General features: G+C 18.0%; 86 protein-coding genes and 7 non-coding genes across 93 annotated transcripts in view; 48 read left to right on the forward strand and 45 right to left on the reverse strand.

Moving 5' to 3' along the window:
- Positions 1 to 242: 242 nt before the first annotated feature.
- PRELSG_1255200 (transcription activator, putative) lies at positions 243 to 612 on the forward strand (the record flags this gene model as incomplete). The annotated part of the gene is made up of 3 exons (XM_028678368.1): positions 243 to 303; positions 418 to 510; positions 590 to 612. The coding sequence occupies 3 exons, from the start codon at positions 243 to 245 to the stop codon at positions 610 to 612; spliced, it is 177 nt and encodes a 58-aa protein (XP_028534664.1).
- A 507-nt stretch (positions 613 to 1,119) lies between these two features.
- On the reverse strand, positions 1,120 to 3,798 carry MyoA (myosin A, putative; the record flags this gene model as incomplete). Its single annotated transcript, XM_028678369.1, has 3 exons — positions 1,120 to 3,339; positions 3,459 to 3,596; positions 3,703 to 3,798. 3 exons carry the CDS (start codon positions 3,796 to 3,798, stop codon positions 1,120 to 1,122), a joined length of 2,454 nt encoding a protein of 817 aa, XP_028534665.1.
- A 2,192-nt stretch (positions 3,799 to 5,990) lies between these two features.
- SPECT1 (sporozoite protein essential for cell traversal, putative) lies at positions 5,991 to 7,307 on the forward strand (the record flags this gene model as incomplete). The annotated part of the gene is made up of 5 exons (XM_028678370.1): positions 5,991 to 6,057; positions 6,205 to 6,287; positions 6,366 to 6,496; positions 6,668 to 6,741; positions 6,934 to 7,307. 5 exons carry the CDS (start codon positions 5,991 to 5,993, stop codon positions 7,305 to 7,307), a joined length of 729 nt encoding a protein of 242 aa, XP_028534666.1.
- A 1,520-nt stretch (positions 7,308 to 8,827) lies between these two features.
- Positions 8,828 to 10,260, forward strand: CK2beta2 (casein kinase II beta chain, putative; the record flags this gene model as incomplete). Its single annotated transcript, XM_028678371.1, has 2 exons — positions 8,828 to 9,211; positions 9,571 to 10,260. The coding sequence occupies 2 exons, from the start codon at positions 8,828 to 8,830 to the stop codon at positions 10,258 to 10,260; spliced, it is 1,074 nt and encodes a 357-aa protein (XP_028534667.1).
- A 1,141-nt stretch (positions 10,261 to 11,401) lies between these two features.
- On the reverse strand, positions 11,402 to 12,190 carry PRELSG_1255600 (conserved Plasmodium protein, unknown function; the record flags this gene model as incomplete). Its single annotated transcript, XM_028678372.1, has 1 exon — positions 11,402 to 12,190. The coding sequence occupies one exon, from the start codon at positions 12,188 to 12,190 to the stop codon at positions 11,402 to 11,404; it is 789 nt and encodes a 262-aa protein (XP_028534668.1).
- A 947-nt stretch (positions 12,191 to 13,137) lies between these two features.
- On the forward strand, positions 13,138 to 15,669 carry PRELSG_1255700 (conserved Plasmodium membrane protein, unknown function; the record flags this gene model as incomplete). The annotated part of the gene is made up of 1 exon (XM_028678373.1): positions 13,138 to 15,669. The coding sequence occupies one exon, from the start codon at positions 13,138 to 13,140 to the stop codon at positions 15,667 to 15,669; it is 2,532 nt and encodes an 843-aa protein (XP_028534669.1).
- Positions 15,670 to 16,838: 1,169 nt separating this feature from the next.
- Positions 16,839 to 19,592, reverse strand: PRELSG_1255800 (aconitate hydratase, putative; the record flags this gene model as incomplete). The annotated part of the gene is made up of 1 exon (XM_028678374.1): positions 16,839 to 19,592. One exon carries the CDS (start codon positions 19,590 to 19,592, stop codon positions 16,839 to 16,841), a length of 2,754 nt encoding a protein of 917 aa, XP_028534670.1.
- Positions 19,593 to 22,599: 3,007 nt separating this feature from the next.
- PRELSG_1255900 (40S ribosomal protein S6, putative) lies at positions 22,600 to 23,547 on the forward strand (the record flags this gene model as incomplete). The annotated part of the gene is made up of 1 exon (XM_028678375.1): positions 22,600 to 23,547. One exon carries the CDS (start codon positions 22,600 to 22,602, stop codon positions 23,545 to 23,547), a length of 948 nt encoding a protein of 315 aa, XP_028534671.1.
- A 2,049-nt stretch (positions 23,548 to 25,596) lies between these two features.
- On the forward strand, positions 25,597 to 27,492 carry PRELSG_1256000 (vacuolar ATP synthase subunit d, putative; the record flags this gene model as incomplete). Its single annotated transcript, XM_028678376.1, has 7 exons — positions 25,597 to 25,637; positions 25,981 to 26,098; positions 26,184 to 26,483; positions 26,937 to 27,002; positions 27,098 to 27,177; positions 27,272 to 27,354; positions 27,422 to 27,492. 7 exons carry the CDS (start codon positions 25,597 to 25,599, stop codon positions 27,490 to 27,492), a joined length of 759 nt encoding a protein of 252 aa, XP_028534672.1.
- Positions 27,493 to 29,197: 1,705 nt separating this feature from the next.
- IMC1k (inner membrane complex protein 1k, putative) lies at positions 29,198 to 30,577 on the forward strand (the record flags this gene model as incomplete). The annotated part of the gene is made up of 1 exon (XM_028678377.1): positions 29,198 to 30,577. One exon carries the CDS (start codon positions 29,198 to 29,200, stop codon positions 30,575 to 30,577), a length of 1,380 nt encoding a protein of 459 aa, XP_028534673.1.
- A 663-nt stretch (positions 30,578 to 31,240) lies between these two features.
- On the reverse strand, positions 31,241 to 31,925 carry PRELSG_1256200 (conserved Plasmodium protein, unknown function; the record flags this gene model as incomplete). The annotated part of the gene is made up of 3 exons (XM_028678379.1): positions 31,241 to 31,362; positions 31,492 to 31,610; positions 31,849 to 31,925. 3 exons carry the CDS (start codon positions 31,923 to 31,925, stop codon positions 31,241 to 31,243), a joined length of 318 nt encoding a protein of 105 aa, XP_028534674.1.
- An 842-nt stretch (positions 31,926 to 32,767) lies between these two features.
- On the reverse strand, positions 32,768 to 34,918 carry GPI10 (GPI mannosyltransferase 3, putative; the record flags this gene model as incomplete). Its single annotated transcript, XM_028678380.1, has 1 exon — positions 32,768 to 34,918. One exon carries the CDS (start codon positions 34,916 to 34,918, stop codon positions 32,768 to 32,770), a length of 2,151 nt encoding a protein of 716 aa, XP_028534675.1.
- Positions 34,919 to 36,251: 1,333 nt separating this feature from the next.
- ISC1 (inner membrane complex suture component, putative) lies at positions 36,252 to 37,619 on the reverse strand (the record flags this gene model as incomplete). Its single annotated transcript, XM_028678381.1, has 1 exon — positions 36,252 to 37,619. The coding sequence occupies one exon, from the start codon at positions 37,617 to 37,619 to the stop codon at positions 36,252 to 36,254; it is 1,368 nt and encodes a 455-aa protein (XP_028534676.1).
- A 1,371-nt stretch (positions 37,620 to 38,990) lies between these two features.
- Positions 38,991 to 40,236, reverse strand: PRELSG_1256500 (60S ribosomal protein L18-2, putative; the record flags this gene model as incomplete). Its single annotated transcript, XM_028678382.1, has 3 exons — positions 38,991 to 39,295; positions 39,771 to 40,026; positions 40,234 to 40,236. 3 exons carry the CDS (start codon positions 40,234 to 40,236, stop codon positions 38,991 to 38,993), a joined length of 564 nt encoding a protein of 187 aa, XP_028534677.1.
- Positions 39,628 to 39,707, reverse strand: PRELSG_1256600. The gene has a single exon (XR_003699275.1). It is a non-coding gene; the product is annotated as a small nucleolar RNA snoR20 (small nucleolar RNA).
- A 1,069-nt stretch (positions 40,237 to 41,305) lies between the features above and the next one.
- PRELSG_1256700 (60S ribosomal protein L18, putative) lies at positions 41,306 to 42,209 on the forward strand (the record flags this gene model as incomplete). Its single annotated transcript, XM_028678383.1, has 2 exons — positions 41,306 to 41,341; positions 41,691 to 42,209. The coding sequence occupies 2 exons, from the start codon at positions 41,306 to 41,308 to the stop codon at positions 42,207 to 42,209; spliced, it is 555 nt and encodes a 184-aa protein (XP_028534678.1).
- Positions 42,210 to 43,203: 994 nt separating this feature from the next.
- On the forward strand, positions 43,204 to 43,311 carry PRELSG_1256800. Its single transcript, XR_003699276.1, has one exon. It is a non-coding gene; the product is annotated as a U6 spliceosomal RNA (small nuclear RNA).
- A 2,340-nt stretch (positions 43,312 to 45,651) lies between these two features.
- Positions 45,652 to 45,725, reverse strand: PRELSG_1256900. The gene has a single exon. It is a non-coding gene; the product is annotated as a tRNA-Arg (tRNA).
- Positions 45,726 to 47,818: 2,093 nt separating this feature from the next.
- On the reverse strand, positions 47,819 to 49,727 carry PiT (sodium-dependent phosphate transporter, putative; the record flags this gene model as incomplete). Its single annotated transcript, XM_028678384.1, has 2 exons — positions 47,819 to 47,877; positions 48,053 to 49,727. 2 exons carry the CDS (start codon positions 49,725 to 49,727, stop codon positions 47,819 to 47,821), a joined length of 1,734 nt encoding a protein of 577 aa, XP_028534679.1.
- A 3,223-nt stretch (positions 49,728 to 52,950) lies between these two features.
- Positions 52,951 to 53,459, reverse strand: MPC1 (mitochondrial pyruvate carrier protein 1, putative; the record flags this gene model as incomplete). The annotated part of the gene is made up of 2 exons (XM_028678385.1): positions 52,951 to 53,174; positions 53,357 to 53,459. 2 exons carry the CDS (start codon positions 53,457 to 53,459, stop codon positions 52,951 to 52,953), a joined length of 327 nt encoding a protein of 108 aa, XP_028534680.1.
- Positions 53,460 to 56,540: 3,081 nt separating this feature from the next.
- On the forward strand, positions 56,541 to 57,663 carry RAB11b (ras-related protein Rab-11B, putative; the record flags this gene model as incomplete). Its single annotated transcript, XM_028678386.1, has 5 exons — positions 56,541 to 56,601; positions 56,744 to 56,809; positions 56,932 to 56,990; positions 57,078 to 57,299; positions 57,382 to 57,663. The coding sequence occupies 5 exons, from the start codon at positions 56,541 to 56,543 to the stop codon at positions 57,661 to 57,663; spliced, it is 690 nt and encodes a 229-aa protein (XP_028534681.1).
- A 2,083-nt stretch (positions 57,664 to 59,746) lies between these two features.
- Positions 59,747 to 61,600, forward strand: DBR1 (RNA lariat debranching enzyme, putative; the record flags this gene model as incomplete). The annotated part of the gene is made up of 1 exon (XM_028678387.1): positions 59,747 to 61,600. One exon carries the CDS (start codon positions 59,747 to 59,749, stop codon positions 61,598 to 61,600), a length of 1,854 nt encoding a protein of 617 aa, XP_028534682.1.
- A 1,662-nt stretch (positions 61,601 to 63,262) lies between these two features.
- Positions 63,263 to 66,871, forward strand: PRELSG_1257400 (conserved Plasmodium protein, unknown function; the record flags this gene model as incomplete). The annotated part of the gene is made up of 1 exon (XM_028678388.1): positions 63,263 to 66,871. The coding sequence occupies one exon, from the start codon at positions 63,263 to 63,265 to the stop codon at positions 66,869 to 66,871; it is 3,609 nt and encodes a 1,202-aa protein (XP_028534683.1).
- A 1,778-nt stretch (positions 66,872 to 68,649) lies between these two features.
- Positions 68,650 to 70,334, forward strand: PRELSG_1257500 (conserved Plasmodium protein, unknown function; the record flags this gene model as incomplete). Its single annotated transcript, XM_028678390.1, has 3 exons — positions 68,650 to 68,728; positions 69,128 to 69,270; positions 69,417 to 70,334. 3 exons carry the CDS (start codon positions 68,650 to 68,652, stop codon positions 70,332 to 70,334), a joined length of 1,140 nt encoding a protein of 379 aa, XP_028534684.1.
- Positions 70,335 to 71,542: 1,208 nt separating this feature from the next.
- On the reverse strand, positions 71,543 to 73,870 carry PRELSG_1257600 (conserved Plasmodium protein, unknown function; the record flags this gene model as incomplete). Its single annotated transcript, XM_028678391.1, has 1 exon — positions 71,543 to 73,870. The coding sequence occupies one exon, from the start codon at positions 73,868 to 73,870 to the stop codon at positions 71,543 to 71,545; it is 2,328 nt and encodes a 775-aa protein (XP_028534685.1).
- Positions 73,871 to 74,784: 914 nt separating this feature from the next.
- On the forward strand, positions 74,785 to 74,967 carry PRELSG_1257700 (conserved Plasmodium protein, unknown function; the record flags this gene model as incomplete). The annotated part of the gene is made up of 1 exon (XM_028678392.1): positions 74,785 to 74,967. One exon carries the CDS (start codon positions 74,785 to 74,787, stop codon positions 74,965 to 74,967), a length of 183 nt encoding a protein of 60 aa, XP_028534686.1.
- Positions 74,968 to 75,552: 585 nt separating this feature from the next.
- Positions 75,553 to 76,398, forward strand: RRP42 (exosome complex component RRP42, putative; the record flags this gene model as incomplete). The annotated part of the gene is made up of 1 exon (XM_028678393.1): positions 75,553 to 76,398. The coding sequence occupies one exon, from the start codon at positions 75,553 to 75,555 to the stop codon at positions 76,396 to 76,398; it is 846 nt and encodes a 281-aa protein (XP_028534687.1).
- Positions 76,399 to 77,324: 926 nt separating this feature from the next.
- On the forward strand, positions 77,325 to 80,003 carry PSOP7 (secreted ookinete protein, putative; the record flags this gene model as incomplete). The annotated part of the gene is made up of 1 exon (XM_028678394.1): positions 77,325 to 80,003. The coding sequence occupies one exon, from the start codon at positions 77,325 to 77,327 to the stop codon at positions 80,001 to 80,003; it is 2,679 nt and encodes an 892-aa protein (XP_028534688.1).
- A 1,226-nt stretch (positions 80,004 to 81,229) lies between these two features.
- MDR5 (ABC transporter B family member 5, putative) lies at positions 81,230 to 83,725 on the reverse strand (the record flags this gene model as incomplete). The annotated part of the gene is made up of 1 exon (XM_028678395.1): positions 81,230 to 83,725. The coding sequence occupies one exon, from the start codon at positions 83,723 to 83,725 to the stop codon at positions 81,230 to 81,232; it is 2,496 nt and encodes an 831-aa protein (XP_028534689.1).
- Positions 83,726 to 84,890: 1,165 nt separating this feature from the next.
- On the forward strand, positions 84,891 to 85,109 carry PRELSG_1258100 (mitotic-spindle organizing protein 1, putative; the record flags this gene model as incomplete). The annotated part of the gene is made up of 1 exon (XM_028678396.1): positions 84,891 to 85,109. The coding sequence occupies one exon, from the start codon at positions 84,891 to 84,893 to the stop codon at positions 85,107 to 85,109; it is 219 nt and encodes a 72-aa protein (XP_028534690.1).
- Positions 85,110 to 86,358: 1,249 nt separating this feature from the next.
- Positions 86,359 to 90,780, forward strand: PRELSG_1258200 (conserved Plasmodium protein, unknown function; the record flags this gene model as incomplete). The annotated part of the gene is made up of 1 exon (XM_028678397.1): positions 86,359 to 90,780. The coding sequence occupies one exon, from the start codon at positions 86,359 to 86,361 to the stop codon at positions 90,778 to 90,780; it is 4,422 nt and encodes a 1,473-aa protein (XP_028534691.1).
- Positions 90,781 to 91,336: 556 nt separating this feature from the next.
- Positions 91,337 to 92,861, reverse strand: PRELSG_1258300 (conserved Plasmodium protein, unknown function; the record flags this gene model as incomplete). Its single annotated transcript, XM_028678398.1, has 2 exons — positions 91,337 to 91,389; positions 91,568 to 92,861. The coding sequence occupies 2 exons, from the start codon at positions 92,859 to 92,861 to the stop codon at positions 91,337 to 91,339; spliced, it is 1,347 nt and encodes a 448-aa protein (XP_028534692.1).
- Positions 92,862 to 93,248: 387 nt separating this feature from the next.
- Positions 93,249 to 94,125, forward strand: PRELSG_1258400 (mitochondrial ribosomal protein L49 precursor, putative; the record flags this gene model as incomplete). Its single annotated transcript, XM_028678399.1, has 4 exons — positions 93,249 to 93,363; positions 93,502 to 93,590; positions 93,771 to 93,869; positions 94,102 to 94,125. The coding sequence occupies 4 exons, from the start codon at positions 93,249 to 93,251 to the stop codon at positions 94,123 to 94,125; spliced, it is 327 nt and encodes a 108-aa protein (XP_028534693.1).
- Positions 94,126 to 94,622: 497 nt separating this feature from the next.
- Positions 94,623 to 95,567, forward strand: PRELSG_1258500 (conserved Plasmodium protein, unknown function; the record flags this gene model as incomplete). The annotated part of the gene is made up of 2 exons (XM_028678401.1): positions 94,623 to 94,956; positions 95,425 to 95,567. 2 exons carry the CDS (start codon positions 94,623 to 94,625, stop codon positions 95,565 to 95,567), a joined length of 477 nt encoding a protein of 158 aa, XP_028534694.1.
- A 1,394-nt stretch (positions 95,568 to 96,961) lies between these two features.
- PRELSG_1258600 (conserved Plasmodium protein, unknown function) lies at positions 96,962 to 97,837 on the reverse strand (the record flags this gene model as incomplete). Its single annotated transcript, XM_028678402.1, has 1 exon — positions 96,962 to 97,837. The coding sequence occupies one exon, from the start codon at positions 97,835 to 97,837 to the stop codon at positions 96,962 to 96,964; it is 876 nt and encodes a 291-aa protein (XP_028534695.1).
- A 5,667-nt stretch (positions 97,838 to 103,504) lies between these two features.
- PRELSG_1258700 lies at positions 103,505 to 103,576 on the forward strand. Its single transcript has one exon. It is a non-coding gene; the product is annotated as a tRNA-Pro (tRNA).
- Positions 103,577 to 104,489: 913 nt separating this feature from the next.
- Positions 104,490 to 104,561, reverse strand: PRELSG_1258800. The gene has a single exon. It is a non-coding gene; the product is annotated as a tRNA-Met (tRNA).
- Positions 104,562 to 106,667: 2,106 nt separating this feature from the next.
- PRELSG_1258900 (hypothetical protein) lies at positions 106,668 to 107,694 on the forward strand (the record flags this gene model as incomplete). Its single annotated transcript, XM_028678403.1, has 4 exons — positions 106,668 to 106,769; positions 107,030 to 107,084; positions 107,195 to 107,316; positions 107,404 to 107,694. The coding sequence occupies 4 exons, from the start codon at positions 106,668 to 106,670 to the stop codon at positions 107,692 to 107,694; spliced, it is 570 nt and encodes a 189-aa protein (XP_028534696.1).
- Positions 107,695 to 109,135: 1,441 nt separating this feature from the next.
- Positions 109,136 to 111,706, forward strand: PRELSG_1259000 (serine/threonine protein kinase, putative; the record flags this gene model as incomplete). The annotated part of the gene is made up of 1 exon (XM_028678404.1): positions 109,136 to 111,706. The coding sequence occupies one exon, from the start codon at positions 109,136 to 109,138 to the stop codon at positions 111,704 to 111,706; it is 2,571 nt and encodes an 856-aa protein (XP_028534697.1).
- An 821-nt stretch (positions 111,707 to 112,527) lies between these two features.
- On the forward strand, positions 112,528 to 115,451 carry PRELSG_1259100 (CPW-WPC family protein; the record flags this gene model as incomplete). Its single annotated transcript, XM_028678405.1, has 11 exons — positions 112,528 to 112,765; positions 113,117 to 113,193; positions 113,273 to 113,359; positions 113,457 to 113,588; positions 113,693 to 113,713; positions 113,806 to 113,904; positions 114,081 to 114,586; positions 114,677 to 114,828; positions 114,954 to 115,168; positions 115,265 to 115,319; positions 115,417 to 115,451. 11 exons carry the CDS (start codon positions 112,528 to 112,530, stop codon positions 115,449 to 115,451), a joined length of 1,617 nt encoding a protein of 538 aa, XP_028534698.1.
- A 1,558-nt stretch (positions 115,452 to 117,009) lies between these two features.
- On the forward strand, positions 117,010 to 118,827 carry PRELSG_1259200 (conserved Plasmodium protein, unknown function; the record flags this gene model as incomplete). The annotated part of the gene is made up of 1 exon (XM_028678406.1): positions 117,010 to 118,827. One exon carries the CDS (start codon positions 117,010 to 117,012, stop codon positions 118,825 to 118,827), a length of 1,818 nt encoding a protein of 605 aa, XP_028534699.1.
- Positions 118,828 to 120,168: 1,341 nt separating this feature from the next.
- Positions 120,169 to 122,839, forward strand: PRELSG_1259300 (conserved Plasmodium protein, unknown function; the record flags this gene model as incomplete). Its single annotated transcript, XM_028678407.1, has 3 exons — positions 120,169 to 120,287; positions 120,436 to 120,648; positions 120,760 to 122,839. 3 exons carry the CDS (start codon positions 120,169 to 120,171, stop codon positions 122,837 to 122,839), a joined length of 2,412 nt encoding a protein of 803 aa, XP_028534700.1.
- Positions 122,840 to 123,581: 742 nt separating this feature from the next.
- Positions 123,582 to 125,510, reverse strand: PRELSG_1259400 (conserved Plasmodium protein, unknown function; the record flags this gene model as incomplete). Its single annotated transcript, XM_028678408.1, has 1 exon — positions 123,582 to 125,510. The coding sequence occupies one exon, from the start codon at positions 125,508 to 125,510 to the stop codon at positions 123,582 to 123,584; it is 1,929 nt and encodes a 642-aa protein (XP_028534701.1).
- A 1,018-nt stretch (positions 125,511 to 126,528) lies between these two features.
- Positions 126,529 to 128,909, forward strand: PRELSG_1259500 (conserved Plasmodium protein, unknown function; the record flags this gene model as incomplete). Its single annotated transcript, XM_028678409.1, has 8 exons — positions 126,529 to 127,042; positions 127,383 to 127,516; positions 127,629 to 127,697; positions 127,786 to 127,863; positions 127,945 to 128,058; positions 128,208 to 128,289; positions 128,426 to 128,584; positions 128,671 to 128,909. 8 exons carry the CDS (start codon positions 126,529 to 126,531, stop codon positions 128,907 to 128,909), a joined length of 1,389 nt encoding a protein of 462 aa, XP_028534702.1.
- A 785-nt stretch (positions 128,910 to 129,694) lies between these two features.
- On the reverse strand, positions 129,695 to 131,193 carry PRELSG_1259600 (elongation factor 1-gamma, putative; the record flags this gene model as incomplete). Its single annotated transcript, XM_028678410.1, has 2 exons — positions 129,695 to 130,885; positions 131,185 to 131,193. The coding sequence occupies 2 exons, from the start codon at positions 131,191 to 131,193 to the stop codon at positions 129,695 to 129,697; spliced, it is 1,200 nt and encodes a 399-aa protein (XP_028534703.1).
- A 1,966-nt stretch (positions 131,194 to 133,159) lies between these two features.
- Positions 133,160 to 133,846, forward strand: PRELSG_1259700 (60S ribosomal protein L6-2, putative; the record flags this gene model as incomplete). The annotated part of the gene is made up of 1 exon (XM_028678412.1): positions 133,160 to 133,846. One exon carries the CDS (start codon positions 133,160 to 133,162, stop codon positions 133,844 to 133,846), a length of 687 nt encoding a protein of 228 aa, XP_028534704.1.
- Positions 133,847 to 134,816: 970 nt separating this feature from the next.
- RPN3 (26S proteasome regulatory subunit RPN3, putative) lies at positions 134,817 to 136,322 on the reverse strand (the record flags this gene model as incomplete). The annotated part of the gene is made up of 1 exon (XM_028678413.1): positions 134,817 to 136,322. The coding sequence occupies one exon, from the start codon at positions 136,320 to 136,322 to the stop codon at positions 134,817 to 134,819; it is 1,506 nt and encodes a 501-aa protein (XP_028534705.1).
- Positions 136,323 to 137,685: 1,363 nt separating this feature from the next.
- PRELSG_1259900 (conserved Plasmodium membrane protein, unknown function) lies at positions 137,686 to 141,512 on the reverse strand (the record flags this gene model as incomplete). Its single annotated transcript, XM_028678414.1, has 20 exons — positions 137,686 to 137,754; positions 137,894 to 137,961; positions 138,090 to 138,140; positions 138,281 to 138,374; positions 138,469 to 138,516; positions 138,592 to 138,657; positions 138,745 to 138,885; positions 138,977 to 139,075; positions 139,184 to 139,259; positions 139,332 to 139,424; positions 139,588 to 139,661; positions 139,750 to 139,866; positions 140,004 to 140,077; positions 140,161 to 140,212; positions 140,417 to 140,491; positions 140,577 to 140,647; positions 140,738 to 140,809; positions 140,908 to 140,965; positions 141,069 to 141,221; positions 141,471 to 141,512. 20 exons carry the CDS (start codon positions 141,510 to 141,512, stop codon positions 137,686 to 137,688), a joined length of 1,593 nt encoding a protein of 530 aa, XP_028534706.1.
- Positions 141,513 to 142,418: 906 nt separating this feature from the next.
- On the reverse strand, positions 142,419 to 143,243 carry PRELSG_1260000 (conserved Plasmodium protein, unknown function; the record flags this gene model as incomplete). Its single annotated transcript, XM_028678415.1, has 1 exon — positions 142,419 to 143,243. The coding sequence occupies one exon, from the start codon at positions 143,241 to 143,243 to the stop codon at positions 142,419 to 142,421; it is 825 nt and encodes a 274-aa protein (XP_028534707.1).
- Positions 143,244 to 147,110: 3,867 nt separating this feature from the next.
- CDPK5 (calcium-dependent protein kinase 5, putative) lies at positions 147,111 to 148,811 on the forward strand (the record flags this gene model as incomplete). The annotated part of the gene is made up of 1 exon (XM_028678416.1): positions 147,111 to 148,811. The coding sequence occupies one exon, from the start codon at positions 147,111 to 147,113 to the stop codon at positions 148,809 to 148,811; it is 1,701 nt and encodes a 566-aa protein (XP_028534708.1).
- An 897-nt stretch (positions 148,812 to 149,708) lies between these two features.
- Positions 149,709 to 151,947, reverse strand: PRELSG_1260200 (conserved Plasmodium protein, unknown function; the record flags this gene model as incomplete). Its single annotated transcript, XM_028678417.1, has 4 exons — positions 149,709 to 150,730; positions 150,892 to 151,033; positions 151,124 to 151,429; positions 151,609 to 151,947. 4 exons carry the CDS (start codon positions 151,945 to 151,947, stop codon positions 149,709 to 149,711), a joined length of 1,809 nt encoding a protein of 602 aa, XP_028534709.1.
- A 1,314-nt stretch (positions 151,948 to 153,261) lies between these two features.
- PRELSG_1260300 lies at positions 153,262 to 153,343 on the forward strand. The gene has a single exon. It is a non-coding gene; the product is annotated as a tRNA-Ser (tRNA).
- A 2,218-nt stretch (positions 153,344 to 155,561) lies between these two features.
- PRELSG_1260400 (hypothetical protein) lies at positions 155,562 to 158,291 on the reverse strand (the record flags this gene model as incomplete). Its single annotated transcript, XM_028678418.1, has 1 exon — positions 155,562 to 158,291. One exon carries the CDS (start codon positions 158,289 to 158,291, stop codon positions 155,562 to 155,564), a length of 2,730 nt encoding a protein of 909 aa, XP_028534710.1.
- Positions 158,292 to 166,673: 8,382 nt separating this feature from the next.
- PRELSG_1260500 (conserved Plasmodium protein, unknown function) lies at positions 166,674 to 172,397 on the forward strand (the record flags this gene model as incomplete). The annotated part of the gene is made up of 1 exon (XM_028678419.1): positions 166,674 to 172,397. The coding sequence occupies one exon, from the start codon at positions 166,674 to 166,676 to the stop codon at positions 172,395 to 172,397; it is 5,724 nt and encodes a 1,907-aa protein (XP_028534711.1).
- A 1,367-nt stretch (positions 172,398 to 173,764) lies between these two features.
- PRELSG_1260600 (conserved Plasmodium protein, unknown function) lies at positions 173,765 to 175,735 on the reverse strand (the record flags this gene model as incomplete). The annotated part of the gene is made up of 3 exons (XM_028678420.1): positions 173,765 to 174,138; positions 174,266 to 174,463; positions 174,592 to 175,735. The coding sequence occupies 3 exons, from the start codon at positions 175,733 to 175,735 to the stop codon at positions 173,765 to 173,767; spliced, it is 1,716 nt and encodes a 571-aa protein (XP_028534712.1).
- A 647-nt stretch (positions 175,736 to 176,382) lies between these two features.
- On the reverse strand, positions 176,383 to 178,939 carry PRELSG_1260700 (exoribonuclease, putative; the record flags this gene model as incomplete). The annotated part of the gene is made up of 2 exons (XM_028678421.1): positions 176,383 to 177,249; positions 177,353 to 178,939. The coding sequence occupies 2 exons, from the start codon at positions 178,937 to 178,939 to the stop codon at positions 176,383 to 176,385; spliced, it is 2,454 nt and encodes an 817-aa protein (XP_028534713.1).
- Positions 178,940 to 180,490: 1,551 nt separating this feature from the next.
- On the reverse strand, positions 180,491 to 183,736 carry DXS (1-deoxy-D-xylulose 5-phosphate synthase, putative; the record flags this gene model as incomplete). The annotated part of the gene is made up of 1 exon (XM_028678423.1): positions 180,491 to 183,736. The coding sequence occupies one exon, from the start codon at positions 183,734 to 183,736 to the stop codon at positions 180,491 to 180,493; it is 3,246 nt and encodes a 1,081-aa protein (XP_028534714.1).
- A 339-nt stretch (positions 183,737 to 184,075) lies between these two features.
- Positions 184,076 to 185,927, reverse strand: PK6 (protein kinase 6, putative; the record flags this gene model as incomplete). The annotated part of the gene is made up of 8 exons (XM_028678424.1): positions 184,076 to 184,134; positions 184,463 to 184,562; positions 184,640 to 184,726; positions 184,804 to 184,837; positions 185,003 to 185,349; positions 185,473 to 185,552; positions 185,642 to 185,791; positions 185,867 to 185,927. The coding sequence occupies 8 exons, from the start codon at positions 185,925 to 185,927 to the stop codon at positions 184,076 to 184,078; spliced, it is 918 nt and encodes a 305-aa protein (XP_028534715.1).
- Positions 185,928 to 186,789: 862 nt separating this feature from the next.
- Positions 186,790 to 189,654, forward strand: PRELSG_1261000 (endopeptidase, putative; the record flags this gene model as incomplete). The annotated part of the gene is made up of 2 exons (XM_028678425.1): positions 186,790 to 189,381; positions 189,490 to 189,654. The coding sequence occupies 2 exons, from the start codon at positions 186,790 to 186,792 to the stop codon at positions 189,652 to 189,654; spliced, it is 2,757 nt and encodes a 918-aa protein (XP_028534716.1).
- Positions 189,655 to 190,499: 845 nt separating this feature from the next.
- On the forward strand, positions 190,500 to 192,630 carry WRS (tryptophan--tRNA ligase, putative; the record flags this gene model as incomplete). Its single annotated transcript, XM_028678426.1, has 2 exons — positions 190,500 to 190,613; positions 190,861 to 192,630. The coding sequence occupies 2 exons, from the start codon at positions 190,500 to 190,502 to the stop codon at positions 192,628 to 192,630; spliced, it is 1,884 nt and encodes a 627-aa protein (XP_028534717.1).
- Positions 192,631 to 193,527: 897 nt separating this feature from the next.
- On the reverse strand, positions 193,528 to 194,499 carry NUDC (nuclear movement protein, putative; the record flags this gene model as incomplete). Its single annotated transcript, XM_028678427.1, has 1 exon — positions 193,528 to 194,499. The coding sequence occupies one exon, from the start codon at positions 194,497 to 194,499 to the stop codon at positions 193,528 to 193,530; it is 972 nt and encodes a 323-aa protein (XP_028534718.1).
- Positions 194,500 to 197,213: 2,714 nt separating this feature from the next.
- On the forward strand, positions 197,214 to 197,633 carry PRELSG_1261300 (conserved Plasmodium protein, unknown function; the record flags this gene model as incomplete). Its single annotated transcript, XM_028678428.1, has 1 exon — positions 197,214 to 197,633. The coding sequence occupies one exon, from the start codon at positions 197,214 to 197,216 to the stop codon at positions 197,631 to 197,633; it is 420 nt and encodes a 139-aa protein (XP_028534719.1).
- A 436-nt stretch (positions 197,634 to 198,069) lies between these two features.
- Positions 198,070 to 198,716, reverse strand: PRELSG_1261400 (conserved Plasmodium protein, unknown function; the record flags this gene model as incomplete). The annotated part of the gene is made up of 4 exons (XM_028678429.1): positions 198,070 to 198,107; positions 198,238 to 198,396; positions 198,531 to 198,596; positions 198,704 to 198,716. The coding sequence occupies 4 exons, from the start codon at positions 198,714 to 198,716 to the stop codon at positions 198,070 to 198,072; spliced, it is 276 nt and encodes a 91-aa protein (XP_028534720.1).
- An 833-nt stretch (positions 198,717 to 199,549) lies between these two features.
- On the forward strand, positions 199,550 to 201,614 carry PRELSG_1261500 (RanBPM and CLTH-like protein, putative; the record flags this gene model as incomplete). Its single annotated transcript, XM_028678430.1, has 9 exons — positions 199,550 to 199,596; positions 199,702 to 199,835; positions 200,221 to 200,327; positions 200,433 to 200,501; positions 200,620 to 200,670; positions 200,868 to 200,927; positions 201,030 to 201,126; positions 201,217 to 201,278; positions 201,408 to 201,614. 9 exons carry the CDS (start codon positions 199,550 to 199,552, stop codon positions 201,612 to 201,614), a joined length of 834 nt encoding a protein of 277 aa, XP_028534721.1.
- PRELSG_1261600 lies at positions 199,921 to 200,011 on the forward strand. The gene has a single exon (XR_003699277.1). It is a non-coding gene; the product is annotated as a small nucleolar RNA snoR19 (small nucleolar RNA).
- Positions 201,615 to 202,141: 527 nt separating the features above from the next.
- On the reverse strand, positions 202,142 to 203,131 carry PRELSG_1261700 (conserved Plasmodium membrane protein, unknown function; the record flags this gene model as incomplete). The annotated part of the gene is made up of 1 exon (XM_028678431.1): positions 202,142 to 203,131. One exon carries the CDS (start codon positions 203,129 to 203,131, stop codon positions 202,142 to 202,144), a length of 990 nt encoding a protein of 329 aa, XP_028534722.1.
- A 440-nt stretch (positions 203,132 to 203,571) lies between these two features.
- PRELSG_1261800 (conserved Plasmodium protein, unknown function) lies at positions 203,572 to 204,801 on the reverse strand (the record flags this gene model as incomplete). The annotated part of the gene is made up of 5 exons (XM_028678432.1): positions 203,572 to 203,610; positions 203,807 to 203,924; positions 204,065 to 204,109; positions 204,191 to 204,271; positions 204,386 to 204,801. The coding sequence occupies 5 exons, from the start codon at positions 204,799 to 204,801 to the stop codon at positions 203,572 to 203,574; spliced, it is 699 nt and encodes a 232-aa protein (XP_028534723.1).
- Positions 204,802 to 205,384: 583 nt separating this feature from the next.
- Positions 205,385 to 206,181, reverse strand: PRELSG_1261900 (conserved Plasmodium protein, unknown function; the record flags this gene model as incomplete). Its single annotated transcript, XM_028678434.1, has 3 exons — positions 205,385 to 205,573; positions 205,795 to 206,048; positions 206,145 to 206,181. The coding sequence occupies 3 exons, from the start codon at positions 206,179 to 206,181 to the stop codon at positions 205,385 to 205,387; spliced, it is 480 nt and encodes a 159-aa protein (XP_028534724.1).
- Positions 206,182 to 206,880: 699 nt separating this feature from the next.
- On the reverse strand, positions 206,881 to 208,508 carry PRELSG_1262000 (conserved Plasmodium protein, unknown function; the record flags this gene model as incomplete). The annotated part of the gene is made up of 3 exons (XM_028678435.1): positions 206,881 to 207,003; positions 207,112 to 207,836; positions 208,052 to 208,508. The coding sequence occupies 3 exons, from the start codon at positions 208,506 to 208,508 to the stop codon at positions 206,881 to 206,883; spliced, it is 1,305 nt and encodes a 434-aa protein (XP_028534725.1).
- A 3,443-nt stretch (positions 208,509 to 211,951) lies between these two features.
- Positions 211,952 to 213,817, forward strand: TRAP (thrombospondin-related anonymous protein, putative; the record flags this gene model as incomplete). Its single annotated transcript, XM_028678436.1, has 1 exon — positions 211,952 to 213,817. The coding sequence occupies one exon, from the start codon at positions 211,952 to 211,954 to the stop codon at positions 213,815 to 213,817; it is 1,866 nt and encodes a 621-aa protein (XP_028534726.1).
- A 1,182-nt stretch (positions 213,818 to 214,999) lies between these two features.
- PRELSG_1262200 (conserved Plasmodium protein, unknown function) lies at positions 215,000 to 216,838 on the reverse strand (the record flags this gene model as incomplete). The annotated part of the gene is made up of 1 exon (XM_028678437.1): positions 215,000 to 216,838. One exon carries the CDS (start codon positions 216,836 to 216,838, stop codon positions 215,000 to 215,002), a length of 1,839 nt encoding a protein of 612 aa, XP_028534727.1.
- A 790-nt stretch (positions 216,839 to 217,628) lies between these two features.
- Positions 217,629 to 222,300, forward strand: PRELSG_1262300 (conserved Plasmodium protein, unknown function; the record flags this gene model as incomplete). The annotated part of the gene is made up of 3 exons (XM_028678438.1): positions 217,629 to 221,364; positions 221,498 to 221,927; positions 222,123 to 222,300. 3 exons carry the CDS (start codon positions 217,629 to 217,631, stop codon positions 222,298 to 222,300), a joined length of 4,344 nt encoding a protein of 1,447 aa, XP_028534728.1.
- Positions 222,301 to 222,642: 342 nt separating this feature from the next.
- On the reverse strand, positions 222,643 to 223,913 carry PRELSG_1262400 (conserved Plasmodium protein, unknown function; the record flags this gene model as incomplete). The annotated part of the gene is made up of 2 exons (XM_028678439.1): positions 222,643 to 223,634; positions 223,748 to 223,913. 2 exons carry the CDS (start codon positions 223,911 to 223,913, stop codon positions 222,643 to 222,645), a joined length of 1,158 nt encoding a protein of 385 aa, XP_028534729.1.
- An 896-nt stretch (positions 223,914 to 224,809) lies between these two features.
- PRELSG_1262500 (conserved Plasmodium protein, unknown function) lies at positions 224,810 to 226,540 on the reverse strand (the record flags this gene model as incomplete). Its single annotated transcript, XM_028678440.1, has 3 exons — positions 224,810 to 225,072; positions 225,231 to 225,528; positions 225,638 to 226,540. The coding sequence occupies 3 exons, from the start codon at positions 226,538 to 226,540 to the stop codon at positions 224,810 to 224,812; spliced, it is 1,464 nt and encodes a 487-aa protein (XP_028534730.1).
- Positions 226,541 to 230,874: 4,334 nt separating this feature from the next.
- On the forward strand, positions 230,875 to 232,599 carry PRELSG_1262600 (MSP7-like protein; the record flags this gene model as incomplete). Its single annotated transcript, XM_028678441.1, has 1 exon — positions 230,875 to 232,599. The coding sequence occupies one exon, from the start codon at positions 230,875 to 230,877 to the stop codon at positions 232,597 to 232,599; it is 1,725 nt and encodes a 574-aa protein (XP_028534731.1).
- A 994-nt stretch (positions 232,600 to 233,593) lies between these two features.
- PRELSG_1262700 (chaperone binding protein, putative) lies at positions 233,594 to 235,135 on the reverse strand (the record flags this gene model as incomplete). Its single annotated transcript, XM_028678442.1, has 1 exon — positions 233,594 to 235,135. One exon carries the CDS (start codon positions 235,133 to 235,135, stop codon positions 233,594 to 233,596), a length of 1,542 nt encoding a protein of 513 aa, XP_028534732.1.
- Positions 235,136 to 237,434: 2,299 nt separating this feature from the next.
- Positions 237,435 to 240,101, forward strand: PRELSG_1262800 (conserved Plasmodium protein, unknown function; the record flags this gene model as incomplete). The annotated part of the gene is made up of 1 exon (XM_028678443.1): positions 237,435 to 240,101. The coding sequence occupies one exon, from the start codon at positions 237,435 to 237,437 to the stop codon at positions 240,099 to 240,101; it is 2,667 nt and encodes an 888-aa protein (XP_028534733.1).
- A 1,742-nt stretch (positions 240,102 to 241,843) lies between these two features.
- PRELSG_1262900 (conserved Plasmodium protein, unknown function) lies at positions 241,844 to 243,133 on the forward strand (the record flags this gene model as incomplete). The annotated part of the gene is made up of 1 exon (XM_028678446.1): positions 241,844 to 243,133. One exon carries the CDS (start codon positions 241,844 to 241,846, stop codon positions 243,131 to 243,133), a length of 1,290 nt encoding a protein of 429 aa, XP_028534734.1.
- Positions 243,134 to 243,676: 543 nt separating this feature from the next.
- Positions 243,677 to 247,607, reverse strand: PRELSG_1263000 (conserved Plasmodium protein, unknown function; the record flags this gene model as incomplete). Its single annotated transcript, XM_028678447.1, has 2 exons — positions 243,677 to 245,340; positions 245,465 to 247,607. The coding sequence occupies 2 exons, from the start codon at positions 247,605 to 247,607 to the stop codon at positions 243,677 to 243,679; spliced, it is 3,807 nt and encodes a 1,268-aa protein (XP_028534735.1).
- Positions 247,608 to 250,529: 2,922 nt separating this feature from the next.
- PRELSG_1263100 (conserved Plasmodium protein, unknown function) lies at positions 250,530 to 251,216 on the reverse strand (the record flags this gene model as incomplete). The annotated part of the gene is made up of 1 exon (XM_028678448.1): positions 250,530 to 251,216. The coding sequence occupies one exon, from the start codon at positions 251,214 to 251,216 to the stop codon at positions 250,530 to 250,532; it is 687 nt and encodes a 228-aa protein (XP_028534736.1).
- A 2,092-nt stretch (positions 251,217 to 253,308) lies between these two features.
- On the forward strand, positions 253,309 to 253,803 carry CenH3 (histone H3-like centromeric protein CSE4, putative; the record flags this gene model as incomplete). Its single annotated transcript, XM_028678449.1, has 1 exon — positions 253,309 to 253,803. The coding sequence occupies one exon, from the start codon at positions 253,309 to 253,311 to the stop codon at positions 253,801 to 253,803; it is 495 nt and encodes a 164-aa protein (XP_028534737.1).
- Positions 253,804 to 255,044: 1,241 nt separating this feature from the next.
- On the forward strand, positions 255,045 to 258,248 carry PRELSG_1263300 (U3 snoRNA-associated small subunit rRNA processing associated protein, putative; the record flags this gene model as incomplete). Its single annotated transcript, XM_028678450.1, has 1 exon — positions 255,045 to 258,248. One exon carries the CDS (start codon positions 255,045 to 255,047, stop codon positions 258,246 to 258,248), a length of 3,204 nt encoding a protein of 1,067 aa, XP_028534738.1.
- A 350-nt stretch (positions 258,249 to 258,598) lies between these two features.
- On the reverse strand, positions 258,599 to 259,672 carry PRELSG_1263400 (conserved Plasmodium protein, unknown function; the record flags this gene model as incomplete). Its single annotated transcript, XM_028678451.1, has 1 exon — positions 258,599 to 259,672. One exon carries the CDS (start codon positions 259,670 to 259,672, stop codon positions 258,599 to 258,601), a length of 1,074 nt encoding a protein of 357 aa, XP_028534739.1.
- Positions 259,673 to 260,466: 794 nt separating this feature from the next.
- PRELSG_1263500 (conserved Plasmodium protein, unknown function) lies at positions 260,467 to 261,156 on the reverse strand (the record flags this gene model as incomplete). Its single annotated transcript, XM_028678452.1, has 1 exon — positions 260,467 to 261,156. The coding sequence occupies one exon, from the start codon at positions 261,154 to 261,156 to the stop codon at positions 260,467 to 260,469; it is 690 nt and encodes a 229-aa protein (XP_028534740.1).
- A 1,201-nt stretch (positions 261,157 to 262,357) lies between these two features.
- PRELSG_1263600 (transmembrane protein Tmp21 homologue, putative) lies at positions 262,358 to 263,002 on the forward strand (the record flags this gene model as incomplete). Its single annotated transcript, XM_028678453.1, has 1 exon — positions 262,358 to 263,002. The coding sequence occupies one exon, from the start codon at positions 262,358 to 262,360 to the stop codon at positions 263,000 to 263,002; it is 645 nt and encodes a 214-aa protein (XP_028534741.1).
- Positions 263,003 to 263,838: 836 nt separating this feature from the next.
- UBA1 (ubiquitin-activating enzyme, putative) lies at positions 263,839 to 268,809 on the reverse strand (the record flags this gene model as incomplete). Its single annotated transcript, XM_028678454.1, has 1 exon — positions 263,839 to 268,809. One exon carries the CDS (start codon positions 268,807 to 268,809, stop codon positions 263,839 to 263,841), a length of 4,971 nt encoding a protein of 1,656 aa, XP_028534742.1.
- Positions 268,810 to 270,659: 1,850 nt separating this feature from the next.
- On the forward strand, positions 270,660 to 272,546 carry PRELSG_1263800 (conserved Plasmodium protein, unknown function; the record flags this gene model as incomplete). The annotated part of the gene is made up of 1 exon (XM_028678455.1): positions 270,660 to 272,546. The coding sequence occupies one exon, from the start codon at positions 270,660 to 270,662 to the stop codon at positions 272,544 to 272,546; it is 1,887 nt and encodes a 628-aa protein (XP_028534743.1).
- Positions 272,547 to 273,040: 494 nt separating this feature from the next.
- CPN20 (20 kDa chaperonin, putative) lies at positions 273,041 to 274,743 on the reverse strand (the record flags this gene model as incomplete). Its single annotated transcript, XM_028678457.1, has 6 exons — positions 273,041 to 273,418; positions 273,504 to 273,570; positions 273,997 to 274,064; positions 274,164 to 274,282; positions 274,434 to 274,494; positions 274,660 to 274,743. 6 exons carry the CDS (start codon positions 274,741 to 274,743, stop codon positions 273,041 to 273,043), a joined length of 777 nt encoding a protein of 258 aa, XP_028534744.1.
- A 1,069-nt stretch (positions 274,744 to 275,812) lies between these two features.
- Positions 275,813 to 279,451, forward strand: PRELSG_1264000 (isoleucine--tRNA ligase, putative; the record flags this gene model as incomplete). Its single annotated transcript, XM_028678458.1, has 1 exon — positions 275,813 to 279,451. One exon carries the CDS (start codon positions 275,813 to 275,815, stop codon positions 279,449 to 279,451), a length of 3,639 nt encoding a protein of 1,212 aa, XP_028534745.1.
- Positions 279,452 to 280,415: 964 nt separating this feature from the next.
- On the reverse strand, positions 280,416 to 281,159 carry PRELSG_1264100 (translation initiation factor 6, putative; the record flags this gene model as incomplete). Its single annotated transcript, XM_028678459.1, has 1 exon — positions 280,416 to 281,159. One exon carries the CDS (start codon positions 281,157 to 281,159, stop codon positions 280,416 to 280,418), a length of 744 nt encoding a protein of 247 aa, XP_028534746.1.
- A 1,938-nt stretch (positions 281,160 to 283,097) lies between these two features.
- PRELSG_1264200 (DEAD/DEAH box ATP-dependent RNA helicase, putative) lies at positions 283,098 to 284,501 on the forward strand (the record flags this gene model as incomplete). Its single annotated transcript, XM_028678460.1, has 1 exon — positions 283,098 to 284,501. The coding sequence occupies one exon, from the start codon at positions 283,098 to 283,100 to the stop codon at positions 284,499 to 284,501; it is 1,404 nt and encodes a 467-aa protein (XP_028534747.1).
- A 1,424-nt stretch (positions 284,502 to 285,925) lies between these two features.
- On the forward strand, positions 285,926 to 287,383 carry APN1 (apurinic/apyrimidinic endonuclease Apn1, putative; the record flags this gene model as incomplete). Its single annotated transcript, XM_028678461.1, has 1 exon — positions 285,926 to 287,383. One exon carries the CDS (start codon positions 285,926 to 285,928, stop codon positions 287,381 to 287,383), a length of 1,458 nt encoding a protein of 485 aa, XP_028534748.1.
- Positions 287,384 to 287,854: 471 nt separating this feature from the next.
- The window catches only part of PRELSG_1264400 (SAM-dependent RNA methyltransferase, putative), a gene marked incomplete at both ends in the record, with an annotated part of 642 nt that continues 138 nt past the window's right edge, over positions 287,855 to 288,358 (reverse strand). The window contains one exon of the mRNA XM_028678462.1: positions 287,855 to 288,358. This exon is cut by the window's right edge and continues 138 nt beyond it. Within this exon, the coding sequence (XP_028534749.1) occupies positions 287,855 to 288,358 (504 nt within the window).

Consider the following 288,358-nt stretch of genomic DNA (forward strand, 5'->3'; position numbering starts at 1 on the left):
AAATTTTTTTTTTTTTATAAAAAATACAGTATTTTGGCATCAAAAATCAACTTTTTTTTTTTATATTAAAAATAAAAATTTGATAATATTAAACAAATATAGAAAATATAATAAAAAGGTATATGAGCCTTATCAGAATTTTCATTTAGCAAATGTTTGAAAAGTGAAAATTCATTAATATTTTTAAAATTTAATCTTTTAAATATATAGAGATTGTTATTTAAATAAAAAAAAATAAAACAATGTATATAAGAGAACAAGATGAAGACATTTCAACAGAACCTGTAGTTTACATATGTGGAGGTATTTTTTATAAAAAATTATTTCTTTTTTTTTAAGATTTTTTTTGTTTATTAATTTTTCTAAGTAGAAACTTTTCTTCAATATAAATTTTTTTTGTTACAAATTTATTATTAGAATGTGGAATTGATACAATAATACCACCAAATGCCTCACTCAGATGTAAAAACTGTGGTTCAAAGATATTCTTTAAAAAACGAAGTAGAAGAGGTAATTAACTTGTAGAATTCTTATTAAAAGTTTTATATTTTCATTATTTTTTTTTATTTTCTTTAAAATTTTTTTATAGTAATGCAATATGAAGCTCGTTAATTTAATAATGATGTTTACTAAAATTTGTTATTTTGCCTGTAGTTTTTTTTTTCCCTTTAATTTTTAGTATGTAGTTTAACCTTAATTTTATAATTTTCTTTTAAAAATATTTTTTTAAATTATTAAAACTATAAATTTTTTATTAATATATATGTTCACAATTAAAATTTTTTTTATGTTATTATCTACAAAAGTCCACACAAAAAAAAAAAAAAAAAAAACTTTAACATATATTTATAATCATGAATAATTTATTTATGTCAAAGAAAAAAAAAAATTACATATAATCTGTAAATAAGAATTGGAGTAGATTTAATGATATAATAATCATTTGTAATAAATATATAAATGTACATTCTTTAAATTTCAAGTAAAATGAAAAATTTAAATCATCGAGAAAAAAATAATGAGAAAAAAAAGATACATATAAAAATATATAGTAAAAAATTCTTTATCTTCATAAATATTCTTTTTTTTATTTTATTTTATTTTTTAATCCTTATTTATTTATACAACTAATCTTTTTCTAATATGAGCTTGAACTCTTACAAGTGAAGGAATATTTTCATGAACTTTTTGTTTATATTTATGTTTAAGAATAGCAGCTTCAATAACACATACACATTTTTCCCATTCTATTAATTTTTCCCTTTGGATTTTGGTCAATAATTTTGCTGCATCTTGTTTCAAAAATACCATTGTTTTTCCAATTTTAAGCATGTCCTTAGAAATTCCTGACATATCCAATAATTTCATGCATCTCGTTTTATGGTCAAGAGTTTCATCTTCAGCAGTAGCAATATCTACAAATTTAAATTGATATAAAAACTCCTCGAATGATCTTCTATATGAATATCCTAATTGACGTAGAACAAGTGCTTCTAATATTGATAATGCATGAAGTTGAATCAAAATTTTTGGTTCACACCACTCCAAAGGTTTTTTGTTTTCATTTGGTTTAATACAACGAATGAAATGTGGTTCAGTACTATTTATTAATGCCATCAACGATGTTAATTGATTTAAAAATTGAGAACCTATTAAAGATCCCTTAGCCATTTTTCCTCTTTCTATAATTTGTCCCTCAAACAATTGTTGTACTATTTCATTATCAGAATTCTTAATTAACTCTACAAGCTCTGCTCTTAAAACATCTTTATTTTTAAATAAAAAGTTATCTGCACAGTACTGAATTGGCCCTATAGTATGCTGTATAATAAAATTTTTATTTGGTGCAACTTTAGCAGGAGAAAATTTGTCATTTCCCTTTAAATTTGTAGTACAGGCACTTACAAATTTTTCATCTGTTCCTCCAGGTGCAAGGCATTGATCTTCTAGATATGAAAGCACGGATTTTCCCTTATCACAAAGTACATCAATCACGGGTTTGTTACTTGTGTACTTTAACTCAGCGGTTGATATTCCTTCTTCCCTGTATAATTTTGATTCTTTTTCAAAAACAATATCAATAAAATTTTTTTGGAGCATTTCGTTTGTTATGTTAATAAATAACTGTTCAAGTGAGTTGTTCTTAAATACCTCATAACCAAATATATCTAACATACCCATAAATACTTTGAATCCGTTTTCTGGCTCAATTCTACTATTTAGATGCTTAATTATCCATAAAAATAATTTTTCATACATAGCTTTGCATAGAGATGATTTCAACACTTCTGCATCTTTTTTATTCCATCTACCTTCAATTTTATTTCCACCAGCAACAGTTACTTTAATTAATAGTTCTTTCTTCACTGATTCTGCATCTAGGAACATTAATTCACATGCTTTTTTAAATGTTTGCATATCTGAATCATTAATAGCTGCAGCATCAGTTAATCCAACTTCTGCTTTTTCTATTAATTTAACATTTCCCAAGGTTAAAATACCGGCTACAATAGAAAAAATTACTTCTATTTGATCATCACTTAAATCCATATTTTTTAATGATTCAAGTACTTCTTCAAAATCTTTTTTGTCATTCACACCATCTACATCTGTTGAATTAGGATTTAAAATTGCATAATCTTTAATACCTTTCAAACCAAACTTAGATCTCATGTTATTGTTTGCACCCTTTAGAAATTGATAAAATATATGGTATGACCTTTCATTATCATCTTGAGTTATAATTCTTGATTTTTCTAATAAAAATGCGACAACTGAACCATTCTTAATTCCTCCTTCATGGGATATAACCAATTGCATGAAACGACCAAAACGTGATGAGTTATTATTTCTTATAGTTTTGGCATTACCGAATGCCTCAAGAACAGGATTAGCTGCCATAATTGCTGTTTGTATACGTAAGTCCATGCTTCCACTTTTGGATGATGCAAAATATCTCATAATTTGTTTTGTCGCTTCTGTTTTTCCTGCACCAGATTCACCAGAAACAATAATAGTTTGACTCTTGTTTACACCATGAAGATTTGAAAGAGCTTCTCTAGCACTTGAAAAAATATGTGGAGGTAATCTAGAATGATCAACTGCATCACGATACTTACGAATCCATTCATTAGTTGTGTTTCCTAAATCTTTATATGGATTTATTGCAACAATAAGAGGAAGAGCTGTGGTATATATTTGGTTTTTTAAATATCTTTGTTTTAAGAAATCAAGTACACATGGGATGTTTGTGTGATTTAATAAACCTATATCACCAAATGACATGGGATCTACTTGTGAATTACAATTCCATGCATGAGTTGCTGAAATTTCATATGGCTAAGAATAAAAGAGAAAAAAAGAAACAATAATAACATTAGTATTCATAATTTAATTTTAATATTTTAATTATTTTTAGTTATTTAAATTTATTTTTTTTTTTTTTTATAATTATTAACAGTTCCTATTCCTGGTGGATCGATTTGAACAACAGTTAATTTTTCTTTTGTAGACCCTTGTTGAACAACACATTTAACAAACATAATATTGGGATCCTTTTGAATTGATGGAGAAATATCAGTCCATACTTGATATCCCTACAGAAAAAAAAAAAGATTATTATTTAGAGTAACAAAATTTTTAAATGTGTTAATATTAAAAACATAAATAACATGAGATAGTTTAATAATTGTTAATTATAACCTTAAAAACAGTTCCACTTTTATCAAAAGCCTCAATATTGGAAACTCTTCTAACAATTTTACCAGCAGTTTTCACTTCTTCATTTGTAACGGCCATTTTTTTTTAGAAAAATTGAAGAAAAAACAAAAAATATATAGCAAAAATTGAAAAAATGCAAAAAGTACGGATTCAAGTACTAAAAAAAAGGAAAAAATAAAAAGAGAATTTAAAAGTATATGATATAAAAAAAACAAAAAAAAAACACAAGAACAAAAATTACAAAAAAAATATATTTTTATTACAACAATTTAAAACAACATTTTTAACATAAAAATAAGAAGCTAGGATTTTATGTTAAAATATAAAAAAAAAAGAGGATTAAAATATAAAATTAAAAAAAAAAAAAGTAAACTGAACAATAAATAAATTATTAATATATTATTTATATGAACATGTAATTTTAAAAAAAATTTTTTTTTTTTTAGTAAACTCTAAAGCTTTTTTTTTTTTTATATTCTATGCATCGTATATTTTTATGTATAACTAAAGAGTGTGCAAATAAAAAAAAAAAAATTAAGCTATATTTTTAAAATATATAAATATTATAATAGAAAATGTAGAAAAAAAAAATATATATATATAAATATTATATATTTTATATGAAAAAAGTTTTTTTAAAATAAAAAATTAATTTTTATGGTTCATTTTAAATTTTGTAGAGAATGTTGCGTAGAAAAAGTTTATTATACAGTTTTGTTCTCAAGTTATAGCTCGCTTATTTTTTGAAAAAGTTAATATATTGAATATATATATTTTTATATTTTTAATTATGGATTTTTCGTCACTATTTCTAACTAGGTTTTTAATATTCATAGATATTAAAAGAAAAAAAAAAATCGCTCTATTTGTTTATACTTAACAGGTAGTAATGCTGTTTTTTATAAACAATAATTTTTTAAATCATATAAATGTATATATATTTCATATGATAAAATATTTTCGTAAAGAATTTTATAAATTTTTGACTTTAATATATAAATTTTTATATACTTTTAAATTTACAGTATTTAACATGGAATAATTTAAAAATATGAATTTTATCTGTGATTATGGTCTGAATTTACATGTAATTTTTTTAATAACTTCCTTATATATTTATGAAATATATAAAAAATCCCTATTAATTTTATTAATAATTAATTATAAGAAAAAAACTTATGTATTAAGGTTTAGTTATTTTATATATAAATAAATACTTGAAACAAAAATTTTTTTTTAATACTTCAAAAAGAAATATAGCAAGTGATCTTATAATACTCAATTTTTAAGAATAAGAATATTATTCATACATATTTTCTATTTTTTATTTTTCTTAGTCTTAAACAAATGTGCATATATAAATTTTTTATTTTCTTTGTCTACCGAAAAAAAATTCTCTATTATCTTATGATTTCATCGTTGAATGTATAATAAAAGTTATTTTTAAAGAAAAATAGAAAAAAAATTACAACTTCGTAAAATATCATTTACTTTTGTTCTTTAAATTTTAATGTCTTATAAAAAATTTACAATAAAAATTAAAAAAAATTTAGGACAGTACACATGAACTTATTTGACTTGTTCACATAATTTTTTTTTTTTCCTTATAATGCATGCTTAAAAATTTATACACACCATCTGAGAAGATTTTTCTCCGAATATTTGCCTTATTTATTAATGTGTACACTCTTTGTCAATTTTACAAATAGTATATATTTTTTATACATTACTTTTTTGATACTTCAAGTTTAAAGGAATTTTTTAATATTTATGAAAAATTAAATTATAGTTATTTTTTACCATAGATTCTATAACTAGCTTTATTTTTTTGCATGCTCATATTATTTATAAAAATATTCAATGTGCTTTTGTTTACACCTATTACAATTTAACATGCTTATTTAAATTGATTATTTAAAAAAAAAAAAAAGTAATGAACATTATCATATAATTTATCCTTTTGGAGGCTAATAATGTTGAATAAAATGATATAATTTTTACTTTAATAATAAAATCTTGAAATATAATATTTCAACATGTGTATTTCTTGGAAACTCTTAAAATTAAAAAAATTATTAGATAATTTTCATCTTAAATTTCGAAATATTTTTTAATATGAGAGAATTTTTTTTCCATTTATGATTTTTTTTTAATAAAATTTAAATTGCACTGTAGACTATATTTATACATTTATAATTAAAAATAAAATAAAAATATTAAAGAAATATCTGAAATTCTATTTAAGCTTTTATTGTTTAGTGTTTGATAAAATGAAAAAGAGAATTTATTTATTTTTCTTTTTAATATCATTAAAATATGTATTATCATTTAGATTAAGTAAATTATTAAAATTATTCGAAATTAAAAACAATGTTTTAAATTCTTATAAAAAAAAAAGAAATAAGAAAAAGTAAAATATAAAAATATATATATATATATATATTTATAAATAAAAATAATAAATGAAATTAATTTTTTTTATAGATAACACCTTATTAAAAGAAAATAATTTTGTAGCTGAAAAATATTTTAGAAAAGAAAATGACAATGAGAATCTGAAATTTAAGGTATAACATTTTAAAATATATGTCTATTAGATAATATAAAAATTAAGTCTTTCATTTTAATTTTTTTTTTTTTATTAGATTGTGGAAGACCTTGAAAAAATAATTGAAGAATTTAGTAATGATGTAAATACTGCTAAAATGATTATAAGAGAAACTTTTCTTGATACAGAATCCTCATTTAAAGAAATATCAGATGATGTTGTAAAAATGTTAATTCAAAAATATAAAATACTATTTTTTTTTTTTTTTTCATGCCCATCCTAATTTTCACATATATGTTTATAAATTAAGAAATTATAGAAACGAAAAATTATGAAGGATTATAAAGTTTTGTTTCAATTTTATATATATATATATATATATTTTTTTTTTTTAACCAGTATATCAAAATATAGCTTTGTTACAGATGAAAAACTAAATATTATAAATGGATTATTTCAAGAATTTATAGAAAGTATTATTTTTTTTATATCACAAGAAAAAAGGAAAAAAAAAAATTATAAATTATGAATATTATATATTTTTTAATGTTAAAAATAACTTTTTTACTTTTACATTTATTTATGTATTTTAAAATATATATTGTAAAAGTATTTAAAACTTTATTGAATATGCATAATATCTATTTTTTTTTTTTCCTTTATAGATAATAAAAGTACCATTTTTAATTTATCAGAAGAACATACAATCAAAAAAAAGGATAAAATTAAGGAAGTTTCCGATTCTATTTTATGTAAATTGAAAAAATTGATAGAATTGAATATATTCAATAAGTATCATGCAATTTTGAAATTTGGAAATAAAAATATAAAAAATGAAGCATTAGAAGCTTTGAAGATTGAAAAAAATATTTCTGATAAGTTAAAAGAAAAGTTATTAAATTATAAAACGTCAGAAAATGAAGATATAAAAGAATTGGAGTCAACTGACTTTTTAAATTATCATTATGATAAATTTACTGCTAAGTTAGACGAACTCATTAATGAACTTAACAAGGAATTAAGTCAAACGTTATCATAATAAATTTTAATCTAAAACTTACAATTTTAAAAACACAGAAATTATTTCTTTATTTATATAGTTAAATTTTACAACGGAATTATATATTATATTTTTTACAATTATTATATAAAAAAAAAAAAAATGTATGTTTTTAAGTAAATATATTTTTTATAAAAAATAAAGATCTTCAAAAAAAATTAATGATTTGTTTGTTCTTTTTTTAATTTTTCTCATCGCTTTCTTGTATTATTTTATTTTATTCTATTTTATTTTATTTTTTTTATGTATTTTGTTATTTTTATCATTTTATGAGTTTTTAATAATTAAATTATATATTTTTTTTTAGTAAATTTTTATTATTCGTTTGATTTGTGCTTAGTTTTTCAGTTTTAATATTTTTTAGTGCTTCATTTCTTATATATATTTTTGAATATATTAAAAATAATTTCATGTGTAATATAAGGAAAAATTAGATTTTATTTTGTAAAAATGTTTTCTTCATAATTTAACTTTCTCATAAAATTATTATTTTTATTTTTATTTTTTTTTAATACAATAAATTTTTATATATCATTGTATTTATATATAATAATAATAGATTGTAACAAAGAATTTTTATACTGCCTTTAAAACTAATTTAACATAAAATGCTTCTATGCATAAAATTATGAAGTTCATCATATTTCGTGAATATTAATTTTCATTTCATATAAGAAAAGTTAAAATGAAATAATTTAATTATACTTTTTAAATAGTATTAAAAATTAATAAGAAAAATAAAATAAAAAATCGCTCTGCAAATTTTTTTAAGGATTACCAGATATAAGATATAAAAAATAAATACATTATAAGAATAATTGTAAAAATATATTCATAATGATTGAGGCTCAATTTTATAAATCTCATAAACATTGATAAAAATTTTATTTAATATTATATTATGATAATATCTTTTTATATGTATAAAAAAAATAAATAATAAAATTTCGTAAGTATTAAAAAAAAAAAAAAATACACTATGTATAAAGACTTTTTTCTTATAATTTCATAAAAAAAAACTACGCTAGCATAATACTTTTTACCTTTGATAATTTACATAAATATACAAAAACAAATTTTATTAAAAATATTTGTTTGGGTTTTAAATATATAAACGTATTTATTGATATATATTTAGTTTTATTTTTTAATTTTTTAAAATGATACATAGAAAGAAAACTTAGCTTGTATAAATGTATCTGTACAAATATGTTTGTTCATATTTTTGTAATTTATGCATAATTTTTTTTTTATATTTTGTATCAATGCTATAAAAATCTAAAAAAAAAAAAAAACTAAGAAAAGAAAAGAGAAGAACATATATAAAAAGTGAAATATAAAGTGAATAAATATATGTATACCCTTGATAAACTTCTAAAGCATTTTAAAAGTTATAGTTATTAAGAATATTTTAAATAGATTTTTATCTTTAAATAAAAAAAAAAAAAAAAAATTAATAACTATATAATTATATTTATATATAAAAATATAAAAGTATTATGGAGTATATCTCAAATAATGAAAGTTCAAATGAAATATTACAAGAAAGCATTGCGGGAGAAATAGAATTATCTGATTCATCCTTTTGCAATGCCAGCAAAAATGACGACTTTAAAGAAGCAGAGTATGTAAAAGAAGAGAATGGAGAAAATTATATCTTGGATGAAGAAAAACAAAAAGAGAAGGAGCAGGATGAAAACGAAGATGAAGAAGAGGGAGAAGAGGAAGAAGAAGAGGAAGAAGAAGAAGAGGAGGAAGAAGATGAAGATGATGATGATGATGACGACGATGACGACGATGACGATGATGATGATGACGATGATGATGATGACGACGACGATGATGATGATGAGTATGATGAAGATGATTTCAATGAAGCTACGGTAAGAAAAAATATATATAAAATTAAAAAAAAGAAAAAATGATAAAAAAAAAAAGTATTAAAAAGGGCAAAATTAAAAGTAAAAGAAATACTGAAACAATGAAATATATGCAGAAAATATTGATGGAACCTATATATTTATCTGCTTAAAAACATCAAAATAATATTAAAAAACAAAAAATATATCTTTATTTTTTTCAATTTTAAGATTAATTTCATTTATTCATATATAAACTTGTTATTTTATTTTATTTTTTTAAATTATTTGACAAATTAATTTTTTATGAATTTTATTTATAATATATTTTTATGTATCTACTTTTAAATTTATATATATTTTTCTTTTATTTATGTGTTCAGGTTTCTTGGATTGAGTGGTTTTGTCAGTTGAAACAAAACGTATTCCTTGTTGAAGTAGATGAAGATTTTATAAGAGATGAATTTAATTTAATCGGATTACAAAATAAAGTTCCTCACTTTAAAAAATTATTAAAAATTATACTAGACGAAGATGATGATGAAGATGATGATGACGATGAAGATGATGATTATGATGAGGATGATGATGAAATAAATCGTGGTTCAGAAGAACTATATAAAAATAAAGATATATATGAGCAGAATGCCGCTTGTTTATATGGATTAATACACAGTCGTTTTATTTTAACTTCAAAAGGTTTAGCATTAATGAGAGAAAAATATAATGCTGGTATTTATGGCACTTGCCCAAGTATTTATTGTGATAATACAAAGCTATTACCAACAGCTATTTCCGAAGTTCCTAAATTTTTAAGTCCCCTTTTATACTGCCCTAGATGTTGTGAAACGTATTATCCACATAAAAATTCCTTACTTAATCAGTTAGATGGATCTTATTTTGGAACTAGTTTTGCATCTTTTTTTGCTCTTTCATTTAATATTACTTCAGATAAAAAAAAAATTTATTACACACCGCAAATTTGCGGATTTACAATAAATAGAGACATGAGGGAAACATTATATATGGATGTTAATAAAGACAACAGCGAGTCATCAGAAGAATATTCATAAACATAATAATTCAAAAAAAATATTAAAAATATATATATATTTTAATAATATTAATAAAACGTAGAATAGTCATTGCTCTAAGTTCACAAATAGATTTTATAATAATAAAAACTGAACAATTATTATATTAAGAGCATAAATGATTTTTTTAACAATAGTATTGATTATAACTATAATAATAGTAATAATATTATAATATAATATTATTCTTTAAATTACTATTTTAATAGAAATATTTATAAAATTAAAAAGATATAGTAATTAAAAATAAAAAAATTAAAAAACATATAAAAAGATAAACCATAGAAGAATTAAATTTGTATCTTTATTCCTATATAAATATTTATTCATTACAAATTTATATTATATATATATATATTTTTTTTTTTTTTATTTATAATATACATATATATTGGAGATTTTTACATGAACATTTTAAATTTTTTAAAATCTTATTAAAATTATTGTTTTATAATAGTACAAGCAAATGTGTACTTGAACGGTATTTATAAAAAGAAAATTTTTTTTTTTCCTTTTTTTAAATATATCATTTTATAAATTTATATAAATATATATATTTTTTATTTTATTTATGTAAATGATTGTTTATTTATATTTAATGACAAAAATTCATTTTTTGTAATTTTAATATATATTCCTTTTTTTTTTAAAGATTACACAAAAAAAAAAAAAAAAAATTAAAAAATATTTTACAATGCTAAAAAGGATAAGTTGTATATAATATTATTTTTATTAAACTTTTTTAATTTTTTTGTTGTAAATACAATATTTTAAACCGAAAAAAAAGCAAAAAAAAAAATATATATATTATATATATGAATTCTAAAAATATTTGTAATATTCAATAATAAAAATGGAATACATAATATTTAAAACAAATATATTTAAAATAACATGATAAAATTCCTTTTAAATTTAAAAAAAAATTCAATAAAGTTATAACGAATGGAATATTTTTTTATAAATAATTAAAAATGCAATATTTATAGTAAACTCAAATTCTTGATAAAATAAAATATTTTATACTTTATTTTCACCTATTTTGTGTAATATATGTATTCCAAAAAAAAAAATTTTTTATCATTCATAATTTTTTAAATATATTTTTCAAAAATATATTTTATTTTTTTGAGTCTATTTCATTTTTTAGACGTTCATGTAAATTTTTAATTCTAACTGTTAGGTTATGATCTGGACCGAATGTATTTTGAGCAATTGCATATGACCTAATTAAACAAGTTATTGCTGAATTTAAATCGTTTAAACTAATATATGAAAAAGATAAGTTATAATAGCATAATGCTATTTGTTCATTTTTATTTAACTCTACTGGTGAAGAAATTAGCATTCTTATACATTCTTCAAAGTATTCTACAGATGTATTATATTCTTTTTTATGCTGATATAAAGAACCAAGATTGTTTAGAGTATCAATAATTAAATAATTTTTATCTTTGACTATTAATTTCTTATTTGCTAAAGATAATTGCAAAAATTCTTCCGATTTTTCTAAATCTCCTAGATCTTTATAAACAACACCTATGTATGTTTGAATATTAGCACACATTATACTCAATTCCCCATTAATTTTTTTAAAAATTTCGTAACTTTTAAAATAATGATTTTTGGAATCATTTAATAATAAATTTTTGTGTTCTAATATTGCTAGCTCTAAATAGTGTTTACCAATGTCTTCTGAGCAATAATTATGTGTTAGCAGTTTTAATTTCAAACTTTCTTTAACTAAATCAATCAACTTTTCTGTGTCTTCATTTTTTAATTCAAAACCAGAGTTTATGTATGTATCTTTTGGCCCGCTATAATAAATTTTTTTATATTCACAAAAATTACGAACTAAAAAAATTTTTTTTTTTAAATATTTATTAGTCAGATTTTTTAACTTTAGCATTTTCTTTTTATTTATAAAATGGAAAAATTACTAAACAAGCACATAAGCAATATATAAGTCCCTTTATTTTTAAAAAATAAATTTGAATCTTTATATATTTTCACATTAAAAAGAAATTTAAAGACTCAAAATATATTTATTTTATTTATGCAGATACAAATATATTACTGTATAAAATAAAAAAATTATGATACAAATTTAAATCATTTTTAATTAAAAAAAAAAATATAGAAAAGAAAAAAAACAAAAAATTATTTCATTTATTCTATTTATATATATATTTATTTGAATATTCTTCTTATTTAAAAGAATATTTATTTATATTATTTTCATATTTATTTTTTAAAATAAATAATTTAATAACATTTACCAATTGAAATACAAAATTATATTTCTAAATAATATTACCATTCTTATGCTTTATGCCATATTAAGAAATTGATAAATTTTTATTAGTTTTTATTTTATATTTATTATAATTTATTTTTTTTATTTTATTTTATTATTATTTATTTTTTTTTTATTTTGCTCTATTTAATTTTATATTTTTTCATTTTACTAAATACTATCATATTATAAAATATGTTTTATCTTTAATTATTATTTTATTTTATTTTATTTCATTTCATTTCATTTCATTTTTTATAATGAAAATAAACAATTCACATATTTAGAAAGAAATATGGAAGAAATCATACGAACAACACATTTAAATAAATAAATATAATTATAATTTGTAACTTTAATTTTACTTTATTTTTATTGTTTTGATAAAAAAATATACAATCATAACTCTTTAAGGTATATTTGAAAAAAGAATATGATCAAGAAGAGAAAAATATTTAAAATTCTATAAATTGATAGATTATATTAAAATGACGAAGTTGTTTTAAAGTATTTTTTTTTTTTAAATTGAATATAAATTTTAGTTAGATTTAATTAAAAAAATGAAATTATTTTTCTTAATCCATAGAAGATTAAAAAGTGAAATTAATAATTATGAGTGTATATCAAATTCCTTTTTAATTAAGTTTTATTTATATAACTTTTCTAAGATAAATATTGACGTATATTGTAAGTTGATAACTTTACTTAACAACTACGAAAATTGTGCCGAATCAAATAATATTTTAAATGTTCCTTATTTTAAAGATCCTAATTTAGTTTTATATAATTATTTTCAATTTTTAAATGAGCAAAATGCAAAAAAGAAATTATTAAATTTATTAATGTTGTTATATTCAAGAAATATAAGAGAATATCAAGATAAAAAAAATGACTTTTACAATTCATCTATATATGTTCATAATTTTGTTTTCAGAAAGTTTTTTGACTTTCATTCTAGCTTTTATTTTAACATAAAAGAAAAAAAAGAAACAGTAAGTGTCATAAATAAATACAATTTATATACTGATTTCTTTTTGTATTCATTGGATTTTTATTTATTTCATTTATCTAAAAATTGGAATATTCTAAGCATTGAAAAATTAAATATCCTTTCAAATATTTATTCAAATATAAACATATCTAGAAACTATGAAAATCCTGTGCATTTAGAAGATAATATAAAAGGAAAATTATATAAATATGATAAAGTAGATAAAATGGTTATCTATAAAGATAGTAATAATAATAAATACGAAACAGTTGATGATACTATAAAAAATGTTGATATAAATAATAATATCTTAGCTATATTTGAAAACAATTTAAACAATAAAATATGCCTATTATATATATATATATCTAAATGTATAATTTATCAAACACATACATACATAATAAAGAAAAGAAAAGAATTTCAAAAAAAAATTTCCATTAATGAATTAATGTTAAATAATATTAATATTTGTAAGAATATTTTAAATCACATTTTATGTAAAAGTATAGAAGAACAATATATAATATATAAAACTTTAAAAAAAAAATACAATGATAAACTTTTAAATATAAATATTTTAAAAAATTATTTTAACGCTGTTAAATTCTTAAACATTATAAATATAAAAAAATATGTTTATATCATAATTTATTTATATTTTAATACATTTTTATTTAATAAATCTATTTATTATTCTTCTTTAATATTTTATTTATTACAAAAATATAATTTGCAATATACTTATATTCATAATATTTTATTGATAAAGTTTAATTTGTTTTTTTTGAATTACAAAGTTCTTAATGATTTTAATAAGATAATAATATTAGATGGAATTAATAAATATATTAGCGCACTTTTAATTTCTGAAATAAAAAAAAAGGACAAAACAGAAAAAAAGAATATAAACTTTTTATTTCCTGATGATTTTTATAATAATATTTATAAAAAGGAATATTTAGAAAATTTAAAAATATACCATACATTATACAACGAAATATATAACTTTAAAAAAAATGCACATTCTTTTTTAACATATTTTGAGTATAGCATTTTTAGTTTATTCAAATATCTATATTACAATATTCCATGGATAGAAAGAAACAATAACAAGAAAAAAATAATAAATTTTCAGAAATATTATATACAAAAAAATGGATATTTTGTAATCAAAAAATATAACAATTTTTACTTGCCTTTATCAGAAATGCTTTTATCAAATATCATACTATTATCAGTTTATGTTCAAAATTGTTTGCCAATGCTCTTTTCGTTGATTCAAAAAGCTCATATTGTTTATACAAAAAAGGTAAAAAAAGGTAAACCTTCTCTTTTTTGCAAAAGAATGATTTCCATAATAAACGAAAATGGGAATGAAAATAATTCTTTAAAAAGAAAAAAAAAATTTTTGTTTAGAATATTTTACGAAAATGCTTGTAACAATTACACCTACAAAAAATACACAAAAGAAAAAGTAAAAAACGTAAACCCTTTTTTAACATTTTTGTTTTATATATATGAAATGTTTAAATATAAAATTATAAAAAATCATGAAATTGAGGAAAAACAACCTAATAAGAATAAAAAATACTTGGAAGAATCACATATATTTAATAATATAAAAAAAAATAAAAATAACAAGATTCAAACTAGTCTAACTCACTATTACATAAGTAGTAATTTAAAAAAATTAAAGGATTCTAATTTATTTAATGAGAAGAATATTTTAACCTTTTATTGTGATATATATTTTAATAATAATGTAATTGAAGTAAATGGTCCTAAGCATTTTTTTATTTACTACAATTTTCAAAACAGTTATGCAAGTTATTTTAATCCTTTTATTATAGAAAATAAGGACATATTTGAATATAATTATATTTTTCCTTTTTTTTTTAATACTACAAGTGTCTTAAATTTAAAGGATAATCAAAATAATTACTATTTGTATAATGAAAAAAGTATTAAGAAGAATTTTTTTTTGTATATTTCTGGTTATTTTATAAAACATATAAATTATAATGACAAAAATATCACAGATTATAAGTATTTATATAATATAATATTTAAAAAAAAATGTGAATTGTTTTTTATTTGATGTAACTTCATGTATCTTTCTATATATATAATGAATCCTATATGTATATATTTTTGTTTGTTCTAAAACATATTCATAAAATTTGATAACATATATAATTATTATTTGTAAATATATTATTTTAATTTTACATTATCAATTTATTTTTCAAAATTTTAAAATATTTTAAAGTTGCCTTCATTTCATTCGTGTATTTTTATAAAATTGTTATTTTATTTTATTTTTTCTTTTTTAAGTTTTTTTTTTTTTTTTTGTTTTATACATTTTTGAAACAATTTCATAATTTTTCAAAATATTAACAGGGTAATTTAAAATATTTTTTAATTTGTACCATGAAAAATGTTATTAAAAAATAATTAAACTTCGTTTTCATTTAAAAAATAATTTTAAAAAAAAAAAGAAATAATTTAAGTAGCATTCATAAATATATTTTTTTAAAATCTAAAATAATTTTATAAGTACTTTTAAGGTATATGTGGATCAATTAATGTATATACATATGAATATAAATTTAAATAAATAAAAAAAATATGAACAATTAAAGAGAAATAAAATTCATCAATCGGATTAAATAAATTTTTTTTTTTTTTATATATATTAGATATAATTACATTACATCTATTTAATATAGATATTATATAGTCTAATTTTTTATTTTAAAGAAATATCTAAATTATTGTGTAAATTTGTGGACTCATCTTTCCTGTTACTAATACTCATTAAAATATAATCAATAATACTTCATATTCTTATACTAATATTATTTGAAACCTGTTTTTTTATATTTTTTTTTATTTTTCAAATATTCAATTTAATATATTTGTAGTTATATATATGAATTTAAATTTAAAAAATGTATTTTACTTTTTAAGTATATATTAGTAAGTATACCCAAGTTATTCTTTATATATAATAATATTTTTATCTAATAATTTTTTTAAAAATACCAATTTTAGAAATATTTAAGAAAATCATCTTAAATATTTTAATTAATATTTTTTTTTTTTCTTCTTTTTTTAAAAAAACATATAAAGCAAAATTTAAATGTTTATAAATATATATATATTTGATTGAACATATATATATGTATATTTCTATAACATTATAAATTTTATTTTATTCTTTTTATATTATCTGTTGTGCATTTTTTCCAATTTTTTCTTTTTAATTTACTGTGAGTTTAATACTCGATCTTTTAAATCTTTTTTTTCATTTACTAATGATCTTAAAACGTACTTCAATATACCACCATTCTTAAAATATTTTACCTCAATTTCTGTATCAATTCTGCATAAAACCTCAAAAGTAATGATTTTTCCTTTTTGTTTCATCTGAACAGTTATATTTTGTTGTGGTTTTAAGTCCCCTTCATTCAATAAAATAGTAAAGGTTTCTGTACCATCCATATTATAATACTTAGCATTTTCATTATTTAAAAATTGTAAAGGTAAAACACTCATACCTATCAAATTACTTCTATGAATTCTTTCAAATGATTCAGCTATTATAGCTTTTATTCCTAACAAATAAGAACCTTTAGCTGCCCAATCTCTTGAACTTCCGCACCCGTATTCTTTTCCAGCAACAATAATAACATCAACATTGTCTTCTTTATATTTCATAGCAGCCTTATATACTGACATTAATTCATTAGTAGGTATATGTATAGTATTTGGCCCTTTATCTGGACATAACTTATTTATTAATCTAATATTTGCAAATGTTCCTCTAATCATAACTTCATCATTACCTCTTCTAGATCCATACGTATTTAAATCTTCATCTTTAATGTTTTTCGACTTTAAATATTTATAAGCTTCTGATGTTTTATGTATCATTCCAGCTGGTGATATGTGATCGGTAGTTATACTATCACCTAATAATAATAAAATATGTGCATCTTTAATATCTTTAACTTTTTCTGGTTTCAGTTGCATATTTTCAAAAAATGGAGGTTTATGTATATAAGTAGAATTAGCATCCCATTCATATAACTTGTCTTTCTTTATTTTTATATTATTCCAGTATTTATTTACATATTTTATATTTTTATAAATATCCGTATACATTTGAGCTTTTAAATATTTTTCTTCATATGCTATTATTTCATCTTTTTTTGGAATCAAATCTAAAGCATTAATAGTTTTTCCATTATAATTAAATGTATAGTTACTTAAATCAACATTAACATTACCAATAATACTGAACAAAACTACTAAGACAGGAGAAGCTAAATAATTTGCTTTTACTAATGGATGAACACGTCCTTCGAAGTTTCTATTTCCTGATAAAACAGAAGAAACTACTAAATCATGCTTATTAATAACATCTTCTACCTCTTTATCTAAGTTTCCACTATTTCCAATGCAAGTCATACAACCATAACCGACATTATAAAATCCTAATTGTTCCAAATAATTTAAAAGTCCTCCAGCCTCTAAGTATTTCTGAACAATTTTTGATCCTGGAGATAAAGAACTTTTAATATAAGGTAAACTTTTTAAGCCCATTTCCACTGCTTTTTTTGCTAATAACCCTGCAGCTATCATAGAAGAAGAATTGCTTGTATTAGTACAAGACGTAATAGCAGCCAAAACTACACTACCATGGCTCAGAGTATAAGTTTTATCTTTGTATTCAAAAGAAATTTTTTTATTTCTTTCTTCTTTTGGGACATTATATCCCTTAAAGCCAATAGGTGATTCTAAGCATATAGTAAAATCTTTGTGTAAGTTTGACAATAAGACATTATCATGTGGTCTTTTGGGACCAGATAAAGATAAACTCAATTTAGACAAATCTAAAGTATAAACTTCTGTATATTCAATATTATCTGAATAATTATTAAATAAACTATTAGTCATTAAATATTCACGTATCAAATTTACCTTTTCTTTATCCCTGCCTGTCTGTATAAGATATTCTAAGGTGGCATCATCAACTCCAAAAAATCCAACTGTAGCACCGTATTCAGGAGCCATATTTGCAATAGTTGCTCTATCTGCCAATTTTAAATCTTTTAAACTAGGGCCAAAAAATTCTACATATTTATTAACAACACCAACTTCTTTTCTTAAAAATGAAGTAATATATAAGACAATATCTGTACTTAATAAATAATTAGATAATTTTCCAACTACATTTATACCTATAACTTCTGGTAGAGTCATAGAAATAGGCAATCCTAACATTGTTGCTTCTGCTTCTATTCCCCCTACTCCCCATCCTAATATTCCCAATCCATTAATCATAGTAGTGTGAGAATCTGTGCCCACAAGGCTATCAGGATATAATAAATTATTTTTTTTAAATACACAATGAGCCAAATATTCCAAATTTATTTGATGTACTATACCTGATCCAGGTGGTAATATTAATACATTTTGAAATGAATTCATACCCCATTTAAGAAATTTAAATCTTTCTAAATTTCTTTCAAATTCTTTTCTTTCATTTAGCTCTAAAGCCTCTGAACTTCTACTATAATCTACTTGAACAGAATGATCTATAACTAAATCTACTGGTATTAATGGATTTATACTATCTGCATTCCCTCCTAATAATTCAGCTGTATCCCTCATAGTCGCTAAATCAACTAAACATGGTACTCCTGTAAAGTCTTGTAATAAAACTCTTGCAGGCATAAAAGGGATTTCCTTTTTTTTTTTGCAATTATCTTTCCATGATAATATTGTTTCTATATTTGACTCTGTTACTTTTAAATTATCACAATTTCTCACAGCGGATTCTAGTAATATCCTGATGGAATATGGCAAACTTTTTATTCTACTATCATTTAACTCATTTAAATCATAAAAAAAATAATTAGATTTGTTTAATTTCTTATATGTTTTATCAAAAGGATTTGTTTTACTGCAATATTTTCTTACATAATTCTTTAAATTAATATTAATATTCTTCATATTTTTCTAAATATTATTTTAACACTTTTTTTTTCTGAACAATATTATATTTTTTTTCGCCTTTTTAGTTATTTATAGCTCAAGTATTTCATTCATATATTTACTTAACGTATTACTTATTTTTTATTATATTGATTTATCTACATATATATTTTTTTTTATTTAATTTTATTATTTTTAATCCAGTTTTTCTTAGCCAATTTTATTTTGTTTGGTGAAATATGGAATTTTATACTCATGCGTGTTTTTAATACTTAAAATTTTTAACAGAAAATATGGAGAGAAAAAAAAAAGTAAAAAAAGAAAAATGGAAAAACGAAAATTGAAAAAAGGTAGAAGTAAATAGAAATGAGAGAATTTTTTTTTAATCTTTCAAGTTATGTTTAGTAAAAAATGTGTATATTCTTTCTTTTTTTTTTTTTTTTCTGTAAACTATTTAAATAGCAAATAATATATATTTTAATTGCTTATTCTAGATTTTATATTTTTTTAAACTAAAAATTTGATAAAATAAGTAAATAAATATATATTTATTATAAATATAATATTTATTTTAAATAATATCTAAAAATTATAAAAATTAATATTTTAATTAATAAAAATATTTTAAAAAAATTTTCATTAACCCATTATACAAAAGAAAAAAAAAAAAATTACAAAAATATTGAAGGACCAAAAAACCTGAAACATCTCGTTTATACAACTAAAATATTAAAATAAATATATCTTATTAAAATGTATTAAAAGAAAAAAAAAAAAAAAAAAGTAGAAATAGAATAATTTATGTATTTAAATAATAAATATTATGAAGAAAAAATTAGAACTATTTCTAAGGGCATATACTTTTTGTGCTTATTGAATAAAAGAAGTAATTTTTAAAAAACTTTTAAGTATAAATACAATATTTAAGACGACATGATGTATTTATTCTATTTTTTATGGCATTTCTTTCCTATAATAAAATATTTAATAAAGTTATATAAAATTATAGAAGATCATAAATTCCTTTTTTTACACCATAACATAGTTGTAGTACACTTTTATAAAATGTTTTTTTTTTCTTAAACTATTTAAGAAATGTTAAGTTACTTAAAAGAAAAAAATAGTAAGTTGAAAAAAAATTATTATTTTTAGAATTTTTGTTTTTTTACATATTTTATTTATTAAAAGTGCATATATTAATAAATAGTTATAGTCTTATGTAATTTATTTTAAATGAGAAAATTTACATTTTTTCATTTTAATAAAATAATTTTTTTATAAGAATTGGGTAATATAAGCTTATATGCTTGTACCAATTTTTAATTATGACTTGCAACATCAAATACATTCAATTGAAAAAAGCATCTAATTCTATTATAAGGTATGATTATTTATTACTTGGAAATAATATAGGTTACCATAATATATTTCATTCTTTTTTTTTTTTTTTATAGTCTATGAGTATATGACTTTATTCAAAAATAAAGGTCACTTACTATAAATATATGTGTATTGTAAAATAAAAGATCTTTATTTATAATACAGGAAAAATTAAATAATATTTCAATCATTTATTATTTCAACGTTTTAAATAAATTTTTTTTTTTATTAGATGTATTGTAAACATTTCGTTTAATATTTTGATATATTAAGACATTTATATCAGTTTTATGAAAGATAAAAACGCTTTAGCGATATAACAAATGTGTTATGAATAATTGCAATACTAGTAATTATTCCTATATTTTGAGCAATAACTGTTTTTATAAAGAAAATAATAAGATACTGATCTAAAATATTTTTGAGAATAACAATTCCTTTCTTTTTATTTTCCATTTTTAATAAACTTTTAAAACGAGAAAAAAAAATCTTGAATGTTATTTCTATATAAGAAAAATTTTAATTAATATTTGCAGATAATTTTATAATTTTTTTTAAAAGTAAAATTTATATTTATTATACACGTATCATTTAGAAATATATGTATGCACAAGTATATTTTGCATAAATGAGAAAAATTATTAATTCAATTTATAATTTTACATTTGTATCTCTTGAAGTTTTCTTTGTTATCTTGTTAATTTTAAAAAGAAAGAAAAGGAATTCAAATAACTTCTAAGGTTTTGTTGTGATACATTTGGTTAAAAAAAATGTTGTTAAAGGGGGTGTACTATGATTTCAAATTTTCATTTAACAAAATACTTACATTTAAATGTATCAAATTTATAATTATTAGTAATTTAATTAAAAGGATTTTCTTATATTTTTAACAAAAAAGAGAATAAAATAAAATAAAATTCAAATTAATAACTTAAAATAAAAAAAATTCGCTCTATATTTTTTTTTTTTTTTGAAATATGTAAGGGCTTTTTCACTTCTAATTATAGAAAAAAAAAAAATTATATATAATTATAAACAAAGTTTTTAAATATTTACTAATTAATCATGTCCTTAAATAAGGATGTATAAAATATGAAAGAAAAAAAGAAAAATATTAAAAATTTTTAAAAATTATATAATTTTTGTACTTAGAATATTTAAAAAAAAAAAAAGCAAAAAAAAAAAAAATAAGAACAAAAGTTTCATAAAGTGAATATGAATAAAATATTTTTCATATGCACAAATGCATTTAAAAAAAAAAATAAAATAAATTAAAAAAAAAAATTTATTAACATATTTTAAAAAATCAACCTATGCAGTATTTGAAATAATAAAACTACGAAATTTTATTTAAAAAAAAAGGAAATCAATCAATAGATATTTAAAAAATTAAAAATAAATAGTAAGTACATGTTGTTTACATAAAATTTATTATTTTTTTTTTTTTCTTGAATTCATATGCAATATTTTTTTTTGAAATTTTTTGATAAACTTTAAAAATAAATATTTTCATAGAGATAAAATTTTATTCTGAAAAAAATATAAAATAAAAATACATTTTGTATTTTACATGTAACTTCTATTTTTTTTTTGAATATTATATGAAATTTCATTAATTTTTTATTTTATTTTTTTTTAAGAAAAAATGAAGTTGAATATTTCGAACCCTTTGAATAATGTACAAAAAAGTATAGAGATTGATGATGAGAAAAAATTATTGCCCTTTATGGAAAAGAGAATAGGGAATGTAGTACCAGGGGATTCAATAGGAGATGAATTCACTGGATATGTTTTTAGGATAACGGGAGGTAATGATAAGCAAGGTTTCCCAATGATGCAAGGGGTTTTAACAAATAACCGTGTCAGATTGTTATTTAAGAAAGGTATGAAATGCTATAGGCCAAGAAAAAAAGGAGAAAGAAAAAGAAAATCCGTTAGAGGTTGCATTGTTGGGCAAGATTTATCTGCTTTAAATTTAACTTTAGTAAAAAAAGGTACAAATGAAATTCCAGGATTAACTGATAAGACTGTTGGTAAAAAATTAGGACCCAAGAGAGCTAGCAAAATTAGAAAGCTATTCAATTTAGATAAAACTGATGATGTAAGAAAATATGTTATTGGCAGATCTGTTACTAAAAATGGTAAAACTAGAATTATTAAACCAAAAATTCAAAGATTAGTTACGGAAAAAAGACTATTTAGAAAAAGAACATTAATGGAGGCTAAGAAAAAACGTATATTAGAAAAATGCAAAGCTATCAAGGAATACAAAAATGTTTTAAAAAAATATAGAAAAAAAATGGTCTCAAAAAAACAAGAAGAAACAGGAAAAAAGAAAAAAGTTAAAAAAACCATTTCCAAAAAAAATGTGAAGGGGGAAAAAAGCAAAGAAAAAATTGCAAAAAACCCAAAGGATAAAGTAAAAACTAAAAATGTAGAAAAAACAGTTGACAAAAAAGACAAAAAAACGGAAAAACCAAAAGTGGAAAAACAAGTGAAACCTGAAAATAAGACAAAAACTGAGAAAAAAACGGTTGCAAAAGATAATAAAGAAGGAAATAAAGGAGATAAAAAGAAGAAAAATCAAAAATAAAAGGAAATAAATTTATTTTAAAATTGCCTCATTGAAATATGGGGATGAAAAGATCAATTGAATACAAAATTCAAAAAAACATTTATGCGACTATAAAAATATATGAAATAAAAATGAGACCTTTTTTTTTATAAAGCTATCAGTTTATACTAAAATTTATTACAGCTCAATTTCATTTTTTAATTATATTAGTACATTTAAAATAAAATTTTAAATAAAATAAGAAATGCATATATTAATTTACATTGCATATCATTCATTTATCATGTATTATTTCATTTTTCTTTTTTTTTATTAATTTATAAAAACTGTTCTATAATAATTTATGTATATGTAAATTTTTAGATAAAGATTTTCTTAAATATTTAATAAAATTAAAAAAATGCATTTATATTTATTTTTAACAGTGTTTTAAATTATTGCAAAAAAAAAATATATATATATATATTTTGCAAATGCATATATGATAAATAGAAATTAATTAAACTTTTTATATTAAAACAACATTTTCTACGAAAAAAAAAATTATTTTATTTTATTTTTTCTGAAATGCATTTACATTAATTAAATATAAATACTTATCACATCATATTGTGTTTGAAAATAATGAAATATTATATCATTTATCAAGTCTTTAATTTTTCTGGTTACTTATATATGTTTATATAAAAATGTAGAGATTTATTAAAATAATTCGAATTTTTTAAAATCTTAAAATAACTTAAGGACATATTTAATGTAATTTTTTATCTAATACTGATATCAATTATAGTAATTTACAAAATAAAAAAAATGCCTTTTGAAAAAAAATATCTTTGTTTTAAGGCAATGCTCAAAGAGGATAAAAGTGTTTTTGAAATTTCATTTAGTTTATAATATACATGTGTTTTTTTTTTTTCATTTTTATTATACCACACATTAATTAGTGAATAACAAATCTCATTTCTTCATGAAGTTCATATATTAAGCATAAACATTTCAATAAATAATATAATAAAAATTGAAAAAAAAAGTAAATTTTAATTTTTAGGCTTTCATATTCATTTTATTTCTCTATTTGATTTTATTTTTTTAAATATTTATAATTTGAAAAATAATCGTTTCCCATTACTTTTTCTCATTTGCCTTAATTAAAAAGATTTATGAATTAAAAAAAAAGATAAAATTGATATATATATAAAAATGTAATTTTTTTTTGCTTTATTTTTTTAAAATTAAAAAAAAAAAAATTAACACATAACATAGCAAACATACCAAGAGAGATATAGTAATGAAATTAAATTTATTGATCCCTACACATATTTTTAAAAAAAAATTAATTGCATATTTGACACTCAAAGAAAATTAAACAATTTATTATAAATTCCAAAATTTACCGGATAAAAATAAATATATATATATACATTTGAACATAAAAGTTTTCAACTAAATTATTAAAGAACACTGCTTTTATTTTTTTATGATTTGCCAATATTATTTTATTGCTGTTATCCTTATTTTTATGTGTAAAAAATTATAAATTATATTTTACACATTTAAATATATAATAATATTTCCGTGGCTAATAATGAAATTTTTTTCCTAAATTTTATTTATTATAGATACGTATTTTTCATTTATAAAGTTTAAAATATAAAAATTTTTCAGTATCATGTTTATACTTTTTTATATTATTTTTTTTTTACATATATTTACTAATTTTTTTGTAATTTATATAAAATTAATTTCTCATAAAATTGAAGTTTTATTGAAGTGTTGATACTTTATAATATTAATAAAAATATATATGTTTCATTCTGTTATTTCATTTTATTAATAAACATTAATTTTTTAAAGTTTTTTTTTTTTATTATATTGTATATATTATTATTAATAAAAATATTATTATCATTATTATTAACATTACTGCTATTATTATATAATTATTTTTATTGATACTTTTATTATTATCCTTTTTTTTTTTTTGATTTAATTGTTAGTGTAAAATTTAAATTCTCATGAATTTATTAATCCAAAAGAAAAAATATATATTTTCATACTTTTTTTAAAATGGGGGCTTTAGATGAATCTACACCAGTACCTTCTAGAATGTTATAAAAAAAATCTCATTAAATATATTTTGATAAAAATTATGTATATTTATATTATATGTATAATACGTGAAATTTATAACTTTCTAATATATATGAAATGTTCAGAAATATTATTACTATTTTAAAATTTTCGTAATAAATAAAAAATGAGTATTTATTTTATTTCATTTTGAATTATATTTTTGTAAAAAACAATTTATTAATTTAATCCATTTTTAAGTGAATTAATATAATTCATCTATTCGATTTTTATTCAATTTACTCATATATGCATATATTAGCTCTACCAAGAAAGTAGTATATCTATCTAATATTTATTTTTTTTATTTGTTTATGATAGAACTCTACAGCTGATGAAGCAAAAAAAAAAGAGTGCTTTTCAAGGTTATTCTCTGTTGAAAAAAAAAAGTGATGCTTTATTTATTCACTTTAGGGATGTGTTAAAAGATATTGTTAAGGTATAAATAAAATTTTAAAATTATTTTTAACATTAAATATTTTACAAATATACATTTTTTTTTTTTAACAAAATTTTAAAATTAGACAAAAATAAAAGTAGGTGAAGAAATGAGAAATGCTTCCTTTGCTTTAGCTAAAGCCGTATGGGCTGCTGGAGATTTTAAAGGGCAAATTATTGAAGGAATAAAAAGACCAGCTGTAGCATTATCTCTATCTACTAACAATGTAGCTGGAGTTAAATTGCCTATATTTCAAGTACAAATAGACCCTACTGTTGATGTTCTAGGAAACTTAGGTGTTGCTTCAGGAGGGCAAGTTATTAATAACACTAGAGAAAATTATCTTCAATGTTTAAACATGTTAGTCAAGTTGGCGTCTATGCAAGTACTTAAAAAAAAAAAAAAGAAAGAATAATAATTAACAGCAATAATTATTAATTGGATATTTTATTCATATTTTCTTTATTTATAATGTTATATTTTATTTTATTTTACTCATTCCTTTTTACTTTATTTAATATCTTCTTTTATTTTATAATTTTTTCTAATATTCTTTATATAAATTTTTGCCTTGTTGATGATGTACAAAAGCATTTATCATTATTATTATTATTATTTTCATATTTATTTCTATCCCTTTTTTTTTTATTTCTTATTCATATTTTTGTGCATTTTTTTAATAAGAAATATATCAAATATAAGGTGATTATTTTAATATATTATTTGCACCCAAAGATTTTTATAGAAATAAATATGTATTATATGTTTAAGGATAATTTTTTTTAATAAAAAATAAAAATGTTCACATTTATTCCTTATATGTTTTCTTATAATGTAGGTAGCTTTTTTTTCACTTGATGAAGAAATAAAAATGACTAATAGAAGAGTTAATGCTTTAAATAATGTTTGGGAAAAAAAAAAAAAAAAAAAAGCTAAAGTATTTTTTATAATTATACTTTTAATTACAAAAAACCTCTATTTTTTCGAAATTTTATTTAGATTGTTCTCCCTCGATTAGACGGAGGTATAAATTACATTATAAAGGAATTGGACGAAATAGAAAGAGAAGAATTTTATAGGTATAAAAAATTAGAATTATAAAATGCTTTCATAATGTTAATAAAAATATTATATTTTTATAATTAATTTTATCTTTCATTCTCTAACATTCAGGTTGAAAAAAATAAAAGAAAAAAAAATAGACAAATTAAAAGATTCAAATATAGATTATACAATGGACGGTAATACATTTAAAAGTTAATATTTTTTTTTTTTTTTGCATATAATGAAACTATATTTCCTACATATTCTTATGTATGTCAGGTAATTATAACAATGTGAAAAGGGATGATGAATTCATATGCTCACAAATGGATGATGATGTTATATTTTAAGTTTTTTCAATCAAATATTTAATATATCTTTTTTTTTTTTTTAATTTGTGATATAATGCAATATACAAAAAAAATAAAATAATAATTCTTTATTTTTCATATGTAAGTATTGTTGAAAATTAAAAGACTCATTAATGAACTAATTATTTTAAAAAACAAAAAAATATGCTTTAGCTATTACAAATTTTTTTTATTTTAGTATATATATAGCACTTATAAGAAAAAGGATATAATAATTGTATAAAACAGAATTTTATCTTATATTGTTTTTTCAAATTATATACGCAAATAAAAAAAAAGAATTAAAACTTATTTTACATTTACACGAGTTATAAATAATTGTATAAACATTATATCATAGAGTCAATTAGCATGACAATAAGACATCATCGCTTTCAAAAATAATCTATAGAACTAACAACTAATCATAAATTGTATGTACTATTAAAATAACTTTTATGTTAAATTTTACGGAACCTTTTCTTTTCTTAATTATACATTAAATACATGCACTGAACAAGCATTTTTTATACAAACTGTTTATGCATAATTTTTTTTTATTTTATACGAAATAAGACGAAAATTTAATATTCTTAGAAGAAAAGGAAAATGTTCTTTTTGACTTGTAGGTGATATGTATGATTAAATGTTGATTAATCTGGTTGGATTACTTTAACAAATTTATTATTAATTTTAAATTAAAAATAAACAAAAATTATATATATAGAAAAAATATATATTTTTTATTTTTATAGCATTTAATATTTTGAAACATTATATTTTATTTTATCTTATTTTTTTTTTTTTTTTTTGGCTTATTTTAAAATATATTTTGCTTATTATAAGTTATCTGTAGGACACTATATTCCTATTTAATTTACCTTTTTATTATTTTATAGGGAAATAAAAAATATATTCTTTATCAAAATAAAATATGCATTTAATGGTTGTGATAAATTATTTTTATTCTAATGAAATACTTTTATTATATTCATAAAATTCTACAAAACAGTTGTTAATATTATGCACATACAATATTTTTAATTTTTTTTTTTTTTTTTTGAAGAAATTGACATATAATTTCTAATTTTTCTTGAATTAAGTTCTGACTTTGCACACATTTAATTAAACTACATTTTACACACAAGCAATTGCAAAAATATATTTCTTCAACAATGCTAGTTTTGTAGTAGGAATAAATTAATAATGTAAAATATAAATTAAAATATCCATACCTATATCATATATGAATATATTTTTATATTTCATATTAAAATATTGGGGAAAAAATTCTTATTTAAATTATTTTTCCTTGGTTAGACACTTATAGTGCCTTTTTTTTGTTTTGTTTTTTTTTTTGTTTTTTTAACTTTCTATGAAGGAAGACAAATATATTTGATATAAATCAAATAATCTATTTTCCTTTTTCAAAAGAAAAATAATATATAGATCTTTGTTGTTTTATTATATACATATATATATATATATATATATTTTTACTTTTTTTTTGGGATCTTAAACTTTTTTTTTTCATCACATTGCTTAGTATTTTTTTTTAAATAATTTTTATTTTATTAATTTAATATTTCATTATTTAAATTATAGAAAATATTTTCATAGTTATTAATTTTATAAGTTTTAATTAAGCGCTTCCTTAGAAAATAACTCAAAACGCACACATTTACGCACGCAAATTTACATGCAAATGGAAGACAGTTCAGATGTAAATTATGATCTAAATAATGGAGTAAATAGTGACGTAAATGAAAATGTAAATAAAAATGGAAGTCTAAGTGAAAATGGAAATGAAAGTGGGAGGGGAAGTAAAGTGGAAAGTAGAAATGGAAGTGGAGTGGCAAGTAGAAAAGGAAGTAAAAATGGAAGTAAAAATATAAGTGAGCATGATTTGAATATTGAAAATGAAAGTAATATAGAACATAAAGGTGCTGAATATATTCCTGATTTGCATGGAGCAGGTAAAGAGAGACAAGCAATAACTTCAATGGTTCAAGATATAGGAATTCCGGGGCAAGTAGCACCTTATCATGCACCATATGATGATTTAAATTCTGAGAAAGCAACTGTATATGATGAAAATGGACTCCCTATTACAAATAACTCAAATAATACTAAAGATGAAAAGAAATTGTGGTCTTGGACAAGTGAGGGGAAATTAAAACTATCATGCTCACAACCAATAATTCCAGTGTCTGTAGTGCAAGGAATCTTAAGAAGAGATAAAATTATTTTAATACCACAAGTAGAAGTTACTGACGTTATTGTTCCAAAAATTTATAATCAAAATATTAAACATGATGTACCAAAATTAGATATAAAGGTAGAAAATGCTCATGTAAAAATTCCAAATGTTAAATATGTGGATAAAGAAATAATTATTCCTATTATTACCGGATATACCCATAAATTTGTTCCAAAATGGGAAATACATGAAGTACCAAGACCTATTGTTAAATACATTGGAGAACAAAAAATTGTAGAAGTTGAAGTTCCAGAAATCAAATATGTAGACAAAATAGTGGAAAGAGAAGTAGTTGTTGATACAATAGAAAAAAGAGTCCCCAAAATTATAGAAATACCAAAATACGTTGATGAAGTTCAGTATGTATGGAAACCTATTGAAAAAATTGTTTATGTACAAAAACTTGTTCCTAAATTTGATGTTAATTTAGAATGTCCTCCACCTTTAATTGTGCCTTATCCAGTGCAAACAGTTAGGCAAATACCACCTGTAATGATTAAAAAAGACACAATAATTCCAGAATATCAGCATTATGATTTAAATTCACCAGAAGGGTCTGTACCTATTCCTGAAGAATATATTAAGCATTATTCAAGAAAACAAAATATTCCAAAAGTGTGCTTTTCATCTTGTTGTGAATCAAATGTAAAAAATGAGGAAAATGAAAATGAATGCATTGATGTATTTCCAAGTTATATTAAAAGGAACTCAAGTGCATCATTTGATAACATATTAAATGTACCCAGTGATTCAAAATTCCCTATAAATGATAATACACATATTTTAAATGAGAGTGAACAACACATTGTTGACGTAAATGCTTAAAAAAAAGAACATTTTATAACTGTCTATATCTATATGTATATATATGTGTATATAACTTTGTATTATTTTATTTCATTGCTTTATTTATTTATGTTATTTCTCTTTTTAAAATGTATTAAACTAATCATTATTTTATTTCTTATAAAAATTATTGTGAAAACTCATTCTTATATTTATTAGAATAGAAAGTATAAATTTTATTTCTATTATGTTTAAAAATCCGTTACATAAATTTCTTTACAATTTTTTGCTTTTGTAATTAAAGTCAACTTTTTTTTTTTATATAGAAATAATATATTACTATTTGTAAATTTGCTTAATTCTATACATGTTCTTATATATACTTATATAGAATAAAACAATTTACATTTTTAAAAAATATTTCATTTTAATTAAATGAACATTTTAAATGAAAATATTTAACTAAAAGAATATCAATTTTATAATATTTCTTTTTTTTTTTTCTCTTTTGTGTTCTTTGTTTTGTTTTTCTTTTTTTCTTCCATTTTTGTTTATTTTTAAAAAACAATTATTTTAACAACTAAATCCTTTTTACATTTTTTTTTTCTTTTTTTTTTTTTTTTAATATTGTTATTATTATTAATTATATATAAATTTTAATAAAAAAAATTATTAACACGTTGAACATTAATCATTTTAAATTTAGAATAAAAAAAATATAATAATAAAAATTATACAGCTGATTACTAATAGAGCCTTTTTTATGACTTTGTTGTCGTTCTCAATTGATTCTCTATTGTATTTTTTCAATAAACATTTTAATTCTGTAAAAATAAAAAGAATAATTTTCTTTATTTAAATTAACAATTAAAGAAATGAATTTTTTTTTTACAAATACTTAATATAAAAAATAAATATTATTTTTTGTAAATAAAATTAGTATTATAATTAACTTTCATTCTCTTTCTCAATATCTTTTAGTTTTTGTTGTAGTTGTACTATAAGGAAAAATAATTTATAATTGCATTCTTTATTATAACTTATTTCCTCTTCATTAAGTTTATTCATTTGTCTATAAAAAATATATATAACACAAATTTAATTAGTATATATATTACAAAGATATAATTTAGTATTTTAATTCAAAAAAAATATATATAATATTGTATTGTATTGTATTATATTGTATTATATTATATAATTTTCTATTTCTTTTTTTAATATTTTTCATTAAAGGACATTCCTAAAAGATTATGTATTCTATTATTATATTTAAATAAAAATATTAATTTTTTTTTTTTTTTTTTGACCTTGTTTTACTTAAATAATTTAATTCTTTGACTATGTAATTATTTAATTTAGAATAATATAATGAATACATATCCATTTCTTCTTATTTTTTTTTTAGACAAAGTATTATTTATATATTATGCCTTTTATTGTTTTAGATTATAAATAGTGTGACTGACATTAAAATATTTTTAAATTTCCTACTTGATATTCTTGCTTTATTTCTCAAAGATAAAAAAATATTTAATAATATAGAATACTTATATATAGAAAAAAAAGGAAATTATATTCTTATGAAATATCATATAAAAAACATTTGATACTTATAAACAAAAAAAAAAATATATTTTAAAATGATTCTTAAAGATAATTTATTTCAATTTAATTAATTAGAACATTATCTTATATGTATTTTTAAAAATTCACATAAAAAAATTATTACTATAAAGTTTATTTTTAATGTATTTAAATTTCCTTTTTTTTTTTTTAATGAAAAATAATAGGGGAAAAAAAAATGTGCAGGTGTATATCGTATTAAAATAATGAATTTATTTTGTATTTAACATATTATAACTTATTTTAATTTATTAAAATAATTTTAAATATAAAAGTTTATTTTTATTTTAATTTCTATCTATAAATGAAAGATATGTATTATAGACATATTTACGCTATTACAAAATAAATATTTGCTTATTTAAAAATTGTCTAGAAAAATACTATCAGTTTTTATAAAAAGAAAAATTTTTATTTAAAAAAAAACTATATAATAATAAAATTTAGGAATATAATTATACAATTATACTAAATAAATCATATGAAAATAAATTAATTTTAAAAGAGAATATTTTATTTATTATCATTTCTTTTTGATGATACAAAAAAATATTATGAAGTGAAAGTTTTTATAACAATTTTATACTTTAATAGGAATAATATTTAATTAATAAAATGTCTTTTAAAAATATAATGATTAATTATAACTAATTTTTTGTTTTCATTTATTAAAAAGTAAGAAAAAAAAGGTTTTGTTTCAAGATGATAATTAAATTCTTTTAAAAATTTTCTTAGATATGGTAAGTTCAATGAATTTGTAACTATATAAAGAGGGAGATCCCCATTTAAAGGAAATGAAAAACGATAATCTAAACAAGAAAAATTTATAGTATTATACGAAAACTGAAATTTTTGCTTAGGATTAAAGTTGTGATATCCAAACCAATAAAATGATTTTTCTGGAAATATATATGGAGCAATGGAATTAAAAGTATTTTTCTTTACATCAAATATATCATAAAATGTTTTACCAAATTTATCATCGTATATAATTTTTCTCCAATTATCTATAAACTTACCATTTTTTCTCATAGGAGAGCAATCCAAAAATCCAATTTTAAATTTTCTGTGTATATGAGAATATAATGGAATATCGTAGCAATCTGTTATAAATATAGAAATATTATTATCATTATCTATTTTTAAATTTCTAAAGTATGCTGATACTTTTTCAGGAGAACTATTATGGATACGACTAAAAAAAAACATGCATAATAAATGAAGAAAAAAACTTATATTTAAGAAGAAGAAAAATTTTTTCCTTTTGTTTGTTTTCTTTGAATTTTCTACACTTATTTTAATTTTATGCAGCATGAGCCCAGTTAATATAGACAAAAAAGGAACACATCCAATTACAAGTTTATGTTCTTTATGCGTACTAAAGGATAGAAATAAAACTTCTAGAAATGTTGCAATATATATAACATAATCTATTCTTGATAATACGTAAAAAAAATTTATTTTTTTTTTTGCTAAGTTATTGTAAAAAATAAAAAAACTATAATAAGTAAAAGGTGTTAAAGTTAAATAAATCGATGGTATGACGCAGGAAAAATAAAAATGAAATGAATGACTTCCAAAAAAAGAATTTTGACCACTCACGAAATTAAATAAAAAGAAATTAAAAAATGAAAAAGTTATTTTCCCATAATAATACGAATCTATCACTACAGAAATAAATAAAAATATAACAGCATATGAAATTCCAATAATAAAGACTTCTTTATAATTTAATACATATTGATTATTAAATATTTTTATAAAATAAAGAAAATATATGCATAGCCAAAACACTGCTTCATTTGGTCTAAATAGAACACAAAAGGAACTAAAAAATAAACTTAGTAATAAATTTTTAACATGAAAATGTTTTATTTTAATTAATTCTTTTGAATTATCACTGGGATGAGCATTTTTGTTACAGTTAAATAATTTTTCATTTCTTATAAGATCCTTACTTTTTCTTTTTTCATATATCTTATTTGTGCTATCATCATATGAAGTATAATTTTTATCTTCACAACTTGAAGAATTTTTAATTTCTGTTATATCTTTTCTTTTCTTTAAATCACTTATTGCGTTCTTTTTTTGCATTTCTTCCTCCTTTAAATTGGTAATTTTTACTATTTGTGAATTTTTTTTCATTATAGAGTTATCACTATTATTATTTAAATTTTTGTTTTCTAGAATGAAAGGGTAATAGTTTTTTGATAAAAAATAGACACCCCATATATTAAATAAACATTCAAATGAAATAGATGATGTTCTACAAATACAGTAGATATAAAACCAGCAAAAAAAATAACAAATTAAAATTGTAAAGATTCGATTATCATCATTTTCAATTTTATTATTTTTATATAGTACCATATACCAAAGTTTGATCAATTTCAGCAATCCATAATCGCAGAATGCAGCACATATTCCTTGAAAAATTTTAGGAGCATAAATAACAGAAACAGGATAATCTAATTTAGTAATTTTCAGAATATAAAATAATATTGCATATAAAAAGGGATGAACAACTGATCTTAAAGATATACAAGGTTCCCACTCCCAGGGCATATGACCATAACCAAAAACCCAGTAATGAGAAATTTCTATTGATTGAGCATATTCATCAGGAAAAAAAGAAGTTATAACAAATAAAGAATTAAATAATCTAAGAAAAACAAAGAAGAAAAGACATCTTTTAGAATATACAATTTTTTTTAATATAGGTATACTACATTTAATAAAATCACAATAAAGCATCTTTTATATAAAATAGCAATAATAATATAACTTTTTCTTTAAATTTGTATAATTATACACAATATGAATTTAAGAAAATAAAAAAAAAAATAAATAAAAATAACAAAAAGTCTTTTTTACCAAAAGTATTAATATAAAAATAAAATTCAAAACATAATTTATTACTTAAATAATAATGATTTTTATAATATTTTATAAAAAAAGTATTATTTAAAAAAAAAATTTCCTCAATTATTAACGTTTTTATTTTTTTTTTTTTTATTTTATATATGCCATAAATTTGTAACTTGAGCCCTGTGTATAATTCTTTTTTTTCTCATTTTTGTACGCTTATACACTTTTTTTTTGTGCTTACATTAGTAATTTAATTTTTAATTAATCGATAATTGCTGTGATTAATGAAAATTATTTTCTGTTTTATCTATAAATTTTTAAACATATAAATTTAAAAAATTTTCTCTAAAAGAATTTAATTAAATTAAAAAATAAGGATTTTTATAAAAAATTGAAATAATGTACTGCTTATTCATTTTCTAATATATTTGTCAATCCCTAGGTTTATAACGATAAAATAATTCTTAGTTTATAATATTAAATATTCTTTTATAATAATTTTTTATAAAAATTCCTAAATAATCAAACTACTATAACATTATTTATGTACACATTTTTTAGAGAATTTTTAACCACGGAAAAAAAAAGAAATACACAAAGTCTATTTTGTAAAATAAAAAATAATACAGTATTAAAATAATAGAACATATGTAAATATTTAAAATTAAGAATGTTAATTCTGTAAAAGAATATATAAATGAATTTATCTTGTCAAAAATAAAAAAAAAAATAATAATAAATTATAACTTAATACTAGTTAAGTTATACAATTGTAAATAGTATTTAAATTAAAAAAATAAATAAAAATTATATTTCATACAACATTAATGATATAATTTATACTGTGATCTGCATTGAATAGTTGATGCATTAAACCATTAATGTGAAGTACATTTAAAATATAATTCATAATCAATATCTGCAATATTTATAGAAATGTGTATATAATTTAAACTAAGATTTCATCTTTATAATGTAAATGCATACAAAACAGGTTATTATAGTAGAATTATGCATAGTATTTATTGAAAAAAAAAAAAAAAAAGAAGCTATATTAATATATATTATTAAAAATATTAAAATTAGAGTATAGTAAAAAAAATATTTAAAGAAGGTCTTATTTTTTCCTAGATTTCACAAATAATATTAAATTGTATATAAACTATATTTTTAAAAAAATAATATACTCAAATTTTAACTTATCTTTTAATAACTGCAATTACTGCTGTTCTATTTCATTCACAGGTTTAAATTTATCGTTAAAATAATCATAGTTCTTATAAGACAATGGTTCATTTAATAAATTATCTAATATGTTATTTATCCCATCAACAACCACATGCCCCGTTTTTTCAGTTTTAGGAACTATAATTCTCCCACAGTCTTTTGGAATATTTTTATGCCTTTCTAATGTAGAACCGTCTAAAGCACAATTAATTTTATCGAATATATTACTTCCTGTTTTCAATGTTGGCCTTTCTTGTCTGGAATAAATTGGATCAGGATTGTAAAATGGATATAAATCATACAAATTAGTAGTATTGTTTTTTTTTATACTTCTAACTGACGATTCCAACACATCTATCATTATGTTTACAGCATCATCTAGATAGGTGCCTACTGCTAAAGTTAATTTTTTAAATACATCAAACTTCTTTTGGTTTGGATAATTTATATAAGATAATTTTGGTCCTTGAATTATATATTCATATTTTGATGCATATGGTTCATTCATATTAGAACTGCACACATTCATAGCACGGTTTATTCCATTTTTTAAGAAAGAACAATTGTCTTTATCCTTTACTAAATAATAAAGATGTGGTGGCATATGTTTGAAATAATTATAATTTATATAAGGAGATGTATTTTCATATCCTGAAAAGGTTGAATTACATAAGGAATTAAATTCATTATTATGTAAAGGAATATGTGAACCCATCCTCCCATAAAAAGGATTTTTTTTGGAATATGAATTTAAATTATAAGAATCAGTGAAGGGAGAACTTTTCTGAATATTAGTGCTTCCTACATATAAAGGAGAGGCCATATTTTCTGTAGAAACTAATTGTGCATTTTTTATTAAGTTATGGGGTGTGTTATACACATTGGGTGTATTATTTGTAGGAGTTTGCATATTTAAATAATCATAATTCTCTAAATTTAAAGGGTAATTCATATTCCAAGCTGTGTTTACATCAACATTATAAAAATTACCATTACCACTTCTTAATTTTCTGTTAAATGCTGAAGAATTGAATTGATTATAATTATTATTAGGATATAATATTTTATTTTGAGATGAATCATTTAAAAAAGAATTATCGTAACTTTTTATAGATGTTACATTTTGTCCGTTTGCAACTTGTCCACTTATTTGTTCCGGTACATGCAATATATTTGCATCGTCATAACTAATATCATAAGTAATATCATTGTCCGGTGTATTAATTGCGGTATTTCTGTTTTCAGAAGCATTTTGAACTATATTTTCTGTATTAATTGTATCTTTTGACAATTTCTCACATTGATTTACGTTTAAAATGTTTTGTGAATCACTTGATTTATCATAACTTGAATTATTCATTTTTGTAAACTTTATGATTTTTTATATGTAATTATTTTTCATTTGTCTTTAATTTTTATAACTTAAACATATAGTTGTATATTTATCGAATAATTTAAAAATAAAAAAGATAGAGGTTTTTATAAAATATGACCTAAAATATTTGTTTTAAAACTTTATTAAAAATAAAGAAAAAGCGAAAAGAAAAAGAAATAGAAAAATAAAAAAAAAATAAACAACTAACATAAAAAATAAATACTACAAATGGTATGTTAGATTAAATAATTTACAATTACTTTAAAAGACATCATAGCAATAGATTTCAAATATATTTTTAAAATTGAAACATAATTCCATAATAATTATGATATAATATCTATATTAAAAGTTATTTATTTGTTTTTTTTCTGTTAATATATTATATAATTATATATTTTATTATAGTTAATTTTTGTTTTGTTTTGTTTTGTTTTTTAGTTAAAAAAAAATGTGCACACTATATCACACACATGAAAAGTCAATTTTTTATTTTTTTCTGTACAGTCTATAACTTTTTTTTTAATTCTTGTGCATTATTAATTTTTACAGCTAATATATATATGTTAAAGGATTCTAATAACTTTTTTTTTTTATTTTATTTTTCCACATAAAACATTTACAATTAATGTTGTGATATAAACAAATTAAGGAAGAAAAAAAAAAAAAAAATCATATAAAATATACTTTAAAATATTCACTTTAACATCATATAAATACTTTATAATTTTTTTTTATATTTTTAGACAATTATGCTACAATTACATAAAAAAGGAGTAAAAATATTAATTTTAAAGTCTAAGTTAAAAACTAGTATTACTATTTCCATTTTTTTTTTTTTATTTGTTATGAATAAAATTTTAATTTTTTTTATAAATTTACACTTAAAAACTATTTTTTAAATTGAGATGGATACTACGTATTATTAACATTTTAAAATTTTCTTTTCTTAAAAAAAACTTTTTTTATTGCTGTAATTTTCTTTGATTAGTTATTCTTAACAGATATAATTACTATTGGTTTTTGCTATTATTTTTTTTAAATTTTGAATATATATTCTTTTATACTTTTCTTTTTTTTTTCTTTTTGATAATTTATTCAGTCAACAATGATAAAATAAAATTTTAATTTACAAGAATTAGATAAATGATTTTTGTAAATCATTAATTTTTTAAAGAAAGTGTTAAATAAATTTAAAATCTTAAAGAGTTACATAAAATGAACCATATTGTTAATAATGCATAAAAAAAAAAAAAAGAAATAAAATAAAATAATTTATATATATATATTATCACAGAAAAATGAAATATTAATTTTATATTATTATTTATAATGATATAAAGATTAAAAATGAATTTAAGCTTTATATGCTCTAGATTTCCTTCTTCCTCTTGCTTTTTCAAATTTTCTTCCTTTTGAACGAACATAAGGTCTTGCTTTAGATTTTGGAACACCAGGTGCCTTACCAAAGTGTTTTTCAGCCGTTCTTGCTTTGGTTGGTCCTCTTAAAAGTATACATTTTTTTCCAGTAGGATATTTCAAAGCTAATTGATCAAAAGTTAAGCATTCACCACCAGCATCTAAAATTCTTTTTCTAGCACTTTCTGTAAATCTTAGTGCGCATACTTTTAATTTTTTACAACTAAATAATCTCTTGTCATCTAAATAAAATAATGGTTAAAACATGGTTAAAAATAATATATATATAAAACACTTTTGATTTATATCTTAACATTTAAATGCAATTAAATATATATATATATATATATATAAGAAATAAAAAATTTAGTTTCTATTTCTATTAGATATATTAAAAATTACGAATTATATAATATGCAACTCAAAATTAATGAATATAAATTGATAATAATAATCACATATTTATATTTTATTCAATTAATAAACAATAAAAAAAATAAAAAAAAATTTATATTCTTTATGTTAATCAAATAATGAAAAAATAACAAAATAAATTTTATAAATTCTTAATAAATATAATCAGAACGTTCTACCATCTCCATTAATAATGTCAGAAGACCGTCGTGATTCGTAGAAACTTATTCATCATATGTATTTAATTATATATGTATGTAAATTATAAAAATAAACGAACTATTTTTTAATAATTATTATTACCTGTTATTGAACCAACAACAACTGCGACGTCGTCTGGATGTTTTATCATATGAGCTTGTAATTTAGATAATGATAATGGGGGCCTAAAACGTTTAGGCATAATAAGTCTTTTAGCAATTATTTTATTAAAATTAGCATTCGTTCTTCTTGCTAAAAAATTATATAACTTCACCAACAGCCTCATGTATGGGTTTTTTGAAACCAGATGTTTTCTTCCATGCTTTTTTATTCTTCCCACATTTTTAAGAGCGATACCCTAAAAAAAAAAAAAATTATTACATATTTTCCTCGAAATATTTTATAATTTTTAATATGCATAGATAATTTTATGCAATTAAATTTAATTTTATGTATTTATTTTTTTCTATTTTAATTTATTTGTCGCATTAAAATAGCCATTCTATGAAATTTATAAAAATGTAATAAAATTCATTTCTATTTTTAAATATGAAAATATACTTACCATATTTTTAAATCAGTTATAAAAAGAAATAAAGTTTTTTAAAAAAAAATAGATAAAAATACCAAAGTATATTTAAAAAAAAAAATAATTTTAATTTTCTACTTAATTGTAATAATATTTTTTTTAATAAAAAAATAATATATATGAAACAATAAAAAATTCTTAAAATGAATTAAATCATTTTGTTGTATAATTTTTCTTCAATACATAATATATAAAGTAAAATACAGAAAAAAAATATTTCTTTTTTAAATTATATATTTATCCATAATGTATTTATCCTTTTATTTATACATATATATAACATATAATTTTTTTTTTTTTTTTTTAATGCATTAAAAAATTTTCTTATAAAAATATACACTTATTAATACATTAATTTCTTCAATGATATAACCCCTTTTATAACATGACTATATGAAAAAAAATTTAATAATGAATGATATATTATTGATATATTGTTAATTTCTTAAAACATTAAGAAAAGAAAAAGGCATATTAAGAAAATATATAAAATAAATCATAGTTTATAAAATAAAAAATTATATATATTTTTTGATATGCAATATATAAAGTATTATATATTGTAAAAATTATTTTACATTTTTTTTTATGTTTTGCATAATATCAAAATAAAAATTGATTACAAAATTCAATAAAAGATATTTTTTTTTATAATTTAATATTAGTAGAAAATAAAAATAAAGTTATTATATGTTTTTTTTTTTTTTTTATAAATAGAAGATTAAAAAAAAATATTTGCTTTTAATCTATAAAATTAACATTGTAATTTACGAAATAAATATTTTAAAAAAGCTTAACTTTTCTATAAAAATTAAGTAGGAAAATTTTTTTTTTCTGTATATATTTTTTACATTTAATTTAAAATTGATATTATTGTAAATTATTTACTTTTAATTATTATTCATCTTAAGTTTATTTTATCTACTTTTGAATAAAATTTAATTGGAACATAAGTTTATTTTATATTATTTTATTCTTATTTTTCTTTTATTGATTATCTTTTTATTTAAATATATATTTATTTTTTTTGGTATTCAGTTGAACGAAAATGGTTAAAACTATAGATAAATCATTAACAACAAATGTAAGTTTTTTAAAAATACACAAAATTAAAAGATATATAGAATATTTTTATGGTTTGTAAATGATATAAATGAATTTTTTTTTAATATTTTATATATAATTAGCATATTTATTTTTTTACAAATTAATATTAATGTTTTTCATATTCTGAAATATTTTATTGCCTTTTTAAACTTTAAAAATATAGAAAGAAATAAATCTTAAAATATATGGATATATACTATAAATTTTGCAATGTTTTTTTGTTTAATCATATGCATATATATATATATATATATATTTGGATATATTTTACTTTTAATGTATTGAATTTTTTATATATTTTTATTCTTCTTAATTTTTGTTTTTAGATACAACAATATCACATAGTTGGTAGAGCTGTTCCAACTGAAAAAGATAAAAACCCTAATGTTTATCGAATGTGTATATTTGCAAAAAATGAGACAAATGCAAAATCTCGATTTTGGTATTTTATGAAAAAAATAAATAAATTAAAAAAATCAAACGGAGAAGTGTTAGCTTGTGAAAAAATAAGAGAAAGATTTCCATTACGAGTAAAAAATTATGGTGTTTTATTAAGATATGATAGTAGAACAGGAACACATAATATGTATAAGGAATTTAGAGATACTACCAAAGAAGGAGCTATTTCTCAGTTATATTCAGAAATGGCCGGAAGACATAGAGCAAGAGCATCTTCCATTAGTATTATAAGAATATCTGAAATTAGTTCTAATTTAGTTAGAAGACCACATATTAAACAGTTATTAAAAAAAAAACTAAGATTCCCAGCATTACATTTGCCTACATTGAAGAGAGAATTTAGAAAAAAATATTCAGCTAAAAGACCATCTACATACAGAATGTAAATTAGCATAATTCAGTGAAAAATAATATTTTATTATTTCTATTGGATAAAATAAATTGTATTTTGATAAATTATTAAAAAAAAAAAAATTGTTTTTATTTTAATTTTTTTTTTCTTATTTTTATTCTTTTTTTTTTTTATTATTTTTAATTAAACTTTAAAAACATTTATTTTTAAGGAGTTTAAAGTAAAATGAAAAATATATGATATCTTCTATAAATTATCTTAAAAATAAAGAAAAATATTAAAAAATATAAGTTAAAATTTCACTCATTAATCATAGTTTATTGGTTTACTATAATTAGAACACGTAAGATTTATATTCATATTATGAAAAAAATACTTTTAAGTTTTGCATTTTGTCTATTTTAAAGAATTATAGTTGCAACTTTTTCTTAAAATAATCCTTAACTTTAATAATAAATAAGTAAATGTATTTCGTTAAAAATAAAATCAAAAGTACACATCTATATGAATATTGTTCTCTTGATATCATAAATATTATTTAAATTTTTATTACTTTATTTTATTTTATATAATTTTATACTTTTTCTTTTTTCTTTTTTCTTATTTGAAAACATGTGATAATTTATGCATTTAAGCACATTTACTTAATTGTAATATGAAAAAATGAATTTAATAGAATATTCTTTAAATAATTAATGTTTTATACATAAAAGAGAAATTTATAAAATATCTCGAAACTTAAATTTATTGTAAATAAAATTATTTTTTTTACATGATTTAATGCTATTTTTTTTTTTTTTTTTTTTTGTATTTAACATTGAAAAATTATATTTATTACTTATTTTATTTGTATTTATTTTTATTTTATTTATTTATTTTTTTTTAATTATTTATGCAAAAGTTTCTTCATAATTTGAAAAATTTTTTTTTTCGTAATTTATTGAAGGCAAAAATGATGCACTAAATAATGAGTTACCATAATTGCTTTTTTTTTGCATATCCCTATATATTAATTACCATTAAATATTGGCTCTCTTCGGAGATGCCGTTTGTTAAAATTGGAACGATACAGAGAAGATTAGCATGGCCCCTGCGCAAGGATGACACATGACGTTCGAGAAGGAATGTAATTTTTTTTTAAATAAATTTATTATTAAAAAGTATTATAAAAAAAATTTGAATATTTTGAATTAACATAAAGGTTCAATTTTTTAATTCATTTTCAATATTAAAAAAGTTAATTTTTTTTTTTTTATATTTTAAATAAATGATTGATTATTTTTATTTTTTATGAATAAAAATAGAGAATTTAAAAATACCAAAAATAAAATATATAAATTAAACGGGCAAACCTAAGCCATATATAAATATATTTTATTAAAAAAATGAAAAAGATATATAAATACATTAATTGATGTAGAAAATGGCAAAAGACATTTATTTTTATTTCTTATGTAAATACATAATCATAAATATTTTTGTTATTTTTACATATATACGTAAATGTACAATTAAAATGTAAAATAAAAATAAAGAACATTATGTGTGGAAAAGGCAAAATCAAATAATGAAAAAGTGGTATGGCTAGTGTTATAAATAAAAAAAATTTTAATTTTATGTAGTTATTAAAAAGATTGTAATACAGTATATATCTTTAATTCCATAAAAAGAAATATAAATTTCTAAAAAATTTTGAGATTTTTTCCTTTAAGAGAAAATTTTTTTATGAATACATCATTTATTATTTCTCTTAACGTATATAAGTAAGAAACCTAAGAAAAAATAAATAAATATTTATAACTGTGAAATAATAGAACTTAAGGAATATAACATTTTCATCATTTTCCATTATATTTTGCATAATTACAAAATATAGCATAAACTTTTGTAACAAAGTACTTTTACGTTCATTATTGCAAAGTTGAACATATAAATTTCCCTGAGGATATATTTATCTTTAACTATTGTTGCATATGATTCTTCTCGCTTTTAAAAATTAAATTAAGTAATAATTTTGTCTATTTCGCATCACATTTGAATTTTAATATAGGAATATATCTAACTCATGTATGCTATCAACTACTCAAAAACACAAAATCAAGGACTATCTGATTTCTAGTGTTTTGTTTTGGTAAATTTATCTTTGCATAATAATGTCTTATTAATACTTATTTATGCTTCATATTTACTATATCCTCCATATATTTGTGTTCTCAAGTTATTTATAATAAAAACTTTAGCATAAACATATTATCTATTACCTTTTTATACCACCTCAGCGAGAATCATCGTAAGTCCTTTGCATATCAAGATATTAATTAAAAGATTCTTAAAAAAACTTTAATAAAGAAATTAATAAAAATAAATAAAAAACTGTAAACACAATTCAGTAAATTCTTAGAATACTCTATTATATTTTTAATTTGCAATAAATACTTCATGTGTTTCCTTTTATATAAATAAAGTGTGTATTATGTATTATTACATAGTATATTTTTAACAGGGAAAGAAAGATATATAGAACGATTCAAAATTAAAAAGAAAAAAGTAAAATATTGATTAAATTTATTTTGTAATTATGATAATTTAATGTTTCATTTTTTCTAATTTTTCATCTAGTAATCATTTAAATAATTTTTATATACAATATTTGATATAAATAAAAAGTTATATGAGAGTAAGTATATATATTGATGTAACTAAAAATATAAAAACGATAGTTTTCTATATTTTTTATGTTAAAGGACTAGCTAGAAAAAGAGAATACTGTTTTAATATATAATAGAAAACCTAAATATAAATTAAACATTAAAAATTTATATATAATTTCTTTTAACACTCAAAAAAAATTCATAAAAAAAAAAAAACATTTATCTTATTTACATAGTATAAAATGAAAAATGTTTAAAAAAAAAAATATATAATTTAAAGTACAAACTATGGATAATACTTTTTTAATGAAAAATAACAAACGTCTGAAAATCAAAAAGGAATAAATTAATTCTAAAAAATTTAAAAGAGAATTAAATTTCATAAGGTATTAATTCTAAAATAATTTTATACAAAAAAAAATTTATAATTAAAACTAAAATTCCCCCACTCAAAATGTATAAGTTTATAATTACTAAATAGTCAAATTGTTTTAAAAAAAATGTAACATTTATAAAAAATTAATGATTTAAAGAAAATATTTTTTTTATAGAAGTATACTAAAAAAAAAAAAAGAAATTAATAGAAAAAAAGTAGATTAAATCCTCTTAAAGTTACAGAATATAATGGTGGTTGTCTCATATTAATAATATTTTGTTATTAAAAAAAATATATATAGCATAGGTTTTGTTTTAAAAAAAAAATTATTACTATAATAATAAATACATTTTCATACATGCATATATAGCTCCTTTTTAATATTAAATAAAATTGTATAAAAATGTTATTGCTCAAATTATCAAATTATTTCTCATAAATTTTAATTGTACCCCTGGCGGGGATCGAACCCGCAACCTTTGGATTAGAAGTCCAACGCGCTATCCAATTGCGCCACAGAGGCTTCAATACTTTTGTTATTTCATTAATATATATAAAATAAAAAAAAATTAAAAAGTTAATATATAAATGTATTTATATACATATATATATATATATATTTATCTATAAGATTTTTTATTATTTTTTTTTTATAATTTAATATTTTTGTAACGTATGTATAATTATTTGAATAATTAAGTATAATCACTCGAATTTTTTATATATAATTATTCCTTTATATACATAAGAAATATGTAGTAAATATTATAAAAAAATTTCATACATTTTCCGGAATATTATATATTTCTTTGTAAAAAAGCTAAAAGAAATATAATGATTGAATTGTATTTTTTTTTTTTTTGTATATTCATATAAAAAGGTTCTTATTATAATTTATACAGATGAAATGCAATTTTTTAAATTTACGTATTATCCCTATAAAAAAATCCTGTGTTAAAAAAAAAAAATTTTTTTTTAAAAGTTGTTTTTTAATTTTAATACCATTATTAGAACTTCCAAAAATTTTTACATTCTAATTTCTAATGAAGATAATTCTAAATTATTATTTTTATTAAATTATTAATTTTAATTTAAATTTACTTAACATTATTATAAAGCTATAATACTGAAAGTAACATAAAAAAAAGAAAAAAAAACATATAATACCGTTAGGCCTTAGTTTTTTTTTTTTTTTTTTTTTTTGAATTTTAATTGTAATGTTAATAGACAATTCCTAATTTTTTATATAAAACAAAACAGTAATTTTATATTCAAATATAATACGCTTTTATAAGAACAATTCTAAATGAAAAATGATTTTATCAGTTAATTTTCAGAACTTTAGATTAATTTTTATTAAAAGTAAAAATTATTAAAAAAAAATTTTATAGTTTTAACGTAATTTTTTTTTAAAAGTTATCGTGAGAATATGTAATTGATCCACTTAAGTTGTTCAGTGAAGTTATATAATTGCTATCAAACCTTTTATATATAGAAAGGAAAAATATTTTTCTCCTAAATGTTTACATACTCCCTCGAACAATAAAAACATGAATAATCCATTTCAAATTTACCATTAGGAATTCAGGAATTTAAAGATTTCTTTTAGTTTATATTTGCTCATATGTTTTTATATTTTAAAAAAATAAGATTAAAAAAATTATCTTTTTATCAACATTATTTTTTTATTTATCCTTAGTTAATGTAATTTTTTTATAATTGTAATTGGTGTAATGACACATGAACATTTAGCAAAAAATATTTAAAAAAAATAAATTTATTATGCATACATAAAAAAATTATGAGACTGCAAAAAAAAATAAATCTATAATGCTATAGAAAAGTTCGTAATTTTTTCATAAATTTTAAATGAATAATATTTTATAAGTATATGTTTTTTTTGTATTAAAAGTCAAAAAAAAGTTTGTATTTTTTTTTTTTTCAATAAATTACCTTTTTTAAATAAAATTTTAATTCTCTCTCTCTATAAATATTTTTATATGTAAATGTATAAAAAAAAAAAAAAATAAAAAAAAAAATAAAATTCATATTTATATTCATTGAAAAATATAATTTTATAGAATATTTAAATCAAATGTATGTTCTGTATTGATTCATTTAATATTATAAAAAAAAAAAGAATGAATATTATGTGTCTCTCCCCTCACTCATGAATAAGTATAATTAAAAATATAGAAAAAAAAAACTGTATATGATAAAAAAAATTTAATTTCTTTCATAAATATAATAGTTACAAAAACAAACATAATGAAGTGGTTATAATGAGTAAAAAAAAAATGAGATATGATTAAAAAATATAAAGATGTCTCTCTCAGCATTCATGAATAATTTTTAAATATTTTATATTATACTTAACAATAAAGGCAAATGAATAATACAAATATATAAATATTTTATGTATTATGCTCATAAAAATTTAATTAAAGTAATATATTTATAGAATAAATTAAAAAAAAAAAAGCATTTTTTTAATTCAAAAATAATAAACAAAAAAAAAAAAAAATGAAATAAAAGTAAAAAAAACATATAAATGAATAAATAAATACATATTTAAATAAAAAAAGCGAATAATAAACAATATAAGAGATTCACTACTTAGAATTTATATGATGGACTATATGCTGCAAATGAAAAAATAGCCGCCGTTACACTTGCTGAAAAAAAAAAATATAAATATACATATATATATACATAAAATACAATTATATTAAAAATAAAATAAGATCAAATATTATATGTGTACAAAATGATATTTATAATAATGTATTTAGAATTTTATAAGTCTAATGTATTCTGTAAAAAGTTAATATGTATATGAAATAAAATTACCAGAAAAGAAAACTGTTATAATCCAAGACAAAAAAACAGTTCTAAACAGTTTTAAATTTACACAAGATGTGTTTAAAAATGATAAGGAAAATTTTTTCTTGCTTGCTATACCAAAATTTTTATCTTTATCACAATCTAAAGAATCGTCTAATATTTTCAAATTCTTTCTTTTGTTTGCTGATGTTTTGGCTTCAACTAAACCAACACCGATAACACTAGAAACGGCACAATGGGTAGAACTTAATGGAATACCACATATACTAAAAAATAAGACTATTAATCCTGATATTAATTCTACAGTAAAACCTCGAGAAGGTGTAATTTTAATAAGCTTCATTCCAACAGTTTTAATAACTTTATATCCTAGCAAGGATAAACCTAAAGACATAGATAATCCACCAAATAATAATATATACCACTGAACTTTTATTTTTCCTTTTATTCCATTATTATATGTATTAAATACAGCAGCAAATGGGCCAATTGCATTGGCTGTATCATTTGCACTTTGTGCTACTACACCTAAAATTGCACTTATAATTTGTAATGAAGAAAAAACTATTTCCGTTTCTGGATCAAAATTTTCAATTAACATTTCTGGTATATTATTATTTTCAATTGATTTTTTATCATCTATTATATCGCTTTTAAAACTTATTTTCTTAATATTCATTATATTTTGATAATCTTTTTCATGATCAACTTTTTTTTTTTCAATTATTTCAATTGGAATATGTGCATTAGTTTGTGTTCCTTGAGTTTCATTTGATGCTACTGAATTTAAGCTACTGTTTTTTATATTACAGAAATTTCCTTTACCATTTTTTTCTATATCAATCATTTCATCTCCATATACTTTTTTATTTAAATGATAATTTCTTATTCTATTGCTATATATAACATATATGATGAATGAGCCAACACATGTTAAAAATATAGATATTCCAAGGCATATCAATGAGGAATAAAAAACATGAAATGTACTCCAATCTTGAAGATAACATGGTGAAGAAATAAACTCTTTACCATCTTTTAACATTTTACATTTTATATCTAATACAATTGGATTATGAAATACTAAAAATACACTAAAAGGTAAAGTTATTAAAAAAATCAAAAACCAATAGGATCTTTTAATAATAGTAAGCGAGTTATTTCTTCTTAATATTAAAATACGTAATAAACAAAATGCCAAAGCAGAACATGTACTCGCTAGTAGGGGAGCTGCAAACCATGAAATAACAATACTATGTATTTTCTCCCATTTTATTGACTTTTTATTTCCTGTAGCTAATCCAAAACCCATCAAAGCTCCTATTATGCTGTGTGTAGTTGAAACCGGTATTCCAGCAAAAGTTGCAATAGCTAGCCAAACAGTTGCTCCCATTAAAGCACAACACATACCTAGCATTAAAAATTCAGGCGCATCGTAAAATACTTGAAAATTTATTATTTTTGAACGAATTGAATCCGTAACAGTTCCACCTAATAAACTTGCACCTAAGGCTTCAAAAAAAAAGGCGACTATAATTGCTTTTTTTACTGATATTGCTTTTGATCCAATAGAAGTACTAAAAGTATTTGCTATATCATTGGCTCCCGTAACAAATGCCATAAAAAAACATGCTATACCGCTTGTGATGACTAACCATAACATATCAGGATTTGTAACCATTTGATTTTTTTATTCAATTTCTTCTTTTTTTTTTATTACTTAATCTACAAAAAAAAAGGAAATAAAAATATGAAATCAATATAAATATATTAAACAAATGTAAAGTATATATATAAAAATATTGAAAATATGCTTTATTTTAAAAAATTGTAATAAAATAAATAAAAACTTAGATCATAATAAAATATAAGCAATAAAAAAAAAAAATATAAATATGTATCTTTATTAAAATCTTATACATAACATTATTCCTATATTATGAAAAAATATATAAATAGTAATGACATATATAAATATATTATTGTAACTATTTTCATTTTTCTTATTTTTTTCTTTTTATTTTTTATAATTAAATAAGTCTGTGTATACAAAATTCAAATATCATCTTCCGTCTTATAATAAAATTTATATATAATTCAATTTTTAAATATATATATTTTATACACATAACTATAATTATATGCAAGCATATGATTTAAAACGGGCATACAGTATTTTTTTTTTTTTTAACTACTCATTTTTTAATTATTTAAAACATACTTAAAGTAACAAATTTAATTACGGAAAGTTGTGATATAAGAAGTTAAGATTTAATTTTAATCTTCTCTTTAACCTTCTTTTTTCTTTTTTCCCCTTAATTTTTGTCTTATTTTTTTTTCTTTAAAGTGAATCTCTTATCTTTATTATTTATTCTCTCTATAATTTTAAATTTCTTATTTATTTTTTTTTTTTCTTGATAATGATTAATCTTCTTTTAAATTATGTTTTAACATCTGAATATTAAAGCAGAAAAAAAATTTTTTTATTTTCCTTTAACACATTAAAAATTTTATTTTAACGTACAGAATATATATACTACTAAAATTTTATGAAATATATATATATATATATATATATAATTTAAATGTTAATATTTTTATTATTTCAATCTCTTTATTATAAAAAAAAAATTTTTTTTTCCTTCTGTGGCTTCATAAAATGAATATGTAATACTATAAATGTATATTAATTGAAATAAAGGAATATAATTTAAAAGAATGTGTGCATAAATATGAAAATTATATTAATATATGTAAAATTTATGATATTAAAAATTTGCATAAAATTATATTCAAATATATTGTTACATTTTAATCACTAAGAATGTGGCATGTATGATATTATTTATAATTTTTTTATAAGTTCAAATAAAATATAATATTATATATATAAAATATTTTTAAACAAAAAATTACGCATGGAAAAAATTAAAAATTCACTAAATATTTCTTAAGTTTTAATTTTTTTTTAATTCTTACATTTTATATAAATTTATATTTTATATTCATGAAAGTCTGCTTTTTTATAAATAAAAATCCAAAAAAAATATATTTTTTTACTATATTTTTAAAAAATCTATAAAAAAAGTAAAATAGTTATATAAAGAAATTTTTGCATCCTCATTCAAAAACTTAATTTTATATAAATAATTTCTTTTTTTGTTTATTTTATTTTAATTTCTATATATTTCTTTATATATATATATATATATATTTTTTTTTTTTTTTGAGTATATATAAAATTTACCTTAAAAAAAAAAATTCTTGTAATTAAATTGAGTATTCATGAAAAAAAAAATTTCAAAAAAAAAACAATAAAAAAATATATGTTACATTTTAAAAATTTTTTTACTTCATGATTTGTATAAAACAATATCATCTAATTTTTTTTTTAACATAAAAAAATACTACTTAAGTAGTTATTTTTAAGAAATAACAAAAATTTTCAAACTTCATAGATGTAACAAAATAAAATTTTTATTGGCGAATTTTATTTACTAAAAAAGATAAAACGTATAACATGAAAACATAGACTTTAAATGATTATGATTTATTTTTTTCTTTTAATTATTTAAGCGAAAATCTAATTTTTTTTTAATTTTAAATATTTGCTTAATTAAAATATAAAAGAAAAATTAAATTACATTTGCAACTTATATTCTATAACCCTTTAAAATGTTGAAAGATACCTACATATATACATGCTTTAGTAATTTTTATGTAGTTATATAAATTTAAAAAAATAATAAAAAAACAAGAACGTTCTTTCATTTGAACAACTCTTGAAAGTTTATATCATAATTTTTTATTTTTATTTTATTCAAATGACTTATGCTTATTAAATTATTGGATATGTAAAAAAATAAAACTTCTACAAAAAATTCTTTATTTTTTATAATATCCTACTAATTTAAAAAGTAAAAAGATAAAGTTTTTTTTTTTTTAGAAATCGTAATTATTAATTAAAAAAATATATATATATCATGAATATATTTATTTGTGTATTTTTCATGAGATGTAGATAAAATTATGTATATTTGGATTTTAAGTTGAATATAAGAGTAATAAAAAATAGAATTATAAATATATTCTTTAAGAATCCTTTTTAATTAAAAGATGCTTTAAATAGAATGTTTGTGTTACCTAGTTTTTGATAAGGATAAATGTAGCTAACTGTAAAAGCACATTTTTAATTATAAAAACATAATTATTTTCATTTAAAATGAATAAACAAATGAGCCATAAATAAATATATATATAATTAAGTTAATAAAATATATTATATATATATATATATATACATTGCGATTTTAGAAGTTTATTGAAAATATATAAAGTTGTAAATATATGTTAATAATATTATCTTTGAATATACATAATTGTTTTCCAAAAAATACAAGATTATCATTTTAATTCATTATAAGCATTTCAGTATTATTGCTTTCTTCTATATTTCCTAAAATTAGTAAGATTTTAAAGTGGGTTGATAATTTTTTTAATAACTTCAATATATTTTACATATTCAAACATCTCTTATCATTACAATTTTTTATATATTCTTGTTATTTTATTTTAAATTTTTTTTTTTTTGTTCAATTGCATAGAACTATTACTTTTTTTTACTATCCCAAATCTTAATAAAAAAATATATTGTATGTATATTTTGTAAAGTTTTAAAGCTTATATAATTTGATATTTTATTTGATTTTGTTTAAAAAGTATTGTTTGAAAATGTTTTTTAATTTTATATAATTTTAAATTAATAATGCATACAACAACAAAAAAAAAAAAAATTAAAGGTGAAAATTATTAATGGATATATATATTCCTCTATAAATAATGATGAAATTCTATCATTTTCTGTCAAACAATTTCTCTCATATATATATATATGTATAAGGGGATTATTTTATTTCTTTTAAATTTTTCTTATTGTCCAATTCGAATTTTAATTTACGGCATAGCAAAACACTTTGTACTAATGTATTGGTAGCATGACAAGAAAAGAGTAAGTAATTTTTTGGTTTAATTGAAAGAGCAAAACGCATAAATAACATACTATAAACAGCTAAAACAGCTGTCATTTTCTCGGAAACGTATATTGGTGATTTCATTAAATCATTGCAACCTTTCATTAAAAAAAAAAAAAAGATTTATATTTATTATGAAATAGTAAAACTCATATATAATTTTGTTAATATATTTAGAAATAAAATTTATATAATATGAAGAATTAAAAATATATTTCAAATACATTATTTAATGATTTTAATAAAATTAAAATCCATTTAAAATATAGAAAAAATTTACCAGCAATTACAAAACCCCAATTTGCCAAAGGTGCCCAGAACATAATGCTAAATGCATTAGATTTAATATTGTTATAAAGCAATTTAAATTTCGACATATTCATATATATGTAATTAATTTTATTTTATTGTTTTTTTTTTTCTATAAATATATTATGAAGGCTTATATGAACATAAATTGTAAAAAGTATGTCTCATACATACAAATATTTAATATTAATACATAAGTTTATATGTTAAATAGTATTGAAGAAATATATTTTTTTATTCATGAATAATATTTTAATATTAAAAATATATACATATGTAAAGGAAAAATGCTGCAAAAGTATAAATGATATTATAATTTGTATCAGTTCTCTTAAAAAAAAAATAAAATTAAAATATATTAAATAAAATAAACTCTAAGAAAAAAATATTTGATTTCTATTAAAAATGTGAAAAAAAAAAAGAAAAAAGAGTGGAGTGTATTCTTAATTTTAATAAAAATATTAAAATCTATTAATAATTATTATTTTCATAATAATATATTGCTTAATAATTATAAAGCTATAAAAAAAAAAAAAAAGAAAAAGAAAAAATTAAGTAAATTTTGAAATTTTAATTATTTTATTTTTTTTTTTATCTTTATTTTTTTTTTTTTTTGTGTTGTACACCAAAGTGTGTTAAAATTTTTTATTATATTAAAAAAAAATACAAAGAAAAATTTTATGAGAAATATATGCCAAAAAAAAAAGTTTAATAATTCATATTATAACCTAAAGCATTCTCTTTACAAAATTAAAAATATACTACCAGTATGTTAGCTAAGATTCAATAAGAAAAAAATAAAACAATATATAAATGGATATTTTTTACTTCAATATTCTAATTAATCTACAAAAATAAAAGTTCAAACCTTATATAACTAGGGCATATTTACTTTATTATATGTGCGTAAAATTTTTTTTTAGTATGTTTAAATAATTTATTCTTTTATATCCTAAAATTATCCAAAAAAATTTAAGAGATATAAAAATAATTATATTAAAGATTTTTCTGCACTTCTTATTTTATTTAATTACCTAATTTAAATAATAATTGAAAATTAAATTAAAATTTTTATACTTAAGTATTATCTTTTTATTCTTCCTTTATAGAGAACATCTCCAAAGCATTAATATATATAAAAATGAATTAGATAATAAAATTATATTAGAAGAATAATTAAAATATATTTTTTAATGATCTAAAACCATTACATATTTTATTTTACTACATTAATGTATTATTTTAAAGTTATCCTTTAAATTACTAGTATGCTTTGAAAAATTAAAAAAGCATTTAGCGCTATATTAAAATTTGCAAATGAAGGAAAGAATTTAATTCTATTAATAAATTTAAACAAAAAAAATGTTAATAAAAGAGTAATAAATTTTGTATATTTATATTAACTTTAATATATATAGTAAAAAATATATAAATCATTCCACTGCATATATGTTTTTTACAAATGTGTTAAATACTTAAGAGCATCTAAATTCATTTTTCTCTTATTATTATTTACCATTAATAAATAATTTTTGTAGTAAATAATTTCTAAACTTAGTAAAGAGATTCGCATACGTTGAAAAAAAAAAAAATAATAATAAAAATAAATGTATATAAGAAAGATAGTAATAACAGTTTTAATGATATATAAATTTGTTGGTGTAAATTTTTATTTTATGCATTTTCTAAAAGATATTTTATGTTTAAACTAAAAAATCCAAACAAAATTCTTTTTAAAAAGACTTATTTTTTAATGTTGTACAAAAATTCCAAAATGTATTGCTAAAAAGTATATGTTTTACTTTTTATTATGACAAAATTTATATAAAGAAATTATAAAAATATATGTATTTTTTTCTCTTTTTATTTCTTTTATATAATTACACTTTTATTTTTATATTTATCTCTTAAAATTTAGTTATTTATGTTTCAAACGAAAAAAAAGAGAAAAAATGTATATATAAAATATGCACTTATTAAGGAATAAGTAAATTATTGTATCTGTACGTGTAATATATTTTTTTTATAATTGTGTATAATAAAACTAATTAAAAAAAAAATACAAAAGAAATATAAAAATGTATATTATTTAATAAAGAAAAAAATTAAAAATACATAAGAAAAAATAAAAAAAAGAATTCAACAAAAAAATTAATAAGAATATAAAAAAAAATTGATAATAAAATTTAAGAAAAAATAACGAAAAATATGAAAATTACATATACCATGATTTTTTAGGTTTTACCTTTTTTTACTTTTTCTTTAAATTTTTTGTATTGTTTTAATTTACATTTACATTTTTATTTTTTTCTTATATATTAAAATTTTTAATAATTTGCTCTTCACAATTTATATTTAACTTTTTTTTCCTTTTCTAAATGAAAATATCTATTATTTTTTAAAAGTAATAATTTTATTATTGCTTTTGATATTAAATATATTTTTTATAATAAATTTCATGAATACATTTTTTAGTTAATTAAAATAATTAGAAGATAATTCAAAAGTTTATAAATTACAAAATGAAACAGTTCGGAAGATAGTTTAAAAATTCTATTAATTATTAATATATTTCTTATTAATTATTTTTTTATAACATTATTTGCATTTATTTAAATATTGTTTCATACACACCTTTTTTATACATGAAAATTCTTATTGATTTGTTTTATCAAAAGGTCGAAATATATGTATATATAAAGGAAAATAAAATATAAAAAAAAAATTTATTATAAATAAATGTAAAAATAAACAAATAAAAAAAACAAACAAAAAGATAAATAATTTAACAGAAAACTTTAAAATATTATTGTAGAATTAGAAAATAGAAACTAAAAAGATAATACATTTATAATATCTTTTGTTTTTAATTTCATATAATCTATTAATTTTTTTGTTTTCTCAAAAGATAGTAAAAAAAAATTAAAAGCAAAAATATTTATAACAATATTCTTTTTATGTATTAATAAGACAAATTTTTAACAAAAACTTTATATCACATTAGCTTTTTTTTAATATATTTGACATTCTAAATTGTATTTTAAGTAATTTCATTATTTTATTCTTATTGTATAAATTCAATGCATTCATTTTTTTTTATGTAGTTTCAATTATGAACTTGTTTTATTTTTTATTATTTTTTTTTTAATAGAAAAATGTCAAATGAAGAATATGATCATCTTTATAAAATAATTTTAGTTGGAGATGCAACTGTGGGTAAAATAAATAAATCTATTCATATATTATAAATATGAAATATATATATATCCTTTTTCTTATTATATTTTGAAATTTATTAATTTTTTTATTTTTTATTCTTTATTATTATGTTTATGTTTATCATTTTTTAATTGTGAAGGTAAAACACACTTATTGTCAAGATATATAAGAGGTTCTCTTCCTAGTGTTGCAAAAGCAACAATTGGTAAAACTAACAATTATAAATTAATATATTCAACAAAAAAAAAAAATATATTATATAAGCAAATATATATCTTTATAAATTAATTATTTAGCTATCTTTCTATTTATATTTTTTTTTTTTAGGTGTTGAATTTGCTACTAGAACTATCCCATTAGCGGTAGGAGGAACAGTAAAAGCCCAGGTAATTTTTGTTTATGAAGTTACAATATTAATAAATTTTTTTTTTGTATATTTTTATACTCATATTTTTTTTCCTTTTTGCATATAGATATGGGATACTGCTGGGCAAGAAAGATATAGAAGTATAACAAGTGCTCATTATAGAAGAAGTGCTGGAGCTATATTAGTATATGATATAACAAAAAAAAAGACGTTTTTAAGCATTTCTAAATGGTTAGAAGAAATTAGACAAAATGCTGAAAAAGATATTGTAATTATGCTAGTTGGTAATAAAGTAGATCTTACTGAACAGGATGAAAGTAAAAGAAAAGTAAGCATATATATATGTTCTTATTTTAAATACTATTTATATTTTTTTATAAATAATAAGAATTAAAAAATTTTCAATTTAGGTTACATATGAGCAAGGAGCTAGTTTTGCAAGAGAAAACAATCTATTTTTTGCTGAGGCATCAGCTGTATCCAAATTAAATGTAAAGCATATATTTGAAAGTTTATTACAAGAAATATATAATAATAGATTAAAAAGTAATAACGGAAGTTTTAGTAATAGAAGCAATGCTACATGTGAAAATGCAATACAATTGACTAAGGCTCAAAGTGTTATAAAGTTAAATGATATAAATGAAAATGAAAGTGAAGATGATAATAAAAATAAAATGAGATGCTGTTAAATTAAATGATATTGCGTATAAATAGATACCTCCTAAGTAAAAATTGAAAAAAAGAGAAAAAAGAAGGAAATAAAAAACAAAATAAAATAGGAAAAATTACTAATATAGAAATTTCATTAATTTATATATTTATATAATGTTTATCAAATGAATTGTTTGAAAAGTAACATAATAATATATTAATTTTTTGATTTTTTATAATAAATTTTTTTTATATTTCTATATATTTGTCTAACCTCGTTGTTATGCATCTACTTTTATTTTCACTTTTTATTGAGAAATATATTTCATTTATTTCTTTATTTATTTGTTCTATATTCTCTATATTCCTATTTTTACTTTTTTTTTTTTTTTTTTGTCATAAAGTTACATTAATATATTTATTTATTTCCAAATTTTTTCAAGTACTGTTCTGAAGTTCATTTAGATATTCATTTATATAAACTTTCATTCTTTCTCCCTTTTCCATTTCCTTTTTTTTTTCTTTTTTTAACTTATTTTTACCGCTTTTTTATATTTAAATAAATTTTTAGCTATTTCTGAAATTAAAATGAATATTTAAATATAATGAATTATTTTTGTTTATATTAACTCGTATTCTTAAAAATTAATTTTTTTTTCAAAATATATAAAAATTCAATTTTCTAATAAATTATCAGTAGGTTTCTATTTAAAATTTTTACTTATTAAAATATAAAATTAAATTAACATTTATTAGCTTAAGAATACCACCGAAATGAGAAATAACGTAATTTTCAAGAAGTAAAAACGTTTACTTTACATTCTTATTGAAATTGAACATACAAGAAATATTAAATAGATTTTAGATTTTTCATTTGCTTATTTATTAATAAACTTTCTTATTTATGTAGAGTAATAGAGCAATTAATAAAAAAAAAATGTGGGGAAAAAAAAATAAATTAATATTATTATGGTAAATATAAAAGATTAAATATAATAATTAAAAAAAAAATAATATATATTAAAATAGTTTTAAAGTTCTACGTTTGTATTTAAGCATAAAATTATTTACCTTGTTTTTTATATTTCATAACTAGATATTTTTAAATAAACATTATAATTCGTTAACATTTTACTATTTATTTACTACATTTATATATATATATATATATATTTTTTTTATTTATATAATAAAAAAGTATTCGTATAATTAAAATATTTGAACATCATAATGTTATAATAATTCATATATATATTTTTTCTTTTTAATATTTTTATACTTTACAAGAAATTTTTAAACACTTTCGGTTATATATATATATTTTTTTATTGAAATTATAAAACAACATTCTATTTAAAATTAAGTTTTTAACAATTTTTATTTTTTGTCATGTAAAATTCAAAATAGTAAATGTATTTATAAACTAGTATTTTAATTTTTTTCCTTATCTTTTTTCAATTTTATTATTTTAATTTAAAAAAAATTTTTAAGTTTTTTTAATATACATATTTTCTTGAAGAAAAATATAACTTTTTTGTTGTAATTTTCATTTATTTTTAAAATTTATTACAGTCCTTTTTTTTTTTTAGTTTTATCCTTGCTTTATTTGCTTAAACATATAAATATGTTTTTTTTTTATGGTTAATGATTTATTACAATTTAGATTAAAAAAAAAAATAAAATACGATATTTAAATTTATTATGAAAATTAAATTATATTTAAATAAAAAGGCAAAAACTTCATTCAAAGTTCTATTAATATCTTTTGCTTTTTATTCAGTACAAATTTATAAAGCATATATGTATATATATATATATATATTTTTTTTTTTTATATTTTTGTTTATTACCATTAAATAATTATATGCAAGTGTATGTATTATGATCCTATTTTTTTTATAATATTATATTATAATTAATATTATATTAACCATTTTAAGAAATAAATTAATCATATTGTTTCCTTCTTACTTAAAAATAAATAAATATATATGTATATGTATGTATCTATATATATTTATGTATTGATACATAGATAGATAGATAGATATATACATATACATATATATATAAGTTTAAAAAAAGAATAATAAATTTACATATAAAATTATTTAAAAAAAAATGATTATAGCTATTGTAGGTTGCACACACGGAGAATTGAATTTAATTTATTCAACTTTAAACAAAATAGAAGAAGAAAATAATTTTAAAGTGGATTTATTAATTTGTTGTGGGGATTTTGAGTGTGTAAGAAATAGTGTAGATAATGAATGCTTAAATGTCCCAAACAAATATAAAAAAGAAGAAAATGATTTTAAAGATTATTATACAGGAAAAAAAAAAGCAAAAGTGTTAACAATATTTGTTGGTGGAAATCATGAAGCTATGAATGTATTAAAACAATTATATTATGGTGGATGGGTAGCACCTAATATTTATTTTTTAGGATATTCTAATGTTCACAATATAAATAATTTAAGAATAGGTAACCTTAGTGGAATATATAAAAAATATAATTATTATAAAAAATATTGTGAATGGTATCCTTATAACGAGCTAACTAAGGTGAGTGCTTATCACATTCGTAAATATGAAATAGAAAAATTAAAATTAATAAAAGAAAAAATGGATATTGTGATTACACATGATTGGCCAAACAATATTGAAAAGCATGGAGATATAAATGATTTGTTAAGAAGAAAATATCATTTTCAATCTGATATTTATAATAATACATTGGGTAATCCACATACGGAGATTTTATTAAATAAATTAAAGCCTCAATTTTGGTTCGCTTCTCATTTACATGTTAAATATTCTGCCATTTATTTACATAATGACCAAACTAACTATACAAGATTTCTTTCATTAGATAAAGCACAACCACATAAACATTTTTTACAAATTTTAAATATTGAAAAAAAAAATGATATTGTATATCTTAATTTTAATCATTTGTCTAATCTTAATACTGATAATCAAAATGTCAAAAATAACAATACTTACAATCAAGATGGTAAAAATTCAGAAAATATAAAAAATTCGCAAAAAGAAGATATACTGTTAGAGAAGAATGAAAATGCTGATTTCAATAATGAGAATAGTTCTACTGATAATACTAATAATAATTATGAAATAAAATTAAAAGAAGATAATGAAAATTGTCAAGAAAAGGAGTCCTTTTCAAATGAAAATAAAAATTATGAAAAAGAAAAATTAATTAAAAGTAAAGAAAGTGAAATAAAAGAAGAAAATAAACAGCAAATAGAAGAAATAGAAATAAAGGAGAAAAATAAAAAGGAAATAATAAAAGAAGATGAAGTAATAATAGAAGAAGAAATAAATAAAGATGAAGATAATTATAAGGAACGGGAAGCAACAAAAAAAGAACAAGAACAGGAGCAAGAACAAAAACAAGAAAATGAAATAAAAAAGGAAAAAGAAGAAAATGAAGAGAAGGAAGTAGATGATATAAAAAATTGCGAAAATATTAATTTTAATAATAAAAAAGAAAGCAAAATGAAAAATGAAGATTTTAAATTAGATTATAAGAATGAGGATTCAGTAGAAGATAAATGTTATATATGTTATGACTTAGAATGGCTTGCTATTTTAAAAGCAAATCATCACTTCATTTCAATTAGTAGTGTTAAAGATTATAATTTAGAAGACTTGAAGTATCCAACAAAAGAAGATTTTCAATTTGTTGAAAATAAGTTAAAGAATTTAGATAAGATAACAGTTGACGATAAGGATTATTTTTTAGTTCACGGTTATAATAAACCAAATTATAAAAATTTATATGAACAACGACAACTCTTTTTAAAGCGATTTGAATTGGAAGAATTAAATATTTATAATGAATGCGAAATAAATTTTTTTAACGAAGAAATAAAATTACTAGAATCAACAAAAAAGGATGAAGATTTAAATGAACAAAATGAGGTTAGGTTAAGTTTGAATAACCAAACTTAGAGATTGAAAATTATAAGCAAATGTTACTTTCTTTGCCTTTTTTTTATCATATAAATTGTTTCTTTTTTTTTTATAATATCTTTAGTATACATATATATATTTCTTATAATAGTACGTTATGATTTTTTTTTGTCAATAAAAATCATATTTTATATATGTATCTTTTATTAAATTTTTTATTTTTTTTTATGAACTAAAAATTAAAATTTTACTTTAATATATATATGCAAAGAAAATTGAATAAATAAATGTTTATATATTTTACTTTCATTATTTACTATATATATATATGGATATATAGGTATATTTATAGGACATATTTATTAATGTTTTTCTTTAAATTTTTTTATTTTTTATTTTATAGTATAATAATTTGTTATTAAAATATTTTAATGATAAATAAAAAATAAAATAAAATGAAATAAAATTATCTATTTATTCTTAATTTTCCTTTTTCATTTTTAATATTTATTTTTGTTCCAATTTCTTTTTTTTTATATTGGGATAAAAATAAGTCTATTATTAAATAATTAAAATACCAAAATTATTTAAATATATTATTTGATATATATATATATATATGTATTTATATAATTTTAATAAGTTTTTATTGTTACTCATTTTTTTTTTTTTTATATAAAATAAAACATTAATAATTTCATTAATTTATAGTAAAGCGATTGCTAATATATTTATGTACCATGAAATTTTTTATAAAATTTAAGCAACTTATCTTGAAGATTATACATTTTTAAATTTATTTTTATAAATAACTCCTTTTAATATTTATCTTCCTTTTATTTTATTCAAAATTTATATAAAATTTTATAGATAATAAAATAAACAATAAAAAAAATATCATTAGCAAAGACAATAATTTTGCTTTAATATTAAACTGAATAAAATGAGATAAAATAATAAGTAGAAATATATAATTTTTTTTTAATCTATAAAAATAAGTACTATAAATTTAATCTCCTATGTATATAGGCTAAAAAGATATTTACTAGTTGTATGAATACCACTAAATATATTAACAATTTGCAAATCTTTTAAATATTTACCCTTTTTTTTTCTCTTTTTCTTTTTGAATGTGTATTTACATCTTTTTTTTTTTTTTTTTTTTAGCATACAACTGCGAAAAAATATGCAGAAATATTTCATTCACATGTATCACCATGAAAAAAAAAAATAAAATGATTAAAAAAAATTAAAAATAACTTATGTGCATACACATTGTAATTCTGTAAATACATGTATTTATTAATTACTTATACCATAAACAATATAAAAAAGCAAAATATAAAGAATATAGGTGCTTTCTTTTAAAATAAATTCTACAATATTTTTTATTTTTTTATTTTTTATATTTGTCTTTATATCTAAAACAATTTTCATATTGATATATATAATTTTGTGCCATATTAAAAGAAAAAAAAATAAAATTTTTATATATAATAACCACATTTAGAAATATTCTATTTTTTATTTAGAAGGTATTTTTGACATATATGTAGTAATTCAAATTGGCAATATTATTTAAAATAATATCAAAAAATTTTTTAGTGATGAATATTTTATAAAAAAATAAAGAAATCTTAGTTTCTTCTTCTAGATAGATGCCCATTGTATTTCTCATTTCTTTTTCTTTTTTTGTTAAATATGAAGAGAAATGATGAAAAAAGGAATAACATTAGCTTAAATTGTAAAGTAGGTATAAATATTCAGAAAAATATAAGCAAGCATCTCATTACATCAAAAGGGAAACATAATTTACAAAGATATAGAAGATGTAAAAACGAATTTAAAGAAAATTTAGAATATACAAAAATTAAAAATAATGTGAAAAACGAGACACATATAAAAAATGGATTAACCAGAAGTTCAAAAAACTTTGTACTTAAGGAAGATATACTAAATGAAAATAATATAAATAATAAATATTCCATTAACAAGATAATGAAAGAAGAAAATATAGAAAACGCCAAAGAAAAACATAATTATAAAATTTTTAAAAAGGATAGAGTATTTAATTATAAAAAGTATTATGAAAGAGTAAATCAGTGGAAGGAAAAGAGATGTACCTTCACTAATTGTGGGAATAAAATAAAAAAAAAAGAAATAGGATTAGAAAATAAAAAAAAAGGTTTAAGTAAAATATTAAAATATACTGAACCAAAAAAGAATACAAAAAGAAAATATGATAAATATGAGAACTCATATAAACAAAAAACTACAAATAATATCAGAAATTATTTAAATGAAATACAGATTAAAAAAAAGAGTACAAGATATTTACAAAATGAAAAAAATATTAAGAATAATGTAAATTATAATCATAACAAAAGAAATAACGAAATTTTATACAACAAGAAAAAAGATAAAAAAGTTGTTCATATATCTAATGGTGACAATTTTCAAGATAACAATAATGATAATAAAAATAATAGAGTTTGTGACAATTATATAAATTTTAGTTGTAATAATAATAGAAATTATAGCAAATCTCACAACAATATTATTCCTTTGAAATTAAGCAGCAATAAAATAAGAATTACAAATAAAAACACAATAAGTAGATATAGTATAGACAAACTCAAATCAAATGAAACTATATTAGAAAATGCAGAAAAGAATATATGTTCAAATAAAACAATAATAAATAGTTTTGATTATATTGATTCTTTTAATAATTTTTCAACTAATCCTACTTTCCTCGTCAAATCTAATGAAACTATTTTCCATGCTCCCTTAAAAAGCAATTTAATTAATCTTGAAAATAAATCAAAATTTAATTTATTTAATAAAAAATACATGGAACAAGGTTATAAAAATTATAGTACAAAAGTAAGAACTATTCCTAATTTGAATATTTTATATCCTTTACAAAAAGACGATAACGAAAAAATACAAAAAAATCAAAAAGATAATTATTCTAAAGACATAATAAAAAATGAATATTTAGATACTAGTTGTAAAATGGAAATACTAAAATGTACAAATGATATAAATATAACAAATATGAAAATTAAATTAAAAAAAGAAACAAAAAAAAGTGTAAGCATGGAAAATTGTAAAAGTTCTTATAATTATCATAAAGAGAACTGCTTAACAAGTTTCCTTAGTGACAAGGAAATGAATAAAAGAAAAAAGAAATTATTAAATAATGTTAAAACCAGTATATATAATGAAAGGAATATTTTAAAAAAAAATGATATATTATGTAATTATGATAATAATTTTCTAATTAAAAATGATTTAGAGAATAATAATAAAAAATATAGTTACAAACAATTATATACCTCAAAAAATAATATTTCGTCTATTTTGAATATAAAAAATCCTTTCATATGTGTATACGAAAATGTAAAATATTTTGATGATATTATAGTTGATAAGAAAGAATCAAATAAAGAAAAGAGTTCTCGCACTTTTAATAGTATAACTTTATGTAATAAAAATAAATATATATCAGAAAATAGAGTAAATAATTACTCATTTATGAAGACTAATAAAATTGAAAAAAAAAACATTAAAAATAATGAAGTAATGAAAATTGAAACAGATAAAATATATTCCAATGAAAATTATTCTTTTAATAATAATATTCAAATAAAGAAAAATCCTTTTAAAAATTTAAATTTGGATATAGAAAATTACAAAATGAAACATGAAATATTAGACCACAAAAAGTATGGTAAAAAAAATTTCAAAAATAAAAAATATTTTAAAAGATTTAACAGATTCCATAAAAAAAAAAAAGAAAAAAATTTAATTATGCTAGAAAATATGCATGATATAAAAGAGAAAAAATTATATTCTGATAATAATTATAGGTCTTTAGAATTAGACAATGAAATATTAAATATTAATAAACATAAAAAACTAGTTCATATAAAAGAAAAAGACATAAAGAGAAATTTTGATATATTTTTGTGTTTATTTATGAAACATGAAAAAAACGAGTCTTTTCTTTTTTGCTTAATATTTGACGAAGAATTGACGAAATATTCTTTTTTTTATCATAACCATATAAAACCAATTTTAGATGATTATAAAAAATCAAAATTCGAAAAATTAAAAAAGGAAGATAGAAATTCAACATTTAGAGATTATAATTGTATAAGTTTAAATAAAATAATAGTAGAAATTATGATTCCTACAATAAAAAATAATTACTTAAAATATATAAATGAGCTATATAATAAAAAAGAAAGTGATGTTGAGATCAGTTCTTCAGATGAATTACAAAGAGAAATAAGAGAAATTAATAAAGAGATAAAAAATTTGGAAATAAAGTCTCTTGATAAGCATACAAAAGAATTACCAATCAGAACTGTTAATAATTACGAAAAAAAAATAAAATTAATTGAAAAACCAAAGTGGAGTAAGGAAAAGAATTTAAAAAAACTATTAAGGAAACAACAAAATTATAATCCTTTTACTATTTTTGGTACAAGTATAAAAGAAGTAAATCTAGAAGAAATATTTACTTTGGAAGTATATAATCATTATGTTACCAATGAAGATAGATTTCAAAACAGAATATTACATGAATTATATGTTGGGAATTATATAAAAAATTTGTATCAGAAAATTAATTATGATGAGTGGTATTATGTTTTAGATTCTCTAAAGAAAAATTGGAAATATTTTGCTAATCTTGAATGTAACATGCTTTTAGATCCACTATTATTAGAAGAAATTTTGTGGTATATAGATAATAATAAGATGTACAAGGACAAAAGCAAGGAAATGTATATTTATGAAACTTGCTTTTGCCCTACTCCTGATCCATGTAAAGAAATAAATTTAAATGATACAAAGAATTTTTACAATTCTATGGCTAATAAATACACTTCTCACAAAGAAATGAAATATAAAAAATTATCATTGCATGAAGGGACTTCATATTCCAATAATTTAATATTTAAATATGATGAGATGAATAGAGAATATAAGTCATCATATATAAAAAAAAAAAAAGTATTAACAAAAGAAAATTTATCTTTCAATATACCTAGGCCATCTAGTGCAATATATTATGATTCAGAATTTTTTCAGAAAAAACTAAAAAAGCATATTTTTACGAAAAAAATGAAAACTAATAATCATTATAATGTAGATTCACCAAAGTGTGAGGAAGACACCTATCTTCTAAAGTTTAAATCAAATAAATGGATTTCTCAAAATTTTTTCGATAATTTTTTTTTTAATTATTATTTATATAATTTCACTAGAACTAATCGTAAGTACAATTCTGTAATTTAATTTTCATGCTTTATTTCTTTTAAAATATCATTGGCATTTAAAAAATAAACTTATAAAAAAAATGTTGGAATACTATAAAAAAATTATGTATACACATACGTATACTTATGAACAATTTTTATTTATTTTTCTAAGAATTAACAATATTTTATATTTATATATTCTTTTTTTAATTAACGACCATAAAAACGTTGTATATAATAATATAATTAAAAATTTGTTCAATTATTATTATTATTATTATTTCCATTGTACTATATGATATTTTCCTTTATTTATTTGAAAATATTCACCATATATTCTTAGGTTTATTTGCTATTTTTTTTATTTAAAAAATAAAATAGTGATTCCTTTTTTGAAGAGATAAAAAAATTAATTATTTTTTTATAATTTTAAAAAAAAATGTATATTTTATATAATATATTTCTGTAATATATCTATCAGTAGTAATTTTTTTAAATCAAAGAAAATTTATAGTTTATATTCAAATATACTAATATATTTTTAAAATGAATTCCGTATACTTTAGAGAAAATAAATTATTTGTTATTATTATTATCTTTTTTAATTATCGTGAAATTTAATGAGCAAATGTATTTTTTTGTAATTATTTAACAAAAATATTCTAATATTCAAAAATGATATATGGAATAAGGGTAATTATTAAAGACATTTTCCAAGAATATGTTAGATGCATATATTAAAGAATTCTTCATAAGGCAATCAAAGATAAAAAAATATTTCTTTAAATTTAATTTCTTAATGATTACATAATATATAATACTTCAAACTTTTCATAATTTGAATAAAAAAAAGAAAAAATTAAAATATATATCAGCTGTGAAGAACAAAAAATAAATTAACATTAAATTGCATGGTTTTAATGCTTTAATTTTTTAAGTCCAAACACAAATTCTTCTTACATTTCCAACTTATTTAAACTGATTATAAAATGTTATTTATAAGGGGTTCAAAAATAAAATTAAGTTAAACTGTTTATATTTGTACTATTTTTCTATGCACTTATTCGTATCTTTAATATCAATTTTTTTTTAAAATTACAGCAAAGTTTAATTTTAAGAGAACTATTCATTAAATTACATAGAAAATGTATTAATGTTCATATATTTAAGTTATTTATTTTTTTTTTTTTTGTGTGTGTATATGCATCAGTTCAAGAAAAAAAAAAGGCACATTTTTTTTTTATACATATGGCATTAAAATGGTGCATATTTGTGTCTACATTTTTTATTGAATAATAATTTGAAATACAAATTATTTTACATGTATGTTGTTTTTTTTTTTTTCTTTGTCATCTTTTGTATTAAAGTTAAGTTATTAAATTTTTTAATTTATTATACATTATTTTTGTTTTTATATTACATTTATATTCTTTTTAATGGGAAAAAAAAAAATATAATTTATCATTTTCAATAGTTCACTTACGAATTTATGATAAATTACTGTTTTTGAAAAAAGAGAAACTAACTTTCCTTTTTTCAATTTAAACTGCATTTATAATGTTAAAACTATCTTTATAATTTCCATTTTTTGTTATGTATAACGATTCTTGTTTAATTAATTTGTTGTTTTATATATAGCTTATTTATTTTTTTTTTTTTTTTTGAATCGGATTATTAGCTTACTAATATTTTTTTATTTGTATATATTCTTATTACATATTAATCTTTAAAAGCACTTATATATATAAAAAGTAAAAATTAATTTTTTTTTTTTTTCTTGTCATTTTTTTAATTATGTAATGTAATTATATACAAATGCATATTTTTATTTATTTTACTTTTTTAGTGCACTTCTTAGATCAGCATACAAATAATTTCAGCATTAAGGATTCAGGTGAAAAAAATATAAAAAAACACAAAAACATTACCTGTTCATAATATAACAATATTTCTAATTTATATAATTCAATTTTCGTTAATTTTAGTTATTTAATACACAAAAGTACTCTTTACTTTTCTTAAATTTTTTTATTTTATTTTATTATTTTTTTTTTAATTTATATGTTGTTCTGTCCATCTATTTAATTTTACCATTTTATGAAATTTTCTTTTTTATATTTTAACTTGTTTTTCTATGTGCTTTTTTTTTTTTTTTTATTGTACATTAAAAAAAAATTTAGAGGCTTTTATAAATATTTACATATTTGTATGATAAAAGTATATGAAATTGTTGTATATTTGTTTTTTTTGTAAAAATTATATTTGTATATACCTTTTTTCTCTTTTTATAAAGGTCTTGATAGAAATAATATATTTTTTTCTGAGCCATATCATAAAATAGCAGGAAAAGAAAATTACCAAAATTATGAATTAAACGAGGTTCTTGCAGAGCAAATTTACAAAAACATAAAAAATAATTTTAATTATATAAAAGACGTAAGTAATAAACGATATATTTTTTTGATATATTTATATTCTTGTTATAAATAAAAAAAAAATTATGCAAAATTGTTATATTGAAGTTTATCTAAATATTTCAATATACATATATATTTTAACTTTTTTTTTTTTTCCTTATGTAGACTCAATATAATTTACTTAAAAAAAATATTTATCAAAAAGATAATTTGCAAGTCCTATTGGAAAATAAAGAATTAAGAAAAAAGGATAAAATAAATAGTGAAAATTTGGAAAATAAAGAAGATTTATTGAAGACTGAATTTATAAAGTTAAGTAATACAGATACAATTCCTCATCTTAAAACTCATAATATACTAAAGAATAACAAAAATAACATAGAAATTTATCACCACATTCCTTCTTTAAATTCTGAAAGTCTTACTAAATTTAAAAGTATTAACCAAACAGAAATTTTAGATAAAAAAGAGGAAAAAATGTGTGACCCTAGATATAATGAGTATCCACCTATGAATGGTTTTGGATATAATCATCACAACACAAGCAATGGAAATGGATTTTATGCGAACACATATAATAAAGAACCTGCAAATTTAACAATGCAGCAACATAATATGCATGGAAGAAACAACTTGATGTTCGAAGATGGCAATGTTCCATATGGTCTTTACGATCAGTCAAATTTTTCAGGAACTAATTCTTTGATGTGTGGAAATGTTCCTCCTAATGAACCTAAAATAATGTATAGGAGAAATGGTATGAACGAACAACCTTATAATAACTATCCGATGACTAATGGAATGGAATATAACTACCCTGTATATGGACAACAATTTAATCCTAATATAAGGAGAAATACAATGAATGGAGGATACATGCATGAATGTCATTATGCTAATAATGCCAATAGTGCTATATCTAAATCTGCTTGCAGTAGTATAATTGATAAGGATCATAAAAAAGAAATGTGTAGAAAAAATATATCAAAAGTAAAAAAAGGAGATATAGATATTAACATAGAAACATCCTCTTCAAATCGTAAAGGTGTTACAATTGATTTAAATATAGGTGTGGGGAATTAACGTTTTTTATTTTAAATTCTTCTTATAAAATTTAATTAATAAGACTCATATAAAAATTTTCCATATGTGAGTTCTTTTTATTATATCACTTTTTCAAATAATAAAGAAGACACCTTAAGAATTCATTGCCTGAATACATTAATTTTTATTTCTTAAAAAAGTAGAATATATTGTGTATTTCTACAGGATTAATGTTTTACAATGTTACTATTTAATTTAGAGTGTTTGATTTTTCTTTGATTGCTCTTTTTGTCATTTTACTTTTTATTCATTCATTCTTTCATTTTTTTTTTTTTTTTTTTTGTAATTGATTACTTATTTATTTTTAATTCATGTTTAAATAATACTTAGATTTTAATTACATTTTACGATATTAATGTATTGCATTGATTATATAACTCTTTTTTTATATATTATTTAAAATAATATTACCATTTTTAGTTCATAAAAAATTTCTAATAATTAATATCATCAAAAATTTAAGTAAAGATTGATTTTTCGTTTAAAACTAATTATTATGTAAATTGTTAGTAACTAGGAATAAAAAGTTAATTTAAAAATATAAAAAAAAAAAAAAGAAACTAAATTCCTCATTATAATACATATAGAATTTACTAATGTAATTAATATATATAAAGATACAATATGAATTTCAATTTATATTTAATTAAAAATTTCCTATTAAAAATTTTGAAGATGAAAAATGAGTTAAATTACAAAAATATATGTACTATTTATAAATAACAAAAATATATTTTTTGAACATATATATATATATATTATATTTTGTATCAGCATATAAAAAATTATGAAAACATTTTATATTTTTAGAATTTAGCATAGATTTAAATTATAAAAAAATAAAATTTATATATTATATTATTTCTCTCCATTTATTTAATATAAATACGATAAATGATATAATTTTTTATGTTCATATAGAAATATTACAATTATTATTAAAATGAATTAAAATATTATATATATTAAATAAAATAAAAGTAACAATATATATAGACATAAATGAAAAAATATGTAAACAAATAGTTTGAGGTATTGAAAATATTATAAAATAAAAATGTAGTATTATAAATATAATTAAAAAAACTTTTTTTTTATATATATTGCTATATGTATTAAGTAAAATAGCAAAAATAACAAATGTGTATTCGACCTAATATATCTTAATGAATTCACACTTATATTAGTTATTCTGATTCTTCTTCACTTGACATAGAAAATTCTTCTAAATTGTCATTATTAGATAAAATCATAGAATCTTTTATTTTTTTCATTTTCTTTCTTTTATCATCATCTATAATTTCTGAAGTTTCTCTTTTCTTTTTTATAACTTTTTTCTTTTTTTTCTTGTCATTTATTTTTTCATTTTCGCTATCTTCTTTCTCAGTATTTTTGATATTTTCTAAGCCACTTAATTTCGCCTCTATTTTTTTTAAATAGGTATTTTCATAATTTTGTAATACAATCAGTCTTTGGCTTGATAATGGTAATTTTTCATTTTGAAAATGAATCATTTTATCATGTGCATTATATATATTTATGTTTTTTCTTTTATTTAAAATTATATCAATAGAACTTTTTGCTTGTATCAGTAAACTTTTTATTCTAGATTTAAATACATGAATTTCACATTCTGAGTAATATTTTTTTAAATATGATTCTATAACAATAAAAAATTCTGGAAAAGAAATATGATTTGCCATAAGACCAATATAATCATATAAAAGTACATATATTTTATCATAAATTTGGTGAGCTATTGAAAAATCAGATATTAATTTTTCATCAATTTCTATACTTGTGTTAATATCAAAATTTTCAATAGTCATTCTTACTGTTTGGTTTTTTGAAACTGATCTTATATGCTTATACGATTTCAAACCATTCAAAATGCATGAAAAATATGAAAATAATGGAATATATTTTTTTTTATCTTCCATTATACGAATTAAAATGTTAATAAATTGCAAATTAATAGGTATAAATTTCATATTATTAATTTTTGTTTTCAAAATAGCAATAATTAATATGGTTATACCATATGTTAAAGTATCTAAATTATCACATAGTTTTATAATTTTTGTTAGAAATCTTATTAGCAATATCATATAACTACTATGTAAATGAAATTTTTTTAAATCCATTATATTTTTACTTACTTTTTTATGATCATCTTTTTTTTTATTTGTTTTTTTCTCTTCAAAAAATGTTTTAAATTGCTCTCTAATTTTCTGAATAATTATTTGTATATACCTGAAGGCAATTGTATAAGCAACATCATGTGATAAATAGGTAAATAATTCAATCAAACAGTTTTCTTTAAAATTCATATGGCTTAAATTAGAAATATTATAATTTGTACCGTAATGTATTAAAAAGGATTGAAAAAAATTCTGGTATATTTCAAATATAGTCTTCTCCATATCATAAGTTTTTTTAATTTCATTTTCTTCTTCATATTCTGATTTGGATAAATTATTAAATATAGTTCTTTTTTTTTCATTATATAACTGAAACATATTTTGAATTAATATAAATAAGAAAAAATAAGTTTCATTATTTTTGGAAATAATAAAAAATTTACATATTTTTTTTAAAAAGTGTTTTCCATAACTAAATATTATTATCCATCTCAATATTTCCTTATTTTTAATTATTTTTAAAATTCCTAAACATAAATCATTGTTATTTATGTTTTTTATCTTTATCAGTAATGTTTTAAAAAAATATATAATAATAGGTTTAAATTTTTGAATATTTTTATAGTTACATATATTTTCTAAATCGTATTTATTTGAAGAAAAATTATTATTTTTTATATTTTTATTTTCATCTTCAAATAACTCGTTTTTTTTTATACTTTCTATTTTCCAAATCTTCATTTTTAAATTACCATCATTAGTAATATTATAAAAAAGTGTATCAATGTTATATATTACGTTAAAAACAATAAATAAGGAAGTATCTAGATTCATTGAATATTTATTTTTTTTCTTTTCTATTTTTTTTTTTTTGTTTTTTGTTTTATTAGTGTTTGTTGCCTTAGGTAATTCACTGTCTACTTCATTAACAATAAATAAATCTAAAGCATCTCTATAAAATGATAATAATTTAACTAATTTATTTAGCCTTGTTCTTTTATTAATAGAATTTAAATATTTATTCACGTATTCTATGCTAATTAATTTTGCTTCATTTGTGTTGTCGTCATTACTTAAAATACATTCCTCAAATCTTTTTATGCTATCACTAGAGCTTGTATCACTTAAATCACTTTTATTATAAAATTCTTCTAAATTAAAATTTTCCTTATCTTCTATATCACTATTTTCTTTCAAAATTTTAGTATATTTTAACTTCTTATTGTTGAGTTTTTTTTCTATTGAATTAACTTTCTTTTCTTTTAATGAACTTTCCTTACGATTTTTTGACTGATTTATTTTTTGTTTCTTCTTTTTACATTTTGTCTCCATTTTGAATTTTTTATCTTTATTATTATTCATGGCTTTGTTCATCTTATATTCAATGAAAACAAATATTTTATTTTAATGAAAATATATCTTATTAGTAAGGAAAATCATTTAATTATTTAATCTCTATATATAATTTTAGTTCTAATTTAGTATATGACATTAAAAATTATACAAAATTAAAATAAAAACAAAATTTTTTTTAAAAATATTTGTTTTAAATAAAAAAAATTATTTAAATGATATATTAAAAAAAAAATATTCATATTTATAATGAATAGAAAAATTAATTATCAACATTTATATTTTTTTTTTTTTTATTTTAAAATGAAAATATTATTTTTAAATTAACATTAATCCAATAATATGAGTTAAATATTATTAATAATTAATTTTTTTTTAAAAAATTTTATGGAATGCTTTGAAACAGCTATCACTGTTTTCATCTGCCAACATATTACGCAACAAAAATAAATACTACATATTAAAATTTATTTATCACTATATTTTATATATATAAAAGAATATTAAAAGAAATGAAAAATAGATACTTTTAAAAAAATTTTTTTTTTGTAAATTTTAAAAAAAAGAGTTAATATAGTTTTTATTTTGTACTCTCATGAAATTCTTATAAAATTATGTTTCATTACTCGTTTTTTTTAATTATTAATTTATACATCTTTAAAATACAATTTAATTATATTAACACAGTTTTGCAAGAATATACCTTTTAAAACTTTGTTTTATTTACCATGCATATTTATTTTTCCTATGGTATAATAATTGATTTATAAAAAGTAGAAAAAAAAAAAAGGAAAATTTTTTCATAATTAAAACAATATATATATATTAAAATGTATTTATTATGAATTAGTATTATTAGAACAGTTTGTAACTTTATTCATATTTTAAAATGAAATTAAGGTGGATATGCAACATTAAATTTTCGTAATAATAAAATGATTATAATAATATTTATTTTACTTCTACTTTTATATCATATTTGGAATAAGAACAAAAATTTTATAATAAATTTTTATTATATTAATTCATTTATATGTTTCAATAAATCAAAAAAACATAGCGATATAAGAAAAGAAATGGGAGAATATCAAGGATATTATAGTGATAATTATCTTTAAAATAAAGTATATTTTTAGATTAGCATAACTGTTTTAGTTAAATTTTGCTATAGAAAAATAAAAGAAAATTTTCGTGGATTCATAAATATCTTCTTTTCTTTCTATCAAATTAATTGTTCTTTAATTTATTATACATACAAATATTTTTACATAAATTAAATATATTTATGAAACATTTGTGAAATTTAAATTTTATAAAGTATTTGAACATAGATTATATATTTTACTGTTGAGGTTTTTTACTATATAATTAATGATACATATTTGCATATTTTTTTACTTTATTGTGACAATTGTGGGCATACTTTTATTAAAAATATATAATAAACTTTTATAATTTTTTTTTTTTTTGTTCCTTATACTCTTATGCTTTATTTTATATTGTTTAATATTATTGTAATTACTGTATTACATAAATTATTTTATTAATTTTAGTATTAAAATAAAATAATTAAAAAAAATCATATATGGAAACGTTTTATTCATAGAAAAGATTATTAGTATATTCATTTAAACGATTTTGGGATATTTATTGATCATTTTTAAAAGATATAATAGAAAAAAAAAATTTACAGAGAAAAAAAAATGAGTTGTTTAAAATATATTGAAGATAGTATCAATTCAAATATTAGGGTGGATGGAAGAGCTCTATCAACATATAGATCAATAGAAATAAATAAAAGTATTTTAGTTTCAGCAGATGGAAGTAGCAGCGTTATGAATGAAGAAAATAATGTAATTTGTGGAATAAAACTTTCTTTGGTAACTCCTAATCCAGATACACATGATGAAGGTTTTGTTAATTTACAGATAGATTGTCCAGCATCTGTCGCTACAAACAGAATAAAAAAAGAACATTTACAAACTATGACTTCAATTATTTATGATTTATGCATAAAAAATAATATCAATAAAAAAAAACTTTGTATTTTATCTTCAAAGTTTGTTTGGAGTGTTGATATAAATGTTATGGTTTTGAATGCTGGAGGAGGATTATTAGACATTATTAGCATAGCTATATATGTAGCTTTAAAAAATACTTCTATACCTGTTGTTATACCGAAAAAGCAAATTGAGGAGTCAGATGTATTCAATGATTCTAAAAATAAAGATTATCAGTTAGAAATTGTTGAAAATCAGGAAACAAACTTTCCATATGAAAATGTTCCTATATGCATTTCTATTGGAGAAATAAACAATAAATATATTTATGATATGTCTAAAATTGAAGAAGAGTTGGTTGAAAATATTTTTGTTGTAGCTATTGCATCAAGTGGAAAATGTGTAGCATTTCACAAATTATACGGTATTTCAATGGAAATTTCTTCAATATTAAACATAGCAGAAAACTCCTCAAAAATTTCTCATATTCTTTTTGAGAAGATCAATGAAGCAATTGATAAAATAGAAATGAAAAATTCCTCTTTATAATAAAAAAGGGTTTTACAAATTTTCATGAAGTTCAAACACAATTAAAGAGAATTTCTGCATAATGTATCCTGGTTTTTTCCCACTTAAGAATAACTAATGTGAATATTCTATATTCTATGAAGTATATCATACACAAAATTGTTATTATGAAGAATATGAAATATATTTTTGCTAGCATTTTTCATATTTCTTCTTTTTTAATTTTTTTCTTATAAATTTAGGAGAAAAAAAAAAAAGCCATATTCACACAAACAAAAAGTTATAGCATAATTTTTTCATGAACAGAAATACATGCTTATTTTTATTCTATCTGGTTCATATATTATTACAATATTTATGAACAATTCAGAAAAATTTTTCTTTTTTGTATTACTGGCAAGTAAATAAATTGTAAATGTACAACACAGACTTAAAAAAAAAAAAGACCAAAAAATTATAGGTGAAATAGCTGGCATAATTAATAGTATAAAAATTATTATTACAAATAGGATTTTCATTTTTGATATAATTTAAAAAATTTTATATCTTAAATAAAACAAAAATCATTGCATAATAGATAATATGATTCAAAGAAAAAAAAAACAAAAAAATTGATAGTTCATGTTTTATTTATCAAAATTTAATGTTTATAAGAAATTTTAATGTCGTAATTTTAATCTCATTTTATATATATATTTATGTATATGCACATATATAGATAAATCTATATTTATGTATGTGTGTATTTTTCTTTTTTTTTGTTATATTAAACACTACTTTTATTTCTAATAATTTTTCTCATAAATTACAAACATAATAATTAGTAGATTTTTAAACAACGGTGTATTTAATAATTTTCGTTTAATTGAAATTAATGTTTGCATATTTTTTCTTGTTCTAAATTTTAACTTAATTTAAATTCTGAATAATTTTATGTAGTTGTAATAATGAATATAAAAAAATATTGTTTCTCAATATTTGCATATGCATTATTATTAGAAGTATTATGTGAACTAGGATTAGATGAAGTAAAAAAACATTTTACATATGGATTAAACATTTATAATAAGAATGAAAAATTAAAAAAATATATTTTATCTTATCCAAACGAAAGAATAAATCATGTAGATTTGAAAAATAGATTGGCTAGTATATTAAAACCCAATAAATTAAATAATCCTATTAATTTAGGTTTTTCAAAAAAAGAGAAATATCCCGACTCAAAGTATTTTTCCGTGAACACCACATTAAATGACAAAAATGATAATGTTTATTCAAAAAAAACTAAAAATTTCGATAGAACAAAAGATATGCACGATGATATCAAAAATAAATCAAAAATTAGTGGTAATAAAATGCATATATTAAATAAAAATAATCATTACAAATATAGAAGTATTACTGATAATAACGATATTACTAAGAGTGATGCAAATAAAGAAAATATGTATGGCAAAAGCCTTTTAGTTACTTATTTTGATCCAAACAATTATAGAAATAATATATTAGATAGTGATGATGATACTATACCAAATAATGACAATGATAATATATTAGATAACAGTGTTGATTCTTTGGGTAGTGACACCATTGATAATTCTTTAGATAATGATGATAACACATTAGGCAATGTTGTTGATGACTTATTTAGTGATATAGTTGTTGATAATTCTTTAGGCAATGATGAAGATAATTTATTTCAAAAAGATGATCATACTATATTAGATAACACTATTGATGATCAGGATGAAGATACTGACGATTCTTATTTAATAAGTGATGATAATTACTCAGCAAAAAGAAACGATGACGAGGATAATACATTAAATGAAGATTCTGATGAATTATTAGATAACGTTGTTGATGATCTGGCTAGTGACGCTTTTGATAATTCTTTAAGCAATGATGAAGATAATTTATTTCAAAAGGATGATCATACTATATTAGATAACACTATTGATGATCAGGATGAAGATACTGACGATTCTTATTTAATAAGTGATGATAATTACTCAGCAAAAAAAAACGATGATGAGGATAATGCATTACAAGAAGATTCTGATAACATATTAGATAGGGATGTTGATGATTTATCTAATGATTCTTTTAATATGCCGATAATAAATGGAGAGGATCATAAATTATATAATGTTTTTGACTATTTGGATAATAATTCTATTGATAGCATAGTAAGTATTAAAGATGAAAGTATGTTAAACAATGAAGATGATCTATTAAATAATGATTATGGTACCCAAGTAAATAGTGATATTAATGATATATCAAATAAGTATTACGATATTGGCAATAGTGATGATATTGATACTTCTAATGAAAGATATGATAATACTATAAGTCATAGAAATGAGACAACTACTGATTATTCTGATAAATTTACTCCAATAGATAGAAATTCTTTTAATTTCGATAATAATGAGAAATTAAATATTATAAAAATAGGCATAAGTACTATTGATACAAACGTAGGCTATTTAAATGGAGGAGAGGATATAGATATTCCTAATGAAACTATAAATAATGATAAAAAAATAAAAATAAAAAACGTATTTAATCCTAAGTCAAAGATTAATGATATATCTTCATTAAATAACAAAAATTATAATATTAGTACAAAAAATAAAAAAAAAATGAGGAATATATCATTAAAAGGGAATAATAATAGAAATGGTGAGGAAGTATATCAGCGTTTAAAAGAAAAAAAAAAATTAAATGTTTTAAATGAAAAGAAAAATGATGTATCTAATTACATGAGAAATAAAAAAATAAAATACTATAAATATTCTACATTAAAAGGTGATGAAAATGATATTACTACAGAAAATCGCTTTTTGCGAGAACCTAAAAATTTAAAAGTGCCAGAAGCATCAATTTCAATAGAATTACCGAAAGAATTCAGACTCAAAAACAAACCAAAGGTTTTATCAGGATCCTCTGAGGAAAACAAGGGAGAGATAGGTTTCCTAGAAACTAGAACAGAAAACATTAATGATGATGTGAATAGTGAACAAAATGATGGTAATGATGAAAATATTAGCACGTCAAATGAGAATTCAAACGAGAGTTTTAATGAAGATTCAGATGAAAACAGTAGTGATACAGAAAATGACAATTACAATGAAAATGACTTAATTATTGAAAAAATGAAAGAAGACAAAAATTTAGATAGTTTTAGTGATGAAAATGTTGAAAACATATCAACTAGTGAGAACTCTTTAATTAGGAAAAAGAAGAATATAATAAAAAATTCTCGTAAAGTATATAACTTAAATTTATATAATTGCTCATTCATAGATGATTGGGATTTAAACCACGAATACGTTGATGAAGAAGGTAAATTAGTTAAGTTAAGCGGATATGTTTTTCAAAATATTGTGAATTCAGATTCTATGCCTACTACAAATATTACTGATTGGAAATTAAAAGGTTCATGTGATTATGATAAATATGTATGTGGTGCTCTGAATTACATGAACAATTTGTACAGTAAAGGTGAAAGAGTTATATATGAAGGTAAAATATATGAAGCTACAAGTGACGCTTATGAGTCTCCTAAAGATAAGGAAAATATATGGGTAGACAAAACAAGTGATTGCTATAATTTTTAAATAAGAAAAATAAGAAATTATGCATAAAATAATTTAAAAACAATTTAATAAATTATGTATAGAAGATATGATGCTTTTCATTATGATTAAACAAACATATTTTTTCTGTTATTTTTCTTAGAATTCTTATATCATATTTTTATAATTTTTGCTTTGTTTGCATATAAATAAAACATCAAGGATTTTTTTTGATAGGAATATATATTATTTTTAACATAAATATATTTCTAATACCTTGACTTTTAGTATTTTTTTTGTTTTGTGTTTCATTGTTTTTATTATTTGTTAATATATATATTCATTATATTATAATTAACTAAAATATATACATATTTTTTTTATTTTAAAAGAAGCACTATTTACTCATATAACCCTAGAATTTTTTTTAAATATTTTTTTCATATCTTACTTTAAACAATAGTCTAAATAGATAGATATTTGTTCATTGTTAGATAACTCAACTTAATCATTAGGTTCTTACTATTATTAATTTATTTTATTTTTATTTATTTATTTTTTTTTCTTTATATCATTTATTGGTAAGAATTATGGAATAATAGAACAAAACATCATTTTCTTTAATATTCAAGATTTATATATATATATATATATATAAATATTTTATAATATATTTTTCTTCATATATGTATTAATTTTATTTACAATATATGAAATAAGAACTGTATTAACAAAATTAATAAAGGTATTCTTGAAGTGTAGCGTACATCTTCTAAAAACCTGTTATTAATGTAATAAAATTTTACATAACTTTAATATTATGTAATTATACAATATTTATAACTTTAGTGTATATATTAATTTTAGTAGATAATATTTTATCCATAAATATACTTTAATTTTTTCATTTATTTATTATTTTTTTTATCTTTTTCCCTTTAATAATTTTAACAATATAAAAAATAGGTACCACAAGGTGAAAATATGAAGTTAAAAATATATAATTTTATATCCATTAATTTTTAATAAGATGTATATATAAATATTGGGAATTACAAGAACAACAATATTCAATAAAAAAAAAAGAAAATAAAAGTAAACAAAATAATAAATAAGCAAAGTTATTAATAATAACAGATAGAAATAATAATAAAAAGAAATTATACAACAAAAATAATAAAGAAAAATACTTTTTAAATGATAAGTTATATTTATATATTTAAGAATAAAATAAATTATTACACAAATTTATATATGAATAAAAAAATTTATATTTTATTATTATGCAATGAAAAAATGTCTAAAAATAATGGATTGTTTTTTATTTCATGATACGTTCCTATTGATTTTATTTCTCCATCATCAACAATAATAATTTTATCCATTTCTTTTAAAATTTGTATTGAATGAGTAATATATATTATAGTCTTATTAGGTATTAAAGTATTAATAAGCTTGTATACTTTTTCTATATTTGATTCATCTAAAAATGATGTAATTTCATCAAAAACATATATGGGTGTATCTTTCATTAGTGAACGGATAATTGAAATTCTTTGTTTTTGTCCTGATGACATAGAATTGTGTTGAACTTTTGTATGAAATTTTTGAGGCAGTGAATTAATAAAATTAATTAAATCTAATTCCTCACATAATACGTTGACTGATGAATTTATTGTACCTAATTTATTTTTGTAATCCTTTAAAAATGTATAATTATTTATATTATATTTTGTATCATTTGAATTATTTGAGATTATTTTATTATAATTAAAACTATTATTATTATTGTTATTTTTACAGTGAATATTTTTAACTATGTCTTGTATTTTTTCATTTATAAATTTTTTTTCCTCTTCACTGAAAAAATTTTTTTCTTCTATAGATGATTTTAAGTAAGAATGAAATTTTTCCTCAAGATGTTCGTACTTATTTAAATCATAATTTTGAAGAATTAAAGAAATTTTATTTTTATATGTTAGATTATCTAAAAGATTATTAGTTTCATCTTTATTTTCCATAGCACGAGTTCGAATTTTTTTGTATAAAAATTGATTAGAGTCGATGTTATCAAAAATTATTTTGAAAATTTTCTTCTCGTTTAATATTTTTACAGGTAACAATCCATAAATTAAATTTTCATATAAAGATCTATTCAAAATACTACATTCTTGCTCACTAATTGACAAAATATTTTTTTTAAAATAAGTCTTGTGAATATCCTTTATATTATAATTGTCAACATAAATATTTCCTTCATATTCATATTCTCTAGTTAAAAGTTTCCATAATGTAGATTTCCCCGATCCACTTTTTCCTATTATTGCAACTTTTTCATTTTCCTTAATTTCAAAATGTATATTTTTTAAAATTTTATTTTTTTTTTTGTCAAAACTGTTGTAGGAAAAATTAACATTTTCATATTTTATAGCACCTTTAATATTTTCAGGTAATATATTTTTATTATTTAAAACATTATAATCATCATTGTTTGCTATTTCGAAATTTTTTTTATTATGATTTTCATTTTTATTTTTTATACTTTCGCAATTTAATAAAAGTGTGTCGTTAGTATTATCTGTTGTATAGGATTTAGAAAAATCCAAAATTTCATAAATTTTTTGCAAACTTAATTGAAGAATATTAAGATCTTTTTTTAATTTAAGCAATCCAACAATACCTAATCCCAACATACTACTATATGCAATAAATGAAACCAACTGACCATGTGTAATATGATTATTTTTTAATTCCATTTTACCAAAACATAATATTGAACATATAACAATATTACTACCAATGTTTAAAAAAGAATAAAACATAGCTTCACAATTAAAATACTTTTTATGCAATTTATCTACAACTTTTAGTTTTTCAGAAAAGTACTTTTTTTCATAGTACTCATTACCAAATATAGAAATAATATTTTTTTTTTGTAAAATGTCCGAAAAACGTGCCATTTGCTTTTCATCAAAATTATCAGTTTTTATTCTAATGTTTTTTAATTTTTTTAAAATCATTAGCACAAAAAAACCATATGTTGGAACAATAAATATACAAAATTTTGTTAAATAAGAAGAAATTAAAATCATTGAAATCATGCCTCCAACAATAGAATTAACATATCTCAGCATTTGAGTAATAGATGTTACCAATTCCTTTGAGGAAAATTTTATTTCATTAAAAGTACAGTTAACTAAATAATCAGAAGATTTATATTTTTTAAATTCTTCATCATTTGCACTGATGATCTTATTGTGAACTTCTTTTTTTAATCGAAATTCTACATTTTTGATACATTTATTTGTAAAATATATTCTAAAATATGATGCTAATCCTCCAAATACAAAATAAGGAAAATAATAAAAAATTGTATTTATGTTGTTATTTGTTTTTAAATGAAATTTTTTAAAAAAAATTGTTTTTTGTAACATACTACTTAAAAAATTATATTTCATATGTTTCATATTATCTGATTCAATGCATTCTCCCATAATTTTTGGATAACTTAAGTTAGTATATGCATTGATAGCTAAAAATACTAAAGCCATTGATAATAACGTTATTTCATATTTAGTCATATCACATATTGCCCTGATTACATAATTTTTCTTTTTTTCTTTTATTTTTGCATTTTTATTTCTATCATTTTCAAATTCATTATTCAATTTTTCTCCTTTTTTAAAATATTTCTTAAAAATATTCAACAAAAAATTAATCAAGGCATTTTTTGATTCTTTACTCTTACATAATACATTTCCCATAATGTATTCATAAATTCACTTATATATATACCAAATAAAATAACAGCAGTATTAATATAAAAATAAAGATCAAATTAATTATATAAAAAAAATTAATATATATATATATATATAATAAATAAGTGAACTAATATTTATTTAATAAATATTCCAGGATATCAAGTAATAAAAAAAATATAAAAATTATATATCAAGAATTATAACTAGACAATGAAAAATAATTAAAATAAAACACTTATTTTTGAATAATAAAAAATTATAAACCACATTAAAATATTTTCTCTTTTAATTCTTTTATTTAATTTATATATAAGTTTACATTTTTATGAAATAATAAATTTTAAAACAATTTTATTGGATAAAATGAAAGATGGAATCCATTAACAAGAGCAAGTGAAAACATATATGTTTATTCTATTTAAAAGTTGCTTTTTTCAGATAATTTTTTTTTTTTAATTTTTTTTTTTTTTTTTTTTGTTAAAATAAGTTTTTATAATGTATTAACAAAATTTAAAAAATATATCATTCTCCAATTTTGTATTTTTTTTTTTAATATGTTTATATATTGTATTCTTTACGTAAAATAAAAAAAAGGGTTCTGATTATTTAAAAGGATATTTTTTATATGATATTAAGCAATGTGTATTTAAAATTTCACATTTATAAAATATTTACTATACCAAATATTAATTTGATAAAAAGAAAAATTTATTTTTTTTTGTTTTATTATATAATAATTCATAAAATAATTTAATTGCAGTATATCACAAATATTTCTATTTTAAATAATTAAAATATTTTAGGAATAAAATTATTTCAAAAAAAAAAAAATAAATAAATGATAAAAATAAGTCTTGAATATGTAAAATTGTCCGTAATTTTTTTTTTTTTTATAAGGTTTAGTATGTTATAACAATATTATTATATTTTTAAAATATATTTTATTCATATATATATATATATATATTATTTTCTCATAACAAATTTTGAAAATTAGAGGATTCGATATAAGAAAGAATAAAAAATTATATTATTTTAAAATAATAAAATATTGAGAACTAATAAAAAAAGGGGAAAAAATATATATTAAGATATATCACTTATAAAAATAATCAAATTAGAAGATATCTATGTAATATTTTAATAAAAAAAAAAAATTATAAAAATGAGCGATAAAGAAGCTAAAAAAGAAGCTATTGAAATAATTTATGAAATCTCGAACATATTAAATGTAAACTTAGATAAAGAAACTATAGTCATATTAATACAATTATGTGAATATGGAGTTAGCCCCAAAATACTTTCTCATATTATTATTCAATTAAAAAAAGAAAAGGAGAAATTTCTTCAGAATTTAAATAACAATATGAGTAATGTAAAATAAGGAAACATTTAGCTTATGTATCAAAAATAGAAAGCACATAATAACATAAATATCTTTTTTTTTTTTTTTTTTTAAATGCATTTAAAATATTTTTATAAAATGAATTTAAAAAAAAAAAAAAAGTATTTCTAATTATGTCTATAAAAAGAAAAACAGAAAAAATAATGCTACTAAGAAAAATTCACATCTTTCAAGATATTTGGAGATACTATTTTTTTTTTAAAAAAGTTACATGATTTTTTCTAAATTTTTTTATTGAAATTATATTTTTTTTTTTTAATGTTATTTATCATTTTTTTTTTTTTAGTTATTATGTATAACATTTTTTTTTTATAAGTTTTCCAACTAATTATAATAAATTGAAAATATATTTTTTTTTTATTTTGCTTTGCTATTACTTAAAATTATTAAAAATTAAAAAAAAGCTTTAAGATAAAAATAAAGGAATATGCACTTATTGAATTTTTATATGAAATAATCCTAAGAAGAAATACGAAAAAAAAAAAATGTAAAATAAAATTTTTTTTTTTATTTTTAGTTTTTTTTTATATATATCATAAAAATATGGAAATTTTAATGTAAAAAAAATATATATATGTACATTTATATTTTCCTTTTATTGTCTAAATAATATGTATTAAAAAAAAAAATTGCAAAGAATTATTGGATATTTAAAAAAAAAAATAAGAAAAAAGTCTCTTTTTGATTATAATTTGTTCGAAACTGGTTATTATTTCTTGTTGATTAATAGTGCATAATAAAAAAAAAATTTATAAAAAAAATACGAATAATAGTATTAAATTAAGAAAAAAGAATATATTAAAATATATAAAAAAAGAAAAAGTAACTTATTTTAAATTGTCTTAAATTATAAATAAATATATATACGTATGTACAATGTATCTAGATTTTTTTTTTTTTTTTTTGTTCTAATGAAAAATATTTTTCTTTGTGTATCTTTATTATTTTTAACTTTTTATTTTTCCATTTAATCATGTATTTTTTTTTTTCTTTTTTTTTTTTTTCTGGTTAATATTTTATTGTTCTGATATTTATATTTTTTTTCTTGTATTACAATTGATTTTCACAAAAAAATACATTTATATTTTTTCCTTTTTTCCATAGTATTAATTATACTTTATTTTTTTTTTATTATTTAATTTTTTTTCTTTATATATATACATATTATTACTAATCATTAGTTAAAATTTGTATTTTTTTATAATTTTATTAAAATGAGACAAAGAAGATGGAAAACTATGAATCTCCCTCAGAAGTTTTAAAAAAAAAAGAAAAAGAAAGAGAAAAAAGTGCAAAATTAAAATTTATTGATATTTTTAATGATAATGATGAAGTAAGTAAAGATGAAAAAACTCTCATTGATTTAGTTGAAATGAAAAAAAAGAAAAAAAAAAAAAAAATAAAAAACAAAAATGAGCAATTGTCTTTTTATGATGAAGCTTATAATGTAAGTTTGAGTAATTTTTTAAACTCAAATTTTTCTAATTATCATGCGAATGTAGATAAAAATGATAATTGTATGAATGAAAATTATAAAAACTTGAATTTATATAACGGTTATGCATACGATAATTACAATATTGGATATATGGTTAATGAAATTTATAGATTAAAAGCAGAATTAGAAAATTCCGTACAAAAAGAAAATAAAAAAAATGAAGAAAACAAGATATTAGAAGAGAAAAATTCTATTTTGAGTAAAAGTATTGAAGATATGAAAAATGAAATAGAAAAGCTAAAAAATATATATGATGAAGAAATTGATAAAATAAAAGAATCATATAATAGAAGAATGGATATTTTAAAAAATGAAATGGATGAAAAAGAAAATTATTTTAAGAAAAAGATAGATAATTATGAAAAAGAATCAAATATGCAACTGAATGATTATGAAAATAAATATTATAATGAAAAAAAAAAAAATGATGAAAAAGATTGCTTAATAGAAAATTTAATAAAAGAAAAAGAAGAAATTACAAAACAAAGCAAAATTAGTATAGAATTTTATGAAAAGAGAATAGAAGAAATGGATAACAATATTAAAAAATTATCAAGTATGATAAATGAAGAGCAAGAAAAGAAGGAACAATTAATAGCAAAAATTGAAAAAAATGAAAAAGAAAAAATAAAATTTAATAATGTAATTAGTCAAAAAAACAGTATAATTAAAAATATGGTAAATGATATTCTAATAATAAAAAATTCATACGAAGAATTAGTGAGAGAAAAAGAATTAAATGATTTAAATAAAAAAAAATTTGTTAAAAAAATAGAAGAAAACGAAAAAGATTTACTATATTTAAAAAATAGCATTGAAGGATACAGAATAAATAATGAAAAATTGAGAAAATATAATGAAATTCTAAATGATGATATTAGAAAAAAGGAAAAATTAATCAATACCTTACAAAATGAAAATTGCTTTTTAAAGAAAGAAAATATGGTATTCAACAAAAATTTTCTAAGTATAAAAAAAACCAAAAATAATAAAGTAAAAAATTATTCTAGTGATTCAACAGATGTTCAAGGGAAAGATGAGCAGACAAATGATGATTATGAAGATGAATATGATGAAGATGGAAATAAAAAGGATGAAAATGGAAACGTCAATGAAAAAAGGGAGCACAAAGAAGGAAATCAAAGTAATAATGAAGGGGATGATGAAGAAGAAGATGATGAAGAAGAAGATGATGAAGAAGAAGATGATGAAGAAGATGAGGATGATGAAAAAATAAAGAAATATAGTGAATTATCTGAAGATAATAAATATGCAAATAAAGAAAGGAAAAAAAAAAGTAATTTACAAAAGAAAAAAGAAATATTAAAAAAAAGGAAAATATATTCAAAAAAGAAAAATGATAATAACATATGCCCCATTAAAGGAAATAAATATTCTAATTGTAAAATAAGCTTATATGAGAAAAATGAGAATAAAGAAAAGTATTTAATGGGAGATGATAATTGTATTGCTAGTATTGAAAAGAAAAATAATAATGATAATTATTTAAATAATAACAATAATAATGATTGCAGTAATAATTATTCTACTAATTTAAATTGTTACAACAATAAGATTGAAGATGATGGCATAGAAAAAGAAAAAATAAAGTTTTCAAACGTAAAAAGTAATTTAATTGATTTAAATAATTTAAATTACCAATTATTAAAAAAATCATCAAACTCAAATTTTTACTCTAACATTATAGAAAGTAATAGATCAGAAGAAAAAAAAAAAAAAAAAAACTATTATTGTAATTTAAATAGTAGTAATATATTTAATAAAGAATTAAACAGTAATAAATATTTGTATGATTTAAATTTATATAACTTAAAAAAGTGTAAAATTTTTAGTTTTAGTAACAATTTAGCTCCTGAAAAAAAAATATGTAGTAACAGTACCCTCGATAATAACAAAAACTTTTTAGGAAGTATAAATCGTTCCCAATTAAAAAATAAAATTAATAAAAATTATAATAATGAGAAGGAAATCCTTTTTCGTAATTTGAAAAAAATTACTTCAAGTAGTTCTTTTAGTGAAGAAATAGAAAAGGAAAAGGATATTACTAAGATTCATGAGTATTGTATAAATGAAGATATAGATAAGAATAAAACAATTGAATTCTTTCTTTCAAATATAAAAAATGAAAAATTGAATTCTAATAATATGATGAAAAGAAAAGAAAACCTAAAGAAATTAATGGATGATAAAAAATTTTCAAGTAACAGTTTAACAAAAAAAAAAGATGACATAAATGGATTATTAAATGATAATATTTTTCAGAGTAACAATCTGATAAAAAGTAAAGGAAATGTAAATAAATTATTAAATAGAAATTATTTTTCTAATAATTACATTATTAAGAGTAGCCATAATAATTTCTTAAAAGGTAATGAAGTTAACAACTTTAGTAGTCAAAGTAACATAAGATCTTATATATTGAGTAAGTATAAAAGTAAAAGCAATATATATGGTTTGTTTATTATTAATGAAAGATTAAAAAATATTTATAAAAATATTGAAAATAAAAAGAAATCAATAAGTAATTTTCCAATAGATCTATCTAAAATAGAAAGTGTAAAAAATTTAAGTAACTCTTTTAGTATTTTAGAAAAAGAATATTTATGTAATAATTATAATGAAGATGCATCTTTATTACTTTCAAAAAAAAAAAAAAGAGAAGAATTTTCTGATTTACATGAAGAAAATGATAAGAATTTAATTAACTTAATGAATAGCTGCAAAATCAATGATTTTGAAAAAGAAAAGAATAATTCTAATAATTTTTTTATTTTAGAAAATAGTAAAGATCTCATAAAAAATGATAATTTAATAACAAAAAATAAGGAATTATTAAAATGCAATAACAAAAATGAAAATTTAAAAACTTCCTCTATTTCATACGAAATTAATAGTTCTAATAAGAATACAAATAATAAATATGTAGGAAAAGACAAAAACGTATTCTCAAAAAGCGAAAATATATTTGAAAGTAATAATAGTTCTTTTTTTTATAATGACTTGAAGTTAAAAAATGAGGATGTTATTTCAAAAATGAAAAGAAATGTAGAATATAAACAAGTTGAAAAAGAAGATATTGAACTTAAAAAGAATTGTGATAAAAAAAAGGATGATATAAATAAAGAAATTTACAAAAAAGACAATTGCAAAAAAGAAAATAATGAAATTAAAGAAGACGAAAAGGATAGTGAAGAAGAACATGAAGAACTATATAAAGAACGTAATGAAAAATACAAAGTTGAAAATGAGGAAGAAGAAAGTAAAAAAGTAAAAAATCAGGAGAATAGAAATAATAAAAAAAATAGAGATGATGATGAGCTTAAAGAAAAAGAAAAAATTTACAAAAATTATTTAAATAAGATAAAAATGAAAAATATAGAAAGAAATGAAGAAATTAATTCAAACGAAAATATAGAAGAGGAAAAAAAAAATAACTCTAACTCAAATGATATATTTAATACAAATTTCGATAATTTTTTGTTATCGTATAAATGTAAAAAAAAAGAATCTCAAGATTTCTCATTAAAAAATAAGATATTTGATTTTTTAAAAAAAAAAAATAGACAGGTTGGTCATTTCTGTGAAAATAATGATATAAACGATAAAGAAAACTCTTATTTTGAAAATTACTATAAAAAATTAAAACTTTTAAGAAACAAAAATACCATGGAAATAGACAGTTTAATAAATAAAGAAAGTAATTTTAACGATAATTTATTGAACAATAAAAAAAATTTTCTTAATGAAAATACATATACAAAGAAAGCTATTAATTATGGCGATATCTTCAATACAATAAATGAAAAAAATGAAAGTGAGGAATTTCTTTTTAATAGTAATTTCATAGCTAACAATCAGAAAAATAAGAGTAATTTAGAATATCATAAAATTGTAAAAAATGAAAAGGATGATGAATATTATGTTAAGTTAATTAATGATCAAAAAGAAAATATTATTGAAGCAAATATAGAAAAAAACAATTGCATAAATTTTATTAATCTTAACAATAATATAACTAGAAAAAATGAAGAAATTTTCAAATCTCCAAAAGAATATAGGAAATATTCAAATAGTAATAATTCAAATAGTAGTAGAAGTACCGATTCAAATATTTTATATTCAAACACTTGATATATTACAAATCAATGTCAAAAAAAAAAAAAAAAAACATAAATAATTTTATACATATATTTCATTAAGATTCTTATATATATTATTTTATTTTATTTTTTTATTTATATTTTTATGTATGATTTAAAAATTTCTATGAAAAAAATATATTTTTAACATTTTCCTAATATACATACATAAATATATATAACCTTTTTTAAATATTTATATTTAAAATTTTTTTCTTTATATAGATATTTAATAAAAAGATAATTTTTTTATAACATATATATAAATTAAAAATATATTATATATATATTTAATTTGAATTATATATATATAGTAATTGTATTTTTTTTTTTTATAAAAATGTCTGTATCCTTTACACGGTTAGCATTTCTTAATTTTTTTTTTTTTGTATTTTTATATATTTTGTATTAAAAAAAATATTACGTATATTTTTTGTCTTTTTTTTCTTTTTATAACAAATAAGTTAATACCTTTTTTTTGTAAAAATGTTGCATACGTTTTTTTTTTTTTTCTTATTTATTTGTCAAATTTCAAATAAAAAAAAATACTAAAGAAAAAAATCGTCTTTAATCATTTGTGAAAACAATAGGGAAACTAATGCTGAAAAAAAAAAAAATTAAAATTTTTTAATTATTTACTTATTTTATTTTTTTTTTTTAATATATTATGTATAAAGGCTTATTTTCTACTGTTTTTTTTTTTTTTTCTTTTTTTTTTTTTACATATATTCTATTATATTTTATTATATTTATTTATTTTATTTTATTTTTTGTTATACCATATTTGCATTTGTACATAGCATAAGAAAATGATAGAGAATTTAATATATTAAATAAAAAGGATATTAAAAGAAACAAATTTGCTTCTTTATTAATACCTAAATTATTAATCACTGATTTTTCAATTAAAAATAATGAATTTATAATACAGTTTGTGCAAATGCTTTTATATATGTCTTTAAAAGCCTTAATATATGTCTTCAAATTATATTCTTTTGCATTAATATTATGTAGAATAAAAGAAAAAAAGAAGGTATAAAGAACTGTATTTTCAAAATATTTCAAATAAATTTTATTCATAATATTATTATAATTTTTTTTTTTATCTACTGTAACATTTTTTTTAAAGAATATAGGAACATTAATTTTATTAAGGTAACTTTCAAGTATACGTAATGATTCTTGCTTGTAATAATTTTCACTATTTTTTTTAACAGAGTAATAAAATTTCATTATTGATTTCTCATTTATTTTATTATCATTTTTACTTGAAATTAAAAAATTTATTATAGAACTATTATTACTTGTTATCACATTATTTAATTCATTATTATTATGTGAATATATTTTAATTATTTCCTTCTCTTTTTCATATATTTCAGAAATGCACTTTTCATTTTTTAAAATTTTCAATAGCAAATATGATATAATTTCTTCCTTATTTTTTAGGTTATAAAATAAATTTTTGTTATATACTAATTGCTGCATTTGGTCATATGTAAAAAATAATTCATCCGAATATCTTATATAATAAAATAAAATGGATGAATAAATTTTTTTTTTTGTATATTCTATATTTTCATCTTTTACTTTCTCAAAAATATATGTTAATAAATCAAATTCCTTTTCGTTTTTTTGTATTTCATTGAACGTATTTTTATTTTTACATAGAGTTTCCAATAAACTTAAAAATGAATTTTCTTTAAATGAGTATGCTTCATTTTGCAAATGACTTGTCAATTTGTTATAAAAATTATTTTTTAAATATACATATAAATTATTAATTCCAATAGAACTAACAAATTCACTTAAAACAAAATGATCAACAACTGTTATATCATTAAAATTATAATAATCTTTATTTTTTTTTGAATAATAATTTTGTAATGTAAAGAAGAATATGCTTAAATTAATTAAACTAACACTAAAAAGTATATTTTTAAAACTCTTTTCTTTCCTTTTTTTACTTACAGTTTTAATAAATTCATAATCAGCATTTTTGTTTATTAATGTTTTCATATCATTTTTAAATACATAAAGAGAAAAAATACTTTTTCTTATTAATCTATTCATACTTCTAACGTTATATTCTTTTCATCTTTAAAATATCTTTATTTATTCTATTTATATATATATTCATCATTTATAAATAAAAAAAAAAAAAATTATAAAATGTATTTTATACGTATATATAATAATAATTATAAAATTTAAAATAGATTAAAATTTCAATGAAGTTTTATATTTTTATAAATAAATTTAAAATTTAACTTTTTTTTTTTTTTAATTTATTTCTCTTAAAACTAATGTCAAAAAGATAAATAACAAAAAAAAGAAAATAAATAAAATGACAAAATTTTGTAATAAAAAAAATTATAATAAGGTAGTATTTTCGTAGTTTAAACAATATTATTACAATAGATACATAATTTATATATTTTTTTTTTTTACCGAAAAATTATGAACGTTTTCAAATTTATGTATATGCCTAAGTTTTACTTAAGTATTTATAATGAGTATATAAATGCTTATAGAAAAAAAATTAATAGAATTCCTTTTTACATAAGAAGAACAGGTACTCTTTAAAATTTAAATTTTAAAAATATAATATGAAAAATTGTAAAATACAATGCGAATGGTATTTATCCTATTTTTACAAAATACAAGATAAAAAATATGTATATAAATGAGAATGCTTTTTTTTATTTTTCAGCATCAGATAATTTACCAGTCTTTCTTAAATATAAAAATAGAAAAAATCTTGTAATAACTGTCATAAGAAAAATAAAAGGAAATAAAGAAGTATGGGCATTTATTAATATATATACAATAATGTTTTTATCTTTAACTAATATTTAATAGAATTAATGTTTTTTATTTTTTTATATAAAAATAATTATTGTTAATTTCGTATATTTCTATAGATTTTATAAATTATATATAGCTTCTTTTTAATTTCTACATTCTAATTATTATTTCAAGGTACTGAAAAAAGAAATTGAATCAATTTGTAATAGTAATGTTATAGAAAAACCTGACTGCTTTATGATTAAAGGAAATCACAAAAAGAAAATAAAAGAAGTAATTATATATGTTTTTTAATTTAGTTTAACATTAACATTTTAAGAAATATATAATAATAAAAAAATATATATCACTTTTAGCATTTATATAAAATTATAATTTTTTATAGAATTTGGATATTTTTCATATTGTTCTATTTTATTTCATCTTATTTTATCTTATTTCATTTTATTTTATTTCATTTTATTTTATTTCATTTTATTTTCTCTTTTTTTTTTTTTTTTTACAGTATTTTAAATACATTGGATATTAAAATAAAATTTTTTACAATTTAACAATTATACTATTTAGGATTTTTGTTAATAGGAAACTTTTTTTTTTTAATCATGCCTTTGTGAATTTTTATGGTTTTTTTTATTTAATAAAAAAAAAAAAAAAGATTAAAAAAATTGAAATATCATGTACAATAATACTATATGTGAAATTAAAAAGTGCTTAAAAAAAAAAATAATAAAAATAATTAAAATAAAAAAATTAAAATAAAAAAATTAAAATAAAAAAATTAAAATAAAATAAATTATCTTAAAATATAATAAAACATAAAAAAAAATTAAAATTAAATAAAATTAAGTAGTGAATAAAATAAAAACAATTATATGATACTTTATATATATATATATTATATATGTAATGCATATATAAATATATTAAATATATAAATTATTTTATCAAAAACAATGTTATAGTGTGCTGTTTTAATTTGATACTTATTATAAATAAAAAAAATTTTAATAAAAAAGAAAAAGAAAAATGAGTAAAAATTTATTGTTTAAAATTGACGATCTAACGAAAAACAAATTTAATGGATTATTAAAATATGGAAGTAATGTAATTAGCAAAAATACTTCGAATAATTTAAATGAAAGAAAATTAATTTATGTTGGCAAACCAACACATGGGAGTGATTTCTACTGGAAATTCAGAGAAATGATATCAACAATAAAAAAAAAAACAAAAAGATGTGCAAGATATTTAGATTTAAATCATGACTTTTCAAGAGCTTCATTAACAGGTGTTCCTAAAACAAGTTTTGACCCCAAAAATAATATTTTTTATATTCAAATGGATAATGAAGAATGGGCAGGTATATTTATTTAAAAAATTAATATACTTTTATAACCTTTTTTAAATTACTATACATAAAAGGGCATTTATATATATTATTATAATAATATTACTAAGAATGCTAATATATATCATTATTAAAATCTTTAAATAAATAAATATATATATATATATATATATGAAACATAATTCGTTATAATGGAAAATGTATTATTTTGATGTACATCATATCACATATATAATAGAAATATATAATAATATAAAGAATAAATAATATTATTATTAAATTGAATAAACATACATTATCATATCATTAATATTTATATTATTTTTAAGTAAATATAAAAGAAAGAAAATGATTTAAAAATATTGTTTTTATATAAATTTCACGAACATACATATAAAATTTATCATAAAAGTAACTCGCAAATTTATTTTATGTATTTGCATTTCTTCTTCATTATTTTATTTTATTTATATTTTTTAGGAATTGGAAGCAAAATGATGCTAAATATATCAATGAATATTTTATTTTATTTACACATATCCTTTTGGATATATTTCATATATTATAGATTATTAGTAAACAATAAATTAAATGTATTTAGTAAATGGAAAAATAAAGATTAAATTTAAGGAAATAAAAAATATATATAATATTCTATGTTTTTATTACATATATTACCTAACAATTTAACAAAAGTTCTTTTCTTTTTTCTTTTTTCTTTTTTTCTTTTTTAATATTTTAATTTATAATTCTTATTTAGATTCTTATTAGACCTATTATATTTTAACAAAAATTTGTGTATTTTATGTATTATACTTTAAAACAGTATTAGAAAAAAAATTATTTTACATTATATATTTTTAGATTTTTTTTTTTTTTCTGTTTAAAAACTTTAAATTTCTATGTTTATTATTATAAAAAATTTACAAAAAATTTCTTTGTAAAAAGGAAAAGTTACATTTTTCTATTAATATAGAATAATAATTAAAAATAAAAAAAAAAAGTTAAAAACACCATATAACTATCTTTATTTTTAAGTTATAAAATATATTACCTTTCATTATAAATATTATTCTAATAATAATTATTTAAATGTTACTATTTAATTATTGCATTTATATTTTAAAAGTTATTCTATAAAAAGTTCATGAATGTTCTTTTACTATTTTATTTATTTAAAAGAATAGAAATTTTTCATTTATTTTATTTTTACTTTTTTTTTTTTATTCTTCATTTTTAAAATATGACATATTTAAAAAAGATAAAATAAAATAATTTCAACCATAAATAAAATAAATAAAAGTATCATGTAAAAAGTTTTAATAAGAAATATATTTGCATATGTATGCACTAGCTTTAAAACGTATATACACAAGTATATTTTATATATGATAATAATAATAATAATAATAAAATATTCTATATATTAAATATTCTGAAAGTTGTACTTAAAAATCAAAATAAATTTATACAAAATATGAATTTGATAAAATATAATATATAAATAATTAATACGAAAAAGTAAAAAAATAAATAGGATTACATTATTAAAACTAAAGCTTAAAATTATATTGTCATAATTCAAGAAAAAAATATATTATATAAATATATATGCAAAATATAGTATGAACATAGATAAAAAAAAAAAAAGTTAATATATAATTAAAATAATATTAAAAAATTGTAAATAAAAAATTAGATATTCAAATAAAATTAAAAATAATATATATATATATAAAGTCATATAAAAAGTTTAAATTAAATATAAAGAAATTTAAAATTAAAAAATTTTTAAAAAAAAAAAAAATTGTATATATATAACCAAAAGTATAATAAAAACGTTAAATTATATAATAAAAATAACACAAACAATTAAAGAAGTATATATGGTAAAATAATTTTTAAATAGAAACCATCTAAAAATTATATATATAATATATTGCATAGATAATGTTTATCTTTCTATTTTTGAAATGCTTATATATTTATTCAAGAATTCATAACTACGTATTTTTTTTTAATTGCTACTTTTCTTTCTTTTCCTTTTTCCTTGAATATCATCGTTCAAAGTTGTATTAGCCACTTCACAATCTTCTCCAGTTTGAGTATCTATATTTGAGCCTATATAGTCAGACATATACTCTGATTTGGATGATTTTGCATTTTTATTTAATTCTTGAAAATTATAATTATTTGATGTTTTCCCATTAGATCTAAATCGAACATTAGAATTTCTTTTTTTTATGCATTCTCTGTGAATTTTTAAAGCCTCATTAAAGACACCAAAATCTTCAGCTAATTGCCATAGCATTGATAAATTAAAATAAGGTAAGTAACTTATTGATAGAGGAGGGTTTTTATTTTTCATAATTAATTTGCATTCTTCATTATATTTATATGCTTTTCTTAATAATTTAAGCATTCTTTTTCTACCTTCTGTTCCTAATGTTCTACTAAAACATTGCTTTTTATTATTATTATTAACATTATTATTATTATTGTTACTATTATTATTATCACTGTTATTATTATTACTGTCATTATTATTATCACTGTTGCTTTTACTCTCCTCTAAATAATTGGAATTTTTCAATTTTTTTTCAATTTTTACATTTTCGTGTTTTTTTATTTCAACATCTTTTGTTGAAGTAGTTTCGTTATTTTCGCTACTAGTATTTTCTGACCTTTCTCTTTTTATGTCTGATTCATCTACTAAAATATAATCTGAAATATCATCAAAACTACTATGAAGTTCATTAGAAAAATCACCAACTGAAAAAAAAGGAGATTCTTCATTTGAAGAAGAATCACTATTATAATCAAGTTGTAAATCTGAATATCTCATTGAATGCAATGAAATATTTGCATTATTTTTTATATTTAATAGAGCCATTATTATTTTACCTTATTTTGTTATATTTTATAATATATTTCTGTTTTTTTTTTTTTCAAAAGCAATACAAAATAAATATTGCACTTTTTATTAACTTATTTCACAAAAATATGAAGAATTAATAATATATTTTGTAAATGTATGTATATCTTATAAAAAAAAAAAAAAGACAAAATTTTATACCTTTTTTTTTTTCTTTTTTTTTCATAAAGTAGGAAAAGTGTTCATAATTTTTATTAATTAAATGTTTTAATTAATTTTCAATAAAATAAATATAATTTCTTTTTAATTATAATAAATGTATTAAAATAGGTAACAAGTATAAACTGCATTAATTCATTTTATGTAATATATGAATTTTAAAAATAAAAAATTCAATAATATATATTTTTATATTATCATAACATTATTCTTGATTATAAATATATATAAACAAAAATATTAAGCGATGTAATATAGTATCAAATATAAATTAAAAAATTTATATATACATATATATATAAAGCTTTTTTCAACATAAATATGCCATATATTTTATATAAATCAAATTCTCTTTTTACTCCTCTTTTTACTTTTTACAATGTAAAAATGAATTTCAGCATAAATTCTTTTCATTAAATATTGTTAAAATCATTTAATATGTTGTATTAAAATATATGAAATAAACGTAGTTATACAATATAAATTGCCATTAAATATTAAAAAAAAAATTATCAAGTTAATTTTAACAAATAATTAAAACTGTAAAAAAAAAAAGATTATTTATAAAATTAAGAAAATCATATAAATATATAAAAATATAAGTATATAAAAATATAAATAAATAAATAAATAAATAAATAAATAAATAAATATATATATATATATTTAAATTTTAATATATAGAATTATTCTAACAAAAAAAAAAAAAAAAAATTTTCTCTTTTTTTTTTTTTTTAAACTATTAAATATGGTGAATTAAAAAAAAAAAATATAATATATATATATATATATAAAACAATAAATCTTTATAAGTTTAAATGCATAAAATAAAAGTTATATGTATATATATATATATTTATCTTATTTTAAAAGAGCAATTAATGCTTTCACATATATATGTATATGCAAGATAGTGTAGTATGTTTTAACAAAATACTATAAAAAATTATTTATCAAATAAAACTTTTTACCAAAGAATAGGCATATTATTAAAATATTTCTTAATTAAATATTATAAAAATTATCTTCATTTTTTTTTCTTCATTAATAAAAAAATTAAAAGGCCATTAAAAATTATAAATAATACATATTATTTTTAGACAATAAAAATACACTCTTTAATTCATTATAAGAATATATATATATATATATTGTTCTATATATATATTTTATACTTAATATATTTTCTGTATATAAAGAGTAACATTTTTTTTTCTTTTATTTTTTTTATATTTTTATTTTTTATTCATGCATGAATACATTAAAATGAATACAATCTTTGAACATAATGTATATGTAATAATATACTTTATTAAATTAAGAATAATATTAATTATTATTTTTTTTTTTTTATTCAATATAATTAGTAAATATATAAGTATATATATATTTAAAAAAATAATTCCAGAAAAATTTTACGATGCAATCGTCAATATAATAATGAATACTTATTCATATTATCTATTTTTCCCTTACATAAAATACATATATATATATACATGGCATTTATTGTATTAAAAATATTTTTTTTTTATTTTTTAAAAATTTGTATATATTTTTGACTTTTTCTATCTTTATTCTTTTTTTTTTTTTTCTCTTGTATATTCATCAATATACACTATTAATATATGATCATTGAACATTTAATTAGTTAAAAAGAATACATAATATTTTATATTATTTAAAAATTTTTACTTTTTTTGTTGATATATTCATTAAAAAAAAAAAAAAAAAATTATATAAAAAATATATAAATATTTTTTAAGTAAAACATTAATTATAGACAAATAATGTATACATATTAAAAAGCATGTTACATTAAATTTTTTTTTTTTTTTTTATTCTTTTTATCTTAAATTATAAAAATATAAATTAAATAAAATTAAATGTAGAATAATTAAAAAAGTTAAGTAAATAAATTTATTATTATTACAAAAATAAATAAAAAAGAAAAAAAAATCTCATATATATATATATATATATATATAACAAAATATAAAAATTTTTTTTTGAGAACTACTTTAGTTTGTGCCCGTGCAATTTTAATATTCAATTTTTTTTTTTCAGGAATATAAAAATGAAAAAATATTGAAATTTATTTCTCTTCCTTTTTCATTAAGTATTATATATATATTATTTTCTTAATTTTTTAAATATAATAGTTAAAAGTGCAATTATTAAAGTATAGTAGTAATTTTTTAAAAAACGATTCACTTCTGTTTTAAATATCATTAAATGCTTTCTAAAAATTTCAAAATATAAATATACGCACTTTTAAATTCTCACATGAAATATAAAAAATTAATTAAAAACTAACTTTAACAACAGAAAAAATTATAAATATAATATATATATATATATATATATATATTTATTTTTCATTTTTTTTTTTCTTTTTTTTACAAAGTACACAATACATGCAAATAATAAAAGAAAAAATTAAGAAAAAAAAAGAGGAGAGAAAATGAAACAAAGAAAAAAAATTGTCCTATTAATAAATATTAGTTTTAGATTAGGTATATAAAATGAATAAGTATAACTTTATAAAAAAGAATTCCCTATCTATATTTATTTTTCATATGAATCCTTATATATAGTATGAAAAAACATAACGGTCATGTAAATCATAAGAAAATTTAATTCAATGAAAAATATTTTTATGCAAAAAAAAAAAAAAAAATGAAAATGTTCAAAGAAATTTAAAAAAGAGTACATATATATATGTATATATATATAGATATATATATTCAAATAAATTTATTTATATTTTTTTCTCATCTTATTCATTTTTTTTTTTTTTAAAGAAAATTTATTTATTAAAAAATTATTATTGCCATTTTTTTTTAATTATACTAAAAAGACGCATTTAATATCAAATAGTTCTAACTACTTAGAAATGTACAATTTTTTTTTTTTTTTTTTTTTTTTGATGTTAGAAATTTTTTTTTCTTTGTAGATTTAATATAATTGTAAGATTAATTTATACTTGTTTTTTTTTTTTTTTTTTTGAACTTCAATTTCTCCTTTTCTATTTATAAATATAAAATTTAACCTTCCCTGAGCGTATTTAATGACTTTTAAAATAAAGGTGCACATTGTTTTGGTGATTTTTCTTTTTCTTTTTTTTTTGGTTTTACACCCGTTAAGTGAAAAAAAAAGAGAAAATTTAATAAAAATGAAAATAAAAAAAAAAAAAGGCAATTTAATATTAGATTCTTTAAAAAAATTACACTTATAAACGTTTATTTATTCAGCTTTTTTTTTTTGTTTTTATATTTTTCTAGATGAATTTATTTAATTTTTATTATTTTTCATATTAAGAAAATTTTTATCTCACAAAATTATTTATTCTTTTTCGTTCAATCTTGTCTAAATCTTATAGTATATTTCAAATTTAGATTAATTCGTAAGTTCTAATGATATTATTTATTTATAGCACGTAATAAATTATCTATTAAATCATGAACTTTCTATTTCTTAAAAAATTTAAAGTAATATTTATAAAATTATAATTAATTTTATTATATTATACACTTTTCTATTCATTTATTTTATTTTATTTTATTTTATTTTATTTTATTTATTTATTTTTTTTAATTTACGTGTACTTGATAGACAATTAACATTATAACTTTTTATTTTTAAATGCAACGTGTAGTAGATTAATAGATTAGGAAATATATTATAATTTAATTATATTATTATTATTATTATTTTTTTTACAAAGATATAATTATTTATAGGAAAAATAGCAAACTATTTGTAATATATTAGATGAAAAAAAAAAAAAGGAAACTTATTTTTACATAATTTTAATATAATAGTTTTTAAAAGTATCATTAAGGAGTAAAAAAGTAAAAAAAAATGAAATATTTATAAAGAAATTTATTTGTTCAAAAAATTTACAATAGTAATAATAGTTTTTTTATAAATCACAAATACTGTATTGATAAGCATTTAATAATTTTCCCCTTTTTTTGAATAAAAAAATATAACTAACAAATATTATATTTTAATAAAAATAAATTAATATATATCTATTGTTATTGTTTATGAAGACGTTATTTTTTTCTGTTAAATAATAATACTGGAAATGAATTTCGAACTTTCTGGTAACTTTATATATTTAAGAATTTCAAAGGTTTCAGTAGTAGTTTTGTAAAAAATGGAATGCTACTATTCTTATAAGATCTTAAAATATATGTAATGAATTATCATATAATTATTTGACTCAAAAATTAAAAATTTTGAAACAATAAAAGAAACATGTTCAAGTAAATGCTTTACAATAATTTAGGAATAAGAAATATTAATGTTTTTTATTAATTCCTTAAAATAACCATTTAAAAATATATATATTAAATTAAAATTTTTATAAATTAATATTGCGTTACAAATTAATATAAATTAAACACTAAATTTACTAAGATATGTTAACAGAAAAAAAAAGAAAAAAATTAAATAAATTGAAATTTTTTATTTTATTTTTTTACATTTTTTTATTTTAATAAAGATAATTTTTTTAATAGTACATTTTTTTTTTCTTTTATTTAACCAATATATATATTTACATAATGTATACTAATAAAATGAAAAGTTCTACTTCAGTCTTTCTAGAAAAATTAAGTCTATAAGAAATAATTATTTTGCATAAATGCTATTTTACCCTGGAATATATTCTTAATATAGAAATTATTTATTTTTTTTTTTTTGTTGCAACAACTTGAACATTATTTATTGCAAAATTTTTAGTATGGAAAATTGAATAATATAGGTTATTTTATAAAAAGCAATATTATAAATTTACATTATCTTTATTTTTTTTATTTTTTTTTAAATTTTTATTAATATTTTAATATTAATACAATAATATAAACTAATTTTGTTAATAAGAGCAATTCATAATTAAGCTATAGATAAAATTTCATTTTTTATATGCAATTCATAAAAAGAATTACATTAATTAAAAGATCTTGGTTGAATTAACTAAAATATCTAATATATAAATATTTAAATTTTTTTTTTTTAATTTCGAAAATACAAACATATAAGTTTTCTATATATTTAGTTACCTCTTGTTTTTTCCTTTTTTGTCTTAATCACGAATTTCAATAAAAAACATGAAAAATATTTAAAAAGAGAAAAAGAAATAAAATAAAAGCAAAAAAAAATTTAATTCCCAAGATTATTTTAATAAAAATGTTTTAAGCATAGTTTTAATAAAATATTTTACATGAAATAAAATAAGAATGTATATGGAGTTTACATTTTATATATCTTTCTTAAATTGTGTATTTTTTTTCTTTATAAATTAAATAATATTAAAGAACATTATTGCTCAAAATTATAAAATTTTAATTAAAAATATTTTATATTCAATAATAGAACAGTTGAAGGGATGTGTTTTATAATTTTAATGAATTTCTAAAAAAAAGTAAAACAAATTAATTTAGAAAGGTTATAGATGGCTACTTAGTCTAGTGGTATGATTCTCGCTTTGGGTGCGAGAGGTCCCGGGTTCAATTCCCGGAGTAGCCCAGTTTGATCACTAAAAAATTTTTAATAAATTTATTTTATTTAAAAGATAATATTTATTTATCTTGTGGGTGTATTGTAGCTTTTATTATTTAGATGTATTAGTGTTTTTTATTAAATAAAAATGATAAGTCATTTTTTTTAATTTTTGGAAATGATACTATATTTGGCGAATTTTGAATAGTTTATAATTTTATTTAAATTTTTACTTATGGTTTAAAAGGCAAAAAATAGAAATTTCTAAAAGTATATGGTTAATTAATTTTATTATTAAAGGATATAAAAGAAAATTATCCTATTAACATTGTATACTATTGAATTTTTTTTTATTAGGAAAAAAGAAAAAAAAAAATAATTATAGAAATATAAGATAAATAGATCTGATAAAGTAAAAATTTTTAGTATGTTTATACTAGTTTTTAAAAAATCTATATGCAATTAATATTTGCTGATATAACCAATAAAAAAAGTAATATTATACTTACAAAAAAATAACATTTATATTTTATGAATTTTTTTCATATAATTGTTTTGAATAGTGCTTAAAAATGTATTATTAATAATATGAAAGTGAATTCTTCAAATGTGATAAACAAAAATATGGATAATAAAATTTCCAAAGATTATATATACAATTACTAAAAATTTAGCAAACAAATATATATATATAATAAATTACATATATACAACATGAAAAATACAAAATTTAGGTAAGAAAAATATTTTTATAAAAAAGTACATAGAAGTAAGAAATTTAAAAAATTTTTTTAGATATAAATATTTCAATTTATCAAAATATACTTATATTTCAAACAATACAACTCTAAAAATTTTAAATAACAATAATTTAATTTATATAATAACTTTAAAATATATTATATTAATTAATTTTTATAATACTTTTTTATTATGAAAATAGCAGCGCGTGGTTTCGATCCACGGTCCTGGGGGTTATGAGCCCCCCACTCTTCCTCTGAGCTACGCTGCTTTCAATTGAAATTGTCATTCTATAAAACAAAACAAAATTTTACTTTTTTACCTTGGATTTTTTTTTTTAATCTACTTTTTTTCACTTTTTTTTTTTTTTGAAAAAATATATAACCAAATAGAAGTATGCATATATCGAAAATAAATTTACTAACAATAAAAAATTATATTTTTAAAAATTTTTTTTATATCAAAAAATTTTGTTTAATGGATAGAATACAAACATATTTAATGAAGATAATAAAGGAAAAAATTTTTAGAATATTTTTATTATATGATATTCACATTTGTGAATGGCTTTCTAATAATAATCATAATTTTTTCTAAATTATAAATTATATAAATATATATATGTATTTGGTTACAATATGTCATATTTACATATGAGCATGCTTTAAGGAGAAATTTAAAATTTTTAATAATTATTTATTTATTAAAAAATAGATACTTATGCATATATTTTTAATATATAGGAAGAATGAATTTTTTATTTTTATATATACGTATATGTTTAGTAAACGATGTACCAAAAATTTTTAAAGAATATTAAAAATTCTTTAAAAATATATGAATATATACTTTGAGAAATATAAGAAAATTATACGCAATTCCAATATCTAAAACTTAAAGATAACGTAAAAAAAAAGTACTGCATATAAAAGCAAAACTTTAAATAATAAAATGTAAATATTAGAACAATGAATTTTTAAAAAAAGTTTTTTTTTCTTATCATTATTAATAGTATTATTTTGAAATACAGAAAATAGTGTAATGTTACCTCATATTGAATTGATTATTCATTAAATGATTTAGTTTTTTTTTCTATAATAATTCTTTTTAAATATTATGATATATTGAAAATATAAAGTCATATATATTTAATGTAATTTTAACAAAACATTAATATATGCAATTAAAAAATTAAAGTTAAAAATTATAATTGTCTACTAGTACTCTACTACAAATTTAAAATATGCAAATCATAAATAGCTAAGTGAAATTATTATATGATAAAATATAAAAAAATTAATGAAAATAGTATTTTATGAAACTTTTTTTACTATTTTAATATAAAATGTAAAAACTAGTATTAAAAGTTATTTTTCTATTACAATTATTCTAAAAAAAATTATCAATCATTTTTAACACTAAATATTTTATCTAATTTTATTTTGAATTACGATAAATAGGATTCTATTTAATAAAAGCACTCTAAAATATTTTTACTTTTTTTTCTTTAATATAAATAAAACTAAAAAAGAAAAAAGAAGAGAAAATAATAAATAAAAGATAAAAAATAAAAAATAACAATAATAATAATAAAATAAAATACATGGATGAATATTATATCTCTTATACTAAATTTAATGGTAAAATTTTATAAAATTCTTTTACAATTACAATTTTTACAAGCATTATATTTAAGAATGAATAAATGAAAATGTCTATATTTTATTTATTTTAAATAAGTAATATTTATAAATTTATGAAAAAAAATATTATTCTCACTCATATTTTACTATAATTACAGAATAAAAAATTTATAAAAATGATTTAACATTAGACATAATAATATTATATATATATATATTTTTTTAACTAACATTTATACTTATAAAAGCATTGTATTATAGCTTAATATTTTCTTTAATAAATTCTATCTTATAAAAAAAAAATATGAACAAAATTTTATATATTGGAAATATTCATTTTATTTAAAATTTTCTGGTGAAATAATAATATAAATATCGGATAAGCATATTTTTAATATATAAATCTTTTAAAACTAAAAAAAAATAATACATCTGAAATTTTCTTATCATATTTATTCTAATGATTATTAATCTTCTTTATTTATTATTACATTTATAATAATTAAGTTTTTCATTTTATTATACTTCAAGTTCTTTTCTTTTTTTATTTTTATTTTTTTTTATAAGACTTTTCAATAATGAATATAATCATTTATATTTTAAAGAATTGATAATTTTTATTCTTATACATAAAACAAAAATTTATATAGGGTAATAATAAGATAATTTTTAATTTAAAAAGAATTTATTCATTTAAAAAAGAAAATTAATAAAAAAGAATAATATTTTTAAATATGAAGAATTTTATAATTATATATGCATCTATAGTACGATTTAGAGACAAGATACCTATTTTTACTTACTATATTAAAACTGAATCAGAATTAAGAGTAGAGGTAATTTTTTGAAATATAAATAAATACTGTTATTTAAAAAAAAAGTATTTACTAAAAAAAATTTTTGAGAAATAAAAATTAATATATATATATAAGACAAAAATTTGAACTTTGTTATTCTTATATTACTATTTTCTTCATATTAAAAAAAAAATTATTATTTTTGTTTTTTTAATAATATTTTAAAATAATTGTAAATTTTTTATTATTTATATCCTATTAAGATTTACATATTTATAAATACTTTTTTTTTCCTATAGATAGTGCGTTCTTTAAATTTATTTTTTCAATCTAGTTCTATAGGAGCATTTCCAGGTCATTTTTCAAAAAAATAAAAAAAATAAAGTAAAATAAAATGAATATTTAACATATTAATTTTTTTATTTATAAATAAAAAAAAAAAATATATTTCTTAGGAGGAAGAGATACATTTCCATTTGAGCATGGAATAATATATTCTATATACAACAAAAACTTGACATTAATTTATATCATTATAACAAAAAAAGGAGAAATACCCGACAAATATGCTTTTTCGTTTTTAGATGTGATATATATTGTTTATTATTCTATTAATTATTATAAGATAGCTTCTTATTTCTTAATTTTTTTTTTTTTCTTTCCCTTTATTTAGGAATGTATAAATAAATTAGAAAATAAAATAGATTATAAAAATTTGCATAATCTACCAAAGAATAATTATTCCAGAACATTTAAAAGTTTTTATCAGAATTTAATTAAAAAATATAATGCTGAATATATGAATAATTTTGAAAGACTTGATAAAAAAATTGTCAGAATATTATCAACTATACATAAAGGGATAGAAACATCATTAAAAAATAAAGACAATTTATCAAAATTAGAAAGTAGATTAAATAGTTTAGCTATTAATGCAAAAATTGTAAGTTTTGAATTATTGTAATTTCATTTTCTAAAAAAAAAATTAAAACGAAATATTATTCCCTTTCTTTTTTAGTTTCAAGATCAAACGCATATTACTAAAAAAGTTTTTACTGGAAGGAGGAGAAAGGTTAAATTAAAAATTTATAGCAAAAAAAAAATAATAATATCATATATGAATTATTTAAATTTTGTAAATTTATCTATTTTTAATGAGTTTTGTTTTTAAAAATTATATAAAAAATTTTGAAGTAATAAAACATTAATATATATACAAATTTAGCAACATTTTATGTTTCTAATTATATTATTAAATTAAAAATAAATTTTTTTTTAATATTCCATATTTGTTAATAATCAGGTTATTTATTTTTTGTGTATTTTCATTATTATAATCCTTTTGAAATTGTTTTTGTTTTAAGTAAATTTTTATTCTCCACAACAAAATTTTTTTATGAATTTGGTATTTAAATAAAATAAATATTTCTAAATATATACAACAAAATAAAACAAATATATATATATATATATACATTTATTTTTAATGATAAATATGCATATAAATTATTGTTGATATAAATATAAATTTTAAAAATATGTAGAAAATAAAAAGATGTATATTTGAAGTTTCATCAATAAAAATAAAGTGTTAAATAGATTAATAAGCACTTAATAATAAGGTAGAAATAATTAAATATACAAACCAAAAGTTAATACACATTTATGCATTTCCTTAAACTAAAACAGTTAATAACTCAAATTTTATCTTAGAAGTTAATTTTTACAAGTATTTTTATTAAACAAAAAAAATATACTTAACAATAAATGTATTTATTTATTTTTTTTTTTTTTCTTTTTTTTTTCTTCATTTTGTATAATAACAAAAATCATTTTACATTTAAGTGTGCTAACGAATATATAAAAAATCAAAAACAAAATATATCTTTTATTATAAATGCTATATTATTTTATTTATTTATTTTTTATTTTATTTTATTTTTTGTTACACCTTTTTTTAATTTAAAATTTAAATTTTACACTTTTTAGTTATCTATAATCTTTATTTAATATAATTTTTTTTTTCTTACATTCTTATTAAAACAAAAAATTACTATTATAATTTATTTTATTGTAAATGTTTATTGTTATAAAAATGTTTTAATAATTTAAAAAGAAACATTAAAATAATATGAAAAATATTTTATAATGGTGACATCGTACCTTATTAAAATAAAAATTTTGAAAGAATATTCAATTTTTAGTTAATATAAAAAAAATGTCGTAAGAAACATTTCATAAAATGATGCTAATTTTAACAATGGTATATATTTCTTTTTGTTCATTTTGCCATCATGTTCATTAATTTTTTTTAAATTATTTTACTTATAATTATTTAAAGTTATTTAACATTACATTATCTTTATATTTATTGTTACTTTTTTTTTTTTTATTGAATAAAAAAAATGAAAATATTATCTTTTTTAGTATATTTTTCAAAGTTATGTAATATAATTATAATATTAACATTTTCATACTATTCTTTTTTATATTTGTTTGATGAGACAATTAGCAAATTAAAATATAATATTATAGAAAAAAATTCCATAGAATTTAGTAAGACAGATTTTCTCATTATTTTTAATAAATGTTCAATCTTATCTAGAAACAAGAGGCTTAATTTATTCAATGATTTAGAAAAAAGGGATAATTTTTTTAAGGGATCTTTTATTGAATACTTTTCTTTATTTTGTAAAAATTTTCATATAAATTTTAAAAGACTTATCAGTTATATTGGTATTACTTACGAAAAAGCAAAAAATTGTATATGTCTTAAAGAAGAAAAGAAAAAATTTTTCTTTAATTATTATAACTATTTTGCTTTTGGAGATGAAGTAAATGAATATTCTTATATTTTTCATAGAAATAATTATAAATTAGAACATGAATTAACTAAAAGGAAAAAAAAAAAGGAGAAGAGGGAAAATTGCATCAATAATAAAATAGATTGGAAAATAAATAATAAAAAAAATTGGAATAATAACAATGATATATACTGTGAAAATGAAAACAATTTAATAAGTAAAAATGAAAAAGTTTTAGATTTGAAAAACAAAAAGAAATATAATATGATAAGTAAGAAGTTAAATAAAAAAGAAAAATACAATGAAGAAAATAATAAATCCATTTTAAAAGAAAATACAAGCAGTTATAGTTTGCAAAGAAATAATAATATAAATTCTAAATATTATCTTATAAAAAAAATAAAAGACATTTTTAAAAAAAAAAAGAAGAAAGATTTAAAGGATTTAGATGTTATCTATATACCAGATACTACAGAAAGAGAAACAAAAGTTCTCAAATGTAAAACATGTTTGATTAATTTAGAAAAGTATTTATACGCATTAAAAATAAGTAATGAAGAAGCTGATGATATGAATAAATCACTAGATAAGAAAAAATCCAGTGATATACAAATTTATTATGATTATGATAATGTATATTACATAGACAAATATGAAAGAGAAAGAAAAAAAAAGGAGATAATAAGTATGAAATACTTGTTCTATGCATCTTTGTTAAAAAGTAACTATAAAATGATAAATTTTACAAAACGTTTGTTATTATCAAACCGAAATAAAAATAAAGAAATATATTTAGAAATTGATAGATATAAGCATAAAAGAATAAATTATACAATAAAGGAAAAGTTAGGACAAGGAGCATATGGAGAAATATGGTATGCAATTAGCATAAACGGAAAATCTCCTTTTAAAGATGTGGTATTAAAAAAAATTCTTATAAACAAAGATGAAGAAGCTTCTCAATTAAATGCTATGAGAGAGGTTTATTTTGGAGAAATTCTAAAAAACTGTGATAACATAAGTCGATTTATTGAATATTTTGAAGAATATGAAACTAATGATGGAAAAAATTATTATAGATATTTTTGGTTAGTATTTGCAGATGAGGGTTATTCATTATCTAAACACCTTTTCCAAACAGATATGAACAATTCAGGAATGCTTATACCAAGTTCTTTATGGTGGAGTATAAAAAAACAAAATATAGGTATGTTAGTATTAAAAGATTTAATATATCAAATATTAAATGGCATAAATATAGCTCATAAAAAAAATATTACACATAGAGATATTAAAATGGAAAATATTTTTGTATCTTCAAAAACTCCCTTTACTGTTCGAATTGGTGATTGGGGGAGTGCAGTGGAGTTTTCGAACCCTCGATTTTTGTTTATGCCATCAGAAAATGAAGAAACAGATGGGTATCAACCTCCAGAATCTTTGTTTGGGCATATGAAAAATAATTTTATGAGATTACCATATTACGATATGTGGGGTATTGGGATAGTCTTTTTGCAGTTTGTATTAGGTACTAAAAATCCACTAGAAGTGAAAAATAAAAGAAATGAAATTGAACTTAAGAAATTATTTTCGAAATATCCTATTAATGCTTTAAAAGAAGCGATTTTTTTGCAGAGTTTATCAGAATTATGCTTAACACCATGGTCTAAATCTTCAGAACTTTTAATACTTCATCATAAAAAGCCATTATATTCTTCTATATATAGTAAAAATATTATTATTAATAAATTAAAATATCATACTTCTAATACACTAATAAATATAAAAAATCAATCTTTTAATATTGTTTATAATATAATTTCTCAAAAATATAATTCTTTAGTTTCAATACCTACTTCTCCAGTTTGTTCAGATTGGAGATGTGTAAATAAATATAGTTCAAATATTTCTTTTAAGGAAGAATATCATCCAGTTGATATAATATATAAAAATGTGAGTAATATTTTTAATGAAACAAAAAATAATTTTTTTAATAACAATACTTGTAATGATGAACAATTTCAAAAAATTTTACAAGAAAGAGATCCTTCAGGTATTGGATTACCAAATAAGAATGCAAGAAATTTACTGAGGCAGTTATTGCAATTTGATTATAATAATCGTATAAATGCTCAAGAAGCTTTAAATCATCCTTGGTTTTTGGAAAATTGATATACTTTTTGAAAAAGAATAAGTGACAATATAGAAGAAAAAACAAAATAAAATTAATTTTTTTCTATATTTAATTTTTTTTAATTTTTTTTTTTTTTTTTGTAATATTATATAAATTCCCATTCTTTTTAATTAATATTTTATCTTTATGAAAATGAAAGAATACTTTTTTATTTATTTAAAAAACAATTAATATAAACATAATTCGTTTACTTTTTTTTTTTTTTTGTTTCTAATTAAAAATAACTCTTTAATTGCACATGTAATAGAGTTTCCGAAATAAACCATATTTTACGCTGTATAAAATAAAAAAAAAAAAAGACTATATTATATAAATTGAAATTTATAAATATATATTGTGTTTATCCTTTAAATAAATGTAATCATAAAAAAAATAATAGCATTAATAAAAATAGAATTAATGAAATAAATTTAAAAGGCAAATTTGAGGAAATTTAGTTTTAATTTTTTACTTTTTATATCATTAATGTATCTACATTTATTATATAATAATAGTAAAGAAAAAAAAATTGCAATAAAATTAAACAAGATTAAAATTATATAAATATATTAGCATACACATCCATTTATATATAAATTTACATATTATTATTACAAGGAAATGTAGTTGTGTTTTTTATAATAAAAGAACCAAAGATAAAAAAAAAAAAAGAATAAAGAAAAAATAGTTCTACTTTTTACATACAAATGTATTCTATATTGTTCTACATTTGAAATTTTTTTTTGTGAATTTTCCTTTTGATATTTTTTTAGATTAATACTGAATCTTAAGTTTTTTTTATATTTTTTTTTTTTTTAAAATGAAAATTTCTCTAATTTTTTTTTTGTTGTCTTTTTTAAATGTACTACTGAATGCTTTTGGTGAAAATTTGTTAACCGAAAAAAAGACATTTGTTTTTTCTGGTGATTTATATTTAAACAGTAAATATTCCAAAGGAAGTGAAGTAGATAAAAATAAAAAAGAGAATACAAAAAGTGACGTGGCTAAAGTTATTGAAAAACATGAAGAAATGAAAGAATCAGACAAAAATGTTAAAAGTATAAATTATATTTTAAAATGAATAAAAAGATGATAACTAATTTCATAATTATATATATTCTATTAATCCTTCATTATAGAAAGTTTTTCTATATCGTCTTAATTTTATAGAAATGAATTAATAAAATAATAAATAATTGCATAAATAATAAATATAAGTGATGTCAATATTTATGTAAATGATATATATATATATTATAAATAGTATTATAAGTAACTATATGAATTAAATTATTCATTACATTTTACTTAAAAAAAAAGATTACAATAATTTCATAAAATTCAGTATAATAATTACTTATGAATGCTGAAAAAATCAGTACTATTGTAATATTTTTTACTCTTTTTAGACATTGTTAATGAAGCTACTAACAAAATTAAAAAAAAAAATAATGTAAATGAATTGCCATCATCTGGCCTCAATGAAGTAATTATTAACAAAATTAACCCAATTTTTTTTTTCTTTTTTAAAAATAGCAAACATTTATATTATAAAAAATATTTAGGAAGAAGAGGAAGAAGCAAAAGAAGGCAGTGAATTTTTGTCTAATGATTTAGAGGAAGCTGCTGAAAATTTTGCATCTTCTGACCAAGTAAATGAACTTTAAATAAAATAAGTAAATTACCCTTTTTTTTATTAGTTAAAATATTTTGATTATTTTATTACAATATATTTTTTTTTTTTTTTAGAATGAAAATAGTGTAGAAAAGGAAAATGAATTAAAAAATATTAAAAAATATCAAGCAGAGGTTATTAATTCAATGAGTCAACCAGATCTTTACAAAAAATTTGATGTAGATGAATTAGAAAAATTAGAACATGTAAAATAGAAAACACATTTTTTTTTTTAATAAAAAATTTGAATAAAAAAAAAAAATATTAAAATTATAAGTTATATATCTCTTATTTTCTATTTTTTTTTAAGGCAATGGATGATTCAGATGATGTAAAAATTATATTTTAAATGAGTTGAAAAAAAAAAAATTTTTAATTCTTTTGTCTTTACTTTTTATCTTTTTTTTTTTTATAAAACATTAGATGTGCGATCCTGATTACTCTTTACCATGTCCTTTAAATTTCTTTCGTACAAGTTCGGGTTGTGTTCCTTTAAACACTTATGAAGGTCCTTGTAATAAGGTAATTAATATATATACATATATATATATATTTACAACAAATTATAAACATTCGATTATGTAGTTTTATAAATACTTATTATTATATATATATTTATAATAATAATAAAAAAAAAAAAATGAGAAATAAATATAATAAATGAAAAAATAATAAAAATAACAATAAAAAAAAATTAGATACAAGATAAATTAATGTATTTATATGATAACCAAAAAGAGAGTTGGGGAGATATATGTGAAGCTAATTGGCCATGTATCCCGTTAAAATGCCCATTTGGTGTTGATTACAATTCAGTTTGTCCAATTCAATGGGAAGATGTTGGAAAAGGTATTTGTAGGAGTATATATAAAAATAACAAATGCCCAAATGATATAAACTTTTCTAAAGCAACTATTAAGGAAAAAAAGAAGTTAGAAAAGGAATGTGGAATAAGATGGAAATGTAAGTCAGTTACTTATATAACAAATTTTGATTCTATTTGTCCATTAAATTGGACAAAAATTGATGAGAATAAATGCAAAGCACCAGATGATTATAATGGCCCTTGCCCTAAAGTTTCTAATTTAAAAAAATACAATACTGAAGAATTAAAAAAAAGAATTGAAAATGCATGCTTAGTTAATTGGCCTTATACTATTAAAGTTAATGAATATCAAAGAGATTATAATGCGCATTGTCCAATGTAAAATATGCATACATATATATATATATGAAAAATTCAAAAGATAGAATTCAAAAGAAATATTAAAAAAAAAAAATTTTTTTTTCATAGTGGATGGTCTTTAATGGATAATGGATTATGCCAATCACCAGAAAATTATCAGAAAAATTCAAAGTGTAGTGATGAAGTTTCATTTGTTGATATGAATTCACAACAAAAGGAATCTTATTCTATTGCTTGTAATGTTGATTTTCCTTTTAAGGGTAATTTATCAAAAAAAACAATTTTAAATTAATAAGATAATAAGATTTTCATTCATTCTTAATAATTTTCAATTTTTAGTAGAAAAAATATTATATCTCTATTTTTTATATATGTATATATATAGACAGAGATGAATGTAAGCGCGATTACTCATTTGAGTGCCCTCTAGGATGGATACCTACTAATAACAAAGGGTATTGTAAAGCACCAATTAACTATAAAAGTAAATTATGTAAAAAATATTCAAAATTTAAAAATTTGTCTGATAATTATAAAAATTATTATTTAAAATCATGTAATATTGATTGGCCATGTGAAGGAGAAATTCAAAATTCATTGGTAGGAATTTTATTATATATATATTTTTGACTATCTAAAATTTTTATTCTATTATGTAATTTTTTTTTTTTTCTGCCATATATAAAAACTTAACAGATTTATACAAATATGAGTATAAATTATTCTATTGGTAACTCCAGAAAATCTAATAGTGGTATAATATAAAAAAAAAAATTAAAACTATTTATTTATTTTTTTTTTTTATATCTTAAATAATACAATATATATATATATATTTTATTTCATAGGGGCAGTTGACTCAGAAACAGGATCAGTTATTTAAAAAATGTTTATACTTATATATTTATTTACTAACAAGACTTAAGCATACGGGAACTTATTAAGAGATTAAAAAGAAAAAAAAAAATTATTTTTTTTCTTTTTCCTTTTTTTTTTTTTAATTAAATTATAAAAATTTAATTTTTTTAAAAATAAAATGAGATAAAGTAAAAATATGTAACATATTACATTAGACAAATATATTTTACTCTTTCTACTTATAAAAATAAGAGAAAGTTTTAAAACATGATGATACAACTTTTTTTTTTTTTTGTCTTAAAATATCTACAAAGGAAAAATTTCAAAAGAATCTTTTCAAATTCCAAATTTTTTCTTTTAGTTATAAAAAAAAGGAAATAGTAATGAGTTTAATAAATTAGGTGAGTTGATGAAATTTAGTTTACTACATATACAAAATATAGCTTGATATGATATATAACAACAAAAATTATCACAGATACATATTAAAATTATTCACTATTTCAAGGGATATTACATATACTCCTAAAAAAAAAAAAAATATATTACAATATTTCAGTTTATGCTAACAAAAAAGTATTATGTAAGACCTCACAAAGAACTAAATAAAAAAATATATAGTTCCTATGAAGCTATTAAAAATAAATAATTTTGATAATACATTTAAAATAATCATTAAAATTACTTTTGATAAAATTCTTATGTATATATATAATTTAAATAAAAACCTTTGTGTAAAAATAAATGCAAAAAAAATTATTTCATTGCCATTTATATATAATACTTATATTTTCTATTATCTTTTAAGTTTTTGGTTCTGCGTAATATCTCTATGTACTTAAAAGAAACAGAAAATCAAGAAATATGAAAAGCAATTTTCTAAATTTTTTTTTTAAGATACGTAATAAAATAGCATTTTAAGTTTGTATATTTTTAAAAGTTAATTTTTTTTTTTTTTTTGTATTTCTTAAAAGGGTATATTTAAAAAAAATTGTAGTTTTTTCATATATATATATATTTTTAATATTGTATTAAAAAAAAGAATATAGTAATCTTAAAATTTTTTATTATTTTACTTTTGTTTTTTTTTTAAGTTTTATAATTATAAAATATTCATTTTTGCTAATTACCTTTTATATTTTTATATATGTATTCTTCGACTATTTTTAAAATATAATTATTTTATTTTATGTTAATCAAGAATCCATTTAACTTTATATTAACATTGATTATTTTTGATATATTTTGATTTTGTAAAGATTTATATTAAAGAATAAAATAAAATATATGATTATGCGATAATACTTGCCAATCTTTAAAAAAAAAGGTAAATAAAATAAAGGCATATATCCTTATATATAGATATATATATATATATATATATATATTAATTGATTTAATATGTTTACGAAGTCGACGAATATATATATGAACTAAAATTTTTTTAAGACGCCATTTTATCAAATGAAAAAAAAAAATTTATTTACAAACTTATTTTAAAACATATGTATATACATAAAAAGGGAGTATGCATATATAAAATTAAAAAACAAAAAATAAAATAAAATAAATAAACAATTGTAATGGATAAATTTAGGAAAAAAGAATATATCTGTACTCCTAATAAACAAATTGAAAGTATTGAATTAATTAAAAAAAAAGAGTATAGTAATTTAATTAAAACATTTAAAAAAGAAATTGTGAAATTTAATAAAGATATATTGGCAGAGAAGAAAGAAAAGGAAATAATAAAAATGATACCACTTATTTTCGAAAAATCATGTGAATTAAAAAAAATAAAAGATAATATTTATGATAATAATGAAATTTCGGATGATACTGACTTATTCAAGACTCCTCACAAAAAAGAAAACGATTTTGGAAAAAATTTAAATCTCATAAAAAATTTTAGTTGTAAAAAAAGAATTCGTACACCTTGTAATTTTGAAAAAACAAATATTTTAAACTATGAAGAAAATGAAAAAAATATATCTGTTTATAGTACTCCAAAGAGATATAAAAAACGAGTTAGTGAAAAAAGGGATTTAGTTTTGAATTCAAAAAATAAAAAAAAAAAATCATTATATGAAGAATTGGAATACTTGCATACTCCATTAAGAGAAAAAAATAAATATAATTTTGAAAAAATAAACAAAAATATTGGAGAAAAATGGATAATGAATGAATCAAATGTGCATGATTTACCTGAAAATATTAAAAATGAATATGTATCTTATTTATGTAGTCCATTAAAAAGAAGTGAACGATTAATAAAAACAAAAATAAATAAAATGCTTAATGAGAATAAGGAAGTCTTAAAACAAGAAAAACTTGAAAATAATAATGATAAAAGTAGTAATAATAGCACTGATAAAGATAATTCAAAAGTAAAAGAAATTCATTGTGATTTTGAACCAGAAGAAGAAGAAAAATGTTGGGACGAATTTTACACACAAAGTGCAGACAAAATAAAGCCATTTACAGGGATAACAACTGAAGTGGCTGTCAATGTAATAACAGAATTATTAAAATCAAAAATTAAGAAAATAAAAATTGATGATAAAGAATTTTTTTCTCCAATAACAGAAAATGACACAATAATGGAAATAGGTCATGGAAATCATCCTTTAGCAGTTCAAATGTTTGAAAAGTGGGGAACAGTGGGGAGATACGTTGGGGTAGAATTTAGTGGAGAAGCAAGTAAAGAAGCTTTGAAATGTAAGAAACTGAAAAATTTATTATTAAAGAGAAAAGTAGAATTTATAAAAGTGTTAAGCATGAATTATTATAAAGAAGATTTTTTAAATGGTGTTGTTGTTGAATCTAATATATCTCCATCAAATACAAAAACTAATTTTATTAAATTATACGCTTTTAAGTATATTTTTGCTAAAAGTACACTAGATTATATCACGTGTAGAATGGATAATATTGGAAATAGTTGCAACTGGGAAGAAGATCTCCAAATTTCACCAAGCGTTGTTGAAATGTTTAATAGTCTATCGGATTCTTTGCATAATTGTAAAAATAATAAAAATAATTCATGCATAATTTTTATTGAACCAAACAACTCTTCTAAATTTAGAGATCATGTATTGACTATATTTAAAGTTATTTATACTGCTACTTTCAAATATAATAGTTCTGCAAAATATTTAAGGCTATTTAAAATTATAAATTATAATAAAGCTTGTGGTTATATGATAGAAAAAAGGAATGAAGTCTTTCAAAATTTTGAGCAAATAAGGCAAGAATTTTTAAAATTAATTTTAAAATCTTCATTTACAAAAAATATGGATGAAGTTGATTGGTTTTTGCCTACACAGGAACCAAAAAAATGGGTCAGCAACTCACCATATGATATTGAATATTTGGTGAAATTAGATAAAAATTATCTTTAACATTTATATAATTATACTTTTTATTGTAAAAAATATTTGTATTCACTGTAATTTTATTACTAAATAAAATGGTTAGCAAAATGCTAATTCAAATATATGTTGAAGTAATAAGACTTTGATTGAATAAACTTTTTTTAATTATTAATTTTTCTACACAATATATTCGTAGGAACTTTAAATCTGCAATATAGTTGTGCATATATATATATATTTTCTTTTTTTGAACTATGATATTTTTTGAAATAATTACATTCATATATTGCTATATGTATAATATATTTTATACTTACATAAATATTTTTTGTATACTCAATACTATATTTTTATTATACTTTAAAAAATATTTTTAACATCTTTTTTTTGTAATAACAACTTTTATATATGCTAATATACATATGCATTAAAAATATAAATAAATACAATAAAATTATAATTTTTTTTAATATATGCTTTAATATATTATAAAAGTTGCTGTATTACCTTCCCATAGCAAAATAATCTCCCTTAAGGTTTTTCTCTCAAATTTAATGAATATGATAATTTTTAATTATGTTTTTTCATATAATGATTTTATAAAATATAAAAAAAAAAAAAAATTGAAAAATTAAACATTAGTAGTTATTTATAAAGACTATTAAAGTATAAAGATTAAGTATGTCTTCTTTTGGAAAAATAAATATATATACATATATTTATTTCACAAAATTAAGAAAGGAAAATAAAATTAAATTAAATCTTTAAATAAATATATATAATATGAAGTGATTTTATCTTTATTATTTAATAATGTAAAATCATTATTCTTATTATATGATTGTAATTAAAAGATTTTGTTTTCATAAAGCAAGGGTATTACCATAGTTATTTTAAAAAGATATTATATATATATACATATTTTTAATTTTTATTTGTATTGATAAATGAACTTAACTTCAATATATATATATAATTTAATTTTTTAAAAGATAATTTTCTCCTCATATTTTTAGAAGTTCATTTTATTTTATTATGCTCCATAATTTTATTAAATACTGCTTTTTTTTTTTTTTTTTTTTTTTTCTAAAAAACTGTTAAATTTTTGAGTTTAAAAATTAAAAGAATAAAATTTTTATATGTTTATATGTTATCAATTTTTTTAACATATGAAAATAATTATTTTTGTTTTTTCTATTTAAAAGTGTAATTCACGTTTGAACGATTCATACTATAAACAAGATATATATATATATAAGAAAAAAAAAAAATTTTAAGTTAGGTAAAAAAGAATATGTTATGGATAATTTTAGAGAATAATTTAAAAAAATTTATTGAACATTCTTGTTTTTTAAATTAGAAAAATATATGATGCTATTTAATTATTCAGAAAAAAAAATTTATAAAAATGTTTTGATTATTTTTCTATATATAATTTTTTATGAATCTTATTATTATGGTAAAAAAACATCTAATTGGAACCTTAGGTATAAAAAGAAAAAAGTACTAAAATATTAATTTAAAAAAAATTCAGGGTTAAATTAACATATATATATATATATAAGAAAATTAAAACGAAATAGAACAAAATAACAAATTAAAAATATAATTTCTTAAATTTTTATTCTTAATTAGGTTAATACCTTTTAATACTAATTCAAAACGAAAACATTTTTTTAATTTTATTAAAAACAATTCAAATGAAATAAAAAATAGAAAATTTTTTGAATCAAAAAGAATAGAAATAAGTAAAAGAAAAAAAAATCTATTTGCAACAAATGTAACAAATTTTTATGATAATACTATTCCTGAAGAATATATTAAGAATAATATACCTTCTGAACCAATGTAAGTATATATAATAAAAAAAAATATTTAATATAATAATTTTTTTGTTCATACTAAGATGATAAATTAATAAATATATTCATTATTTCTTTTTTTTATTACTTTCATAAGATATCCATATATTTCTGTGCCTGATAACTTATATACAAAAAAAAAAAATACTCAAGAGAAAAATGAAGAGAAGTATCCTGACATAGGAAAAATGACTTTTGAGGAATTCAAAAAATGGAATGACGATAAATTAAAAAAAGTAAAAGAATTACCAGATCCTACACTGGATGATTATATAGAAGATACAAAATATGAGAAATATATTCATCCATCTTTAATCAAAAATGTTGATAATACTAATCATAGGTATGCCATTCCTTATTCTCTAAAAAAATATACTAAAAAAAATATTCAAAGGGCTGCATTAAACTGCTTTGACGAAAATGATGTTGATGACGATTTAACTGAATATGATTGCGCTTTTAAAGGTATTGGACCTTGGCCATCAACAGATGAATTAAAAAAAAATGATAATTTCTTTGAATTTGACAAAACTGATTTAGAAATGGAATATAATATAACTTATAATAAGTCAAATTACCGTGAATATAAAGAAAAAAATATTAATAAAAAAATGAATGATATAGAGGAGGAAAATTTAAATAAAGACAAAAAAAATTTACTTGATGGAGAAAATGATAGTAATACTAATTTTGAAAAAGAATTTATTAATACTACAGAAGAACGTGAAAGTGAGTTATCAGATAATATAAAAGAAAACATAATAGACAAAGAAAAATATGTAAATAAAAATATTTTCAATAAATCAAGTGTATATGCTATAAGGAAATTATATTATAAAAAAGAAGTAAAAACAATTAAAGAAGCAAAAGAAGAAATAATCAAATGGGATATAAGAAAAAATCATTCAAGGAGTCAGTGGAATTTATCAAATGAAGAAATCAATTTGCTACCAAAACATTACAAAGAATTATATTTCGAAAAACATAAAGAATATGAAAAACAAAAAGAAGATTTATTTAAAAAAGGGCATGCTTATCCAGTTAGCAACAAAGTTTTACTTAATGCTAGTCAATTAAATGATATGAAAAATGATGATGATTCAAAAATAAATTTAGAAGATAGCATAGAAAAAGAAAACTATACAAAAACAAATTTTGAAAATTATTCAGAAAATATGTTTCAGAATTTTCGATTATTAGAAGATAATGTTTTATATACTAAAGCAAAATCACCTATTGATAATATTTTATATGAATGGGATGATCCACTTAATTGTAAATGGAGAAAGAGAGCCGAAGAAGTAATAAGAGATGTAATTATGTATGATTATCCATTTAAAGAATTACGAAGACCATCTAATTTAGATTTATATGATGTTACTTGGTATCCTGGAAAGCTAGATGTCTTTGTTACAACTGAAGAAGAAAAAAATTATAAAATTACCTTATTTGACTTAAAACAGTTAGTTAAAAAAATTGCTGAAAGATTAAAAGAATTAGAAATTGATGAAGAGATTGTTATTTTGCCATTTTTTGAATTAGTTGTTTCTTCTCTCCCAAGCAAAAATATATTAGTATGTAGAAAAGATTGGAATAATAATATAGGTAAAGAAGTTACTGTTTTTTTTAAAGATAATATTTTTCAACCGATTGAAGGAATATTATTAGGATCTCCTAGTGTATTCCATGTAATTATTAATATATATGACGAAAAAATAGAAAATATTATTATAAATAATATAGATAAAATTATTCTAAAAGATGCAAAAGATTATATAGGCAAAAATATCATGTTGAGAGCTGAAATAGATACAAAGGAGAAAAGAGGAAATGAAAAAAATAATGCCACTGATTTAGATAAGAATATAAAAAAAGAGTTAAGAGACATAGAAGAGAAAGATGAAGATAATGAACTTGTTAAGGAAGATACTAAAGAAATAGAACGTATGCAATTTAATGAACTAGATAAATTAAAGAATATAAATAAATCATATAAAGATATAAATGATAGTAAAATTAAAAATATTAATAATATAGATGATGAAAATAGCGATTTAGTAAATTCATTTACTGATAATGAAGAGAATGAAAATGAGGATGAAGAAGATGATGAAGATATTGATAGTCAAATCGATTCTTATGATAACGAATTTGATGATTATATGCCAGATGAATAAACATATTTCCAATTAAAAAATGTTTATTATAATAAAGAAATTAGAAAAAAAATCACTTCATTTTTTTTTTTTTTAATTTTTTTTTATGTTAGATTTGCATTCATAATAAATTTAATAAATTATTTATTTTCTTTTTTTTTTTGGAACTTAATAGTATTTGCATATAGGCATCTTCAATTTTTTCTATCTTTATATAAAAAATATTTGTATATAAAAAAAAAAATTAAATAACAAAACTAGTTTATATTTTTTTTAATTATATATATGTTAATTTGTTTGATACTAAATTAATATTCATACATATAACATTTAATACTGATTATATTTTAATATCTATAAAAAGACACACAAAAAAAAATATATGTAAAATTTTTTTTTTATTAAATTTTTTAAAATTTAAAAAGTTTAATAATGAAAAAAAAAAAAAAATAAATAAAGATATAACCTTAAAACAAAGAAAACAAGAGAAAATTAATCAAAAAAATTTAACATTATATGACTGTAAAAATATGTACATAAGAAATTTTATTCATTTCGCAAAAGTTGTGATAAAAAGCAAATTAAAAAAATAAAAATTTCTAAAAATATAGAATAAAATATAAATAAAAATTTTATTAAGAAATAAATGAAAAAAATTAATAAATCAATAAAGAACAAAGTAATAAAATAATATACGTAAAAAAGATATATAAATATACAATATTATTAAAAGCATTTATTTTTTTTTTTTCTGAATAAACAATTATAAAACATAATTGAAAGATGGCTTAATATTTTTTATGACTTTATCAATTTTATTAAGAAATATAATAGCATATTTTGTTTGTCTAAATGATTTCAAATTTTTATAATATTCAGAATATAAAAACGAGAAATATTTAAAATTTTGAAAATAATAATTAAAAAATTGTTCATAATATGATTCAACACTTTTTTGTGATATAACTTCGTTTGTAAAGTTATAAATTAAAAGATTTCTCAAAAAGACGAGATTCTCAAATGAATTTAAATTAAATATTTTAAAACTTTTATAAATTAATATGTAGTAAATATTATTATAATGAATAAAATCTTCATATTCCCAATGATCTACATATATTTTCATCATTTTTTTATTTTCTATTAATGTAAGTAGTTCATTTCTTTTATCAAATATGTTTCTTATTTCATCTTTAATTGCTTTCCAAATTTTATTACTCTCAGCAATTTCATTTTTAATAAAATAATTTATATTAATTTCTGGATATATATTTAAATTATTTTTTAATAAATAAACGTTATTCTCACTTAGTGATAATGCATAATTTTTTATTTGATTTATTTCTTCATCGTTATCAAAAAAACAAAATGTAGTTACACTATTTGATGTGTTATAATTTTTATGTTCAATAATATTTATTAAGTCAGAGTATTTAAAATTCTCTAATGAGTACTTACTATTGTTAATGTTATCCTGCTCTTGCAAATCCTCATCCTTTTGTGTATAATATGGGTATGAAGATGACGAAAAATATTTCGAAAGAATTGTCTGAATTGAGAAAGGTAAAGAAGCTATACATAATGATTTTGATTTATTTATTTCTTCATTTTTATGATAATAATTTTTTATAAATGTGTTCATATCATTCTGCAAATCTAAAAGAATTTTATGATAATTATTTATATCATAAAAAACTAATATTACATTTTTAAACTTTTTTTTATATTCATTCAAATTATATAAAGATAGGATAGGTAAAATATAGCTTGATACTTTTGAGTCATTATTTGGTGTTGAATTTATTAATAATACATCATTTGGTATTTTTATATTTTCATAAATATAATTTTTTGAGTAAATTTGTTCTATTATATTTTCCGTATCTCTGTTATTCCCCTCTTTTTTATTCTTATAAGTATTTTTGAATAATTCATTTAAATCACAAAAAATATTCATGATTTCAGACTTATAACTATTTGAGCATAATATAAAAAAATTCTCATTTTTTTTAATTGTATTAACTAATAAATTTTCATACATAACTGATATTAATATCTTTTTTTTTCCGAAGTCTTTCTCTCCTATGACACAAACCTTCTGACCAAATTTTATTTTATTAAAAAAATCAATTAATAATATATCACTATATAATTGCTTTTTTACAACTTTTTTATATACTTCTTTGTTATTAGAATTAAATATATTCAACTTATTACTATTTGGAAATAGGGAATTTAAATATTCAAAGGGAGAATATATATTTTTCTTTTGTACTTCTATACATTTTTCATTGGTGTTCTTTTGTTCTCTTTCATATATTTTACCAATTATAATACTGCTTTTATTTATTTGTAATACTACTCCATATATGTAATTATCTAATTTTATCACATCCCCAATTTTTTTATCTCCATTGTTTTTACTTGTTATTAATATTTCTTCATTTTTTTCACTTTTTTCTTCAGAAACAGGATATTGTTTAAATATATTATTTAATTCTTCCTCAAATAAATTTCTGTTACATTTGTTAAAATGGCTGTTTTCTCTTGAAGTAAGAATATTTCTTTTATTATACTTGTTTAAATTACTTAAAGTACTTATATTATAGTAATTTCTTTTTGAAATATATGATAGTGAGAATATATTATTCCATTTTAAAAGAGGTTTCTTCATTAAATTCACAATACTCATTTTAATAAATATTTTTCATATCTATAACTAGAAATCAAATTAATTATATATACAAATTAATAATATAGTTTAAAAATAAAATAGTTTTAAAGTAAGAAAAAATAACAGCAAATCATTATTACTTAAAATTGTAATAAAATTCACAATAATAAATATTTTTTAAAAATTTAATAACTATACCTTAGAAAAAAAAGTTCTTTACAAAAATAATTTAATTTAATGCAAAACTATTGTTCTCGCATTATTCCTTTTATTTAAATTTTTTTTTTTTTATTTAAAATTTTTTTTCAGAAAAGCTTAAATTTTTTTTCTTTAATTAATAAGTCAATTTAATTAAAGTTAAATACATTAAATAAAATTAGTTCAAATATTTTGAGAAGATATAATTTAAATTTCTAATAAATTTAAAAAAGAGAAAAAAAAAAAAAATAGATATATTTTTGTAAAATATTATATATATATTCTTAATATTAATAGTTATATCTATATGTAATAAATGTATTTCTACTTTAGTATACATAACAAAATAAAGATAATAAAGGTATAAAACAATAATTATAATTAATAGACGTTTCTCATTATAAGTTTAATTTTCATTATTATATAATAATAGTAATATACTATCATATATATAAAATAAAAAAAAAAAAAGACGTTTGCTTTTTTTTTTTTTTTTATATTTATTTATTAGTCTGATTTTTATTTTAATGAAGTTAATATAACATCATTTTAAACTTAATTGACAATTTCTTTTTTTTCTAAGAAACTAATAAAATAATAATAAAATTTTAAGAATATATTATTTTATTCATTTACAGTTTTTATTTTCAAAAGCGATATTAAGCATTCATTTTAAATTTTATAACTTCTTTGTTATGATAATAATATAATAAACAAATAAGACTTTACTAAAAAAAAAAAAATTAAAAAGTTAAGAAAGTTTCATTAAAAAAGAAAAGAAAAAAAATGAGATTTTAATGCTAAGTAAAACTGATAAAATAAGAAAAAGAACTTTAAGATGAATGCTGCTGTAAAAAAATTAACTTCTGTTGAAAATGAATATTTAGAAAAAAGTGGAAAGAAAAGAAGACAAAAGACAATAATAGAAGATATAGAAATTAATGATGATACAAATAAAGAAGTTAAAAATAATACAAGTATTATAAATGAAATAAGTAATAGATTCCAAATAAAAAATGAAAGTGAAGGAAATTATACGTATCAAAATAAGGATATCAAACAAATAAATAACAAGGATAATAATAAAAATGAAAAATTAAAAGATTTCATAAAAATTAATGATGAAGAATCAGAAGATGATTATGATACATTAGAAATTATACGACAATTTAGTTCTATTCATATTGAATCTGACACTGATAATGATAAAGAAAAAAAATCTTATAACAAGAAAGAAAATAAGAACATAAAAATAAAAAAAAATAAAAATAACAAAAATAAGAGAAGTTCTCTTATTTTTGATATCTCAGAAGTAGAGTGTGTTGAAGATGCTATAATATATGATGAATCAAGTAAAAAAATTTTTTTTTAAGTTGTTAAAATACAAGATTCATATTTTATCAATAGTCATATTTTAGTTTCTAATTTAAATAAAATAATATAAATTAATAATTTTAACATAGAATAAGTTCCCTTTAAAAAAAATATGCAATAAAAAAAAAAAGTACCTTTAAGATTTAGTAGCAGCAAATTATATTTTTAATAAATAAATATTATCATAAAAAATAAATAGAACAAAGCGATATAAATAAAAAAGGAAAATAAATTTCCTTTTTTTTATAATATAGTAAATGGACAAATTTTATAATATCATTTTATTTCATTTTATTTTATTTTATTATTTTAAAAAAGAGGATACTATATTTCCAGATTTGAAAGAGTTATTTTCAGAGTATAATACAAAATATTTTTTTAATAAGTTAGAAACTGTTGAAGTGAAATGGAGTAATAAAATGAAACTATGCGCAGGAATATGCATATTTAAGGTTTTATATCTTTTATAGTTGTTATAAATAACTCAAATTTTATTTATTTTTTTACATTATAAAGCATATATATATCTTTTTTTTTTTTTTTATTTATTATAAATACTTAAAGAAGTCAGGTTATTGTTGTATTCGCTTATCCCTTCCTCTTCTAAAATTAAGAAAAATAAAAGAATATAGAGTAATTTTATTTCTCTTTTTTTTTTTTTTTTTCGTATTTAGTTAAATAATATTTTTACATAATTATATGTACATATCTATTTTTATAGGAAACATTACTACATGAGATGATTCATGCTTTCTTATTTTTAACTAGAAAGAATTCAAGACATGACGGACATGGCCCTGTAATGTGGATTATTCTCATTTTTTTTTTTTTTTTTGAAATATTAAAAATATAATAATTATAATTTACTTTATTTAAAAAGGAATTTAAAAAACATATGTATAGAATAAATAAAGCCACTGGATTATCAATTACTATTTATCATAGTTTCCATGATGAAGTTAATTTTTATAGAAATCATATATGGAGATGCACTGTTAAAAATGAAATTAACATAAATAAAAAAGAAAAAATAAAACAATAAAAAAATGAAAAAAAAAATAGATTAAATTAAAATAATCATATTAACAAATTGTGTATTGTTTAATTTTTTTTCTTTTTTTTTTTAAATTAAAAAAATAAAAGGGAGTTTGTAGAAAATATCCTCCTCATTTCGGTTATGTCAAAAGATCTATGAATAGACCACCAGGGCCAAAAGAAAAATGGTGTAAGTTGAGAAAATTTTTTTTTTTTTTAAATTATATATATTATATATATATATATGCAATTTAATTTAAGTAACAAAGTAAATTTTAATAAAAACACGGAGTTTAAAATAAAAATATGCTTGTTAATATATTAAGGGAGAAGACACTCATTATATTGCAATGGTAATTTTATAAAATTGAATGAAACAGACTCTACTAATAATAAAGGACAAGGAGATCTAAATAAAAAAGAAAATTTCAAAATTAGATTAGAAAATATATTAGATAAAAAAACGAATAACAATAAAAATAATGGTATTATTATATATATTATATTTTTCTATTATAATTGACTAAATTTTATTTGATATTTTAATTTTTTTTCATTTAAAAAATAAAAGATGAATTTGAAAAAAGAGATGATAACTTACAGGAAGATATTATAAATGATGAAATAATTATTTTAGATTCTAAAGATTTTAAAGAAAAGAAATATAATGAAGAAATTGATATAGTTGATTTAATTAAAAATTTATTTAATGAGAATAAAGAAAAAATATTATCATTTCCAGATATTTCAATAGATTACCATAAAGCATTTCAAAGCCAAAAATATTTTGAAATAGATTCAGATAACTAAAAAGAATACTATTTAAGTTAATATTATTTTGCATTTCTTTTTTTTATGTAATATTGTATTTTTAAAGAATTAATTTTTTTCTTTTCAATATATTTTTAATTAATTATTATTTTTTTTTTTTTAGTATTATTATTAAGATCATTTTCTCCTGCTAAATAATGAAACTTTCTCTTTTTATATATTTTAAATTTTATTATATCTTCAAATAATTCTAAAAGATGTAAAAAAAAAAAACTTATATAAAATTATTTATGAATTTTTATAATTAATTTAAATGAATTATATAAAAATAATATATATTTGAAGAAAGAAGATTTTTAATTTATTTTTTTAAAATATTTTTATAATATAATCTTAATGCTTTAAAAAATTTTTCTTTTTTTTTTTTCTAAACAATTATTAGACTTGTCTTTAATTTCATTTCAATTCAAAAAAAAAAAAAAAAAGATATTATAACAAAATTGTAGCAAATAATAAAAAAATTATATTAAAATTGGAAAATTATATGAACACTCCATTTTTTAATTTATAAATATTTATTTCAAAAATATATATCTAATATTTTAAATGAAATAAACATAGGAAAAAAATTGATATATTATTTAAATATAATTTATAATAATATATATTACCGTTACATATATTTCTACAAAAATATTTTCTACAAATTTTCTATGACTATTTTATATAATAGAATTTTTTTTTTTTTTTTTTACAGTAGAAAAGTATTTTTTTATAATATTACTATTTCTATCTTCCATTTTTTTTTTTTTAATTATTCTTAATTATTTCCAAACTTTTCTGTCAACAACAGGTCTATTACTTATTGTTTCCTTAGAACACCAATAGTCTTCTACTATTTTTCTATCACTATCGTTATTTGCATCCAATTGTTTGAATATATGATATTCAAATGATGGATGATCTTTCATTTCAAATGGTATTTCTGTACCTCTAAATAGCCAAACTCCTTCAATATCATATGATTTATTTTCTCCTAAAACAGATACAACAGCAAATGAATATTTAGAAAAATTATTTTCTAATCTTTGTAAAAACCCACCAGCCATATTACAAGCAACAAAAGAAATTTGACATTCATCTTCTAATTTATCATATTTCATATAAAATAATGACCATCCATTTTTATCAAAAATTTTCCAAAAATGAGGCATAGCATTGTTAAGTAAGTCTTTTTCGTTGCTAAATTTATACTTCCATTCATCAAGGGAAAACGAAGATGGTGGTAATAAATCTAATGGATTAGTTTTTTTTTGTTTTTTTTCAGTAAATTCATCCTCTAATAATTGATCTTCATCATCACTATTTTTTTTTTTTTTATCATTAGGTTTTTTTTCTACTTTTTTATTTTTTTCTTGAGCTTTTTTATTGTTAGAATCAGAAAAAACATACTTGAACTGTTTTTGATTAGATATAGTATCAAATAATCTATGTAAGTTTTTATATTTCTTAAGGATACTTTCATCTAATTTTTCTGATTTCAAAGCAAAGTTTATAATAACACAAATGCATATATCAGCAAGAGTAATAAAATTTCCTACCATAAATTGATTTAATAACAAATGATTATTTAAACAATTAAAAGAATCCTTTATATGATTTAAAGATTTTTCACATGATTTATTGGTTACATAGCAACATATTGGTATTTCTAATTCATAAGTATTAAAATCCATCCACATATTTACTTCTGCTTCTTCAAAAATTCCTTGTCCCAATAAGTTATGTTCTCTTCTTAAATTGCATAAATATTTACAAATAGCATTACTTTCAAATAAGGCACCATTAGAAGTTAATAAAACTGGTAATCTCCCTAAAGGAGAATGTTTTAAAAATTCTTCACTTTTATCATCTTTTCCTAATTTAAATTCAGGAATATTTAACTTCAAATTACAAAAAGAAGCAACTACTTGAACTTTCAAAGATCTTATATCATTTTTTGGTGCTAATAATTTCTAAAAAAAAAAAAAAAAAAAAAAAAAATTGTGCAAGTGTAACTAAAAATATAAATGGTCCTATTTTAGTAAAATTAAATGTAACTAATAAACTTTTTAAAAACTGTATAAGTATTACTTAAAATATTAATACATGTATATCTGTAACAAATATTATAAAAAAATATAAAATACACATATTATTATATAAATAAATATATATATATACATATATGCATACATAAATATATAATTATATTTTTTTCATATTTTATTTTATATATTTCATTTATTCTTTTTTTTTTTTTTTATAATCTTACTAAATCCATTCTCAGTAAATATTCTTTAAATGATAAACTAATATTTAAAAAAAATATAAGAAAATAATTGTATAAATATCAATTAAATATATCTAAAATTATAATATTTCAAATTGTTCAACAATAAAAGAATTTAAATTAAAATACTTTTAAAAAAGAAAATTGAAAAAAATATTTCAAAAAAAAATAGTCCAATAAATATTACTACAACCTCTTCATATATTACATTATAAAAAAAAGAAAAGAAATATTTTTATTAAAATGTAATGTATGCAATATATAAATATTTTTTTTTTTTTTTTTACGTGATATTGCAGAAATGATCAATTTTTTTTTTTTTTAACAAAAGTTAAATTCAGGTATATAACAATAAATTATAGAATTAATAATATGAATCATTTGATTATTTAAGAAGGAAAAAAAAAACTATATTTTAATGATTTAGAATTTCTTAATATATTTAAAATAAATTTTGTAGGAACAAAAAAAAAATAAAACAAAATAAAATAAATAAAATAACCTATAGAGATAATTATAGAATATTTTCCTTTTCTTACAATTTATCATATAAACCGTATTAATTCGAACTTCTTAAATGCATTTTTATAAAAATTACGTTATAAAGAATTTCTCATTAATTATAAAAATAATATTAATTTACATTATTATTCTTTTTGTGTGTTTTACAATTTTCTTTTTTATACCTTATTTCATAATATGAAAATACCTTTTAAAAAATAATTTAATGGTCGCTAAAATGTTGACATATTTATATTTAATCATCTCATAAGTACTGTTATTTTTATAGAAAAAGATATAAAAAAAAAAAAAAATGTAAAATGCCCTTTATTTTATTATTCTACATAGAAATTAATAGGTATATAAGTGGTTTTATTTTTAATTATTCTATAAAATACGGAAAAGCAAAAAAAAAAAAAAAACATAATTTAAATTAGAACTTTTTTAATTAAGAATAATTTTAAAAAAAGAATTATAAAAATAAATTATTATTAAGAGTTAATAATTTTATTAAGAATAAATGAAGGTAAGCACAACCTTACTGAAAAAATTATTTTTCTATAATACAGGTGTATGAATTAGCTACAATAAAGATGAAAACAATTAGTTGCAAATATAAAAACTTTATTTTAATGTTTTAGTTCCTTTTTTTTATTTTATCATTTTATTCAAACAAAAAAAAAATATATATCATCATCAAAAATAGACATAAAACTTTTATTAAAGTTTCATATATTTAAAAAAAGAGTAATAAAAAAAATTTTTTGTAAAATTTTTTTAAGCTCTTAATAAAAAGTTTTACACTTTTTGTAATAAGCAAGATCTTAAACAAAGAGAATAAAAAATTCATCTTTTCAAATATATAGAATTTTTTTAAAAATACTTAAATACAAGAATATTTTTAATTAATATATATATATATATATATTTTTTCTTCTATCAATTCACATTGTTATTTAACTTTTATTTCTTTTTAGTATTCGCATTTTTTTTTTTTTTTTTTTTTTTACATATATTTCAAAAATTAAATATTTTTAAAAATATTTTATTGTATATCTTAAAAAAAAAAAAAAAAAAAATATTCATGAAATTTAATAATTAAAAATTTTTTAAACAAAAAAAAAATTTTATGTTATTAAATATAATATTTTCTGCTCAATTTATTAAAAAAAAAAATATACCTGATTTTATATATAAAAAAAAAAAAAAAATTCTCATTTATTTTTTATTTAAAAACTTATATATTTATATATATATATATATATGTATTTATAATATATATATTATTTTAATATAGTTTAAACATTGTTTTCAATAATTTTCTTATAAATTTGAATGTATCTTGATTTTTTTTTAAGATTTTCTTATTAAGAATACACCTTAATTTTTTCATTTTATTTTAAATAATTACAATTAATATTATTATTACAAATATATATTTTTTTTTTAATTAAAAATGGTTAAAATAAATAAAAAAGAAGTGATTGAAGGTGATGGAGTAAGGTTTTATAATATAAAAGGGAAAAAAAAAGTTTTAGTTCCAGTAAAAGCTAGAAAAACAATTGCTAAGAAATATTACGGAAGAAGATTAGCCTCAAAAAAGAAATTTATTGTACAAAGAAAATTAAGAAAATCAATTGAAATAGGAAAAGTTGCAATAATACTGTCAGGAAAACATATGGGTAAAAGATGCATTATCACAAAAATTTTGCAATCAGGATTATTAGTTATTGTAGGACCTTATGAAGTTAATGGGGTTCCCTTAAAAAGAGTTGATCCTAGATATTTAGTTGTTACTTCAACTAATATATTTAATTTTGATAATATAAAAAAATTAAAAGAAGAATTTGTAAAAAAAGTTGAAGATATAGATGATAATTCATTTATCAAATCGTTAGATATAAAAAGAAAACAAAAAAAACTTCTTAAAAGTAAAAATGAATCCCTTTTTATGAATAATGTTATCGAAAAAATAAAAGAAATTAGAAAAAATGATCCAAAAACTCAAAAATTAGAAAAAATACAAAAAGAAGTTGGAAAATTATTGAAACCAGAGATATTAAAAGATAAAGTTTTCTACTCATATTTAAAATCAAAATTCACTCTAAGAAATGACATGCGTTTACATAAAATGAAATTTTAGATATTTGTAAATTGTTTCATTTTACACATATATGTTTATTTTCGTTTATTATTATTATTATTATTATATATGTACATTTTCTTTTTATTCTTTTTTTTTTTTAATAAAAAATTTACGTATGTATAATTTCATGAATTCTTTTATGTTCTGTGTATATATATATATATATATATATAAATTTTTTCTTTTTTTTTTTTTTTTATAAATATCTATATTTAACAAATAACAAAATATGAAAAAATTAAGTTGAGCAAAAAATATTTCTGAAAACAGTTTTACTATTTAACACAATATAATTTAATAAAGTTAAATAAATAAGTATTATTTATATATAAATATAATATAGAAATATTTATTTTTATAGCAAAATTTATTTTATTCTTTATTTATTAAAGGTAAATAATATAAAAATCCTTAAGTTAAAATTTTTCAATAACACTAAAAAATTATAGAGTGAAGCATTTTAGTAAATTTGTAAAAATTTGGTTAACAAAGAGAAAATATATCAAGGTAAAATTCTTTTGTATGTGATATTTGTAACAGATAAAAAATATTAAATAGGGAACATTTTCAAAAATTTTATTTTTCTAATTTTAATACTAAAATTTTTTATAAAAAATATTAAAAAAAGGTACCTTTCTGTAAAATAAATTAAAATGAATTTTTATAGAATGAGTTTTTCTTAAAAAATGAAATTCATATTGATCAAATATAAAAATGACAAAATTATGTAATATTAAATTGAATATATATATATATATATATCATTATCCTTTATTATTTTTATTATTATAACTTAAAAAAAAAAAGAAAGAAAAAAAAAGAAGAGAAAAGAAAGAAAAAAAAAAAGAGAAAAAAAGAAAAAAAAAGAAAAGAGAAAAAAAAGAAAAGAAAAAAAATGCGTAATTTAATAAATGTTATTAAGTGTTAATGCACATTATCAAATATATAAATATAATTTTTTCTTAATTTATAACAAATCGTTATCATCTCCTAAATCTCCTTCTTCTGCTTGAGCCAATTCTTCTTGTTGTCTAATTTTTCTTTCTTTTGCTTCCTCATTTTCTTTCTTTTCATTTTCATCGGGATATTGCATTGCCTTTATAGCATCTGAATATAATTGTAAACAAAAAGCTATTCTTTTATGAAATGTTTTCATTGGTTCTCCTGTTATATAGATATCACTATTTGATTTAGATTCCAAGTATTGATTTTCATAATCAATTGTAGCTTCAATAACTCCATCATGAATTGCTTTAGCCGTTATCCCTTCTACATCTAATGTAGATTCTACACCAATTTTTTTACCTATATCTTTAATGGATATTCTAGAGTAAGATAAATTAATTATCCTTAATGCGGTTTTTATAACATTGTGATGAATTCTTTTAATTAAAAGGTAAACCCCATCACGTAAAAATAATTCATTATAATCATTCATAACTTTAGAAAACTTATTTATATCTCCATGTCTGACAGCTAAAACAACGTACTTATATGGAGTTAACTTCTTTCTCATATACTTATTACTGAATAATGATCTATCAGGTATATCTCCCATAAGTAATTCAACAACAATATCCATTTTTGCGGCTGCAAGTTTAAATCCTTTTGCACTTTGACTATTTTGAGGTGCTTTCCTAATAGCCTGAGTTAATTTGCTATGAGCTTCACTATAATCTAATTGAATTGCTAAAATTTTTCCGATATAATATAAATACCTAGCATACTGGGCATTAGATGATAAATTTTCTGGAAATGAAGTTTTACTTACAAATTTGACTGCTAAGTCATATAGATTATGCTTAATATAATCTCTTAAAATTAAATTTAATACAACTGTTTGAGTCATAACATCTCTGTGTAAGCATGCATTTCTGTATATAAATAAAAGCTTCTGTCTCACTTCTGACAGTTTTCCGCCTAGTTCGTGTACCCATGAATAATAAAAATAAACTTTTGCATTTATATAGTCTAATGATCTTCTATTTAATTTATTTATTCTATTTACTATAACTGTTGATAATTCCATTGCTTCTTCATAACTTTTCTTATCTAATAAATATAATAAAATCATTAAATAAAAAAAAACTTCTATTTCGGGTAATGAATTACTATATGTTTTATCATTTATGTTTGAAAATTCATTTATTTCTTTAATCAAATCCTTAAATTCATTTATATATTTGTTTAATATTGCATATATAGGATATGTTTCTTTAAATATTTTATTAATTAAATTTATTATCATCGGCATTAGAGTTTGACTATCATTTTTTATACTTAATCTCATACCTTTTATATATTTTAACATCCTCAATATATACCTATTGTCTTTATATACTATTGCATTGTTTATATAATTTATACTTGTTAATAAATTATTAACAAAAGTTACATTTATATCCTCTTTTTCAATCTCCTTTATTTCAACATCATTTTTTGCATATTCTACTTTTTTATATTTTTCTTTCATATTTCTTAGATATTCTAATTTTTTTTTTTTTAAAAAAATTTTTTTTTTTTAATATATTAATTTCCTTTCCTCTATAAATATATTTATTACCTCTTTTTTTTTTTTTTTTTTTTTTCAATTTAATTTGTATATGTTAAATTATTCAAAATATATGTTCTTAAAGATTCTGTAAATATATTTTATATTATGCACTTATAATTTCCTTATATACATGTATATATATGTTTTCAAATATTTCTCCTTATTATTTACTTTTTATCATAAATTTTTATCTATTCGTTCAAATATATTACATCTTTTTTTTTTTTTTTCTTTAATTAAATAATGTACGCTACACTTAAAATGTTTTTTTTTAAACGAATAATAAAGGCAAAAAAATGTATCAACTAATTAACAAAATTTATAAAGTAGTAGGTACTATTTAATTAATTGCATTAATAAAAATGCATTTTTCTTTTGATTTTTATGAATAATTATATTTAGTCTAAAATTATTAAAGTTAAAAATATATTTTTCAAAAAATAATTCAACATAATTTTTATTTTTATTATTTGTTTTATGCTTTTTTTATACTCTTTTTTTTTTTTTTTATGTATGTTCATTTATTTTTTAATTTTACAAAAATAGTGTAAAACTATAAAGTCATAAAATTAATGTGAACTTGATATTTCTGATAAAAAAAAAAAAAAAATACTTATATAAATTACAAATTTAAGTTGCATGCTTAATAAAATAAAATAGTATTTTAATTTTTTTTTTTTTTTTTTTTTTGTTTAAGTATATATATATATATATATATATTTTTTATAAAGTTATATATTTTTTTACTGCTTCTTTAACATATTGTGAACTAATTTTTAGGAACACTAAAATAAAACAACTTAATTTTTATGTTACATAAAAAAAAATATATGTAAAATCCCTTTTTATGACAATATATATATTTAATATGTGTTTATCTAAATATGATTTTTCATTTATTAAGTTTGCTAATTAAACAACTTTATATAAAAAATTAAAAAAGTAATACCCTCATCGAAAATAAAATTATAAAAGATGTTTACTTATTATTTTATAAATAAAGGATACCAAAAAAAAAAAGAAAAAGAAAAAGGATATAAATAAATAAGGGAATAAAAATAAATATTGAAAAATAATGTAAAAAAAAATAAAAATATAGTAACCCAAACAAATATAAAAAGTGTAAAATATAATAAATAAATCAATAGAGAAATATTAAAAAAAAAAATTTTTTTAATTATATTTATTGGCTCACAGAAATGTAAATATGAAAATTAACAAATAAATGTACTTAAATTTAATATTTTTAGTAATATAAATTTATATGTATTTGAATACTTAACTAGGTTAATTTTTCTAAAGGTAACAAATTCATATTTTCATCAAAATTATCTTTGCTTATGTCTAATTCCTAATGAATGTAAAAAAAAAAAAAAAAAAAAAGGATCAAAATATAGTAAAGTATTAATAGCTTTTAAAAATAATAAATTTATACATTATATAAAATAATGTTTTATATTTATTATTCTTTTTTTTTTTTTTTTTTTTACATCTATGTTGTCTAAGTGGCTTTTCTTCTTAAAAAAAATATGGTGGATAAATGAAAATGTATACATAACTAAAAAAGTTAAATAAAGAAATTATTATGAATAATAAAGTATATATTATTAATTTAGTTATAAAAAAAAAAAAAATTAAAAAAAGTATTATCTATTTTTATTAATTTTTTTTTTTTTTTTTTGATACTTAAAAATACCCAATTGGAAAAAAAGTAACTATTTGCAAAATAAGGAATACCTAAAAATAACAATAAAATAACAAAAAAAAAAGGGAATATATTCTTCATATATCATTTAATAATTTTTCTTTTAAAAAAAGCAAAGATAATTATCTCATTTTTTGTATTTAATAGTAACATATATATTTATATTTTTAACCAAAAAATATTTTGTTAAAGAAAACAGATAATACTGACATTTTACAAACGTTTTTGTCAGTCTTTAAAGAGCACTTTATGTAACCTAAGTTATCCTAAAAAAATTTAATTATTTTCTTCTTTTTTATATATGTATCATTTTAATTATAATTTCTTTTTCATTATTTTTCATATTTTAGTTTTTCTAACGTTTAGTTTAATATTTTGTATTCCATATGTTATATAGTTAGGAGCAATCTTGAAAGGAAAAAAAAAAATGAAAATATATTTTTTTTTTATATATAACAATTTTTCCTTTTATTTTTAATTTACTGTTAATAAAGTCATTATTAGAACCAATATAATATGTATAATTAGAAAACAAAGAATTAACATAGTCTGCAAAAATATAAAATAGAGATATCAACAAAATTGCATTTCAAATTAATTTTTTATTTTTATTTAATTTCTTTTTTTAATAAATACCTCAGGAGATGATTTTTTAGGTTTTAGTTTATATATTGGGATAAAAAAAATTCGTATTCCTACATTTACAATACCATATAAAGAACAGCAAAAAATATAGATAGCTAAACTAGCTATAACTAATATATCTATTGGAAAAAACTAAAAAGTATTTTAAAGAAATATATAAATTAATATTAAATAATTTCAATATATTATTTTATTTTTATTTTTTTTTTAAAATTATGCAAACCCTTGAAAAAAATATTAGTAAAGAATCAAGTAAGTTAAAAATACTATTTATTTGTTCAAGAACAAATCCACATTTGTAAGCACAAATAGAATTAAAATACTTCAAGAAAAAAAATAAAATAATATATACAAAATGAATATATCATTAAATATGTTTAAATATAATTATTTGTTTCTGTTTCCTTTTTATTTAAAATTTTTTCTTTACTTTATCAGTTATTGAAGCTAACAATGATATATATATTATGAATGAAAATACAAGAAATATTATGCCAGTTATAACTCTAAAATTAAAAAAAATAATAAAATAAAATAATATATTTTACTATATATATATATATATATTTTTTCTAAACCTAAAAGTAAATATTATTCCTATAATATATGATAGCCATGATTCTGATATTTTTTCTATCTCTTGCAATTTATAATTGTATCTACTTAATACTCTATAAAAATATATATTTCTTTTATTAATAACATATAAATACCAATTATTTTTTTTAATGAAAAATTAAATAAAATTTTCTCATTTATTAAGGTATATTTAAACTAATATTTAAAAACTTTTTAAATGTATTATATTAAAAATTCCTTTATATAGTTATATACCTTTTCATTTGTTCTATTTTTAGTATTTCATATTTATCATTACCCTTTACTTCACTATTTGAATTATACTTATTCTTAAAAAATTTTAGGAAAAATTTAATTTTATAAATTTTATCAAAAATTAAATGTATGTTTTTATAGAAAATATATATATATATTTACTTTTATCATTCTTTCTTTTTCCTTTAAATTAATAAAACGATTTTCTATTTCTTTTCTTTCATATTCTATATCTTTTTGTTGTAGAAATGATAAGGGTAAACAAGCTATTCCATAACTCTTCAAAAAAAGAATATATATACAACAATGTAAAAAATAACACAAAGTAAAAATAAATGTGTTTGCTTTCTATTTTTTATTATTCTATTAATCCTTTTAAATAAAAAGAAATGTATATATTTTTTTTTTTTTATTACTGTATAAGTAACCCAAAATGATACACCTATTAAAACGACACATCCCATTAAAAATAGAACTGCTGATTCTCCAGCTAAAAAAAAATTAAAAAACTCTAAATTGTTACTAATATATTTCTTATTTTTATTTTGTTATTAATTATTTTATTTTTTTAACTATGTTTCATATCCAGTAAATCATAAATGTACTCAAGTTCTTTTCCTTTTTCCTATTTAATAAATCAACAAAGAGATTAGAAAAAAAAAAAAAAATTTTATGCTGATGATTATATAAAAAAATATTAAAAATAATATATGTATATATATAAAAAATTCAGTTTATATTAATAATAATAATGTAATTATGTACTTTATTAGACAATTTTTCTAAATATATATTTTGTTAATAAAAATATTTATATAATTAAAAATACCATTGCAAGTTTATGCCCTGGTCTATATACTAGACCAATTATTGACAATACAACTAAAAAAAATATAAAATATATCTGAAAAATATTAAGTTTATATAAATTTAAATTATTTTGAATAATATATAAAATAAGATTTTTTTTTTTTTTTTTTTTTCATTACAGTTTTTTTCAGTGATTCTATAACATTTTCACATGGTATTATATTATCATCAAATTCATTTTTGTATGCATCTAAAAACAAAAAAAATACATATTTTGTTATTTTATACCTTTTCCTATATCACTTTTTTAAAAAATATGTATTAAAATTTTCGTTATTACTCTTATTTTTAAGATAGAAATAGGAAAAAGGAACGACAACATAAGCTTGAAAAATTAAAATCCAAAACATAACTAAAAAAAAAGAAAGTATAAAAAAAAGAATGTATAGAAATTCATGATGAATTTTATAAATTCTTTTTTTCTTTTTTTTTTTAATTATATATGCTAACAATGGTAAATTTTAGATACAATTTTTTGGTTTATTTCAAAATCAGAAATTTCCAAATTCTAAAAAAAAAATAATAATAAAAATAAAGAAAAAGAAAAATATTTATTGTGTATATAAATATTCAATTAAAATTTTTATTTATTAATTTCTTTTAGATTATACTCCATTTGAAACTAGATAAATGTCTATAGGTATGAATAGAACTAAGATAAAGCTTGTACTTAAAGACAAAACAAAAGTTACTGCTATTAATAATGTTGATTCATTTGCTTTTACAAAATATTTGTAAAATGCCCAGCAAGATGCAAATATTAACTATAAAAAAAAAAAATTAAAAGTATAAATAAAAACTCTTTGTTTTGTTTTCTAAATACTAGAATTTACTATTATTACAAACATTATAATCATAACAAGTATCGTATATGCTACTTTTTTTGTTTTCTTTCTACTATATTGCTTAAAATATATTATTTCTATTATCGAAATTATAATATATATATATATATATATATATGTTTATCTATTCTTCCTTTTTTAAAATATTAATAATTTCGATTAACTAACCAAAATAAAAATTAAAAAAATACACCAAATTATTATATCCATTAGATTTTTAAATTTTTCCTTTTTTTTTTTTATAAGATATATATTTATCACATTAATTTTACTTTTCTCTAAAATTAATTTTAATTACGAAGTCAACATTTTTAAAAAAAAATGTGTTTGCCCTTATATTTTTACCAAGTAATTTAAAGATAAAAACAGAATTTTTTTTTTAAAAGGAATTTTATCTATTAATTATGAAAACTTCTTTATGTTAAAAATGATTTACAATAGCAGAAATAATAAAAAATAAAACCTAAAAAAAAAAATTGGCTGTGTATAATAAAAAATTGATTTTTCTATAATGGTTTTTTAAAATTGGAAAATTTAAATTCTTAAAAATACTTTTTTAAAATGGAAAAAAAAAAAATTAAAATTTCTTCTATAAAATAAAATATTATATTTTAAATGTTTAAAATATTTTAAGAAATTAATAAAAACAAAAGATCAATATTATATTTTAACATTTAAAATTTATAAAAAAAAAAATGATAATAATTCTTACATGTATCATACAAGCAAAAAAAGAAATGAATTAAAAAAAACAAAATATAATTAAATAAATATGTACAATATGTATATTTAAACTAAAACAACAAAAAAAAAAAAAAAATTATCATCAATATAACAAAGAAAAAAGTCTATTCTTATATATTTCAAATATGAAATCAAGAATAAATATTATCATTGTATGCAAGTATTCATTTTATTTTAATAAATTTTTTCGTTTTTTTTTTTTAATGAATATATTACTGCATCAAAACCTATGAAAATTCTTTTTAAATATTTTTTTTTTCAAATGTAAAAAAGATACAAAAATTAATATAAGATGCCAAAAATGTAGATATATATATTGTAATAAAAAAATGTGTTATCTTAATTTCAAGTAAGATATAAAAATAAGTTATATTAGTAATCTATTTCAAAAGAAATTATTTTTGTAGAATAGCCTTCATAGATTGTAAAATTATCTCTAGTAATTTTATTTTCATTTTTTATACTTCTATTAAAATCATCATATGATATTTCATAATTTTTTAAATCATTTTTATTTTTTAAACTTTCAGGTTCTTTAAAATATAAATTTGTTCCAATACTAGAAGTTTGAATACCTTTAAATTTATATTTATTATTTATTATACATTGAGGAGTTTCTGTGAATATGTTTTTTAAAGTTATGTTATTAATTTCAAATGGTATGTTATCTATAATATTATCATCTAAATAGCCCTCATTTGTTTTATCATTTTCTTTTTCCTTATCAACTAAATCTTTGTTGGATTCATTAATTATATAAGAATCATCATTTCTAATATTCTCATTCGTGTTATAATGTACTTCTCCATTATTGCTATATATATTATTTTCTTGAGTATCATAACTATTACAATTTACATTATTATCCTTTTTATTAATACGTAGTATATTATCATTATTCAGAGTTTCATGTTCATTATCTTTAGTTAAATTAATATCAGTAATGTTTATCTCATTAACAGTGTTATTTTTTGATAAGTTATTTGAATTGGGTACTTTTTCAGAATGTACATTTTTTTTCTCTTCAATTATCTTAATTTTATTTTCACTTTCTAAATTAAATTTTTCTTCTTTTTTCTTACGAAAAATATTAAAATTTTTTAATTTATTTTCATCATTATTTAACTGTGGAAAATTTAACATCACCAATGTTTCTTCAATAGTAGAATCTGAATCAGTATCTGAATAATTATTCATTTTATAAAAAATAAAAAATATACTTAAGTGTTAACATTGTTCAATATATTTTATTAAAATTTGTTAAAGGAAAAAAAAAAAAAAAAAAAATTACAAAGTATTTATCTGTTTTCTTAAATTTATATCTTTTTTATATATTGTATTTAAGTTAACTAATGAAAAATTAAAAAATTATTATATTTTTTAATCAGATAATATAAATTTATAGAATTCTATTTTTCATTTAGCTTTATATTCTTTTTTTTCTTTTTCATATATAATATTTATGCTTGATGGAAAACATAATAATTTAAATATAGTATTTTTGATTATCTCTTTAAACGTTTAGTCTTTAATTATTTTAAATTTAGTATAATTAATAATATATATGTGAACTTTTTTTTTAATGGAAGCATCATTTGAAAATAAAAAAAAAATATATAACGTATATATTAATTATTTATTATAACATATATAAAAATAATATATATATACATAATTTTTTCGTGTTTATACTTTACAAAAAAAAAAAAAAAAAAATCATAATTTATATATTTTTTGTATATTATAGTCTTAGTATAAAGTTAAAATATTAATTAGTTATATCGTAAATGAATACTTGATAATTCTCTAAATTATTAAGATTGAAGAAAAAAAAAGTTTTAAACTAAAATAATAAAATGGAAAGATTTTTTCATTTAAAATAGGCATATTTTTATAACATATTTTAAAATACCTTAAAAAAAAAGAAAAAAAGAAAGTGTGAAAAATGTACTTTAAACTGTTATATTTACAACATTCTCACCTTTTTTAAAATAAATTGTAATGCAAGATTTTTTTTTCCTTTCATTGAAATAATATATATTTTATTTTTAGCAATAAAACATTTCTTGTGAAAATCCTTAAAATGAGTTAAAAAAAAAAATAAAATAAAATAATATTTGAAATAATAAAAAATAATTTTATTCACTTATAATATTTAACACATCAAATGTAGTTCGTATATTTTGTTAAACAAAAAAATATTTTAAGTTCTATAAATAACTTTTACATAATGTTAATAATATATTATTTATTAAATTATCTTTCAACTTTACATGTTTACTTAAATATAAAAAGTAATCAAATTTTCTTTTAAGGAAACTTAAAATAGAATTATTCTGATAACAATAAAAAGTTTAATGCAAATTTTTATAGCATTAGATGAGGTAGAAATAACTACAATTTATTTATTTAAATTACATAAATAAAGCTATATTTAAATAGTAATAAAAATTCAAAAATCAATAAGTTTTCTGCTAACTTAAAACTTGAAACGAAGTTACACGATTTTAGATTCATTTTGTATTAATACTGATCTTTAAAATCGTTTTGAATAACTGTTAGAAAAATGATATATTTTAATATATATGAACTAATCAAGATAAAAAATATATAATTTTTTTCAGAACAGCTATTTTTTATTTATATATACAATAATGCTATATTAAAAAAAAATATATAATTCGGATTTTATGAATCAAGTAAAATCTTATTGTATTAAAAAAAATATATATTATGAACCTTCATAAAAAAAAAGAAAAAGGTTAATATGAAATTCTTAAAGAACTGAAAAATTTATTATGTTACAAGGAATTACAAATTTAAATCTTATTAAAGGATATATATATGTATGTGTATATTTAAGAGAAATATATATATTTTAAAAAAAATTCAATGATTAAAAATATTAAATTTACATAATAGTAAATACTTCATTTTTTTTTTTTTTTTTGTTTTTCTTTATATTTAACTTTGTTCTTCATTTATAATATACTCTTTTTTCAAACTTCATTTAAATAAGTTTTTTTTTCTTTTTTTTATTAATTCTTGTATTTACTATCTTTACATGCAAACTTTTACAAAAAAGAACTAATAAAAATAAAATTAAATTAATATTTTATTATGCACGTTAGTACATAATTTTTTTTTTTTTACTATATAGAAAAATATGACCGTTGTCAAAAAAAATGTATTGTTCTTGTGTGCAGATTAATCTAAATATTTGCAACTTTTTATAATTAAGCCGAAAAAAAAAAAAAATTATATTAATGTAAGATTAATCATATATTATAATAATAATAAAAGGAAGATAAAAAATAATTTTCATTTTTCATTTCTATGAATTAATGTATATTAATTAAATTTTATTATCTTTAAAATATAAATAAATATTATTTTTTTTATAAATGTGAGTTTTTTTTTTTTTTTTTATTTATATATATACTATTTTTGTATGATTTATTTTTTTTTTAATTTTTTTTTTCATAAATATTTAAAAATGAGTTACGCTTTTACTTCTTTTAAAGAAGCAAAAAGTAATTATGTGTAATTTTATGTAATACATGAAAAATATAAAAAAGAAAAAATTGTAATGATTTTAAGCTTCATAAAATTTTATAATATATATATACTTTTTTCATGTAATATTAAAAAATAAAGATTTATGAAAAAGTAAATATATATACACAAGAATATATGGTAAATGCAAGCATTTCCCATTTTTATAAAATTTTTATTTTAAATAATATTTTTTTCATCTATAAATAATTAAATTTTTTTTTTTAAATTAAAAGATTTATTTTTTAAATTTTATAAAATATATTTATTTTAAAAATGTTTATATATGTTATAAAATATATAAATATATTAAAAATAAGATAATTATTATATCATAGATAGTATGCATATTTGCAGGAAAAATTTTAATTTTTACGAAATACAAATATAGAAATTTTTTAATAATTTACCATAATTAAATCTTTTTTTTTTTTTAATTAAATATATATTTGTTTAACTTTATATATATATGGAATGTCTAAATTGTTCTATTACATTTTTTTGTAAACAATAATATAAAATTAATACTGATATATTTATCTATATTTTAGAAAAGCTAAAAAAATATATGCATTTCATAATGATTATGAATTCAAATTAGTTATTATTTTAATTTTTTATCAAGAATAAATTATTCATTAAAAAAAAAAAATTTTTTAGATTATCATTTTTTTTTTAAACGTTAGACTCTTGTATATTTTATTTATTTATTTTTTTTTTTTTTGCTTTTATAACCTACATTTTCAATTAACATTATTTTTTTTTTAATTTATCAATTTATGTATTTATATTATCATAGTTTTTCCTTTTATTTTTTAAGGATTTTAAAATTTTTTCTTTGATGAGACTTTTTTTTAATTTTTTTTTTATTTATTAACACCAGTAATTAATTTTAGTAAATTTCCTTCTTTTATTCTATTTTATTATTTTATTATTTTATTTTTTGTTTTGTTTTTATGCTCATATATAAAAAAGAATGATAAAAATAATTAATTAAACAAAAATAGAGATGTTTAATTTTCTTTATAAAAAACTAAAAAATTATGAATAATTCTAATTTGTCTTTTTGTAAAAAAAAAAATACATAAAATAATGTTTTCATGTTATTTAATTTTTGATAAGAATTAACTCTAGACAGGACAAAACTTCAGTATCATATATAAGTTATTAATATTATTTCATTTCATACATTATATTATCAAATTATTTAAATTTTTTAAAAAATATAAATTAAAATAGTGCATTTTAATAGTGCATTAAAATGTGAAATAAAATTCTTATCTTTAATTTTCATTTTAAGTAAGCATCTATATATATTCTAATATATTAATACAATACAATAGTTTTCATTTTTATATTCTTTTTTTTTTTTGTATAAATATAGAAATTATTAAGAATACTTAAAATCATTTCAAAAAATTGAATTAAATTATTAGAAAAAGTAGCAAAAAGATATCCTGATTTAAAAAAAAAAAAAAAAAAAAAAAAAGTGGTGAATTTAAGAAAGAAATGAAAGAAAAAAAAATAGAGGATGAAATATTGAGAAAGGAAATAAGACAAAATAAAAGAGAAAAAGTAGTAAATATAAAAAATGCAGGAATAAAAAGTAATACAAAAAGCACTATGGCTGATAGTGATGAAGATTATTCAATTATAACATTATGTACAAAATGCTTATCAAAAAAAATAGGAGATAATAAAAATAAAATAATTTTAGATAGTAAAGCTTTTAAAGATAATAGACTTAAAAATCGTAACAGCATAAGTAATACAGATCCATTATCTCATCATTTAAATTTATCTCCTTATTTTGATAGATCACAAATAATTCAAGAAATAATATTGATGAATGATGTTGAATTAACCGAAGTATATGAATTTGATAAATACAAATTAGGGAAAGGATCTTACGGAAATGTAGTAAAAGCAGTAAGTAAAAAAACAGGTCAACAAAGAGCTATTAAAATAATTGAAAAAAAAAAAATTCATAATTTAGAAAGATTAAAAAGAGAAATACTAATAATGAAACAAATGGATCACCCTAATATAATTAAATTATATGAAGTATACGAAGATCATGAAAAACTCTATTTAGTGTTAGAATTATGTTACGGTGGAGAATTATTTGATAAAATTGTTAAATATGGAAGTTTTTCCGAATATGAAGCATATAAGATTATGAGACAAGTTTTTTCAGCTATATATTATTGTCACAGCAAAAATATTATGCATAGAGATTTAAAACCTGAAAATATTTTATACGTAGATGACTCTGATGACTCACCTATACAAATAATTGATTGGGGATTTGCCAGTAAATGTATGAATAATCACAACTTAAAATCAGTTGTAGGAACTCCTTATTATATAGCACCTGAAATATTAAGGGGGAAATATGATAAAAAATGTGATATATGGAGTAGTGGAGTTATCATGTATATTTTATTATGTGGATACCCTCCATTTAATGGAAAAAATAATGATGATATCTTAAAAAAAGTAAAGAAAGGAGAATTCATTTTTGATCCTAATTATTGGTCGAGAGTCAGTGATGACGCAAAAGATTTAATTTGTGAATGCTTAAATTATAATTATAAAGAAAGAATTGATGTTGAAGGTGTACTAAATCATAGATGGTTTAAAAAATTTAAAACCAATAATATAGTTATAAATAAAAGTTTAAATAGAAAATTAATAGAAAAATTTAAGGAATTTCATAAATTATGCAAAATTAAAAAATTAGCTGTAACTTGTATTGCTTATCAATTAAATGAGAAAGAAATAGGAAAATTAAAAAAAACTTTTGAAGCATTTGATCATAATGGAGACGGAGTACTAACTATCTCTGAAATATTTCAGTGTTTAAAAGTTAATGATAATGAATTAGATAGAGAATTGTATTTTTTATTGAAACAACTAGATACTGATGGGAATGGATTGATCGATTACACGGAATTTTTAGCTGCATGCCTAGATCATAGTATATTTCAACAAGATGTAATTTGCAGAAATGCTTTTAATGTATTTGATTTAGATGGAGATGGAGTCATTACAAAAGATGAATTATATAAAATTTTGTCTTTTAGCGCTGTTCAAGTTTCCTTTAGTAAAGAAATAATTGAAAATTTAATAAAAGAAGTAGATTCTAATAATGATGGATTTATTGATTATGATGAATTTTATAAAATGATGACTGGAGGAAAAACTTGAAATATATTAAGATAATTATATCGCAATAAAATCTATATTTAAGTTCACTTATTTTTTATTTTAACTTTAATGCGTTAAGAGTATATTTCCTATATAATATTTCTTACTTTTTCTTTTTTTTTCTTAAATAAGTTTCACTGGAATTTCTTATTTTTCTCGCTTTGCTTATTTCTTTAAATTTGCTATTTAATTTTTTTGTTTTGTTTTTTTTATCTGTTATTATATTAATGAAACTTTAATTATTTGGGATTTATAGTAATTTTTTTTTTTTAATATTTTAATTTTGTGCTTTGATTTTTACATTTTAATTTTTTGTCAATTTGATTTTTGTATTTTTATAAATAATTTTTTCTTATAATTTTTTTGTTTTTTTGTTTTTTTTTTGTTTTTTTTTTGTTTTTTTTTTTTCTTTTCGGGGGATTCATTCTTTGTAAACGTACATTTTTTATTTTTTTTTTTCTTAAAATTAATCCATTTGCATTTTTATTACCATGTAGTAAAATATAATTAAACGATTATTATTAGCTAATGTATTATCATTGATTATCTTTTTATACAACGGGAAACTGTTATATTTTTAAAAATATGATTAAAACACTTTAAGAGAAAATACTAGCCATATATACATGTATATGTATATGTGCATATAGTTTATAGTAACATAGTAATAGATCTTATACCTTATGAAAGAAAAGAAACATACAGCAAATAAGAAAATCTGAATATAATTCATATCTTATAAAAAATAATTTTTCTTAAGAATATATATTTATGTGCAAAAAAATTCACATATCACTATATCTAGAAAAAATAGTAATCTTTCAACATAATGGAAGTTTATATATAATTATTTTTATTTATATAACTCCTTTTTTTTTTTTTTTTTTGTATTTATGTTCAGTTTTTCTTGATTTCTGTACGGATTTGTTTATCAAGAATGATTATGTTCTTCTCTAATCTATCGTATGCATTTTTTTTAATTTCATCCCATTGTAAATCAGAAATCATACTTTTATTTTGAGGCCTTACTTTTTTTTTAAGAATATTAAAATCATTTTTAAGATCATTTAATTTTATTTTTATATAATTATATTTATTATCACTTAATATCTTTTCCTCGTAAGGGCACATTTTAATAGGTATAGAATAAATGTCAACATCATTTACAATATTGAAGTTTCCTATTCCTTCCATCCCTTCATTAAAATAAATTTGTTCACGCATTGGTATTGCATTCACATCATCCACATATGAATATAAAGGATAAACTTCTTTGTTATCGCCAATAACTGGATTTAGAACCTCTATTTCTCCGAATACCCAACCTAATCTTCTCAATGTAGTACAAGCAAAGTAAAAATAATCAGATGGTAATGTATGATTTATGTAATAGCTTAATCGCTCTTCCAATATTTTGGATCTATGTGTTATGTAACATACCCTTGCATTTGCCTCTGATAATTTTGTTTCCTTTATCATATATTCAATAGAATTCATTATTTCCTTTTGCTGATCTTCATTATATTTATAGCATTGTTCATAAAATTTTATTTTTGTCTGGCATAAAACAATTAATTTATGTAAATAATCAAAAATATCTCCAATTTCAACTATTTCTTTTATTTTTTTAATTTTTTCTTTATATCTGTCTACTAGATTATAAAATCGTTCATTCAATTTAATTATTTCTTGTTTTAAATTTTTATTATTTAACACCAATTTTTGATATCTTTCGTTGGTATTATAATTAATTAAAGTTATTTTCTCTGGATCACCACAAGCTTCTTCATAAGTTTCCATTATTTCGTTTAATTTTTTTTCTAATGTTTCTTTTTCGTTTTTTAAATCATTTATTAATTTTATTTTTTGCTCAGATTCATGAGTAACCATCTTTATTTTTTCTTTTAATTTACTATTTTCTGTATAAATACAAATTTTTAAATGATTTACATATATATAAAATTTTACTTGAATTACAAATATACTTTTTATAAATAATTATGTATATGTACATTTTTTTATAACTAATGTATATATAGATGTGTGATAATACTTTCATTTATAAATTAAATTTTAATACCTTCAATTTTTAAACCTAATTCCTCGTGTATAAATTCCATTTCTGTTATTTTCTTTTGGAGAAATTCATCGGAGCTTTTAGCATTTACCTCAGCAGCTATTTGCAAGCGTTTATTCTTTGTTCTAATATTCTCTATGGTAATCTAATTTTAATAAATTTCATATATTATAGTTATAAATGTACACGCATATATATAGTCTTCATTTTTTTTTATATAATTTTTTAAATATACCTTCAAGGAGTTTATTTGTTCTTTCAGACTATTGATTTCTATTTCTTTATTTTTTATTTCTATATCACTTAGTTTTTTAATATTATCTATATCATTTTTTATTTCTTCATTTTCTTCTTTCGTTATTTTTATATTATTATTAATACTATTGAAATTAGAATTATTTAAAGTATTATACCATTTTTTTAGGAGTCCTTTGTCATTTACATACAATAGATATGTTTGACCATCATTATATTCAAGAGTTTTTATTTGTATTATATCTTCATTATCTCTTAAATTAAATTCATTATTTTCTTCAATTATCTAAACATAAACTTAGAATTAATAATTTAAAAAAAAAGATGTCCATATTATTAATATTTTTTTTTTTTAATAAAAAACAATAAAAAAAAGAAAAAAAGAAAAAAAGAAAAAAAGAAAGAAATAAAGAAATAAAGATATATAATTAAAACTATAATAATTTATATTCTTTAAGAAATTACTTTATTTTTAAGAGCTATATGATAATTAATAATTTTTATTTGACTTCCTTCTAATAAAAAAATAGTATGTGGCCTATAATCTCCTTTTAATTTATATACATAAAAAAAATTAGCTTTAATAAAGCAAAAATACTTTACCCATTTATTTTTTATTTCTTGTTCATCTTTAGAAATAGTATAATGGTCATGAATATCTGCTACCCTATTTTTTTCGAAATATAATTGAGGATACTTTTTAAATTTTTTTTTTTTTGATGTATACATATAAAGAGTACCTGAAATAGACTTTTTTACTAGATTACAATTCCCAAAATATATTAATGAACTAATATCAAACATTTTTTTTTTTCTTTCTATTATTAAACATTATAATTAAGCATTTATAAAAGTAAATATAATAATTATTACAAAAAAATAGAGAAAAAAAAAAAAAAAACTACAAATAAAAATATAGTATTTTCTTATTTCTTTTTCTATAAATTACCAACAATTAAATATTTCTTATTTTTTCTTATGAACAACAAAAATTTTGTTTAAGATACATAACTTTTTTTAAATATATATATATTATGATTTGTAAATTTTTCTTATAATTAATCTCATTTAAATGTGTAGCACCATTAGGCACAGTTTCAATTTTTATTTATTTGAACAATAAAAATTTAATAGATATATCTTTAATTACTTCATAATTATGTATATATAATACTACATATATTATTAAAAATATTTTATTGACTATAAGCAATATTAAGAAAAGACATTTATAAAATTTATTAATACATATATAATACTATATTAAAAAAAAAAAATATGAAAAAATGTAAAAAATCTCAACTAAAATTATTTCTACATGTTTCTATTCATATAAATATATGCAAAATAGTAAAATGAATAGAGATACAACTTTTTTATAAGCATCTTTTATTTTAAAAATATACTTTTTAAATTAATTTTTTTAATTCATATTCAAATTAAACAATATTTTAAAAAAAAACTTTGAAAAAATGAAAAAAATCCTATAAATAATTTTAGTGTAACTACCATATTATCACAATGAAATATATTCATCACACTTCTTTTTTTTCTTATTTAAGTATAGAATAATTATTTTTTAAAAAAATTAAATTTACTATTCTACATATTTTGTTCAAAAAAAAAATTTTGCAATTTTATAATACTATTCTAATTCATAATATTATAAGAAATACTGTAACTAAGGAAAATAAAAAAAAAAAAAAATATTCCAAATAAATAAAGTTAAAATAAAAATTAAAACATACTAAGGATTTATAAACAAAAAAAGAAAAATTATTCTTGTAGAAAGTAAATATAATATTCTATCATTTTTAGTGCAACTTTTTTTAAATTTTTTTCTTCATATTATAAGTATTCAGCTATTTTTTGTTCAAAAATATAAAATGCTTTTCTATTTATTATTAAATCATTTCAATTTTTTTTAAATTTGAAAAACATTTTTATAGTGTATATTTGAAATATTAAAGTTCTAAATGAATTTGAAAAATATCTCAAAAGAAAAAAAAAAATAATAATTTTTTATATATATTATTTGAATTAAGATTTTTTTCTATATATATATATATATATACATATATTTTATTTTATATTATTTTAGTTTCCATTATCAATTGTGACAGTTTGTCCGAGTGGTTAAGGAGGTTGACTCGAAATCAACTGGGCTCTGCCCGCACAGGTTCAAATCCTGTAACTGTCGGTTTTTGTTAATATTTGCAAGACTCTTACATAAATATAAGAAATTTAGAAAAATGTTTTTTAATTAATATTAAATGAATAATTATATTTATGTCTTTTTTTTTTTTTTTCTTTCTTTAAAATTAAAAAAGCCTTATTTTAGTTTATTCTGGCATGCAATTTATCGATGTAATATATTTTTTTCTCTTTTTTTGAATTAAATACTAAATTTTAAAAAATTGAATATTTACTTTATTACGATCTCTTTCAATTAAAGTAAAAATGATTTTAAGAATTATTCTAATGATAAGAAATGGTAAATGCTTATTTAATATCAATTCAAATATTAGATAAAATGTATTTTATATATTTAAATAAAAAATTAATTAAAAGATTAAATTATTTTTACCTCAATGCATGCTTACTCATTAGAATAAAGTTATTTTTTTATATTAGTAGTTTCATCATATCTTTTATATTCATAATAATTACATTCTTTTTTTTTTAACAGTTTATTCAAATGCACCAAAATATTATATTACAATGAAATAGCAATTTAATTTTTTTTCTTTATGAATTTATAAAACGTAAAATTGTATTTTCAAGAAATACTCAGCAAAGCTATTAAAACAGGACTAGAGTAATATGATTAATACATAGGGCATTTTTAAATAAAAAAGAAGAAAAATCTGTATATAAAATAAATATAAATACCTTGAAAAAGTATATAATATGTCAATCTATAGAAAAAGAAAAAGTTTCTAAAGGAATAAATAAAAAAAAAAATGAAGATGAAAATTATATAAAATATTATTTTATGCTCCGATTTTAATATGCTATTCAAAGAATATAAACTTTTTTTTTATTATAATAATATCTTTTTTATTATTTTGAGATGTTTCAAACATTTATAATAATATTTAAAAATTGTCTGAATTTTAATTAAATTTTATAAAAAAACAATAGAATATATTAAATAAATGAATTAAGATACTTCTAATATAAAATAAAAATATCTATATTAAATATATACTATTATATTAACATATAAATCAAAAGTAATAGTTTGTGTATATTAAGAAAAGAAATAATATATTTATTAGAAAAAGTGCATTAAAATCTCTTCCAACTTCAAACTTTTTTTTCTTTTAAATTTTTCATTTAAAAATTTTAACTCATAAAATATTCCTATATATACCATTACTTATTTGTTCGTTTGATTTACTTTATGCTTTATTGCGAAGTTCTTATGAAAAAAAAAATTTACAAATTTACATATAAACCTTTCTAAAAAAAAAAAAAAAGAAAGAATTTCGGAAATATAAACATAGTAAAAATGATTATAATTATTTCAGTTTTTTTTTTTTTTTCCATATTTTGAGAATTTTAAATCTCTAAACTAATATAAAACAATTAATTCTTATATTAATATTTTTATATTTAAAAAAAATAAAAACTCGTATTTTATTCATATTTACCTCACAAAAAAAAAAAGTTTTAGGAATACAAATAAAATTTAAAAAAAAAAGATTGCAATCTACATAAATGTTCCATTTTAAAAATAAAATATTGACATATGCATTAAAAATAAATTAGAAATAAGAGAAAAATAAGAATATTAAACATGTAAAGTAAACATATTAAATAAATTAAAAATAGAAATAATAAATAGGTTAAAATTAATTTAAAGTATGTTAAAAATAAATAGCAAATTTTTTAAAACAATGTATCTTAAAATTAAAAATAAAAAAATAACAAAAAAATACAAAAACAAAATATTAAGAGAGACTAAAAAAAAAAAAATATTACAAATAAAAATTCTCTACTCTTTCTTTCTTTTTACTTTATTTAATTCCCTTTTATGTTAATATTATAATATATTTTTTTTTCTGATACACAACCAATATATACTTTTGATATCTATATAATTAATGAGCATACATAAGCTGTTCTCTAATATAATTCATAAAAATATTCCTTATAATTATTTCAAGTAAATAAATATATATTATATATTTATTTATTTATTTGTTCTTGGAATAATAGTAAGTTTTATTTTATTTTTTTTTTTATATTGTTCTCTGCTTAAGCATTTTACTGTGTTTAAAATTCTGTTATATTCATGAAATAAGTTATCTTTTTTATTTTTATTATATAAATTAATTAAATTATTTATGCAATTTTCAGTTAATATTATTTATTATCTCTATTCATATTTATAATTTTTTTTGTGTTGGCATTCAATAAGAAAATAATAAATTATTATATCTCTTTTTATATTTTTTTAAACAAATTTTATCAGAATATTTATCATCACATGATTCTTCTTCCTTCTTTTTATTTTTATATTTCCTTTTTTTTTTATTTTCATTAAATGTATTTTGAGATATACAATCATCATATAATTTTGGAAATGTTTCTAATTTAGGAACATCTGATTTAATAAATTTAAGGTGGTCATAACTACATGTTTCTTCTGAAGTATTATTTTTATCATCGGAATAAATTAATTCTGCTGATATTTTTTTTATTTTATTGTTATTAATAAATAATAATTTTTTAGTTTCTATAATTATATTATTGTTAATAATTGCTTGTATAGGTATATTTGATGATTCTTGTTTTCTTTGTTGATTATAATTTTCTAATTCAGTATCTAAAGTTTTAAGAGTATTAGTTGAAAGATCAATACCATATTTATTAAAAATTATTTTACTAATTAAATTATTTTCTTTTGTAATTTCAACATTGCGTTCAATTAATGAACTGCATACTTTAGAATATATATCTGTTGTGTATAGATAAATACAGAAAAATGCACCAGGAACTGTGAAATCATAATTAGGATGAGGATTATAAGTGCCATCTTCAATAGATTTTTTATATTTCAAAAGAACACCATTTAATATTTTATCATTAATTGATACATCTACTTCATTTTCACTTTTTATTTTTTGAAAATCATATTTTATTTCAGGTATACTATTCCATTTATAATCTATAGATACACATAATTTTGAGAATTTATTAAGATAATAATTTATTTTCCTAAAACAATAACTTATTTGAGATGAATAATTTCTAATAATTTTATCTGCATCGTAATCAAAATATGTTGTAATTATAGAATATTTTTGTAATTTATCTACAAAATTACACAAAAGAGCATCAAATTTAAACAAAGTACAAACAAATGGATGTTTCACATCATAGTAGGAAATAAATCCATTTTTATATATATGTATATTTTTATATTTATCAATTATTTCATAAATATCTAATAATTCTATTTCTTCAATCAATTCACATATATCTATTATTGTTTCTCTTAAATCTAACCTTAATATTTTAGGTATATTTTTTTTTTCGCAATTATTCTTTTTACAAAATTGCTCAATAATGTGTAATCTAGACAATTCATAAATGGGGTTCTCATTTAATTCTTCAAAAGCAGCAACAATTTTTTTGCACATTGAAAAACTATACTCAGGAAATAGGTATTTAATTTTTTTTCCATAATAATAATAATTAGAAAATTGTTCAGATATTTGCACATCTTTTGCGTAACTATCTTTTAGTTTATACATAACAGTTTTTGTATAATTTATTAGGTGCATTATAGTATTGCATTCTTTATAACATATATTATCAATACAATTATTATTAAGTATTCCTTTAGAGATTTTAGCATTTTTTATATTATCTTTATTATAATAAATTGCATTGTCTCCTAATTTATTATCATTTTTTTGAGATATATAAAAGTTTTTCTGTTCGTATTTATTCAAGCATTCATCTTTAATATCTTTAAAACCAAGAAAAGTACCTTTTTTAATATAATTTTCGGATTCTAAATTATTTTTCTTAAAGGAGAAGTTTTCTTCAAATACTCTTATATTCTTTCTTGTCATATTTTTATTAGGATTCAATTCTTCATGCCATGTATTCTGTATATTACAATCTTCTTCTCTACTATATATATTAAAGTGGTGTGCTAAATCCATCTTATTTTGAGATATCATTGAACTTTTCCCTAAATTGTTGTTACTTAAATAACAATATTTTTTATTGGTTTTATTAATACTATGATCCAAAACATTCGTTATTATATTTTCTATTTCATTTGTAGTATTTTGCATTATTTCTTCGTTTTTCAATACAAAAGTATCATTATCATGAATTCCTGATTTATAATCAGTATAAGAAATTGAATTTTCCGAAATATTACTTATACTAGAAGATATTTCAATATTATCAATTCCTTTTTTACGTACAGCATATAACACTGACTCTTCTGTAGTATTACTTGAATTAGAAGAAATGTTATTTATTTCTTTTATAATTGAAACGGATTCTTGTAGTTCTATTGTTTCATATTCGTTTATATTTTTTAAATTTAGCATGGAATATATTACTTTGAAAAATATTTCATTATTAATTTCATCAGAAATGTTCTGAAAATTTTCAAAATTCTTAAGAAATAAATTTTTAACAAAGGATAGATTATCAATTATATTTTTTCTTTTAGTTTCATTTAATCTAATACAGTACGTATAATATTTTAAAAGGAAACTTACATCTGATATATGTTTAATAATTCTTTTACATATTGATACTTCGTTCTTCAACTTCTTAAAAAATAACTCAGATTCATGAGATATAAAAAAATGTAATTCAGAATAATGTAAAACGTTATCAGTTAAATCATTATTCATGCCAATTACTTTTTTTATATAAGTTTTGATATCTTTATTATTCATTAATAAGTTGAATATATAACAAATATTGTCATCAAGAATTTTAATAAAAGTCTCAGTGTATACAGGATTATCTTGCTTAGCTATTTCAATTCTCTCTTTTATATATAATTTTAGAAGATTTATAATTTTTTCTAATAGTTTATTTACTTTAGTAAAGTTACTATCCTTTTTCTTTTTCATGAGCATTATTTCCTTACTATAATTTTTCATTTCTTTATTTCTTTAAAATAAAAAGAGAATTATTTAAATAAAGGAAAATTATTATTTTATTATAAAATGAAATAACAAAAGGAATATAAATATAAACAAAATGTATGAATATAATAAATTTATTTTTTTATAAATTAAAAATTTTTTTTTTTCAATGTAAAGTTTTATTAATTTTGGTATATGTATATTTAATATTCTAATAATATAAAGAAGTTATATTAAACCTTAAAATATTGGCAATAAGAATTTAATAAAATTTATATAATATTATTATTTCTTTACTCTTAACCAATATTAATAGTTATAAAGTAATATTTATGCATCTATCACAACTTATATATATTTTTTCTAAAAAAAGAAATATCACAAAATAACATAAACATTAATATTATACATTAAACAAAATATACTTTTTCTTTTTTTTTTTTAAGAAATATATTACTGTAAAAATAAAATAAAATAATTAAATAAAAATGAATTAAATTTATAAAAAATTTCTAACAATTTCAATAAAAATATTCTAAGCATACACATGCTTTCAAATATTTTTTACGGATAAACTTATACGTGTACCACTATAATTATTTGTATGAAATATTAAATAAATGTTTTTACTTATCAATATATATATATATATATATATATAAAGATTTTTTTTATTAAAAAAAATAAATATTATAAAATATTCTATTCATTTATAAATTATTATCGTTTCAATATAATATAGTAAAAAAATTATATTGTTAGAATACCAACTTTTTTTTCTTAAAAATATAAAAATTATTTTATTTTTTATTTTAAATATTTAATTTGAATTTGCCATATATTGAATTAATAGAATTTTTTTTTTTTTCTTTAAATATGTTTGATTTGAATTTATTAAAAATTGAATTTATGAAATAATAATTTTTTTTTTTAAATTCACGTTATTATCTAATTGTATATGATCATGAAGCTGTAAATAAAAAATATAAAATAACAATTGAACATAAATTTTTAATATGCTCATGAAATTTAATATCAATTAAATAATTTTATTTTATAATTAAGCATTTTTAAAATATATTTTATTATATCTAAAGATAAATACAATAGCCTTAAAATATATTATCTGAAAATATGGAAAATTCTAAGTATGATTCCATTTTATGTTTTTTTTTTTTTTTATTATGATTCTTTATAAATATTAGGATTTTGCATGTTTTCTGGAAAATTTTTGAAAAAAATAGGAAATACATGCATATATATATGAACATTTTTAGCTACATGAAAAAGAAGAAAATAGCACATATTAACTAAAAGCTATTTTTCTATAATTTTTATTTTTTTAAAAAAAAGTGTGATGAAGAAAACACATTGATTTTATATAAACAAAAACTATCTTTTTATTTGTGTTTTATATCAATTTTTATCAGATAACGCTTAAATTATTCTATAAAGGAATATGCATGTATGTGTATTTATATATATGAATATTTTGTTGTTGTTTCTTTTATCTTTTTGAAAATATAAGAAAATTTTAAAGTCCTTTAATGCTTATTAAATATATTCGAATTATAAAGATGAACTGAATTATATGTATATATATATACCACTTTTAATTAATAATATATATTCTTTTATTTATTTTGTTTATTATTTTAAAAAAAAGTTTTTAGAATATTTTTACATTTACAACTAAGATATAATTATTAAAACTTTTATTTTACAATAAAATTCTTACCCTTTAAAAAATCCTATGCATAAGAATAAATAAATTAGTTATAAATTAATATTCAATTTTTAAGTGCATTTAAAATTTTTATTCATACACAAGCTGCACTTACGAAATCGTTTACTTTTTTCACTTTTCACTTTTTAAAATATGCTCATACATTTACTTATATATAAATAAACCATTATTTAATTAAACTTTATATTAAATATTTTTTAATTTCATCTAATTCATTAATAATTATATTACATACTTTTTACTTTTTCATTAAATGCATGAGAAAAATAGAAATTGTTTTTAATGCGAACTATTTATATTTTATATAATTTCACTGAAAAATACTAAATATCTTTGAATAGTATGAAAGTAATCATATTTGCTATTTCATTATGTATTTATATAAAGTTCGATTCATAAATTAAAAAAAAGTATGTATTAATCTTTTTTTTTATGAAGTTTATTTTTTAAAACTTAAAATTTCTTATTTCCTATTTAAATAATTTTTAATATAATTCATATTTTATTCAAAATAAAATTTATTAATTTTAAATTTAAAATATATATAATATAAAGAAAAAACACGTCCTGCTTATTGAAAAAAAAAAATCAAAATTTTGCCATTGGCATTTTATAAAGAACTAGAAAAAATCAAAATGAAATTTAGAAAAGATTAATTTATATTACTGTAAAAAATAGAATATAAAATTTTATTGAATAATTTATTTTTTACATTTGTTTATACAAATTTTTTGAATTTCAAAGGTTTTACTTTAAGATACTATATTTGATTATATTATATAAGCATGTCCAATTTGCATACATATATATAAACTTACTATCAATAAGAATAAATAAAAATTTTAAGTTTTTTAATAATAAATAATTAACATATACTTTAATAATTCTTTAATTACCCTTTTTATTTTAATGAAATGTATCATTTTTTAATTAATTTTATAATTTGGAAATATAAACTAATATTATAGACACATATTTATGACATAATCATTGTTCTTTAATAGTTTTTCTTTTTCTTTCTCTCTATATAAATTATTTAATATACTTTATATATTAATAATTTTTTTTATTTTTAAAACATGTATATATTTACGTTAAAATTACGTGAAAGTATTTATACATAATATATAAATTCTTTAGAGTTATCAAAATAAAATATACTATTTCCTAATTACATGATATAAAAAGTAATACTTCATTTTAAGAAAAGTATTCAATATAACTCAACATAATTACGTAAAAATTAGAGAGAGGGGAAATTGTAAATTTAAATAAACATGCTTATTTTATTTCATAGGGCAAATTTTTTTTAATGTTTATTAAAGATTTTAATGTTGTATTAAAGTAATTTAATTCCATGCTATTTAAAATATTTTCAAAGGATAACATTCAGTAATAACTTCAAAAGTAATAGCCTTTAATTTTAAATAGTCAAATATAAAATATATATTAACGAGACATTAAGTACAAAAATTATAGGTAATAGTACTTTATCATTTTTATAAAAAAATTTTATTAACAATAAAAATTTTTGATAATTTTGTAATATATATATATATACATTTAACTGATATTTTTTAGTAAAGCTTAATATATGTTTAAAATGAAAAAACTTTTATTTTGAAAATAAATCCTTTAAATTATTTTTAATTTGGAAATTAAAAATGCATATAAACTTGTTTTATTTTTATTAAGAGTAAATAAAATTAAAAAGAATAAATTTAATTTTTATTTTCAATAAAAAATAATAATATTCTAAATTTTCATGATATTTTACAAATTTTTATTAAATATTTATTAAAAGAAATACACTAAAGAGAATAAAAGAAAAATTATTCCAAAAAAATAAAGTACAACTTATGTTAATTCAGCACACTATGTATATATATATATATATATATATATATATATATATATATAATACATTTTAATTATTTACTAATGTTTTTTCTTTTAAATGCATTAATTTTTCTCTTTATTTGTATTACATAAGATAAAATAAATTGTTTTATTATAAAATGAAATTTATTCAAAAAAAAAAAAAAAATGAGCATTTAATAATAAATAGTAAATTTTAGAACATAAAAATTAAATTTCTCTAAAATTTATCTTCGTATTTAACTATATCACATATTAAAAAGTGTTAAAAATATATACATTTTTTTTTTTTTCCCTTATAATCTTATATTTTATTTATTATAAAAAATAAAACATTTATTAAAAGGGATTTTGATTATAATTTTTTTTTTATGTTATATTTTTAAAGTATTCCACTAGAAAAATTAATTTTTTTTAAAATGTGATATCATATCGAAAAATATATAAAGTTTTGAATACCAATTATATTTTTTTGTGCAATATTATTTATATTGAAATTATTTTTGCATTTTTATTTTGATTGCTTCTATATAAAATGAACTATACTACTTGTAAAAATCATATATTTTATTATTTTAATTTAACAAAAATATAAATGTCATAAATTTAATTTTACTACAAGCGCATATTATTTTATTTTCAAATTTATATATATTTTTTGCTTTAAATTTCTGATTTTATCTATATTTATAATCATAAAAATAAATTAAATCAAATTATTTAATTCATATGTATATTGTCCTGCTTCTGCACATAAAAAGCTTTTTTTTAATTCTATGTTATTTTGGTAAAATAATTTTATTTAATAATTATATTAATTTATTAAAAGATAAAAAATAGATACTACTATATAATAATAATATTATTTTATTTAATTTATTATTAGAAATTTTTTTATGTGTATCTTGAATGAAAAACAAAAGAAATGCATACATGTTTTCTTTTTACTTGCGAATAAATTAGAAGTAAATCTAAAACAAAAAATTAAAAATTACGCAAGGAAAGGGATTCTAGAAAAAAATATTTCAAAAATTAATTTCCTAAATCTTATTATATTCATTTATACTAATCCATTGTAAAAAAAAATATAATTTCTTTAATCAAGCAATAACATATTTAAGCACTTTTTTTTTTAAGTTAATGATAATTCAACTATTTCGTCAAAATACTCATTTCTTATTCATTACTAATGTATATATATATATATACACCTTATTTTATCTTTTAGTAAATTTTCTTTTTTCATTTTTTAATTTATCGTAATTATTTTAATGAATACTAAAAGCATAGCTTAATGAATTCCTTGTATCTAATAAATGAATTATAGTGAATGCTTTTTTTCTATTTTTTATTATTAATGTATAAAATAAAATATAAATAGTCATATTTAACAATATCTTATTATTGCGCGAATTTAAATAAAGAAAAATGTACTTCATATATGAAGAAAAATATATATAAAAAAATTTAGATATTCTAGTATAGAATTTTCCATTTTAATATATCAATAGACCTAATTTTTTTTTTCTTTTTATCAGGTGAAAAATATATATTCACATTAGTATATTAAAAAGTAAAGATTATACAGAATTTTGTTTATATAAGTTTTTTTAAGAATTTTTAAAATATCTATAAATATTTCATATTAACATACTTGTTTATTTGCTCATTTTCTTTTTTTTTATACTTATATAAATAGCTTTCATATATCAGTAGTTTTAATTAAATAAATGTACTTACGAGAAAAAAGAAATATTAATATATGCACAATAATACGAAAATTTTTATTATTCTCTATAGAAGTATAAGTTACACATATGTATATATATGTTTGTAGATTTTCATATATGAGATACTGCTTATAAACCAAAAGTTTTTATATATTTAGATAAAATTATTTTTATTAAAGATTAATGTATAGTATATAAATATATACTAGTTTTTTTTTTTTTTTTTTTACAACATAAATATTAATAAAAATGTTATAAAAGTAAATGTGTATTTTTTTTTTTTTTATTTAATTTTTAGTGTAAACTTGCCTTTTTCGAGTCACATAAAAAGTACATAAAAATAAAAAGTGCACATACATTTTTTAGTTAAGTACAATTAAATATTATAAATCTAATTATTAAATTCATTTATTTTTTTTTTTTCACTGAATAATTTTAATTTATGACTATGTGATTGTTAATTATTGTTTATAAAAGTTTAAAAAAAAAAATGTATTCAAATACGCATTTTACGTAGACATAACTATATAATTAAATAAAAATAAATTCATATATATATATATATATAATTACTTAAATAATTTAATAATATCAATTTAAATATATTTATTATACATTTATAAAAATATAATAGTTTGAATAAAAAATAGAATATTATAATATTAATAAAGAACATGTAATCTAGATAATTAAATATAAATTATGCAATTTTTTTTTTTGGGGGGGGGGGAAATTAAAAAAAAAAAATATGCTTATATTAAATTTTTTAGAAGTGATTAAAAAAAAAATAATAGAATAAATAAATTAACTGCGTATTTTTTAAATTATTACACTAATATTATCTTCTTTTTTTTTTTTTTTCTATAAATAAAATTGATCATTGAATATATGAATACTCATGTATTCATATTATTTATTTTTGCTCATAGATATGCATGTTTTACATTTGCATACAGGATACAATGACATTATTTTTGCATACTTATTTTTATATATTATATCATAATTAAATTTTTTTCAATATAATAAATTAATTTGTTATACTTTTCATACAAATATATCTATACCTATATATATATATTTACATTGAGTTGTATTATTTTATTATTTTTTTTTTTTTTTTTTTGCTTATTTTTATTTGTATACATATATATATATATATATATATATATATATATATATATATATATATATATATATATATTATACATTATATATATTTTTTTTTCTTTCATACATTTTACTTTCTACATATTTTTTTATTATTTATTTATCTTTTTTAATTTAAAAATAATAATGAAGATACATATTTTTTTTATTAATTTTAAAGAAATACTATTTTATTTAATGCAGTAACAATAAATATATGATTTTTTAATGCATTCTTTTTTTTTTTCTAGTACTGTTTAGTTTTTTTTTTTTTTCGTAAGAAATATATACATGTATTTAATATATTTATAAATTTATTTTATTTAGTAATTATAAGAGATTTTGTTATATAATTTTTTTTTCTTCTGTAAGTTATGAAAAGAACTATTTTCTTTTTAAATAGACATTGCTTTTAAGAAGAAAAAAGAAGAAAATACATAAATACATTTATGTGAAAGTATCATATTACATAATGATAAATGAACATTAGAAAAAAAATATTTGCTTTGTAATTTAATTTTTATTTACTCAATTATTTGTGTCAAACTACTATAGTTTTATTTTTAAATTCTATAACGTTTCTTTAATTTTTTTTTCTTTTTTCTTTTTTTTTGAATTTTTGAATTCCCTTTTTTTTTTTAATTATATAATATATAGAGTTCTATTGTTAGCATTTTAAGATTTTTACGATAATATCAACTTGTTTTATATTTGAACCCATAAAATTTTATATTAAGCAAATAAAAATAACAAAACAAAAAAGAAGCAATACGAAAAAATATCATAATCATTTATTTAGTTTTTATATATAAGTATGTAACCATTTGAGTTAACATGTATATAAGTTCATATACATATGCATCTTTATTTTTATTTTTTTTTTTATTTTTCTTTTAATCTTTTTATTCTTTTTTATTTATTTTTTTTTAATTTATAAACTATAGCATATTTTAACTTCTGTTGGAGATCAAAGAAGATTTTTTGTAGACGCATCAATTAAACTAAAATATTAATTTATTATTTATATCATAATTATTATTGCATTAATTATTATTATTATAATTATTATTAGTATTTACATAATTATAATTATTATTACATTAGTTATTATCATTATACTATGTCTACCTTTATCATATTCATTACAGTTATTTTTATTATTATTACATATTAATATTATTTATGTACTAAAAGGAAAAAAAAAAAAAAATACATTTCTAAAATAATTTAAAAACATATAGGTAAGGATTAATTAAAAAAGCCTACCATTACATTTTTAAGATAAAGTATACAAAAAATTACAGTTTTTTTTTTTTTAAATTAAGAAGTTTGATTTAAATTAAACATAGTAATTTGACGATAAATTAAATAAATTTTTATATTAACAAATGTAACTGCAAATGAAGCCTGTAAAAAATTATCTTACTTATTAATATGGTTGTTAAAATTGATTCATATAATTAAGACACACAAAATTATAATTTTTTATTTTATTTATTTTTTTAAATAAAATAATATTTGAAAAAATAACAACAAAAAAAAGTTTACTAAAGAAAATAATATTTCCAATGTAAAATCAATTAAAATTATTGTATTTATTCTATTTCATTTTATATTTCTCTTCATTTTATTTTATTATATTTTTTTTTTTTTCTACATTAATTTTTTTTTCATATATATATGCACACATATCTACAACTTCATTTTTTTTTATTTCAATTTCCATTAATTGTGCATATTTATACATTTTTTAAAAAGATCTTTATTTAAATGAAAATTATGAAAAATTATTTGTAGATTAAAAAAAGAAAAAAAAATGTAAAAGGAAAAATAAAGAGAGTAGTAATTCATACTTATATAAAAATGAAACAAAATATTAATTTTGATAATAATATGAATTTAAGTATCGGAAAGATAGATTTTAACAATATTTATGTTGATATATTAAATATCCAAGAAACATTAGTAAGTCATATTCAAAATATTGTTACTCATGTTTACAAATTAATAGAAAAAGCAATATATACAAATATTGAAAAAAGAGAATTATTAAGAGATAAATATGACGTTAATTTCCTAAATGATGCAAATAAAAAAAAAATGACAAATGATTCAATTGATATTAAGGATACAGATGAAGATGTAGAGAAACACGAAATAAATGTATGTGTAAATGATTTAATTGTTGAAAGTAAATTTGTTAAAAATAATGAAAATCATAATTTAAATAAGGAAGAGGATATAAATAGTGAAGAAAAGTTTCAATTTCCAATAGAAAATTCACAACAAAATGTAAATATTCCTCATGAAATACATAACTATGAAGACAAAAATATAACAGGAAATAATAAAAATAATGATGATGACAATATAAAAAAAATTATTTTAAATAATAATATTCATGATATAAAAACAATTATTTCAGACGAAAATAAAAATAATTTAAATGGATATAATAATAACAATAGTAAAAATATTTTAAATGAATTGGATGATAATATAAAAATAAATAATGTAAATAAAGGTCATAGTGATATAAATAAAAGTATTTCAAATGAAATAAATTATGGTATAAAAAAAAATAACTTAAATGAGAATAGCGATCACAAAAAAAAATGTATTTTAAATGTAGACAATTATTTGGTGAATAAAAATATTGATAATATACTAAATGAAAATAAGTTAAAACTAAAAAAGCACATTGCTTTATTAGAATTAATAAAATATGTTATTCTATATTCTTATTATTCAAGTAATGAAAAAAAAGAAATAAAAAGTGATATAAATAAAAAAGAAAATATCAACAAAAAATTTTTGGCTGAAAGCTATATTAACAAACTAAAAGGAAACATAGAAATTTTAAAATTTGATTTAAATAATGATATATCAAATTATAATTTTTGCAACTTTGACTTATCAAATGTAAAAATTAAATATATAAATATAATTAATTATTATATGGAATTATTATCACCTTTTAATAAATTTTATGATGAAAAAAATAAAGATAATAAAGAAGATGAAAAAAATTTGAAAGTAATAAGAAGAAAATTAGATGAAATAATATTAAATTATGATTATATTATTGACGAAATTTTAAAAAAAAATAATTTTAGTGAATTATCAGAAGAATATTTAAGCAATTTAAAAAAACAAATTATACAAGGAAATTTTCCAGAAAATAATAAAAGTGGTAGTAATATAAAAAATGAATATATAAATAATATGTATATTTCCAGTAAAAGTGAAACAATAGAAGACAAAAAATTATCAAGCAAAATTAAAAATATTTCAAATAATTTATTAAATAATGAAAATAATAGTATTTTAAGTAAAAATATATTTTTTAATGGTTTCCCATATGCTTTTAAGAATATAAATGAAAATTTAAATAACAATTTTTTATATAAAATGAATATATTTAATAATCATAATATAAATGACATAAATTTTGATTATCTTAATAAAGCAAACATAAAAACGATAAATTCATTAAAGAAAAAAAATAGCATTAATAAAAATATAGAAAATATATATACTCAATATGTTAATTATAATTCTGTTCCCATTAAAAATATAAGTAATGTAAAAGAATTATATAAAAATAATTTAAATTATAAAAATTTGAGTGACTTGAATAAAACGAATTTAATTAATTTAAATTTGTCAGATATTAAAAATTTCAATGCAATTAGAGGCAATTCATGTGAAAATATAAATAATGAGGATAAAAATTTAAAAGATCAAGAACAAATCAATTATGATATATGCAGTGGTGGTATTACAAACAACAAAAAAAATTTTAAATCTCAACAAATAAATGATTTAAATAATAAGAATGATTTTATTCCACTTAATAGCACTAACGGTATGATTAAGGAATATATATGCAAATGCAATAATAATAATTCAAGAAACGACTCAAAAAATGAAAATGAAGAGATATTACATTATAATTGTAATAATGAAAATTTAAAAAATTTTGAAATAAAAAACCAAATTATTGATAACAATAAGGTTTCATGCATGGAGAAGAATAATATAAACAATATGGTTAGTGATTACAAAAATAACAATAAAAAAAATAATGAAATCACAAAAAACAATGTGATTAATGAACATGGTTTATTTTCAATTAAGGAACCAGCAAATTTTAACAAAAATAATAAAAATTGTGATTTTTTATTTTACGAAGAATCTAATATAAAAAATGACGAAACTAAATTAAAATATAACGATAAAAATAAAACAATAGGAATAAATGAAAACAAAGTAAATAATATAGATGAAAAAATAAATATTAGCAGTAAAGAAAATTGCTTAAACGAAAAGCTCATAAATGGTAAAGAAAATAAGATACATGAATATGTGTTTAATAAAAATGAGTTAAATCATAAAATTGATAAATTAAATAGAAAAACAGAACATAAATCCAATGAAGCTACTGTAGAAGAAATTAACTATAATGGAAACAACAATTTTAAAGATCAATCAAGTTTTAATGAAAAATATAATTTTAATGATGTTGAAAATTATAACAATATATATGTATCAAGTAATAATATGTGTCAACTAAATTCTTATAACAATGAAGATATCCATGTATATAGTAAGAATATATCCATTAACACTTCAAAAAAAAACATTAATAATGAAATACAAAACTATAATAAAATTCACGATACAAATGTTAAAAGCATGAACTCTATGTCATTAAATCAAGAGCATGCTATTTCATTATTGGAATCAAAAGATAATTATAAAAATAATAAAAAATTTGAAACTATTCAACTTGATCATAGTAATAATAGTAATGATACAAGTAACAAAAATAATTACAATAATAATGCTGATAACGATAATAACAATAATAATATCAATAATGATTATGATAGTAATAACAACAATAATAATAGTAATAATAATGATAATAGTAATAATAGTAACAGTAGCAATAATAATAATAATTATAATAGAAATAATAGTAATAGCAATAATAACAATAGCAACACGAACAATAACAATAGTAATAATAATAAAGACAACAACAACAACAATAATAATAATAATAATAGAAACAATAGTAACCATAACGATGACAATAATGACGATAACAATAATAATAACAGTAATAGTACCAATAACAACAATAATGAAGATGATAACAATAACGATAGTAATGATAATGATAATAATTATGATGAAAAAGAGGATATGGATAAGAAAAATAGTGGTGCTGAAATTAATAACAGTATTTTTAAAAATAATATTATTAACTCTTTAAATAACAAATTTAATTTAGACAAAGATAACTTACATAATCCTTACAATAGTTTAATAGGAAATATAAATGAGGATGAAAATATAATAAATATAGACGAAGTTGTAGAGATAGAAGAAAAAATAAAGAATTTTTTAGAAGATACTAATTTAATAGAGAAAAATAAAAATAATATTAAGGAGTATACAAACACAAATGAATTTAATGACTGCAATGAAAATTTAGTAAATAATGATTTAAATAATTTATATAATTTTTATAATAATATAAATAGTAAATCGATGAGTACAAACATAGATATAATGAATAATGAAAATTTTGAAAAAATGATATCGAATGATTCTTTAAACACATTTGAAAACATAAATAAGGACATAATTGATTTAAACATAAATAATAATTTAAAAAATTATAATAATGATATAATGAATAATGAAATATACTCTTCATATTTTGATATTTATAGTAATTTTAATGAAAAAAATGGAATAAATAATAATCTAAATGATTTTGATAAAAGTAATATAGAATATGATTTGATGAATTTTGCTAATAATACATATATTGATATTCATAAAATTCTTCAAAATAATGATATATTAAAAAATGAATTTACAAATATAGAAGAATCATTTAAACTATTTCCTAACTTTCTACATAATAAAAAAATAAAGTCAAAACATCCTAATGAAGATATGCTTGAAATGTATAATAATTATAAAAATATGTTAAATTCAGAAGGCATTATGAGAAATGAAGATATAAATCAATTAAGTGAAGAATTTTTTTTTAATCACAATCTTCATAATAATATTGCACCTAACACTTTAACTAATAATATGATTAATAATGATTTTGATAATAATATAAATAAAATTCTAGATATAATGAATACAAATAATGATATTCATCAAAATAATATGAATAATTTTTCAATAAATGAAGATAGCTACAATGATAAAAAAAATGAAAATACCAATTTTTCTTATAATATGAACAATTATACAACAGATATGTATAAAAAATCAAAAGATAAAAAAAGAAAAATTAGTTGTATTAGCAACAACGATGTATTTCCTGATGGATCTAAGATAGAAAATATTTTAGAAAATTCTCACGCAAAAAAATGCTATAAAAATAGTGAAGATAAAAAAAAAAAGTATCAAAAGATAGATATAAGAACATTAAATAAAAACGTTCAAAAAAATAAAGAAATATGTACTAATTGCTATATTCACTATGATAATTTTAAATCAAGTTATATTCTAACATTTATAAACAGAAAACAAAAAAAACAAAGAAAAATATTTCCAGTTGAACCTAATGAAAAGGATGAAGCTTATATAATTCAAATTATGAAATATATAGAAAAATTAAAAGATCAAGATAAAATATATGGTGTTACAAAAAATGAAGAAATTGAAGGGTTGAAGTCGAATCAAATAAATTTAAATAAAAATGAAGATTTTTTTGATATTAATAATTTAGATAATATGAATAATAAGGTGGATTATATTGATAAAAATTACTTTTTAAATAATAAACCTATGGTTAACGAGTGCATAGATAATAACTTAGCAAACAATAATGAAATCAATACAAATAATGTTATTGCACTAAATAATAAGATGAATAATTTTATAAGTCCTTTTAATGATCAGTTGTATCTTTCTTCTAATAATATAAATTATATGCATGGAAATATATCTTCTCAAAATAATATAAATAATACAAATTGCCTAAACAACATGAATCCTAATATTCCAGAGCATTTAAATATTTACAATGATGGGAATATACCTTCTAATGTTGATTTCATGAATTTTCATTTGTTAAATGATACAAACAATTTTGAGAATTTTAATTTAATTAACACTAGTACAAATAACAATCAAAATTTAAATATGTTTTACATAAATGAAAAAAAAAATAACTTAGTAAAATCAATTAATGATAATTATTTAGATGAAGTTAATATGATGGATAATATGAATAATAATAATTATAATTCATTTCCGAGCGATCTATGTGAGAATATTTTGATTAACAATATGAAAAATATTATTTACCCATGCGAAAATAACATTAATACAATGAAGTCATTAAAGAACAATCATATTAATGAAAATGATGAAATAAATTCAATTAATATTCTAAGTAATATTAATATTTCAAATTTTCCTAATATATCTACTAACAATGAAAGTGAAATAATGCAAAAGTATAATTCTATTATGAATGAATATGACAGAAATGCTTTAAATAATTCAAATTATAGTGAAAATAGTTTAGAAAAAAATATTTCAGAAGAAAATAGTATGAGAAATAACGTATAAAGAAAAAAAAAGTAAATATAAAAAAAAAAAAAAAGTATATAAAAGAAATAGGATAAGAAAAATTCCTCAATAATTATAATGTGATGAAATAAAATGAAGAAATATAATAGAATAGAAATTATATATGAGATAAATGAAAAAGATATTATAATAGACTATATATCTTTTTTTTTTTTTGCGACATTTTTTAAAAATTGAAAAAAAAAAAAAAGAAAAAGAAATTAAATTAAATTAAATTAAATTAAAATTTTGAATATATTGAATATTTATTATGTCTTTGTTTTAGTAAAATAACTTTCATCTTTATAATGAAGAAAAAAAAAAAACTCTTAAAATTTTGATCAGAAAAAAAATTTTAAATTCTCATAATTTTCTCTCTTTTATATATAAAATCATAAAGAGTTTACACATTTGATAATTTTAACTTTGTTATAATTGTATATTGAAAAAGTATAAAAAAAAAAATTATTTTAAAAATTAAATAAGCTTTCTGAAATAAAGTTAAAATTATGCAAATAAGAGCTAGTATATTAGTTCACAAAAATAAAATTATTCGAGGCAAAAAATTAAAAAATGAAAGAAAAAAAAAAGAATATGTATTTTTATACCTTTAAATATAATTGTTAAAAATACAATAATATATTTTATTCTTTGAAGTATTTAGCATATTAATAAAATAAAACGGAATTGTTTGTAAAATTTACAATAAGTTTTTGGTTATATATATAATTTTTATTTTAATTTTTATAGAAGTATATATAAGTTGCCATAAATGAATAATAGATCAATTCTACATATAAATTCATAGAATGTACTACGAATATATTAAATGAAAAAAAAAAAGAGAAAAGAAGACCATTTTTTATTAGAAGAATTTTTGTTAAGAAACAAAAAAATACAGTAAATAATAATTTAAATAAAATATAATAAATATACATGTATATTTTTAGTAGTTTTAGTTTTTAACTCAGTATAAAATTTTTACTATTCTTTTATTTTTTATTTGAATTGTTTAAATTTATTATGATTACCATTTTTTTTTTTCTTCTTTTTTTATGTTATTGAACTTTTTGTTTTTTGTATCCTTAAAAATATAATTTGTTAAAAAAGAAAAAAAACTTTCACTCTTTAAAATAAAATCAATTATTCTATATTTTCACTATTTTAAAGTGTAATACACTCAAAAAAAACAAAAAAATAAATAATATGATTTTAATTAAATTAATTACTTTACATCTACTATATATTATATCTTTTATCTTTGCTTTCAGATTATATATAATTCTTTTTATCATTAAATTTAAATTATTTTTTTTTTAATTACATTTCTTTAATAAGTTTATGTTAAGAAAAAGAAAAAAAAAGTTTCATAATATATCTTCATATTCGTCATCTATTAGACTCAATACATTATATTTATATTTTTTAGCGTGAGTTTTTTTTTTTTCCACTTGATCTTTTTCTTTGATTTCTCTTGAAGAAATATTACTTTTTGTAGTATTTTCTTTAAAAAATATATTTTTTAAATCATTTATATAACTTAAATTTTTTCTTTCTTTTGTAGACAAATAATTATGAACATTATTTACTTTTATATTATGATCCTTTTTATTTTCTTCAATATGACTCCTGTACTCTTTTTCTTTTTCATTTAAATAATCATTAAATTCTTTAATTTTAAAATAATCGACGTTTTCTTTTATTTTCATATTAACTATGTCTATATCTATATTAATATCACCTATAATAAAAAGTAAAAAAAAAAAAAATATGTATTTAAACAGCTTAAACGGCATATTATATAATAATAATAGAAAATATATTGTTTTACAGAAAGTATATAAATATATATATGTAAAATATTTTACTAAATCTTTTTCCAAATATTTCATAATATTTATTTATTATTTCATTTTTTATTTCGTCATCATAACAAGAGAAATGTATTTCATTATTATTAAATTCATTTTTAATGTCGTCTTCAAACCAATCAATACTATCATCAATTATTTTTGTTTGTTCTTCATTAATAGAATTGTTTAACATTTTATTTCTTAAATGAAAGGCTGTGATAGAAAATACAAAGAAAACATATATATATTATGGAATACTAAATAATTAAGATTACATTTAAGATGTAAAATAAAAAAGTAAAAAATTTATAATTCTTTAAAATTTTTTAAAAATATATAACCTTTTTTTAAATTATTGTTTTTTGAATCAAAATATAATTTATAAATAAAAGGATCTGAATCTTTTAAATTAGATATTACTTTTTTTACAGAATTATCAATATCTTCACTGCATAAATATATTTTGTCGAATATAAATGATTCATATAATTTATTTCCACAGTAAATACAATTTTTATATTTTATTTTATTACAATAAACTTTTCCACAAATTAGGCAATTTGCATATATTTTATGATTCTGTCCATTACATAAACATATTTGAATACTCTTTTTTTTTTGTTTTTTGTTTTTCATTTTTTGATTATTGTTTTCATCAGATTTAATGCTATCATTTTCTATTAAATCTATAACAGTTTTTAAAGAATAATCATTCTCATTAATGTTTAAAAAGGAAAAATAATCTTTTTCTTTTTTTTCTTCTACCTCATTATTTTTTAAATTTGGTAATTCATTTTTTTTTATATCACTTAATTTATTCGTTTTTACAATATTTAAATCTTTTGATTTTAAATCAATTAATTCTTTTTCTTTTAAAAAAATTGATTTACTTATTTTCTCATTAGGATTACTTTGCTTTATTGCATTTTTATTTTCTTCTATTTGTTTATTCTTATTTTCTATTAAATCATCATATTTTTTATTATCTACAATGTTATTATTATTTTCTTTATGTTTTATTATTTCATTTTCTTTATTTTTATTTGTTCTTAATTTTCCTTCTTTCAATTTTGGATTAATGAAATTATCTTCATAATTTATGTCATATTCTTTTTTATTATTAGGGATACTTATTTTATCACTTTTAAAAATATTCTCAAAATAACTATTTATACTTTTATTAGTATTATTATTACAATTAACTTTATTTATGTTACTATCTGAAATTTTATCAGAGAAAATGAATTTTTTTTTATTGTTTATTAAATCATATGTAAATTTTTTAACATCAATTAATGAATATTTTAAGTTTTTATTTTTCTCATAAAATGCCTGATTTAATAAAAATAATGAATCAAATAAATCATATGATTTGGAATTTAAAATTGATTTAACGTAATTAATTTCTAATTCGTCATTTTTTAAATTGAAGTATTTTACTATTTTATTTCTTAAATAATTTGCATATCTCTCATTATTACACATTATTATTCTATTTTTTTTTTTTTTATTATTTTATATATATATATTTAAAAAAAATATTAAAAGTATATATAATTAACTATGATAACTTGGTTCATATCTTATTAAGCACATTAATAAAAATTCAAATAAAAATATGTAACTTAAATCACAAAAAAAAAAAAAAAAATAAGAATAAAAATAAAATTTTAATTATATTAGCAATTTATTATTCATTTATTTATTTTATTTATTTTTTTTTTTTTTTCTTTATACATGTATATTCTTAATGTCCGATTTATAGGCAACAAAGTATAAAGAACAAAAAAATATATTATTTACAAAAAATATTTGAATAAATTTATTGTATTAAATATAAAATGATTCTATTTTATAAAATTTTATTAAACAAAGAAAAAAAAAATATAATTTTTCTTGTGAAATATGTTTATATGAAAAAAAAATATATATATATAATAATAAACAAATTAAAAATTGAAGTATAGAAAATTCTGAATAAAAAAAAAAAAGTTATGTAATTTAAATTTAGTTTTTAAAATCTATTAATTTTATATATATTTGGTATAAATTTGAATTTTTTTTTTTTTAATGCAATATGTATTATGTATTTAAAAAAATTATATAATTTACATATATATAAAAGCATATAACTAATTTTTTAGTAATATGGAGAACCATCCATTAAATTCTCTTTTTTTGTTGTTTATAATTAAATTATTTTTTAAATTTGTTAAAGAATTCATGATATAAATATTTTTATCATTTGTTTTATTTTCATTTAAATAATTAATAACACATTTATCATAAGTATATAACAAACGGAGAAATTCATAAAAATGATTGTTTGTACATTCATTGTTTTTTTTTTTTTTATTCATAATTTTTTCTAATGAACTAATTTTTTCAGTAATATTATTTAACTTATCATTTATATCTACATTAGAATAAAAAATATCTTTTGCTAAGAAAAATGTTTCTTTAACTTTTTCTTCAGCTAAATAATTGTTGTTAAAAGATAGAAGTATCAGAGCATCATTTTTACCCATATTATTATAAATTTTTTCAATATTTGTGCTTAATTTATTTAAAATTTCATTTGCTTCAACTCTCGTTGGTATTTCATATATTTTCTCATTATCTTCTACCTTAAAATCCTTATTATTGACATTTCTAATGCACTTGTATATTTTTTCATTACATAAATTTTCATAATCTCTTAACACTAATAAATAATTTTTTATTTTATTTTCATTTTTTATATTTAAAATTAAATTTTCTACGCATTCATCATCACTTTCGCAAATACAATGAAAACAATTTCGAAGAAAATTCTTTGGAATTCTTTCTTCAATAAATTTATTTTTTGAATCAAATATGCACATATTTTTTTCAAATTTATATGTTATGTCTTCATCATAAATTATATTATTTTTTATTTCTTCAAAATTGGTTTTATTCATAAAAAAAGATAGTGGATGAAAAAAACAATAGAAGTCGTTTGCATCTAATTCACTTATCTAAAAAAAAAAAAAAAAAAAAAAATTTATATTATATACACAAGCACATACATATACATACATATATATGAATATGTATATTAATTAAAAAAATTTTGATAACCTTTTTTAATGCTAAAAACATGCTAATTTTCGCATCATCAATAGAATTATGACCATTTTCTCTTTTCATAATAATGTTTAAATACTTTTTTGAAAGTTGAAATAAAGATGGTTTTGAAAAGTAATTAGAATTAGAGTAAATAATAGATGTATCAATAACATAAGGATGATTAATTTTTAGGGCATGTAAATCGTTTTCAAGTGAATGGCCAATTAGAATAGATTTATTATTTAAAAACTTTTTTAAATGTTCTTGTACATCCTTTAATTTTGTTTTCACATTCTCCAATGTGCTTTCATTTATTCCAGAATATAATGTTAAATAATTTGTAATTTTATTGTCAGGAATAACATATGAATCATATATAATATTCATATAAGCGTCAACTACAGTTATTTTTGTTAATTCTCTTTGGTTATTGATTGTTTCACACATTTCACAATCTATACTAAAAATATTATCTAAATCAAATTCTCCAATATAATTTTTATTTTTATTTTCATTTTTATTTTTGTCTTTATTTTCTTTTTGTATTTCATCACCTCCATTTAAGCATATGTTATTCGTTTCTTTTATTTTAATATCATTTATATCTTTATTTTTTAACTTCTCTATCTCATTCAGCTTATAGCTTATCATCGATCCCAAATTCAACATATTTGAATTTTCATTTATTTGATTATTTTCCTTTGTTACAATTTCATCATCTTTCTTATCTAATGAATTTGAATAGTCATTATTTTGACTTGATATATCATTATTTTCTTTCAGATAATTTTTATTTCTTTTTGATGCTTTTAAAAGTTTTTCTAGTACTTCAGTATATAACTGTATATGTTCATCAGTAAATATATTTTTTTGTGATGTATCATTTTCTTTTATACTACTATCATTTAAGTCTTTTTTTTCATTATCCTCCATATTTTCGTTACATTTGTCTTCATCTTTTTGAATAGTGAAATCATTCAAAGAAACAATATTTGTTGAATTCATTGTTTTTGATAAATATTTTTGCATATCGTAAATTTTTTTCTCCCATTTATTATATTCTATATCATCAAAATTTATATAATTATCTGATTCAGTGGGATACTTATTTATTATCATTTGTTCTTTTGTTAATAAATATTTATCAATGCTAAAATTGTCATGGAAATTTAATTTTTTTTTGTTTTTTAAAACAGATACACCTAAAGATTTAAAAATTATATTACTATAATTATTTCTTACACAATTCTCTGTATGAATTCTTCTAAAATTATTATTTTTTTGTAATTTATTAAATACATTATCTGTTGATATGTCTTTAATGTAAAAATTAGATAAATTAGGAATTATAACAATAATTAAATTATTTAAGCATTCGCTATTTTTTATTTCAAATATTTCATTTTTAAAAATGTATTTCCCAATTCTTAAATTAACTATAAAGTTATGTATATCTTTTAAATATATATTTCTATGACCGAAAAATGCTACTTCTAATCTTTTACTAACATTTTTTTTTTTAGATTTTTCTAACACCTTTTTTGTTTTAGTTTTTTTTAATTTTTCTTGATTATTGTATCCTCTTAATTTATTCTTCATTTGTTTTTTTTTTTTAGTTTTCATCATGAAATAAAATACAAATATAATTCTGTTATTATTTTTTTTTTTTATTTTACCTTTAAAAAGATTTTAATTAAAAAAAAAAAAAAGAAATATTTTTAAACATTTTAAAATTTAAAAAAATAAGTTTATCAAATTTAACAAGAATAAAATATAAAGTTATATTTTATATCTAATGTAGAATCATATTCTTTTTTTTTACAAAAATAAATGATTTTTTCAAATATATATTTAAAAATTTTTTTTTTTTTTTTACAATAGTAACGAAGTATCAAAACAACAAAACATTACATAATTTGAAAAAAATTATAAAAAAAAAAAAAATTAACAGTACAATGAAAATAAATGTAAACAAGATAAATAAAAAAATTGAAATAATTAAAAATTAATTGAATTAATATATATCATATAAAAAAAAAAAAAATATAGATAAACATATTATACTTAAAAAAAAAAAAAGATACTAAAATGAAATGAATAAATATATTTTAAAATTATACAAATAAAAAAGTAATATATGGAATAAAAAAAAATATATTTATAAGAAACAATGTATTAATGAAATGTTTAAAGATATTAAAAATTAAATGATTAAAATTATTAAGTTAAAAGAATAATACTTAATTTTAAGGAATTGAATTTAATGAAATACATTTAAAATTTTCATGAACAAAAGTAAATAAATAAATAAATATATATATATATATATGTAAAGCATAATATATTGTTTAAATTCCTAAATAATTTAGTAAGTTCCAAAATTAAGATAAATGAAATGTAATGATACTAAAATAAGAAATTGTTATGAGGATTGTTTATAATTGCATGACTAAAATAAACTAAATAACTTAAAGGAACACATATATAATTAAATAATGAATAAAACTTATGTAAACACATTTTCATTTATAAATGCTGATACTATATCATAGCAGCTTTATTATGTTTAAAAGGTCTATAAAAAAATTTACTTTTATTTTTTTAAAAAGGAAATCGTCTTCGCTAAAACATATATGTTTCAATAATAAAATTATTTATAAGAAATATTTCATATATATTTATAAAATTTTGATAAATAATATTATTAAATATAAAAATACGAAAAACTTCTATTATAATATAGAACTCTTAAGTATAGTTTTTCAAAAATGTTTTTTTTTTCATTTTTATAAATAAAAATAAAAAGTGTAATTATCTATTCTAATTGTTATTTAAATAATTTGATAAAACAATAAGAACATATTTTTTTCTCTTTTTTTTCAAAAATTTTAGGATAATTTTAATAAAATTTACATATAATTTATATTTGTAATTTAAATATGTAAAATAATATATAATTTTTAATTTAACTAAAAAAAAAAAGTCTACCGAATAAATTAATAAATAATAAGTAATCTAAATAAAATATAAAAGATAATTATTGGAAATAACAGAATAAAATATATTGTAACAAAGAAGAATATAATAGGGAATTATAAGACAAAATAAAAAGATGTATAAAAAAAAAATATTTCAAAAAAAAAAAAAATTTTATGTTAAATTATCTTTTAGATAACTTTTTATTCTCTTTGCAAGATTATATTTATCTATTTTAAGAGCTATTTGCTGATCTTTATGAGAAGCACACTCGATTGGTTCATTTGGCAAATAAATATTATGAACAAATAAATTATATTTATTTATATAATTATTTCCTACTAAATAATTATTAAAATGTGTAGAAAATCCTCCTATAACATTGTCTTCATATGTAATAAGGCAGTGATGTTTATTTTCTTTAACTACATAATCTATTATATTTTTATCTAAAGGATTCAAAAAAATCATATCAACAATTGAAAAAGAAAACAATTTTAAAAAATTCTTATCTTTTTCAATTTCTTTCAATGCATTAACAACATTATATAGCATACTTCCCATATTAAAAATGATAACTTTCTTTTTTTTTGTGTTATTGTAATTATGATAACTCATTTTAATAATTCTTGCTTTTCCTATAAAATTACTTATGTCATCATCTTCTTCTTTTTGAACATCTATATTTAAAAATTTTGTTAAATAATTGTTATTTAAAGTATTTAATTTAGGCAAACGAATAAACATAGAACAATCATTATTTAAGTAGGAAAATTTCAAAGTTTTTTTTAAATCAACACTATTGCTTGGGGATATAATATAAGCATTTTTTAATGCTCCTAAATATGTTAAATCATAAATTCCTTGATGTGTTGCTCCATCTTCTCCTACTAATCCACTTCTACCTAATACTACTTTTAATGGTATTTTTTGTAAATTAATATCATGTATTATTTGATCATATGCTCTTTGTAAAAATGTAGAATATATACATAAATAAATTTTTAACTTTTTATTCATAGCCATTGCTGCTGAAAATGTTGCTGCATGTTGTTCAGATATTCCAACATCATAAACATTTTTTGGATAAACTTGTCCTATTTTAACTAGACCTGAACCACCTAACATGGCAGGAGAAATAAAAATAATATTTTGATCTTTTTTAAGATATTTTAACATTTCTTCTGTATATATATCAGTGAAGGTTCTTTTATCAAACATTTCTTCATATTCTATATCATCATATTCAATGTTATCTTCTTTTATCACTTCATTATTCATTTCTCCAAGTAATTTTTCTTTTTCTTTATAACATGTTTCATAATTTTTTTTAATATCCTCATTCTTTTCTTCTGTATTACAGGTTTTAGTATTTCTCATCATGTAATTTTCTTTATTATTATCACTTAAAAGATTCAAATCAAAAGAAAAAATTTCATTTTTCTTTACAAAATGCATTTTGCTAATTGGACTTTTTAAATCAATAAATTTATTAGACTTTCTAGTATGCACATGTAATATCGTAGACTTTTTAATTTTTTTTTTTTTTATATCATTTAGTACTTTATATACTTCATTTATGTTATTTCCATCAATTAATCCAATATAATCGTAATTTAAATTTTCAAAAATATTATTTTCTTTTATATTCGACGAATTATCTTTATTTTTTATTTTATTTGTAACAAAACTATGTAAATGGTCAGAAATGGAACCAATGGGTCTTACTCCAGATATACTTAATGTATTTGTAGGTAATGAAACTTCTCCATTATCATTATATATAATTAAAACTTTAGAATTTAAAAAAGAGATATAATTTAACGCTTCTAGTGCCATACCTCCTGTTAGGCCACCATCACCAATGGCAGCAATATGAAATTTATTTAAATCATCAGAATTGTTTCTTCTCAAATCCATTTCACATAACATATTTGTCATATTGCAATTATCACCATTATTATGTAACTTTTTTTCAAATGATACACTCGTTGCTCCATCATTGTGATTTTCTTCTTTTTTTTTTTTTTGTTTTTCTTTATCATTTACTTGCCAATCCGATTCATAAAATCCTTGTATTGCACTTAAAGAAGTGGAACTGTGACCAGCTCCAAATTTGTCATATACACTTTCAAAAATACTTAAGTAGCCACTTATTCCATTTTTTTTTCTTAATGAAGAAAATAAAAATTTTCTTCCTGTTAAAATTTTATGTATATATGATTGATGCCCTATGTCATATACAACATCATCAACAGGTTGATTAAAAATATATAATAATAATAACTGTATTTCTAATAAGCCTAGAGAGGATGAAAAATGACCTCCAGTTATATTTATTACGAAAAACAAAAATATCTTTAATTCATGAGCTAATAAAGGCAAATATTTTCCTTTTAGCTTTTTTAAATCGGATGGATTATTAATTAACTTTAATAAAGGCAAGTAATTTAATATTTTTTTTATTCTTAATATATTTTCTTTACTATAATATTTTTTATCAATATTATTTATAAAAACACCATTATTCTTAAATTCTTCTTCAAGAATTTTTTCAAATTCTGTATCATCATATTTATCCATATCGAATATTACACTTTTTTTAACGTCTTCTGAAAAATATATTTTTTCATAATTTTCTGGGATTTTTTTTTCTACATATAGTTTTATAATTTCATTATACACTTCCTTATCATAAATGTCTTTATACTCTTCAACATTTAAAAAACTATTAATTTGATCAATATATAAGTCAATATTTTTCTTTTCATCATTTAATTCTTCTTCATGTTTTAACTTAAAAAGACTATTAATATTTTTCTCATTGTTGCATGCTATACATGAATCCTCTTTATTTTCCCTCAGTAAATTTTGTGAATTATACAAGGATTCTTTTCTTTTATTAAAAAGTTTAGAATAATATTTTTTATAACTTTTATGAAAGAATAATTCTTTTTTATTGCATAAAAGTTCACTCTTTTTAAAAATATATTTCTTCAAGTATTTGAAATTAAAGTAATTTATGAATAAAAAATTTAAATGATTTACACATTTTGTCTTTTCCATTATATTATTATATTTATTATATACTTTATTACCACCTTTATTAGGAGAATAGCTAAAATCATTACTCATTTTACTATCATAATGTGCCCAATTATTGTAAAATTTATTAATATTATTGCTCCTATTTTTATTCCATTTATAATGAATATTATAATTTAATGAATTAGAAAAACTATTAAAATTATGATTAAAGTTACTTAGATAACTTTTTTTTATTAACTTACCTAATTTTTTTAGATAAATTCTGTTTTTATTTGCTTTATATTTGTTATTTACTCCATTAGAATTAATAATAGTTAAAACTAATAAATGTAGAAGTATTAAAAACAGGGGACTTATAAGAACATTTATCATTATATTAAATATATTTCAAATTATCTCTTATCACAAATTATCTTCAAAAATAAAACCTTAATCAATATATATGTAATTTTTTAAAAATATTTTAAATCTTTAAAAAATATACATATATATATATTTTAAACAAAATTGAGAATTCTTTAATTTATACATTTTTTTATTCATAATTGAATAAAGATATGAAATGAATTTAATTTCTAGTTTAATACATATTTTTATTTGGAAGATATTTTTTTTCAAAAGTTACATATTTTAAATAAAAAAAAAAAATTCAGTTTTTTTTTTTAAATCGTAAAAATATATTTTTCAAACTATTTTTTAATCCAACTTTCTTTAAAAATTACAAAAAAAATTTATTTTTTCAATGTCATTGAAACAACTATGCTTTAAGGCTATATTATAAAAAAAAAAAAAATAATAATAAAATTATGATATGTAAGGTAAAATATGCTTATTGAAAAAATAACAAAAAATTTCAATATTTTAAAAATAATTACGTGTAAAATGAATAAGACTCATTCTCATAATAAAAAATAATTGTATATATGAATAAAAATGTATAGATAAAAGTCTTTATAATTTAAAAAAAATCAGAATACAATAAAAAAAAAAAAAAAAAACATAATAAATAAAACACATAAAATATATTTATATAAATTATGTACAAAGATAGTTTAACACATTTGATAAAAATTATAAATCTCAGTTATAAATACAAACCTTCTTTTGATGATATCCTGTAAATAGGGTCATAAATTAACATTTTTGAGATTAAATCAACTGTAGATTCTTCAGGAATTGTACTCTTTAATATATTTTTCTACCAAAACAATAAAAATGTAAAAATATTTAAATTATAAAATAAAAAATATATTTTTTTAATAATTTTTAGTATACTTCAAAATATGGAAACATATTAAACCTATTTACATCTTCTGGTGATATTTTACTTTTATCTCCAAGAGTTAAATAAATTAATTCAAGCTGAGAATTAATATATATACATATTAATATATATATTTAGAATATTATAATAAGAATTTCGTATGTTTTGAGTTTACTTGAGAATAATCATTCTTTCCTGGAAATAGGGGTCTTTAAATAAAAATAATTAAATTTTATATGAAAATAAAAATAAAAAATTATATATGTACAATTATAGTGTAATATACTAAAATGAATAAAACAATAAATAATTCTTTTTTTTTTTTCTATTCTTTTTTTTTCTTTATAATTCTTTTATTTTTTAAGATTGATAACCTTCCTGTTATTAATTCAACAAATAGACAACCTAAACTCCAAATGTCTACTTTCTGATCATAATTTTTTGATTTTAATAAATTTTCAGGAGCTCTGTACCAAAGAGTTACAACTGTTGGTGTCATGTGATTATTTTTTTCAACAGACATACCTAAATCACCTAGTTTAATTACTCCATTGGAATTTATAAAAATATTCTCTGGTTTTATATCTCTATGTATATAATTATTAGAATGCAAATAACTTATAGCTAATAGCAATTCAAATATTATATACTTTATTTCTTTTATATTCAAATTATATTTCTTTGTATAATTCAATAAATCGATGTCACAATATTCGAATGTCTTTTTCAAACAAAAAAAAATAAATAAATTACTATAAAATTGCATATAAATACTTATTTTTATTTGTGTATTAAGTTATTTATAAAAAGACATATATATATGTATTTTTTATTTATTTTTTACTAAATATAAACAAGAATTCTCTAAATTTTCTCCCTTCAATTTTTCTTCTATGTCCTTTCCATAGAAAACATATTTTAAATCTAAATGTAAAAAAAATAATTTTAAAAAATTATATAACATTTATTAGAATTATATAATTTTCACTTTTTTTCAACATTCCTTTGTATACTAATTATATTTTTATGCTTTATTTTTTGAAGTATTGTTAACTCCCTTAGAATACTTTTGCTTATTCCATAGTTTTCATCACATAAGTTCTTTATTTTTTTTATTGCTACGTAGCTATTTTCCTTTTTATCTAATGCTTTATATACTATTCCTATATATTTTATTAAAATATATATATATATATATTATGTTTTGTAATAAATAAAGAAGTAAAGAAAATTTTAACCATATGTGCCTTTTCCTATTATATATAAAAAATCAAAATTTGAGATATCGTTTGTATTCATTTTAGGATCATAAAATTTGATTTATTTTAAAAACAATTAAATCACTTTCATTTGTTTAATATATTATATCTGACATATCACAAATGCAAAAATAAAATTTTATGATTCAATTCATATCATTAGAACATTTCAACTTAATTTATATATATGTTATTCAATTTAAATTCACAGAAAGATATTATTTTAAATTGTGTAAATGTTAAATAACTCAGATAATTTTTAAAAAAAAATTTAGCCTAATTTATAACTGCATTAATTTCATTTAGCTTATGTTGTTAAAAAATTTCAATTATTAATTATATTAAAAGAGAATTCTTTTTTTTTTCCTGCTAAATATAACAAAAAATGAAAATTAAGGAATAAACAAAAAATCAAAGTAAAATTGTTAAGGTATTGTAACCTAATAATGAATTAGGAAACTATATATTAAAAAATTCCTGAGAATTTGAGAATTTTTGTAATAATAAGAAGTGAAGAAGAATTTATAAAAATAAAAACTCTTTTTCTTTAAAGAACTTTTAAAAGATATTTTTAAATAACTTTAACATAATTTTCCAAGTATTAAAAATTTTTAAATATAGATATTTTGAAAAGAATAAAAAAAAAAAAAAAAAAAATAGTATATATTTTACAAGCATGAAAAAGAAATATTAACAAAATTTAATGTTATAAAAAAAAAAAATTAAAAAAAAAAAAAGTTAAAATATCATTTAATTTAAAAATTAATACAAATACTTTAAAATATAACATTTTTACGTATTAAACCAATTATTTTATTCAATTTACAAGGAACATTTATTAAATACTTATGTTAATGTATATAAATGTAATGTTTCATAAGGATACATAAATATATAAAAGTATGAATTCTATAATATATAAGTGGACAAATAGAAAATATGACACTATAAAATATTGGGGGGCTATTTATCAAAGAAATTTTTTTTTTAAAAAAATTAGTAGAAATGATATTTCTAAACTACTAAAAAAAATAAAATTGAAAAATGAAGTAAAAAATGAAAATCAAGATTTAATATTAGGTAATAATATCACATTAAGTAAAAAAAATAAACCTGAATCTTCTACAAGTATTGATCAATTTTCTAGGAGTGTAGATATATTAAATGATGATGATATAAATTCAATCGATTATATTTTACAAGAAGTAGAGAAAAAAAATAAAAAAAATGGTGGATTTTTATTAGAATTAATAGGAATAACAAGCAACGGTGATAGTATTTTAAATTCAAGTATAATGTGTATAAAAACTTGTGATAAAATATTAAATAATATATATAAAGAAAATAATATTTTTAAAATTATAAATATGATAGATACCGTTTCAAACAATTTATGTAAATTAGGAGATACATTGGAATTGTTAAGAAATTTACATAATAATAAAAAAACAATTGCAATGGCTCACAGTGCTTTAGAAAAATTAACAAATTATATTGATAGAATTAATATTGATCAGAATATTTATAATTTTCTAAAAAAAAAATATAACGAAAATATAAATTTATTGGATAATGAACACAAAGAAGTTTTAAAGAATATGATTATTTCAATGGAAAATCAAGGAGTTCATATAGAAGATGAAAAAAAAAGAAAAAATTATTTAGAATTACAATCTTATGAAAAGCATTTTTCTTTCCATGCTTCATCAAATTTTTGTAGCGAGTATGATGGAATGTATATAGAAAAAAAAAAGCTTTTAAAATATATGGATGAACATACTATCAATGATTATGAACAAAAAGTTATTCCTTTTATTAAAAGTAATAAAATAAAAATAGATCCTAAATATTCATTGAACGATTATATATATCTATTACAAGATAGTTCATTTGTAATGACAATATTAGAAAAAGTGAACGACAAAAATATAGCTAATACTGTGTACAGCTTACTAAAAAAGCCTAATAATATGTTTTTAAATAATATATTAATTCTTCAATACTATAGAAATATGTTAATAAGTTATAGAGGATTTAAGAATTACAATGAATACTCATTAAAGTCTTGTATATTAAACACTCCTACCAAGGTAAATTATTTCTTAAAAAATTTCTTAGAAAAAATTCTTCCTTACTTTTTTAGAGAATTAGAATTTATAGAAAAGTATATAGATATATCCAATAGTAAATTAATGCAAACTGATAAAATAGATGCTAATGAAAGTGTAGATAATAATAAAAATGTTAATTTCAAAAAAAATATAATAAATAATAACACAAAAATTGTAACTAAATTACATTCTTCAAATATATTTTATTACATGAATGAAATAAAAAAGGTCAAACTTAAAAAAATTGAAGAACAAATGAATCGTAATTTGAGTTTATACGATGTAATTAAATTTGTAATTAAACTTTTAAAAGATACATATTCATTAGAAATGGTTAACGTTTTACCACTTAAAAATGAGTTATGGGATGAGTACATATTAAAATTTGAAATAAGGAAAGAAAATTATATTTTCGGGTATATATATATGGATCTTTTTGAAAGAGAAAATAAAAATCATTCAATTGCTCAGTACACTGTACGTTGTTCAAAAAATATGAACATTTGTTTAAAATATAAATGGTTAGAAGAAAATGTTAATGAATATCCATTTTTTTACAGTGGAATTATTAAAAGTAAAAATAATAACAACATAATTAATAGTAATAATAATGATAATAAGAATAATAAGGGAAATGTTAGTAATAATAACATTTATAGACAAACAACTTCTACCTTTTTGGTATGTAATTTCAACGTAAATTTAAATGATGAAGAAAATAATATCATTGATAAAAATGATTGTAGTAATAAACTTTTTATAAATAATAAAATGAAATATTTTTTAGGAAAAATAAAAATGTCTATTGATAAAGTTAATATGTTTCTTCATGAATTTGGTCATACTTTGCATTGCATTTTAAGCTCAACTTATTTACAACATTTATCAGGAAATAGAAGCGGCGTAGATTTTTCAGAATTTTCTTCTCATTTTTTTGAAGAATATTTAAATAATTATGGTAGTTTACTATTATTATATTGTAAAAATAAAAATGAAGAATATATGAAATCTTTACTAAAAAGTTACATAAAAAATAAGAATATTATATGCTATTATTCTTTAGTTCAAACTACTATTCAGTCCATAATTGATCAAATATTTTATTCTTTATCTCATAATACTGACTCAATTACAGAAAGAAGAAAGTTAATTGAAAATGAAATAAAAAATTATTTTTCGAATATTTATTACAAAGATATTTTTATTCTTGACTTATTTCCTCAAATACATTATTCGAAAACATCTCATCTAATTCATTATCCGTCTAATTATTACTCTTACTTGTATTGCTCAGTTTTATCTAAATATATATGGAATAAAATATTCAAAAACGATATTTACAATAAGAATAAAGCAAATAAAATTGTACAATTCTTGCAAGGGGTTATACTATAATATACGTTTTTGCTCTTATGTTTATTATAAAAATGCATTTTTATCATATCCAAATACTTATATGTAATTTTTATTATTTTCTTTTTTTTTTTTTAGGGTTCAGTTGATTCAAGTTTAAAAAATATTATTTCATTGGTTGAAGATGATAAAGCTAAAATTGACTACTTTACTGAAAATCCTCATATGATTCCATTAGATGATTTTTTAACATATTATGAAGATAATCAAGACAAATATAACTCATTTCTTGAAAATTTATAGTTAAAATTTTTAGATTCTTTTGTTGATCCTTAATAAAAAGTTTCAAATGTCTTATTTAAAATTTTTTGTTTTTTTTTTTTTTTAATAAAAAACTCAACAATTTATTAAAAATATATTTCATTAAATTTAAAATTTTTATATTAGTATTATTATATTAGATTATTTGAATTTATAATCTTAATTTTTAAATAATATATATATATTTTTTCTAAAAGAATTGTTGTAAAAAATACTTTTTTTAATTATAAAATATCTTAAATAATATGAAATACCTTTTTTATATTTATCTTCACAAATGAAAAATGCATAAATGTATCATTCTTCATAAAATTTTAATCTATTATAAAATGCTTTAAAACCTCTTTTTAAAAAAAGTATTATAGCACAAACATTTTTTATATAGTTTTCTTAAATAAAGTTCAAATTATTAAAAAAACGTTTAAATTTTAATTTATGCACAATTATGAACAAAAAATTTATTTCTTTTTTTGAATATATATGCTAATTAAATCTTTTTAAGTAAAATTTTTTGTTAAATATTAATTATAAAAAAAAAGTTTTATTAAATATACTTTCTTTTTTTTCTTTTAAATTATTTATTGAGATACCCTGAAAAAATAATTATGAATAACTTGGATAAAGGTCATTATAAAATAAAATTAAGGTTCAAGTAAAAATTTGTGAAAAATAATTAGATTCATATTTTATAATATTTAAATAAAAAAATATACAAAATCATTTTAATTTGAAATATATATATATAAAATTCATTTGATTCACATGCAATTATATTAAATTGACATAAAGTTCAATTAAACTGAAATTTAAAATAATTACAGAAATAAATGGATAAATTAAAAACAGTTTACATAGATTCAGCTTTAAGTATAATTAAAGGAGCTTTATGTGTAATTCTTCAAATACCTACAGGTAGAACAACTGAAAGTATTAAGAAAAAGGTAATTCTATAAAAAAAAAAAAATAATAAAATAAAATAAAATAAACAAGAATAAAATCTTCAACTATTCTTATTTAAAATTAATATTATCCTGTTGAATTTATATATATATGATTTCTTAAATTTTATTTTATTACTTTTTTCATTTATTTCATAGAGTAATATTACATATTACTGTTAAGATCATTTATGTGGATACTATTTATTTTTCTTGTCTTTTTGTTTATTTTTTTTTAATTTTTTTATAGCAAAATAATATTGGTATCATAACTGTAAAATCCATTTTTACAGAACCTACTATAAGTCAATATAATGATATAAAACAATTAATAAAAACTAAAATCGAAGAAAATTGTCCTTTTTACAATTATCAAATTAATAGAACAATTGCAGAAAAGGCATATGGGGATTGTATTTATGATAATTATGGTTTATCAAAAGAAATCAGTGAAGTAAACTTGATAATTTTAGAAGAATGGAATATAAATTGTAATAAGAACAGAGTTTTAAAACATACTGGTCTAATAAAAAATATAGAAATAAATAAATTTAAGTATTTAAATAATAAAGAGTCCTTAGAAGTCCATTTCATGGTTAATCCTAAGTACAGCTTCGAAGAATTAAGTACAATATATAAAAATGAAAAGGAATTAAGTAATTTTCTTCTATCACCAATTATAAAAGTAAATAGTAATAAGATTAATGAAGTTGAAGATAAAAATGGAGAGTTTTCATATTTAAATGAAGAGGATATATTACCTAAAAATAAAGTTTTACCACCATCTGGGACTGAACAAGTAAATTATGAGTCATCAAAGGTAGTCACTCCATGGGATGTTAACATAGGTGAAGAAGGAATAAATTATAATAAATTAATAAAAGAATTCGGTTGTTCAAAGATTAATGAAGAACATATTAAAAAAATTGAAAAATTAACTAATAGAAAAGCTCACCATTTTATAAGAAGAGGAATTTTTTTTAGTCATAGAGATTTAGATTTTTTATTAAATTATTATGAACAAAACAGGTATTTTTATATTTATACAGGAAGGGGACCATCTTCTCTATCTATGCATTTAGGCCATCTAATACCTTTTTATTTTTGTAAATATTTACAAGATGCTTTCAATGTTCCTTTAATTATACAGCTTTCTGATGACGAAAAATTTTTATTTAACCAAAATTATTCATTAGATGATATAAATGCATTTACTAATGAAAATGTAAAAGATATCATCGCAGTAGGATTTAATCCAGAATTAACTTTTATTTTCAAAAATACAGAATATGCAAGTTATTTATATCCAACTGTATTAACAATTCATAAAAAAACAACATTAAATCAAAGTATGAATGTATTTGGTTTTAATAATAGTGATAATATAGGAAAAATATCTTATCCATCTTTTCAAATAGCTCCCTGTTTTTCTCAATGCTTTCCAAATTTTTTAAAAAAAAATATTCCATGTTTAGTACCTCAAGGTATTGATCAAGATCCTTACTTCAGATTAAGCAGAGATATAGCAGTTAAACTAGCCCTCTATAAACCAGTAGTTATTCATTCAGTATTTATGCCTGGATTACAGGGAGTAAATACAAAAATGAGTAGCACAAAGAAAAAGGATAACAAAAATAAGAATTATACACAAGATATTAACAATAACGTGATTTTCTTAACTGATTCAGCTGAAGATATAAAAAATAAAATTAACAAATATGCCTTTAGTGGAGGAGGAGCTACTATAGCTGAACACAAAGAGAAAGGGGGAAATTTAGAAAAAGATATTTCTTATCAATATTTAAGGTACTTTCTAGAAGATGACGAAAAATTAAATGAAATTGGAGAAAAATATAAAAAAGGAGAAATGCTAAGTGGAGAAATCAAAAAAATACTCATTGATACTTTAACTGATTTAGTACAAAAACACCAAGAAAAAAGAAATTCATTAACAGATGAAGATATCTTATATTTTTTTAATGATAATAAATCAGCTCTTAAAAAATTTAAAGATATGTAAAAAATATTTTTATTACTATTATTATATAGAATTTTTTAGAAAAATAAGTAATGATTGAAATAATATCATAAAAATTAAAAAAGAAATTACATTTATTATTTCTAATGATTTATAATATGAATTTATACAAATAAATATTATAAATATATGTAAGTATATAAAATAATATAAAGTGAATGAAATGAAAGAAGAGCAAAAAAAAGAAAAAAAAGATAGAAAGACATAATTAGAGTTAATAATATATTAATAAAAAGGAAAAGTCGAAAATATAAAAGTTTATTTGTAATTTCATATGTATTACCATATGTTTGTCTTCTTTTTAACTAATTTTATTAATCTTTGTTATTTTTCTTTAATTTTACATAATTATTCTAATTTAATTTAATTTAATTATAAATATATATATATATTTATACATTCGTATTTTTATTTTAGTTTTCATCATATGCTATAAATGTGCATATACATATTTAATTTTGAAGACACTTTTTCATATTAATAAAGACTATAAAAATATATATTAACGAAATTATAGAATATTACGAAATATTATTTTACTTATTTATTTATTTTATTTTATTTTCATTTTTTTTGAACAACCATATGAATCTAAAGATTAATTATTTATTTAAATATATTATATTTAATATTTCCTAGTAACTATATATGTATATATATAACCTAAAAATATTTAAATATATGAATATTAATCTTATAATTTTTTATGTAACTACATTATATTTGCATGAATATGCGCATTCCAATTTATATAAATTTTATATAGGAAATGCACAAAATAGGTCATATAAAATTCATAAATGTGTCAAACAAATAGTGAAAATGGTAATTTAGAAGTATAAAAAAAAAAAAAAATAAATAATTAAACTTTTTTTTAAATTATTTATTAAAAAATACACTATTTGACGAATTTCCATAATTTATGTTGGCATTTGAAAAATCAAGTTCAGGATGCATTTTTTTAAATTTTTCAAAAATTTCATTTTTTTTCTGTTCATCAGATGTTGGTAAATTTAGTGATTTTTGTCTTTGATCATATAACATTTTTTCTACAACAGCTCTTGTTTCAGGATCTAAATCATCTATTCTAGAATTTTCTGGAACAATTTTTTTTACATCAATTTCAGGATCTCCTTTAATAGCTGTTGCCCACCATTCTAATCCATGTAATTTTTCAATAAGTATATGAATTATTTGATTATCTTCAAGTGTCCATATAGATCCTTCAGGTTTTATTTTTTTATAAAATTCTCCGTCAATTATTACTTTATCTTTTACTTTTACAAATAATCTTTTATATGTCAAATCTACTTTAACATCTTTTGTTTTTATTTTTTCTTTTGCATCAATAAACATTTCCAAGCTACTTGTATTTTGAATCCATCTATATTTGTCAGTTATTCCACCATTATCTTTTGGAGGTAGAGAATCACCATCAGAATCATCTGAATTCTTTTTTTTCTCTTCCTTTTTTGTATCACCATCCTTTTGGACATTCTCATTTATTTTCATGTTTTTTTGTTCTTTTTCTATGTTATTTTCCTTTTCTTTTAGGTTTTTTTTTTTTTTATGAATAGAATCTTCATCATCTACTTTCAACTCATTTTTCTCATCTTTTTCAATTTTTTTTTTAAGTTCAGCTAAATATTCGTCCTTTTTTGCATAATGTTTCCTTAAATTTTTTAATACAATTTCTTCGCATTGTTCCAGGTTTTCTGATTTCAAAATAAAATCTGTTTTTCTTAATAAAAAGTAAAAAAAATGATTCATTAAATTATTTATATCTCCACACTCTTTTGCAATATTTAACATTAAAAAATCAAATTTCTCGTTTACTACATCTGGATCCATTTTTTTGAGTTCAATTTTTAATAAAATAAAAGAATTATTAAATTTTAATTATTGTAATATATATATAAATATGTTACAATAATATGGATAAATTTCATTAAAAGTATTTATTTAAGGAAATAAAAAATGAAAAAAAAAACAAAATAATTATTTATACTTTAATAATATTTAATTAATAATTCCAAAACCCAAATATTTCACATCTTTTTATAGAGCAAAATGATTTTTATTTTGCATAAATTGTAAATTAAAAAAATAAAAATTATAATTTTACTTACAAACATATATTATTCAATAAAAAAAAAAAAAATAAAATTAATTCATATAGAAATTGCAAAATAAATATTTTTATATAAAAAAATAAACTTTCTGTAAAGTATGACTGTTGCAAAATTCATTATAAAATTTTTAATTTTAATAAAGATACATCTAAATAATATCATAATATAAATTATTACTTTTTAAAAATTAAAGAATAATTACTTAATATTTAAAAATGTAAATATATAAATGAAAAGAGTATTCCCCTCAAATTAAGAAAAATATTATAAATATTTTGCATAATAAAAAGAGTTTAATATATTTATAAATAAGGCAAAATAAATTAGTTTAATATTCCAATATATAAGTAGCAATTAAAAATAATATTACAAGAAAAGAAATAAAATAAATATACCTTATATATTTGAATGGAAATAAGACATGTATAATAATTCACAAAAAAATATGATAAATTTAATGATTTATAGAAGATATACAGAAATATTAATACTTTAAAAATGAAATATATATATATATAAGATCAATTTACTTTAAATCTTAAATACAAAAAAATTTAACAAAAAATAAATAAAATAGAACAATAAATTTATAGTATTTTATAAATAAAATAGTTGATATTAATCTTAGAAAACTTTACTTAAATTCCGATATATTTTTTAAAACTGATAAAACCCATAAGAAATTTACAAATTCATATAATAAGAATAATTTATTATAGTTAGCATAGTGAAAAAATATGAAAATTATCTATACTATAATAGTAAAATATAAAACTTTTATTAACCTAAGATATATTAAATAAATATTTAATAAAAAGAAATAATTTTTAAATGACGTTGTCTAATTGATAAATCACTTCTGTAAATGATTTTTTTCTTCTTAAATAAAATATATACATATAATTTAAAATTATGTTGTGTTACTTACGAATATAAATATTTAACAATTTTTTTTTATAAATCCTATATTCTAAAAGATAACAATACATATACCATTTTAATTATCCTATTAAATAATACAATTTTATTTTCTATTCTTTATTTTTTTTTTTTCCTTCTTTCTTTTTATTATGTAGAAAATAAAAAAAACATTATAATATATCATGAGAGATTCTAAATTCATTCATTTATAATAAATGAATAAAAATTATAATAAATATATAAGTTAATCTTTTAGATAATAAAAAAAAATAACATAGATAAAAAAAACTGATAATTTATAAATATAAAAATTATATAATTATCTCCAACATTAATTAGATGTAACATTTTTAATTTTTATTTTAATAATAATTAAAACTTATATTTTACTTTAAAACTTCAATATCTTTTCTCTTATTTATTTTTTTTTTTTTTATTAATTATATAAAAACTTTTCATTTCATAAAATAATTTAAAAGATATAATTCAAAAAAAAGAAAAAATAATGCTGAAGTATTAACCTATAAAGAAAGATATTTTTTATTTATTTTTTTATTTTTTTTTTGTCTAGACTTTAAAAGGTATGTTCTTTACATTAGAGCTTTTATATTTCCCTTTTTTTTTTTTTAAAAGATAAGCTTCATCATTTTTGTAAAAGGGTTTCTAAAAGATTACCTATGTTAAAAATATTATGTTTTAATAAAAGAAAAAATGATACAATTATTATGTTTATACCACTTTTAATATTAAAAATAATATTTTAATTTATAAGAACGATTGTAAGGTAAATAACTTAATTCAAGTATTACTATAAGATATTATTTTAATCAAATTATAAATAGAATAAAAAATATATAACAAATACGAATTACTCTTTAATGATAACTTAAATATACTTTAGCATAAATTCTTTCTTTCTAGGTTTTCTATACTAATAGAAAATAAACTTTTAAAAATTTTTTTGTTATTGTTTTTTCTAATTGGATCTATTTATTTTTGTTTTAACTCATTTCTTATTGCATGCAATCCATTTTTCTATAGCATGTATTCAATATTTATTTGCATGCACCCCGTTTTTTTTTTTTTTTTAAGTTGCAAGTATAAAAAGTACACACAATAAGAAAATATATAGATTATTTTTCATAGCAAATTTTTAAGGTAAATTCCTATTAAAAATTACTCTGCCATTTTTTTAGATTTCTCTTAAAAAAATTATTGAACAAATAATTAAGAGTATAAATTTTGAAAATTTAATATAAAAATTAAAATTTGTTTTCCCCATTTTAATTATATATGACTATTTTAAAGAAAATTATTAATTCTGAAAATTTTTTAAATATTAACTTAAAATATCTTTAGAACCTTTTATTATTTAGATATTACTATATATAAGCATTACGTATATATAATGTATTAACATTTTTTTTTTTTTTAATAATCTGAAAATATATAAAATATATAAATTTAAAAAATACTAAATTAAAATTTTTTTTTTTTTAAATAGAAACAAAAATGATTCTTAAAAATATATTTTTTATTATTGTTCTTTTGAACTATATTGCGTACTTAAAAAAAGAATATCAGTGTTCTTGTGAATCTAACCAACCAAATCCTTTTGCACAACCTGAAGGTGATGAAGAGGAAGAATCATTATCATCATCCAAAGTGATGGAAAAAGGTCCTCTTGAAGCAAAGGCTGATGATGGTAATATCAATAATGGAAATAACGGTGGTGATAATGATTCATACTATGGGAATAATGGGGGTGATGATGATGACAATGACAATGATGATGATGATGAAGAAATAAGTGGTGATGACGGTGACGATGATGATGATGAAATTGAAGCTGATGATAATGATGATTTAGTAGATCTTGATGATGATGAGGAGGAAAAAGAAAAAAAAAAGAAAATTAATAATGAAAATTGAAATTAATAAAAGAAAAGATAATAATGTTAGTGATAGTATAACAATGAAATTAATATATAGTAATTAAAAAAATGTAGGAAAATTTTTAATCATTTATAGTAAGTATGTAAAGAAAATATATTTTTTCATTTGCTAAACGAAAAAAGAATATCGTTTATAAAATATAAGTAACTTTAACATTGCTGAATTAAAATTTACAATATTATTAAGTTATTCAACTATTAATTTTATAATATTTTCTTATGGATTTTTTTTTTTTATTTATTTAAAAATATGTACATGAACTTTTAAGAAGAAAAGTGTTTTATATAATTTTTCTTTGTACTTATAACTAAAATTCATATTAAGGAAAAAATTAAAGAATTTCTAATATTTTTTTATTTTATTTTTAATTTATAATAAAACATTTTAAATAATATTCATAATATAAAGGAAATTACGCAGTTTTTTTAATTTGTTGTCTATACTTTCTTCCTATAAAAAAGAATAAAGCAAAATTTTATTTAGAAAAAAAAACAATTTGCACATTGCATTAAAATTTTTTCTAGTTCTTATATTTTTATTACAACTGTTTGGTTTATTTATTTATTTATTTTTTAATAACCTGCTGTATACATGGTAATAAATTGAGATTTATATTTAGGATTTCTAACTGACTGCTTATAGAAAATATATTTTTCTAAATACTTTGGAATTCCTCTAGATCTTGGAGAGGGATTTGATAAAACTTGCTTATGCCTAGGGTTAGCATTACAATCAACCCCTAATAATAATCAAAAAAAAAAAGAAAAAAGATTATTTCTAATTCAACTTTTTTTAAGATGAAAACATACTAGAAATATTTAATATAAAGTTCTTTTATTTTCCTAAAAACGCATTTTAGTAAATTATATTTACCTAACAAAGGAATATGCCATTTACGAATAACATACCGGCATGAATTACACAATAAAGTTAGCACTCCTACATATAATAGTTAATGAAAATTAAATAGGATCTCATTAAAACATAGAGATGTTTTATATATTTTACTATAAAAAAAAAAACTTTTATGAATTTTTCTTTTATACCTCTATGCCACATTTTATTAATAAGCCAATTTTCTCCTTTATATATATAATTTAAACAAAACACATCTTTTGTTTTATCTTATTTTATTTTATTTTTTGAACATGTATAGATATATAATTGCTTTTACTTTTTTAATAATAAAGAAAAAAAGTTGACAAAATGCTTAAATACTTCTATTTTATATTTTAAGTACCTCTAGTATTAATTTTTAATTTCTTCAAGCATTGAAATATTTTAATACTGTTGATGTTATTAAAAATTATTTATGTTTTTTTTTTTTTATTTTTTTCTTTATTTTGCAATATATTATTGATAGAAATGCAATAAAAAAATATTGTTTTTTTTATATCATTTTGTTTTCTTTTCATTAAAGTTAAATTTTTTTGGTGAATTATATTTTTTTGAACTCTTCATTCTACTTGCTTTCTTAATAATAACATTAATTTAATTTTTTATTTTATTTTTATATCATATTTATTTATCCTATTTACTTTTTTTTCCTTATTTATTTCTTAAAGGTAGTTAATTCAAATTTTATAATTTTTTTTGTGTGTAATTTTATTTTTTTTTTTTTTTTAATTTTTTTTTTATATTTTCATTATTTTTAATAAATTATACAAAAAATAAAAAAAATGAAATATTTTTATTAAAAGTTTTATATTTTTAATACTATATTATTTTACTACTCTTCATTTTTTTTTATTTTTTTTGTTAAGAATTCTTATGACTCATTCTTATATGAAATAGACTTATATTTGAAACTGTATCAAATACTTCTGTTTTTTTTATTAATGAAAATATTTTAATTTTTATAATCTAAGTTATTTTTCCGAAACATACACATAATGATTGAAAATTCAATAGATGAAAATTGCCACGTATCCTTAAATCCGTAAGATGTTTTTTTATCATTTATAAATAAATAATCAAATATTTATATATATATTTTTTATTATTATTAAATTATTATATTTTTATTTTATTTTATTGGCATTAGAAAAAATTGGTTAAAAGAATTCGAATATACAAAAATACACGAAAATGACTTAAACGAAGTTTTAATGAATTACTTTTGTGTGCATCGAATGTATGATGTTGCATACGAATTTAAAAAAGAAGCTAACGTTAAACGTATGAATTTTCATAAATATAATAAAACTAATATAATTAAATAAAATAAAAATTGAAATATAACAAATTTAAAAAAAAGAAAAAGTTAAATGATGATAATTATGCGCTAAAATTAAATTCATACTACTATGTAGAATGATGAAAATTTTTGTCATCCTTGATCTGATATTTTTCTAATGAATTTTAATTATTTTTTTAAATATTTTGTAATAGATTATGATTTATTATTATTAAAAAAAAAAAATAAAAATCAAACAATTATATTAAAATAATGAATTATTTATTTATTTATTTTTTTTTTTTACATTAGTTATGTAACCATGAAAAGAAAAAAAAAGAAAAAAAGAAATTAAAAATTAATAAATATAAAAACTTTTTTTTTCAGCTGATATGCCAATAGATACAATAAAAACACGCTATTTAATTCAAAATGAAATAATGAACAATAAAATAGAAAAGGCTATTGAACATATAAATAATTTAGATCAAGGAGTAAATAAATAAATAAATAAATTTGATTAATATTTTTATTTTATTTTTTTTATTGTTTAATATATGTATTTATTTGTTTTATTTTATTTTTTTTTTATTTTATAGATTTTAAAAAAACATAAAGACATAATTTTTTTTCTTAAAAAACAACAGTTACTAAAATTGATTTTAAATGTGAGACAATAAAAAAGAAAAAAACATTTTTTTATTCCTGTTAATAATATTGTTCATTATAATATACTTAATTGTAATTCTTAAATAAATAAATAAAAACACTTTTTTTAATATTTAGAATAATATTAATGAAGCAATAATATATTCTCAACAAGAATTAGCCCCATATGTAAATGAGAAGGTTTGTCCTTTTTTATTTAGTGTATTTTTTTTCTTAATTTTTATATTCTAACGTCTTATATATATTTTTTATTCCAATTTTTTGTATTTATTTATTTTATTTTATTTTTTTATTAGCTTTTCAAATTTTAATTATATGTGTATAATTTATTTTTTCTTTATTATGTTTTTTTTTTTTTTCTCCAGCCTTCACTAATTAACGAAATAGATGATGTCATGATGCTAATGGCTTATCAAGATCTGAATGTATCTTTTTTTTTTTTTATTATTTCTTTTTAAAAACTATTAAGATAATTATTTAGCATTGTAATTTTTTTTTTTTTTTTTTAAAAAAAAAATGATTTATAGAGTGAGGAAGCTAAAAAGTTAATACAAAAAATAGAAAAGAAAAAAAATACATTAAAAAGAATTGATGACATTATTTTAAGTTATTACAATGTTGATAGTGGTATTAAAAAAGAAAAAATAAATTATGAATAAAAATTATATATTTATTTTATATTATTATTTTTTTTTTTTTTTATTTTTCTTGTAGAAAGTACATTAGAATATATAGTTAAAAATGTTTTTTTTACTCAAAATATTTTAAGTTCAAAGGTATGCAAATTATATTTCTTTGATTTCTTATATATTTCTTTATTTATATGCAATTACCTTTTTATATTTAGTTATTTATCAAACTTTTTATTTTATTATTATTTTTTTTTTTTTTTTTCTTCTTAACAGTACCCATGTAGTATACCAAAACTAAAAAATTTGAAAACAGGATATATAGAATATTATGAAAAATATAAAAAAAAAAAAAAAAAGAATTCAGAGAAAAAAAACAGAAATAAGAATAAAGGAAAGACAGAAAATTTTGATGATCAAAATTTTGAAAATATTTCAAAAAGTTTTGATGCAGCAAATGACGAGGATTATCGTTCTGTTTGATTTAAAAACTTTTCTTTTCATTTTTTTTATGTATATATGAAAAGTTTTATTACATTACTATTTTTATTATTATTTTTTATTTTCATGCATTTGCACATATATATTATATTATTTATTTATTTATATACCTATTTTTTTTTTAACTCTTATTTTATATTATCTAAGGCAACCAACTTGCTTACTTAATAGTTTTGTTTTTAGTATATCATAATAAACTAAAATAATTTTTTAAAAAAATGATATAAAAGTATTCTATTTTTTTTAACTACAAAATAACTTAATTTTTTATAACATGTTATAAACTTTTTTAAAAAACAATAAATAAAAGAATAAATATATTTTGGAAAAAAAAAGACAATAATAAAATAATATAAATAAAAGAAAAATATTATATTTACTTAAAATTTTTAATAATTATATTTAAAATATGCATTAACTATAATAAATTCATATTTTTTAGTTTTTATTATGTACATGTAAAAGTATTTTTTTTCTTTTTCTTTAAACATAGAAGATTTAAAAGTTTATTAGAAAGAGAAATTTATAAAGTTGTAAATATAGTAAAATATAGTAACAGTTAATATGAATGAAGTAAAAAAAAAGAGAGCATAGAATATTAAAAGAAAAAAAAAAATTTCATCAAAATTAAAATATGAAAAAATAAATGAAATATTTTTATAAAGGGTTCTATATTTTAAGTACAATTTTTTACTTAACGTAAAATTTAAATATACATTCATCCAATAAAGAAATGTATTAAATATATATAAACAATATAATAAATTTACATAAGCAGAAATATAAAAAATTATTTTTTTTAGTTTTTTATTTCTTGTTTTAAGAAAGTGAATATAAAATAATAGAACCGTTAGTATAATAATTGTAAAAGTGTTAATAACTATGTTATATATTTTATTTACTTGAAGATCAATTATATAATGAAAGAAAAAAAATATGTAATATAGAACAAATAAAAAATTTACCATAAATTTCGTTTTATCTTTTTTATTTAGCATATTTTTTATTTTTTGATCTACATTTTTATTTTTTTTTTTTTTAAAAATGATATTATCCCCATTAACTGATATATTATCATCTAAAAATGATTTATCATCTATATGTATATTTTCTGAATCACTATAAATTTTTTTGTTTATTTCTATACTCAACTTTTTTCTTATTTTGTATTCATTAAAAGATCGATCTCTTAAATTATGTTCTACTTTTTTATTTTTTAGTAAGTGTTCTTTATTTTCATTAGATAAATTATTATTGTTAATTTTATTAGGAGAACTCTCACATGAAAGAAAATTCTTCTTCACTTTCTTATCATTCATTTTTTTATCCTTTTGATTTGTTTCTTTTTTACATGCATCCTTTTCTTTTTTCTTATCCAAGTTATTTTTTTCTTTTATTTCCTTTTTATCATTTCCTTCTTTTTCATTTTTTCTTTTGCATAAAGTACTATTTTTATATTTCTCCACAATTTTATTATAATCACCATATAATTTGTCCATTTAAGAATTTTTTTCTATTTTTAATTTTTTAAATATTGTAATTTTCTTTTTCTGAATTTTTTATATTTCACTCCAATGAATAAAGAGAGAAATATATAGAATAAGACATAAGTATCTCAAGAGATTAAATTATAATATTAAACCTTCTAACATCTGCATAAAAATCTAATTAAAAAAAGATAAATAAATGAATAATATAATATATGTTATTTATTTTATAAAATCTTGTAAAAATTAAGATATATATTTTTACACAAACCTTTATATCAATTATTACTAATACATTAAAAATATATAAAAATAAAAAAATGTAGATAATAAAATAATAAAAACTTTCAATAAAAAATTATTTTAATTTTTAAAATAATGAATTAAAAAAATAATTATTAATTTATTATATTTGTCTTTTTTTTTTTTTTTTTTTTTTTTCTTTTTATATTTCAGTTAATATTTTCGCTTATTTGAGGTAAGCAAACACCCTAATATAAAAATAAGAAATAACATAAAAAAAAAAAAAAAAAAATATAAAATTATGAAGAATTAAAATGCATAAAGTAAATAAGTGATAAATAAAAAATTTAAGTAAATATATATTTAGTTTTTTATTATAACTTAAAATTTCAATATTATTTTTATTATATTTTTTTTTTTTTTTCATTTCTATGTTTTAATTACTCCTGCTTTGGATTTCCATAAATTTTTTCTTAATTCAAATATATCAATTTTAGGTAATGCTTTATTTATATTTTGTTCTCTTTCTTCACTACCTTCTTCATTAGAAGTACTTTCATATCTAGACAAAAGAAATTTAGAAAGCATATAATATACATTTTATATAAAATGTATTTCTTTTTTCTTTAAATAAAATAGTATTTAATTTATATTCATTAAAATATCTTAATTCTGAAATCATATATTTATAAATATTTTTACCTATCATGTTTCCATCTGAAGTTTAATTCATCTTTATCATTTTTTCTATTGTAAAAATAAAATAATTTTAAAAGAAAATATACTCTTTTATTATTAATTTTTTACTTGTATTTTTTCTTATATTACCTGTATTTAAATTTTTTATCTTTTACATAAGCTAATAACAAAGGATTAAATGGATCTTTTGGAATTTTGTCATCATAAGAGCTGTGAAAAAGTAAAATATAATATATACATATATATGTTTGCGTATTTGCAACTTTTCTTATTTCAAATATTTCTATTTAAAGTTACAAATTACTTATATACGAATATATTTACCATTTACTTCTAGATTTTGATTTCTTAACTTTTTTTTTTCTTTTTCTATCTTTCTTACTCTTGTGTCTTTTTTTATTTTCAGAGATTGACTCAAATATTTTTTGTTTTTTTGTGTTTTGTTCTTCGTTTAAGCTATCCATAGAAGTGAATTCTCTATTATTTTTTGATGCTTCATTTTCATTATTATTTTTTCTTTTTTTTAATTTTTTTTTTCTTTTTTTCTCTTCTTTAATTTCTTTAAGAACATTATTATACAAATCTGAATCAATACCTGTGCTATTACTTATAGTAGATATAGAAATATCACTTAATGATTCGTCTATAGGCGTTTTTCTTTTTTTCTTTTCTTTTCCTTTATATATTACTTTTTCATTTTTATTATTCGTTAAAGAAGAATCATGAGCATTATTTACCATTTTAAATTTTACTTTAAAAAATTATGCAAAGTCGAAATATTTTTATACATTACCAATTATGATTCATATGTATTTTCTGAATTCTAATAGATAGACATTATTTTTATTTATATTTAGGAATAATATTTTTAAAACATATTAAAATCATTATTTCTCTCTTTTCACAAATAAATTAATAAATTATTATTTTATCTATATTTCTTAATTTCTTTTAATATAAAAATTCATGAAATAATCAAATATATTAAAAAAAAAAAAAAAAAAATTTATTATGGAATATTTATACATTACAAAAAAAATTGTAGTTATTTGAACATAATTCTTTTTTTTTTAGTCTTAAATTTTATGTAAAATAAAAAAAATGAATATAAAAAAAAAAAAAAAAATTAATCAAAATAAATAAAATTTTAATATTCTTTAAATTTTAAGGAAATTTAACAAAAATTATGTAAAAATTTATATATATATTTTATAGAGGATTTCACTGAAGTTACCTATTATAATGAAAAATAACTTTTTCCAAAATGCATGAAGTGTTTTCTAATATATTTATATTTAAAATTATAACAATTCTTACATTTTATTATATTTTTTTTGCAAATTCTTGTAGTTCTTGTTTTATGAAATTAATATTATTTAATAATGATTGAAATTCCTGTTTATTAAGAAATATTATATTTTTATTTTTGCAACAGATACATAGGTTCGCTTCTTTTTCTTTAATTCCTTTTATTCTATTAAATATGAAAACTTTTCTTCCATATAATCCCAACTGTTTATATTCAGTTCATTTTTGTTAAAAAAAAAAAAAAAAAAAGAAATATAAATACAACAAAATTTATAACATAATTTTCCTTTGTATGAAAATTAACACAAATAACCCTCCATATTTATATAATTAAAAATATAAACATATATATATATATTGGAATAGTCATAAATTCTTTATATAAAAATTATATATTATTATGTATTTATTTTATTTTAAATTACTTTTTCATCTTCTGTAATTTTTATTCTATTTATTGGTGGCCATCCATAATAAAAATTATATCCTTTTCTTTTTGTTTCTTTTTGTACTATTTCTCTAAATTTTTTTAAGGAATTTTTTAATGTATTTTTTTTTTTTATGTTCTTTAATACTTCATAATTCTCATAGACATCTATTACACTTTTGTTTTCTTTATTAAAATTCTCATGGCTTTTAAATATGTTTGCTGTTGTGAAGAATTTGCTTTTAATATTTTCTATTAAGTAAAAAAAGATAATATATATATATATGTTTATGAATATTATTTATAGAATTAAAAAGTATTTTAATTTTTTTTTTTTTTTTAAATAACTAATTATTTTCTTGTTTAGAAAGCAAAGAGGAAACATCTTTTTTTTAAAATTTCTAGTTTATTTTTATATTTTGTAAAAGAAATAAAACATTTTTCTTTTTAAATTTCCAAAATAGTTTTTCATTTAAAATTTGTTTAATATTTTCTCATTTTCAAATTTTATTTTCCTTAATGTGAAAAAAAGAAAATTTAATTATTTTTTATTTTTAACACAAAATTATAAGTTAAACTTTTTTTTTCAAAAATTTTAAATTAATCTTTTCATTTAAGAAAAATTCATATTATTTTTTTTTAAACTAATGAAAAAAAAAAAAAAAAATTACACTTTTTTTATATAATTATATATATTTTTTTTTAGTCTATATTTTAAAATAATTAAAATTTTGTTTTATATCACAGTATATTTAATTCTTGTATTATAGATACATCGATTCACATCCTGATAAAATCAAATTACAAAAACAAAAACGATACAACTCTTAATGATTGATATTTTTTCTTAAAAGTTATAAATGATTTTATGAATTTAAATTTTTAAACATATCATACTCAATTTTAAAAAAACAAAGTTTAAAAAAATAAAAAGTTTTATTTTCAAAAAAAAAAAAAAAAAAAAAACAATTAAAAAAAAATAATAAACAAATGAAAAGTAAAAAAAAAAAATAAAATAAACTAATAAAAATTAACTAACATTACTAAATCTCCTCCTTCCCAAAAAAAGCAACAAAAAACCTTATTAAAGTATTTCATAATTTTCTTCTTCAAATACATTTAAATGATTTAAGTGATATAAATGTTCTTTGTTCTCTTCTAAATTAATGCATATTTCAGATGTTGTGCTTTTAAGCTCAGTTATATCCTATAAAAAAAAAATAAATAAATAATTATTCACAACATTTATAATTTATTTAATTATATACTTCCATTATTCATAATTATTAAATTTCTTTTTTTTATTTTATAATACCTGTTCATTTTTAGCAATACTATTTTTCAAAGAATTAGAAAATTCATTATCACAATAAATAAATTTTTGAAAATTTTTCTTTTCTTTTACTATTTCTGTTATGTTTTTGCTGATTTTTTGAAGTTTATTATCTATATTAAAAGAATTGAAAAAATCTAAAATTTCTATTAATTTAATTTTATTATATTCATATTTATTAGAAAAAAAAACAGAGTTATTTTTTAGTATAAATAGTTTGTCTAATATATCTAATCTAAATAACAATCTTTGAATAATTCTCTGTGATTTTATTTTGATTTCATCAAAATTATTTTTTATAATATTTAAAATGAATAAAAGGTTCTCATTGTTTTTTTTTATAGTTAATTTTTTTTTTTTAAGGATCTTTATATTCTTTTCTTGATCATTCAAAACCTCTTTTATTTTATCTAAACCAAAAATTGGGATTATGCAACAATTTGTTTTATCTGGATTTTTTTCTAATGCTTTTATATACTTACTTAGAATTTCTTTTGACAATAAATATTCATGTTTATATATATTATTGCTCCATACTAAATTAGAAAAAGAGCTTAAGAGTAATGAATTTAAAACACGATTTTTGGATTCACTCATATCATCTTTTTGATAAATGAAATTCATTACATATGGATTTTTTTCAAAAATAAATGTTTCTAGATACGATTTACATAAAAAAATTTTCCCTAATTTCATGGATATTTCCTCTAAAAAAAAAAATAAATAAATTAATATACATATATGCAAATTAATTTGAAAAAAAGGAAATTTTAATATCTTAATTTTATAATTAACAATATATTAATATAATAATTATTATCATTATTTTACATTAAAAAAAAAATTATATACATTTAACTTGTAGAATACGAAATATTTTTTTTAAATACTTTCTTTTTCATTTATTTTTTATTTATATTACCGCATAATTGTTCTGTTAAGGATTTTCTAATTTTCAAAGAACTACTAAAGTTAAATTTACTTTCTAAACTATTTCCAATATGATTTTTTTGCAAATTGCTCTTTTCTAAATTATTCTTTAATTCATCATTTGAATTATTTTCTATTTGTTTTAAAACTTCAGTATTAGCTTTTGGAAAATTAAAATTATTTTGGATATTTTCTTTTTGTTCATTTGAATAAGATACACTATTTTGAATAGATAATTTATTTTTTTCCGGATTTTTTATTTCATTTTTCATTAAATCACTTTTATTATCAAAATTATTTGTAGTATTAAAATAGTTTTTTAATCTTACATTATCATTTTCCATTTTATTTGAAAACTTCGATTCTTGAATAAAAAAACCTTTAGATAATGAACTTGATTCATTAGTTTTATTATTCTCATTATCAATAAACTCCTTAAATTTATCCATTTTTTTTATTTTTTTTTCTATTTTTTATAATTTTCTTAATGTAAATATACTTTTTTTAATTTCATTATATATATACACGTATCTATCTAATATTTCAACTTTTTTTTTTTTATATATTTAACTATATTATTTTTTTCCTTTAATTTTTTTAAATATCCATAAAATTATTAATCTTTCTTAAGGTCAGTTTAATTTTATATTTTAATTAATTAAAATTATAGATTCTTATTAACGATATTCATCTTTAAAAAATTTTTTTTTTTTTTCTTATATATGTATATATATTTATTCTTTATAATATAAAAAACGAATATAAAATAATTATATAAAGTTTACACTTCAAATTTTTATTATTTTATATTAAATGTTGTAATTAGTATTCATTTTTATATATATTTTTATATTGTAAATATGTATATAAAAATAAAAAATTTCAAAAGAGAAAAAAATAAAAAAATATGAAAATAAATGTTAATAAAAAAAAAATATGCCTATAGTATATAATTTATATTTTATTATATCAAAAATATTATTCATTTATCTTGTTTATAAAATGATATTTAATTTTTCAAAAAAAAAAAAAAAGAAAAAAAAATTTATAATAGTTATATTTTCATTTATTTCATAAAAATATAAAAATATAGAAGAAAAAAAAAAATTTATGCAAATTTGTAAATATGGATGTAGTATATAAACGAAAAACATCTTTTTTTTTAATTTTAATTTTATTAAAATAAACCAAATATCAGCGTTTTTAGTTTATCTGGAAATTTTTATAAACCTTTTTGAAAAATTCCTAAATTAACTAAGAAATATAAATAATTTTCTTTTTAAATTTTATATAAATTTAGAGGGAAATTATTAAAAAGTCAATAAAAATAAATATATGAATGGACATCAAAAAATTATTGTTTGCTATAAATTAATTTGGAATTTAATCTTTTTTTTTGATAATTCCTATATATTTATATTTTAATTGTGACTTTAACTATTATATATAATAAATAATATGACATTTAGTTCTTTTTTATTTTTTCCATAAAAGAAAAAAAAAAAAAGTCGTATAGTTTAAGTTGTTTACAAAAGTTTATAATTTTTATAAAGTTAATGCTGTAAGAAAAAGAAATGAACATATTTTTAAAAAAATAGTCTTTTTTATCATGAAGAAAAAAAAATTCCATAAATATTCATTATAAAAAGAGAAATTAAAGGAAATAATTCATTTAATAAATATTATAAAAAATTTTATTTTTTTTAATATAGACTATCTTTCCTTTCATTTTATACTAAAATAAGTGGTTTTGCTTGTCTAAAAATATACGAAATAGAATAAAAATAATGAGAGCTTTATATTTATATATGGTTTAAATAGAATATACTGATGGTAATTTTAATTTAAAAAAAATAAAAACCATCAAAAAAAATGACCTATTTTTTCTATTACTTACGTTTATTAAGAGTGTAACTTATTTTTTGTTTGAGCAATTTTTAAAAAATTCAAGAAAAAAATTTATAAAAAAATAATTTTAATTTAAAAATTTTAACTGTCTTTTATTATAATAAAACAATTATAAAAAAAAAAAAATAGCAAAAAAAAATTAGTATAATCTTTATATGAGTTATTTCTCAACATATATTGTCATTTAAAATTAAAATTATAAGGTATTCTTTTTTAATGTTTTTTTTTTTTTTTTTTTGTTGTTTTCATAGTTAATTATATATACACATAAAACAAAAAAAAAAAGTGAAAAAGTCTAGAACGCAAAGAATCTTGTTGAAAATAAAAAAATATGGAAACACTTGTAACACATTGAAATTAAAAAGGAATATAAATTTTTTTTAAGATATTATGACAAAATATAGGTTGTATAGAATATTTGTTTTCATATAAAAGAAAAAAAAAAAAATCTTTTAAATGACCATAAAAAGTTATGTTTTGACTTTATTTATTCAATGTTATTTAAATAGCTAGCTACAATTTTTTTGCTTATTTTCTATAGTATTTCCAAAAAAGAAAATTTTCTTAATGCATGTGAAAGCAATAGCTGCTTATAAAAATGACTGTAATATTTTTTGAATTTTGTATATTCCCTTGATATGAGTAGTCTTCTTTCTCTTTTTTATTATTTAATCAATAAATAATTTTTATGAGTGAAATTATAATTAAATATTTTTTAATAATATTATTTTGATTTTTTTATCTCTTTTTTACATGTATAATCATAAATGCACTTTTTTTTTTTTTTTAATATAGCATGCAATTGATTAGTTCTTATTCTTACAACACCCATATACAACTGTTGAAAAAGTACATACTTTTTTTTGATCATATGTAAACTTTATAGAGCTCAAGTTAATATATTTTAATTGGATAATATAAGCTTTTGTTATACTTTTTTTAACAATTATATTTTCTTCAATTTTTTTTAAAAACGTTAATCTTTTATTTTATTTTTTTGAAAATTTTTTTAAAAAACATCACTTGTGTGTTTAAATGCTTATCTTTTTTTTTTTTTTTGACCTTTATTCTTATTTGGGTTTCAATAATTTTCGAAAAAGAACTATTTTTAATAGTTTTGCTGTTTATTATTTTTTTCGTTTCTTTTATTATTTATTTTTTTTTTTTATTTTAACTTTTAAAAACGAAAATAACAACAAAATATTTCAAATTTAGTTTTTAAAAACAGTATATCCTTGAAATTAAAGTCCCTAAAAGGAATTATTTTTTTTTTTCAATTTAATGTACTCTTATGCTTTCTGATGCTATATATATTATTTATTTTTTCTTTAAGATAATAATTTTTTTTTTTAACTATTAGATATTCTCCATTTTTTCTCATACAAAAAGATATTTTAACTTGAAAAAAAAATTATATATAAATATACAAGTATATATAGGTATTTTTTTTTAAAAAAAAACTCTATATTCATATAATAAAAATTCTTTTAATATATAATTTCTTATATTTATAGTAAGTTTGTTTTTTTTTTGTTTTTCTGTTTTATAGTATTTTTTCGTATATATAAGCAATATGTTTGAAGTTAATTATACAAAGAATTTATTAATATATAAAAATTTTATTGTTACAATAATGTATGAAATAATATAGTTCTTTAGATGCATATATATAATGTAAATAAATTATGTCAGACTATGTATATAGCCTTAAAAATATAAAAATATATATGAACATATTTTAAATGAATGTATATAGATTTTTTTTCTATATATGATCTTTTTTTTGTTTTATACATAATATTTTAAATTTATTATTATTTTTTTTTTCGTTTTTTTTGTTTTTTTTGTATTTTATTTGTATTAATAAGTATTCGAGAAGAAAACAAAAACTACAAGTATACATACATATATATATGTACATACAAAAAGAAAAGTTTTTTTTAACGTATCCTTTTGTCATTATTTATAAATAAATATATGAACTATGAAAATTTTTGAGAGTAAAAGATTTTTACTTTTAGTTTTTTTTCTTTATCTTAACACCATTGTGAAAGGTGAACATAATGTAGTCGATGAAATAACTTATAATGAAAAAATATGTCATGAAAAAGTAGATCTTTATATACTAATGGATGGATCTGGAAGTATAGGATATGATAATTGGATTTCTTATGCAGTACCATTAGTTTATGATATAGTAAAAAATTTAAATGTATCAAATGATGGAATTCATCTCTATCTTTCTGTTTTTACTCATTATTTAAGAGAATATATTGAACTAGGTAGTAGTCTATCTACCAATAGAGAATTTGCATTAAATATAATCAAGAATTTAAAAAATAAATATTATCTACATGGTTCAACCAATTTAACCATTGCCTTAAGTAGAGTATTACAAGATAATTTTATAAAAAAAAAAGGAAGAGAAGACGCAGTTCAATTAATTTTGATTTTCACAGACGGAGTTCCAGACGATAAAGAGACAGCTATGCAAGAAGTAATTAAATTAAAAAAAATGAATGCTAAATTTTCAGTAATAGGTGTTGGTATGGGCATTAATAGAGAATTCAATAAAAGACTAGTAGGCTGTTCTCCTTATGAAGAAAAATGTGACCTCTATTCAGAAGCCTCTTGGGTAGATGTAAAAGATATTATAGCTCCTTTTTTGAAAAAAGTATGTGTTGAAATAGAAAAAGTTGCACATTGTGGATCTTGGGGTGAATGGACACCTTGCAGTGTTACTTGTGGAGAAGGAATAAAAACGAGAAAAAGAAATATTTTACATAAAGGATGTTCTGATCACATGACTGCTCTTTGTGAGAGACCAGAATGCCCTGCAATAGTAAAACCCTCTGTTACAGATATTCCAGAGGTTGTTCCAGAAGATAATAGACGAGGAGATGTTCCAGATAATGTTCCAGATAATGCCCCAGAAAACAAAAAACGAGGAGATGTTCCAGATTATTTCCCAGAAGATAATAAGCCAGCTGCCCCAGATAATGTTCCAGATAATGCCCCAGAAAATAAAAAACGAGGAGATGTTCCAGATTATTTCCCAGAAGATAATAAGCCAGCTGCCCCATATAACGTTCCAGATAATTCCCCAGAAGATAATCAACCAGAAGCCCCAGATAATGCCCCAGAAGAGAATCAACCAGAAGTCCCAGATAATGTCCCAGAAGAGAATCAACCAGAAGTCCCAGATAATGTCCCAGAAGATAATCAACCAGAAGTCCCAGATAATGTCCCAGAAGATAGAAATCCAGAAATTCCAGAAGAAAAAAAACCAGAAAATATTCCAGAAAATAGAAAAGAAGAAATAAATGAATACATTCCAAAAAATATTCCAGATGATGTAGAAATATTTCCAAATGAAAATCCAGGAATTATCAAGAAAAATCAACATCACCTACCACCACAAGTAATTCCTCCAAAAAATGTACATAATGAAAATCAAATAATTAATAATGTTCCTGAACATAATGATAACATAAATAAAACTACAATTGAAGATAGAGAACTGAGACCACATAACACAGATAATGAATATATACGACCAAGGAGAAATGTTTATAAGGTTGAACCCTCCACAGAAAATGTAGAAAATGAGAATTCTGAAGAAAAAAATAAGAAGACATCAAGTGATAATAAATATAAAATTGCTGGAGGTATAATTGGAGGACTAGCTTTACTTGGATGTGCTGGATTTGCTTACAAATTCTTAGCACATGCTCCAACTCCTCCTATGACTTCTGAAGGAGCGCCTTTTAATGATGTACTTGGTGAAGGCGAAAAAGATATAGAAGAAAATGAACAATTCAAATTACCAGAAGATAACGATTGGAATTAAATATAAATTTAAAATATTATTAAACAAACTGAAACTAGAAAAAAAAGAAAATATATGAAATGAGATTATTAAATTATTTACATATATAAAATTAACACTGTTCTTTTAAATTTTTTTTTTTTTTTTTTTTTATACATAGTTTTATTCTATTTTTATTTCTTTTTTGTACATATAATTTTTCCTTATATTTTTTTTTTTATTATTTTGTTATTCTATTTAATTTATTTTTAATTATATTTCACTAATGTTTGTGTTACCAAAATATAAATGTGTCAATTTATGCTTATATATTTTTAGTAGGAAAAAAGGAAATTTATATAAATTTAAAAAAATATATAATTTTTATTTTTTTGAAACATCTAAAATTTGAAAAAGGAAATAGCTTTTATTAAGAAAATGTCATAATAAAAGAAAAAAAAAATTTAAATGCTTATTCTATAAATATATAATTTATATGGCATTATTATAAGATATGTGTTGCTTCTATGCTCATTTATAGATCATATAAAATTGCTCTCTTTACTATAATTTTACATATGTGCATATTATAAAAAAAAAGATAAAATATAAATAATAGAATCAAATGTGACTGATTTTTCCTATTTATATAATTACAAAAATGTAATATTCTGCATTATTTTTTCTAGAATATATAAAAATAAAAATATATATATATTAATAGATCAAATAAAAAAATATCTTAAAAAAAAATTTATAAATTTCATTTTTTTTTAAAAATAAATTTGATTATATGATAAACTATATATTCACTAAATTTATGCTAAGATTATTTCTTTGTTTTTATATACTTCGTGTATCATGCTTAATAATTAAAAAAAAAAAGGCAAAATAAATTTTCATATAATTTGAAAACCATCTTTTTTATTTTTTTTTTAACCTTTTTTTAATTGAAAATATTCTTTGAAATAATTGCAAACATATATAACAAAAAATTAAATAAAATCAAAATTAAATAAAAAAAAAAAAAAAAAGATAAAACAACAAAAAAAAGGGTAATATTATACAATAATAGAAATTGAATACTATTTTATAGAAATACACAATTTCTTTTATAAATATTTATATGCTTAAAATTAACTCTATACAAAAAATGCACTGAAGAATATAGTATTCTTATATTTATGTTTTTGATATGTAACAAATATATGCATATATATATATTTAGGAATAAAAAATAGCTTCGAAAACAAACTGAGGAATTTTAGGAAAAAAATCGTTTTTTAACTCTGTTTTTTTTGGATCTTTATTTTTGCCATACACATTTGAAATATTTAATTTTTCACAAATATATTTAGAGAAATCGTATGTTTCTATTTGAAAATTCGTATGTAAATCTTCATTTATTATTTCTTTTTTGTAAAAGTCAATATCATACATTTTTAATTGCTTCATTAATTCATTAAATTCTTCAAATTCCTTTATATTAAAAATATTTTTAATTTTAACATTATTTTCTTTAGTTTTGCAAAATAAAATGAATCTATTTTTTTTTTTTAAATCATTATTAAAGCTTATTTTTCTTCTTAAATCATAAATATTATTTGATGAATTGTTATTTTCGTAATTATTAAAATGTACCCAATTCTTCTTAGGCATATATATTTTAATTAACTCATCTTTATTGGCTTGTTCATCATTATTTAAATTTATTAGTTTATAATAATGAAAATATAAATCTTTAACTTTTCCAGAATTAATATTATTGTTATCTAAATTTTTTCTGCTATTCTTATAAAGAGAATCATAAAAATTTGAATAAGCACAAATCTCCTGCTTGTGTAAAAAGGGATCACATAACTCAAAAAGATTATTCTTACTCTTTACTTTTTCAATTTCTCTTACATATTTTTCATATAATCTCTTATCCTTTGAATCAGCATCACCTTCTAAATAACTATCTGTGTAATAATAATCATGACTTTTTTCAAATTTTTGTTCTCTTTCAATAGGAAAATAGTAATTTGAATATTTATTCAAATCATTTATCTTGATATCTTTTTCATTTTCTAAGAAATTTATATCTAATATGCATGATTTTATTTGCATTTTTCCTGTATTATTTCCACATTCATCAAAAAAAGCTCCTTCAAAATTACTTTTTGGTTTATATATTTCTTTAATTTGTTTTTCAAAATCTTTCTGTTCTTTCATTTTAATTGAAATCATATTGTTTTGATAAGACAATATATTTACATATGTATTTTCATAACGTTTATAATTTTTATCAAAATTGGGATTTTCGTTTCCAATATTTTTTCTTATTTCCTCAAAAATTTCGGGTAACTTTGGTCCCATTTCTTTTGTTGTATTTTTTTTTTTTTTTTTTATAAAGTATTTATTCTTACTTTTGTCTTTTATTTTATTAAATTCTTCTTTTTTTTCATTTATTTCATTTTCATATTTTTTATTAATTCCTTTATCTTCTAAATTTAAATCATTTGTAAATTTTTCTTCATATTTTAAGTAAGAGGAAGAAGACGCAGTACATGAAGACGAATAAGAAATAGATGGTGAAGGAAAATGACATAATGCATTTTTATTATCATCATTTGTATATATACTTTTCATAAAATTATTTTTCTCTTTAACATTAACCCCAATAGGAATACCGTCTATATAGTTGTTATTCCTTAATAATGCATATGATAAACTTTCGTTAAAAAAAGTAAAGTTAATATCGTCCGAGTAATTTTTTTCTTCTCCAAAATTCTCATTAGTTACTATATCCTCATAAATATTATCATCTTTATCAATATAATCATAAATAGTCTTTTTTTTTATTTTCTTACTTTTATAGATACTTGATATATAATTACATGGCTCAAATTCATCTTCAACAATTTTTCTTTTTTTGTTTTTTTTCTTTTTTTCTAATTCTAAAAGATTTTTATAATAAACATAAACATCGTAATCATCATAATGTTTTCTCTTTTTACTTAACTCCTTTTTTGCTTCATGTATTTCATGCTTTGTAAATCTTGAACCCAAAAAAACACACATTTTTATTTCTTTTTTACACTTTTTATACTTTACATTCTTACGTTATGAAAAAAAAAAAAATTAAAATTATTCTAATAAATAATAATTATTAAAGAATAAATGGAACAGAAACAAGTGAACTTTTAATTTTTAAAAATAATGAAACTTGAATTTTCATTTATTTCTGAATATTCAGTAAAAGAAATAAGAAAAAAAATAAATAAATCTGAAAAATTTTGGCACAAAAAAGTTTTAATTTAAATGAAAGTCAAAATTCAATTAAAAAAATATTAAAATATATAAATTTTTTTTTTTTTTAGTATATCTATATATATATATATATTTAAATTTTGTTCTATAAAATTTATTTTTTTTTTATTGCTTATATTTAAATAACATATCTTTCTTATTTTTTATTGTGCTTTATTTTATTATCTAATAAAACTTTGTATAAAATTAGTACTGTAATGAATATTCCCATTTTTTTTTTTTTCATTACACGTAATTTTAGATTTTTTATTTTAATTTCTATTATACTTTTCTTTTACATTTAAATAGGAATTAATTTAATATATATAATTTTTCTTTTTATATTTTTTTTTATTAGTTGAAAACTTTTAAAATATGTATATATATATTATATAACTCATTTAAAATTTTTGGTAGAAATTAATATTAAATAATTTCTTTTCTTTTTTTTAAATATTCAATAAATTTGAATAATTCTGAATATACTAATATTCCTTTTTTTCTTTTTTAATATTTAGTAAATATGTGTAATATAAATACATTTCATTGCTGAGACATTACAATGAATTTGAACAAAGAAAGAAAAAAAAAAATAAATGAGGGAAATAACAATGATAAATTATTTTTTAAGCTATATGAATATGTAGCTAAAATCAACAATTTTTGTATTGATATAAATAATGAAAAAGTAGGAAGTAAAATAAAATGTGTTAGTAAAAATAGGAAATTTAATTACAAAAATGAAGCAGCTAATGCTCAATTAGAAATTAGTGATAATATTGATAAAACGAATATTAATATATTAATGAAAAATAAAAAAAAACAATTAAATAAAATCATATATGAAAATGAGTCTTATAATTTTATAGGTAATGAATCAGATGATGGAAATGAATCATTTGATGAAGATGAAAAATCTTCACATAGTTTTCTTGATAATGAATCATACAATGAAAATGAAAACGAAGATGAAAATGAAAATGAAAATGTAAGTGAATCACCTATTTTTATTAATAGTCAATTAAAAAAAATGCAAGAAAAAAAATGCAATTATAAACACATGGAAGAATGTGCTTGTAATGCGACTGAACAGTGTTCAACCCACATAAATAATAATATAAAAGATAACAATTCAAATTACGATATACATAACTCACAAATTTTAAAAAATAAAAATAATAAAATATATGAAGAAAATAATTTAAATGAAAATGAAAAAAAAAGAAAGGAAAATAGTTCAGATAAAAATATTGGCATTTATAAAGAAATTGAAAATTACTATTTCATTTATAAACTGAATAGAAAAATTGAGGAACATAAAAGTGTAAATGAAATTAAAATTCTAAAAAAGGAAAGAACTTTAATTTTATCAGAAATTATTAAAAAAATTGAAAAAATTTTGAGTTATTACAAAGAAATTAAAAATGAATTACATATGCTAATAAAAAATAAACAGTTTATATATAAAACTTTCTATTTCATTTTTTTACATTATTACTATGATTATACAGAAGTGAAATTAATGAAAATGAATAAAAATAAAATAGAAAGATACTTGAAGTATTATACAAACACCGAAAATTTTGAAATTATTTTAAACAATATAGAAAAAAATGAATATGCTTACTTCATAGATATTTATAGTAACTCCATTAATAATGATAAAAATGATAGTTTAGATAAAATTTATAATAAAAAAAGTGAAATAAAAAAGAATGATGAAGATGAATATGAAGAAGAGGTGATAGATGATCAAGATGATGAATCAGAAACTGAAGAAGATGAAACGGAAAATGAAAAGTATGATGATATGGAAAATGAAGAAATTTTTGAATCCAATGAGGAGAAATTAGAAGGTAAAGATAATGAAGACATTTCAAGTACAGATATAGAAGTTCCTATATATTTTGATAAAGTTTCGGATGAAAACGAAAAAATAAAAGAGAAAAAGAAAAAAAGATGCTCAAAATACGAAATATTTGGCAATAATATACCAACTAATACATACTTTTTAGATTATTTTACTAAACAAATTTGCAAGAATAGACAAATAAATTACACAAATAATATAAATAACAAAAACTTAAAAAAAGAGCTATACCAACATTTATTAAGAAAAAAAAAAAAAAATAAAACAAAAACAAAAAAATTATATAGAAAGAATGAAATTTATTATATGCTCCAGTTCTCAGAAAAAGCTATAAATTTTTTTAATAAGAATTGTAGTTATTTTAATTCAAAATCAAAAGTTACTAAATATCAGTCTATTATTAAAAGAATTTTAAATTACATTAAAAAATTATTCAGAGATGTTTTAAACAACACTGATTTAAATATTCTTAATAATAAAGACAACAAAAATCGTTTGTATACTAGTATTTATGAAATAAAAAATTCAAGTTACAACAAAAAATTTAAAAATGAATATTGGACAGACAATAATATAAATAAATATTTTAGTGCAAGCAATAATGATATAAATGTAAATTGTAAAGCAAATACATTAATATATAAAAATAAAAATGTTATAAATGAAAATGACATAGACATAAGCAGTAATCAAATATTTAAAATTGAAAATACAATAAATGAAAATAATAATGAAGCACATAACAATCTTCATACAAGCAACATATATGATAGTAATAATATAAATAAAAATATTATAAATGAATATAATCCATTTAGGGATAATAAAACAAATGAGAATATAAATAATTTTTCAAGCATCAATAATTTAATTAAAGACAAAAGCTTAATGCTAACAAATGATGAAAACGAAATTAATAAAATATATAACAATCTGAATATAATATATTTTAATAAATATGTAGATGAATTTGAATATTATAAAAAATACAAAATTAAATGCAAGTGCATGAGAGACATATTAAATTTTATTTATAAAAAATCATTAATAGACGAAAATAATATATATATAGATGAATATAACTCTATAGAAAGTTTTTATGTCAGTACAAGAATAAAAATATTAAATAATAATATTTTAAGAAATTTTGATTATTTTTCTAACAAAGATATTTGCAAATATATAAAAAATGTTTGTTTATTAGCTATATATATTTCAAAATTGGAATCAGATTTATTTTTTTATATATTCAATAATAATCTTAATTCTTCTATTGATATTATTTTAAATAATATTGGTGTATCTGTATATGACAATATTAATGAGAATATCTATGAATTAAATAATATTCAAGTTATTAGAAAAATAATTCAAATTATCTATGTAGATGTTATTGAAACATATAATGATAACTCATATAGAATTATATGTGATTATTTAAGAAAAATATGTAAAGCCTTAAAAGAGAGGCTATTATATATAATAGAAATGTATATCTCTTATTATACAAAAAATATTTCTAAAAAGATACCATATATATGTTTTCAACCAATAAAAAAAAAATTTATTAATATAATTAATGATTTTTTATATGAAGAATATTCATGTATTCATAATAATGAAAAAAAAACAAAAGAAAATAAAAAAGATGTGCATCACATGAATACTCAAAAAATAAACGATCTTACTTGTTCTCATAACAGTGTATATTATAATGAAAATCCATTAGGAAAAGAAAAGAGATATGATCACATAGAAGATGATAAACACACTGAAAATAATAATAAAAATATAAATATTGACAATAATGCATGTAACATTGACTATTCTAGTGACAGTATAGAGAGTGAGAATAACCATAAAGAACACGAATGTAATATAAACTTATTAAATGAAAAAAATGTTTATAAACCATTTTCTTTTTATGATTTTCAATTTAATAAAGATACGAAATTTTGTTTAAGAGGAATAGATATGAATATAATTGGGTCAATTATAATTTTAAAAACAATTAATTTTATAATTGAAGAAGAAACTTATATTGATCTATTTAAGGAGTGCTTAGATAACACTTTTAACTCTTTATATTATATGTATAAACAGCATATAAAAGAATACAATGATATATTTAATGGGAGTTTATTTTTATTAAAAAATTTAAGTTTTTTACTTTATTTATTTTATAAAATTACAAAAGATAAGGACTTTTTAAATTTATACTTAGATAAGGAATTAACACAAAATTTATTATTTCAAGAAAAAGGGAAAAGAAACTATAATGATAAAATATCAATAGAAAATGAAAAATCTATTCTTTATTTTATTAAAAAAGTTTATAATGTATCATCTAACAGTGATATACAAAATAAAATTCTAACTCTGTTTAATGAAAGCATATATAATTTTACAATTACAACAATTTCTAATGGTAAAATAGAATATTTTTTATTATATCTCATTAAATAAGTATATATAGCTTGTTTTAGATTTTAATTTTATATTTATTTTATATATGCATTTATTTTATATGTTAATTTCTATATATATGTTTATCTTTTTAGTGTGCTTTCCTTTAATTAAAATACTATCAAGTGAATATAAAGAAAACATTTTAGAAAAAGAAGAGAATATAAAAAAAGTTGTACATAATTTTATTAATGAGAAAAAAAATAAAGAAGAAAATGAAGATTATAACTATATGAAAGTAAATTTTTCATTTTTGAATGAAATAAATTTTAAAATGTTAGACAAATATGCAGAAAAAATAATATATGAAAATAGAGAAACTTTAAATAGTAAAAATAAAGAAGCTATTAAAAATAGTTTACAATTATTTCGTCAAAAAATATATTTTTTATTTCCAAAGATATATTTTTATGTTAAATTGTTTATTTGTTCAAATACTGACCAATATAATGAAAATAATTTTTTTTATTATTTATTTAATTATATTATAGGTATTTTAAAATATAAAATAATTTATCTTTTAAGGTACTTGCACACACCTTTTATTTTTTTTTTTTTATTATTATTTGTGTTAATGTAAATTTAATTTTATATATATGCATTAATATAAAGAAATATATATATCATTTTTTTTATGTATAATAAAATTTATAATTATGTGCATAAATGTATAATATACTCTTAATCATATATTACTTTTTTTTTTTTCTTCTTTTTTAGTGAAGTTTATATAATATTAAGATGTAAATATGCTGATGATGTCAGAAACATTTTTGAGGAAAATTATATTAATGATTTATATCTTTTTTTAAATTCTAATGAGCAATATATTTGTGTTTTTTCAGATATACATCAATATTATGATTTAAACAAAAATTATAATTTTCTATGTGAATAATTTTTTTAAAACAATCTTTTTAATTTTAAAATTAAAAATTTCAGTTGAAAAACAAAAAAAAAAAAAGGGAAAAAAATGAAACAAAATAAAATTTTTTTATAAAAATACACACATAAAAAAAAAAAAAAAGACAAAAAATAAACAAAAATATTAAATATAGAAAATATATTAAAAAAGAAAAATAATGATAAATTAAAAAAAAAAAAAAATCAAACATATATAAAAAAGAAAATTTCATAATATGTTTTAAAGTTAAAAAATTATATAAATATTACTCGTATTAGGAATAAAAAAATATATATTATAGATTGCATATGTAATTTGTAACAAGTAAATTTGAATTTAATCATTTTCTTCAAATTGATAATCAATAAAATAAATTCCCTTATCACAAGAAAAAATGATTTTGTTATTTTTATATCTTATAAAATATGACCATTTAAAATAAAATAGACCAATAGGTAATTGCACACACTTAAAAAATAAAAAGGTGGATAAATTAAAAATTATTATTTGATTTTCTACTAATATAAATAACATATTCTCTACAGATTTGTAAATATCTAATATTTTTTTTTTTAATTTCTTTATTCTATACATATCTACTGCCTTTTTAAAATCAAATATTATTAATCTATTTCCATTTTTAGCTACAATTATTTTTTCATCATCTAAAAATTTTCCATGACTTATATATTTAGACGAAGAAAAATCGACACAAAAAATTAATTCATGATTACACTTTTGTGAATTTGTAGAAATTTGTAAAACCCGAATATGACATTTTCCAAAATTGTTTTTATAACACAGCAAATAATTTATATTGAAATCAAATATAACTATGTTTTTTAAAAAATTTTTGTAAAAATAACTCATAAAATTATTTGTGATATCATAAATAAATAAATTTTTTGAATTATTAAATAAAATAAAGTTCTCGTAGTATATCACTTGTTTATTATCAGATACTTCTAAGTTTACTTTTTTTATAAATTCATATGTTTTTATAGAAAAAACATCAATACAATTTTCATAATAGATATAAACATAACGTTTATCTATATATATAGACTTTATACTATTATTTCTAAACATACATATTATATGATACTTTTCAATTATCTCATTACTATTTTTTTCTTTTTTACTATTCAATACATCTTTAACATTTGAATTAATATTTATATCTTTAGATTCATCTTTGTTCAAATCACTTAATTTTTGTTTATCTATTTCAACTTTTTTTTTATTATTAATTAATGAAATGTCTGTATTTACTTCTTTATTTTCTCTCTTAGTGATTTTGTATAAACATACTTTTCCTGTCAATGATCCTAGAAGAAAAAATGTAAAAAAAAAAAAACAATAAATACGAATAAAATAAAATAAAAAACATAAATAAAAAAAAAAAAATGACATATGAAAGAAAAAAACAATACTATAATACCTGTACAAATATAATTATCGTCTGTATATAAAACCACTATAGGGTCAGATAACAACGTCTGAATACAATTATGCAATAAAATTTTTTCTTTTTCTTTTTTTTTAAGAAAATAAAATATATTCCTCCCTTTAAAACAACTTTTTATCACTTTATGTTCATTACTCATTTTTTTTCTGTTCATTCATTAATTTTTTCATTGAATTATTTACATTTTTAGTCATATATTTAGAAAAAAAAAATATAAAATAAAATCTAGTAAAATAATATGAAAGAAATAAAAAAGGGTAAAAAAAAAAAAAAGGGAAAGAAAAAAAATTAAAAAAAAATAATGAAACCAAAATAAAAAAAAACAATAAAAACTAAAAATTAATAATTCACTGATACATAAAATTATCACAATGCAAAATGTTTACTTAAATATTTCTAAGTTTTTTCTATTTATTTTTTTTACACAATTTATATGTATTTACAATGTGAAAAAGAATTACTAAAAAAAAAAAATATAAATTTTTATAAGATTAAATATGATGGAATTCACATTTTTAATTCTATGTTTTTACTATTTTTTTCATTAAAAATGGAGTACTAAAAGAATATACATTGATGTATAAGCATTTTAATTTTAAGTTTATTAATACAAAGTTAAAAATATTTGAGGAAAAAAAAAAAAAAAAATTAAATTTTTATTAGAATAAATATATTAAAGAATTAACAAGGTAATACCTAGAATAGAAAAATAGAAAGTAAAAATAACATGAAGTAAAAAAAACATAATAAGAATATAACTCCTTTAAATTTCAACAATTATTGAGATTATTCAAACTCAAATTTGCTAAAATGAAATTGCTATTATTAATACTCTTAATTTTAAGTAATAAATAAATAAAATTAAAAATTAATAATTTCTATGTAATATTGTAAAAGAAAAAAATAAAATATATAACATTTTTTTAAAATTAATTTTTATAGTCTTAACTTTTTTTTTTTTTTAAAATTATAATTTAAGAAAATTAAAAATTAAATATTAAATTGAAATATATATATATAAATGTATAAAAATGTTTATAAATCATGTAGTACATTTTCATCATTATCACTATCCTCTTTTATGAAAGGTTCCAATAAATATGATGTGAAATCAATGTTATTCACTTGCTCATTCATATAATTATCATATTTCCAAAAGCTATATAAAGATAAATTAATTAAGTATGTCTCTGAATATTGCAAATTTTTAATATAAATATGAGTAGAATGGACGTTCTGTTCTTCTAAATGTTTTATTATTTTTTCAGCCCTACAATGTTTAATATCTTCAATATAACCTGATTAAAAAAAAAAAATAAAGATAAAAATACACCAGAAGTATTAGGTATATATTAAAATAGTAAGAGTAAGAAAGTAAAAGAAAAAGAAAAAAATATTAGGATAATAAGCAAAAATATAATAACAATAAATAATAAGAAGTTATATATAATACAACCTGCAACTTTTGCTATATATTTAAAAAAACTCTTTTGCCCCACGGTTTCAATAGGAGTGGCTTTTGGAAAAATTTTTTGATCAATAAACATAAAACAAATTTCAAAAAAATAAGGTGATGGTAACTCAAATAGCTCATTAGGATTTTTGTATTCTTCTTCTTTTATATTTATAAAGTTTTTTATATAAAACCAAAAAGGAAATTCTACATCAACATATGTAAAAGAAGAGAGAAAAATTGCCAAATAAATTGGAATCCATTGCCTTTCTCCAGCTTTCATTTCTTTTATTTCAAAACCCTTAAGAAAAAATAAAATAAATGCTCATTTATATATATATATATATATATATATATAATATATATATATATTTTTTTTCTTTTTTAACTTCAACAAATTCTATTGACACAAGTGGAATGTCTACTAAAGCTTTGACTACCACCAGTTCACCTAATGCTTTATCATATAAAGACATATTTATAGCATCATTTAAAAATAATTTTGCATATTGTATATTATTATAATAATAAGAAGAGTTAAATTTTAAAGGAAGATATTCAATATCAATATCAATATTTATTAGTGTTTTATTAATTATAGTAGGTCTACTTATATCAATATTATCAATATATATTTTTTCATTATTAACTGATAAATCATTATCTCCTACTTCTATGTTATCTAAGTATGAATATATATTATGAATATTTTCTCTACTATTAAAATCATTATTTTTTTTTGATCTTATATGTACTCCGTTATTTAAAACATATTCATACAAATTATTAGGTAATGGAATAATGTCTGAATATGCAACGAATGTAGTAAATATTTTATAATATCTATCATAAATAGCTTTAAATATAACTATTTTAATTTCATTTTTATGCTTGTCTTCATTATTTTCATTACTTTCTAACTCATATATTTGATTTTCTATTTTATCTAATAATGATTCAGCTATCATTTTCGTATTTTCATCAATTTTAATATTTTTATTTCCATATATTAACTGATTTCTTAAGTACTGGATGTAATAAAAAGATATGCATGCTTCTGTATTTTTACAAGGTAAAGGAGGAAATTCAACAATAATTATATTTTCTGTATCATTATATTTTTTTTCTTTTGTTAATTTATCATATGTATTGTAATAATTAAAAGAATCATCTTCATTATGAGCTCTTCTTTGTGTTTTTTTATTTAAGTTGAATAAACTTTTTTTTTCATTTTTATTTTCTATTTTATCTGTTGTAGACGCTCTTTTTTTTGTTTTATGCTTCTTTTTAAAAATAGAAAAAATATCTTCCATATTGAATATTTACTATTCCTACTTATTTTTTTATTTTTATTTTATATATTTTTTCCTATTAGTGTATAAATAGTATTTACATATATTAAAATATTAAATAAAGAAAACAAATATTAATAATTTACTTTTATTTATTTCTTTTTTATTTTTTCTATTTTTCTTTATTTTTGCTCTATTTCGTTTTTCTTTCTGTTTCTTATGTCAATCATATTTACAAATTTATACTATTATGTGAACATATTAGGTTCATATACTTTTCATTTTATTATTTATTTTTTTTTTAGAGATATAGCATTTTAAGAAAAATAAGTTTTGTTGAAATAGTTTTTAAACTTAAAAAATGTTCTAAAAAAGATAAAATAAAATAAGCTTTTAGTTATAAAATCCTAATCAAAGTTTAATTATATCATAAAATAATAATAAAATATACAAATATTTTTTCTTATTTTAATAATTGTAAAGACAATGATAATTTTAAAATGTATCTTTAATATTTATAGACATAAGATGCCTACATATGTATTTTCACATATTGCATTTCCTTTAAAGTCTAAATTTTTATGAGTTTTTATTATATTTTTTTTTTTGCGAAATCTTTTATTTTAAATGTTATATCTATTAATTTTTTGTGTTCATATTTTTATAGAAAAAATTTTAATAATTTAAAGCACATATTATATATCTATATCTATTTTGTTTTTTTTACTGTTATATATTAAAATAATGTTTTCTAATATAATATTTTTTTATGATAGAATTCTTCTTTTTTCCATTTTTTTTTTTTTTTTATTTATTTTAATTATAACAAAGGCCAAGAAAAAAGGAATAAAAAAAAGAAAAAAAGTATAAGAGTATCTATGATAAAATGATATTATTACAAAATTATAAGTGTTTACGATTGATACTTTTATTAAGACATAATGAAGTCTAAACATACAAAGATATAATTTTAAATAATTGAAAAAAATTAAAATAATATATTAAAAATGTATAGTTATATAAATATATAGAATTTTTTTTTCAATGTATATTATTAATTACATTTAAGATTTAGTAATGTATTAAATTATATATATAATCAGAATTTAAATAAACTATGTTAACCTTATGCAGTTAGAAATAAATTTTTTCATATAATAATTATTTTCTTTTTTGAGAAGTGCATTACACAATTTTTTTAAAGATAAAATTATCAATTAAATGAATTTTTAGAAGAAAGAAAAATAATAAATATTTTTATTTTTTTTTAATTAGAAAGAAATTGTGAATTATTTGGATTTTTGAATCAATATATTTGTTTACTAAACTATAAAATCATTTTTATATTTTTTTAATTTCAAAATAATTGATAAAATGAAGTAAAAAAAATAAAATAGATGAATTTTTTTTTTTTTTATATAATAAATATTTATACATCGTTATTCTATTACTAATTTTTATTAAAATAACAAGACAATACATTAGTAATACATATTTACCTTTTTTTCTATTTTTAATTATATCATCAAGTTTATCTAAATATCTGTTTTTTTATAAAAAAAAAAAAAAATTAAATTAGTTCATATATTCATATTTATATGTTAATTTTAACACGTAAATAATATGTGATATATTTGAAATGGATAAAAGTAATAATAGACATTGGGAGAATATATCAAAATTTTTTCTTTTATCAAGAAAAAAATTATTAACTCGAAAATTTTATTACGACAAAATATGAGATAATTCTTTAATTGAAAATGATTATTATTAAAAAAGTAAAGATGAATATGCCACAAATAAATCATTGTATAATATTACATTTTATGTTGCTAATAATTTTCCTTTATTTTTTTTTTTTTTTGATATCAATTTACATAAATAATTTTCATTCATTTATGTAGGATTTTTTATTCATATAAGCATAGATAGGTAAAATAAAAAAATATATAAAAATTCATAATTTTTACTAGATGTATTTATTTCTCATATCACAAGTTTTATATATACATAATATTTTACTTGTTTCTCCTAATGTAACATAGACTATTATACTTTTAAAAGCATTTTTTTTTTTTTTTTGGGTACAGTTACTCAAATGAAAAATTATCTTTGTGATAATAATTTTTCATATATGAAAAAAAAAATATTATGTTGTCTAACATTTTATTAAATGCGAGTTTTACTTATAATAATATACATTATAATACATAAAATAAAGTAGATGAATAGATTTATCACAATATCTAATAGTTATATTAAATGTATATTTTATTTTATTTTTTTTTTTTTCCGTACTCTTATTTACATATATTAACTTTTATAGAATTTTTTTCTTAATGATCTTCTTTTATGAACAAAAATATGTAATTAAAACTAGACTTTTATTTTTTATAATGGATATATATCTCAGGAATCATTTCTATTGCATTCCAACTATTTTCTTCCTTTATCATAAGGAGGTGTTAATTTAAAATATCTTAATTATATGATTTCATTATTTAAGGTTGCATCATATTTATATATGTTTTAGTACTTACTTTCCTCTATTATATAATAAAACACAAAACAAAAAAAATTAAAAATAAGAATGTTGCAAATGATATTGTAATTTTACATAAAATTTAGATATAAAAATAGTTTTTATCATTTCTTTAGTTTTTTTTTTTTTAAAAATTGATTATAAGAAAAATAAAAAAAAGGTTTTTAAGTTTTGCAAATAACAAAAAAACTTTCAAAAACAAAAAATTATTTTTACTGTAGTTAAATTAGTTGAACAGGGGGAAAAAAAAAACTGCAAATTATCAAATTTAAAAAAAGTAATATTTTTATAAAAAGTAGAATTTCCTATAAATATTTTATTCAACGAAATTATAAAATCATTAAATAAGTAAACTTAAGCATTTAATAATAACTTCGTAATAAGTATAAAAATCATATTATAAATTTTGTTTCCAATGTTTCAATCTTGATTAATATGATTATTATTATTATCTATTATTTATTTTATTTTATTTTTAATATATGATGTTTGAGAAAGCTACAATAAAAACACTACTTTAAGTTAGGAATAATAACGTTAAAAATAAATGAAACAATAATATATAGACAAGTTTGATATACAAAATAAAAATAAGATGAATAACTATTTTAACTGTGCTAATTATATTGATAGAATAGAAAAATTCAATATAAACTAAAAAAAAAATAAAAAATATAGCATATATATTTGGTTTTTATTAAAATTCTTAATAGACAATATACTCTATATCTTTATTTGAGGAAAAAAAAGATAAAATAAGAGTTAGTGAAAATGTCGTCCGTATTTAAAGTTAACTTTTTGTTTTCATTTTTATAATATGAATTTTTTAAATTGTATTAAAAAAGGAAAAAAAATAATAAAAATATATGATATACTGCATACTCCATTAAAAAGATATTTATGTTGTAAGGTATTTTTGATATATATAATAATAATAATAAAATAATGATAATAGTGATAATAAAATATTGAATTTTTATTTTTTGTCTAATAATAATATTAAATGTAAATTTTATTTTTATGTGTGCACACATACTAATTATATATATATATATATACATGAAAAAACTAAATAAATCGTAAAATAAAATATTTAAAAATTTCAAGATTAATCAACGCAATATTACAAGTGAATCTCTCATTGAACTTTTAGAATTTTTCTTTTTTAATCTATAGAATGACTTTTTAAAAAAAAGAAAATTTTTTTTCTCATAATGCACTCTCTTATCTTTTTATTTTTTATGTGCATTGCATAATTAACAGAAAATATTTTTTAAATTACTCATTTCCTATTTTTAATATATTTCCATCCATATTTATTTAAAAAAAAATATATAATATCATTAAAAATTAATTTTAATTGGAATATTTTATAAAATAATAAATTTTTGTGATGTTGAAAAAATATATTTAATTGAATGAATCGGAGAAAAAAAATGTGTTGTTTAATTGAGCGTCAGATTGCACAAAACCACATGGTGCTATTAATTTATTAACATAACAAATATTTATGTTAAATTGTTAGTTTATTTTTTTTTAAAGATATATTTTTATTTCAGAAAATTTATATTTGGTATATATTTTCTTAGAACAAATATAAAAATTATTTATGAAAAAAAAAAAATGTGAAACAATGAAATTTAATTATTTTGTGTATTTTTTTTAGGTTAATATATTTTAAGTCTATATAATTTTATAAATTTTTTTTATTTATTTATCCCTATTTTAATGTATATTTAAAAAAAAAAAAAAAAAAAGTTTTTATGGTAAGTATTTTCGTACTCACTAATATATTTGTATGTTATTTTAAACAATGAGAGGAAAGTTTATATTTTTTTCTTCTATTTTTTTATTTTTATCACATACTATATCGTCTGAAGAAGGAGTAGATTTCAATGCACCAATAAATAGTGAAGAAGATGAAGTATTAAAAAACATTTTAAAAAGATTAGATGATTATTTAAAAAATGATGCCTCTACACAAGACAATATAGAATTAAAAAATAATGAAAATTTACAAAACTCAGAAAATTCAGATTCTGGAGAAAATAATGAAGTAAATGGAGAAAATGAAGAAAATAATGAAGAAGTAATTGAAGAAAACAATAAGAAAGTAAATGGAGAAAATGAAGAAGAATTAAATGCAGAAAATAATGAAGAAGTAATTGAAGAAAACAATAAGAAAGTAAATGGAGAAAATGAGAAATTCACTGGCCAAACTGCACAAGAATTTGTAGAAGAGACAGAAGAAGCTACAGAAGATGAAAAAAAACCTTTAGAGGGAAATGAAGAAGAATTAAATGAAGAAAATAATAAGAAAGTAAATGGAGAAAATGAAGAAGAATTAAATGCAGAAAATAATGAAGAAGTAATTGAAGAAAACAATAAGAAAGTAAATGGAGAAAATGAGAAATTCACTGGCCAAACTGCACAAGAATTTGTAGAAGAGACAGAAGAAGCTACAGAAGATGAAAAAAAACCTTTAGAGGGAAATGAAGAAGAATTAAATGAAGAAAATAATAAGGAAGTAAATGGAGAAAATGAAGAAGAATTAAATGCAGAAAATAAGGAAGTAGATGGAAAAAATAAAAAAGAATTAAATGAAGAAAGTAATGAAGAAGTAATTGAAAAAAGTGAGAAATTCACTGGACAAACTGCACAAGAATTTGTAGAAAAAGAGGCAGAAGAAGCTACAGAAGATGAAAAGAAACCTTTAGAGGGAAATGAAGAAGAATCACGAGAAGAAATTGTAGAGAACATTTTAGTAAATAAACCTGAAAAAAATTCAGATGAAGGGAATAAATTAAGGGGGGAGAATGATGAAGAATTAAAACAGGATATTGATGAAACTCAAAACAGTAGAAACACGAATTTAAAGGACAATGAAAATGAATTAGGTGATGATGGAGTATTTATAGGGCAAACTGCAGATGAAGCCTTAGAAAATGTTACAAATACTGTAAGAGCTCAAGATTCAAGTTCCTCACATAGCCATGTAAGCTCATCAGTTCCAGGAGTAGGAGGAGTTCCAGGAGTTGCAGGAGTTCCAGGCGTTCCAGGAGTTCCAGGAGTTCCAGGAGTTCCAGGAGTTCCAGGACCCCAAGGAACCCAAGAAACCACAACAGGTGCAAGCACAACAAATAACACATTAGATACTCTTTATGATGATGTTCTTAAACGTTTAAAGATCGAACATAATAATTCTCCTTATAGTGATGGATATAATAATTTTAAAAATGAATTTAAATTACATAACTTGAGTAAAAAAGAACATGATATGATTAAGGAAATTATTGATGAGTTTGCCAAAAAATACACAAACCAAGATGATATAAATAAAATCGCTGATTTATTTAGATCAGCATTTACTGATAAGGGTCTTGCTGAAGAGTTAAAGGCCTTAATCTATAGTATATATGGGTATGCTAAACGTCATAATTACTTAAGATCTGTTCAATCAAAGAAAGAAACATACAGTGTCATGGTACAAAATGCAGTTGAATTACTAGGAGCTATGTTAATTGATAAAATAAAATAAATGAATAATAATTTTATTTAATCCTTTATTTTTATTCATCTTTTTATTAATTTGTATAATATCAATGAATAAATATTGTAAAAAGTAAATTTTTCTTGTATTAGATAAATCAAATGCTATATTTTCTTTTTTTGACTTTTTTATTAATAAAAATTACATTGCATATAAATTTATATTAGAATATATATAAATAAGGATATAAAGCAATTTTACATATTAAAAAACTTGAATACTACAAATTTATATGAGATAAAATAATAGTATGTTAAATAGTAAATTCTGTAATTAATTGAAAAAGAAAAAAAAGATAATAAAAAAACATTACAAGGAATACTTTCTTCATTTTCAAATTTTTTTTAAAAAAAAAAATATTAATAAATTTTTTTTCTATTTTTTGACATTTTATTCTTCTAAAATATATTCAGATATTTGCTTGTATAAATAAAAAGAAATTTCAAGTTTAATTTCTAAAATATTAGAACTTTAAAAAATTTACATGAAATTTATAAATAATTTTTTGAAATAGTATATTTTTTTCATTATTGTAAGTGTATCAAGATAATTTTTTTTCTATGGAAAACAAAAATTTTAGAATATTATTATATTTTTAAATAATAAACAGTTTAAAATAAAGTAATTTCATTATAAAATCTTTATAATTAAAAAACATAATTTTTTTATAAAAATGAGAAAGAATATTTTTATCAAATACCTTTCATAAAAAAAATATCAAAAAGAAAATAAAAGAAATCAATTCAACTTTAATATATATATGATATTAACAAAATTTATTGTAATATTTATTAAAACGTAAATAGCTAAAAAAAAAAAAAAATAGGTATAGGATTAATATATATATATTATAAATTTCAAAGGAAGTTTAATGAAATATTTTATTGAACAAAAATAATTCTTTTGAATTATATTACTATTTTAGATATTTGAATTTTTTCATTTTCTTTTTCTTTCTTTTATTTTAAGCATATTAATCTTTTTATATTTTATTGTATTCTTCCGTAAAATGTTTAATTTGAGTTTCTACTTTTTCTATTAACAAATCATATATATGATTAAATAGACTATCAGAAATTTTTAATTTATCATTTTTTTTTATAGTGATAAAATTTTTCCAAGTTTTTCCTGCTTCCAATTCACTTGATAATTCTTTTATTTCTACAATAACTTTGTGTATGTGTAACTCCGTTATATTAACATAAATAGTCAAATGCAAATTACAAGAAAACTCAAAGATGTGCCTTTTTGTTCCTCTTATAACTACAATTTGAGCATCAACAGATAAATCATTTATTTCATTTAAATTAATTTCAGATAAATACTGAATTGGTAGAATTTCAGGATATTTCAAATTTGATAAATTATATTCATTCTGGTTATTCAAATTTAAACAATCTGATTTTTCATTATTTTTAAAGTGAATATTTTTTAAACATTCTTCTATTTTTGTTTTAGCCCATTTTGACATGTCCTTCTCTTCATAGGTTGTTCCTGCTGCATTCCATGATGATATTGCTTTATTTTCATTTTTGTAAAAATTAAAATCGTCATTTAAATCATTTTCTATTTTTTTGGGGATATTTTTTTCGAAAAATTTTTTATCATCATCTTTTATATCTTTTTTAAAATAGCAATATCCCATTTTCTTAGTTTCATCAATTATTTTTTGATCTTCTTCATCTATATCTAGATGAGATGAATTATTAGAAGTATTGGACACTAAAGAATCACTTTTTTTTTTTTTCTTTTTTTCTTTTTCTTTTTCTTTTTCTCTTTCTTTTTCTTTTTGTTTTTGTTTTTCTTCTTCTTCCTTAATTCTTTTTTCATTTTCTAAAGCTTCCCATTGATCAAAATCAATTAACTCTTCATTTTTTTCTTTTCGAGATTTCATATCATTTTCATATTTTTCTCTTTTCTTTCTGATTATTTCTTTTTCTCTATCATCATAAAGACCAGAAGCTTTTTCAAAAATTTTTGAATATGCCTCTTTTTGCTTTTTGTTATCTTCATTTTGTTTTATTATTATATTTTTCAATAATTTTTTTGCATCTATATTGTCTGGATATATTTTAAGAAATTCTTGAATTTTTTCTTTTGCTATATCAAAATTGCATCTATTATATTCTATTTGACACAATCTAAACATTCCTTTTGCATTATTTTTATCTATATTTAACACTTTCATTATATTATCATATGCTTCATTATATTTTTCTACATTTGAATAACATAAACTTAAATTTAGATATAAAGCTATCTCTAATTCTTTTATTTTATCATTTTTATTTTCTATTTTTTTTAAATATTTTATTCCTTCATTATATTTAGAAATTGCTTTATCATGATTCTTATTTTTATAATCATTATTTCCTTCTAATTTTAAATCTAATATTTTCTTTACTTTTTCATCAAAGCTCATATTATTAACTGTTTCATCAAACTCTTTTTCTTTGTCATTCTCTATTTTATTATTTTCTTCGTTATTTTTTGAATCTTTATTTTTTTCGTTTACCTTATCCATTTTATACAAAAAAATGTATAATTTGAAATATAAATTAGTAAAAAAATATTTGATGAATTTTTTAACGTTATTTATTATAAAAAAAAAAAAAAATAAAAAAAAACTTTTTTTTTTTTTTTTTCTTCATAAACAGTAAATGTATTTTTTTTTATTTTATTTTATTTTTTTTTTCAATTTTCTAAAATATATTATATTCTTTCATATATTTTAATATTTATTATTATTTTATTTTATTTATCACTAAATAATTTTTTATCAATGATATTATCTTCAAATAAGCTTTTTTACGAAAATAATTTTAAATATTTTAAGGATATTAAAAATGTAGTTTTTTGATACTATATTAAATAATTTTTCCAATAGAATTCTTTTCTTTAATTATTTTTAATTATTTCTATGTATCTATATATATATTTCTATATATACATGTGTTATTTATTCAACATGATTAATGATCAAAAAAAAATTCTATAAAAGAAATCAGTTTTTTTTTTAATTTTTTTTTATCTCCACTAAAATATAATAAAAAAAAAAATAATAGAACTTTTTATAGTTTATTCTTTTTTTTTTTTATTTAAAAAAGCATAAATATAAAAACTTACAGAAAATTAAAATGTATTATTTTCTTTTTCACAAAATTAAAAAAAAATACATATATTTAATTAAAAAAAAGAAATAGTTTAAATTATTATTTTTTTGTAGATATAAATCTTATATATTTTTCTTTAATTATTCGTGTAATTAACTTTATCTCATTTTATTTTTTATTTTTTTTAGCATAAACATCTAAAAAAATGTTTTCTTATAAATTATAAAATAGTGAAATAATATTATTTCTGCTTAGTGAACTTAAAACATAAAATATACCTTAAAAAAAAATATTATATTGGAACTTTAATTTTTTTATATCCTTATTTATGTAACTTTTACAAATTAACTCAATTAAAAATTTGCATTAATATATTATACGATATAATAGATTTTTTTTTTTTTTTTATTTATTAGTTTTATTTTGCTTTTAAAATATTTTTAAGTTTATTTATATATTTTTTTTCCGTTATAATGGCAATCAGAATAAGAATATTAAATGTAAAATACATACATGAAGAAAAACATACCTAAATTTATATAAAAAAAAAAAAAAAAATTAAGTATCATAATAAGAGTAAAACTTGTTATTTTCCCATTTTATTGAAACCATTCTTAAACAAGATATAAAAGAGAGTTAAAATATTTTTTTTTCTCTTTCTTTTTCCTTTTCTTTAAAGTTACTTTAGTCCTTTTACTTTTTTCTTTGAATATAATATTTCTCCCTTAAAGTGTATAAGTTAAACTCTATGCTTTCGTAAACATTTAAAAATTTTTTTTTTTATATATATTGTAATAAAATTAAAATAAAATTTTGTATTAATTTAATTAAAGAATATGCATAATAAAATAAATAATATTAAATATAGTTGTTTTTTTTTTATTGATAATACATATATTTTTTTGAAATTTTTTATTTAAAAAAAAAAAAAAAACTTTAAAAAAACCTCTGTATAACAAATAAAAAATGATGTCTATAAATTATTTTTCCATTTTATGTTGAAATAAAGAAATTTTAATAGATATAAAAAATAATTGAAAAGTTTAAAAAAATGTTTATGTATAAAAAATCAAGACACATATTAGTATTTTCTTTTTTTTCTCAATTTTATACTTTAAATAAAAAAGAATTTTTTTTAAATATTTATTATTTTTAATATAGAAATTAAATCCAGATTTTTTTCCTTTTACTTTTAATTATCAATAAATGAAAAAGAATTCTTCAAATATTTATTTTTAATAGAAAAAGAAAGAATTAATATCTTTTTTTTCTTTCTTTCCCATAACTTACGCGTCTACAATTATTTTAATTTTTTAGAATTTTTTTTATAAATTATTATTTTATTTAAATATAAAGTTAAAAAAATACACATATACATAATATCATTAAAAAAAAATAAATAATGCATAACATATGATTTCTTTTTTTTTATTATATATATATATATATATTATATTTTACAATAAGTAATTATAAATTTTCATTATAGGACTATTTATTTATATATATATTTTCTTTTTTTTTTTTCTTTGCTCATAATCATGTTTCTATTATTATCATAATTTAATATTTTTATTATATATTATATAAATATATAAATTGAATTATGATTTAAAAAAAAATTAAATAATAGCATATATAAATATACACATTTTTAATAGTAAAACATATTAGTATTAATAATAAAATTTATTTTAAAAAACTGAAGAAATGAGAGATTTTCTGAATGAATTGACCTTAGAAAATATAGCAAATGTTAAAATAAGAGCATATAAGAATGAGAATTTTGTTGATGAGAAAGAAAAAAAGGAGAGAAAAAATGAAGATAATTTTTATAATGTTTATATTTTGACATATATAAAACATATTGTAAGAATAAAAGCGAACTTAGCTTTACATGGAGGTCTATATAGTAATTATTTTGAAAAATATGAAGAAGAATCTATTTCAAATATAATGTTAGAAAATTTACTAAATAAAAATGATTTAAGTAAAGAAAACAATAAATATAATAGAAAAATTGATAAAGAGACAAAAAATGATAAAGAAATGAAAAAAAAAGAAATAAATGAAGATAATAAAAGAGATTTAAATTACTCCATTAAAGAATTATTAAGAAAATTAATTAAATCTTATAAAATTAGAGAAAATAAAATATTTTTAGTTACAGGCATGTTAGGATGTGGAAAAACTACTTGTGTAAGTTTAGCAATAGAATATTTTAATAAGTTTTTACAAATTGAAAAAAATATGAAAAATAGAAATGATAAAAAAAGTGTTTTATTTTTATCAGTTGATGAGAATAATAATAAAAAAACATATAAAAAAACTCCTTATACTTCTAAAAATTATGAACATGAGGTTACAAGTTATGAATCCACATCAACTAATGATAAAAAAATAAAAATAAATTATAATGAACCTCTTTTTAACTTTACACCCAGAAAAAAAAAAAAGAGAAAAACAAGTAATTCTTCAGAAGATGAAGATGATATAATTCATAATTCAAGTAAAAAGAAGGATAATTCTTTAAATTTAAATCTTGAACAAATAAATAGTAATATAAAGAATATTTTTGAAAATAATGACTTATCTCCTCTAAGAAAGAATGCAAATATAAGAAATAAAATACAGTTTGAACAAACTTTTAAAGAACATATTGCTAATAATCTTGAAGAAGATAGTGAAAATGAGCACTCAGAATTTAATGAGAAATATAAGAAAATTGTAGAAGAAATTAAAACAGAAGAAAATGAAGAAAGATGTATTTATACAATTCGTATCAGTGCATATTTATATAAAGATGATTTACAGTGTATTAAATCTATTTTATCACAATTGTATAATTATCTTAATAAAGAAGATAAAATGGAAACGAATTTACTATTAAATGATTATATAATAAAATTAGAAAATATATTAATTGAAATAAATAATGATAAAAAACAAACTTTATTGATTATTGAAAATGTAGAAAAGTTTTGTTTACAAAATAAGCAGAACTTACTATATACATTATTTGATTTATTACATAAAAAAAGTATTTGTATTAATATAATTTGTTTAACTAATGTATTAGATATTACTCAAAATTTAGAAAAAAGAATTAAATCAAGATTTACTTTTGAGATGTTACATATATCCCCTATTTTAAATATAGAAGAAATTTCTAAATTAGTATATAAAATTTTATATGTTAATTTAGATGATTTTCATCTCATTAAAAAATATTATTCTGTATACTTTACCTATAGTGATCTAATAAAAATTCAAAAATTTTTACAAATTTATAATTCTACTATGCAAAAAGAAATAGCTGATTCTCATTTATTAAAGCAGTGGTCATATGATATTAATTATGGATTAGACATTAGGCATATTTATCATACATGTGTTGATGCAATTTTATCTATATGTGAATATAAGCATATTTTAAATTCTAATAAAATAACATTTAAAAAGAATACTCTTCTTGATTCATCCTCTGATAAAATGTCTAATTCATCTAAAGAAGATGATGATTACTCTAAGAAAAATATCACAAGTTTTTCAAAACATGCAAACAAAAAAGAGAATGAAAGTGATGATGAGGATGGAATAGAAGAACACAGATGGATAGAAATAAATAATAGAGAACAAAAATATTTTGATAAATTAGAATCTGTGAAAGAAAAAAGAAATAAAAATAATAACACTTCCTTAATAATGGAAAAGTTAGGTTTTTTTGCAAAAGAAAAAAGAAACAATGTAGATTATTTTAAAGAAAGACAAGGAAAATTAGATAGCACACCTATTAAAAGTAATTTTAATAAAGAAAAGGAAGAAAATAGAAATGAAAACGAGAACGAAGAAAATTTTCATTTTGATATGACTATAGATATGAGTCCTCGTAAATTAAAAGAAAATATCAAATTAAAAAGTAAAGTAGAAAGTGAATATATATTAAATAATGTTCAATCAAAATTTATAAGGAGACATTATATTAAAAAAGTTTTACGAGATTTATGCACTATTGAATATCTGATTTTATGTGCATTTACTAGACTGTATAAAAAAGAAATTTTACCAAAGACATTATATGTAATTATATTAGAAATAAATAAATTTAAGCAAGCTTATCCCCAAGAACAAATTATTGGATTTTCACTTGATGCTTATAGGAGGTCTTTTTTCAGATTAGTTGATTTAGATATTATTATTTTATCTTCTTATTCATTAAGTCATTTAAATATTAAAAATTTTAGTAACGATTTATTTGGATTACATGAGCCAACCAAATTCCCATGTTTTGATATTTTCCTAGATAATATAGAATCTTATAACTTAAATCATAATTTAATTCAATGGGTAAAGCATAACACTGAAGTTATGCAATAACATAAAGTAAACAATTATTTAAGTATTCATAGACATTTATATAAAAGAATCTATAAAGTCATAAACAAAGATTAATTTTCCTTTTTTTTCTTTTTTTTTTGATAATAGTTAAAAAAAAAATTCAAAATGTATTCATAGATTTTTTTTTTTTCTGATCAATACATAACTCAATTTTTAAAAATATTATTATAAATATATTTTATCTTTTTAAATTTAGATGGAGTATAATATATATATATATATTTCTTTATTTTTAACACTTAATATTTCATATTTTTTTTTAGTTTGCTATAATTTGTAAATTTGCAAAATACATTTTAAATAGTTAAGCATATACGCTTCTATGTTTACATAAAAATAATTTATTTTAAAAAATTAATAATTATTATTTTATTTTATATTATTAACAGTATATTCATCATATATACAAAATATAATTTTCTTTTGAATATACTTTTAAAATATTTTTACAAATTAAATATATTTTTTTAAAACAACAATCTAAATTTTAGGTTATATTTTTCCTTATATAAATAGATATTTTTATAATACAAAATAATAACTTTAAGACGGTAATAATTTTTGTTTATCTATTGAAATGATACCTCATATAAACTATAACACATTCTATTAATTTTTTTATAAAGTGTATATACTCTTTTAATAATAAATTATATTGTATATATATATATATTTTTTCATTTTGAATTAATTTCAAAAAAAATTGATTTATATAGTAATCTTTATAAATAAAAAGATATATATTTTTTTTTTATTATTTTAAATAAATATTAGCATTTCAAAAATATTATAAAAATAAAATTTTATGAAAGTAAAACGTAAAAATTTGTGATTTATTACACACAGTATTCTTTTATTCCATATTTATTTATTTTCTTATATAGTTATAATAAAATTATAAATAAAAAAATATAAAAACTATAGAAAATTCAAAAAAAATAAATTGATACATATGTGGAAGGAATACTGATAAAAAAAAAAATATAAATGGATTAATATAAAAAAAAAAATTATGAATATAGAATAATAATTATATAAAGGATTATTTAAAATGATAAAAATATAAGTCAAAAGAATGAGAAAGATAATTAAAAGGAAAACGAATAATAAATGTTAAACTAAAATTGTAAGAATATAAAAAAAAGAAATTTTAAAAATAAAATTTCATAAAAATTTATTTTAAATAAAATCATCATATAATAAAAAATGTCATTATAAGTATCATACTTTCTATACTTTTATATAAAGAATATATATATTTATAATATTATTATTTTTATTTTTGTAATAGTACAAATAAATTACTTTTTGTTATTATTTATAAATGACATATGAAATATAATTTTTTTATTTATTAGGTGAATAATCTTTATATATCAGAAATAACGTATATATAATTTGTCCTATATGAATAATTAGAAAAAATAGAAAAGAAAAAATGTGCATAAATTAATGTGTAAACTTATTTATTGTAGAAATAATATGCTTAGATTAAAAATTAGTAAAATGATATTTTTTCTGTTAAAGCTAAATTATTATATTTATTTTATTTTATTGAAATATTTTGTATTTGTGAAATATATATATATATATACATAATTTTAAATGTTATAAATAATTTTTTTTTATTTTTTTAAATCCCATTTCTAATTTGTGAGTATCTATATAATTATTTTTAATCGGTTGTTTTTCTTTTTCTTTTCTTTTTTTAAATAAATAAAATGCTTATTATACCTGAATGCTGCATATGTAGATTAAGTTTAAAAAATAATTTATGCGTAGAAAAAAATTGTGGAAATATTTTTCATTATGAATGTATGAAAAAATGGATAGCTTTTCAAAAATCGTGTCCTCTATGCAAATCAACTTGTTATAAAAAAAATCTGTTATCTATCCATTATGAGATAAGTGAAGAAAACAAAATACTAAGTGATGAAAACATTATGAAGATGAGTAAAGATGAATTATATGAAGATTTAAAAAAATATGAAGCAGAATTAATAAAAACTCAAAATGAAAATGAAAAATATTCTTTAGAAATTTTAACATTAACAAATAAAAATAAAATTTTAACCGAAACTATAAGCAAAAATAATACAAAAATAAATGAAGAGAAATATGAAATATTAAAATTAAAAGAATTAAAAGATGAATATCTTAAAGAGAAAATCATTCTCACGACTAAAATTGAAGAATATGATAAAGAACTAAAAAAGTATAAACTAATCGAAAAGTATTTAGATAATTTAAATAAAGAAGACTTAAATAAAATAAATTTATTATTTGGTTTTAACATTTTATCTTTTGATGAACAAAAAAATGTTATATTTAATTATATAAAAAATAGTTTAGGCATACAGAAAAAGAATGAATCAATTGTTAAAGAATTAAAAGAAAGCATTATTAAAAAAGATAATGAAATTTTAAGCTTAAAAGAAAGGTTGTATAAATGTAAACTGAATAATGAAATTATAGATTGCAACAAAAATAATATATCAAATGACGAAAATGACTCGAGGACAATAAAAATTAAAAATAAAACAATAAGAAGAGTTGTAACATTAGAACCTAGAAGCAAAACTAATAGAAATAATAGTCTTTCTTTTTATTCTAAATCAAAAACAAATGATAAAGTTATAAATAATAATTTTGATTTTATTAATTTTATTGACAAGAAAATAAATAGTTCAATTACCCCTGAGAAAACTAATTTTACTCCAAAAAAAATGAAGTTTCATCCTATTGAAATAGATTTGCTTAGAAATAAATCAATTGATAAAATTTTTAATAAGCAAATTGACAAAAATGATGCCAAAATGGAAGAAGAATATAAAACATATTCTAAAAAAATAGAACCAAATCATATAGACAATTCAGAAAACACTACCAAATTAATAACAAGTTTCTGTTCATTAAAAAATTTTAAAAACTTTAGAATCACTAAAAATAGAAAGAGGAAATCTTTAAAAGAGCAATCATCTAAAATCACCGACTTTTTTAAAAGAATTTGAATTAGAATCATTTCCTATACTTTATAAAATGAATAATCTACATATTATATATTTGATATATGCCTTTTTTTTTTTTTTTTTTTTTTCTGTAATCATTTATGTATTTGGAACATATATATCATTAATATTTAAATTATTCATAATTTTTTTAGTTTTATAAATTTTTTTTTGTTTTTTAGTGTATTTATATATTCTTTATATATGTATATATATATGTTTTTTTTTTATAAAACTTAAAATGCTTATTTTATTATGTTTACATAAATTCTTAAATTATTAGACATTTTTCTTTTCTTCCAAAAAAAATATTAATTATAAAATTAAGAATATGTATATATTATTTAAAAAAAAGATAATTGAAATTGAAAGAAAAAATTGAATAAATATATATAGTCATTTATAAATTAAAAATTAAAAAATAATAATAAATATATTCTTATAATATATTTTTTTTTTCTCTCTCTCCATTTTTAAAAGAAATTCATTAAAATATTATGTAAATTGGAAAATAAAAAAAAAAAATACATGTGACATATATAATATTCATTTAAAAATGTTTAAGAGAGGGAGGGTAAATATCGATTTTCTTGAATTAAAAAAATCAAGAAAATATATAAATTCTTTCCAATAAAAATTATTTTTTAAAGTATTTGAATTACCAATAATAATAACTCCTTTTTTCATTCTAGTTAATAAAACATTCATTCTTTTTTCATCATTTAAGAAACCTAATATTTTTTTGTCGTTTGATCTAACTGTACTTATAATAATTAGATCATTTTCACAACCTTGATAACTATCAATTGTATGAACATTTTTATATATAAAATCACAATTTTCTTTTGAGTTGTTTGGATTATAAAAGGTTGAATTCATATTTTTTGTATTAAACAAGCCATTTAACCTATTTGTATTATTGAAACTATTAAAAATACATATATTCTCGGAATTGGTTAAATATTTTTTATAATTTAAGTCATCTTTTCTTTCAGAATCATTCAAATACTTTTCATTTTTTATTTTGCCATTTAAGAAATAAAAATTGAAAGTTTTATTAGATGTAGATTCATTTTTATCATATATATCATAATTTAATTTGGCATTTTTACTTCGAAATGAATAATCTACAAGATTTCCTGGAATTTTTTGATTATTTTTTCTTAAAAAATTTAAATTATTATTATATATATTATCATGAGACAGAAATTTATCTTCTCTATCAACAGAAAAAACTTTGTCAATTTGAGATTTATCACATGAGCTTCTAAATATTTGTTGATACATTTTATTTATATGTTCTTCATTATTTTCACTCTGCTTTATTTTATTATCGCATATGTTATCATTGCAGTATTTATTTTCTAAAATATTTTGTATGTATACTTTTTGACTAGTATAAGGTGTTAAAATAGATACATTTTTTTGATTGGATATCTTTAGAATTTTTATTAATTTTAAAATAACTTCTGCTTCGAAATGATTTATATAAGAATAATTTACTTTTTCTTCAAAAATCTTTTTATTTAATGCTTCATGATATGTATCAATAAATAAAATTGGAATGCGTATATTTTCAAAAAATTTATTTTTTATATTAAATGAACATTGATTTGATAATAAATGGAAAAAATTTGATTTATTAATGTTAGGTTTAAAAAAATTATTAAGAATACTTTTAGATGGTATTAATTGTCTATTATAGAAATAAAAAGACGTAAATAAAAACATAGGAAAAATTAATCTGTATTGTATCAAAAGATAATGGCATTTTATATTATTATATCTTTTTAACTTTTCAAAAATACTTAGATAATTTATTTCTAATCTTTTTTTTTCATTAATTAAGCTATGAAAAGTTAATTGTTTATCATCTCCAAAAGCATATATAAATTCACAATTTAAATTCAAACATATTAAACTGTTGTATTCAGATAAGCTGGAAGCTTCATCAATAATCAAATGTTTTATTTTTTTTTCTTTAATTTTAAATGCTTGATAAACTGTATCAATATATATATCAGACTTTTGATAAGGTTTTTTATTAATATTATCTTTATTCAAGCATAGATTCAAATTAAGTAACCTACTTCGAATATTATGCACTGATATGTGTTTGCTGGTTCCAACAAATATATTATTTTTTTTTTCTAATACTAAAAAATATATCATAAAAGAAATCATATCACTTTTGCCACTTCCGGGTGCACCTAAAATGAAAAAAATAAATAAAATATAAATAAATATATATATATGTATTTATTAAAATATATAATATTTTTAAGTATGGAAAAAAAGTAAAAATAATATATTAAATATGAACTTGTATTTAACCATGTACTAAGTGTATAGGTTTTTTTTTTTCATTAATTAAAATGTCAAGCAAAACGTATTTTTGATAAATATCAAATTTTTTATAAATATGGCACATTTTAGTAAATTCGTCTATATTATTTTTTAAATTCTTGTATAGCTTGTTTATTATTTTATCTTTTTTAATCAGATCTTTATCTAATATATTAAAATAATCCGTCTCCTTTTTATTATTTAACAAATAATTATTTATGGATTCTTCAATTAAATAACTGTAATTTACTGAATTATTTAAAATTTTATTTAAACTATTTAATTTCAATTCTTGTTTATTAAAATTGTCATTTTCATTTAACAACATATGAATAATTTCTTTATTTAAAAATTCCTGTTTTTCAAAAATATTTAGCATAGAATGTTTTATTCTATTATAAATAGTGTTTAGTTGAACAGATAAAGTAACAGCTTCATAAATATTACTTTCATTTGCCTCATGAATAGCTTTCTTTAAAGTAGATTCATTTCCATTAACAGATATATTAATATCTGATTTATTACCCTTATTTTTAATATTTAAATAGGATTCAAAATATTCTTCACATATATCCATTTCTTCGTACAATCTTATATTGTTATTTTCATTTTTATAGCAATTATATTTTTTTAAATCCAAATAAAGTATACATAAATCTTTAATTTTATGAATTTTTTTAACAACTCCTAATAAAAAAACTTTTTCTTTATTATATCTTATTAACATGATATTATTTTTTTCAAAATCGATTTCATCTAATACAATAAATTTATACAAATTATTTTCTTTTAAACAAAATTTTAAATTATAGGAATTATGAAAATCAAAAGTTTTATGCAAGCTTTTTAATCCTATGTATCTTTCATAATACGTATTGAATAAATAACTTAATATGTATCTCCTAATTTTAAGACAAATTAAATCTGATGAATTAATTTTATATCTATCTTCATATCTAATTTCATTATTTAAAATTAATTTATTACTTATTTTATCTTCATTAATATATTTTTCATTTTCTTCCTCACATTTCTTATAACTATCCCTGGATAAATTTAAATTTATACTATCATTGTTTTTTTTAATAATAACATTTCCACTAGTTAAATTACTGCAATTTCTATTACAATCTTTTATATGGTTATTTATACTACTGAAAGTATTAATTTTCTTAATTTTTTTTGAATTTTGATGAATACTCACTGAATCAAAAAAAAAAGAATACAACAAATTTAAAACATTTATAAATATTCCTGGTTTCAAAAGCAAAGAATTCAAAATATTTTCAAAAAATTGAAAATCTTTTTTCTTATTTTTTTCAAATAAATTTGCTTTTAAAAAAAAGTTTTTTAAAATTTCAAAATGTACTTTTTCTTCTTTAAGATTATATTTTTCCTTATAAAATAAAAAAGATTCCCATACTTTTAATAATTTTACATAGTTTATTTTTTTTTTATTCTTCTCTTTTTCTTTCTTTAAGGCACTGTTTCTTGTTATTTCAATATTTGGCCCATTTGAATCAGGGATATATATATCCTTTATGCTATAATCTATAGAATCTTTCTCTTTTAAATTTTTAATTAAATCTACATGATATTGATTTTTTTCCTCACAATCTATTTTAATATTACCTGGGCTCTCTTCTGCTCTCTTCATTATATTTGTATTATTTTCATTTTTTATTTTTATCATTTCATTTTTATTGTTTTCATATTTGTATTTCTCATTTATCTTTTTAGTACTTTTTTTATTTTTATGAAAATTAAAATTTAATTGATTTAATTCTTGTTTTAAGACATGCAGCATATCCGTAAATTTTTTTTTTTTTTTAGATAAATCAGAATTGGCACATATTGTTTTATTATTAAGATTCCAATAAATTGAAAATTTAAGATTTTCTTTTTCTATAATTAACTTAGTGTAATTAGGTTTATATAACTTGTATAACTTCATATAATCTGTATAATCCTTCTTGTATATTATTTTATTTAATCTTAATTCATGAAATTTATCTAAACTTCTTTCATTTTCGAATATTTCATATTTTTTGCCGTTTGTTGAATAATTAATATATTTTTTTGTTACTGCAAAACTATTTGAGAAACGTTTTGTCCATTTTAAAATATTCATGATTACAACTCAATGTAAATTCTTTTTATTTATATTTATTATCAATCCCATTAAAAACAAATAATATAAAATAAAAATTAAAATAAAAAACATCATAGTAGACATTGTAAACTTTTAATTATTTAAAAATAAGTGTTTTATTATAATTTGTTTATTTCATTTTCTGTTTTTTTTTTTTTTTTTGCTTCTATTATATATATTTATTATATTTACACTTTCTCACATTTACCATTACATATTTATAAAGAGTTTAACTAACTTCTTCATTCTTTTCTTTTTTTTATCATTTTTATTTATAATAATTTTGTTAATAAAATTTCCGTAGAAAATATCGTTTATACTTTAAAACAATTTAAGATTTATTTAAATAATTTCTTAAATAACTTGCTTTTGTTGTAGTACCGACTATTAACATTATTAATATTCCAATAATTCAAAAAAACAAAACAAAAAAACAAAAAAACAAAAAAACAAAAAAGCAAAAAAACGGTTCTTAATATTTTTACGTCATATAATTTTTTGTGAATTTCATTTATGAAATTTTAAAGAATACAATTTATTTTTATTTTTAAACATATATAAATGTATATATATATGTATTTAATTAATATTTAATTTATTATTTTACTTTTTATACAAAAAAGGAGTAGCAAACATTTTTCATTATTTTTTTATTTTTCTTTTCTCTGTTGAATAAAATATTCACGTAAATATACTTCTTATTATATGATTTTAAAAAATCAAAGTTACTATTATTTTCACAAGTTTATTATTAACGAAATATAGTAGAATACTATTTATTTTTTTTTTTTTTCTCTTTTTTAATATAAACCTAAAGTATTAAAAACATTTAAATATCATATTTTATTAAATAATTAATTCTTCGACTCAGATGAAGATTATGTTCATTGCATAAACATATTTTTTTTTTTTTATAAATTAATAGTTGCAATTTTTTTTTTTTTAAACAATATTTATATTTATTATACAAAATAGCTTATAAAAATTCATTATGGTTAATATATAAAAAGGTATTTTAGTAATTTAAAATTTTTTTTTATAAATATTCATTCTTACTGTAAAATTATTATTTGATAAAGAATTATTAATATTTTCTTGTTACATTAATTTATTATATTTTTTTAATATCATCAGATATAATTATTCTTAAAGCATGATTATCAAAACGGTAAGACATACTTGTTTTCATTATATTTTTTATATTATAATATTTATATAATGTTAATTAAAATTATGCTATGTTTTATTTGATATCATACATTTTTTATTTCATATATATATATTTAAATAATATTACATATAATTTTTCTTATTTTTTTTTTTATATTTTTAACATACCTATAACCAAAAATATTTAAAAAAACTTATTTTGGATAGCAATATAAAATCACTAATGATTCATCCTGTGTCTATTTTTATATTATTTCTTTTATCATAATATATAGGAAAGAATATATATTATCAATATAGTATTCAAATAACATATTTAAAAAAGATACTATTGTAAAAATATAAAGGTATCTTTTAATAAATGCTACTGCATATATAGTGTTTTCCAATGCTTTCAAAATAGTTTCATATTTTAAAATATCTGATCAAATATAAAAAAAAAATTTGAAATAAATTAAGAAGGTTTTTATATTAACAATTATTATTTTATTTTTATTCACATATTATTTTAAAATGATTAGCTATCATATTACTAATAATTTAAAAAAAAATTTTAATGTTGCACTTATTTATTACATATCGTGTTAATTTATGTTTATATCACCATATTGCTAATATAGTTTTTATTATTGAGAATGTGATATTATTAATTTAGGACATAAATGAATTTCTGTACTTTTCTTTATATTGTCATGTAACATTATTTTACTGATAAAAAATGTTTCATAAATAATAAAAAGTAATAATTATTTTGCAATTTTATAAAAATTGATTCTTACATCTTAGTTAAATAACCTTATGTTTTTTATTTATTTTTAGAATATATCTTAAAAAAATATCAAAAGTCAAAAAGATAAAAACATCTTAACACAAAAAAAAAAAAAAAAAAAAAGAATTTTTCTATATATTAGAATTGTGTTTATTCTTATGCAAATGTTTTAAATTTATTTAAATAAATTTTAATTTCTATAAAATTAGAATACATATATATAAAGAATAAAATTAAACAGATATACACATTAAAAATTTAAATTGAACGTTTAATCTTTATTATTGTGAAATATTCTAAATTTTATTATATTTTTAAATTTAAATATTATATAGAATATAAACATTTATAATTGGAAATAAATAATTTAATTATGAATAATAATAAAGATAAAATTATAACTTAAAACTATAAATAAATAATTCGTTAACATGTATAACTTTTTTATAAGCATTACATAAATATTAATGTATAAAAAATTTACATAAAAAATAAGAAATGAAACTTATATCTTCTTTACTTACAATTCCCCTTTTTTTATTTTTTATTTATTTCTTTTTCTTTTTCTTTTTCTTTTTCTTTTTCTTTTTCTTTTTCTTTTTCTTTCTTTGTATAACAATTAATTCACATATATATATATCATAGTGAACAAAAAAGAAAAAATAATTTAATATATATAGAATTATATCTGATAAATGTTTTACATTATTTAGTTTTACAAAATTTTTCAACAAATATAACACTTTTAGAAATATTACATGGGAGAAGATATTTTTCTGTTCTATTTAGTACAAACTGAAGCATTCACTAAAAGGAAAAAAAAGAAAATATCTCACTATAAAAAAGAGAAAAATAACAACAAAAATTTAGTACATGTATCCAATATTTGAAGTTATTCTATTACTGTTTGTCAAATATAATTTTTATTTTTCCTTAAAAATATTTTCTATCAAAGTAATTTTTTATTGCTGTATTTCATCTCCTTCATCTTCATCTTCATTTAATGAATTATTTTCTTCTTCATAATCATATTCGTCACTGTCATCATCATTTAAGCAATTATCCATATTACTTAAGTGACGAAAAATAGCATCATTTTCTGGTTCATTTTTACATATTAGTAATATTTCAGGTGTTATTGTTTCATCATAAGGTGTATCATCATCTGAATTAGCTTCTTCATCACCACTTATGTTATCACCCTTTACACAACCTTCTATATCTTTGTTATTTTTAACTTTTTCATTTTCAAAATAATCAGATATAAATGTATTTAACTGTATATACACACATGAATCATTGCATATCTTTTTATCTGAAGATATTGCATGTAAAGCGATGTTTGACGAGTCTATACTAATACTGTTAACATCATTTAAAAGATGCAAATAAAATTCCCTATTTTTTTCATAATGATTCATGTATATATTATTAGTTGCCAATTCTTTAAAATTTGTTACTTTTTTTTTTGATTCATTTTCATTTAACCATATTAATCTTTTTTCTAATATATATAACTTTCCTTCACCCAGCTTTAATTTATTATATATAAATTCTATTTGACTTCCTTTATATAAAACTGGTTCTATTTCTCCTTTTTCTAATTCTTTAAGATCTTCTTGACTGACACTATTTAGGGATATTGGCATTTTTATAATATTATATTTTATATTATTTTATTATTTTCTTTTTTTTTTATTATTTCTTTAAAAAATATAAAACTTTAGAATATTCTTAAGTTTAAATGACTCTTCAAAGAAAATTAAATTTTTTTTTTTTATTTATAAAAAAAAAACAATATAAAATGTGAAATAAAAATATATTTTGAATTTCCTTCTAAGTTGTTTAAAGTAAAAGAATTTTTTTTTTTAAAGATATATATACATATATAAGAATATCATATTATATTATATTTTAATGATAGTATATATAGTAAAAACATTAATTTATATCGATTATTATATTTTTTCATAATTATTTAATGTACAATTTATTTCATGCATATAACAATTTTTTTAATTTTGAAATATAAATAAAATAAATTTTACACTTTTTTTTCTTTTTTTTCTATTGAATTTTACATTCATTTAATAAAAACTTAAAGAAATATACTTAATTCATGAAAATAATACATTGATAAAATTCTTAATAAAGAAACATACATATAACAAGATAAATATTGGTAGATGAAAGAATAAAAACAGTATTAACCTTTTAAGTTTACATAATTATGACATTAAATTTTTTTTATTTTTCATTATAGAATTTTTAAGGATTTTCATGATACAATTTATGTAGTATGCCATTTTAATTTTTTTTTAAAATAATAACAGTGTTTTAAATAAGAACGTCATAAAAGCATTAAATATATTATATTCCTTGAAAGGAGTTAATATTTCAGACTATATTTCTTATGCTTTTTTTTTTTTAAATTCTAAAATATAATACTAATATTTTTTTCTTTTCTATTTCTTTTTTTTTATAACATTTAATCTTTCAACTTTACAAATTTATTACGAGCACTATATTATCCTTTTCATATAAAACTTCAATAAATTGAGAATGAAATAAAAAATGTAGTTCAAAAATATTTAATAAAATAAAATTAACTTACTATTTTAAAAAAAAATATATATGAAGTGCAAATGTTTCACACACAAATGTATAAATAAAACAGAATGGTATTTAACAACATATTGACTGTTTACATATCATAAATAATATAAATACATAAAAAAAAAAAATAAATAAAATGATGGATATATAAGTATATATAAATAAGTATATATATGTATATATCTGTCATTGAAGTTCAATGTGAAAAATTAAATTTTTCTTTAATAATTACGCTATTATTAATTATTAAGAAATATATATATATTTTATTTTGTTTTATTTTATTTTATTATTTTTTTTTTTTTATTATAAAAAAAAAAAATTTGAATATTTTTGATTAAATACTTTTTATTTTTTTTCTTTATTTTATTTTATTAACAGTTCAGAACAATAAAAATAAAATAAAATTCTCATGCAATAATTTTTAATTATTTTAAAGAACAAATTTGATTTTTTCATAAAAGTTTTTTGGTAAAAGACAAAAATTCATAATTTAATGAAATTTAAGTTAAAATAATAGTGAATATATTTAATAAAAAATATATGGAAAATAATAAGAAAATTTTGGGATTCATAAATAATTTTATTTCATGTAATTTTCACTAATAAAAGAAAAAAAAAATTATATAAAAGTTAGGATGTAAATATTTTTAAAATAATTTTTTTTATATTTATAATATTTAAATTAAGTTGATCATTCAGAAATATGATATTTTTAATATAAATAGAACTAAAATTATTCATGTAAACAGTACATAATTAACAAAATTGTAAGCATACTTTTTTTTGGGAGCCTTATAAAAATAAAGAAGAAAAAAAATATTAAATAAATATATGGAATCAGTTTTCAGTGTAGAAAAATAAAATAGTATAAATAAAATTGAACAAAATAAAACGAGATGAAATAAAAAAATAAAGTTAAATGAGATAAAAAATAGTAAATAAATAAAAATAAAACAAATAACATAAATAAAATAAAATAAGTAAAAATATTTTGTATATACATATATATATTAATTCTAGGAAAATTAAAACAACAGAAAAGTAAAATTGAATATTCTAACATCCTAAACATTTAATAAAAATAATTATTAAATTAATATAAAGGTTTAATGAATATAAACTATGGTTAGGACAAAAAAACATGTACCGAATCATAATCCTTTAAATACATTTAATAAGGAAAAGAACTTAAATACTAATAAGACTATACCTATTAGATCACATAATCAAACTAGTGCAAAATCTAATAATATAAATAGTGGAAATTTAAATGGGATATCTCAAAATGCTATAAACAAAGCACGTATTAGGAGACCTCATAGATATAGGCCAGGTGTTTTAGCTTTAAAGGAAATTAGAGCATATCAAGCATCAACACAGTTATTGATACCAAAAATACCTTTTGTTAGAGTTGTAAAAGAAATTACTCGCTTATTTGAATTACCTGATGAACAATTTCGGTATACTCCTGAAGCTTTACTGGCTCTTCAGACAGCTGCAGAAGCATATTTAGTTAGTTTATTTGAAGATGCCTATTTATGTTCTCTTCATGCAAACAGAGTTACATTAATGCCAAAAGACATTCATTTAGCTAGAAGAATACGAGGAAGAGATTAAACAGTATTCAAAATAAAACAGGAAAGCTATTTTTTTATATAATAAACTAAATGAAGTAAACAGAAAATTTATAGTGTAATTAAAAAAAAAAAAAAAATTATATGTAATTCCTTAAAATATGCATATAATAAAAAAGGAAGAAATTTAAAAATAGAAAAAATATATTTTTTATACTAAAAATAAATATATAAATAAAATATAGAATATAAAATGTAAAGTATAAATATAGTATTTTATTAAATGCTACATAAGTTATATCTAAAGGAACATTATCTAAATAGAATATGGGGGGAAAAAAAAATAAATAATATAAAAGGCTTTAAGCAGTTGCAATTATTTTATTTTATTATATTTTTTTAGTTTTTTTATTAATTTTGTTATACTATTTCCTATAATTTTTTTTAATTTTTGTTATTTTTAATACTTGTATGTATATTTTTTTTAATTTTTGAATTTCTTTTTATTATTTATATTCAATTAATATTCCCTTTTTTTTCCTTTTTTTTTTTTTTTTTTTTTTTTTTTTTTTTTTTTTTTTTTTTTTTTTTTTTTTTTTTTTTTATTTATTTTGTATTTGAATTTAAAGTGAAATATTAAGAATTAAAAATTTTTTATTTATGGAAGTAAAAAAAAAAAAGAAAAAAAAAATAGCTTACATCTACATAAAAAAATTTTTGTAACATTTAAAACTTAAAAAAAATATTTTAATGTAAAATTTTTTTTTTCTATTTTTACTTTTTTTAAATTAAATCGAAATATTTGCATTGTTTTTTATTTTTACTCCTTATTTTTATTTTAAATTACACAGAAAAAAAATTGTTATAAATTCAGTAATATATTATGTATGCATATTTATGTATTTAGGTAAATATATATATGCATAAATAAATGAATATATTTTTAATTATATTTAATAATGAAATATTAAATATATATATACTTAATAATTAAAAAAAAAAAAATGTTGTTATTTTTTTTATATTTTTGATTTCTTGGATATTTAAGATAAAATATTTTTGATGAAAAAATAGGTAAAAGAAAAATAAAAAAAAAAAAAGAGAAAAATAATTATAAATAGATGAAAAAATCTGATTTTAAGTTATAATTCATCATTTTTCATATCACTGTTTTTTTTAAATAATATTGGTTTCAATGAAGTATATTAATAACGGTTAAAAAAAATATAGAAAAAATAGAATATTAAAAATAAATATATTAAAAAAAAAAAAAAAAAATTGAAAATGGTTGCAATATATGATAAAGATATCTACAAATCTGGAAATATTTTAAATAATTTATATGGAAGCTGCGATACAAAAGCAAATGTGAGTTTAACAGATTTTAATTTTTATGAAACAGAAAAAAGGGAATTGAATTGCATTGAAATATCACCATGCAAAAAATATATGAGTATATCTGATTCTTTTTGTAAAATATATATATATAAAATTTTAAAAAATGAGTTTTTATATATATTAAAAATTGATATTTATTGTTCTAGTACAATAAAATCCATTATGTGGATTAGCAAAAAAAATAAAAAAGACTTATTTAAGGACAATGAATTTAATGATTATTTATTAGCTATTTCAACATTATGTGGAAATATAATTTTTTATGATTTAGAAAATAAAAGCATAGTTCATAATATTTTATCAAATGGAAGTATAAGTTGCTGTAAATTAAATAATAGCTTGCAATATTTTGGATTAAGCAATTTAAATGGATATTTTTACTTATATAATATTTATAGAAATGAAGAAAATACTATTTATAATTGTTTTGATAAATTTTATGAAGATTATAATGAACAAAATAATCTAGATTCATATTCACAAAATAAAAAAATAAAATTATCCAACGATCTTTCTTCATATTTAAAAGATGACAGTAATGATATAAAAAAAAATTACTGTAACAAACTTCTAAATAATGATTTTGTGAATGGAAAAGAAAATGATAATTCAGTGAATGTTTTTAACATTTACATCAAAAATAAATTTAAATGCAAAGAAAAATTAGTTTGCATTTACTTCATGGACATATTGAAGAAAAGAAGTCTTTTATTAGAAAAATTGAATGATTTAAAAAAAAAAATAGATAAAAAGAAAAGAAAAAGTATATGCAATACAAAGAGCGGAGAAGACGAAGATGAAAATGAAGAAAATAATTGTAATGGCAAAGAAAAATATATTAAGAAAAAAAATAAAGAAAAAAAGAAATTAAAAAAAAAAATCAATTCAATTGAAAAGTCATATGATAGTTATAATCATTATGTATTATTGGGAAGTGAAAATTCGAAAATATATAAATATAATTTGTCTAACAATAAATGTGTTGGTGAATTTATAAGTATGAATAAAAATTGTGTTATATGGGATATTATGTATATATATAAAACAGACGAAGTTGTATGTGTTGATAATAATGGCTCTTTAATTATTTTTGATAACAAATCATATTCAATTAAGTATCATTTTAATAATCATAACTATAAATCAATATCTTTAACTAAGCCATTAAACGAAGAGAATATATATTCAGCAGGAATAGACCGTTATATAATAAAATATTCGTTAACTAATTCAGAAGACAGAGATAATATGAATAATTATCATTATAATAATAATGAAGATGAAGATGATTTCTTTGAAGAGCATGATTTAAAAAAATTGTTTTTTTTTGATAAGATAAAATTATTTAGAAAATTAAATAGAAAATGGTATTTTATTAATAAACAATCAGCTCATATTTCTGATATAAAAAAAATTGTCTGTTTAAACTATAATTATCTTTTAAGTATAAGTGACGATTTAACTTTTTGTGTTTATGATGTAAGCAGAAGTCGAAAGAAATATTATTCTATTAGAAATATTGCTAATAATAAAAATGTAATTTTCTCTTCAAATTTAAAGAGTATTTTATGTGTTTATTCAAAGGAGATTAGCATATATTATAACAATCATTATATAACTAGAAACAAAAGAAGCGAAAAAATAAATTATAATGATATTTCTTATGTAAATCCATCTAATTACAAATATATAGCCAATATTACTTATGAGAAAAATGAATTAATAAATATATGCAATTTAAATAAAAGATCTAATAAAATAGCATGCTTAACTAACAGAAACTTTAGTTTATATCATTTTAATATAGATTCAATAAGTATTTTTAATTATGATATATCTAATATCAATTTTTTTAAAGTTTATGATTTTACATTTTTAAATAATAATTTAATTATTATTTCTTTAATTCGCCAAAACAAAAAGAACAATAATGAAGAAGAAATAAAAAGTGAAAATAATAATTTGATTGAAAATTACAGCAAAGATAAAATAGATACATCAAATAAAATACTTAAGAAAAATGATGAACAATTATATATTATCTCTAACAATAATATAAATGAAAATTTAAATATGTATCAAAACAATTTTAGTTACCATATAGTAATATATAATATAAAAAAAAAAACAGTTAAAGAGGATATAAAAGTTGCTAATATTTTATGCAATTTCAAGAAGCATAAAAAAGGATTAGTAATATGTTCAGATTATATGAAAAATATTTATTTATTTTTTAAAAATTCTAAAATGTTTTTAAAAAATAGAATAGTTCTCAATAATTTCAACTTGAACGAAGAAAATTCTTATCGTAGCTACCTATTTTATATTGTCATTGAGGATTTTCTTTTTATTTTTACATTAGAGAATTCTATATATATATATACCATTGACTTTGATTTAAATAAAATAAATTACCTTAAAAAAATATTTATTGAAAAGTATCACTTTAATGAATTCAATGAAATTACCTTATTAAATTTAAAAACACACACAAAAATGCATAATATAGGAAAAATAGCAGAAAAAGAAAAAGTAACATTGAAAAAGAAAAACAAAATGGCGAATCAAAGTTACTTAAAATATAATTATTGTCTAATTTTAAAAAGTCATAACAAAGTAGAATTAGTTGGATTAAATATATTTGATGATTCTATTGTTGAAATAAAAGTATCAAATGTGCATAATTTGTTATCTCTAAATAATAATACATTTGATCAATATTATATATCGTCTTTAACTTTTAAATATAACTTTTTAAATTTAAAACAAATGTATTTTCAAGATACAAACATTTATTCTATGATTGAAAAAGAAATAAAAAAAAGAAGTATAAAAAGTGATAAACAGGACTTAAACAATACAAGCAAAATAATTGAAGAAAAAAAAGATATTCATATAGTTCCAGATAAAAATATGTTTGATATATTTAATCTTTCCTTTAAAAAGTTGACTGAATTAAAAAAAAAAAATATAATTAATATTCATTTTGTATATACTAATGAGAATAATATAATTATATTAATTTGTATTCCTAAAAATATTGATAATAACTTAATTAATGTAGCTGATACAAAAAAATATGCTTCTTAATTTTTAATTTTTAATTTTTTTTTTTTTTTTTACCCTTTATATACATATATATTTACTTAACTTTTAAATATATATAATTAGAAATTATTGTTAGAATTTTTTTTTTTCTTATTCTTTAAAAAAAAAAAAATTTATTTTTACAAAAAAAATTGAATTAAATTAAAAAGTTTCTTTTCAACAAAAATAAAAATATGTATAACTTAGACAACGATATTTTAAATTTTATATTAATAAAAATTAGGAATTAAAAAAAAAAAAAAATTGGATTTATTTTAATAATTTAAAAAAATAATAAAATGGAAAAAAGGAAGATATTTTCATATTTTTTTTTTCTTTGCGTTATATTTTTTTTAAACAATATGTTTATCTACTAATTTATATGCTTCATTTTCAATAATTCTATTTATCCTATCTTTTAATAAGTCTCTCAAATCTTGTTTATATTTTTCATTTTCTGTTTTTTTTAATGTTTGTAAAATATTATTAAGGCTTTTATTTTTTCTAACTTCTTTTTCTAAGTAATTAAAAATTTTTCTATTACTTTTTATAAGTTCATGCATATAATATCTGTATGTATAAAATGATATAATATAGCAATCACTAAATAAATAATTTAAACTATTATCATTTTTATCAACACTAGGAAAATCTTTTATTTTGTTTTTTATGTATTTATATGCTTCTTCTCTATTTGTTAAATTATAATTACATTTATTACTAAAATATTTTCTTGCTTCTTTGGGACAAAAAAAAATTATTTTACACTTAAAAATAGATTGCATAAAATAAACAATAATAGACAATATTTTTTCTTTTATTCTATTTTTTTCGTATTTTTCATTTACTTTTTCTATACCTATAATCCATTCTTCTTTTTTTTTTAAAGAGTTATTTTTTAAAGTATCAAATTCATTTACATTAATGTGTTCATTTTTATTTATATTTTCACTTAATCTTTCACTGTTAATTATTTCTACATTATTGTTTTTATTATTTTGAAATCCTTGTTCATTTAAAGCACTTTCTTCGGTATTTGAATATAATTTGATAAAATTTAAAATTGTCAAAATTTCTCTAATATTAAAGCTTAAAGGACTTTCTTCTTTATCATAATTATATCTTAAGTTTACATTTTCGGTATAATTTCTTTGTTTTTTTGTGTTAATAGAATTTTCATTATAAGAAAAAATGTCCTTTTTTATGTTAATTAATCCTATTTTTTTAATAATTTTGTTTTTTAATAAACAATAACACAAATTATTATTACTTATTACTAAACTTAATATGTTAACATCTTTCCCTTTTGTCTTTATATCATTTAAACAGTTTTCTATATTTTTATAATTATTTATAAATCGTAAGTCATTATGTAACCATTTTTTTAATATTATAAAATTTATTAATTTCTTTTTTATTATGTTCATAAAAATAAATATAAATATTTATTTTATTTAGCAGAGTGATATATAAAGAATATTAATAATTTTTTAAAAGATGAACTATACGTTTTTTTTTTTTTAAAGTTTTTGCTCTTATAATTTTATTTTCTTGTTATTATAATAATTGCATCATTTTTCTATAAAGTTTTTTTTTTATAATTATTACCATTTTTAGTAAAATTATATTTTTTTTTTTTTTTTTTTTAAATTTCTATAATGAAATATTTCATTTTACATTTTTTTTTATGAACATAAGAATCTATGTATTATTCATAATATATTTTTACAAAAATAAGGTGTATAAATATATACATATATATTTATAATAAATAAAGTGAATTAACAAATAGAAGAGATATTATTTAAAAATATAATATCCAATAATTTTTACATTTTTTATGTTTAAATATATAACTGTATTTACATAAAACATTTGTTTTCTCATTAATTTAGAGTAAACACAAAGATTTAAGCATAAACTCAACAAATTTGATTATTTTGTTATTTTTTTTCTTTTAATAAATTTCTTGTTTAATAAAAAAATTATATTTCATATAAATGAATTAACAGGAAATATAAATAAAAAAAAAAAAAAAATTGAACATATAAAATTATTTTTTTTTCCCTTAATGGAGAAAAATGAATATGATATTTTGTATTTATATTTAAATTATATATTTTATTTATTTTTTTTTTTTTTATCTTTCAATATATTCCACATTATTCTTTTTTCTTTTTATCATATGAATATATATATATATATATAAATGTTTTTATCTCTATGAAAACTTAAGTTTTTCATAATCTGAATAAGTTAGACTACAGCTTATTCCTTCATATCTTTCTACTTGAATTTTCTTTAAAAGTTCATCGTTTATCTCTCCTTTGTAGTTGGCTTTTCTTATTAATTTTTTGATAGTTGTTTTATGATCATAGTTGTGTTCTACTGGTATATCAGGAAGGAAAGTAGAAGAGTATTTTTTTCTATTTATTGTAAAATTGATTTTTATACCATGTTTACCGATCGTCCAATCATAAACATGATTACATTCTTCAAAATTAAATAAATAATTTATAACTATTATTAAATAAGGTAAATCTTTTAATGTTATTGGATAGAATCTTGTATCATTAAGAGCGCTTTGTAATGTGTAATAATATAATTCTAATATATCAATTTTATTTAAGCATCCAATACATCCTTTTAATTCATATGAACCACAATTATATGAGCCTAGATCTTTTATATCATTTAATTTCATCCATTTTACAAAAAAAGGTATTTTTATTCCTTTTTTATGTAGCATTTGCAAAGTAGGAGGTATGTAATCAAATTTCTCATTTTTTAATTCATGCTTTAAGATATCAAAACACCAAGAACAAATTACATCCTTTTTTTCTATTAATTCAGATACAATATCCTCATCATTTAATTCCACATGATCTTTAACATAATTTGGCGAATTCATCTTTTCAATAAAATATTGTAAAAAAAAGAAAAATATATTTCTGTATGTCTACTAATATTCTTATATTGTATTTATATAAATATTTTAATTTAAAAAATTTTTTCTTATATTTCAATAATATGATTATTTTATATAAAACGCTTTCAAGACATTCCAATAAAAAATATATGTGCAAAATTTTTTTTCTTTATTATTCTTTTTATTTCACTTTTTTTATCATGCATACTCTTGTTAATTCGATTACTATAATTTACATAAACGATGAATCATTTTATAAATTAATTCATGTCATAATCGAAAAATTACGCAAATTTTCTTTTATAAATGAGTAAAAAATATATAGATATGAAAGAGAAAAAAAATTTAATTTTTTATTTTATTTTATTTTTTTCGATATATTAAGAATCAGTAAAAAAAAATTATAAAAACAAAAAAAAAAATTTACTTAAATTAACAAAATAAGAAAATTACTTTTCATTTATATTAAGAAAAGTTTACAAAAATAATAAGTGATAAAAGTCACACATTTTAGAAACATCAAAAATAGTAGAAACTATTTTTATTGAATTCATTTTTTTTTTATTTAAAATATATATTTAGATTAATTCCTGTTAAAAATTTAATATTAAAAAAAAAAAAATATAAATTATATATATAAATGTAAATATAAATTTTTAGTATCATTTATTTAATAAATATCTTATTTCTTTATATATATATATATATATATTATATATATTTTCTTTTTAAAGGAAAAATGAAATATTAACATAAAAATTATTTATATTCTATTAATGTTTTTATAATATAAAATGATAAGAAAAAATTAAAAAAAAAAAAAGTTAAATTATTATTAAAGGAAACATTTATAAATAAAAGGGGTATCAAAAATAGCACAATTAAGATAAAGTTCTAAGTAATTAACGTAATTTGTATAAATACTATACACAAACTATCTTATGAATTTATAAAAAATAAAGGAAGGATACATGTAAAACATATATAAATAATAAAGATATATATATATTTTTTTTTTGTGAAAAACATATATATTTACTTACAAAGGGATAAAAAAAAATTTTAAATAGAATATAATAGTTGTATGGTATATATAAAGAGTAAATTTTGGGATTACTATTCATAAAAATAAGAATAGTTTTATTTTTTTGATACATACATATATTTATTTAAAAAAAAAAAAATGAATAAAAAAAATAAGTATATTTTATTTTTAGTATTGTTATTTCTTCAAATTGTGTTGATCGATAGTGTAGAAATATATATTACATTGAATTCTAAAAAATTAAAATGTATAAAAGAAAGAATTAGTAAAGATACATTAGTTGTAGGAAAGATCAGAACAGACAACGAAAAATCCTTAGTTTCACTTTTTATATATGATATTGACATAAGTGAAAGAAATTTTAATTATCAATCTAAGTTACCGATTTTTGAATCCCAAAATGAACATGAAATAAAAACAGCATTCACAACTTTTTTTTCTACTTCTTATTCTTTTTGTGTATATAATTCATCAGATAAAAGTACAAATGTTTATTTTGAAGTTAAATATGGAACCGAGGCAAGAGATTATACGAGAATAGCGAAAACGGAGCATTTGAATGAGGCTTCATTATTTTTAAAACAAATAATTGATGAAATGAATAACTTTCACATAAATCTTAAAAGAATCAAAGAGATGGAAGAAAAAGAAAAGTTAGCAAGTGATAAGTTAAATGACACTTTAATGTGGTTTTCAATTATCAACATAATTATAATTATAATTGCGGCAATTATACAAGATTTCTATTTTAAAAAATTTTTTACTTCAAAAAAAATTATTTAAATAATGTTTTTAAAAAATTATTTTTCATTTTCCTTTTTTTTATAAACACAATATTTGTATTTTTTCTTTGTGTTATAGAAATACTCAAACATATATTTGAATATTCTGAAATTTCTTATTCTTTTTTTTTTTTTTTTTTTTTTTGACTCAAAAATTTTAAATTGTATTAACAAATTAAAATTAAAACAATAATATATTTTTTTAAATTGATTTAGTTATTTGTTATAAATGAGAATTTTTTATGTTAAAATTATTTATTATATATTAATATGATGTGACATTATACAATATATATATATATATATATATATTGTTATAATCATAATATTATCTATAAAATATTAATAATATATATATTTTTCTGATTTACACAAATCTTTAAGTTATAGTAGCAAAATCTAAATATATATAGAATATAAAATATTTAAAATTTTAAATTGTAGTATACATAGAAAATGAAAATGTGTCTATACTCATATTTCTATATATTTATATATATATATATTTGCATGTATTGTATTTATTTTATTATTATTTTTTTTTTATTTTAATATTTTATCAAATGAATTTTTTTATTTTTTGAATAATTTATTTTTAAATGATTAATAACTATTGTTTTGTTTACATAATTTTTTCTTTTTTTTTTATCATTCAATTACTTTTAGAAAAAGTGAACTTAAAAAAAAAACTTAAAATAATAACAAATGTCTTAAATTATAACAAAAAAATAAATAAATATATACAGATAAAATATGATAGCAAATTAGTAATAAAAGAAAAAAAAAAATTTTTAAATCTAAAATTATTAAGAATATTTACATAAATATATATAAAAATTAATTATGATCATGTATATTTATTTGTATCTCTGGTAAAACTATTTCTTCATCACTTACTTTATCAGTTGCAAAAATATTTAATATAAATGTTTTTATTTCTTTTTTTTCATTTTTTTCTTCATCTTTAAACAAATCTAATAAAATATCATATAAATACTCTCTTTTATGCTTTAAATAATTTATTTGAAATTTTGAATAAATAATTTTATCTTTAACACCTATAGTTTGGATATTAACATTAAATAATAATTCTATATAATTTACTAATTCATATAAAGTTATATCATTTTCATTCATATTATTATTAATATTAGACAAAAATAGAACGTCTCTTTTAACTTCCCTTATAATTTTTTTTATGATATCTATGTTTTCTTTAATATTTTCGAAATATTTTTTTGTATCTAAATAATTTATTTCTTTATTATTATGTTCTTCTATTGAAATAATAAGTTTTTTAATATTACACATGTTTGTTCTCACGTTATACAAAAATTTTATATTATCTTCTGAATTTATAATAAATTTATATAATTTTTTATTTAATATATGTGCTATAATGTTATCTATATCTCCTATTATCACATCAATATAATTATTATTAATTATATTTAAATTAGTATTTTTAATGTTTATTTTTGTTTTCTCTTCTATTTTCTTTTTTTCATTTTCATTTATTGTTTTATTATTGAATAGTTTTAATAAATTATAAACTTCTTCACTAAGAAAATTTAAATATTTTTTTATATTTTCTATTTTATGTTTTGATAAAATACATGCTCTATTGTTAAATACATAAGAAGGAAATGCACAAGAACCTATATTGCAATAGGTGTTATTTGCATTATTATTTTTTTTAAATATATCAATATAAATATAATCCCAAAGTGAAAATTTTATGTTTTTTAATAATGTTATTAATACATTTTCATAAGAGAAAGGATATATATTATTCAATTCCGATTTAGTTAAAAAATTATCTTCTAGGTTAATGTATTGATTATAAAGAAATTTAGATACATTTTTTAATTTACCATAATCATTATTAAAAAAGTAAAATATAATTTTATTATTTTTTCTTGCAATTATCTTATTTTTATAAATGCAAATATTGAAGTCTTTATATTTTTCATTATCAAAATTGTCGTAATTTGAGAAGAGTTCACTGAAAGAATACATTTTTTTTTTAATATTATCATCAAGTATCTTTTTTTCATTTATCTCTTTGTCTAATTTTAGGAAATAAGCTAACTTATAAAGTTCAAAAATAGCTAAAGAAGAAATCATTGAAACAACTGTTATTATAGAGGGTATGATATTATTAGATATTCTAAAAAAGTCTAATATATTTAATTTAGAAAAGTTATAATTTTCATTTCTTATATTAGAAATACTAAAAATTAAATTAATGTCATCCTTATTATCTTGCAAATTGTAAATAAGAGGAGTAAAAAATTGAAATTCCTTATTTTTATCTTCATTTATCTTTTTTTTTTCTTGAATATACTTTAAAGATAAAATGAATAATGGATTATTAAATAAATCATAAAATTCCTTTTTAATAATAGAATAAAAATTTAAATCAGTATTTTTCTTAATAACTGATAAAAAATAAAATAATTTTTTTAAATCTATATATATGTTATTTTTTTGAACTAAATTTGTTACAGCTTCTTCAAAAGATAATTTGTTAGAAATATCATATTTATAGTAAAAAATATTTTTTATCATTTGTTTCTTAATTTTTATTAAATTTTTAAAAACTTTTCTAAAGATAATAAAAGCATATTTGTAAAATAATAAATGATTCTTATTTTTTTTATTAAAATATATTGGTTGAGGAGATTTTTCCAAACTTTCAAAATACTTTAAAATTTCTTCTTCATTACTATTTAATAAATTATTAATATTATTTACAAAAATATTGTTCCATAGTATATCAATATTTTTTTTCAAATTTAAATTAAAAAATATTTTTGTTAATTTAAAGAAATGTACTAAATTACTTATATTATCATATTTGCAATAATCCCCAATAAAATATAACGGATCATTTAAAAAACGATTAATTTTTAAAACATTATCATAAAAGTAATTATTATACACACTTTTACTGAATTCAATAATATGTTTATGATTCTTTGGAAAGGATGTTATAGTACAAGAATTATTTTTTTCTTCATCTACTTCTTCATAACTTGTATTACTCGAATAAGTTTCACTTGAAAAAGGATAAACAATTTGACTACTTCCTTTTAATCCTTCTATACCTGCTTCAATTAATGGTAAAGAATTGATCAAACAAAATTGATCGCAAATATTTCTACTCTTTAAATTATCTAAACTTAATATGCATATAATTGGATTATTTTTTTTCTTTATTTCTAAATTGTTAATTATGTATTTATCGCATAATATGTTTTCTCTCAAGAGGTTTTTACTTTCCTTATATTTTTCGTTTTCTTTTTTTTGATAATAAAATGGCTGTAATAACAATTTTCTATCTTCTAATATAGAATTATCTACCCTCATTTTTAAATAGAATGCATTTATATCTTCGTTTATTTTTTTAATATTATTTGAAGCTACTTGGCACTTTAATTTTCCTATATCTTCTGTTGTAAATAGAAACTGTCTTGATAAATTGGATTCTTCAATTATATCATAATCAACTATTTGAACCATTCCACCTCTTTCATATATTTCTCTATCTTTATATTTTCCTAAATTATCATCACTTTTTCTTTCTTTTTCTTTTTCTTCTTGTCCCTCTTTCCGTTCTTCATTTATTTTTTCTTTTTTTATTTTATATCTTTTTTTTTGAGGGCTAGAAGAAACACCTATAATAGCCAAAAGTTTCAAAAATTCGCATCCTAAAGCACCTGATCCTACCAACAAAATATTTAAATCATTTAAAAATTTCTGAAAATTTTTACCAAAAAAATTTAATTGGTGCATATATTTTCCATAATATTTTTTTGATATTTTCGAAAATTGAAATAAATCTCTTCTATCATAGTAAAACGTTTGGTAAATTGGCTGAAATTTATGAGTTAATGCTTTTATTACTTGTTGAGATACCAGTGAACCAAAAAAAATTGAAAAAGGAGATAATTCAATATGAATTGCAGAAGAAAACTGTTTTATTAGTTCGTCACTTATACATTTTTTTTTTTTTTTACATAAAATTTCAAAATTAATTAAATCTTCATTAGTAAAATTCTTGTCTTTTTTATCTTTAATTATTTCATCATAACATAAAAAGCATATTTCTTCATCACTTAATTCTCTATCACTGAAATCTTTAAAGAGAAAACTGAATAAATACGATAATATGTTTGCTCTTTTTTTCTTTTTTTTTATATTATTCAAATATTCTTCTAAGGTTATATATTTTAGCTGGATATGTTCATTGGTTTTTCTTATACTTATGTCTACTTTATATTTCTGAACAAAATCTCTTATATTATGTATATATTCTTTTTCTTCTTCCTTTTTTAATTTATGCAAGAAATTAATGTTGTAAAAAAGCAGTTGTTTTTCAAAATATTTCATTATTTCGAAAGATAATAAGTAATTCAAAAAATTATTTTTTACTCCTTTTGAAATCGATACTGTGATTTTGTTATTTTTTTTACATATTTTTGTAATATTACAATCTACACTTATATTTTTTTTTTCATTTTTTAAATACAATTTTATTGTATCGTTTTCATTTAGTTTAATATTATAAAAAGGTAAATATGACAAAATTATATCATTTTCCTTAAATTCCATTTTATTTATTTTATATGTTTCGTTATTAATAGTATTAGAAAATGTAAAATTACCGAAATCAACGAACACTCTACCAAATAATCCAACAGTATTAACACTTATGAATTTCTTTTCTTTTTTTCTGCATAAATTATTTATGTCAATATTGAGTTTTTCCTTTTGGTTTATTGATACTATTACATCATAATCATCAATATGATTGCATATAGTTGTTACAGATTTTACTTTACAATTATTGTTTAAACTCTGCATTCGCTTTAAACAAGATATACTTCTTTTTTCCTTATTTATTAGTTTCTTATCACAAAAAAAGAGATTATCTATATCTTCATAAGTTAAAATGTTATTGTCACATATACCTATTTCTTTAATACCACATAAGATTAAATTTTTACATATTTCACTACTTGTCCCATTTAATCCAATAATTAGTATTTTACCTTTTCTTATTTTTTTTTCTTCATTATATCCATGGGTATAAATCTGTCTGCTATACTTTTTCTCATTTTCTAAAATATCTATATTTAAGTTATTTATTTCTTGATTTTCATAATTTTCGTCTTCTTCTCTTTCATCATTATTTTCGTAATTTTCACTATTTTCGTAATTTTCATTATTTTCGTAATTTTCATTATTTTCGTAATTTTTGTTATTTTCACTTTTACATAACTGGCTATTTTTGTTAATGCTTCTTTTTTCTTTACTTTGGGATTCATCAATGCCTTCTTTTTTTTTGTTTATTTTTTCATTATTGGTTTTATCTGAAGCATTTATTTCGTTTTTATCATTAAAATTATTTCTCTTATCTTCTAAAGAATTCGTAAGGGAATATGAATTCAAAAAATTGTTACATTTATTTTCATAGTTATTAAGAATTTTATTATTTTTTTTATTTTTTATATTATCAATAAGATATTTGTGTAATGAAAAATCAATTTTTCCTTGTTTCTTTTTGCTATTTAAATTTATGCTAAATAATTTAAATAAACCATTTCTATTTTTTCTTCTTTTTATATCAAAATTTTCTTTTTGAAAATATCTTTTTATATGAAGATGATTAGAAAGTGAAATAGAATAGTTCTTTGTTATTTTATCTCTGTTGCTAGTTAATTTACAAGAAATAAATAATTTTTTTTCGCATAATAAAAGAAAAAAAATTAAAATATAAATATTTTTATATAAAAAATTCATAGTTTTTATATCATAAAACAACTAAAAAAAAAAAAATTTATATGAAAAAATAAAAAAGAGTAATAAATTAGTAAGCTGTCTAATATGAATCTGAATTAATATTTTTATATTCTTTTTTTTTTCTTATGCTTCTATTCATTTTTTCTTTTAAAATAAAATTTTACTTTAATGAATGTTCTAGATGATGAATTTTTCTATCTTAACTAATTAAGAATAATAATTTGATATTTATAAGAAACTTCTCTATAAATTATATATTCATTTTTTTTTTTTAAATTTACTAATTTTCATTCTTTTTTTATGTGGCTATATATTCTTTTTTAATATTATATTTAAAAAGATAATTTTCTCTTTAAATTTTTATATAAGTTATATTTACAAAAATTATTCTTATTAAAATGTAATAAATTCAAAAGTACAATAACATTTTTTATGCATTAACTTTTCATTTTTTACATTTTTTATTAGAAATTAAATTTATGTATTTCAATCATTTTTCTCTATATTCAGAAGGTTTATTAGATAGCATAATTTTTACTATCATATATTAATATGAAAATATTTATTTTATTTTCCTCTTTAATTAAATTATCTTTTTTTTTTTTCTTCAATATTTGTATTTTTCTTACTCATATTTCAAGCTTTTTGCTTCATAACTAATACAATTTTAATTATTTCTTTATTTTTATTTCTTTTTACAGTGTTACAAATTTTTTTATTATTATACTATCTTATTCATTCTAATTTTTTTTTTTTTAATTTTTTATATTTTGTAATGTTTATTCTTTTGTTTTTGTACTTTTTCCTTTGTATCTTATTTTTACTTAGTATATTTATTTTTTTTTAAATGTATTTCTGTTATATTAAATTACTGTTTTATATAATGATTTCTCTGCAACCTTTTTAAATTTTGTTTCTTTTTGCTATATAAAATATTTTTATCATAATTTTTTTGAATTTTCCTCTATCATTGCCTTTTTATATATGCTTCATTTATTTATATAATTAAGGGATCAATGCATGCATACAATGAATATGAAAGTTTAAAATAAAACAATTGTCTAATAATTTGTTTATATTTTGCATTTATCGTTAATTATTCATTTTAAATAGAGTAAAAAAAAGCATATACCTTTTTCTTTTTCTTTTTCTTTTATTATTCTTTACCTTAAATAGAACATGCAAAAAAATTAAACTTTCTATAAATATTGAAATAAAGATAAAGAAAAATTTACAGTGAATATCTAGCTACATGACTTTTATTCGTTCATATCAAGATGTATGTTTTTTTTTCCATATATTTTTTTTTTATAATTATGAACAATTTAAAAAAAAAAAAAATTGGGACATTTTTAAAATGAAATGATTCCAAAATTTTTTTTCATTATTTTACGTTTATATATTTTATATCTTTTCATAATGTTTCTAGTATTTTAACGTGATAGTTTTCATTTTTATTACAACAAACATGTTCTTTACTTTTTGTTCTTTCCACTTTGTAATATTATATTATTTTTTCTCTTTTTGCAACTATATTTTAATACTTTATCATATTTTTATAAAATTTTCTCAAAATTTTTTTTTTAAATTATTTTAAAGATTTGATGTAACTTTAATTAGTTTTTAAGTCTTTTAGACTTGTTTGTTCTTTATAAATTTTTAATATGTTTATATATATATATATATATATATATATATATATATATATATATATATGTATTTAATATTCTTATTAATTTTTCTATAGATTTTTAGTAAATTTTTGATATATTTTTTTAGAATTTTTTTTTATTTTTTTTATAAAATTTAATTATTATTTGTTTAAATTTAAAAAAAAAAGTTTAATAAAAATGAATACTACACAGAATGTCTTTTGTTCTTATTGTAATAGAAGAATAAAAGGTATTTCATATAATCATATGTTATGGAAATCTTATAAAATATGTATTTTCTGCAAAAATAATTTAAAATCATGTTTTTCATGTGAAAAAAAAATAAAGAAAAATATTGATAAGTTTGTTTGTTGCACTTGTGGTTCAACAAATGATAATTTGTGTGAGGAATGCAGGAAATTACCTGTGATTTGTTGCGACAAAAATTTATCAACTTTTATAGCTGAAATTTTATATTTTTTAGATTATTATTTAGACATAATAATACCCAGAGATTTTATTTTATTTCAAAATATTTATACTTTTAATAAAATTAATTTTAATGAAATGAATCACTGTTGCACTTTTGAATTTGATTCTATTAAAAATAATAAAATTGATACTAGTAGTTATTATATTAATTTTGAAAAAAGAAAATTAAATAATGAAAATAGTTCACAATATCATGTGAAAGAAAATTATTCAAACACGTCTTATCAATTATATGATTCATGTATATCCAACCTAAAAAACAAAATTGTAACTGATTTGGGAGATGAAACAAGAAAAAAAAAAAATGGTATAATAAGAAATTTCTTCAGTAAACTAAAAATTTTAAAAAAAAAGGAGAAAAACAACGAAAATTACACAAATGAAACAAAATTAATACAACATGATGAAAAATCAAAACTTTTTACTTCTTTAAAATCTACGAACATACAAAAAGAAAAATTAAAAAACAAAAATGGTACAAAAATTATTATCTTAAAAAATGAAAAATTATCAAATTTGATTAAAAAAGATGAATTAACTAATAGTTTCGTATCTACTTCTAGAAATAATTTAAATAAAAACGAAAAAAAGGAAAATATGACAAGTTCTAGAGGTTTGAGCTTACACAATACAACAGAACCTCTTTTTGAATATTTGAAAAAATTAAGAAGAATTAATAAAAGTAAAAGAAAAAGTTATGATAGTATATTTTCTACAAATGAAAATAACGAGGAAATGAATTATAGCAATATAGAAGAATATAAAATAATAATGGAAAAATATAATTTAAATTTTGTATTATATTTTATGAATAGATACAATGAAAATGAAATGTATACAAGATTATTAAATAATGAATTGAAATATTATGATATATTATATCTTAATAATGTATTTAAGAATAAATATAATGAAACAACAGTGGCATCTTGCGGCTGTGTAACCATTACAAAAAAAAAGTTACTTCAAATGCACGAGCAAAATAAACGTTTATCTAATTATAAATTTAACAATATAAATTTAGAATATATTTCCATGTACTATAACGAAAGCATTAAATTAATAGATCATTTTTCATTAACTGATTCTTTACCAAAAATATCATTCTTTTTTTTTATATCTCATGAATTAATGCATACGTATTTGTGGGTTTCAAAACCTAAAAAATCAAAGTATTTTGAACAAATATACCAAATTGTTAAAAAATTACATGATATGTCTTTTTTCGTTAAAAAACAAGATAACTCCGAATGCCACAAAAATTTATCTTTTTATTTATCTCCTGAATTAGAAGAAGCTATATGTATTTATGTTTCAATTGAATTTATTCAGCATATTAAGAAAGTTCTTAATAATTATTCTAAAGAGAATATTTATGAAAAAGAATTAATAAATTATTATATTCAAAAGTACGAGAAAAGTAAATCTCTTATGTATGGTACTAATTTTAGAGCATTAAAAAAAATAATTCATAATTATAAAATTAAAGATATAATAAATATTATACATGATATATATCTTTCAAAATTTTATCCTATAATCACCTTTGACTTACTAAAAGCTGTTATTTCTTTAATTAATTTTAAACTTTAAGTTTTTTTTTTTTTTATCATTACAAAAAAAAAAAAAAAAAATATATAAAATTTTATTTCGTAATTGAATTTTTTAATTTGTTTGCATTACTGTATATTCGTATTTTATTTTTCCTCCTTCTTTAAGAATTCATTTTTCTTTTTTTTTGAACAATTATATTTTTTTTCCTACTTTTAATTACTTTTATTTTTAATCATTTTTTAATTTTGTTTATAAATTATTCTTAAATCTAAGTATTATTTGAACATTCTATATAATTTTAATTTATATATATAAATCATCAGTTTAAATAAAACAACAAAAAAATTGTTTGAAATAAAATTATTTTTAAAAATTAGTTCATAAACAAAAATAATAAATTAAAATTAAAAATAAATTTCTTTTTTTAATTAAAAATATTGTAGTAGGCACTTTGCTGAATTTTTTTTTTTTTTATATTTAAAAAGAAAATGTGCATACCTGTAAGCAAAGATAAAATAAAGCAGAACCCATTTCTAATATTTAGCCATTATATATCTAGCTTTAACAAAAGTATATTTTTCATTTTTATATGTAAATTCACAACTTTCATTAGAAAAAGGTGAAAATCTTATATAATCATTCCTTTGTACGTCTATAGGTATTTTTTGGTTATTATCATCATATATTCCATTTCCTATAGATATAACCAAGCCATCATTAACTTTTTCGCTATTTTTTGATTCCGGCAAAAATATTAATGAATCCGAACTAATGTTTACATTTATTAATTTAATTAATACACGATCATACAAAGGAGTTATATTAAAAGGGTTTATTTCAGTAGAATCCTTTAGTTTTCCCAATATTTCTTCATTTGATATTAATAAGCATTCTTTGTCATTATATTTTATCTAAAAATATATATATATATATGCAGTTAATAATGAGCTCTTTGTATTTTATTCTTTTTATTTTTATAAAAAAAAATTGTCTTACTTTATTTCCGTCACTTGGATTAAAAATTACTATATCCCCAACTTCAACATCTATTGGTATTCGTTGTCTAAAATAAATAAAAAAAAAATTAATAAAAAAAAATATCATTAATTTAAAATTTTTTATGTATTTATTTTTGTAAAAATAAGATTTTGTAATTTTTTTTTATTTCTGTATTTTTTTTTGTTAATATTTTTTTTTTCATTTATAAATTTATGGAAAAAAAAAAAAAAAAAAAAAAAGTGTTACTTTTGCGCATTTTACTAATTTTTCTATTTTTAAAATTTTATTTATTTTTAAAAATTCAGCCTTTTCGCGCAGAAAAAATTTATTTCATTTTTTTTATTATAAAATAACATAAATTTTTTCGTAAACGTAAAATATATATATATAGTATTTAAGAAAATTTGTATTTATTAAAATATGCAAATTGAAAATATTTTAAAATCTTTTTAATATTATAAATTTTCTTGTTTTCAAAACTTTATTTTACCCATTTTTTGTGTTAATTGCACCAGTTCCAACACTTAAAACTGTTCCTACATATTGATTCTTTTTTAGCTTTAAAAAAAAAGAAAAAAAAAAAAAAGTTAATATAGACGAATAAAGTACAATAAAATATTAAAAAAAAAAAATAAATAAATAAATATAAAAAATTACGGTATCTCCAATAAAAACTCCTGAATCTGTTGTATCATACGCTTCATCTTTTTCAATCAAAATAAATTCATTTAAAGGGGTTAAAGGGCCTCTAATTATTTTATTATCTATTTTATATTCTAACAAAAAAAAAAATATATATATATATATATAGATATAGATATAGATATAGATGAAAAGAAATAAATTATAATAATAATTTAAAATATATATATTTATATCAATTTAAAAAAATTTATTATTAACAAAAAAAAAAAAAAGAAGGAATACCTGTTGCTCTTAAACTTGTTGAACTTCTTTTGAATTGCTTAGGATTAGTATTTACAAAATTCTAAAAAAATAAAAAAATTTTAAATACATATTTTGTTTTTCAAAAATCAATGAAATTATAATATCTGAAAAGTGTTATAACATATATATATGTATATTGAGAATTTTTTAAAATCTTCTTTATTCTATATTTTAATTTTGTATTTTTTCTCTTAATTATACTTACTAAATTATTACTTAAGCTAATTTTTTTCGTTAAAGTACTACTTAAAAAGATAATAGCAAAATACATTAATACTGTAAGTTTCATTTTGAAATATATTAAAAAAAAAAAATTAACTTATAAATCAATAAAGAAAATTTTCTTTTTGTTTATAAAATAAAATATAAATGATTCATAATATTTATAATGAAATATTTTTAATTTTTACTTTGGGATATTTTTAAAGTCATTTAAAACTTTACAACAAAGAAAAATTATATTTAAAAAAAAAAAAAATATTACACATATGAAAACGTATTTATGTAAACTTTTATTAAGTAACCTATATTATAATAGTAGATGCTCACTTAAAATATATGTATTTATATATATATTTTTTGAAGAGAAAATAAAAATCATTTCCTTAAAAAAAATAAATAATGTTTCATATAAAATGATATAAATATTATTTTAATGTATTATTCCTTTTATTTTATGGTGAATATTTTCTACTAAATATATTATCATTAAAAGTAAAAATATAATAATAAAAATTGAAATTTTAGAAAGAAAGTTCTTAACAAAAAATAGAGATTCATATAAATATATATATTTTTTATAATAGAAGATATATACTCAAATATGTAAAAAAAAAATTTTTTATTAAAATTTAAAAAATTAGAACTTGCTTTCATCAGAAAGAGTAGTTTATATATAGTTATATTTTATTATTATTAATTATATAAGGATATAATTTATTTATGTTTGTGTGAATTTATAAAAAATACAAAAAGAACCATCTGTTTTTATTTTTTTTGTTATAATTTTTATTAATTGTATGTAAAATAAAGATATTTACTATTCTATATTAAGGGAATTCTTAAAAAAAGAAAATGTAAAGTTGTATTTGTAGATATTTCAAATTATCACAATATTTACACTTTTTATGAAAATAAAATTTTTGTAAATTAAAAAAAAAAAAGATATAAGAAAAAAGAAAAAAAGATACCATTTAGTATTTTAATGAAAAATTATATAATAAATTTTTTGTGAAAGAATTGAAAAATAAAATTGAATGTAATAATTCTTTGTATAATTGACAAATATATATATAAAATACGATAAAATCTGAATATATAAGCCAAAAATAAAAATTGTAAGTTTTTAATACAATTTTATGATCATCAAAAAGTCACGAAATACATTAAAAATAGAAAATATCCTAAAAGAAAATATATTAAGAATAAAAAATATATTTAAAAAAAAAAAAATAACATTTAATAAAAAAGAAATAGATAAGAAAAAACTAAAAAATATGATTAATTTAACTTTTGAATCTATAACTGAAAATCCAAATTTTGTTGAAGAAGAAGAAAAAATTTTGAGTTACTGGAAACATATTGACGCATTTAATTTATCAAATAAATTATCTCAAAATAAAAAGCCTTTCATTTTTTATGATGGACCACCCTTTGCTACTGGGTTACCCCATTATGGACATTTATTAGCTGGGATAATAAAAGATTGTATTACTAGATATAATTATCAATGCAATTATTCTGTTGAAAGGAGATTTGGTTGGGATTGCCACGGATTACCAATAGAATATGAAATAGAAAAAGAAAATAATATAAATAAAAAAGAAGATATTATGAAAATGGGTATAGATGTATATAATGAGAAATGTAGAAACATTGTTTTAAAATATTCTAATGAATGGGTTTATACTGTAGAGAGAATTGGAAGATGGATAGATTTTTCTAATGATTACAAAACAATGGATAAAACTTTTATGGAAAGTGTATGGTGGGTTTTTAGTGAATTATATAAAAGAAATTACATTTATAAATCCTTTAAAGTAATGCCATATTCTTGTAAATGCAATACACCAATTTCTAACTTTGAATTAAATTTAAATTATAAAGATACACCTGATCCTAGTATTATTGTAAGTTTTGTTTTATTATCTCCATTTCCGCATGTTCAGGATGAGTACAATATAGACGAGAAAAATGAAATATTTAAGAAATTTTCTATTTTTTATGACATATTTTTATCTGCAAAAAATAATGTTCATAATAAAAATGAAAATGATAAAAGAGAAAATAGTCAACCAAATAATAATTCGAAGGATAATAATATTTTTGAAAATGAAGTATTGGCATGGACTACTACACCTTGGACATTGCCTTCCAATTTGGCTTTATGTGCAAATGAAAATTTTATATATTTAAGAATATGTAATTTAGAAAATAATAGAATCATGATATTAGCAGAATGCAGACTTGAATGGATAATTAAAGAACTTAAATTAAAAGTAGAAAATATACGTATATTAAATAGATTTAAAGGAAGCTACTTAAAAAATTTAAAATATACTCCATTATTTAACAATTTTTATGAAAAATACAACTTTAAAGAAAATGCGTATAAAATTTTAGTAGATGATTTTGTTACTGATGATGCAGGTACAGGTATTGTTCATTGTGCCCCATCATATGGTGAAGATGATTTTCGTATTTGTAAAAATAATAACATTATAAATCCAGAAAAATCCATATTAATAGATCCTTTAGATTCTAATGGATATTTTACTGGGGAAATAAAAGAGTTAGAAAATATGTATATAAAAGATGCAGATAATGTTATTAAGAAAAAGTTGAAGGAGAAAAATAGATTATTAAGTAACAATACTATTGTTCATTCATACCCTTTCTGTTGGAGAAGTGATACTCCATTAATTTATAGAGCTATACCAGCATGGTTTGTTAGGGTTAGTAACTCTACAAAAAATTTAATTAAAAACAATGATACGACATATTGGATTCCATCTCATATTAAGGAAAAAAAATTTCACAATTGGATAAAGGATGCAAAGGATTGGTGTATAAGCAGAAATAGATATTGGGGTACTCCTATACCAATTTGGTGTGATGAAAAAATGAATACCGTTGTTTGTATTGAGAGTATAAGACATTTAGAGGAATTATCAGGTGTCAAGAATATAAATGATTTACACAGGCATCATATTGATAAAATTGAAATTGAAAACCCCAATGGAAAACATTTACCAAAATTAAAAAGAATACCAGAGGTTTTTGATTGTTGGTTTGAAAGTGGTTCAATGCCTTTTGCAAAAGTTCATTATCCATTTAGTATAAAACAAGAAGATCTTCATAAAATTTTTCCTGCTGATTTTATAGCTGAAGGATTAGATCAAACAAGAGGATGGTTTTATACTTTATTAGTTATCAGCACTTTGTTATTTGATAAAGCACCATATAAGAATTTAATATGTAATGGCCTTGTGTTGGCTTCAGATGGAAAAAAAATGAGTAAAAGATTAAAAAATTATCCAGATCCTATTTATATAATTAATAAATATGGAGCAGACAGCTTACGATTATACTTAATAAATTCAGTAGCTGTACGTGCAGAAAATTTGAAATTTCAAGAAAAAGGAGTTAATGAAATTGTTAAAAGTTTTATCTTGCCGTATTATCACAGCTTTCGATTTTTTGCTCAAGAAGTTACAAGATTTGAAAATACACACCATACTAATTTCATTTTTTGTGAAAGAAACATTTATGAAAATGATAATATTATGGATCAATGGTTATTTTCTTGTGTGCAAAATTTAATCAAATGTGTTCATTCAGAAATGAAATCTTATAAATTGTACAATGTTCTTCCGAAACTTTTAAATTTTATCGAAAACTTAACGAACTGGTATATAAGATTAAATAGAGATAGAATGAGAGGTACATTAGGCGAAACAAATTGTATTCATTCATTGAGCATCGTTTATAAAACTCTCTATTTATTTACTATTATTATGGCACCTTTTACACCTTTTATTTCCGAATACATTTATCAATTATTGAAAAATATACAAACAAAAAGTCCGAACTCTTCTACAGTCACATCTAATAATATAAGTAACAAATTTGATGGACAAAATACAAAGAATTCATCGGAATTCAGTGATGATATAAAAAAGAGTGTTCATTTTATTATGTTACCACTTGTAGATGAAAATTATACAATTAACTATGAAATTATTGAACTTATCGAAAATATGAAAAACGTTATTTTGCTGGGTAGAATTTTGCGAGAGAAGAGAAAAACACCTAATAAAAGACCATTAAAATCTCTAACTGTTTTACATAAAAATATTGATTTTTTTAAAAACTTTGACAAAATTTCTAATTATATAAAAGAGGAATTGAACGTTTTAAATCTTGAATTCTCCAATGATACAAGCTGTCTCATTTTTTCTGCTGTACCAAATTATAAAAAATTAGGCATTAAATTAGGTCCTAATTTAAAGAATATTCAAAATAAAATAAAAAACATGAGTTCTGATGATATTAAACATTATGAAGAAAATAAAAAAATTATTATTGATAATATTTTATTAGAAGATGATGACATCATTATACAAATGAAGCATAATCTACAAGATACTAATACAGAAGCGCTAAGTAATAATTTTATAACTATCTTAATTGATTTTACAGCAGATGAACAATTAGAAAATATGGCAAATGCTAGAGAAATATGTAATCATATACAGAAAATGAGAAAAAATTTGTCATTAAGTCAATATACTCCTATACAGATGTATATTTATATTCATGATGAAATATTAAAGCAAAAAATGATAAATGAATTAAGTTATATTAAAAAATGCTTAAGAAGAGATTTAAATATAATGAATTCCCATGAAGACATTAAAACTTTACAAAATTCTTTTCATGAAGAAACAATAAAAGTTAATGGAAAAAATATAACTGTTATTTTTACAAAAGATTAGAATTAATATAAAAAAAAAAAAAAAAATTTCTAGAAAAAAACTTAATATTTCATTTATGTAAAATGCATATATATGTGCTACTATAAACTATAAAAAATAAAGTGAAGCATTAAATTATATTATTTATGAAATTATATGTTCATATTGTTTTTTATTTTTAAATATTATATAATTCTTTAATTAAAAAAAAACAATGAAATTAAGCATTTTAATTTTATAAATATTATTAATAACTCAAAAAAAAAAAAAAAATAGTAACCTAAATTATAAAATGGCACATTTATTTTTTTAATAATTTAAGTTCATTTTAGTTATAAATAAAATTATTATTATTTATATCTTAAATACATACAATTGTAAAATTTTATATGTATCTATTGAATTTATGTATTAACTTTATATATATATATATATATATATATAAATTATTTACCTATTCATTTATTATTTTATTTTTTTTAAACTTGAAGAAAGAATTAAAATTATATTTTATTATTTTAAAAGTAAAATGCAAACATTTTATTTTTTTTTTTTTCTTTGATTATTTATTTTATTAAAAAGATAAAAAAAAAAAAAAAATAAGAAATTATAAAACTCTAAAATGAAAATAAACAAAATTATAAAATTTTATTTTTTTTTTTAAATTATTTAAACATTATATATATATAAATGTAATATTTAAAAAATAAAAGGTTTTAAAAATGTACATAATACATTTTAATAATTTCTAAAAAAAAATATGGTACAATTATCGTACGAAATTATATAAATTATTATTTTTATATTTATTTTATTTTTTCAAACAAAAAATCAAATATATATATAAAACTTTAAATATTGTCTGTTTTAACATTTAGTAGCATCTCTATTATACTTATTTTATTACTTTTTTAATCAGTAATTAAATCATATTTTCCTTTATGTCCCTTATTATTATGTACTTTTTTCTATTTTTTTTTTTTTTTTATATCATGGTTTTAATAATAGAAGATTTGTACTTGAAATTATTTGTAATATTATTATCATTTATATTATTAAGTTTAAACACTTTTTCAATAATACTTAATTCAATAGATGTCGTATCCATTCCACAAAAAGCAGACCAATCATTAGCAACTAAACCTGAACCAATAAGATCACTTCCTCTGTTTATTGTACCAGTTATTAATGGTATTTGTAAAAGTTCAGATAATTCTTCTATTTCTTGTGAAGATGTCATAGCATGTAATAAACCCCCATTATTAGTAAAATAAGAATATGTACCAACTAATAAGTTACCAGCAATAGATGTTCTAAAAACTTCTATATCTAAAACATCTTGAATAATTTCTTCTGTTTCTCTATCTATATCTGTATGTATTAAACCAACATAATCATTTGCAGTTATGCAATTACCTAAAGCTGATAATCTCTCTTCAATTCTTTTTATTTTTACATTTTCTGGTAATGAATTTCTTAAATGTAATAATTCCTGATCTGTACATATGCTAGATACTAATAACCCTTTTCTATTACCAACACATACCCTTCCTATAACCTTTGTACCACCTATTGTTGTATAAATTAGGGGTATATGTTGTGATAATTCAGATTCAAATACACTTGAAAAATTTTCTGAACTTCCCAAAGCGATTAATGCATATGAATTCGTTAATCTTGAAAATACACCAACTTCGTTAGAATTCTCAAATTGAACTCTAATTGCCATTTGTTTGGAACACTTTTAATAAACCTAAAATATTTATATTTTTGTGTAGTTAAATTTCTTTAATTAGAATTAAATATATTAATTCTTTTAATTCCTTTGAATGTTATTTTTTACGTTTTTTAAAGTAAAAAAATTTTTATTTTTAGTTTATATTTCTTTATTCTTTAGTATAATTTATTTAAAAATGTATATAAAAACAAATTTTTTTATAAAATGGTGTTTTTTTTGATACAGAATAAAATAAAATATCTAATTACAAAAAAAAAAAAAAAAAAAAAGAAAAAGAAATAAATAAATAAATATGAAAAAAAAAGGAATTAAGTATATAAGTAAATTTGGTGTCCAAAGATTATCACAAATAAAAGATATATATATTTCTTAATTATGTTAATATAATAATCTTAAAAAGTATAATTAAAAAAAAATAAAAATTTTGTATTTGGCTTATTATCTCATTTTTGTTATGTTACATAAAATATTTTTTGTTCTTTGTTCTTGTTTTTAGATATATTTTTTTTCTTTTTAATCCTACAATTATATTAAAAAAAAATCTACATATTATGCCATTTTCATTTTAATTCTTTAATAATAAATTAATTGTTTTAAAGAAATGTACACAAAAAAGTTCATATTCATATATATATATATATATATACATATAGATTTTATATATACATAAGTTTTTTTTTTTCGAAAAAGTTTAATTTACAAAATTGTTTATTTTTTTATTTTTGCTACAATGGATATGGATTATTTTTATAATATACTAATAATGAATATAATTTTTTTTTTTTTATCATAAAAAAAATTAAAATTTTTTTTTTTTTATTTTGATCTTTGTATATATAATTTAAATGAAGTAAAATTATCGATATATGTGATATTTTATTTATTATTTTTTTAAATGTATTTTTAAAATTTTTTTAAAAATTCTTATATGTAGTGACAAAACATTTAATAGAAAGAGTAAAAAAAATGAACTTTTTATTTATAGATACATATGCTTTGCAAAAAGCATAACAAAATTATCTTTATGTTATTAATTCAACAAAAATTTTTTTAGAAAAATAATAAATAATAACTAAAAAAAAATAATAACCTATTTTTGCATTAAAATATATGAAATAACATAAAAATTATTCGATATTTACAATAATTTTATAAAATACTTTTTTATTGAATTTAATATTAGCGTATTTTTATTTTTATTTTTTTGATTTTTACAGTTCTTCATTTGCTTGTAATTTAAATTTATAATTTATCTTTAAAATAATAAAATAATTTTAATATATATATAGCTTTTTAAATAAATGATTTATTTAAAAAGATATGTATATTTAATTTAAAAAAAGTAAATTAAGAGAACAATAAAAAATATTTGTAGAATTATTATAATTTAATTAGATAAAATAATAAAAAATATAAAATTAATAAAAATTATTTACTTTATAAAATCAAGAGAATATGAAAAAGGAAAAGTATATATTATCTATTTTATTTTAAAATGAAAATTATTTTCATTTTACAAAAAAAAATGTAAAATGAAATAAGTTGAAGACGTTTATATTGGTGAATATAAAGATTCAATTTTCATGTAGAAGTAAATTTATAAGTTAATCATTCAAAAATTTTTAAATTTCATTTTTAATAATGAATTTTATTATTATTAATAATTATTATAATTAAAATTTTGTTGTGAATGGGAATAATATAGTAATGAAATTAATAAAGTGAGTAAAAATAATAATTTTAAAAATTTGTAGTTATTATTATCTTCATAAGATACATATTTTTAATGATTAAATATTCATGTTTAATTAATTCATATTTTTTTTTAAATATCTTACTAAAAATTTAAAAAAAATTTGAGGAATTTTTTAGTATTAATTTTTTGAACATTAAATTATTTATTTTTTTTTTTTATTAAAGTTATGTACAATGAGTAAAAGATCTTTATTAAGATTTTCAAAATTAAATAGATTATTGCACATAAAAAAATATTTAAAAAAATTACTTTTAGAAAAAAAAAGGAAAAGAAAAAAAGAAGAGACGGATACAGATGAAATGAAAAATAACAATATAACCTTTGAAAATTTAGGAATAGAAGATTGGTTAATTAAAATTAGTAAAAGTGTTCAAATAAATTATCCAACGAAAATTCAACAATTATGTTTACCATTAATTATTCAAGGAAAAAATGTTATTGGATCTTCTGAAACTGGAAGTGGAAAGACAATTTGTTACTGTTGGAGTATATTACAAGAATTAAATAAAAATTTTTATGCTATTTTTGCTTTAATTTTACTACCAACAAGAGAATTAGTTTTGCAAATAATAGAACAATTTCATTTATATGGGAGTAAAATAGGTGTAAAAATTTTATCATGCATAGGTGGATATTCATTAATAGAACAAAGAAAAAATATTTTAAGCAAACCACATGTAGTTATAGGTACACCTGGTAGAGTTAGTGATATATTGGATAACTGTGAAGATATAAAAAATTGTTTTAAAAGATTAAAATATTTAGTTTTAGATGAAGCAGATTTACTTTTACAAAAATGCTTTGAAAGTAAACTAAAAATAATTTTAGATAATTTACAAAAAAATAACAACGAAAGAAAAACATTATTTTTTAGCTCAACAATTACTCATTCAATACAACTATTAATGAAATCTTTTCCCAATGACAACTTAGTTTTGGTAAATGCTAATAAAAATCAAAAGCCTGTAAAAAATTTGGATCAAAAATATATATATGTTGATGAAATTGCACAAATAACTTATTTAGTTTATATTTTAAAAAATAAATTGATTGATTTATCAGGCATCATTTTTACAGCCAACAGTTATAAGTGTCAATTAATCTATTCAGTTTTAAATATTTTAGGAAATTTTTCTGTTGAATGTATTCATTCGTCAAAAGAACAAAATAAAAGAATTTCATCTTTATCAAAATTTAAAAACGGATTATGTAAAATACTTGTTGCAACTGATCTAATTAGCAGAGGGATAGATATACCCAAAATAGCTTTTGTTATCAATTTTGATTTTCCAAATGATACTATTCAATATATTCATAGGGTGGGTAGAACTGCAAGAGCTAATAGGAAAGGTCTAGCTATTTCCTTTATTGATAAAAAAGACATAGCAAATTTTAAAAACGTCAAAAAAATTATGAAAAATAAATTAAAACCTTATATACTTGATAAAAACGAAGTTTTAAAAGATATGTTTAAAATTGGAAGAGCTATAAAAAAAGCTGAAATAATGCTGGAAGAACAAAAAGATATTAAAAAGGAAAATGAACAGCTAAAATATTATATTTATCATAATGAATGAAACTGTAAAAAGAAATTTAATATATCAAACTAAGAAATATAAAATAAAATAAATACACATAATGTAAACTAATAAATCGGATAAATAATTAAAATTATGCAATTATTAAATATAAAAGGTGGACTTATTCATAATTAACTCAAATATATTAAAATTTTAAAAAATTGTACATATATTTTATCAAAAAAAGTTTTAATCTAATACTTATAGAAAATAATGAATTATTATTACGTCTCTTATTTTTTTTGATTAATTAGAAGATGCATATTTATATATTTGTCTTGTTTATATTTTTTTTTTTATTTCTATTTATTAAAACTTACATATTCATTTATTTATACACTTAAACATTATTATTTGTTTCTTTATCTCCCTAAAGTTTAATATTTGTTTAAATAAATCTTAAAAATATATTTAATGATTTTTAAGTTTAACTATAAATTAAAAATAAACTTTATATATTTTTAAATTTATATTCTTTGTAATATATTTTTTTTTAAAACTATTAATAAAAAAGAAATGTTTCAGCGTACTTGTATTTTTTTTTATTTTTAATTTATTTTTTTTTGTTTTTTTTTTTTTTATTTTCTATTCTTTAATTGTGCTTAGACAATCTATATTTTTTTGTTTTCAATTTATTTTTAATTATTTTATTTTTATTTCTTTATTTTGAATTTTATTTTAACTATTCTAATTTTGTTTTAATTTTGTCAGTGAAATTTGAATCACCTGTTATAAAAAAAATAAATTTAAGATAAAAATTGATATATTAATTGAAAACAAAATTTATAAACTAATTATTCTTTTATATTATTCAATGAGAATATTTTTTATATTTCCTTAAATGGAAAAAAAAAAGAAAACTTTCTATAATATACACTAAATTCTATTTTTTATAAAATTTAAAATTTCATCTATCTCAAATTCATATATATATATATACATATTTATAAAAATTTTAATCTTACACATAAGAGTAAAAACAAAAATAGATAAAAAAAAAATTAGAAATAAAATAAATAATTTTATCTTTATTTTTATTTTTTTGTTTTAATTTAAAAAAATTTAAATACTTTTTACATATAATAGCGAATTGTTTTATTTATTCTTTTTTATCTTTGTTGTTCTCTTAAATGAAAAACATAATAGAATTCTATAAAATTTTAATTATAATCCTATTTTATAATATTTCTTGTAGAACATATACGTTTTAATTTATGATCAATATAATTTACTTCTTTCTTTTTCTTTCTTTTAAAGTTAATAATATTCAAATTATAAAGTACTTTATTCTTTCAAGCATATAAACTATAATGAATATTCTCACAATTTATCTGTAATATTCTTTTTTTTCTTTTTTTTTCTTTTTTCTTTATTTATTAACAAATCTAAATCCGTTGAAATACTTGATATTGTTACCTTTAATGATTTTTAATTTAACTATCTTTTTTTTTTTGTGTATGTTACCGTTTAATTTTTTTAAAGATAATATATTTACCCTTTCATATAGGATTATAAATAAAAATAATTATTTAAATAATAGTAAATACATCCATTTTAGTAAAGCTCTTTTTGAAAAATATTACAATATTAATTATATAAATATAAGAAATAATAAAATAATAAAAGAAAAAGAAGAAAAACTTTTTTCAAAAAGTTTTCATCAGAAAACACGAGAAGTAATTGAAATTGGTCAGAAAATACGTACATCAACAATGGAAGAACATAACAAAAGTGATGAGAAAAATAATATAAAATTAGAGAAGGAAGTTAATGAGCAAGTGAAAGATATGAGTACAATAAATACTAAAAAAGAAAATGAAGAAAAAAGTAGAAACATTGTAAAAACTGAGAAAAATAATGTATCAGAAAAAAGTGTGATAAAAAAAAAAATAGATAAAAAGGGAATAAAAAAAAAAAAGTCAGAAATATCAACAAATAGTACATCATATCCACCGATTCCTAGTAGTCTTGAAAAAAGATGGGATGATTTTAAAAAAATAAAAGATTATGCAAAAAAAACAAATGTATATTTAGGAGCTCATATATCAGCTTCTGGTGGAGTACAAAATGCACCTGTTAATTCTTTTAATATTTCGGGTTTATCATTTGCTTTATTTTTAAAAAATCAAAGAAAATGGGAAAGTGCATCTTTAACTTCTGATAATATTAAGAAATTTGAAGAAAATTGCAAGAAATATGAATACGACAAAAATTTGATCTTACCTCATGGATCATATCTAATAAATTTAGCTAACCCAGATAAAGAAAAAAGAGAAAAATCGTATTTATCCTTTTTAGATGATATTAAAAGATGTGAACAATTAAAAATAAAAATGTATAATTTCCATCCTGGTTCTACTGTTGGTTTATGTTCCGTTGAAGAAGGAATAAAAAATATATCTGATTGTATAAATAGAGCTCTTAAAGAAACATCTGGTGTTACAATAGTTTTAGAAAATTCAGCAGGGCAAAAAAATTCCATAGGATCAAAATTTGAGCATTTAAGAGATATTATAAATCAAGTTAATGATAAAAGCCGTATAGGAGTATGTTTAGATACATGCCACACCTTAGCAGCTGGTTATAATATAAAATCGTATGAAAGTTTCGACAAAGTAATGAAGCAATTTGATGAAATAGTAAATGCAAAATATCTCAAAGCTGTTCATCTAAATGATTCTAAATCTGATATAGGAAGTGGATTAGATAGACATGAAAACATTGGAAAAGGAAAATTAACTATAGATACATTTAAATATATTATGAATTCCAATTATTTTAAAAATATTCCAATAATCCTAGAAACACCAGATGTAACAAATGATGAATCAGTTTATAAATACGAAATTGAATATTTATATAAGCTATGTTTAATGTAAACAAAATTATGTATAATAATATTTCATATGAAATTTACCAATATTTATATGTTTTCTATTTAAATAAATCAAAATATATTTTAAAAGATTAAATAATAATATAAAAGTACTTTCATATTAACTATTAAATACATATTTATTAAAATAAATAAATAATATACTATTTTAAAAGTTAAAAGCATTATCAAATTATAGTATCCTTTAATTTCTAGATTGTTTTTTTTTTTTCTTGTATTATTATATTATATAAATTCCTAAAGGAAACAATATAAATTTAAATAGAATTTCTATATATATTTTTAATTTTTTTTTTTTTTTCTTTTATTATTGAACACTTTTTTTTTAAATATAATTTTAGAAATTAAAAGTTACTAGAGTTGTATTTTAATTTTCATATCTGTTCTGATAAAGTAATATATAACATTTTATTCCTTATTTATATAACGTGATAATAATAAATACCTAATTAATTTATTCATTTAAAAAAGAGTTAACATCAAGTTGTTGGTCACCTAATTTTATTAAATATTCCATGAAGTTTTTAGGTAAAACAGGAGTATTTCTATCATCTTCGTTTTTCGTATAATAATATTTAGAAACAAAACGAAATGGTAGCATTATAGATTCTTTGTTATTTTTAAGATTTATTTCTGGTTCATCAATAAAGGGTATATCTTCTAATTCAATTTGATCATTTAAAATAATATAACAAACAAGTACTGCAGTGTTTGTAGTCATCTGCATGTTACCTAAATTTCTTGAAATATTAAAACGAAATTTTCTTAATTCTGATGTCCTATCATCTGATGGTACGTTTCCTAAAATGCCACCAAATAACAAAAAATCTATTTTATCTTTATCCTTACATTTTAATGTTTCACTTGCTTTCATATCTAATAAACATATTTTATCCCAATTAAAATTTGTTTTTAAATCATTTATTGATTCACTATAACACTTAGGTTTGTGTATACT

This window comes from Plasmodium relictum (assembly GCF_900005765.1).
Source record: "Plasmodium relictum strain SGS1 genome assembly, chromosome: 12".
Lineage (NCBI taxonomy): Eukaryota > Apicomplexa > Aconoidasida > Haemosporida > Plasmodiidae > Plasmodium > Plasmodium relictum.